The sequence below is a fragment of the Rattus norvegicus genome, chromosome 12, assembly GCF_036323735.1.
Source record: "Rattus norvegicus strain BN/NHsdMcwi chromosome 12, GRCr8, whole genome shotgun sequence".
NCBI classification, from domain to species: domain Eukaryota; kingdom Metazoa; phylum Chordata; class Mammalia; order Rodentia; family Muridae; genus Rattus; species Rattus norvegicus.
The window spans coordinates 27,782,698-28,036,773 of NC_086030.1; the positions used below are offsets into that span (position 1 = coordinate 27,782,698).

At 49.4% G+C, this 254,076-nt stretch overlaps 3 protein-coding genes and 1 pseudogene across 33 annotated transcripts; 3 read left to right on the forward strand and 1 right to left on the reverse strand.

The window, feature by feature from the left end:
• Positions 1 to 205: 205 nt before the first annotated feature.
• Chmp5-ps3 (charged multivesicular body protein 5, pseudogene 3) lies at positions 206 to 1,391 on the reverse strand (annotated as a pseudogene).
• A 3,591-nt stretch (positions 1,392 to 4,982) lies between these two features.
• Ervfrd-1 (endogenous retrovirus group FRD member 1, envelope) lies at positions 4,983 to 12,035 on the forward strand. The gene is made up of 2 exons (NM_001014771.2): positions 4,983 to 5,054; positions 9,006 to 12,035. The coding sequence occupies exon 2, from the start codon at positions 9,150 to 9,152 to the stop codon at positions 11,004 to 11,006; it is 1,857 nt and encodes a 618-aa protein (NP_001014771.1). The 5' UTR covers positions 4,983 to 5,054; positions 9,006 to 9,149; the 3' UTR covers positions 11,007 to 12,035.
• Positions 12,036 to 15,591: 3,556 nt separating this feature from the next.
• On the forward strand, positions 15,592 to 80,789 carry Clip2 (CAP-GLY domain containing linker protein 2). 2 transcript variants are annotated; one of them, XM_063271228.1, is made up of 18 exons: positions 15,592 to 15,789; positions 15,896 to 17,205; positions 34,869 to 35,059; positions 46,224 to 46,780; positions 51,136 to 51,260; positions 52,002 to 52,215; positions 52,706 to 52,903; positions 54,384 to 54,487; positions 59,701 to 59,761; positions 65,208 to 65,312; positions 66,563 to 67,498; positions 70,180 to 70,237; positions 71,226 to 71,309; positions 73,406 to 73,562; positions 75,608 to 75,767; positions 77,485 to 77,670; positions 77,976 to 78,038; positions 79,378 to 80,789. In XM_063271228.1, exons 3-18 carry the CDS (start codon positions 34,936 to 34,938, stop codon positions 79,387 to 79,389), a joined length of 3,144 nt encoding a protein of 1,047 aa, XP_063127298.1. In that variant the 5' UTR covers positions 15,592 to 15,789; positions 15,896 to 17,205; positions 34,869 to 34,935; the 3' UTR covers positions 79,390 to 80,789. The 2 variants fall into 2 exon arrangements, with proteins under 2 accessions (XP_063127298.1, NP_068837.2); NM_021997.2 differs by lacking the exon at positions 15,592 to 15,789 and having other exon boundaries at positions 16,988 to 17,205.
• Positions 80,790 to 107,896: 27,107 nt separating this feature from the next.
• Positions 107,897 to 214,809, forward strand: Gtf2ird1 (GTF2I repeat domain containing 1). 30 transcript variants are annotated; one of them, XM_063271050.1, is made up of 32 exons: positions 107,897 to 108,189; positions 149,674 to 149,802; positions 152,759 to 152,900; positions 156,066 to 156,221; positions 157,721 to 157,904; positions 162,305 to 162,615; positions 163,282 to 163,371; positions 164,917 to 165,000; positions 172,100 to 172,283; positions 175,545 to 175,570; positions 177,661 to 177,769; positions 179,203 to 179,240; positions 179,719 to 179,799; positions 180,397 to 180,486; positions 183,848 to 183,895; positions 184,593 to 184,658; positions 185,974 to 186,157; positions 187,642 to 187,691; positions 187,883 to 187,939; positions 188,774 to 188,791; positions 190,444 to 190,527; positions 192,738 to 192,921; positions 193,997 to 194,025; positions 203,469 to 203,549; positions 207,159 to 207,236; positions 207,768 to 207,960; positions 208,637 to 208,674; positions 209,753 to 209,830; positions 210,343 to 210,535; positions 212,210 to 212,247; positions 213,393 to 213,526; positions 214,570 to 214,809. In XM_063271050.1, exons 2-32 carry the CDS (start codon positions 149,680 to 149,682, stop codon positions 214,636 to 214,638), a joined length of 3,240 nt encoding a protein of 1,079 aa, XP_063127120.1. In that variant the 5' UTR covers positions 107,897 to 108,189; positions 149,674 to 149,679; the 3' UTR covers positions 214,639 to 214,809.
• The last annotated feature ends 39,267 nt before the right edge of the window (positions 214,810 to 254,076 follow it).

Below are 254,076 nucleotides of genomic sequence, written 5' to 3' on the forward strand. Positions count from 1 at the left end.
CTCTTTATCTTATTAATACGTCATCATTCTACCAGAGAATTTAGAGTCTCATCTCCTTGTTTTAATTTCAGATTATTGGTTTTTTTTTTTGTTTGTTTTTTTTTTTTTTTTTTTTTCTTTTTCTCAGAGCTGGGGACCGAACCCAGGGCCTTGCGCTTGCTAGGCAAGCGCTCTACCACTGAGCTAAATCCCCAACCCCGGTTTTTTTTTTGTTTATTTGTTTGTTTTGGTTTTTTTTTTCTTTTCTTTTTTTCGGAGCTGGGGACCGAACCCAGGGCCTTGAGCTTGCTAAGCAAGCGCTCTACCACTGAGCTAAATCCCCAACCCCTCAGATTATTGTTAATGAATGAAAACAAGTCATACAAAGTCAAAGGTACTTTTCAGTTAGTCTTTCCTAAGGGGAAAAAAAAATCAAATTTTAGTAAAGAGCTTCCCCCAAGCAATGAATTCCTTAATGGAAAAAATAAAAATACAGGAGCAGTGTAATTAGCTTTTCCTCCAAAGAAAGGAGAGAAACCTAAATCTGGCAAATTGGGAAATATTTCCTAGTACCGGAATACTTTTTTTTTTTTTCTTAAACATCACACGCTGGAATGCTGCAAGTCTACAAAGCTGGAATCTGTGGCAGCCCAAATTCATCCACCAGCCTTGTCTTTTGTGTCAGTGGGAACGCCTTCTGGAATTGCCAGTGCAGAAGCTGCTTGGTCCAAGTTAAGAGCTGTCGTCATCAGCCAGAAGCTCGTCGCCCGGCGCATCAACTCTGCTTCCTGGTCGTCCTCATCCAATCTGGGGTGCCGTGGCTGCGGCCCGGGGCTTCCTGGATCCCGTTTGCATCTTCCACCATGTCTTCTAGCTGGCCTTGTAAATCCTCAATCTGGTCAATTTTTACTTCCTTGTAAGCCTTCTTCATTCCCTTTACTCCCAATTTCATTGCATCAGTCTTGGTGTCCTCCGGTGACTGGATGGTGTAATTAGCTTGCTCCGTGTTAAAGGACTGTTGGGTCAGGTTGTCTCGCTGCTGCTCACACATCCGTTTTTGCTTTAAAACCCTCAGGGCTGGGGTTGGGGATTTAGCTCAGTGGTAGAGCGCTTGCCTAGCAAGCACAAGGCCCTGGGTTCAGTGTCCAGCTCCAGGACCCTCTCTCATCTTCTTGATTTGGTCCTTATATTTCACCAGTTCAGCATCCAACAGGGAAATCTTTTTGTCAATGGATTCTGCCCTGCTATCCACCGTCCCAATGCAGTCAGTCAGGCTAGGTGGCGGAGCCCTTGGGTTTCGCTTTTCCGAAGAATCGGTTCATCTTGGCCGGCGGCGAGGAAACCCAAACACTGGAGAAATGTTAGTCAAGGTTTTTTTGTTTTTTGTTTTTTGTTTTTTTTCCGGAGCTGGGGACCGAACCCAGGGCCTTGTGCTTCCTAGGCAAGCGCTCTACCACTGAGCTAAATCCCCAACCCCTTGGTTTTTTTTGTTTTTTTTTTTTGGTTTTTTTTTTTTTCTTTTCTTTTTTTCGGAGTTGGGGACCGAACCCAGGGCCTTGTGCTTGCTAGGCAAGCACTCTACCACTGAGCTAAATCCCCAACCTCCACCCCCCCTTTTTTTTAAAAAAGATTTATTTATTATATATAACTACACTGTAGATGCCTTCAGACACACCAGAAGAGGGCATCAGGTCTCATTACAGATGGTTGTGAGCCACCATGTGGTTGCTGGGATTTGAACTCAGGACCTCTGGAAGAGGAGTCAGTGCTCTTAACCACTGAGCCATCTCTCCAGCCCCCCCCCCCCCTTTTATATATAAGTACACTGTAGCTGTCTTCAGACACACCAGAAGAGGGCATCAGATCTCATTACAGATGGTTGTGAGCCACCATGTGGTTGCTGGGATTTGAACTCAGGACCTCAGGAAGAGCAGTCGGTGCTCTTAACCACTGAGCCACCTCTCCAGCCCCTAGTCAAGGTTTTTATTGCTGCAAAGAAACACCATGATCCAAAAGCAAGTCAGGGAGGAAAGGGTTTATTTGGTTCACATTTCCACGTTGCTGTTCATCACTGAAGGAAGTCGGGACAGGAACTCAAGCAGGGCAGGAACCTGGAGTCAAGAGCTGATGCAGAGGCCATGGAGGGTGCTGCTTACTGGCTTGTGCCTCATGCCTCCTTCCTCATGGCTTGCTCAGCCTTTAAAACCCAAGACCCCAAGCCTAGGCTGGGCCCTCCCCCATTAATAACTAGTGTTTTAAAAATACCTTACAGCAGGATCTTATGGAAGCATTTTCTCGATTGAGGTTCACTCCTTTCAGATGACTCTAGCTTGTGTCAAGTTGACCTAGGACTAGCCAGCATACACCCATATCAGAGGCCAGAGTAGGGTTCCGTGCATTCAAGTTTCTTATCTAGGAGCCCTTATTAGTTCCTAAAAAGAGGACCTTGGGTAAAGGTGTTCCCAGGTCTTAATCTATTCCCAACATGCTGTCTTCCCCCCACTAGAGGTTGAACTTGAGGCTTTTATACATGTTAGATATGTGCACTATGCCTGAGCCACGCCCCCAGCCCCTCACTGGGAGATTCTAGGCAGGTTCTCTACCACCGAGCCACGCCCCCAACCCTTATTTACTGTTTGAGACAGAGTCTCGTAGTTTTCCCCGGGTGGCCTTGGATCTTTTCTGCAGTCCAGCCAGTCCTTTGCCTTCTGGATGCTGTGATTTCAGGTCTCAGCCAACACAATCTTCTCATACAAACACCTGCTCCTCCTTCATTCACACAATAGAAACCAATTTTCTGTTTGTTTAGTTAAAGACAACTATGTCACATTTGTGATCCCATGTGGGAAGATGAAGCTAGGGGTTTGCCGAGAGTTTGAAACTAGCCTGAACTACATGGGAAGACTGTCTAAACAAACAAACAAATGGCGGGGCAGGGTGGTACACGCCCGAAACCCTAACACTCAGCAGGTAGAGGCAGAACTAGGAATTCAAGGTCAGCCTTAGCTATATAGAAAGTTCTGGGCCAGCCAGGGTTACATGAGACCCTGCCTTGAAAACCAAGAGAAATAGGAGTGGACATTGCTAATGACCTGGTGACCTTTTGCTCTCTGTAGAGCCAGTCCTTCCTCAAATTCCTCATAATGATTATCCCAGACTCTTCCCTCCCTAGACCTTCACCTTCAGGTCTCTATTACTAGAGCCCACCCTAGGGGAGATGTCACATGTCCTCTAGAGCCTACTCACCTCTGTGCTGTCTCAGGCAGAGGCCACACCAGCTTCTAGGCCTTTAAGCTGTGAAGCCCTCTTCATGGTCACGTGCACTTCGCAAAAGAGTTTCTATAGTCAAGCTAAGTTTGATCCAGCCTGGCCAAGTCAAGCCGAGTTTTCATTCTCGCTTCTCCGTGGGTCCTTTCACTGCGGGTCATGACACCTACAGGGACGACGTCTCCTCTCCACTGTTTACACGCTGGCCCCATCTCGGGCCGAAGCAGTTATAAGTGGTAAAGCTACTTTAGGGCAATGGGCCTGTTGTTTCTTAGTCCTGTTCTGCATCAGGCACTGTAGAGTCCCTTCCCGAATGCCACAGCAGTTGAACCAATGACCGCCTAGTGGATCTGAAACATCTGAGGCCCAGACACTGGGGCTGTAGTGATATATGAGGTTCAGGTGGGATTGGGAGAGAGCGAAGGTAATCCAAGAAAGGCCAAAGGAGACAGCGCAACGATTGTGAAGCCAAAGTACCTGGAGTAACAGGAGAAGGCTGGCTCTCAGCCTGTGGGTCACGACCCCTCTGGAGATGGCGTATCAGATGTTTACCCTACGATTCAGAACAGTGGTGAGACTACAGTTATGAAGTAACAAGGAAAGTAATGTTATGGCTGGGAGGTCACCACAACATGAGGAACTGTATGGAAGGGTTGCAGCATTAGGAAGGGTGAGAGCCACTGTTGTAGATGTGGTTCTTCCAATAAAGTGGCCTCCATTGCCCTCAGATAAGCTCTGCCCGAGTGGATACGAAGACACAGCTCAGTTCAAAGGGGATATGAGATGGTTTCTCGTGGTGACCGTGGCTGAGAACACAGATTTAGGCAACTCAAAACTCTGTCTTCCAAGGAGGCATCGATCTCATTAAGTTTTTTTTTATAGAAACAGAGCAAAGAAATTTATAAACCAACACACTTTTTTTTCATTACAGATCTATTTTTTAATTTTATGTGTTTGAGTGATTGCCTGCAGGTATGGCATGTGTGTGTGCCACGTGTGTGCCCGGTGCTCACAGACACCAGAAGAGGGCATCAGATGCCCCTGGGACAAGTTATAGGTAGCGATCATGTGAGCTATCGTGTGGGTGCTGAGAATCGAACCTGGGTCCTTTGCAAGAGCAGTAAGCGCTCTGAACTGCACAGCCATCTTCCCAGCTCCAATCCATTTTTCAACTCGTGGAAGCACGAGAGTGGCAGGTCACAGCACAGCTGGGCGACCTCTCCTACCGAGATGCTATGCCTTAGCTTTTGGGTTGAGTAAGCTAGTTGCCTGCTAAGCTCATACATTTCAAACGCCTCACCTGATAGTCACAAGGATATTAGATCAGGTACGGAGCGAAGGAAGGAACGGCTAAAAAGAGTAAGGCTAAAGATAGCCCGAGATAAATTTTAATTAGGCTCTGGCCTGTAACACTCCCACCTCACCACACATTTAAGAAGTTCTAAATGGTTGATCGGTCCTGCAGAAGGTTCCGTGTGAGATGGTGTTTCTTTCCGGAATTCCTATGTACATCTGCGACAAGTGTACCAGGACCGGTCCTGTTGACCCTTCTTCACTTTGCCTTTTCGAAGGAGGGCGTGGGGAGGGCCACTGGACCCTCACCTGAGATTCCAGCCATTCCTTCCACAGAACTATGCTCTCTCATTATACATAGCCTGGAGGTGTGCTCTAAGGTCATTCTAGAATATATAAACTGGGGGAAGTTAACTGAAGACTCTCAGTGTACGTGGGCACTCATGAACCATCATCATCCATGCTGGATGAAGCCTTTCCATCAGAGCTGCGTTGGGATCCCCCATGCCCTGTCGGTAAGTCCGATAAACTTGGCGGTTCCACTTGGATGGTCTCTGAGATTCTTTTTTTAGGTTTATTTTTATTATCTCACGTGTCTAAGTGTTTTGCGTGCATGTATCACCATGCACCAAATACCTGCGTGAAGAAGAGATTGTAAGCCCCTGTATGGGTCCGGGGAATCGAACCTGGGTCCTTTGCAAGAACACCAGTTCTTGCTCTTAAACACTGGGCCTACTTTCCAGTCCTGTCATTTGGGATGTTATGTGGAGTGAGTAGATGCTGTTTTTGTCTCCCTAGGGAAAGGACTCTTTTCGTTTTGTTTTGTATGAGACAGGATCACACTATGTATAGTCCAGAAAGCCTAGAGCTCACCAGATAGATCAGGCTGGCCTGGAACTCATAGAGATCTGCCTGCTTCTGCCCAAGTGCAGGGGGGTAAAGGTGTGAGCCACCACACACACGTGGCATCCCTTTCACTTCCTCCTCCACTCTGTATTCACTCCTGGCCTCCGGGGACCGAACCCAGGGCCTTGCGCTTCCTAGGTAAGCGCTCTACCACTGAGCTAAATCCCCAGTCCCTTGCACCGGAAGCTTTTGACTCCAATCCCCCCATCCCTTCCTTCCACCCTGCCCCCCACCTTCCATAACTACCTCTGCTCTGTAAGCAGGGAGCACTCTGGTTTTCCCATCTAGAGACCTCTACTGTAGAATCTGTTTTCCTTGTCTGTCCATCCTTCCTCTGATCTTTGGGGGCTCCTAGGGGAGGAGCATCTGATCCAAGAAAGAAGTCTCAAAGCTTAGAGACTGACTCTCTCACCCCCAGAGAGCTTGCCCCATTCTTTCTTTCTTTCTTTCTTTCTTTCTTTCTTTCTTTCTTTCTTTCTTTATTTATTCGGAGCTGGGGACCGAACCCAGGGCCTTGCGCTTGCTAGGCAAGTGCTCTACCACTGAGCTAAATCTCCAACCAGCTTGCCCCATTCTTGGGCTGCCATTTTGCCCCTACTTGCTACGTGGGTCGAAAACCACTCAAAACCAGATTGCATTCGGTTCTAGTCGCCCAGAGACCGCTCTTTCTCTACCAGGTCTGGATGTTTGAGCTGAGCCTGGACTCCAGCTGGGCAAGCTTGAGGGATTGATTACGACTGACTGTGACCAGGGGTCGCTGCCCCCATTGATCATCACCCTGAGTGGATCCAAGATAACCCGAGAATAGCTGGTAAGATAGCATCGTGTTTGTTGCATATGGGGATGCTGCTTATTCACTTTTGTTCGGATTGTCTGGACCCCAACATGAATTCCCTCCCTCTCTTAAGGGAGAAGGACGTACCTAGGAAACCTAAGCAGCCCAGGCCAGTGCCCCTTAGCCTGTTTGGGCATTCCGTTTCCTGTTCCTTCCTGTCGTTCCTGGTTGTCCCATGTGGAGAGGCAGCGTTCTAGTAAGTTCTATGCCTCTTCTCACTCTTTCACAAAGCCCCCACAGAGCAGCCTCTTTTCTGCTACTCTGTCACCCAGACCCAACCCCTGTGGAGGGCTCTGTTTGCACCGTCCTGCCTGCCCTGCATTCATCCTCAGATCGGACTTACCCCCGCCCCTACCATTGCTACCCACCCTACTCCAAGTTACAAAAGGAGCCCCTGCCCAGGTCAGTGAGCTCAGCATTCACTCCTCCTGAGGAGCCCAAGGGCTTAAGCCTATGAGCACCAGACTCCTGGAAGCCTCCACTTTACAGCCCACCAACTCCCTCCAGCATCCCCATCCTGGGAGTTCAAGTGCAGATGTCTGCCTAACTAGTCCTGCCCCCAAGATGTATGCCTAACTAGTCCTAGTTAGTAACTCTTGTCCATCCAGTGGTCCCCAAACCTTACAGGACTCTATCCTACCTGTCCTCTACCCAACTCTCATTTCTCATACTTTTTGTATATGAGTGCACTGTAGCTGCCTGCAGACACATCAGAAGGGGGCATCAGATCTCATTACAGATGGTTGTGAGCCACCATGTGGTTTCTGGGAATTGAACTCAGGACCTCTGGAAGAGCAGTCAGTGCTCTTAACCACTGAGCCATCTCCCTAGCCCCAATCCTGGGCTGATTCTAACCTTCTCTTCCCATGGCATCCCTCAAAGCTTCAGAGCTGTAACCAATGTCTTCCCTCCCCTTGAAGCTGAATGGTGTCTCTCTCCTTTCTGGCCCTAGCAGGTTACTCTTGTATTTGGATCTCCAACTTCAGCGTCTTAGTAATTCTCTTTACCGGGCTGCTTGTGGCCCTCTCACAGAGTCTCTGGGACCCTCCCAACCTACCAGAGCTCAACCTCTATGCTCAGAGGCTCTCATGACTGCCCTAGGGCATCCACCCCTCTCCAAAACTCTCTCATCCTTTCTGTACTGTCTTTCATAACATAGCCAATGTTATGAAGACTGTCCATGTAGGCAGTTAGACTTATAGCCCAGGGCTGGCTTCCTGCTTCAAAACCCTTGGGGTGCCTCCCTTTTAACATAGGAGCCCTCAAATTCATCTGCTACCAACCGATTACTGTCTCTACAATCTCCTTGAGCTCATAAGTCACTCAACTCTCTCTCTCTCTCTCTCTCTCTCTCTCTCTCTCTCCCCCTCCCTCGCTCCCTCCCTCCTTCCCTCTTATATTTAACAGATACATACACTGTTTATTTATTATTTGGCTTTTCCAGACAGGGTTTTTCTGTGTAGCCCTGGAACTCGCTCTGTAGACCAGGCTGGCCTCTAACTCAGAGATCTTCCCACTTCTGCCTCCCGAGTACTGGGACAAAAGGCATGTGTCACCACCACCCGGCTTGTATATATATTGTTTATACAAAATCTTTTAATCACTTTTTGATGCCGTAAGACTTTTTTGAAAGATATTTTATTTTACCTTTTATTTGCATGAGTGTGTGGCCAGCATGTATGTTTCTGTGTCATGTGCATGAAGTGGTCATGGGATCCAGAAGAGGGTGTTAGATTCCCTGGAACTGGAGGTGCGGACAATTGTATGTTACCATGTGGATGCTGGGAATCAAACCTGGGTCCTCTGGAAGAACAGCTAGTACTTTTAACCACTGAGCCATCCTTCCAGCCCCAGCTATAAAATTCTCAATCCACCCACATTCCTTCCTGTAGACTTTAGCCTCACAGAGGACCCCCACTCTTTGATTGATCCCCCTGACTTCTTGCTACATTCTTTTTAAAAAAAGAATTATTTATTTTATGTATATGAATGAGTACATTGTCTCTGTCTTTAGACACACCAGAATAGGGCACAGGCCCAGTTACAGATGGTTGTGAGCCACCATGTGGTTGCTGGGAATTGAACTCAGGACCTCTGGAAGAGCAGTCGGTGCTCTTAACCACCGAGTCATCTCTCCTGCCCCCATAAGGGCTTTTTAAGGCTATGCCACAGAGGGGTTGGGGATTTAGCTCAGTGGTAGAGCGCTTGCCTAGCAAGCACAAGGCCCTGGGTTCGGTCCCCAGCTCAGGAAAAAAAAAAAAAAAAAAAAAAAAAAAAAAAAAACAAAGGCTATGCCACAGGTGATTGCACCTTAGAGGTCCAATCCCCACCCCTCATCACCACAAAGCAGGCGGAGCTCATCCATCTGGCCAGGGTTCTGACACTACCACACCAAAAGGTTGGTGTCTCCATTGACTCTAAATACGCACACCACATCCTCCATTCTCACGCCTTCCTTTAGCAAGAGAGGGGATTTCTCCTTTCACAAGAGACACCTATAATTAATAGCCAGTTATCTACAAACTCAATCAGGCCATTAGCTTGCCCCCAAAGCAGTAGCCCACTGAAGTAGCCCAAGGCTACTCCTAGGGGGCACGATAGAAGCCAGGGCAAAGAGAATCTGTGGAGCTGGTTACATCTGAGCTCAAAAGTGTCTCCAGACCCTAACTCTAAGACTCCTAACCGTCTGATGACCCTCCCGGTCTTTGTGTTCCTACTCTCATAGGTCCAGCTTCCATAAGTAGAACCGCGCAACCAGGCGCCTCCCTGACTTTCCCATCACTCCTGGACTCAGTAAGCGACCCCTGCCTTTAGAACTCTCAGGACAGCTTTCCTGCCTCCCACCACTGTGGGCCACTGGTGAAGAGCCATGGTTCGTCCTTGGGTTTTCTGTGTCCTCCTGTTCCCTTGTTCCTCTGCCCACTCGGACAGCTGGATGCCCCTTGTAAACCTCACCCAACGCCTCCTCCGGGATGCTAACTCTTCCTTTTCTTCCAACTGCTGGGTCTGCCTGTCCATCCAAACGCAGCGCTCTCTAGCCGTGCCAGCCCCACTCAGGAGTTGGACAGAGACACCCATGAAACTGCGTATCATGTACTCGGCTCGGACCCTCTCAGGCTCTTACCCCATTACCGACCTTGAGAGACGCCTCCAGAATTTCCAGCCATTGACGCCTCACTACTCTTTCGTCAATCCTGACCGGCGGGCCATTGCTTTCCTCCAGGTCACCAGTATAACAGGCATACTTCCGATACTTTCCCGGCTCACCCCGGTGAAATACCCCAATGACCGCTTCTACGAATCTGCCCAGCGCCCCATATGGGGGTCACTGTCTACCCAGACGATCCTCACCGCCCAGGCCCCTCTCTGCATATCCCGTTTCTTCAAGAATTCAAAATATGCCACCTTCGTGGGTAATCTCTCTGCCTCTCTTTGCAACCACACCTTTCAGCTTTCCCCCTCTGCCAACCACCAGTCCATTGATCTGTCCACCAGCTATGCATTTGCCCCACTGATGGCCATGCCAGGCCTTAAATGGAGAAACCCCTTACACTTTTCAGGACCCCCTTCCCTAAACTCAGGGAAACCTCACCACTCTTGCCCGGTAGATGACATCCATTGTCACACCTACCCCACCACCCCCTGGAGGTACTGCCCTTCCTTCCTGTCGTCTAGCACCTGCTACAATCTCACCTTATTCGAACCCAACAATGTGAGTCACCCTATTACCCTGTCTGTAGACACCACCTACTTCAAGATTAAACTCCAGGGACACAAAGACCCCTATCCACTCTTTCAGTACCAGCCCCTCATGGGGGCAGCCCTCTCGGGACAATATTCAATCTGGGAGAATGAACCCAATGTCCAAGAAAATGGCGGGCTCACTCCAAATATCTTCTCCCATCTTGTCTCTTTAACATACTCCTTCTGTCTCAACTCCTCCGGCGTTTTCTTCCTCTGTGGAAACTCAACTTATGTCTGTCTCCCGGCCAATTGGTCGGGCGTCTGTACTCTTGTCTTTCAATACCCGGATATTGAACTCCTTCCTAACAACCAAAGCATAATGGTTCCCCTTTTTGCTACAGTTCCCTCTTCTGTCCCCGCTTCTCGCCGGAAGCGAGCCCTTCATCTCCTTCCTCTTGCAGCCGGTCTGGGCATTGCTTCAGCCCTCGGGTTAGGCGCGGCTGGGATCGCCACCTCAACCATGTATTTCCAAAAGCTTTCCAAGGCTCTCTCGAACAGCCTAGACGAAGTGGCCACATCCATCCTCAGCCTCCAAGACCAAATAGACTCACTGGCGGGTGTCGTCCTCCAAAACCGCAGAGCTCTGGACCTCCTTGTGGCTGAGAAAGGGGGCACCTGCCTCTTCCTCCAGGAAGAATGCTGCTTCTACATAAACCAGTCTGGAGTAGTCCGGTATGCGGCAAGGAAACTTCGAGAAAGGGCATCGGAACTCGGCCCAAGCTCGAGATCGTGGATCCAGCAGCTGGGACTGGGACCCTGGCTGCCCTCTTGGTTGACTTCCTTCATGGGACCCATTCTCTTTATCCTGGTAGTGCTTGTTTTGGGGCCTTGTCTTCTCAATTGCCTGACGCATTCTGTATCCCGGCGAATGAGTTCTTTCATTCACACCACCACCAAAGGGCACGTGGACAAGATCCTTCTGCATCGAGAGACCCAGTACAAGAGACTTCCCCAAGAACCCCAGGAGGAGGATTCCGTCTAGTTGGGAGAGGCTACACGAACCATAACCAATCCCCACCCCGTCTCTATCCACCGATCTATAGAAATGAACATCATTCGTGTTAGCCACAACCTGGCCGCTTGGAAGAACTAATCAATTTTGCTTAAATGGTGGTTAGTGTCCCCCAAACCATAGTCATCGTTCTAGGCTTGTTTTTCCAGATGCCCGACACTCCTTGCCCCGTGATGATGGCTGGCCATTGGAGATGTTTATGATGTTCATGATTATCTACATACTCCAGACACTCTCATAACTCTCTGATCACTTCCGGCAACAGAAGCTTTTGAGCCCCGCCTCCAATCCCTCCAACTTCCGTTAGCACACAGCGGTCTTTCTGGCTTCCCCGATCTGGGGACCTCCCTTCCCAAGTTTTTTCTCGGATTAAACCCGTCCTGTTGTAGGAGCTGCTTACACCCTTGTTTGCTGTTCCCTCCTTAGGCCTCGCAGCCACCCCTCCCCCATGGGCTTCTGAACCAAAGGGATATGTCTGGATGCTGGCTCCCCAGTTCCAGAGACAAAGACCAGCCTTGAATGCACTTCCCTTCCTTCTGCTGCAGCCATGAACAAGACTGTTCTAGAAAGCTACATTTACTCAATTGACAAGGAAACTCTATTATTCCGAGAGGGGCCTGTGGTCTTACTCATGCCACATGTCCTTCTTGTTAGGGGAGAATGGCCCCCATAGGTTCCAATGGTGGAATACTGAGTCTCCCAGTAGGCAAAGCCATTTCCGGAGGTCTTGGGGGGGTGTGTGGCCTTGTTGGAGGCGGGGAGCCTCTGGAGGCGAGCTTTGAGAACTTAGAGAGGAAGGCCACATTGAGTTTACCGTCACTGCCTTGTGCTTATGGTGGTTCAAGATTTTAGTCTTCAGCTTCTGCTTTTGCTTCATCTGCCATTTGCTGCACGCTCCTCTCCCCGCGCCCCCTCCCCCTCCCCCCAGCTTCCCCCCCCATCCACGCTGTTACAGACTCGCCTCTCCAGCACCATAAAACAAATAAACCCTTCTGCTATGCGTTGCTTTGGCCATGATGTTTTATCACAGCAATCAAAAAGGTAACAGCATGGATATTTTATCCAGCATTCTTTTTTTTTTTTTTTTAATTTTTTTTTTTCGGAGCTGGGACTGAACCCAGGGCCTTGTGCTTGCTAGGCAAGTGCTCTACCACTGAGCTAAATCCCCAACCCCCCCCCCTTTTTTTTTAATGAAATGTCCAGGCTGGACCTAAACTCGCAGTGATGCTCCTGCCTCAGCTTCTTGAGTACTGGGACCACATGAATATATCACCACACTTAGCTCTAGCTTTTATTATTTATTTATTTATTTATTTAGTCAAAGTCATAAACTAGTGACATTCCACCTGCCTCTGATGCTGTTTTGGGAGGAAATAGAAGGACCTTAATGGTGTGAATTCCCAGAAGGGCCCAAAATACTCAAAAGAAATAGGTTCATGGTTAAGAGTGTTTGCTTGTCTGAGTTTGGTCCACAGCAACCAAGACTGGGTAGCTCTCAGGGCCTGTAACCGGGCTCCGGGGAATCTGATTCTGACTCAGAGAAAACTGCACTCAGGTGCGTACACGTACACACATAATTAAAAACAAATCTTTAAACAGATGTCCCCTTAGGCTTGGTACTGTTCTTAGGGCAAGGCCGGAGGAAGAAGACAGCGTAGAGACCCCCTGTCTCCAGGCAAAGAGCTCTCAGAGACCTTGAGTATGATGGTGCGTGCCTGTCATTCCAGCACTCCGAGGTCCGAGGCTGCAGGCTGGAGAGTTTGAGGTCAGCCTGGGCTACATAATCGAGACCTTATCTCACAAAGCCGAAACTATGCAGTTTTATTTACATCTCTCAGGAAACCCAGAAGGCTGGAAAAAAAAAAAAAAAAAAAAAAAAGAAGCTTCCAGGACCTCAGAAGCCCATGTCGGGTCAGCTGATAGCTGACAGAGCCCTGCGTCCCCATGACGACGTCAGTTTCCCTTCCCCTGTCAGCAGTACCAACCAGAGGCATAGAAGCTCGGCTTCCTCCTGGGCAGGAAGAATTCCGGACGAGGTAAGTCCAAGTGTCTGGAAACAGCCTGGTGGTGGCCTGCTCAGCAGACGTCGCCATGGCGACGCCACGCCCACCCGGATGCAGAGGGCTATACTGTAAGGCTAGGCTACCTCTGATCTAATACACAGAAGCTACTACCGGCTTCATCCAAACAAGAAATTCCACACAAGGGCATGACTGTTTCTCATGTCCTTCCAATTTCCATGGAAATTGCTTTTATTTATTTATTTATTTATTTATTTATTTATTTATTTATTTAATATATTTACTTAACTTAGAGACAGAGTTTCACTGTGTATCTCCAACTGTCCTGAAACTCATTATGTAGACCAGGCTGACCTTGAACTCACAGAGATCCTCCTGCATCTGCCTCCCAAGTGCTGGCTCCCGCTGCCACTCCACTCAGCTTAAGATAGCAATTGAGAGACTGGGAAAATATTCCGTCAAAGAACTAGAGGTGACAGCTGGAGAAATGCTCAGTGCTTGCTGCCCTTGGCAAAGTACCTGAGTTCAGTTCCCAGCACCCACATCAGGAGAATGATCACAACAATCACCTGTAACTGCAGCCCCAGGGGAGTTCTAAACCCTCCTTTGACCTTGACAGGTGCCCCCACTCAAGTGCACATACCTACACACAAAAGCACATGTGGAGACATAATTAAAATAATATCATCCATGTCAGACATGGGGTGAGTGCCTTTAACTCCCAGCACTTGGGAGGCAGAGCCAGTCTGAGGTCATGGGTTCGAGGCCAGCCTGGTGCATATAGTGGGTTCCAAGCCAGCCAGGGCTACCTAGTAAGACTCTATCTCAAAACGAATAAATAAACCAATCAATCAGATAATGGGGATGCCTTTAATCCCAGCACTTGGGAGGCAGAGGCAGGCAGTTCTCTGAGTTCGAGGCCAGCTTGATCTACAGAATGAGTTCCAGGATAGCCAGGGCTACACAGAGAGACCCAGTGTGGAAAAACAATTCAAAACAAAAAACCAAAAAAATAAAACCAAACAAATCTTCAGAAAGATGGTTGGGGGCTGGAGAGATGGCTCAGCGGTTAAGAGCACCTGACTGCTCTTCCAGAGGTCATGAGTTCAATTCCCAGCAACCACATGGTGGCTCACAACCATCTGTAAAGAGATCCGATGCCCTCTTCTGGTGTATCTGAAGACAGCTACAGTGTACTTATATATAATAAATAAATAAATCTTTAAAAAAAAAAAAAAAAAAAAGAAAGATGGTTGGGAGAGAACTCAGTGCCAAAACTCTCGCTTAGTTAGCATTCGAGAAGTCCTGGATTCCATTCCTGCCTCCACATACACACAGAAGATCAAAATTATGGGCTAGGACCAGACATGACGGCACATGACTGGAATCTCAGCACTGGGAAGTGGATTTTGAGTACTAGACCAGGGAATTCAAAGCTAGCACAGGGAACCTTAGACTCTGTCTCAAAAATAAATACAAGGTAGGGTTGCGGGGGGATATAGCTCTCATGAACAGAGTGCCAGCCTAGAATTCTATAGAGTATCTGCAGAAACCTTCCAGTAAGGGAAGACTCTATCTTTCCTCAGCTAGAACCAGCTCGCCAACAACTAGGGTCAAAGGTCAGTCATCCTTTGGGGTTCTGCCCATGAGTAGCCAAGTGGGTCTCTTGGAGCTGATTCCAATAGCCAAAAGTAGGTGTTTCGCCGAGAGATTCTTGCTAGGGATCCACCTGGGGGCATGTCAGTCAGTTAGTGGTTCCTTCGTCTACTCTCTGAGGGCACAAATAGGATGCCCAGGTGCCTCACATGGGGACCTGTGACCTGAATAAGTAAATTCTTGTCCCTTTCCCCCTTGAGTAAGGACTCAAGTAGCGTGGGCTGTCCTCCAACTTGTCATGTAGCCAAAGCTGGCCTTGAACTCAGGATCTCTCTTCTCCCATTTCCTATCGGGACTCCAGGTATATGTCACCACTCCTGTTTGATGCTGTGTTGGGATTGAATTGAGGGCTTTATGCGTAAATTGAACACTGCCACCTGAGCTTCTCCCCGGCCCCCCATTTCTTTTTAATATTTTATTTCCTATGTTTAATTATGTGCACATGTGTAGACATGTGTAAGTGTATATGTGACGGTACCCCAAGGTCAAGAAGAGAACATCAGATCCCCTGGAACTGGTGTTACAGGCAGTTGTGAGCCACCCAGTGTGGGTGCTGGGAACTGAATTCATGTCCCCTGCAAGAGTAGTGTATGTGCTTTTATTTTTGAGACAGGGAGGGTTTCACTGTATACTCTTGGCCGGTATGGAACGTGCTAAGTAGACTAGGCTATCCTCAAACTCCAGAATGCTGCCCCCAACTTGTTGAGATTAAAGGCATGTACCACCACACCCAGCTGAAATGTATGCTCTTAACCACTGAGCCACCTCTCCAGTCCTCACCCTTTCTTTCTAAGACACACATTGAAGGGTTTACAGACAGAAACTATGGGTGAAGAGTGAACTTTAACCCTTCTATCTGTGGTATTAATTTTCCTTTTTTTTTTTTTTTTTTTTTTTTTGAGATAGGAAAATTGTAGCCCTGGCTGGTCTGGAACTCTCTATGCCGACCAGGTTGGGTTTAAACTAATACAGATCCGCGTGTTTCAGCACCTCAAGCACTGGGATTAAAGACAGACAGGTGCTACAAATTTTCTGTTAGTAGCAATGGAACCAAGGGCTTCAGCAATGCCAAGCAGGTGCTCTACCACTGAGCCACGCCCCCAGCCCCTCACTGGGGGATTCTAGGCAGGGGCTCTACCACTGAGCCACAACCCCAGCCCCTCACTGGGGGATTCTAGGCAGGGGCTCTACCACTGAGCCACGCCCCCAGCCCCTCCCTGGGGGATTCTAGGCAGGGGCTCTATGTCTGAGCCAGGACCCAACCCAAGAGGGGTCTTCCAGTCTGCCATGATTTGGGTTCTATTTCAACATTGAAACTGTCCATCTAGCTACATAAAACTTGCTCTTTCTCGAACAGTTCCCTCTTTATTTTGTATACCGTCCACTCCTAAGGAGTTGGCTCTTTTCACATGGACTCTCTTCGTTGCAAGAACTCCTTATGGGTGGCTTGCTGCTGGCATCAGTGCACAACTTCTTTGGTTCTGACGAGCTAAAACACCCTGCCTCCTTAAAAGTGGGGAAACTGAGGTCAAGAAGTTAACCTACTACCATGCTGAGTGGTGAGACCTTAAGGTTTTTTCCGTTTGTTTTGAGACAGAGTCAAACTGTAGCCCAGTTTGCCCTCCTGATCAGCCTGCCTAGTGTCAGGTGGAGCTAGAGTGCCTTCAGGTGTCCATCTGAAGCTCTCCCTCCTCATTATCTCCCCCCTCGCCTCTGAACACAATACCTAAGTCAACTCTAGTTTGAAGCCTTCCGGATCCCAGCCCCGCCCCCTTACATTCCCAAGCGTCTGTGTCTCCAAATATGAAACATTTGCCTAAGCGATGCATGGTTGAAACAGAAACTGGAACACACATAAACGCCTAGGGCTGAAGTGCGTGTGAGTGAAATCTATTTCCAAGGTTCCAGTCCGTTGTAGGTGGTCTTGGTGGGGGAAGACGAGGTTCCGAAGACTTCTCCGACCGCCCGCTCCCCAGTTTTTGCGTGTCACTATTGCCTGAGAACCGGGAGACCACGATTACGGGCACCGCCCCCAACCTCCCCCCACCCCCTCCCTTTTCCTCCTCGCTCCGGCCCCTCCTTCCTGCGCCCGCCGCTACGCCGGCCCCTTTTGTTCGCTCTCTGGCCGCTGAGCTCTCCTGGCGCTCGGCATCTCTCGGCTGGGCTCGGCTCACCTTGGCAGGGCTCCACGGGGCTCCGCTCTGCTCGGCTTCTCTCGCCTCCGCCCCGTTGGGCTCGGATCTTCCCGACTCAGCCCCGCTCGGCTCGGCTCCGCCTCGGGGCGCGCAAGCAGCGGCCGAGCTTACAGAATCGGCCCCTCCCTCTATCCCTTCTGGCCGTAGAGCCTGTCCGAGGCCCGGACTCAGAACGCGGAGAACGGGTTAGGGTAGCGGCCGGGCGTGAGGGGACCGGCACAGCATCCTTGTTCCCAGGACGCGCGGACCAAGAGGAAGCGAGGGGTGTCGGGTCCTGTTCGCTGCTGGAGCTCCAAGGTAGGCGCCGCTCTGGGGACGCGCGCGATGGGGGCGCGCGGGCAACAAAGGACGCAGAGTCGCGGGGGGCGGCGGCACCCTATACTGGAAAGAAAAGGGGGTGCTATCACCGAGCCATTGTCGCCGCCTGGGCAAGGACAGCGGGCAGGGTCGCCGCCTCTGGTGGGCGTGGGCGGGGTGAACCCCAACTTCTTTAACCCAGACCGCTGCTGGGGTTGGGGGCGTCCCTGGATTGCACGTCCAGATGGTACCCACATCCATAGACTGGGATTCTGGTGTGTTTGTTGGCGTCCTCTTTCCAAGAGCGGGTCCAGGCAGCTGGACAAGCTGCAGGGCTCTTGAGGAAGGCTCTCACTCAGGCTCTGTGGGGGCACAGCCTGGTGGGCGCGGCCATCAACCCTCATCTCCAGACCTGGCATCTGGGATCAGACACGGAGGCCCCCGCCCTGCCACCTGGGGTCGTCTGGTTGGTACCCTTGGCAAAACTTGGTTGGAGAACCTGGTTTGGGAAAGGATAGGGGGAGGGGGAGGCCCAAGCAGGGTGGCTTTCCGCAGGGGTGCCCCCCCAAGCTGGCGCTGGTGGCTGGTGAGGCAGCAGATTTTTTTTCCCTCCCCCCAGGGAGGGGCAGTGGCGACGCAGGATGCAGGGCTGAGCCTCCAGGGCTAGCCCGCGTGGATTCCTCAGGCGGGGCCTGTGTGTTTGTCGGGGACTCATTGGGCTTTGCCACGAGTGAGCCTGGAAAGGTCGTTGCAGAGGAAAACCTTAGGGGTAGAGGAATCACAACCCAGGAATGCATACACACCCAGCCTCTGAGTTCCTCTCCTGTCTTCTGGACTACCAGTGGGCAGGGGGCTGGAGGGTTGTAGAACTAGACAGAAAATTGGCCTTAATCTTGAAGGGTGACCAGAAGAGGACAGTGGGGGTGGGGCTGGCCAAGGGCTGTGCTCTGAGGAGAAGGTAGAGAGCACCACGTGGGGCCACCTTACCTTTGCGGTGAGCCAGAGGCCTCCTCCCCGTGTCGTTGTAAATGTAAACAATGAGTCCTTCATTCATAAGGTCGCTGTCACCTGAGCCTGGCAGGTACACAGAACGGGAGCTACTCTGCACAGCATAGCACAGCCTAACCTGATGCCTGGCAAGTGGAGAAGCTAGGAGCCCGCAATAGGCACAGGGGCAGGGGAGGGCAGACCCTAAAGGCAGACCCTGAGACCAGTGCCCTTCCTGAGTGTGCTTTTTACCTAGGTGACGGCTCCCACAGGAGCTTCCAGACAAGAGGCATTCTGGTTTAGATGGGCAGAGATTTAGGGTACTGGGGCATGAGGTTCAAGACAGAGCCTGTTTGCCGGTTCCTTCCTGCACACACTAGGTACCCACTTAGCACAGCACCAGCCCTTGGGTTTCAGCAGCACTTAAAAGGGTAGTATGTGGGAGCGAAGGCTCCAGGATGAAAAGGAAGTTAGAAATAGAGGAGCCCCAACGGCAGAACCTTGGAGGAGTACAATCAGATACACACGCACTCTTCTAACCCAGGCACTCAGGTGGGAAGTGCCTACTCAGAGCCCCAAGGAGCAGAAGGAGCAGGAGTTCCGATGTTGGAGTTGGAGATCGTGGGTTCAAGTCCTTGCTCTGCTACTTGAATCGCTGTGTGGCTTTGGGCAAGATCGCATACCTTGCTGTCTCTGTTTCCCCATCAGTAAAATGGGAGCACTTAGGGGACTTGCCTTTTAGGGCTTTTGAGAAAACCATGTGCCCTAGGACAGTTTTTGTGACTTTACTTACTTGTATTTGGTGGCAAGGGGAATTGACCCTAAGACCTCATGGCTTCTCTGGCTGAGCCATGCCCCTATCCTGTTACTGGAGGATTCTAGGCAGGGGCTCTACCACTGAGCCACGCCCCCAGCCCCTCACTGGGGGATTCTATGCAGGGCTCTACCACTGAGCCACAACCCCAGCCCCTCACTGGGGGATTCTAGGCAGGGGCTCTACCACTGAGCCACGCCCCCAGCCCCTCACTGGGGAATTCTAGGCAGGAGCTCTACCACTGAGCCACATCCCCAGCCCCTCCTGGGGATTCTAGGCAGGGGCTCTGCCAATGAACCACGCCCCCAGCCCCTCCCTGGGGATTCTAGGCAGGTGCTCTACCTCTGAGCCACATCCCCAGCCCCTCATTGGGGATTCTAGGCAGGAGCTCTACCACTGAGCCACACCCCCAGCCCCTCATTGGGGATTCTAGGCAGGAGCTCTACCAGTTGAAATTTTTTTTTTTTTTTTTTTTTTTTTTTTGGCTACAGGAAGTGACTCTCAGGTGCTCTACCTGCCCCTGCCTTGCCTGCCCTTTACCTTGACACAACCTCTTAACCCCACCCCAGGGCCTGCTCTTTTCTTTCTCCCTTCCTTCTTCCTTCATTGATAATAAAGCCATTGTCCTCTTATCCCTCGTCTTCCCTGTCCCCACCTAGAAGACAGGCACAGTGTGTGGTTTCCAGTTGCTCTCTGGTCAGTAACTGCACAGCAACTGCTACCCTGCCATTTCTGTGTTTGCTGCTTTGCCCAGAGAGACTCTGCACATCTTACCCAGTAGCTCATGGGAGAATTGATGCCATTACACAAGGTTTTACAAAACACATATTAAGTGCTTACTCTGGGCCAGGAATGTTTAGTTCTAACTCCCCCAAACCCCTTTTTGAGACATGGGGGGTCTATGTTCCATGTCTGGCCTTGAACTCACAGATATGTGCTTGCTTAGTGTTGGGACTAACAACATCCACCACTGTGTCCAGTGGTTCTGGCTTTTTGAATAGATGTATTCATTTGCTGGTTCCCTTTGCATTCTTTTTAAGATCTATTTTTATCATTGTATGTATCTGTAGGGCTGCCTGCCATGCGTGTGTGGGTACAGCACGGAGACCAGGAGGGGGTATGAGATCGCCTGGCATTAGAGTTACAGGCTGTTGCGAGCTGCCTGATGTGGGTGCTGCCACTCCCTGCACTCCCTCTCCAGCCCTCATGTTGTTTATTGGAGACAGTCTCGTATATCTTAGCCTTGCCTTAGACTTATACAGCGCTGGCCTTGAACTTCTGCTCGTTGGGCCCACATTTCCCAACAGCTAGGATGACAGGTGTGTCCTGCCCCTCCAGGTCTATGTGGTGTGAGAGATAGACCTGGGGTTCAGACATGTTAGGCAGGCACTGTACCAAATGAACTCTCAGAGTCACTTTGTAGCCCAGGCTGATCTTCCTGCCTCTACCTCTGGAGTTCCGGGGTGACAAGTAGGCACCACTGGGTGCTTTGTCCATGCATTGGTTAAGGCCTAAGGGGCGTACCATCTTCTGCAAAGTCAAGGTCTCATTCTCTACGGCATAATTACAGTCGTACTCCCTGCCGGCACCTCAGTACAGAGTCTAAACACTGTCTGGCTTTTGGAGCCCACACAATTGCCTAGGCCTTGCATTCCATGGAACTGGCTCCTCTCTCTCTCCCTCCCCCTCCTCTTTCTCCCTTCCTCCCTCCCTCCTCTTCTCCCTCTCTCTCATCAGCTGATGAGACTCTGTTTGCCCCCACTAAGGTCGCCTCAGTTCTCTTTATAAGCTGTAGGCAGCCGCATGTTTAGTCGAACCCAGCTGTCGTGGAAGGGACACAGAATTAGAAGACGGCCCCCTCAGTACCCTATTGTTGGGAGTTTCTGTTTTTTCAAGACAGGGATTTCTTGTAGCACAGGCTAGCTTCAAACGTGCTGCATATTGGAAACTAGCCTCAACTTTGAATTACCCTTTCCTAGTCCTGGGACTACAGGCGAGTAAATCCACAGCTAGCATGCCTGCGTGCATGCGAGCCTTTGGGTGGACATGAGCGTGTAGAACCTAAGGGTTAGCTCTGTCTCCTCAGGCACTGTCCCCTCAGCCACTGTCCAGTTTGCTCCGTGTGGGTGTGGATGGTTGTGTGTACACACTGGATGTGTTTGGCAGTCAGAGGACAATGTGTGGGTGTGGATGGGTGTGTATACACTTGGATGAATATCGAAGTCAGAGGTTAACTTGTTGGGATCCATTTTCTGACTCTGTCATATGGATAGCAGGTATTAAAGTCAGATGACCAGACTTGGTGGCAAACCCCTTTACCCACTAAGCCATTTTGCTGGGCCTTTCACCTTATCTTTTGAGATAGGGTAGCTCACTTAACCTAGACCTCACTGACTCAATGAGGCTGGCTAACTGTCAAGCCCCAGGGCTGCTCCTCCGTCTCTCGTGCTGCAGGCACAGGCACACGCTGCTTTTTGACGTGAGTTGCTGGGGATCCTCATGTTTGTACGGCAAGCAACTTACTAAGGGAAACGTCTTTATAGCCCCTGTTCTGGTTTCCTTTGTCCTGTGGAATCAGAGCCTCATTCAGTTAAGCAAAGGGAGACTTCAGTTACATTTATTTATTTTCTTAAATGTATTTATGGTGTGTGTGCAACTATGTTGATGTCAGGAATTGACCTGAGTTCATGAGGCTCCATGGCCAGTACTTTCCCCACTGAGCCATCTCACGGTCTTGCTGGCCCCAAAGGACATTTCAGAGTAGGAGAAATAAGACTTAGTCACTGAAGAATTACAGGGAGCCTGGGCCACCTGGATCAGGAAGCTGACTGGCAGCCCACCCTTTCTGTTTCTTTCTGGATTCTGGTTTCATTTTCTCTACCCTAATCTTACTTCTGTCCCATCTCTCCTTGACTCATGAGTGTGGCCTGGCCCAGGGTGACTTCTGTAAATGCTGGTTCCTGTTCATAGACCCTCCCCTGGTGGCATCTTAATCCTGGGTTACCAGAGAGACCAAGTGAGGGGGCTACCCCCATCTGCTTAGTTGGTGGTAGACTGGGGCTGGGAACAGCTGGTGTAATCTGTCAGGCAAGTTTTTGATGCATGAAGTTGTGTGCATGCATGTGTGTATGTGTGTGTGTGTGCACGTGTGTATAGACAACTGGATTGTGGCTATGTATAGGAGCTGATAGTCCGACGGGGGAGGCAGAGCCATGGATACTTTATCGTCCTCTGGATACTCTATGGTGCTCCAGTCCTCAGCACTGTAACTCACCTTTAGGAATGTAAGGATGTGACCTATGTAAACTCTGTCCTGGCCCAGACAGGGACGACCCTCTTCTCCCACAATCTGGTGACTGGGGGTGAGTGGGTCTAGTTCCATCATCCCTCTGTTTCCCCAGGCCCCAGGGCCTCCCTTTCTTGATCCTTCCTGCCTGGTCTTCACAGTGAAACATGAACTGTAATTGATGCCTTCAGAAGAGCCCAGAAAGGTTAATGAAACTCTGTCTTCTGAGCAGGATGCAGAAAAGGCCGGGAGGAATCATTAACAAGACATAAATACAGGGCTGTGTGCTCTCTCTCCTGCCTTACCCTAGTCTCCTCCCTAGAGTCTCACAGAATTAGGCAGGTGCTCTGCAGCTGACCCACACTTCTTGCACTAGAGGACTCTGGGTAGGCACCTACCACTGTTCTGTGCCCCCAGCCTCTCTCTGGGGATTTGAAGTAGATACTCTACCACTGAAGCCTGGATGAGGATCATTTCATTTTCTTCTTTTCTTTTTTTTTTTAAAAATATTTATTTATTATGTATACATCATACAGCTTTCTGTCTGCATGTGTGCCTGCAGGCCAGATGACCCCAGATCTCATTATAAATGGTTGTGAGCCACCATGTGGTTGCTGGGAATTGAACTCAAGACCTTTGGAAGAGCAGTCAGTGCTCTTAACCGCTGAGCCATCTCTCCAGCCCCTTTTCTTTCTTCTTTTGAAAAAAAATTATATATTTTATGTGCATTGGTGTTTTGCCTGCATGTATGTCTGGGTGAGGGTGTCAGATCACTTGCAGCTGGATTGTAGACAGCCGTTAGCTGCCATGTGGTTGCTGGGAATTGAATTCGGATCCTCTGGAAGAACAACTAGTATTCTTAACCTGTGATCCAGGTTAAGATATCCACCCTGTGATTTTTTTTTTTTTTTTTGGTTCTTTTTTTCGGAGCTGGGGACCGAACCCAGGGCCTTGCGCTTCCTAGGTAAGCGCTCTACCACTGAGCTAAATCCCCAGCCCCCACCCTGTGATTTTTTTTTCTCTTACATCTATGGATGTTTTGCCTGTGTGCACTAGACTTAGTACCCATGGAGGCCAGATGAGGGTGTCAGGTTCCCTGAAAGCCAAATTAACATTGTGAGCTGACGTGTCTATGCTGAGAATCCAGCCCAGGTCTTCCGTAAGAGCAGACAGTGCTCTTAACCACTGAGACATCTCTCCAGCCTCCCCCACCCCCTTTTTTAGGTTTTGTTGTTTTTTTGGTTTTGTTGTTTTGTTTTGTTTTGAAACAAGGTCTCACCTGGCCCAGGTTGGTCTCAACCTATGTAATGGAGGATGAATTTGAAATCTTGACCCACCTACCAGTTGCAAGCTTTTACCTATGTGTGAGGCCGAGCCTGGATGGTCCTGGGGATGGAAACTAGGACTCTGTGTAGGTTAAGCAAGGACTCTACCAGCCCCCTACCACCCTAATTTCAGGACTCTTTAATGGAGCCATTACATGTGTGGCTTTTGAGCCTGGCGCTGTCCTAGGTCCTGAGATACAGACTGGGAATGTGATTTGCAAAAGCTTGATCCTTCCCCTCTGCTCTCCGTGAGAAGTGGGAGAAGGCATTCAAGGGCACTGGGTGCCTCTTTGCGGAAACCCTGGGCATGAGTTAGAGCACTTGCGTGTGGTAGGTGCCTGGCATGCAGCCTCCAGTGGTAGCCAGGGTGAGGGTGCCTTTTTGGAAGCAACGGTAGATGGTACGATTTAGATGTCTTCCTGGTGATGTCTGAGCCGCTGCGTTTTGTGTCTCTCTTCCATTCTCTTCCCACCCACTTTGGTATCACTGGGTTCTAGTTTCAGATGTGTGGGCGGTACCCTTGACCTGCTTTGCTGGGAAGTCCCTTTTTCTCCTGGCTGCCCCCTCTTAGTTCTCCCTTTGTCTGCCTGGACTCTCTCATGCTGTTCCAGGACCAGACCCCAGCATCCGTGTCTCTTCCTTCCTGTCCCTTGCCTGCTCAGGATACTGCCAGAATGGGATAGGGTTCGGGATGTTGACACAGAAGCTTGTTACAGGGAAGTAAAGCACAGTAGAAGGTCCTCATTCTGTGCAGCGCCTCTGTACCACACTGTGACCTCTCCTGCACTCGGGGGAAGTCAGAGCCTTGTGGGAGACACATGGTATACGTCTGCAGGACACAGGTTGCTCATTCACAGCCGGGTGGTCTGATGGTACCAAATCCAGAACTGTGGGATGATGTCATCATACAGGTGAGGCGGGTCCAAGATAGAACGAGGCCTGTCATTGGATGAGAAGGAAGGAATGGGCGGGAGAAAGGTCTGAGGGAAGAGGAAGGGACAGGAATGGAGAGACGGGGAGGAGACTGCAAAGTAGCCACGGAGAGACTATGGAGGCTGATGTTAAGATTCCACTCTGTGTATTTACAGGTTGTTATGAATGTTCTTAAGGGTTGGATGTGTGGCAGTTGTATCTTATCGATTGGGTCAGAGGTTATTGGGTCGTGTGTTCTTTCTTGTGGCGATTTGACTTTGGGAGAATGTGTGGCAAAAGAGACACTGGGCCGCACAGAGTTGGGATGTGTGTTTCAGACAAGATATCCAGCAGATATCTTGGGGCACTGCAGTGCCAGACCTAGTGGGGGTAAAAGAACACCATTTTTTTTTAAATATAATTTTACAACAACACAGAACCTAAGGAAATTACCTGTGACTTAGTCATCTAGTCTGTCGCTGTGATCCCAGGTAGATATAGACTGATATTTTAGAGAGAATAGTTTTGCCTGTGTGTGCCTGTGCGTGGTTGTTCATGTTTGTGAGGATGTGTGAATGTGTGTGCCTATGGAGGCCAGAAGTAGACCTTTAGGAATCTCTTTTCACCTTTTTATAAAAACAAACAAACAAACAAACACACAAACAGCCCATTATTACATTTGTTGTGCCTAAAGAGTTAGAGAATTTTTCTTTTTCTTTTTTTTTTTTTTTTTCGGAGCTGGGGACCGAACCCAGGGCCTTGCGCTTGCTAGGCAAGTGCTCTACCACTGAGCTAAATCCCCAACCCCCCAATGCCATCTTCTGACCTCTATGGGTACTAGACGCACACACGATGCACATACATACATATATACATACATATGTACATACATACATATATACATGTAAAACTCTTACATGAAATAAATCTAAGTTTAAAAAGTTATTTGATGAAAAAAAAGCAAAAAATAAAAAATAAAAAGTTATTTGATATTATTTTGGTCTTTTGAGAACAGTCCATACTCTTTTTTTTAGATGTATTTTTATTTTATGTATATTGGTGTTTTGCCTGTACATATGTCTGTGTGAGGATATCAGAAGCTGTGGAATTGCAGTTATAGACAGGTGTGAGCTGCCTGTCATGTGGTTGCTGGGATTTGAACTTGAGTTCTCTGGAACAGCAGCCAGTGCTCTTAACTGCTGAAACCACCTCTCCAGCTTAGTTTTTAATTAAAATAACCCAAATTATTTTTTTAAAGATTTATTCATTTATTTTAAATTTATTTTTTTAAGGTTTATTTATTTATTATATACATTGTAGCTGTCTTCAGACACACCAGAAGAGGGCATCAGATCCCATCACAGATGGTTGTGAGCCATCATGTGGTGGCTGGGAATTGAACTCAGGACCTCTGGAAGAGCAGTCAGTGCTCTTAACCTCTGAGACATCTCTCCAGCCCCCAAATTATTGTTATCACGTGTGTGTGATCATGCACGATGTGTGTGTGCGTGTGTGTAATCCCTCGTGTCAGTGTGTATACATACTATAATGCACCTTTGGAGGTCAGAGAGTAGCTCAGTGGAATTGGTTCTCTCTGTCCACCTTTGCACGGGTTCTGGGAATTGGACTCAGGTTGCCAGGTTTGCACAACAAATGCATCTACTCTCTGAACCATCTCACCGGCCTGCCAGGTAGTTAAAAAACAAAACAAAACAAACCAAGCCAGGCCAGGCATGGTGGCGCACACCTTTAGTTCCAGTGCTCCAGAGGCAGAGGCAGGCAGATCTGAGTTCGAGGCCAGCCTTTTCTGCAGAGTGAGTTCCAGGACAGCCAGGGCTGCACAGAGAAACCCTCTCTTTGAAAACAAAACAAAATATCCCCAAACCAAAACGTTTAGTATATTCTTTTCTTTTTTTCTTTTTTCTTTTTTTTGGAGCTGAGGACTGAACCCAGGGCCTTGCGCTTGCTAGGCAAGTGCTCTACCACTGAGCTAAGTCCCCAACCCCATATTCTTTTTTTTTTTTTTTTAATTTATTTTATTCTATGTATATGAGTTACACTGCCACTGTCTTCAGACACACCAGAAGAGGGCATTGGATTCCATTACAGATGGTCGTGAGCCACCATGTGGTTGCTGGGATTTGAACTCAGGACCTCTGGAAGAGCAATCAGTGCTCTTAACTGCTGAGCCATCTCTCTAGCCCTAGTATATTCTTGCCATTGCAGCACTGGAGAGTCTGAGGCAGAATATCTAGTTCAAAGCCAAGCTGGGCTACATAGCAGAGCCCTGTTTCCAGATAAAGAAAAGGAAAGTCAGTGGTGTGCTGACCTATAACCTTACATACAAAAGCCCACAGGGAACCCCCTGCCTGTGATCCCAGCACTCGGGGCTGGGGGGTGAGGTGGGGGTGGAGCCAGGAAGTAGCAGAATTTCAGGCACATCAAACAGGTTTGTTTTGTTTTAACTTACTCTAGACTACACAATATAGTGTCTTTCTTTTTTTTTTTTTTTTTTTAAAAGGTGGGTGGACTGGAGAGATGGCTCAGGGGTTTAGAGCACTGGTTGCTCTTTCAGCGGACCTGGGTTCAATTCCCAGCACCCACATGGTGGCTCACAGCCGTCGGGAACTCTACTTCCAGGGGATCTGACCCCCTCACACAGACATACATGCAGGCAAAACACCAACACACATAAAATAAAAATACAAAACCAAAATCCCCCAGAAGAGTGGTGGTGCACGCCTTTTATCCAAGCACTGGGGAGGCAGCTATCTGGTCAGTTGGAGGTTAGCCTGATCTACATGAGTTTCAGGAGAGCCCAGGCTACCTAAAGAGTCCCTGTCTTACAAAACAAAAAAAGCCAGCAACCAACCAAAATGAATACCCAGCAAAGCTGGCAGTTGACTGAGGGGCCATTTGCTGTTGGTCTGCTTTTCCGGCTCAGGTTGCTTAAGCAGTTTGGTCTTCCCAGCTTCATCCACTCCCCACCCTGAAGTCATATCTCCAGTAGTGTCTAGCTGCTACCCCACGTCTGCTTGGAGTCTCTCCCAGAGCCTCATGCTGGTCTCTGCCGCTGTCCCTCTCCACACAGTGGTCAGGCTTCTTACACTGTAGCTGTCTTCAGACACACCAAGTGGTCAGGCTTCTTGGCACTATCAAGGGGTCCAAAGACCCCAACCAGGTTCCTTGTCTCTGTTCTTTGCACACTGTGCCATGGGCTTGACTGTAGTCACACAGCCACAAAAGGCTTGGGCCTGGCTGTTCCCAACATCCTGCTGACCCTGGTGACCAGGAAAGAGAGAGGGGAGGAGGGTAGGGACAGGGACCCAGGCAGATGGACTCCATCTCTCTGGTGCTCCCAGGCCTGAGGCACAGCTGGTTTAAAGCTTAGACTTTGGTTTTTGTTTGCATGGAAGTTGGCAAGACTCACAGGGAGGGACTGTCCCAGCCTCAGCCTTTCGTTGGGAGGTCATGGACTCTGCTGACCTCTCGGTGACCCACTGCAGGCTGCCGGTGTTCCCTGACCCAAATACAGTGAGAATGGTGTCCTGGGCCCTTAATCTCAGCGCTAGGCAGAAAGAGGCAGGGGGTGGAAAGCCTGAGACCAACTTGAGCTGTAGATCAAATATGGAAAGGAAAGGGTTCGAGCTGGCTCAGCAGGTAAGGGGCTTGCTGCCAAGCCTGATGACCTGAGTTCGAGACCCCTGGAGACTTCTTGTTAAAGGAGAGAAACCCCCAGCCCCAAGTGGGTATCCTTTATGCATGGGGCATGCATGTACCCCTCCCGCCATAAATATTTTTTGAAAAGGAGAGGAAACTGAACATGTCTAGTGTCAGGAGTAGTTAGCACCCTATCAAAGGACTGTCTCCTGGCAGAGGTGCCTGGTTGAATGAGCCAGAGCCAGTGGCTGGCCAGAATTCTGGGCCAGGGTGCTCACATCCTGATGCCCTCTTCCCTGCCCTGGGGCCATATTACCTCATAGGAGTTGGGCTTTCTCTTGCTCCACTTGGCGCTGTTCCCCTCTCTAGGCCACTACCAATTCACTGGGTCAGAATCCTGAACCCTGTCCCCTGCTGATGTCTGTGGCTGGTCACCCCCAGGCAGCTGAAATGGAAACCGTGCAACAGAGCTCGGGTTTCTTTCCAGTAAGTGGCAGTTAAGGACAGCACAAAGGGGCCTGTTGCTTCTCTTAGACCCGAGTTCCCAGAAAATGCTTGTGTGACCAGTGTCACCAGAGAGCTGTGACATGGGCCTCTTGAACTCTTGTCAAGTATCTGGGATATCCTGGGGTTACAAGTTTCCCAACTCAGGCACCTGTACCCCTCAAGGCAGCCATGCTTAAACCCCAGTTTTCCTTCCTTCCTTCCTTCCTTCCTTTTTTTTTTTTTTTTTTTTTTTATTGAGACAGAATTTTATGTAGCCCTGGCTGTCCCCAACTAATTCAGGCTGGCCTCAAACTCAGAGATCCACCTGCCGCTGCCTTCTGGGTGCTGGGATTAAAATTGTTTTTATAGCCCAGGCTGACCTCAGACTTGCTATGTAGCTGAGGATAACCCTGAACTTCTGATCCTCCTACTCCACCTCCCTACTTTTGGGATCACAGGTGTGCACAACCTGGTTTATAAGTGCAGGGGCTTGAACCCAGGGCTTCATGCATACTAGGCAAGCCCTCTCCCAGTCCAGCTATAACCAAGCTTGGTTTGTTATTTTACTTCCATTTTTATTACATTTTAGCGTGTGTCTGCGTCATTTCTACCCCTCTACCATGTGAGCCCTGGGGATCCAACTCAGGCCACCAGGCTTGGTGGCAATCGTCTGTAGCTGCTAGGCCGTTTCGTCAGCCTGGAACTTGAAATCTTTCTTCCTCTGCCTCTTTTGTGCTGGGATCCCTGTGTGCTGTCCGGTGGCTGCTACCTGTATCCCATACAGGTAGGAACCCCTGGGACTGTCATCTGGCTTCATGGCTCACTCCAAGAGACTCTCACTTGATGGCCTGGGACATCAGCTGCACCGTGGCCAGAGGCCAGTTATCGCCATCTCACAGCTTTCCCAAGTCCTCCCCCACCCCCTACCAGTTCTCTGTCCCAGAGCCTGGCTGAGTCACAGAGGGCCAGCTCAGCCCTTTGCCTCCTCCCCTCTTCCTGCTACCGTTCTCCCTTCCCCCTCCCCTTTCCGGTCCCCTCCAGTCCCCTGGCTGGGGCGGCTGGGACTGGCTGAATGCTGGCTTGGCTCCTCTCTGCCTGGTCCATGCTTCCCTTTGTTAGTTGAAGCAAGCAGGCGCTGTCCCCAGAGGTCAGGGTCTTGGAAATGTTGTTTTAGGGCAGGGCCACCAGGCTAGGAGGTAGGGAAGAGGCAGCCCTGGGGCCAGTTCAGTCATGGCTGCAACACCATGACTGGGATGGAATCTGTGAAATTAATTTTGTCTTTATGGATCCTGGTCCTATAAGTATGTGTTCTTTTTAAAAACTGTGTTACTCGTTGTCTTTGTATAGGGGCCTCGTGTGTCCTGAATGCACGCGTGGAGGACTGTTTGCTGGGGTTGGTCTCTCCCACGGTGTGGGGCCTGGGAATTGAACTCAGGTCCTCAGGCTTAGCAACAAGCTCCTTTACCTTCTGAACCATCTCACCAGCCCCCTGTTTCTTCCTTTTCTCTCTCTTCCCTCCCTCTTTCTTCCCTTCTTCCTTCCCTTTTCTTTTTTACTAATCCCCTCTATCCATCCTTTATTTCCTCCTTTCTTTCGTTCACATTAAGTGTGTGTGTGTGTGTGTGTGTGTGTGTGTGTGTGTGGTGTGTGTAGTCCCAATGCACATGTATGCACCCACGTGTGGGTGGTTTTTCACTGCTCTGAGGATCACCAAGTAGGCCAAGTTAGCTGGCCAGGGAACTCCAGGGAATCCACCTGTCTCTGCATTCCCAGCACTGGGCTTAAATGCATGTATGACTTGGTCACTGTTGTACTGCTGTGAAGAGACACCCTGACTCCAATAACAGGAAACATTTTATTGCAGTTGGCTCACTGTTTCAGAGGTTTAGTCCATTACCATGGTGGGAGGCATAGCGGCAGGCAAGCAGGCATGGGGCTGGAGAAGTATCGAGAACTACATTCAGGTCCACAGAGGGGAAGGGGGAGGGGGAGTGTCAGTCTGGTATAGGCTTTTGAAACCTCAAAAGCCCACCCTCCAGTATAACTTTAAACTTTTTTTTTTTTTTTTTTTTTTTTTTTTTTTTTGGAGCTGAGGACCAAACCCAGGGCCTTGTGCTTGCTAGATAAGCGCTCTACCACTGAGCTAAATCCCCAACCCCAACTTTAAACTTTTAAACTTCATTTCTTTCTTTTTTTTTTTTTTTCGGAGCTGGGGACTGAACCCAGGGCCTTGTACTTGCTAGATAAGCGCTCTACCACTGAGCTAAATCCCCAACCCTTCTTTCTTTTTTTAAAAAAAAGATTTATTTATTTATTTTATGCATATGAGTACACTGTCGCTGTCCTCAGACACACCAGAAGAGGGCATCAGATCCCATTACAGATGGTTGTGAGCCACCATGTGGTTGCTGTGGATTTGAACTCAGGACCTCTGGAAGAGCAGTCAGTGCTCTTAACCGCTGAGCCATCTCTCTGGCCTGTCCTAAACCTCATTTCTAATGATGGTTCTTAAACATTTTAGCCTCTCTTTTAGCCTGTCACCCCACCACCAGAAATAGTGGAAAAGAAAGGATACGGGGAACGGGGGACGGAGGGGTGAGTGGACCTGTTTAGAAAGGTTCTTTGGAGCAACTCCCGTCTGTGTTGTTTGGAAATCGCCCGTTCAGTTCACAAGTCAGCAGTGGCAGCTTGATCCGTTTGCAAACACTTTACAGATATATCAGCAGTCCAGTTTGGTAGAGTCGGGTTAGCAAATGTGGATCAGCAGCAGTGGCAGGGACAGCCAGGCCTCAGCCTCAGCTCCAGTCAGCAGGAGGGGCCAGGGAGGAACACCAGGGAAAGTTCTCTGCTGTGCCTCTCCCTACATAGCAAAGAAAGATCAGGGAAGGTATGAGACCCACAAGGTCGTGCAGTGAGCTCAATAAAGCAAGCGTAGCTCGATCCCCTTTACCGTCTATTGAGTGCGCCCTCTAATCATCACGTGTCCTCCACGTGTCCTCCAAGAGTCTCACCTGAGCCCTTGTGTCTGTCTCAGCTGATATCACTCTGTCAATCAGCCCGAGTCTGCAGAGGCAGCAAGAAACTGCAGCACACCACCAGAAGTTTTATGGTGCGTTTCTCTCTATGGAGTCCCAACAAATGTGGCTCAACTATGCAATGTAAGGCAGACCAACATATGTGTGTCTTTAGCAAAGAATCCTTCATCACGTGTCCTATCACGTGCTTGCTTTAGCAGAACATCTATACTCCCGTGTCTGCTTCAGCCAAACGTTCCTTCACGAGTCTGCCTTAGCCTTTCACCTGTGTCCACTTCACTGTTTCACCCAGTGACCCACTTCCTCTAAGGAGGCCACACCTCCTAATCCTTCTAATCCTTCTCAAATAGGGCCACTCCCTGGTGACTTAGCATTCAAATATTCAAGTGATGGGGGCCGTTCATATTTCCATTCATATTTAAATCGCCACAGTCCTTGTGCCTGACTTTTTTTTTTTTTCCGGAGCTGGGGACCGAACCCAGGGCCTTGCGCTTCCTAGGCAAGCGCTCTACCACTGAGCTAAATCCCCAGCCCCCGCGTGCCTGACTTTTAACCATGAGCTTTGGGGATTGACTTTAGCTCCTCCTGCTTCTGTGGCAGGTACTGTACAGACTGAGCCATTACTCCAGCCTTCTTTCCTTTTGCTAATTCAGGCCCTCCCTATGGAACGCAGGGTAGCCTAAAGCTTCCATCCTCCTGCCTCAGCCTCCTACGTGCTGTGATGACAGGTGTCCCCCTAACACTCGGCTGTTTCTGAACTTTTCTGATCTGTGGCTGTTCTCCTTGTAAGATGCCTGCTACCTCTGCAGCGGACTTGGGCATAGCCAGGTCACATCTGTGCAAGGTGTGTGGTACACAGTTGTCTCAGTACTGTGCGTAGAGGGTGCGGCATGGTAGAAAGGCAGGTTCCTTGCACAGTAGGTTTCCTGGGGTTATCAAGAATGGCAGGTGTTAGAGTTTGTGCAGCGATCGGAGGGCCAATGGATGCCACAGAGTCACACCATGCAGTGACCTCACCTGAGAGATTTATTCAGTGAGGATAGACAAAGGTTGCCCCGGACAAGGGTGGAGGAGAAAAGAGCAGAGAGGGAAGGCATTGGCTTTATATGAGGGTATAGGACCCTTACATAGGGAGAATATGTGACTTGTGGCCCCTGGTGATGACGTGACTTTGACTCTTAGCACCAAGTTGCTGAAGGCAGGCTGGGGCGCACCTGGTTCTAGAATGTGTGTGGTCCTTGGTTTACTAACAGTAGGGAGACTGAGGGACCTGTGGCCTAGAAGGCTGGCGTCCTCTCTTCATGGATTCAGGCATGCCCTCACACAGGGTCTCTAGTCATGGGGTCAGTCAGGGTCAAACACTGGCGAATGGGTTCTCAGAGAGGAGACAGGAAGGTATAAATTAAGGTTGCCCGAGGCTCTGGGGAGACAGAATATAGACAGAAGGGCAGCAGACTCTCCTAGGCTCACTGTGGATTTCCAGGACCATTGGTCCCAAGAGGCTACCTGGAACAATATTTGTTGGGCCAAGTGTCCTCTGGGTGAGGTGCAGTCGGTGGAGAAAAACTTCAAGTAGCCCATTCTGACGATGTAGGCATGTGATCTAGTTACTCAGAGGTTGAGGCAGGAGGATGATAAGCTCAAGGCCAGACTGAGAAACTTAGATTCTATCTCAGAATTAAAAATGAAAAGAGGATGGGGGACTTGTGGCTCAGCAGTGAAACATTTCCTTAGAATCCCCCAGTGAGGGGCTGGGGGTGTGGCTCAGTGGTAGAGCCCCTGCCTAGAATCCCCCAGTGAGGGGCTGGGGTGTGGCTCAGTGGTAGAGCCTCTGCCTAGAATCCCCCAGTGAGGGTCTGGGGTGTGGCTCAGTGGTAGAGCCTCTGCCTAGAATCCCCCAGTGAGGGGCTGGGGTGTGGCTCAGTGGCAGAGCACTTGAGCAACATGCAAAAGACCCTAGGTTAAACCCTACTTTACAAAAACAAGCAACTAACTAAAACATCCACTGACTGATGAACATATGACTGAGAGACATTCTGAGGTACCCAAGAGTTTCTGCTAAGAGAATTTTATATGGATTTCTAGATTAGATCCCCTACCCCCACCCCGTGTGTGTGTGTGTGTGTGTGTGTGTGTGTGTGTGTGTGTGTGTGTGTGTTTCTCTCTTATCTCCCTTTCTCTTTCCATCCTCCTCTCTTTCTTGGCTTTTTGAGACAGGGTTTTTCTGTGTATCCCAGATGACTCCAATCTTGCAACAATCCCCCTGCCTCGGGCTCCTGAGTGTTCAGATTACGAGAGTGAAGTGCCAGCTTTTTTCTTTTCTTTTAGATTCTTTCTTGTGAATGGCGCGTCCCTTCCGGTAGGTGTGGGCCAAACAAGCGAGTCGGTTAACGGAGGCCAGCCTGAACTCTGCCTGTCTTCTGTGGTGGCCTGGCTCACCAGCTGGCTGTCTTCGGTGGTTGTAAGATGGTTCTTGAAGCATCTTGCAGCCACTCCCAAGCAGCCCCAAAGTGGAGATCACAGCTCTGTCCGTAAATGGCGCAGCAAAGTGGAGCTTGGTGAAGCACACTTGTAACTGCCACACTCAGGAGGCTGGGATAAGATCAGGAGAACCAGCCTAGGACATAGAGTGAGACCTTGTGTCATAAAAACCAAATAGAGGGGCTGGAGAGATGGCTCAGTGGTTAAGAGCACCGACTGCTCTTCCAGAGGTCCTGAGTTCAAATCCCAGCAACCACATGGTGGCTCACAACCATCTGTAATGAGATCTGATGCCCTCTTCTGGTGTGTCTGAAGACAGCTACAGTGTACTTATATATATATAAAATAAATCTTTAAAAAAAAAAAAAAAAACAAGTAGAGGAGTAGAGTGTCTGTGCAGCACAGGGAGCCCTGAGTTCCATCCCTAGTCCAGAGTAGATCAGGTGTGCTGGCTTCCCACCCTCAGGAGACAGAGGCAGGATTTTAATATCTTTTTCTATTGTCTAATGACTTTGAGGCCAGTCTGGGCTATATGGTACCCCATCTCGAACAGAACAGAAAGGAAATAGCGTCATCCTCCGATGGGACTCTATCAGTTTCTGGACCACTGCGACCGGCCAAGTTCCCGGGTCCTAAAGAGAACATTAGACTCCATCCCTCTTGTGTTCTGCCTGCAGGTGACCAAGGATGGCAGAGAGGATATGACCGGCGGCTGCCGTCGTCTGCCCTCCTAGTGGCATCACCATGCAGAAGCCCAGTGGCCTGAAGCCCCCTGGCCGAGGGGGGAAGCACTCCAGTCCCGTGGGTAGGCCCTCCATCGGGTCTGCCTCATCTTCTGTGGTGGCATCGGCGAGCGGCTCCAAAGAAGGTACGTGAGGTTGAGGGAGAGAGGCAAGGGGGCCTCAGCATGGAGACTTTTCCTGGGGAGACAAGGACAGACATGTGTCCCACTCAGATAGGATACCAACCACAGAGCAAAGAGTCCACCATGATGAACCAATGAATGTATTGGGGCCATTGGGGCCACTTACAGAGGAGTTTGGGTAACTCAGAGGTAGCCGTGTCTCAGTGCTGAGAAACTTATTACGTAGCCCAGGCTACGCTCAGTGATTCTCTTGCCTCTGCCTCTAAGGTGCTAAGGGTTCCGATGTGCACCACCACGCCCAGTTTATGCGGTGCTGGGAAGGGGACCCAGGGTTTTGTGCATGACAGGCAAGTGCTCTACATCTGAGCCAAATCCCCGATGCCAACAGAGCAACTTTGAACCACAAGGGTTATCTCAGTTTCTTTTGCTGTCACTGTGATAAAGTACCCTGACAGAGGCAACTTGAGGGAGAAGGGTCGGGCTTTGGTTCACAGTTCAAGAACTCCCTCCTGGTGGGGAAAGTCTAGGTAACAGGAATCTGAAACCGTTAGTCACACCAAGAAACAGAGAGGGGCATGCACGCTCCTTCCTGCCTCTCAGCTGTCTCTACTTCATACCGTCCAGGTTTTCCTCCTCAGGGAATGTCCTACCCGCCACTAAAATGAGTCTTTCAATATCCAATAAACAAATCGTGATAATTCCACAGGCATGCCCAGAGGCCCGTCTCCCGGGAGATTCCAGGTTCTGTCAAATTGACGGTGAACAACTGAGTATCATAGAGAGCATGCTAGAATTAGAAATAGTTTGGCTAGTTTTTGAGACAGGTTTTCAGTCTTATAGCTCAGGCTGGCCTCGAACGCATGCCTCATCCTACAGGGTGAGAGCCACCACGCCCAGGTGGAGATTCGCCTTTCTGTAGTGTTTGCTGTGGGAATCTTGATTGCTCCTTCCTTTTCTCTTTGATGAGTAACTCACAGGGACAGCTCCACTCGGCCCCTGCTTAGGCTACCCTCCACCAAGAAGTGTAGGACTCCATTCACCTCATTCGGTTGTCTCAGAGTTTTGGAGACACCTGGTAGAGATTAGACTTCACAAGCTGTGTTTGAGGCGTGGGGGTAGGTGGGTGAGGGGGGTGAGGGTGGAGGTGGGGTTGGGGAGGGGTAGGTGTTGCAGAAAATACGAGCCAAAGAAGATATAACGACCAAGGAAGTTGCAACGTGAGGTGAGCCAGCAGCAGATTCCTGACAGGCTTGCTGGTCCAGTACAGCCCAGTTTCCTCTGTAAGGTGCCAGATCCCTTCATATTCATGGGAGGCATTCCAGAAGAAGCCAGCTGGGAGAGAGGGAGGGAGGGAAGGACAGAAACAAACAAACTGACTGACTGACTGACCGACTGACTGACTGACCTTGTAGAGGAAGTGATCTTGCAGGGGGTAGGAAAAGTGATATAAAAGCCCTAGTCCAGGAACAGAAAAAGATCAGTCTCTGGGCTGGGAAGATTTTGTGGTTGGTAAAGCACTTACCATGCAAGTGTGAGGGCCTGAGTTTGCAGTGCAACAGGAGGAACCCCACGCTTGCTGGTCAGCCAGCCTTGCTGAATTGGTCAGTTCTAGATTCAGACAGACAGACAAACAGAGAGACCCTGTCCTGAAGAATGCAGTGGAGAGTAATAAAGCAAGACACCCAATGTGGTGGTTAGTTTCAGCTGTCAACTTGATACAGTCCAGGACGACAGGGGAGGAGAGCCTCAGGAGGAATTGTCCACGTTGGGTTGGCCTGCGAGCTTGTCTATTTGGCTTGATTGTTAATTGACCTGGGAAGACCCAGCCTGAAAGTGGACAGTACTGTTCTCTGGCTTGCAGCCGGGAATATATGAAAGTAGACCAAACCAGCTGGTCACTGAGCACACAGGCATTCTTTCTCTCTGCTCTTGCCTGTGCGTGTATGTGATGTGAGCAGCTGTTTAAGTGTTTGCCTTGACTTCTCCGCCATGACGGACTGTGACCCGGAAGGGTGAGCTAAAAATAAACCCTTTCTCCCTTAAGTTGAGTTCATCAGGATGTCATCACAGAAATAGATGGGAAACTATGACACTCGGCACTGACCTCTGGCCTCTTCTGCATGCGTGCATGCATGCACACATGTCTGTGCATATACATGAATATGTTCATGTACAAAGTCACATCTTTGTGGGATGGAGTGGGAGCTCATGTCCGGGGGGATCAGAAGTAGGGGGTGAAGGGCAGGGATTCTGGTGTCTTCCCAACACCGGAAGAACTGTATAGGGTGTGGCCTAAGGGACCCCAAGATATATTATCTCCACCGTGAGCATGGACCGTGTGGCTGAGGGGAGGACTAGGCCAGAGAGGAAATGTATAGTCATCCAGGCGAAGGGTGCATGCTCACTGCCTGTCACAGGGCGACCACAGGGCCACTGTCCTGAGTCGGGTCACTTCCTGGGAGGAGCTCGAGGGTGCTGACTAATAGGAGGGTTGGGAAAACCGCATTGCTGGACTGGTGACCTCAGTCTCTGGACCCACGTGGCACAGAGAGAGAAATGACTCCAGTAAGTTGTCTTCCAAGAACTATGACACACTCCCCGACATATGCCCCACCCCTGTCCCCCAGGCATGCACATAACCAACATTATACGTACTACATACAGACACATAGCAACAAAGACAGAATTCCAGGTTAAGAACACATATTCTTGCTGCTCTTGCAGAGGACACAAGTGTGGCACCCAGCACTTACATGGTGGCTCACAACCATCTCTAACTCCAGTTCCAGAGACTCCAAGGCCCTCTTCTGGTCAGGCACTGCACGTATGCAGTGTGCACACTTATATGCAATAAAGCACCCATACACATTAAGTAAATAATTTTCTGGGGTTGGGGATTTAGCTCAGTGGTAGAGCGCTTGGGCCCTGGGTTCGGTCCCCAGCTCCAAAAAAAAAAAAGTAAATATTTTTCTAAGAAAAGAAATTTTAAGTACAAAGAGACCAGATTAGCTACAGGCTCCAGGAGGCTGTGCTCATTCCAGCAGGGGTGGCTCCATGGATCTGAGTGGCTGGGGAAGTATACCCGACAGCCTGGCCCCAAGCCAGGACATGACCTTCAGAGAAAAAGGCCTATTGTCTCCTCTGGAGTCTTTCTTCGTTGGCCCTCATCAAGTGAGGACCCAATTCCTTTTATTCCAAGTGTCTGGGATTTAATCCAGAGCTTTCACACATGCCAGACCAGTGTTCCGCCACTGAGCCACAACTCTAGCCCCTGAGGGGGATGTGCATGTGCGTGTGCATGTGTGTGTGCATATGTGCATGCATGTGCATATGTGTGTGTATGTGCATGCATGTGTGTGTATGTGTATGTGTGTGTGTATGTGCATGTGTGTGTGTATGTGCATGCATGTGTGTGTGTATGTGCATGCATGTGTGTGTGTATGTGCATGCATGTGCGAGTGCGTGTGCGTGCGTGTGTGTGTGTGTGTGTGTGTGTGTGTGTGTGTGTGTGTGTATCTAGGCAGGTGCTCTACTACTGAGCTACACCCAAATCTCTCACTGGGAGATTTTAGGCAAAGGCTCTACCAGGCTTTGGGGTGTCAGTGCCAAGAGATTTGGGGATGAGGTTAGATGGGAGTTCTAGGGAATACTGTCCCCGTTCCTGCTGGCCCTTCAGGTTCCCACTCACCCACGGGACTGACCATCCACTCTCTAGGGTGAAGGTACCGGGCATGATGTCATTCTAGCACTCAGGCTGAAGCAGGAGGATTGTGAGATCAGGGTTAGCCTGGACTAAATATAGGAAACACTGCCTCAAAAGCAAACAGACATTGTCTGGAAATGTAGCTTGATTGGTAGGGTATTGACCCAGCGTGCACAAAGCTCTGGGTTCCGTTCCCAGCACTATATAAACCAGGCGTGATGCATATCCGTCATCCTGACTGTTGGGAAATAGGAAAAGGGTTCAAAGTTAAACGTTATCCTTGAGGCTGGTGGCTGGGACATATGAGCCCCTGTCTCAAAGCAAATATATCAACCAGTCAATAATACAAAGCACCGGGGATCCTGGGACTCCGTGGGGGATACTGGGACTCCGTGGGAGGGGGGATAATCGGACTCTGTGGGGGACACCCAGGGTGGTTTGAGAGATCCATGTGCGAGTTGGCGCATGCCTTGGGAAGCTAGGCTGTGGCTCCCTCCCAAGGCATGACGTCACTTTGGGCATAGAGGACCTGGCACAGGAGACAGCCTGGATGGATGCCATGTGTAGCAGGGAAGGCCTGTATTGGTACCCAGAAGCATGACACAGGATGTAGCAGGGTCCCAGGGGAGACTTCACTGGTGGTGGTGGTGGTGGTGGCCCCCCGGAATGCAAGTAGAGGTGGTTGGAAAGGTGGGCGGGGTGTGGAGTAGGCACAGGAGTGTCAATAGGATGGAGCGCTCCCAGAGGGTGCTCTGGAAAGACCCAGGTCAGTGTTAGCATCTATTCTGGACTTCGGACAGGAAAAAGGGGTTCAGGACTCCAGGTACCTACTGGGTGTGGACTCCACTCTGTTCTACAGAGAAAGGCAACCTTTCTCTGGACTCTCCTTTAATCTTGTGTGTGTGTTCAGGTACCCGTGTGCACAGCGCAGTGCAGAGGTCAGAGGACTGCAGGTGTTCATGAAGCTTCCATATTGTTCGAATCTCTCACTTTTGGAGATAGGACCTTACTGTGTAGTCCTAGCTGGCCTAGAACTCCCAGGATACTGGATGTCTTTCCATCTACCTGTTTACACCAGCATAGCTGGTCCATGAGCTTCCAGGGACTTCTCCTGTCTCATTCACACATGTGACTGTCCAAGCACTGAGAGTGTGTGGCCATGTCCAGCTTCATATGGGTCCTGGGATTTGAACTCAGGTCCTCATGTGTGGGTGGCAAATACTTTACCACTGAGTCATCTCCCCAGCCTCAGGAGTTCTAATTCCATGCCTAAGAGGACCCTAGGAAGATGTGTTGGATAGCTGGGATCTGGGGTTGTCGAGCAGAGAGTGTGGGCCAAATGATGTATATAGCATTCTGCCTGCATGTATGCCTGCAGGCCAGAAGATCCCATTACAGATGGTTGTGAGCCACCATGTAGTTGCTGGGAATTGAACTCAGGACCTGTGGAAGAGCAGTCAGTGCTCTTAACCTCTGAACCATCTCTCCAGCCCCTTAAATATATTTTTATATTATTTATTTCATATACGTATGTGTGTGGGCGCATGTGTCCCAGCAGGTGTGGAGGTCAGGCGATAGTTTGTAAGAATGAGTTTTCTCCCTCCATCCTGCAGGTCCCTGGGATTGAGCTCAGGTTGTCAAGCTTGGCTACAAGTGCCCCTGAATAATCCTTCAGCCATCTTGCTGACTCTCCTCTTTTGTGTTTGAGATCGGTGCCCTGTGTAATCCAGTCTGGCCTAGATCCTGTGGCAATCCTCCTGCCTCACCCTCCTTGGGACTGAGATACAGGCTTGCTCCTCTGTTCCCTGCCCATCACTTCCGTGCTTAGTCTGAGATGTTGTCTGAGGCATTGGGGGGACCAGGCCTCCCTGTTACCCTTGTTACTTTCAGTCAGTCAAGGTCAAGAGGATTCTTTTAAGGCTGGCTCCTCCACTCCCTCCCCTAACCACATCCTAAACTTGTTAATGGAGTCAGGATGGGGAAGCCAAGATGAGCTTTTCTGGGGCTATGTGGCAGGGGGCAGGGCTGCCTCTGAACACTTGATGTTCTGTCCACTATTGATCTGGGAGGCAGGGACCAAGGCCAGTGTATGCCTGCCTGCCTGCCTTCCTGCCAGGCTCTATGGCCGGCCGGTGCCTGACGCTTCTCCATGGGGAACTGGCTCTGCTCATTTCGGGGTAAGAAGCCTGTTACACCCTCCCCAACCCTACTCAGGTTCCCCAGCTCTCTGCGGGCTCTGAGTTGGGGGAACGGAAGGGCCTTATGAATAGCATTCAACTCCGGAAGGATACTGAGCCCTTCTGGATGGAGGATGCCTTTGGGGGAAGCAGGCTACAGAGGCAGCCTTGCTGGCTCGGTGCCACGGGGCGGGGGGGGGGGTGTTCAAACTACAGAGGACTCTTCCTTTGTAGTGGGACAGACTCGGCCTTCCGTGGGCGCCATAGGGGTGGGAACTGTCCGAAGGCCGACTGAAGGGGGATGTCATTCTAGAGGTCCGTTATTTTTTCCTTCATGACCTTTGAGAGCCCCTGGGGAGAGGAAAGGGCATGGAACAGAAAACTACTCAGGGCTTCAGAGCATGTGTGTGTGTTTCTTGCTGGGAGTGCGGTGGGGGGAAATGGACCTCCCTAAGGACGGACGGTCTGTCGAGGGGGGAGTTGGTATACATATAGTTCCTGGGGCTGACGTTGAGGAGCCCAGCAGGTAGATTGTGCGAACTAAGAAAACTGGCGTTGGAGGAGGGGGAAGATGTCAAGTGAGAGGCTTGTGGTGGCTGCCGTGGGAGGGTTTGTTAGAGTTGGCCCAGGTGGATATGTAGGCCCCCTTAGGTAGCACCAAGAAGAAACTGTAGGGCCCATGGCAGGGTGACCCATGTCACATGGTTCAGTATCTCTCACTGATAGAGACTGCAAATTCAATAATACATCATAGACTCACTTTCTTCCTAACCCCTCTTGTGTGTTCATGGCACATATTAACAGATTAAAGGCTCTGGGGAAGCCCACAGGGTAAGTACCCTTAACTTTGTGTAAGGAGTTTCTTAATTGAACTTGGAAGCTAATATTATACCACTTGGTAGCATCCTGTGTTACTAGAACGTCTAGAGAAGTGACATCTAGAAGGCCCAGGACCCGGCATAGGATGTTTTTCATCCCTCCAAGGCCATCAGGGCAGAGTCAAATTCATCCCAGAGTTTATAGTGTGTTGTCTCTGTAGACTCTGGTAAGGCCCACGGACGCGTGCACATTGGGGTGCATCTGTATGTGCGGGTGTGCCTTGTTGGCCTGGGGTTGTTGCGGGATCCTTCTTCATTTCTTCTTTCACCGTAGTTATTAAGGCAGGGTCTCTCGGTCAAACCCCAAGCTCATCGATAAGGCTGGTACCACACCCATCCTCTTCCAAGGCTCTTCCCTCTCTACCTTTTGAGGGCAGCCTGGCCCACTTTGTATTTATGGCAGTTCTGGGATCCAAAGTCAGGTCTTCGGGCTTGTACAACAATCACACGTGCATAACAACTGAGCCCCACCTCCCCAGCCGCCTTTTCTTTTTCTCTTATCTCAAAATGTGGGGGCAGGGGGGGGATGTCTCTTGTAGCCCAGGCTAGCCTTGAGCTCATTATATAATCAGAGATGACCTTGCATTCCTGCCCCTCCTGCTTTCACTTCCCCAGTGCTGTGGTAGGAGGCGTGTGCCATGATGTCAGGCTCCTGGGGTGTTGGGAATGGGCTTCACGAATGCGCTCTTACTGGCGGAGCCACATTCCCATTCCATCAAAGCCCTTTCAGAGGAGAGGGATCATTCAGTGAGCAAAGCCAACTTAGAATGTGGGAGGTGAGGACCACACTAGATTTTTTTAATAATTAATATGGGTGCCGTAGCAGTGCGCACCTCTGATCCTAGTTCTCTGGAGGCAGAGGCAGGTGGATCTCTGAGTTCAGGGCCAGCCTGGTCTACAGAGTGAGTTCCAGAGTGACAGCCAGGGCTACCCAGAGAAACCTTGTTTTTGAGTCTTCCCCCTCCCCCTCCAAAAATTAATATTACACGTTTTAAAGTATTTTTTTTATCGAATTATGTGTCTGCTCTGTGTGTGGGTGTGTACAGGGACGCAGGTACCCACAGAGTCCAGAAGAGGGCGTTGGAGCCTCTGCAGCTGGAGTTATAGGCAGTTGTGAGCCACACAGTGTGGGAACTGGAACCCAACTTGGCTCCTCTGTGAGAGCAGTTGGTGCCCTTAATTGCCAAGCTGTCCTTCCAGTACCTTAAATCAAGATATGTATCTAGGGGTTGGGGATTTAGCTCAGTGGTAGAGCGCTTGCCTAGCAAGCGCAAGGCCCTGGGTTCGGTCCCCAGCTCTGGAAAAAAGAAAAAAAAAAAAGGTATGTATCTATATATCTGTGTGTGCTCAGGTATGCACTGCGCATGTGCACCATGAAGGGAGGTCAGAGGATAGGTTGGGGTGGGTCAGTTCTCCCCCTCCACCATTTTGGCCCTGAGATCAAATTTTGGTCAGTCTTGGCAGCAAGCACCTTTACCCACTGAGCCACCTCACTGGCCCCGTGCCGGCCTTTTGGCAGAGTAGGCAGGGAAACTCTCTCAGGCTATGAGCAGCTCGGTAACCTCATTCGAGACTGAGCAACCCTTCCCTCCAGTTCCCCCCAGCGCCCTTGCTCCCTTCCTCCACTCTGCTCCAGGCTCAACTAACTGAACTCTTCTGTGTGTGCCGTTCCACCCCTACCCCCGCCCCTTGCTGCCCCTCACTTGTCCTCCCTTGTGGCATCCTTGTGACTGCAGGGTTGGCCAGATAATAGATGCTCATTGAGCTGGGATTCCTCCTGACTGAGTCTTGGCAGGTAAGGAAACTCCCTGTCAGGGCTAGGAAAACGGTTGGTTCAGACCATGAACGGCTTGCTTTGGAAAGCATAGGGACCTGTGTTCAAGCCTCAAAACCTTCGGTTAAACAAACCAGGTTGGGACTGGGATGTGACCCTGTTGACCTAGCATGGAGGAAGCCGTGGTTCCATCCCCATCCCTCCATAAACATGGCATTCCATGCCCCAGATCATAGCACTTCAGAGGGAGAGGCAGCAGAAGATCAGAAGTTCAGGGTTATCCTGGACTCCGTCGCAGATCCAGGGCTAGCCTCGGTCATGCAATACTCTTTAAAAAAAAGAAGAAGAATTGGGTGAGGTGGTTCACAACCACTGCAATCCCAGTGTGAGGGAGTCAGATACTTGGCAAGCCCAGCGAGAGCCTGTGTGAGCCAACAAGGGTAGGACTGGACAGAGGGTTCAGTTCTTGAGAGCATTGACTGCTCTTGCAGAGCTCAAGTCCTAGCAAACCTAGCACAGTTGGCAGCTCATAACTACCTATCAGTAAGCTCCGAAGACTTCACACCCTCCTCTGGCCTCCGCTAGCTTCTGCACACACATGGCATATGGTGCATATGTAAGCATACAGAGAGAGAGACAGACAGAGACAGACAGAGGCAGAGAGAAACAGAGACAGAGATAGAGACAGAGAGAGACAGACAGAGACAGAGAGAGAAAAGAAAAGCTCGCCCATTGCCCAAGACAAGGCAAATCTCGAGTCCTCTTCATGCAGGGGGACAGTGCCATCTGGGTCCCCACACCAAGCCTACACCCGCTATTGAACCAGACTCATGGCTGTCTCCCTCCTCACTTCAGCCTTAGCCCTTTGCATCAAAGCCCCACTTGGAACATTTTTGGAGACAGTCTCACTGTGTGGTCCTGATTAGCCCCGAACTCAGTAGGTAGACCTGGCTGGCCTTGAGTTGGCCCGGTCTGCAGTGTGCTGGGATTAAAGATTAAAGGCAAGCATTAGCACCCTAGGTTTAGTTTGAACTTGAAACCTATTTTTAAAATGTTCTTTTGGGGTTGGGGATTTAGCTCAGTGGTAGAGCGCTTGCCTAGCAAGCGCAAGGCCCTGGGTTCAGTCCCCAGCTCCGAAAAAAGAAAAAAAAAAAATGTTCTTTGAGGCAGGTTCTCATACAGCCCAGGCTGGCTCCAGACTCTGTGCATAGCTTAACCTTGATTCTTTATCCCCCTAGGATTCGGGAGGCAGAGGCAGGTGGATCTCTGAGTTCGAGTTCAGCCTGGTCTATAAAGCCAGTTCCAAGATAGCCAGGGCTATCGGGAGTAACCCAGACTTGAAAAAAAAAATTAAAGTAAAAATCAGAACCTAGTGTGTGTGTGTGTGTGTGTGTGTGTGTGTGTGTGTGTGTGTGTGTATGCACGCATGCATGTCTCATGGGGGAAACTGAGACACTGATTTAGAGAGGGGGATTAGCCAAGCCTGGCCAGTGTTTTACAAATAATTCTGCTGGGGGATAGGATGCTATCTCTGTTAGGGGCATCCTGTGCTCACCCATCCCCAGGCAGCTGAAATTTCCCTGCCTGCCTCCATGAGGAATTAAAAAAAAAAAAGAGTTTGATATCTGTGAGGCAGGGGCAGCTGGGAGGACCAAGGAGGTTGATGGCTAAAAAGAAAAATAAATCAGAGCAGCTTTGTTGACATCACAGACTTGAGACCTGAGTTGTAGCAGCTGTCGAAGCAATTGGAGGGACCTGTGACCCTTGAGAGAGGCGGGGGTCGGGAGAGATTATCTGGGGGTCCTGTGGGCTGGGACAGCTGAGGGTAGGGACAGCTGAGCTGGTAGCTTTCTTCTAAGAATAGCCGCTCTGGATCCCCACAACCCCGGAACCCCTTTTTGTTCTTTATGCAAAAAGACAGGTAGCGTGTGGTCCTCGATGACGGGATCTGTCACCAGTAAGGACTTTGGAGTCATAGCCCATAGCTGCTTAGGCCTGCCAAGCACACTTCACAGAATCATTTTTTTTTTCTTTTCTCTTTTTAACCGGAGCTGGGGACCGAACCCAGGGCCTTGCGCTTGCTAGGCAAGCGCTCTACCACTGAGCTAAATCCCCAACCCCCACAGAATCATTTTATATCCATTTATCTATTGTGGGAGGGGGGTGGCATTCCTTCTGTGGCACATGTCTGGAGGTCACTGGAGATCAGAGGGCAACCTGTGGAAGATGACTCTTCCCAACGTATGTCGCAGGGACTGAATTCAAATCATTAGGGCTCCTTTACCCACGGAGCCACCTCTGTTTAGTTTCTGACGTCCTGAGGGTAGAACCCAAGCCTCATACAAGTTTCTACACTGTCAGGCCCACTCCCACCCCCCACCCCAGTGTGGACTTTGTCCGTGGCAGTGTGTCCTGGAGAAACTCAAACATTGGACACCCCTGGGTGGGTGTCAGAAGAATAAGGAAATAAGTCCTCACTCTCTGGAGGGACTAAGCCTTTCACAGGTCATAAATGCCAAGCATGCCTGCCTCAGTTTCCCCAATAAGGTAACTATCACCGACTCCCTCCAGCTCTGTCTGTCTATCCTCTAGTTCCCAGGCTAGCCCTAACTCCTGCCTCTTAACTTATCCACAGGGTCTCCCCTGCACAAGCAGGCGTCGGGCCCCTCCTCGGCTGGAGCCACCACTACTGTCTCCGAGAAGCCAGGTCCAAAGGCAGCCGAAGTGGGTGATGACTTCTTGGGAGACTTCGTGGTGGGCGAGAGGGTGTGGGTGAATGGCGTGAAGCCCGGCGTGGTGCAGTACCTGGGTGAGACACAGTTTGCGCCAGGCCAGTGGGCCGGCGTGGTCTTGGATGATCCTGTGGGCAAGAACGATGGAGCTGTGGGTGGCGTGCGCTACTTCGAGTGCCCAGCTCTACAGGGCATCTTCACACGGCCCTCCAAGCTGACCCGCCAGCCCGCAGCTGAGGGCTCCGGCAGTGACGCCCACTCAGTGGAATCCCTCACCGCCCAGAACCTGTCCCTGCATTCTGGCACGGCCACGCCCCCACTCACCGGCCGAGTCATCCCCCTGCGGGAGAGTGTTCTCAACAGCTCCGTGAAGACGGGCAATGAGTCTGGCTCCAACCTCTCGGACAGTGGTTCTGTGAAGCGTGGTGACAAGGACCTCCACCTGGGAGACCGTGTGCTGGTAAGTGTGGGTGGCACCTGGCTGGGTATCTCAACTCTCTTTACCCCTCATTCCCCGGTGAATAAGCTGGACCCCAGGGACTGAGCAGGGAAGGGGCTAAAAGGGAACTTGAACAACATCCAGGAACGGCCAGGTTACTCATTAGAATAACTCACATAGAATAAGTAACAGTGGAGAGGACTCAGCTTGTTGCTGTGTGACCCTGGGCATGTGTATTAACCTTTCTGGGTCTCCGTTCCCATCTTTGATAGCTTTTTTTGTGGCCGTGATAATACCTGAGATGAAAAGAACTTACGGGAGGAAAGATAAGAGAGAGTTCGGTTCAAAGTTGGCTGACTCCATTGCTTTGGACCTGTAGTCAGCGGAAACAACAGGGCCGAAGGGCATGGAGGGAGAGAGAAAGTAACCTTGTGGTTTCGAGAAAGAGAGGGAGGGGGAGAGGGAGGGTCTGAGCTCCGGCTGAGTGCAAAGCTTAGGGGTGAGACCTCAGCACACCCACAGAGACTACTTCCTCCGCCAGGCCCCGCCTCCCAACAGCCTATCCAGCTCTGAACCCATTGGTCGGTTAACATGGACGAATCCGGTCCTTCCTTATTTAATCTCCTCTCAGTAGTGCCCCAGATGGGGACTGAACCTTTAACCAGCCTTCTTTGGGGAAAGGGGTGGCTATTTAAGTTCAGCCAGCCTGCCTGCCTTCCTTTCTTCCTTCCTTCCTTCCTTCCTTCCTTCCTTCCTTCCTTCCTTCCTTCCTTCCTTTCTCTCTCTCTCTCTCTCTCTTTCTTTCTCTCTTTCAAGATTTATTTACACTGTCACTGTCTTCAGACACATCAGAAGAGGGCATCGAATCCCATTACAGACAGTTTCCAGTAGTTGCTGGGAATTGAACTCAGGTCCTCTGGAAGAGCAGTCAGTGCTTTTAACTGCTGAGCCATCTCTCCAGCCCCCATTCTTTCTTTTCAGGTGGGGTATCACTGTGTAACCCTGGTTAGCCTGGAACTTGCTATGCACAGCAGGATGGTCTCGCTCAGACACCACACCCAGAAATCACAGTTTTTTACAAAACGGCAATATTGGACTGGGGCTGTAGCTTAGTTGTTAGAACACTTGCCTGGTGTACACAGAACCCCAGGGTTCGATCCCCAGCACCCCGTTAGCCAACACGCCTGTCATCTCAGCTTGTGGGAGGTAGAGGCAGGAGGATGGACGCTCTAGGTGAACCTTAGGCTGAGTACTTCTGTCCTCCAGGCCAAAGCCCTAATTTCTCTCCAGCCTCTTCCTACTCTACCCTCCTGAGGCTGCTGGCCAACACTTCATTGTAGAGGCATCCAGAACTTTCCGTAGGGTCAGTCATTTGGGAAACAGGAGAAGGCACTTCAGACAATCAGTGAATATAGGTCCATGAATATTCATAGCACTACAGATATTCCTGTGGAGACAAATGTGTTCATGAATATTCATGTATCTGTGTGCATATTCATGTCTGTCCATGAATATTCATGAGGACAGGAAGGCTCTGGGCGAGAGAAAAATATGAATACTGGATACGAAAATGCCCAGAAGTGTTAGAAAATTAAGTTAGGAGCAGTGAGGCATGGACAGTGGGTCTGAGGCTAGCCTAGGCTACAAAGTAGTATGATTAGCCTTGCTGTGCATCTAAGGACGGCCTCGAACTCCTGATCCTCCTGCCTGTGCCTCCTCAGTGCTGGGATTACAGCATGTATATTTAGTGCGGCAGTGCTGGGATAGGAGTTTAGGGCCTCCTGCATGCTAACTGGGCACTCTACCAACTGAGCCCAAGTCCCTGTCTGTATTTTATCATGAAGACTTGAAGGGTCTTCAAAGGCTGCCTATGCAAAAACCCCAAAATCAATAACAACAAAAAAGATGGCTGTATCGAGGAATGGGAACAATGGTTCTGACTTGAAGAACGCACGTTGTAGACATATGGACCCTGTACATACAATCACACAGTGCCCCACCTGTAAGTACAGCTCTTGTCAGTTTTAAGAAAAATGAGGATCACTGAAGTGTGAACGTTCTTATGAGTCAGTTAAAAATACCCTTAAAGTTTAAAACAGAAGTTACAGCAGACAGACTACTATTTAGAAAGATGGGCCTGATTACGGAATCATTCCACTGAAAGAGGAAATTTCGGTGGGTTTTTTTGGGGGGGGGAGCGAGGAGAGAAACTTCTGGGCGTTGGAAGGTATACTGTAGCAGTTCTTAACCTGTGGGTCAGGTCAGAGCATCAGAAAATATAGATACTTACATTACAATTTATAACAGTAGCAAAATTACAGTTACAAAGTAGCAGGGAAAATAATTTTGTGGTTGGGAGTCACCACAACATGAAGAACTATATTAAAAATATTAGGAAAGTTGAGTAGTGTACTAGTTAACTTTCGTTTTATTTTGTTTTCCTACTAGTCAGGTTTAACTGCCACAATCTAGAGTCAGCTGGGAAGAGAGTCTCAAATGAGGAATTATCCAGGTCACACTAGTATGTAGACATGTCTGGGAAGCAGGTTGTCTTGGTTATTAGTTGGTATAGGAAGACCCAGCCCACTGTGGGCGGCACCATTCCCTAGGCAGGGGAATCCTGAACTGCATAAGAACAGAGAAAGTTAACTGAGTATAAGAAGCAAGCAAAAGACAGGTGCATTTGTTCACTCTCTGCTCTTGACTGTGAATGGGATGTTTTAATTCCCTGCCTTGACTTCCCCACAGTGTTAGACTATCACCTGGAATTGTGAGCTAAGTAAACCCTCTCCTCCTCTCGATTGCTTTCTGTTGCAGTGTTTTATCACAACAATAGAAAGAAAATTAGACCAGACAGACCTGATTTTGCAAGTACTAGGGCCTCCAATTTATGTGTATGTATAGCCTGAAGTTTTCCTGGTGGTTGTGAGCTCCCATGAGAGTTCTTGGAACTGAGCACCAATCTTGTGAGCAAGCTCTCCAATCTCTAAGAATCCATTTTATGGTTGAATGTAGAGGCGCACACCTGTAACCCCAGCACATGGGAGGCAGAGGCAAGTGGTTCTCTCTGAGTTTGAGGCCAGCCTGGTCTACAGAATGAGTTCCAAGCTATCCAGGGCTGCATAGTGAGACCCTGTCCTAAAACAAAACAACAAAAAACCCTTTTATTTATCCTTCAACAATTTCATGCGTGTATGCAATGTGTCTTGATCATATCGACCCCAGCACCCACCCCTCCTGACCACCTCCTGCTCCTCTGACCCCTCCCCAACAGGTCCTTCTCCCACCCCCATGTCCTCTTTATAATTACAGTATGCTGACTCCAGTTAGTGCAGCTAGCGTGCTCATGGAAATGGAGACCTGGGTAACCTACCAGTAGCCACATCCTGGAGGGAAACTGAGTCTTCCTTCTCCAGCAGCCTAGTTCCTCAGTTGGGCTCAGGAGTCTCTCTTCTATTTTATTTATTCATTATCATGATGTGTGTGTCTGTGTATTTATATGTGTACATTTGTTTGTATTGTGCTTATGTATGTATGTGTATGTGTGTTTGTATGTTGGTGTGTGTGTGTGTGTGTGTGTGTGTGTGTGTGGGGTGAGGGGATACCAGTGTCATATCATGGGTCTGCAGTCAGAATGCTATTTTGGAAATCAGTTTTCTCTGTCTACTGAACTCAAGTTGTCAGGGTTGCAAGGTGTTAACCTGCTAAGCCATCTCACCAGCCCTACTTTTAATGTGGTGTTGGAATGAAGCCTAGGACTTCATGTATACTACACAAACTCTTTACCACTGAGCCACGCACCCAGTCTTCAATGGGGGATTCTAGGCAGGTGCTCTACCACTGAGCCACGCCCCCAGCCCCTCCCTGGGGGATTCTAGGCAGGGGCTCTACCACTGAGCCACGCCCCCAGCCCCTCCCTGGGGGATTCTAGGCAGGGGCTCTACCACTGAGCCACGCCCCTAGCCCCTCCCTGGGGGATTCTAGGCAGGGCCTCTACCACTGAGCCACGCCCCCAGCCCTGAAAACTGCTTTTGTGTTTTTACTGAGAGCTTTACCAAGGCTCTAGCATCTTGCAGATGCTACATTCATACAGTACTTAATTATCACGAAGATTCTTTTGGTAAATGAAGGTGCTAAGATTTGGAGAGGTTCTGTAATTTGGTCAAACTTATGCAACGTACTTACAGCATGGTTTGAGTTCAGGTCTGTGTCTCTGTCCAAGCCTGTGTCCTTCCCTGTAGCAGCCATGTGACCTATTAGAACCCATGTCCCTCCCAGCTGTCCGTGGGCATTCTCCTCTTTCTCATGTGCCCTCTGCCAGGCTCCACCTGTGTCCCCTGCATCCTCTGGACCTGCCTCTCTCCATGTGCCAACAGGTTGGTGGGACGAAGACCGGTGTGGTACGATATGTTGGGGAGACGGACTTTGCCAAAGGCGAGTGGTGTGGTGTGGAGCTGGACGAGCCCCTTGGGAAGAACGATGGGGCAGTGGCAGGCACCAGGTACGAGGGGCTCTCCTAAGGATCTTCAGAAGGGGTGGAGATAGGGTGGCAGAGAAATCCTGGGCATGCTGTGCCAGATCATCCTACTGACAAGAGAACTAAGGCCAAGGCTCATTGTTACAGGCAAGCACTGAGAATCCAAGCCTCAGTCTCTACTGACCTTGTGTTTCCCAAGTGATGCAGAAGGGCTGCAGGTGTCCTGCACTCTCATGCTCTGTCCCTCCTCTTTTCCTGAGAGCCTTGTGTAGTTCAAGGTGGCTTCTAAATGGCTATGTAGCGGAAGCTGGCCTTGAACTCCTTATCCTGTTACTACCCTGCCCCTCTCCTTCCTTCAGGGTTTTTCTTCTCTGTGCAAGGCACACAGAGAGAGCCAGTTTGGGGGATAGGCCAGCAACAACTGAGGGTAAAGCCAGGATAGTTTGTGGATTTTTAGAGTAATGCAGCCTGGGAGGTCCCACCTTAATTTTGCTGCTGTATTTGGTATGTGATGCACATAAGTTTTGTAACAATATTTCTAGAGCTGTTCAAAGCTGTACATTTTTTGTCAGTTCCATCCTGCTAATCTCCTGCCTCCACCTCTCAAGTGCTGGTATAGGTGTGTCCCATCATTCCTTGCTCTCCCATCTCGGGAACTTTCCCCTTGACTGGCAGGGCCGGGAGACACTTGTATCTTTCGGGCTAATAAGCAGGGGAGACTCTTAAGTAATGATGGCATTACTGAGGCTCTAATTTGCTCCCCAGGTACTTCCAGTGCCCACCCAAGTTCGGTCTCTTTGCACCAATCCACAAGGTCATCCGAATTGGCTTCCCATCTACCAGTCCAGCCAAGGCCAAGAAGACCAAGCGCATGGCTATGGGTGTCTCAGCCTTGACCCACAGCCCCAGCAGTTCTTCCATCAGCTCTGTCAGCTCTGTGGCCTCCTCTGTTGGTGGCCGGCCGAGCCGTAGTGGCCTGGTAAGGATAGAACTGGGGAGTTGGAGAACTCTAATGTAGGGGTGAAGGTAGGATCAAGCGTCCTATTTGGTGCCCAGCTTGTTCTGATTCTAGGCATCCTTCCGCTAGGGATGGTCGAGTGTGATCTCTTTATAGGAAAAATTGGTCCATTTATATTTATTGTTATATAACTGACTGCTTTCTTGGTTACATTCTCTGGGTAAAACAGTATGGGATAGATACAGAAAGACTATTCCAAAGGATCCATATGGATCCTAGGTAAGGAGAGAAGAGGAGGCCGTTTGGGTTTGGCAGAGGGACTTCAGTAGAGCTTGGTCTGTGGTTCCTGTTGAAGGCTGTGGTTCCTGTTGAGGGGGAATCAGCAATGAATTTAGGTCATCCTGGGCACTGACAGGGAAGGAACAAGACTGTGTTAGTGAGGCCAGAGGGAACAAGCTGAGCTTCAATATAATACAATGTCTTGAGTCCTGCCCATGCCCACTTTCTACAGCTCACAGAGACCTCTTCACGCTATGCCCGGAAGATCTCAGGCACCACAGCCCTGCAGGAGGCACTGAAGGAGAAACAGCAGCACATCGAACAGCTGCTGGCTGAGCGTGACTTGGAGAGGGCAGAAGTAGCCAAGGCTACCAGTCATATCTGTGAGGTGGAGAAGGAAATTGCCCTGCTGAAGGCACAGCATGAGCAGGTGGGTGGCTGGCAGACTCCGGGCTGCATGCAATACCTCTTCCCACAGGGCTACACACACTCATGAAAGCTGGAACCTCGAGCGTACTGCACGACCTAGAACCAGCTCAGCAGCTTAGAAAGTGTCTCTGTTAGTGAGCTCAGTTGATTCAAGCCTTTTTTTTTTTTTCCCCCTTTTTTCGGAGCTGGAGACTGAACTCCTCAGGGCCTTGCGCTTGCTAGGCAAGCGCTCTACCACTGAGCTAAATCCCCAATCCTGATTCAAGCCTCTTAACAGGTAGCATGTCCTGCTTGGGAGCTCTCCCCTGCTTATATAAGCTTAGGAGGAAGGGCCAGAGTAAGTCTTGTCAATTTCTTGGACTTCCTGAAACTATTGAGTTTTATTTCCTGAAGTTTAACAAGCTTCTCTACAAGATGGACTATGTACTTCCTTGTAGAACATCCTGCATATTAACAGACTTCTTTCCAAGATAGGATTCCTTTGAGAGACCCTATCTTTTAGGGTTTTACTGCTGTGAACAGACACCATGACCAAGGCAACTCTTTTTTTTTTTTCAACATATACACTCTTTTTTTTTTTTTTTAATTAAAAAAAAGCAGAGGGTTTGGGGATTTAGCTCAGTGGTAAAGTGCTTGCCTAGCAAGCGCAAGGCCCTGGGTTCAGTCCCCAGCTCCGAAAAAAAGAAAAGAAAAAAAAAAAAAAAAGCAGATATATTCTCTCCAAGGCAACTCTTACAAGGACAACATTTAATTGGGGCTGGCTTACAGGTTCAGAGGTTCAGTCCATTATCTAGGGCTGGGGGTGTGACTCAGTGGTAGAGCCCCTGCCTAGAATCACCCAGTGAGGGGCTGGGGTGGTGGCTCAGTGGTAGAGCACCTGCCTAGAATCCCCCAGTGAGGGGCTAGGGGTGTGGCTCTGTGGTAGAGCCCCTGCCTAGAATTCCCCAGTGAGGGGCTGGGGTCATGGCTCAGTGGTAGAGCCCCTGTCTAGAATCCCCCAGTGAGGGGCTGGGGGCGTGGCTCGGTGGTAGAGCCCCTGCCTAGAATCCCCCAATGAGGGGCTGGGGGCGTGGCTCAGTGGGAGAGCACCTGCTAGAATCCCCCAATGAGGGGCTGGGGGCGTGGCTCAGTGGTAGAGCCCCTGCCTAGAATCCTCCAGTGAGGGCTGGGGTGTGGCTTAGCATTGAGCACCTGCCTAACATATACAAAGCCCTGGGTTTGATCTCCAGCATTAAAACAAAACAAAGCTATCATATAACCAGCTTCTACCTAAGCTCAGAGGAGCCTAGGATCCCCTTCCCTGGTGGAGTCTCTGCATCCTTCCCTCCTGAGTCCCCTCTTTGTGTCTGGATAACTAGCCCTGCCTGGTTGCGGCCATCAGGGAAAAGGGAGCTAGGACTCCTTTCCTTCCTCTGCCTCCGTCTTGTCCCCAAGAGAGCCTGGAATTGACTTGGCCCTCTCCTGGCCTTGCTCTGGGTCAGTATGTTGCAGAAGCTGAGGAGAAGCTGCAGCGGGCACGGTTGCTGGTGGAAAACGTGAGGAAGGAGAAGGTGGATCTGTCCAATCAGCTGGAGGAGGAGAGGAGGTACGTGGTGAGCGTCTGCTGGGCCAGAGTGCGTCTTCTCGGAGCCCAATGAAGGAGCGCGGGGAAACCGGGCATGGGAGCAGAGACAGACCTGTCTCTAATCCTAGCACTTGGAACCGAAGCAGGGGGATCAGCAGTTCCAGCCTAGCCTGGGCTACATACCGAGTTCAATTTCAGCCTGGGCAACCTAGCACAACAGCCTTCAAATAAAAAAATACAAAAACAAAAATGGGGCTGGGGGCATGGCTCAGTGGTAGAGCCCCTGCCTAGAATCCCCCAGTGAGGGGCTGGGGGCGTGGCTCAGTGGTAGAGCCCCTGCCTAGAATCCCCCAGTGAGGGGCTGGGGGCGTGGCTCAGTGGTAGAGCCCCTGCCTAGAATCCCCCAGTGAGGGGCTGGGGGCGTGGCTCAGTGGTAGAGCCCCTGCCTAGAATCCCCCAGTGAGGGGCTGGGGGTGTAGCTCAGTGGTAGAGCGCTTGCCTAGCAAGCACAAGGCCCTGGGTTTGGTCCCCAGCTCCGAAAAAAAAAAAGAAAAAAAAAAAAGATACAAAAAGAAAAATGGGGCTGGGGATATAGCTCACTTGGTAGAGTGTTTGTCTAGGACACATGAAGCCCTGGGTTTGAGTCCCAGCACTGCATGAACAGAGGGGTGTAAGCACTGCATGAACAGAGGGGTGTTATTTCAACATTCAGATGGTAGAAACAGGAGGATTGGGTGTTCAGAGTCATGATCTGCTACACAGTGAATTTGAGAGCAGCCTGGGCTACAGGAGACCCTGTCAGGGGGAGGGGGAGGGGAGAGGACGAGGGAGAGGGAGAGAGAGAGGGATGGGGAGTAGTGCTACAGCAAGGGCTTGGGCCAGGTATAATGACTCAGGTTTATAAGCCCAGCACTAAGGAGACTGAGGCAGGAGATAGCCTGGTCTACATAGCAGGTTTTGTGCCAGGCAGATCCACATAGCAAGTTGTTATCTAAACCCTATCCCTCTAAAGAAAGGACTGGGCTATAGCTTAGTGCTATGGTGTCTACTGAACTTGCACGGGGCTGATATTAATCCCTGGGCAGGAATTGTGGCCTTGGAGTTTTTTGTTTTGTTTTAAAGTTAATATTAGAGAGAGAGAGAGAGAGAGAGAGAGAGAGTGTGTGTGTGTGTATGTGTATGTGTGTGTGTAGAGTCCCTGAGGGCTCCTGGAGAGCCGCTGGTCTTCAGTCAGTGCCGGAACCCTGAGGAAGTAGGTTCTGATTCCGATGAGGGAATGCCTCAGCAGTGGGATAGATGAACTTGCCAGCAAGAGTGAGGCAAGCAGCGGGCAAAACCCAAAAGCTCCTTCTTCCGTGTCCTTTGATCCGGGCTGCCACCGAGAGATGGGACCCAGAAATATAGGCCGGGTCCTCCCACATCAGTGATCTGGACAGAGGCCTGGGTCACGTTGACCACTGAGTTTAGCCATCACACCTGGCGAGGACTTCACTGAATGAATTTTCTCTCTGTCTCCATTTTTATTTTTGTTTTATTACGCATGAGACAGGGTCTTCTTAGTCACTTCCGACTGGCCTCCAGTTCACTACCCTTCTGCCTCAGCCTCCTGAATGCTGGGATAACAGTGGTGTATCACTGCACCTGGCATGTCTATCAATTAACCCCCCCCTTTTTTTAATATATCTAATTGTCCGGGGGAGGCATACGCATGAGCATCAAAAAACAATTTGGGAGCATGGGTTCCTTTGACTGTGCCAATCCTGGGAATCAGCACCAACTACTTCGCTAAGCCATCTTGCTGGCCCATACATCGGTGTTTGAGACTGCCCCAGGGATGAATTAGGAGTTCTCCCTCTCCTGATTTCCTAGAAAAGCCCTTAACCAAGGTCAGGGACAGCAGCCCACTGATGCAGACTCGGACAGCCCTGGAAAGATACAGGCATGACCGCCCCTCAGCTTTTACTAGAGACTCAGGCCCAGGCTCCTGGAGCTGGTCTTTCCCAAAAGATGAGGATTTCTGTATGTCCCTTCCTTCCCCCATTCTGGCAGCAGCCCCCAATCTTGACACCCTGATTTGCATCTGTTTTGGGCATTCAGCCGAGTCCCCGCAGTTACTGTCTCACTGCGGGAAATGAGGGTTTATTTATATCCACGTGAGATGGTAGTCCTGGCCCACACATCTGGTTCCCATGGTGATGCATCTCATGCCAGAAAACAAAAACAAGTCTTTTAAGGCATCATGAGGTGGGAGACGGCTCGTTGGCGAAGTGCCCGCCGCGCCAGGGCCTGGCTTCAGCCCCCTAGCAACATGACAGGCCTGGTCACACGGGTCTGTAACGCCACCACAGGCTGTGCAAGCCCTGCAGATCCCCTCAGCTCCCTGGCCAGACAGTCTATCCAGTTAGGACCGCCAGGTTCAGTGAGAGATCCTGCCTCGAAAGGTGAACCCCGTGCATGGTGGTACACACCTTTCACCCCAGCACTGGCCAGGCAGAGGCGGGTGAATCTCTGTTCATTCAAGGCCAGCCTGGTCTACTTAAGAGTTCCAGGCTAGGCAGGGGTATATAGTAAGATCTTGTACGCCACGCCCAAAATGAACTAAACCAACACTAACAAGAGCCCACCACAACAAAAAGAAGGGACAAGTAAAATAGACAAAGAAGTCGCCCTGATGTAGTTCTGGCAGGATGGCTCAGTGGGTAAGAATGCTTTTGCCACAGCACGAGGACCTATGTTCAAATCCCCGCCACCCATGTAGAGCTGGGTATGGCTACATGCTGGTGGTAATCCTGGTCTTGGTGGGATGGCACAGAGCCAGGAGGATCACTAGGAGCCCCTGGCCTTCATTCTAACTTCAGGTTCATCAAGACACCCCGTCGCAAGGGAATAACGCAGACAGTGATAGGGCAAGACTCTCAGTGTCCTCTTCTGGCCTCTGTGTGCATATGTATATGCACATGTGTGTACATGTGCATATGTATATGCACACGTGTGCACATGTGCATATACACATACCATCAAATTAGCCTGCCTCAGGCACACTCATGTGCATAGATACACAAATAAACACACAGTCATGGGGTTGGGGATTTAGCTCAGTGGTAAAGCGCTTGCCTAGCAAGCACAAGGCCCTGGGTTCGGTCTCCAGCTCCAAAACAAACAAACAAACAAACAAACAAAAACAAAAAACAAAAAAAGAACATAGACACACCATCAAACTGTGGCCTCCTACACTCACATATTCATATATATATTGTGTACAAGCTCAAACAGGTTTTTTTTTTTTAATTCAAAATAAGGCATCATGGGAGCTGTGTTCACCAAGAACCTAGGTGCAGGTCCTAGCATTGTATAACGTTGCTTTAGCACCCCAGGTACCCTATAGGAATACATATATAAGCTGTCAGTGAATCCCACTTGTAAATGGCAATATGAGGTAGGGTCCTGTCCCTGTCCTCTGCTTGTTTAGCATGTGTATAGGTGAACATGTGTCCCTGAGGGGAGTGTCTGACTCCTACAGCGGGGAGCCTTAGGGACCTTCTACATCTGTGGGCAGCCCTGGAAGAGGAGAGAGTACAGGTGATGAAGAGGAAGCCCCCTGGCCTGATGTAGAAGCCCCCTGTTTGCTGAGACAGGGCCACATGGCAGAGTGTGCCCATTGAAGAGCCATTGTCTTGACTTGGTGTCTTGAGGCAAGGTGTCACCATGTAGCTTAGGCTGGCCTTCACCACCCAGAGGTGTGCACCACTACACCTGGCTCAGACTACTGTCCTATTGTCTTAGTCAGGGCTTCTATTCCTACACAAAACATCAGGACCAAGAAGCAAGCTGGGGAGGAAAGGGTTTATTCAGCTTACACTTCCACATTGCTGTTCATCACAAAAGGAAGTCAGGACAGGAACTCAGACAGGGCAGGAACTTGGAGGCAGGAGCTGATGCAGAGGCCATGGAGGGTGCTGCTTACTGGCTTGCTCCCCATGGCCCACTCAGCCTGCTCTCTGACACCATCCAGACCACCAGGCCAGGGATGGCACCACCCACAAGTGGCTGAGTTCTCCCTCCTTGATCACTACTTGAGAAAATGCCCAATAGCTGGGTCTCACAGAGGCGTTTCCTCAAGGGGGGCTCCTTTCTCTGTGATAACTCCAGCTTGTGTCAAGTTGACACACGAAACCAGCCAGTCCACCTATGTTCTCCATGGACATCCTGAAAGGAACGAGGCTGTGTTCAGCACAGTAGGCTTCCCAAAAGCTCTCCCTGTCTTCAAGTACAGGATTCCAGGTAGTTCCTGGCTTTGTGGGGACAGCCCCGTCTGTGATTTAATCTTGATCCCTGACATCTTCTGATGCCTTCATCATCTGAGCCATAACTGGCCTGGTGCACATCCACTTGCCTTCGTGCATAGGCTTCCCTGTGTGTGGGGAATGTCTTTCTGTGTGTGCTGGGGGTGAAGCCAAGGGACCTCTTGTGTTAGGCAGAGGCTCTGTCACTGAGCCACGCCCCCAGCCCCTCACTGGGGGATTCTAGGCAGGTGCTCTACCACTGAGCCACGCCCCCAGCCCCTCACTGGGGGATTCTAGGCAGGTGCTCTACCACTGAGCCACGCCCCCAGCCCCTCACTGGGGGATTCTAGGCAGGGGCTCTACCACTGAGCCACGCCCCCAGCCCCTCACTGGGGGATTCTAGGCAGGTGCTCTACCACTGAGCCACGCCCCCAGCCCCTCACTGGGGGATTCTAGGCAGGTGCTCTACCACTGAGCCACGCCCCCAGCCCCTCACTGGGGGATTCTAGGCAGGGGCTCTACCACTGAGCCACGCCCCCAGCCCCTCACTGGGGGATTCTAGGCAGGGGCTCTACCACTGAGCCACGCCCCCAGCCCCTCACTGGGGGATTCTAGGCAGGTGCTCTACCACTGAGCCACGCCCCCAGCCCCTCACTGGGGGATTCTAGGCAGGTGCTCTCCCACTGAGCCACGCCCCCAGCCCCTCACTGGGGGATTCTAGGCAGGGGCTCTACCACTGAGCCACGCCCCCAGCCCCTCCCGGGGGGGAGTCTAGGCAGGTGCTCTACCACTGAGCCACGCCCCCAGTCCCTCACTGGGGGATTCTAGGCAGGTGCTCTCCCACTGAGCCACACCCCCAGCCCCTCACTGGGGGATTCTAGGCAGGGGCTCTACCACTGAGTGATATCCTTGGCCCCCAAAGCCCACGTCTGCCTCTTTTCCCCCCTGCAGGAAGGTGGAGGACCTGCAGTTCCGGGTGGAAGAAGAGTCCATCACCAAAGGAGACTTGGAGGTAACAGTGCAGTTCTCCACTGCTCACTTAGCACTGTGGGCCCAATCCTTGCCATGAGGCCTGGGTGATTGCAATGGAAATATTGGGAAGAATCAAAAGCCCCTGTCTTGGAGGAGTGGAGGAGCGGCAGGCCTTGGGACATCTGGTATTAGAAGTGGGTTTGGTTGTGTTCCAGGGGATCCTATGTTGGCAGTTGAAGATCGAATCAAGACAGATTTTAGGTCTTTGCCTAACAACATAGGAGCCAGGCTCCAGGGAGCACAGACACAGGATTGGCTAGAAGCAGTTAGAATCACAAGATTTGATACACAACTGAACTAGAGCTCACCGGCTGGGGCTGTATCTCAGAGCACTTGCCTAGCATTCGTGAAACCCTGGGTTCCCTCTCTGGTACCATGTAAACCAGGAGTGGTGGCACAAGTCTGTTGCCATAGCACTGGGGAGGTGGGTGGTCCGAGTTCAAGGTCATCCTCAGCTATATATCGAGTTAAAGGCTAGCCTGGGCTACATGAATTAAGGAGAGAGAGACATAGAGAAAGACAGAGAGACAGAGCGAGAGAGACAGAGACAGAGACAGAGAGAGACAGAGAGAGCGACACAGAGAGAGTGCTCAAGGCAGAGACTACCCCCAGTGGTATAACCAACCAACAAGGGTTATAACCAGCAGCGATTGTTGGGTCCGGCCCCAGCCTGTACCCCACCATTTTGCCACCTGTATACACGGTGTGGATATAATGGGTTTGTTCTTAGTTCATAAACACACACGCTGTCTTAGGGACCAGAGGGCACTGAGGGGGCATCTAGCCCTGCCCCTGAGACCTGCAGAGACCTCTGGGGTCAGGAGGCCACCCTTGGCCACCTCTCCTGTTGTGTCTCTTGTTGCTCCTTGGGAAAAGAAGGAGGAAGAACTCTTTGGGATGGCCAGGTGAGACAGGGAGCTAAGCTCTTCCTGTTGTGTTGCTGGTCCTGTCCCTTAAGCAGGCCCCAGCTTCTTCCGCTGTAGGATGAAGACGTCTATTACAGGATCTCAGGCCCAAGGTGTCTATCTCCAGGGGAGCGTATTTCAATACAACAAAGACCCAGTGGTCTGCGTTTGTGACTAATTCCCAAGTTCCCGAGGGACCTTAGAAGGCACAGCCATAGGTCATTTCTGGGTTCAACTTGGGTTGATCTGAGCCTGGTAGCATCCTAGCTTTCTAAGGTAGATGAAGCAAGACAATTACAAACTCAAGGCTGGCCTGGGCTATATACCAAGTCTAAGTCAACCCAAACTTCTTAGCAAGACCCTGTCTGGGAACAAGTGAAAGGGGGCAGGAGATACAGCTCAGTCAGTAGAATTGCCTGGCTTAGCACGCGTGAAGCTCTGGGTTCAAATCATGGTAGCTCATGCTGGTAACCCCACCATAGGGAGGTGGAGGCAGGAGGCTAGAAATTGAAGTCATCCTTGGCTACATGGCAAATTCAAGGCTAGTCTGGTTAGTGGAGTTTTAGGTCAGGCGGACTAATTAGGAAGACATGGTGGGGCTGGCAAAAAAAAAAAAAAAAAAAAAAAAGTGGACATGGTGGTGCACGCCTGTAATCCCAGACCTCAGGAGACAGAAGCAGGAGGATCAGGAGTTCAAGACCAGCCTTGGCTATGCAGTGAGTTTGAGGATAGCCTTGGATACATGGATAAATGAGACTATAAAAAGAAAAGAGGGAAGGAAGGAAGGGGGAAAAGAAGACAAGTATTACCCAGCCTTAAGCTGTTGTGATCTGCGTTTTTGTTACAGCCAGAGGGACAGCACAGGTGGTTGTGTCTGGCTTATCTGAAGGGCAGCAGTCTCCCTGCAGGGGACAGATGGGTGGGCTTGAGGGGAGAGAGGGGCTGCCAGAGCTGAGCCCTCTCCACCTGCTCCCATCAACAGATCTTAGCAACAGTCAGTTGTGGGGAAATTCGCACATGCACACCACCCCTGGCCAGCAGTTCAAGGGGCTGGAATCAGGATGGTGTCAGGTGCTCACAGGCCCTTGGCAACTCCGGGTCAGCCTGTCTGTCTGCCGCCTGTCTGTCTGTGTCTTTTACTACATCTGTTCCTTATTCCAGCCTGCCAGATTGGCTACCACACATTATCCCCCAGAGAGAATCTGATTGGTCCTGGGGCTGCCAATAAGTTGGCAGGCATTGAGGCAGGGGGACAGGACAGGACAGTGTTACACAGCCAGTTTAGCCAGAAAGACTGTCATATTCAGTTTTGATTTTTATTATAATTATACTTATAATTATAATAACTTATTTTTATTATATTATTATTACAAAGACTAAACTGTGACCATATTCAGAGCAATCAGAATGTAAATTATGCTAAAGCAATTTATCTCCCCACATATTTGGTTGGGGTTGGGTTTTTACACTACCTGGGGCTGGTCTGGAACTCAGAATTATTCTCCTGCCTCAGCCGGTAGGTTCTAGGATTACAGGCTTGTAGCCACCTTGCCTCTTTTCCCCAACTATCTTAAAAGACAAAGCAGAAGGCTATAGGGGTGGCTCAGTGGCTAAGAACACTCACGACACTTCCGAGAACAGGGTGTTCGGATCCCAGATGGCTCACCACCTCCCAGATCTCCAGCTACAAGAGTTGTAGCCCCCTCTTCTGACCCCCACAGACACCTGCACATGCACCCATGGAAACACGTGTGTACACACACACACACACACACACACACACACACACACACAAATAAAAACAAATTTTCTGGGGTTGGGGATTTAGCTCAGTGGTAGAGCGCTTGCCTAGGAAGCGCAAGGCCCTGGGTTCGGTCCCCAGCTCCGGAAAAAAAAAAAAAAAAAAAGAACCAAAAAAAAAAAAAAACAAATTTTCTAAAAAGTCAAAACTGGGACCAGAGAGATTGCTCCGTGGTTAAGAGCATTTGCTGTTCTCAGAGAGAACCTAAGTTTTGCTCCCAGCCCCCGTGTGGTGTGGTACTTCACGACTATCTGTAACTCCATTTTCAGGGGATCTGATTTTTTTCTGGCCTCCACATACATAGTATTATACACACATGCAGGAAATACATTTACACACATAAAATAAATACATCTAAAAACATAAAAGTTAAAACCAAGTGCTGGGGGATACGGCTCGACAGTAGGTAACTTATCTAGAAACTCAAACTGGGGGACCCGGGGAGAGCAGAACACCTGGCCAGAACTCCTCAGTTAGGGGGTCAGGTTGAAACTCATCAGTGAGAGCCTGAGTTTGGACTCCTAGCACTCTCATTACAAAAGGGTGCAGCAGCCAGGCATGGTGGCACACACCTTTAATCCCTGCACTCTTGAGGCAAAGGCAGATGGATATCTGAGTTTGAGGCCAGCCTGGTCTACAGAGTGAGTTCTGGGATAGCTGGCATACAGAAATCTTGTCTCAAAAAACCAAAACAGGGGTTGGGGATTTAGCTCAGTAGTAGAGCGCTTGCCTAGGAAGCGCAAGGCCCTGGGTTCGGTCCCCAGCTCCGAAAAAAAGAACCAAAAAAACCCAAACCAAAACAAAACAAAAATGGGTGTGGCACCTGTCTAACCCTGTGGTGAGATTGGCCAGCTGACATAGCTCAGGGAGACCCTGTCTCAGAAGGCACAGTGGAGTGTGGTTAAGATCTGATGTATACTAGAGTGGTGTACGCCCTTAATCCCAGCACTCCGGAGGCAAAGCAGGAGGGTGTCTCTCGCTCTTTCTGAGTTGGAGGACAGCCTGGTCTGCAACCTGGTAAATTCCAGGACAGCCAGAGCTACACAGAGAAACCCTGTCTTGAACCCCACTCCCCCAGACCCCACACACAGTTTTCCAACATCTACCTCTGGTCTCCACATGCATATGAATACACAAAGTCAGAATTGAAAGCCTAAACTCTGTTCCAAACAGAACACTTGGTCCCTTTGGGCTGGGTCACCCCATCTTCTACTGTCTCCAAGACTAAACTCATCATTGCTCATAAAGCCTCCCTCCTGTGCTTCCTCTGCAGACGGGCAGCCTAGGCTCCGATCTTTCAGTCTCCATGGCTGCCACTTCTTGCTGGCATCTGAGTGTTATCCCTGCCATCTAAGCCCCGCCCACCCCTTCCGCACTTGCTGTAGGGTTGTGTGTGTGCTGGGGCCAGGGTGGTGAGCGCTTTAACCTGTGTTTCTCTAAGAGTGAGTGGCACTCTCCCCTCTCTCAGGAGACAAACCTGGTTTCCAGTTTGGTCTTCTAGAGGACCCCAGGGGACGTGTCTTCCCCCCCTCCCTGCTTACTTGCAGAGATCCATCATGGGCCATCCAAATGCCAGCCCTGTGCCACCCAGAGAATGTCATGCTTTGTTCTCCAATGAAACGGGTGTTGTAAAGAGGGGACAAAAGTGCCCTTGTATTTCCAGAGACCAGGCGTCCTCCGCAGAATCTGGGAAGGATGGGGAGGAGGTAGGGATGTGGACCAAGCCAGGCTCTGGGAAGGGCAATGGGTGTTAGCCCAGTCCCCACCCAGGAGGCCTGAGGAGAATCAAGATGGTGTGAGTTGAGTTGGCCAGGCATGGTGGCACATACCTGACATCCCAGTGCTAGGGAGGCTGAGGCAGAAGGATCGCAGGTTCAAGGGCATCCTGGATACATACTTAGTTCCAGGCCAAGCCGGGCATGTTACGGTCTTTATTAGCGATATAGTGAATCCCTGTCTCGGAAAATCCAAACGAAAGTCCAGAGTCAGGATTACAAGTTCAAAGGCCAGACTGGGGTACACAGTGAGTTTTAGGACAGCCTTGGTTATATAGCCAAAAAAACTGTTTGAAAAAAAAAGAAAAAAGAAAAAACAGATGTAGTAGTACACATCCTAAATCCTGGCACTCAGGAGGTAGAGACATAGGTGAGTTCAAGGCCTACATAGGATATCCAAGGCCCACTGGGAGCTGTATAGTGACTAAAGAAAGAAGGAAAAAGAGAAAAAGAAGGGCTTGGGAGATGGCTCAGCAGGTAACGGGGCTTACCACCAAACCTGACGCCCAGAATTTGATCCCTGGGACCCACATGGAAGAAATAAAATGTACCTAACAAAAGAAGAAAAAGACCCTTAAATCCCACAAGGGAAGGAACTGGGTACCCACGGCCACTGCATTACCAGAGGCTAGCAAGGTTACACAGCCTCCTCTGCCTTGAACACCACCCCGCCCAGCTAGGCCACAGTGATGGGAGGGCACCCAGCCCCCTCATGAACCCCACTTCTGAGACCTCTCTCTTTTCCCTAAGCAATTCCGGCTCATTGATCTGTTTTCAGTCTTGTTCACGGAAGATGACGCCTCCTCTCTCTCTCTCTTTCTCTTCCCTTCACACGCCCTTTCTTTCTTTCTCCGGCTTCCTGTTCCCTGTACCCCCTTCCCCCATGTCCCTGCCTTCCTTATCCACCCTGCCATCCCTCCCTCACCCCCACCCTGGGTGGAGCAGACCCAGACCCAGCTGGAGCACGCGCGCATTGGGGAGCTGGAGCAGAGTCTGCTATTGGAGAAGGCGCAGGCCGAGCGGCTGCTCAGAGAATTAGCGGATAACAGGGTAAACCGTGCCCACCATTGCCACCCACCCAGCCAGCGCCTTGGCCCTTCCATGCCCCCTTTGCTTTTTTTTTTTTTAAATCATTTCTTCTGCCATCATAATGGCTGCTTTTTCGAGCCCCTTCCGTGCTCCCCTCTGGGAGGGAAGTTGAAATTTAGAGTCTGGCTCATTGTGGCCAAGTGATGCTCTTAGGGAAGGGGGTCTCAGTCCTCTGGGATTACTTCCAAGTTCATGGCTCCTTGAATGCAGGTGTCTCTGTGACCTTCCCTGTGCCTCCCTCCTGTGCACTGCCATGAAGAAGCCTTCTGGGAGTGGTCTGCCCCATACTTGGGTGGACACTGCTTCCTTGACAGGAAGGCAGACCCAGAGTACTCTAGGCCAGAGACTCCTAAGGTGGCAACAGAGCCAACCTGGAGGACCTGAGGCTCAGGAAATGGGGCTTTATATGTTGGGATATCCCCAAAGGTGGGGATGATGTCGGCCTCAGAGTCTGACCATAGGTGTGTTAGGGAGGCCCTGAGAAACTCATTTGGGAGAACGGTCCAGTCAGTTCTAGGGTGTGGTTCTATGTCCTGTATGCCAGGCCCAGCTGGCCTCTCCACACCTTTTGTACGTGTAACCCATACATGTGTCCAAATGGCTAGCCAGCCTACCTCTAGTTCTGCTGGGAGGAATTTAACCAGGCAGCAAGAATTGATTAGGAAAACCACCCTGCAGACAGTTGGAGGCTTGTGGCAAGGGCTCAGCTTGTGGATAGTAGCCGAAGCACTGTGCAGGGCTGTGGGTATCTGGAGACACATGGCTTCATGTGTACGCCGGCCATGACCAGATGATCACAGGCACTGGTGTGCCTGAACGCTGTGTGCAGGAAACTCACTAGATGGTTTAGCACCCACTAGATAGGCCCCTTGATCTACAGCTCCACCTGCAAGTCAGAGAATGGTTATCTGGTTGGGCATGGGAGGCTGAGGCAGGAGGATTGCTGAGATATGCATACACATAACATATTAGCCTCTAGAAAGTCCTCTAAGCTCAAACCTCTCTTGTGCAGTGATGTGTTCTAAGCTACCTAAGCAATGAGGACATTTGGTTCACCCCATCCATCATTTGGGGTACAATAGAGTCCCTGAGAACAGCCAGTAACCACCAGCTAGGGATAGGCACCTCCCCATCATCTGACTGTCCCCCCATCCTGGCTGGCATGTCCCCATCACTGATCCATGGTCACTGACTTGTCTCTCTCCTGCTAGCTGACCACAGTGGCTGAGAAGTCTCGGGTGCTGCAGTTAGAAGAAGAGCTGAGCCTGCGGCGTGGTGAGATCGAAGAGCTACAACACTGCCTCCTCCAGTCAGGTCCACCACCTGCGGACCACCCAGAGGCCGCTGAGACCCTGCGGCTGCGAGAGCGGCTGCTGTCGGCTAGCAAGGAGCACCAGCGGGACAGCACCCTGCTCCAGGACAAGTATGAGCACATGCTAAAGACGTACCAGACAGAAGTGGACAAGCTTCGGGCAGCCAACGAGAAGTACGCTCAGGAAGTGGCAGACCTCAAGGCCAAGGTCCAGCAGGCCACCACCGAGAACATGGGGCTCATGGACAACTGGAAATCCAAGCTGGACTCTCTGGCCTCCGATCACCAGAAATCTTTAGAAGACCTGAAGGCCACGCTGAACTCTGGCCCAGGCGCCCAGCAGAAGGAGATTGGCGAGCTGAAGGCCCTGGTGGAGGGCATCAAAATGGAGCACCAACTGGAGTTAGGGAACCTGCAGGCCAAGCATGACTTAGAGACGGCCATGCATGGGAAGGAGAAAGAGGGCCTGCGGCAGAAGCTGCAAGAGGCCCAGGAGGAGCTGGCCGGGCTGCAGCAGCACTGGAGGGCACAGCTGGAGGAGCAGGCCAGCCAGCACCGGCTGGAGCTACAAGAAGCCCAGGACCAATGTCGTGACGCCCAGCTACGTGTGCAGGAGCTGGAGGGACTGGATGTGGAATACCGCGGCCAGGCTCAGGCCATCGAGTTCCTCAAAGAACAGATCTCGCTGGCTGAAAAGAAGATGCTGGATTACGAGATGTTGCAGAGGGCGGAAGCCCAGAGCAGGCAGGAGGCCGAGCGGCTGCGGGAAAAGCTTCTGGTGGCTGAGAATAGACTGCAGGCTGTCGAGTCCCTGTGCTCAGCCCAGCACAGCCATGTAGGCTGCATTCGCTTCTGTGGGGCCCAGCTGGGGAGGGACAGGGAGGGCGTGGCCTCTGCATGCCAGCTGGGGGAGCTTTTTCCTTGTGCCTGGAGCTGACCAAGGGAGCCCCAGAGGAGGAGCTTCCGTCTCCCTCCATCAGAGCCATGAGGATTCTTGGGACCACTGTAGTCTAAGAGGACCCTGCTTGACCCTTCATACACAGGCTTTGAGAGCCATCGAAGGCACCATTTTGCTAGCCCCTGAACGCTGACTGGCTTAGACTGGAAGGCTGAGACTTGGCAAATGGCAAGTTCGAGGCCAACCTCAGTAGCTTAGTGAGATTCTATTTCAAAGTTAATTTTTTTAAATGAGCTGAGTGTGTGGCTCAGTGCCAGAGCACTAGAATGCCCCCCTAGCAGAGGTCCTCAGTTCCATCCCCAGCGTGACAAAACAGTACACACAGTCTATTGAACAGGTTGCTCCCATTTCCTCTCTGGTACCCAGTACTCAGGTAGCACCCACAAAAAGGACCTGCTCCTCCCAGGTCCTTGTCTCAGACACCTCCCCGGGGACTCAAAGATGTCTCTCTATCTTCCAGAAAGGTCCCAGCCACCATGACCCACTTTGTCCCAAGTCTAGAAGTACCCAGCTATATCGTCCTTGCTCCAGATGAGCATGTCCCATTAGTCCTTGAGGGGGTGTCAAGGAGTATAGAGAGCCCTGTCCATTCTAGCAAGTCCAGCAAGGATGCTTCACCGGCTCCGAGCTCCACATTTCTGAGTCCTGCATTGGTCCATTTCAAGATGTATTGTGTTTAGCCATACACCGTGAGCACCAATGCCCATGGTGGCCAGAGGCTTCGGAAACCATGGAGCCGGCGTTCCGAGTGCCTGTGCGCCACCTGGCTTGTGTGCTGGGAATTACACCCAGGTAATCTGCGAGTGCAGTGCCCACTCTTAACTGCCAGGCTGCGTCTCCAGCCCCCAATAACTCATTTAAAATAGCCTTACAAAGGGTCAGCTAGGACTGTGATAATTAGTCCATGCACGATATCGCTCTGCAGTGTGGTATTCAGGGAATCAATTGTCTGTAGGTCCAAGTCTTGTAAGAAAGGACCTCTTCCTGCCTTGTGCTATAGCATTCTATAGTTGCCTTCCTCTCAGGAGGAAACTCTTTTTTTTCTTTTCTTATTTGTTTGTCTGAGATAGGGTCTTGCATAGCCCAGGCTAGCCTCAAATTCACTCTGTAGCTGAGGATAACCTTAATTTTTTTAAAAGATTTATATATTTATTTTATGTATGTGAGTACACTGTCACTGTCTTCAGACATAACAGAAGAGGGCATCGGATCCCCGTTACAGATGGTTGTGAGCTACCAAGTGGTTGCTGGGAATTGAACTCAGGACCTCTGGGAGAGCAGTCAGTGCTCTTAACCGCTGAGCCATCTCCCCAGCCCCCTAACCCTAAATTCTTGATCCTCTTGTCTTTAACTCTCAGGTGCTAAGATTACAGATTTGTATCACCATATTCCACCTTGCTGATATATGTGTTTGTGTGTGTACATGCTCACATGTGTGCACATGCATGTGTATATGGGGTGCATATGTGTGGAGGTCAGAGGTCAACCTTGGGTACAGTCTATTTGTTTTTGACATGGGGTATCTGAAGTAGGTAGGTTGGCTGGTTGGCCACCCATCACCAAGGATCAGCCAGTATCTGCTTCCCGGTGCTTGGATTACAAGTGTGCACCACTGTGTCCAGCTTTTTAGGTGGGTTCTGGGGCCCAGACTCAAGCAGTAGCAAGGCAAGCCTTTTACCAATTGAGCCGTCTCACCAGCTCCTCCTTTTTTCTTTTTCAATCAACTTCTTCTTCCTTGGCTTCTGAGTTTACTATTAAATAAGCATTGTGAAGAAGGCAGTTAAGGAAGCCCCTAGATGGGCCATCCACGCTCTGTTGTATATATTGAGAGCTTGTTTTATGATTGGAGCGTCAAGGCTGGTGTCCTGCAAAAGATTGCCAAGGCAGATCTCAGAAAAAGAAAAAAAAAAAAAGACACCTCTATTTAATATCTTCTTAACCAAGGGTATAGCCAAGTCAGACCTGGTGACTCAGTACCATAAATTCTAGCTACCAGGAGCTGCAGCAGGAAAATCGCAATCTCCAGGCCTCCTTGAGCTGCAGAATAAGTTGATAACCCATTCTAATAAGTCAATAGGGAATGAGCTACAGGCGTGGCTCAGTGGTAGAGCCCCTGCCTAGAATCCCCCAGTGAGGGGCTGGGGGCGTGGCTCAGTGGTAGAGCCCCCGCCTAGAATCCCCCAGTGAGGGGCTGGGGGCGTGGCTCAGTGGTAGAGCACCTGCCTAGAATCCCCCAGGGAGGGGCTGGGGGCGTGGCTCAGTGGTAGAGCCCCTGCCTAGAATCCACCATGAGGGGCTGGGGGCGTGGCTCGGTGATAGAGCTGGTGCCTAATATGGAAAACGTCCTAAGTTTCATCCTCTGCTCCTTACTTTCCAAATAGCAGTTCAGGGGCAGCAGGAAGCCTGCTGGGTGCTTCCCTTTTTTCACGGAGAGGGATTCAAGTATGTCTGCTCCCCCTGCTGGCACACTGGGTCCCTGCATCCTCCCAAGGTTCCTTTTCACAGGTTGAGGTGTGGCCTGGTGGCAGGCATGTCCTCTTACAGGACTGTCCTTTCAGGTGATCGAGTCCAATGACCTTTCTGAGGAGAAGATTCGGATGAAGGAGACTGTGGAGGGTGAGTAGCCTCGGGGTAGGAGTCCAGACTTTGTGGGAAGCTGGGTACCGCCTTGGAGCTGAGTCACGTGGTCTGCCTCGAGCGTCTCCATGAGAGGTGCTTGCCGTGTGCAGTCACCCCTCCACAGTGGGTGCTTTGCGATCACTGAAAGAACAGGGATCTCAGCTTCTCAAGAACCACCTTCCCACCCACCTTTAATCCCAGCTCCTGCGTGGGTGGCAGAGGCAGGAGATCTGAGTTTGAGGCCAGCCTGGTTTACAGAATGAGTTCAGGACAACCAGGGCTACACAGAGAAACTCTTGTTTCAAACCACTTACCCCCAAAATTAGACATAAACTACCCACACACATGCTTATAATCCCAATACTAGGGAGGCTTAGGCAAGACTGCCCTGAGTTCAAGGCTAGCCTGGGCTACATATTGAGACCCTGTCTCAAAAAATAATCATGTGAGATAGGATTCCCATGAGATCAGGTCTAACTTGGACTTTATATCCAAATTCTATGTCCAGGATATTATAAATTCCCAAGTAGATATAAATTGGGGGCTGAGGGTGTGGCTTGGAACAGGGCTTGCCTGGCGTGCATGAAGCCTTGGGTTCCATCCCCAGCACCACGTACAACTGGGCCTGGTGATAACACGTCTGTGATCCTAGCTCTTGGGAAGGAGAGGCAGGAGGACCAGAAGCTCAGGGCTGAACGGCTTGGGAAGCAACTCAACATGGGATCCTCTTTCTGGTTCTGTGGACACCATCTTTATTTCCTTCCCTCCCACCCCCATCCTTTGATGGAGGAAACCAGAGAGGTGGAGATCCGTGTTCCCTAAACCACACAGTACTGGGTCCTCTGGGTGGGTGACTCAGGAGATGAGACCTAGACCTAGAAGCTGAGTTTGACTGCTTTTAGAATTTCCCCAGGAGGGGTCGCCCCTTGCCTTCACTGTTGGCCTTTGGGTGTTCATGGGTCCCCATCTTTCCTTTCTCTCCTAGGCCTGCAGGACAAGCTGAACAAGAGGGACAAAGAGGTGGCAGCCTTGACATCCCAGATGGACATGCTCAGGGCCCAAGTAAGTGGTAAGTCTCCCTCCCTAGGGGTGGAGGTTGGGGGTTGGGGTAGGTTGGCATTGTGGCTCTGTAGGTCCAGCTGAGCTGGGCTGCCTGCTTGAGATCTGAGTGGGCAGAGATATACGAGCACTGCCTTTTCCACAGAGCCAACTGAGGTCATGCCTCTAGCTGCCATCAAATTGTCTCCGTGGCCTTCTTGAAGAGTTGAATTCCTCACGGGCCTCTTCCACACAGCCCCTAATCCCCAGGACAGATAGCAAGAACTGCGGGGAGCCTGGCATGGGGATGTGGACCTAGAATTCCAGCACTCAGGAGGTAGAAGCAAGAGGATCAAGAAGTTTGAGGCTACCTTGAAATTTTGGGGCCAGCCTGGGCTACATAAGACCATGTCTCAAAAGAAATAGATCATAGAAGAAATTTTGGGGACAGCCTGGGCTACATAAGACCATGTCTCAAAAGAAATAGATATAGAAGAAATTTTGGGGACAGCCTGGGCTACATAAGACCATGTCTCAAAAGAAATAGATATAGAAGAAATTTTGGGGACAGCCTGGGCTACATAAGACCATGTCTCAAAAGAAATAGATCATAGAACCTGGGCCACAGCCAAAAGCAAAATACACAAAGAAGGCTCAGGAGAGGTCAGAAGTCTGGAATTGGTGACTATGGGACTCACTAATTCAAAGTGCCCTAGACACCGATACCCCACTCCTGGTGTTGGTCCCACACCCCTCTTTCTTCCAGTCTTGGTTACATTTACTTGACCTCACAAAGGTCAGTGGGCTCTAGACCCTCCCAAGGCCAAAGTGAAGGCTTAGCTTTAGTTCTTACCTTGCCTGGATAACCATGGAAATAGCCAGTGACCTGCTGTGCATGCCCATCCCACAGAGCCTGGGATGCTGGCTTGGGAGAATTGGTCTGCTTTGTGTAGCTGGTTGAAAAGTGTATGCCTTACACTTTAGTCCCTCATTGAAGGAAGTCGGGGCAGAAACTTAAGCAAGAGCTTGAAGCAGAAACCACAGGAAAGTTGCTTGCTGCCTTGGAAGCTGTCTGCTGTGTTGTGAGCTTTGTTAGACAGCCCAGGACCACCTGCTCAGGGGAATGGTGCTGCCCACAGTGGGCTGGGCCCATTTGCATCCATTCACAATCAGAACATTGCTCAGGAACATACCACAGGCCAACTTGGTAAAGATGATCACCTAATTGCAGCTCCGTTTTCTGTTGGTTCTAGGCTGTGTCCAGCTGACAATCAGTCCTAACTAGGATACTACTTTTTTTTTTTTCTTTTTTCTCTTTTCTGAGGCCGAGTCTCATGAGGTCACAGCAGGTCCTGAATTCCCAGCGTAGCTGAGGATGACCTTAAACATCTAATCCTCCTGCCTCCCAAGTGCTGAGATGACAGGTGTGCACTTCCATGCCCAGTTTACATGATGCTGGGGATGGAAACTCAGGGCTTCGTGCATGCTAGGCGATCACTCCACTAACTGAACCACATCACCACCCAGGCGACGCTTTTTCTTGTTGTTTATTTGGGACACGGTCTCTTTAGCCTAGACTGGCCTAAAACTCACTATGTAGCCACTGTGGCTTTGAACTCATCATGAGCTTCCCGCCTCAGCCTCCCCGGTGCTGGAATGATAGACTTGTGCACAAGGCTTGGCACTGCTTGCCTCTTAGGCTGGCATTTCTTTCTTTTTTTTCTTTTTTTTTTTTTTGGTTCTTTTTTTCGGAGCTGGGGACCGAACCCAGGGCCTTGCGCTTCCTAGGTAAGCGCTCTACCACTGAGCTAAATCCCCAGCCCCTAGGCTGGCATTTCTGTCGTCTCATGTCCCACCCCGGCCAGACCAGCCTCTCATTGGTGTTTGAGACAGGGTCTCCTGAAACCCAGGTTGTCCCAGAACTGGCCTTGAATCCCTGATCCTCTTGCTTCCACATCTGAAGTGCTTAGCCACGGGTCTGTTTGGAATCGCTCCAGTTTAAGCAGTGCTGGGACTTAGAACCGGGGGCCTCTGGTTTGCTGAGGCCAGCACACTGCACACTGAGCCACACTCCCCCAGTTACCGTCTGTGTTTGAACTCTCTCCTTCCCCTGCGGCTTTCCCCCAGCTCTCGAGAACAAGTGCAAATCAGGAGAGAAGAAGATAGACTCTCTCCTGAAGGAGAAGAGGCGGCTGGAGGCAGAGCTGGAGGCCGTGTCTCGGAAGACCCATGATGCCTCTGGCCAGCTGGTCCACATCAGCCAAGAGTTGCTACGGAAGGAGAGGTGAGTTGCCCGGGGCTCGGCTCCTGCGGTTGCAGAGTCCTTTCTCTTTCGTTTTTTAATACTTATTTCTAGTGCCATCATTATTTCAATCTTTTTCGAACGTACTTATTTTATGTGTATGAGTGCTTCACCTGTGTGTAGGTCTGTGTGTCCCAAGTGTGCCTGGTACTCGCAGAGGTCAGGAGAGGACGTCAGGTACTATGAGTTACAGATGGTTGTGAGCCAAGCCATGGGCACTGGGAACTGAACCTGGCTTCTCCTGCAAGAGCATCCAGTGCTCCTAACCGCTGAGCCATCTCTCCAGCCCCTCATGGTCCTAACTGCCGCACTCCAGGCGGCCCGTGGTAGAGATGCGTGTTCCCCTAAGGTGGGGTCTTACGGAGGTGTTTCCCACTTTAAAAGTCATTAAGTTTAGTCAGGGAACTTGTGCGTGTATGTGTTTCTTTTTTTTTTTTTTTTTCTTTTTCTTTTTTAAAGATTTATTTATTTATTCTCTATAAGCACACTCTCGCTGTCCTCAGACACACCAGAAGGGGGCATCAGATCTCATTACAGATGGTTGTGAGCCACCATGTGGTTGCTGGGATTTGAACTCAGGACCTCTGGAAGAGCAGTCAGTGCTCTTAACCACTGAGCCATCTCTCCAGCCCATGTGTTTCTAAGATTTGTTTATTTACGGTTTTATGTGCATGTGCCTGAATCCGCACGGTGTGTATCCGGGCGCCTGTGGACTCCAGAAGGGGATATCAGATCCCCTGGATCCGGGGTTACAGGTGGTTGCAAACATCCGTAGGGGAGCTGGGAATCAAAGCCAGGTCCTCTGGAAGAGCAGCCAGTGCCCTTCTCCACCGAGCCATTTCTCCAGCCCTAACTTTGATCTTCTCAAGACAAGCTCTTAACGCCTACCCCAGGCTTGCCTTGGATCCCCCAGTCTTCCTTCCACAGCTCCCCACGTGCTATGTTATAGGGATGAGTCGTCATGCCCAGCTAATCAAAATGCTTTTCAGATTTATTTTGTTTTGTTTTCATTTGTAAAAATATAATAACAGCACTTGTTTGTGTGTTTTGCCCATGGGAGGTTGTGCATGCCACAAAATGTGTGTGGGGGCCGGAAGACTTACCTTGCAGGAGTCAGCTCTCTTTCCCCTAGATGGGCCCCAGGGATTGAACTTAGGTCCTCAGCCTTGGTGGCAAGCACCTTGACCCATTGAGCCATCTTGCCTGGCCTTTTCTGACTTTGAAATACTATTCTCATCTATATCTAAATCCAGCCTTGCTGCCTAGCACACTTGTGCATGTGATTTCAGCATTCAAGAGGTTTCCCTGGGGATTGGGGGATTTAGCTTAGCGGTAGAGCGCAAGGCCCTGGGTTCGGTCCTCAGCTGGGGGAGAGGGGAGTTTCCCTGGGGCTGAGGGATGCCGCTCTGTTGGTAGAGAATCCTACCTGGTGTGCAGGACGATCTGAATCTTAAACACCACACTGTAATCCTCGCCTTCAGGAGGGTCAGGAATTCAAGGTACAGCATAGAGAGTTGGAGGGTAGCCCAGGCTACATGAAACTCTGTCTCAAAACAAAAAGGAAAAAGGAAAAAAAAATCTAAAAAATTTTACTGAGTCTGGGGAGAGATCTGCTTCTCCGTTTGATGCTGGTTTGATTCCCAGCATCTAAATGGTGGCTCGCAAGCATCTGTACCTCCAGTTCCAAAGGGTCTGACACAATCTTCTGGCCTCTGAGGACACCAAGCCTATGTACGGTGCACAGACATGCATGAAGAACTAACACCCCTATACATAAAATAAAAATAAATCTTCAAAACAAACGAATAAAAAAAGCTCTAAGAACAGCTAATCCTCTTGGTCATCTCGCATCCAAATGCTGTTCCTCTTGGGTGTGGCCGACCCGTGCCACAACCTTCTTGCTTGACTCTGGTCAGCATTGCCTTGTGGCTGGCGCCCCCTGGTGGTAACGGACCTCCAGCCACGTGGCTCCGACTACAGAGTTGCAGAATTGATGCCCTCGTTCTGTGACTGTCTGCCCACTCCAGGAGTCTGAATGAGCTGAGGGTGTTGCTGTTAGAAGCCAATCGGCACTCCCCAGGGCCCGAGAGAGACCTGAGCCGTGAGGTACACAAAGCTGAATGGCGAATAAAGGAACAAAAACTGAAAGATGACATCCGGGGCCTGCGTGAAAAGCTGACCGGGCTGGTACGTGCAGGCGGAGTGTGGGGGCGGGGAGAGGGGTTCGCGGGGGGTGGGGGTGGGGGTGGGCGTGGGGTGTTGCCCTGCTCCCGGACCAAAGAGACTAGCGAACTCCTAGAGTCGCCGTGGGTCTTGAAAACTCAGTCCTCCAGGCTCTCAAGCACGTAGCATTTGAAGGTGCCTGAGCAACCCCTTTTTAGACATCTCAACCAGGGATGCACCAACACAAAGAGTCTGCTCTGTCCAGAGCCAGAAGGGTAAAACTCAGTCATGCACAGAGGGTTTAAAAAAATCCATGCAGGGAGGTGTCCAACCAGAAACCAAAGTCTGGGCTCCTTGTTAAGTGGTATATGGGGGTTGTGTCAGTAGTGAGAGGTTCAAGGCAGGGTACCAAAGCGCCTTCTCCAAGGGAGACTACTGGACTTGGAGCTGAGTTGCCGTGAGTGGGAATGGACACACATGATAACATTGGCAGCAGAGGACAGAACTGGCCCTACCTTTCCCGTTCAGTTTCACATTTACAGCCCGATGCTCCGGCCAGAGACGGCGATCTCTGGTATATGGATTGGGTGGATCAAAGAGGATAGACCTCTTTTACTCCCACGCTTTGGGGCTCTTGGGGATCCACAGGGTGGAGGGGAAGGTAGACTAATAAAAGATGCTTAGGGAGCTGAGGCAGTGTGGCTCAGTGGATAGAGTGCTTGAAGAAAGAAAGCCCTGGGTTCTGTCCCCAGTACTACATAAAATGAGATGCAGTGACCTGTGCCTGTGACCCCACACTGCGGCTGTGGATGTAGGAAGATTAGATGTTCAAGGTTACCCTCAGTTAGTTCCATGCCAGCCTGGACTACATGAGACCCTGTATCCGACACAGAGCTCTTTAGCCATGTGGGCTCTATCTGTCTTGCATCTACCCTTAGGCATGGGCGTGGAGGTCATCAGCCCTAACTACCCTGCCAGCATTATGTCTGGCTGGTTAAATGCCAGCACACATGCACTCCAGGGTCCTTGTGGCCTCGGCGGCTCTGTGACACAGACAGAGATGAGGTCCTGGGCTGGTGGGTTTCCCAGAAATGTCCAGATAAAGGGGAGCTCAGATTTCTACCTCGGGGCTCCATGCTGGTGAACCAGCCCTGCGCTTGGAAGAGCATAGTGAAAATCTAGAAGGTACATGAAGAGCATGGGGTCCTAGAGCCACAGGGAGGTCTGTATAGAAGCTCTGAGCTTGGTGTGGAGTTGCAGGCTGGGGCGCAAGCATTGAGGAGGTGGGGCCTGACAGATACGTCTTAGAATGCTTTGGTGGGAGGCCAGAGTGGGGTGTGTGGACACTGACCGTCATGGTGGGGAGAGAGGAGACACAGTGGGGGAGGGTCACGTGGACTTGGAAGAGAGAGGAACACTGGGTGTCAGCTGACTCTGTGTTAGAACAGAAGGGCTCTGGTAAGGATGGGGCGGTGGGGGGTTGGGGATTTAGCTCAGCGGTAGAGCGCTTGCCTAGGAAGCGCAAGGCCCTGGGTTCGGTCCCCAGCTCCGGAAAAAAAAAAAAAAAAAGGATGGGGCGGTGGGTCTTAGATTCTGGAGCTTGAAGAGGTTGGAAAGGGAAGTCTGGGGGAGGGAGGTCCTAGTAAGGCACAAGCTCCACTCGAAAGGCAGGTGGGGCCTGATCAGTTTCCAGTTAGCACCCATAGGAGCAGGTCACACTCCCACACCTCCACCCTTCCAGGACAAGGAGAAGTCCCTGTCGGAGCAGAAACGCTACTCCCTCATTGACCCAGCTTCAGCGCCCGAGTTGCTGAGACTGCAACATCAGTTAGTGAGCACGGAGGATGCCCTGCGGGACGCACTGGACCAGGCCCAGCAGGTGGAGAGGCTGGTGGAGGCCCTGAGGGGCTGCTCAGATAGGACTCAGGTGAGCACACGGGGCTGTAGCCTCAGGAACCCCAGTCCCCAAACGGGGGGGCAGCGCCATCCTGGGGACCCCAGTCTGACAGAAGAGAATGTCCCAACATTGGATCCCCAGTCTGAAGGAGGGTGGCCCCATCCTTGAAACCCCAGTCTGAAAAGGAAGTAAACATTGCTGTCCTGGGAGACCCAGGCTAAAGGACTTTGGTTCCAAGCCTGACTGGTCCCATTGGGAAGATCGCTCCCCCTTGTGGTTATGTGTGGAACTGCACGCTGGCCGCATGCTCAGTAGCTCTTCCTCTCCCCTCACAGACCATCAGCAATTCCGGTTCTGCCAATGGTATCCACCAGCCAGACAAGGCCCACAAACAGGAGGTAAGTGCACCAGCAGCCTCTCTAAGTCACCCAAGCCAGTAGGCCTCTGAGAAAAACCCTCCCGAAGTCACTAAATATACAAAGGGATGAGAATGCTTTGTGTGTGTCTATCCTGTCCCAGCTGGGTTGCTTGCTTAGGAAGATTCTAGCACTAGTGTACCCATTCCAGGAATGGTCCTGCTTTTTCTTCTTTCCTTCCTTCCTTCCTTCCTTCCTTCCTTCCTTCCTTCTTTCTTTTCTTTCTTTTTCTCTCTTCTTTTGTTTGTTTGGGGTTGTTTTTGGTTTTTCCCTTGGTTCTGAGAATGGAACCCATGGCTTTAGCACCCCCAGCCCCTCACTGGGGGATTCTAGGCAGGTGCTCTACCACTGAGCCCCTCACTGGGGGATTCTAGGCAGGAGCTCTACCACCGAGCCACGCCCCCAGCCCCTCCCTGGGGGATTCTAGGCAGGGGTTCTACCACTGAGCCACGCCCCCAGCCCCTCACTGGGGGATTCTAGGCAGGGGCTCTACCACTGAGCCATGCCCCTCACTGGGGGATTCTAGGCAGGGGCTCTACCACTGAGCCACGCCCCTCGCTGGGGGATTCTAGGCAAGTCATCTACTGCCGAGTCATGCCCATAGCCCTTGGTTTTGGGAGACACGGTGTTCCAGTTTCCCAACCTTCCTTCAGCATCCACCCACGTTATTGCAAATGCCCATGACTTACTTAGCACCTGATCTAGGAACATCCGTGTCCCCAGCTCGCTGTGTGACCCATGCAGTTGAGGCTGGAGTGAAGAAAAACCCAGCTTGCCCCTCGGCTTCCCAGTCGCTCTGCATTTAACAAGGGCCAGGCTTGGGAGCAAGGACCTGGAAGGCTGTTCTTCACCAGATAGCCGAGGACCAGGCAGCTGGCAGGGCTGATGTGGGCAGGGTTAGTTAGGCAGGATAGCCACCACCCTGGGAACTGCTGTCCAGATCACATGAGGGTTTGTTTTCCCAGCAACCTTGTAAGAAACATGCTCATCATAACTTCCAGATGTGGAATGAAGGCTTGTATATTACTTCATACCTCTGCAGATCCATCCTCTACAAAGATGCCTGGATTTCCTTGTAGAGTCTAGGCTTTTCCTGCCACAGGGCCTTGACACATGCGGTACACTCTACCCAGCTCTCTTCCCCGTTGTCCCTCCCTCATCTGCCCATTCATTCTTCAGCACTTTTCTTTCTTTCTCTCTCTCTCTCCCTCCCTCCCTTTCTTTCTTTCTTTTCTTTTTCCCCAAACCCAGGGCCTTGCGCTTGCTAGGCAAGCGCTCTACCACTGAGCTAAATTCCCCAACCCATTCCTCATCTCTCTAGGACAAACACTGACCCCCAAGGGACACCATGGACCGGCCCTACTCACACCAGAAGCCCTGCCAGGCTTCCCAGCAGCGCCACCTTCAGGCAGGAGCCAGAACTTTCCCTTTGGAGATGAGACTGTGTTTGTAACGATAATTGTCCTCACTGCCGTGGACACATCCCACCTGAACCCCCTGCCGGACCAGGAGGCTCCCACAGACACGGCCTTCCACAGAGCGCGGTACAGCTGGGCCCAGCCCTGGAGGACCTCTCTTGTCCCAAGGAGCTTCTTGAATTTGCGGAGGCTGAAGCGATCCAGTTGGGCCTCTCTTGGCTATAGCAGGCTGCCCCGAGGCTTGTCTGGGCACCCGGGTACTTCCCCATCTCCCTTTCCTTCTGGTGTCCCCCAGGTCCCCTGCAGGCCCCTGAGAGGTGGAGCAGGGCTCCTGCTTGGACGCGTAACACACCAAGAAGGGCTTCAGTCTTCAGAAACTAGGGAGGGGATGCTTGACTTCATATGCTGATCCTCTAACACAATGGTACAAGGTCGCTTGGGCCTCTAGCCAGGGAAGATTTGGGGGTGACAGGTTCCTTATTCCTCGACACCACGCTAGTATGCGTTACCCACTTCCCCTCTGCTGCCCAGAAAGCATTGAGCAGACAGCTTCAGTATTAGGTGAGCTCGCAAACCCACTCTTCTTACCTTGACCTTGAGCTGGGACTGGCTCAGGGGCTTACAGCCAAGAGCGGGAAGAAAACTCTTTAAACAAAGCATTCACGCGGTGTTTTGCTGGGTGAGAGGAATCACGCTGGTTCCCTTTATTTCCGGGAACCCCTGCCATGTTACTCCAAAGACCCCAGCAACCCACAGAGGGTCCTGCTTCTATCTTCCCAGGGCGGGAACCACAGTGGGTGACAGGTATGGTAAGTCCTTAGGATTGGCCCAGGTGGCCTCTGTGAGCACCATTAGACACCAGCAGGTGGCGCTCACGCTCTTGTCCTTAGGGAGAAGCTGAATTAGCAGCCCCACAGCCCAACCCCCTGCTTCCTGTTGGCTTTTGGGTAGCACTTGCCGTTAACAACAGCAGCCTAGAGCCTAGAATTGACGCTTTAGTGGCCCAACTGCAGAGCCAGTATATCGCTCTTTCCAGCACAATCGGGCAGCTCACAGATTAGGAATTAACAGCCAAAGGCTCCCACAGTAGGGACCAGACGGGGCTGAGCCCCACCCTGGAGTGGGCTTGCACCTGGTAGGTGTGCAAGAAGCCATTTCCCCATAAGCACTGGCCTTTGACGGCCCCCTCAGCCTACCCGGTGTGGCCACCCAGTGGTGGCTCAGCCATTCCCTCCCCTCCCCCTCCCCTCAGTGGAATTGTGGAAGTGTGGCAAGTCCATGTTCGGACAATAAAGCTTGTGATTAAGGTACAGGACTCCTGCTGTTGCCTGCTTCTGTCTTGGACACCTTAGGGACAGGGTGGAGGTCCTAACTTTGCTCTCAAGTGCCAGCTAATTTCGACTCAAACGTGAACGGTCAGTGGAGGTGGGGAAGGGGATGTTTTAGAGGGGCTGGATTTAAAGGAGATGGACTATGTCCCTAAGGATTTACACCTGAGATTGTCCTTGGACTTCCACCTGTGTGTACATGCATGCCCGTGCACACACTCACACGCACACAAGCATTTTTTTTTTTTTAAGGCTGTGGGTGTCATACATTTCTGTGGCTGTAAATGGCCAAAAGCAACTTGGGGAAGAAAGGGCTTCATTTTCTCAGTCGAGGACCTGTCCTAGTTACTTCTCTACTGCTGTGACAGAACACTGTGACCAAGGCAACTTACGGAATAAAGCGTTTAATTAAGGCGTACAGTTTCCAAGCATGAGTGTGTGACCTTCACTGTGAGAGGCACTGCTGCAGGCAGGCAGGCAGACTGCATCAGTAGCTGAGAGCCTACATCTGATCTACAGACACAAGGCCGAAAGCAAGCGCTAACTGGGAACGGTGTAGGCTTTTAAAACCTCACAGCCCGGGCTGGAGAGATGGCTCAGCGGTTAAGAGCACTGACTGCTCTTCCAGAGGTCCTGAGTTCAAGTCCCAGCAACCACATGGTGGCTCACGACCATCTGTAATGGGATCTGATGCCCTCTTCTGGTGTGTCTGAAGACAGCCACAGTGTACTTATATATAATAAATAAATAAATCTTTAAAAAACAACAACAACAAAAAAAACCTCAAAGCCCACCCCCTAGTCATACCTCCTCCAACAAGGCCACACCTCCTAATCCTTCCCAAACAGTTCCACCAACCCAACTGGGGACAAAAGATTCAAACATGACCCTACAGGGGCATTCACATTAGAACCCACCACATTCCACTCCCTGCCCCCCCCCATAAGCTTGTAGCCATATCATGATTCAAAATGAATTCAGTCCAACAACATTCACAGGGCTCTCCTGAGACTTCAAGGCAATCTCTTAATTGTAACCCCCTGTAAAACGTAATTATATATGTCCTGTAAGGGACGGCACAGAGAAATTACTAAACTAGACCTCTCCGTGGGTGGAAAGAAAGATTTATTGGGAAACAAACTGCCAAGCCTGTCTCTGGGGGTCTGGGGGTGGGGATGGAGCAGAAAGACAAGCAAACTGGTGGGAAAGCAAGCAGACTGAAAGTCGGCAGGGTGGGACCTGAGCTGACACAGGCTGTTGAGGTTGACGGGGAACTAGATGCTCTTTCCGAGGTAGCCGACCTTGGTGGAAGGTTATGGGAGGTTTCTGGAGGGCTAAGGGTAGTTCCTGGTACACAGAACCTGTCTTAAAGTTTGTTTGCTTTCTGGATAGCAATCCTAATGTATTAGATCGATCACCAATACCCACGAGATAGAGTATCGATCACCAATACCCACGAGACAGAGTATCGATCACTAATACCCATGAAACAGAGTCGCTAGTTAGGCTGTCTTAAAATCTCCCCTGACAACCAAATCCAAAACTTTTCTATTTAAGTCAAGCATGGTGGCCCACACCTTTAATCCAACACTCAGGAGGCAGAGGCAGGAAGATCTCTTGAGTTTGAGGACAGCCTGGTCTACAGAGTGAGTTCCAGGCCAGCCAAGGCTACGCAGAGGAAACCCTGTCTCCAAAATCCAAAACCAAATTCTACAGTTTAGTGTCAGGCAAATTCTTAGGGAAAAGCAGCCACAGCGTTTGTCAAAATATCCCAAGAATGGTTCCTTAGTCCCTCTTGAAAATTCTTGGGGCTGGGGATTTAGCTCAGTGGTAGAGCGCTTACCTAGGAAGCGCAAGGCCCTGGGTTCGGTCCCCAGCTCTGAAGAAAAAAAAAAAAAGAACCAAAAAAGAAAATTCTTGAACTGGGCATAGTCCACAGCTCTCAGCGTGACTGTCCCTTATGCTTCTCCTAGGATGGTTTATTAAGCCTCGCTTACAGTAGCATTTAATGTTTTCCTAGTCCCAAGTCCCAAGCCAGGGACCAAGCTGAGCTGAGACCCCCCCAAGCCAATCTGGGGTGTCCTGTATATTGGTCCTAACACACTGGGTGTCAGATGACAAGGTGTGGGGCCATTGCTTGGCGTCCATCACTTTAAGGGCTCCAGGTATGCTTAGTAAGAAATATTTTCCTAATAACATTTTCAATCATCCATATGCCCCCAGAGTCGCCATTCATCCTGAAGGGTGGCACCCTTACTAAATTTCATTTATTTATTTGTTTGTTTTTGTTTGTTTGCTTATTGAGACAGGGTTCCACTGTGTGTCCCTTGGCTGTCCTGGACGTCTCTCTTACAGTGATTCACCTGCCTCTGCCTCCCAAGTGCTGGGATTAAAGGCGTGCACCACCGCACCCAGCTTTCTATGCCCAAGAATAAGTCACATACTAGTCTATGCTGAGTGGATGACAGTGTCTGCAGATCCATTCCGGAGCCATCATCCTCCACCCCAGAAATGGAGTCAAAAGGTGATAAAATAGAGACTCTTGGGGGAGATTCTTTTCACAGCCTGAAAAAAAAAAAGCAACGTTTTACCCAATAGCAGGCCACAGCCTGGTCTTAGCACAAGCATACACAGTAAATGTAAAGCCAGCCTGGGTAGCATGAAGGAGGGTAAGGAAGTGAGGAGAGAGAAGAAGGTGTTGGAAAAGACAAGAAAGAGGAAAAGGAGCAGAAGGAGAAAGGAGGTGAGTGGGGAGCAGTGAAGAGGACAAGGGGGAGATGACACATGTGTAAGGCACGCACATATGTAAGGTACGCATATACATATACGAGACTCAATGTAAGCCTCACCTGTAATGCGCAGAACCCACCACAAGGTGTCGCCCTCAGCTGTTGCACCTTCTGGTTCGTGTCTTTTCTATGGCGCTCAGAGGGCATAGACCCTGACTGGCAAGCCAGCACGAGAACGGGACAACAGGTAAACACACACACACACACACACACACACACAACACGGCCCTAGAACTCCCTGGTGGTCCCAAGAAGTCACCAATCTTGGTTCAGACCTCTATGTAGGTATCCACCTGTCCACCCATCCATCCTAGCAACAGAAGTCAGCAGGAGAGGGGACATTCAATCCATCTCTGGGAACTCTTTCGGTAGGACTTGATGGCCCTGCACTCAGATCCCGCTCCCCATACCCAGTTCCTTGTCTGTCACTGAGAGCGACTCAAAACGTCTTTGCTGGGGTCCTTGTTGACTTGAGGACACAGAGTTCTGGCTCTTGTCTGGAACCTTGGGCAAAGGTGTCCTGTCTCTTCTCTCAAGTGACAGCAGAGGGCAGAGCTAGCCGTCCACTTCACTGTCCTCAGAGTCACCCTCAGAGCTCCTTCCCTCACTCAGCAGCTGCCCTTCCCTCTGCCCCACCGGACCACGTCGCACTGGATTTTCTAGACTGTTCAGTACACCAGGCGCATCTTCCTTTCTCTCTCACTCGGTCGCACAGAGTTGCCAACTCAAGACACCTGGGGAGAGGGGACCTCAGCTGAGGAATTGCCTCCATCAGATTGCCGGTGAACATGTGGGGATGCAGGAGGGGCCTTTTCTTGGTTGTTGATTGATGTGCAAGGGCCCCCGCTCACTATGGGCGGTACCATTCCTAGGCAGGCAGGTCTGGCTATAGAAAAAAAGGAAACGGAGCAAGCCAAGAGCCAGGAAGCAGCATCCCTCCACCGCCCCTGCTTCGATTCCTGCCTCGGGTCCCTGCCCCAGCTTCCCTTAATGAGCCAAATAAACCCTTTCCGTTTCAATTTGATTTTGGACAGTGTCTTATTACAACAGAAAGCAAATCAGGGGCTGGAGAGATGGCTCAGTGGTTAAGAGCACTGACTGCTCTTCCAAAGGTCCTGAGTTCAAATCCCAGCAACCACATGGTGGCTCACAACCATCTGTAATGAGATCTGATGCCCTCTTCTGGTGTGTCTGAAGACAGTGACAGTGTGCTTATATATAATAAATAAATAAATCTTAAAAAAATAAATAAATAGTTTAAAAAAAAAAAAGAAAGCAAATCAGGACACCCCCTTTAACCTGTGCTAACCTCTTTCCTTACCACTACCCACTCTGGCCTGGTCCTGAGTTTCTAACTCAGGCTTTATCCCCCAAGAGAAGCCTTTTCATGTATGCATGCTTCCCACACTCGTGTACATACATACACACCTACATAGGCACACCTACTCACATGGACGCCTGCTGATACATTATATTGAACACACGCACACATATACATACTGAAATACACATTGATACTTACAATACGGTCACGCACACAACACTATACACATATTTGTTTAAATATCCATACTTGTGCACATGTATCTACACATACACATACTTTATATTTACATGCATTGTAATGGCTAGCCTTGGTTGTCAACGTGGCTATATCTGGAATTAACTAAAACCCTGTAATGTAGGGCTCACCTGTAAGGGATTTTCCGCTTAATTGGAAGTAGAAAAAGACACACCTTTAATCTGGATCTTGAAGCAGGAAGATGTGCCTTTAACCCAGATCATTTGAGTTGGGAAAAAACATGCCTTCAATCTGGGCCACACCTTCTGCTTGAAGCCTATCTAAGGGCCCAGAAGAAGGAAGCTTTTTGCTCTCGTCTTGTTAGCTGGTCCATTCCTTCCGTGGCATTGGAGATGGTTCCTTCAGGATTTCAGTGTACACTGAAGAGCAGCTGAGACCTCCAGCCTCACGACTGAGCAACTGCTGCATTTTTGGGCTTTCCTTTCTTTTTTTTTTTTTTTTTTTTTTTTTTGGTTCTTTTTTTTTTCGGAGCTGGGGACCGAACCCAGGGCCTTGCGCTTCCTAGGTAAGCGCTCTACCACTGAGCTAAATCCCCAGCCCCGGGCTTTCCTTTCATACCTAGCATAGCTGGATCAGAGAACACTGACTAATACATGCATATACGCACATTAACACATATATACATACTTGTACATATATATCTACACTTGTACATCATTGCATATACATGTAAACATACATATACACAATAATAGCACATATCCACACATCCCACACATAACATATGCCTGTACAGTACACATGCATGCAAGGATATTCACATGCACATAGACACACTCGCACATATATATTCGTGTATATGTGTATATATATATATGTTTGTATATAGACTCAAGCACACATACCACATGTATACAAATCAAACATACATATATATGCATATAAACACAAACACCTTGCCAGCACATAAACATATGTATATGTGTTTACACATGCTCTTGCTCAAGCACGTGTGGGCAGTCACATCTGCAGGTGTACTTACAGCCACAGTCATACAATGTTACATGTAGGCACACATGTGTATATACGTGCACATACATACACACCCATAAACATTGCCTACATGTGTATATACATGCATATACATACACACCCACATACATTGCCTGTGCACTCACACACATTCATACACAGGGGCACACAAGCATGCACTTATACACACACATGTGTACACAAGTGCACACTTAGAAATTTTCTGCAGTGTTCTTCATGCCCTGTTGGCAAAGCCACTATGTCTCAGACTTCTTCCTTTGCAACATCAAGTTCACATCCACAGGCAATGTCTCTGACTGCTCCCTGCAGGGCTGCCTTGTCTCAGTCCAGTGCTGCCTGTCCATGTATTTGAGGAGGTATCAGATCTATCATCTGCCTGCCTGTCTGCCTGTCTGTCTGTCTGTCTATCTATCTATCTATCTATCTATCTATCTATCTATCTATCTATCTACCTACCTACCTATCTCTGCACGTGTCTGTCTGTCTCTGTTTCTTTCTTTCTTTTTTTTTTTTTCCGGAGCTGGGGACCGAACCCAGGGCCTTGCGCTTGCTAGGCAAGCGTTCTACCACTGAGCTAAATCCCCAACCCCTGTCTCTGTTTCTTTCTCGTTCTGTCTATCTCTGTGTCTCTGTGTGTCTCTGTGTCTATCCTCTGTGTCTGTCTCTGTATCTGTCTGCCTCTTTCTCTCTGTATGTCTGTCTCTCCGTGTGTCTGTCTGTCTCTCGCTGTTTTGTTGACTGTTTGTTTGTTTGTTTGTTTTGAGACAGAGTCTCACTCATCCAAAACTGGCCTCAACTTCAAGAATAACCTGAAATTTGTGACCTTCCTGCCTCCACCTCCCAAGGGCTGAGATGACAGGTGTATACCATCACACCTGATTTCTCCGGCCATTTTTTTTCTAGAGTCTTCCAGCCCTGGGCTTGACGCTTTCTTCTTTCGAGACAGGTTTTTCTCAGTCCTCCTACCTTTTAAGCTCCTATCGTGTTTGTAAAACAAACATAGTAGTCTCCCCTCCCTGGGCTGGCCCCCCAAAAAGACTTCATCTCCTGGGTGGCCTCCTGCATCCAATTAGACCTCGCCTGAATCTTTACCGTTGATAGTTTTAAAACATCTTTTAATCCAGGCTCCAGGCTTTGATCTCCTATCTTCTAGAATCATCTTTATCTGTCACTTAATTTTATCATTATTTTAAATCTCCCCACTTTTATCCGGCGAGAGGAACTTTCAAGTCCCTCTCTGCCTGGCTTCTAATTTTAATTCCCCGTGCGGCTGATTGAGACTCAGACGTCACCCCAATCCCTTGCGGTTTCCACCGTTTCATCTTGCTGACATTGTTCTTGTCTCTTTCATCTGCTCTCCTCCTCTTCTCTGTGGAAAGAAAACTCCTGGGACTGAGCTCAGTGGGTAGAGCGCTTGCCCAACGTGCGCACAACCTGGGGTTCCATCCCCAGCAATGCATGAACCGGGCATGGTGGTGATCTGTGGATGGGGGAGGTCAATCTGGGATACAGGAGATCAGGAGATCCTACCTAAAGCAATTCAAAACAAAGGTACCTGCTTTTTGTTGTTGTTCTTTTCTTTTTTTGTTTTTGTTTTGTTTTGTTTTTTGTTGTTTGTTTTGTTTAGTTTAGATAATGTATTTATATCACGTATTCACCTACTGGAAGTAAGAAATTCAAAGGGTTTTTTAATAAACCACAAGTTGTACACTTATTGCCATGATTCTAGAACATTCTCATCACTGCCAAAAGAAACTCCTCGCGCCTCAGCCACCACCCAGCTGCACCCCATCCGTTCCGCCAGAGGTAGTAGGGTGTTTCTGGGCAAATAGTCACCTTTCATCGTTGGGAATAGGATCTGCCTATTGTTGAGCCAATGCCGATTGTTGAGCAAAGCGTTTGGAGACTGGATGCCATGGAGCACACCTGTAATCCCAGCACCGATTTGGGGAAGACAGGAAGATCACAAGTTCGAGACCAGGCAGGGATGGCAAGACCGAGTCTCAAAAAATAAACAGAAATGGGGCTGGGGATATGGTTTCGTCTGTGGAGGACTTGTTCTAAAAGCGTGGGGCCTGAGGTTGATCCTGGCGCCCACATTAAAAAAAAAAGTTCAGGGCTGGAGAGATGGCTCAGTGGTTAAGAGCACTGACTGCTCTTCCAGAGGTCATGAGTTCAAATCCCAGCAACCACATGGTGGCTCACAACCATCTGTAATGAGATCTGATGCCTTCTTCTGGTGTGTCTGAAGACAGTTACAGTGTACTTATATATAATAAAAAATTAAGGGGTTGGGGATTTAGCTCAGTGGTAGAGCGCTTGCCTAGCAAATGGGTTTGGTCCCCAGCTCCGAAAAAAAGAAAAAAAAATTAAAAAAAGTTCAGACGTGACACCATGAACTTGTAATCCCATCGCTAGGGAGGGGGAGACAGGAGGACTCTGGGTGATCGCTGGTCAGCCAGCCTAGCCAATTTGGTGAACCTCCAAAACTAAGGTTGGATGTGACCAAGAAAGATACGTGATATCCACTTCTGACCTCCACATGCATGTATATGATATACACATGTAGGTACATACATGTACAGTACACACATGAACATATACACACACCACACACATATACTAAACAATAAATACAGCAAGCAAAACTCCCAAACCAATTTGCAAGCTTAGTGTGATGTGACACAGCTTCGACCCCAACACTTGGTAGGCAGAGACAGGAAGAGCAGGACTTCAAGGCTAGTGTGGGCTTCATAGAGAGTCTCAGGCCAGCATGGGCTCCCTGAGACTCTGTCTCCAAGAAACAAAACAAAGGTTGGGGTTGACTTAGGAGTGAAAGTATGTGCCTTAGAAGCAAAAGAGAAGTGGGTGGAGATCCCAGAACCTACATAAATGCTGGGTTGGTGTGGAGGCTCACCTGTAAGTCTTCCCTCAGATGGCTGAGACAGAAGATTCACAGAGCAACCGGGTATTGAAAGGGGCCATGGGGTTGGGGATTTAGCTCAGTGGTAGAGCACTTGCCTAGCAAGCGCAAGGCCCTGGGTTCGGTCCCCAGCTCCGAAAAAAAAGAAAAAAGAAAAAAAAGAAGAAAGAAAGAAAGGGGCCATACCAGTGAATTCTGGGTTGGACCAAGAGACCTTGCCTCAAAGAATTAGGTGGAAGAGTAGTCAAGGAAATTCCAAACGTCAACCTCGGGTGTCTGTATGCAGGCACACATGATGGGTTCTCTCTCTCTCTCTCTCTCTCTCTCTCTCTCGCACACACACACACACACACACACACACACACACAGACATGGACCCCATACACATTCAAACATACACACATACACATGCATTCCACACACATATGAACATAAAAAGAAGAAAAGAGAAGCTGGGTGGTGGTGGCGCACACCTTTAACCCCAGCACCTGGAGGCAGAAGCAGGTGGATCTCTGTGAGTTTGAGTCCAGCCTGGTCTACAGAGTGAGTTCCAGGACAACTAAGGCTATACAGAGAGACCCTCTCTTGAAAAAAATTATTATTGTTGTTGTTGCTGTTGTTGTTGCTGTTGTGTGTGATGGTTACTCTCGGTTGTTAACTTGAAATTAACTAAAAAGCAGAAATGGAGAGTAAGCTTGTGAGAGTTTTGCTTAACTTGAAGTAATCAAGTAACCAAGATCTTTGCAGTAGGGAGATGCACCTTTAATCCACACCTTTTGAGCTAGGAAACAACATACCTTTAATCCAGATTAAATCAATCACTTGAACGGAGAAAACTCACCTCTAACCTGGGTCTGACCTTTTGCTGGGAGCATATATATCCTCCAGTGAGGGACTGGGGGCGTGGCTCAGTGGTAGAGCTCCTGCCTAGAATCCCCCAGTGAGGCACTTAGGCATCGTCCATCCAATGTAAGGCCCTAGGTTCAGTCCCAAAGTCTCTAAGACTATGTCAAAGAGAGTTGCATGTAGATGCAGATGCAGATGTAGATGTAGATGCAGATGCAGATAGAGAGGTTAGTTCTGTAAGTTCTGTTACTCTAGAGAACCCTGACTAATATAATGTGTCTCTGTGTGGATATGTGCAGATACAGTCAAATTCAAGAGAATACAGTGAATCTCTTAGAATTAGAGGTGCAGGTGATTGTGAGCCACCACTGCAGGTGCTGGGGACTGAATTCAGTCCCTTTGGTACACTCTCTTAAGTGCCGAGCCAATCTCTCCCACCCTCATTTCTCGATCTTATTATATCTAATATCCCTATTTTAAAGGTTTACTTTATTTCTATTCATGCACATGTTCATGTATATGTACAGGTGGGTGCTGATGCCCATGCAGCCCAGTAGAGAGCGCTGGATGCCCTGGAGTTGGAGTTACAGGCATCAGTGAGACACTGATCATGAGCGCTGAGGTCCAAACCTGCAAGAACCCCAAGAACTCTTAACTGCGAGCCCTCTACAGGGCCTTCCAGTCATTTTGAGACAGACTCTCACTATGTAGCTCTGGCTGTCCTATGACTTGCTATATAGACCAGGCTGGCCTCGAACTCATAGAAATCTGCCTGTCTTGGCCTCCCAAGCGCTGAGATTAAAGATGTGTACCCCAGTGCCATGCCTGGCTCCCATGGCTGGCTTTCTGAGACAGGGTCTCTCACTCCATAACCCAGGTTGGCCTTGAACTCATGACCTCCTTCTCAGCCATCTGAACGCTGTTGGAATTTTGAATGTGAGCTCCTGTGCCTGGCGAAGTGGATGTTTTTTAATTATAATAAATGCAAATTCCTAAGTTAATTTTACAGTGCTAGTTATCAAGGTCTCGAGCCTTCGAGATCTTTCGTCAATTTATTCTAAAACACCTTCTATTTTGTTTTGGACTCCTCGAATCATCGTCGAAGGACAATTAGGTGTCCATATGGGAAAAGAATGGAAATAGATTCCCACCTCCCACGTAAGCAAAAGCCGTCCCCGGATCAAGAGAGTATGTGTGAAAAAGTAAAGTTGTAAAACTTTCAAAACAAAATGTAGAACAGGGAAGTGGACGTGACCAGAAAAAACAAACACCGTGGTTCAAACGGCCTCTTTAAAAAACTCGTGTGTGTGTGTGTGTGTATTATTTTTATCTTACATTTTGTATTATGTTGACATATATATATTTACACACATGCTTAACATTTCTATTACACACATATCCATACGTATATGTATATATGTTTATACATACTTGCAGATATGTGTATATACACATGTATATATGTATATCCATATATGTGCTATATATTTTTTTATTTTTATATAATTTTTTTGGTTTGTTGGTTGGTTTTTTTTGAAACAAGAGTTCTCTGTGTAACAGAACTCTGGCTGTTTGAAACCCGTTTTGTGGACCAAGTTGGCCTAGAACTCACAGAGATCCTCCTGTCTCTGCCTCCTGAGTGCTAGGATTTGCCTGTGCCACTATGTCCGGCAAACATTCTCTCTACTTTTTATTTATAGGTGCACACGTGTGCATGCTTGTCTGTATGAGCACTGTGATATGCAAGTATCCAGGAAGGCCAACAGGGGGCGTCAGAGCGCCGGGAACTGAGATGTACTGGGAGTTACAGGTGGTTGTGAACCATGATCTGGGTGATGGGAAGGAAACTCAGGTCCCCTGCGAGAGCAGCAAATGCTCCCCCCCACCCCCAACTGAGGACAGAACCCAGGGCCTTGTGCTTTCTAGGCAAGCGCTCTACCACTGAGCTAAATCCCCAACCCAGCAGCAAGTGCTCTTAATCCCCAAGTCATCCTTCCAGTCCCTAGATCTGTTATGAAGCCCTGTATCATAACACAAGATGGGGCACAGAGAGGTAACTCTGCAGTTAAGGTTCTTGCCACCTACCCGCGTGACCGACTCTGATCTCAGAACCTTTGTGGTTGAAGAAAAGTGCCAATAAGTTGTTCTCTAACCATGGCATGCGCATACACACACACACTCACACACACACACTCACACACACACACTCACACTCACACACACTCACACACACTCATACACACTCTCACACACTCATACACACTCACACACATACTCACACACAGTCCCACACACTCACACACTCACATACACTCACACACACTCATATTCACACACACATACACACACTCAGTCACACTCACACACTCACACTCAAACACACTCACACACATACTCACACACTCACACACTCACACACACTCACACACACTCTCACACACACTCATACACACTTACACACATACTCACACACAGTCCCACACACTCACACACTCACATACACTCACACACACTCATATTCACACACACACACACTCAGTCACACTCACACACTCACACTCACACACTCAAACACACTCACACACATACTCACACACTCACACACTCACACACACTCTCACACACACTCATACATACTTACACACATACTCACACACAGTCCCACACACTCACACACTCACATACACTCACACACACTCATATTCACACACATACACACACTCAGTCACACTCACACACTCACACTCACACACTCACACTCACACACTCAAACACACTCACACACTCACATACACTCTCACACACACACACACACACTCATGCACATGCACACACAAGAAGGAGAGGGTGTGACATCTGTTCTTGTTTGCAACCTGAATACATCTGGAACGAACTCAAACCCAAAAATGGAGGGTACACCTGTGAGGGACTCCTGCTTGATTTGACGTAGGAAGATCCAATTCTAATCCAGATCTCTGAGGTAAGAACACACACCTTTAATCCAGATGTCCAAGGCAGGAAGACACAACTTTAATGCAGATTTAATCTGCGCCACACCTTCTGTTCGAAGCCTATCTAAGGACCCGGAAGAAGGAAGATTTGCTCTTTGTTTGTTCTTGCCTGGCCGGCTGGTCCATTCCTTCCCAGGCATTGGAGACGTCTTCTTCAGGAATCCAGTGTACACTGAAGACCAGCTGAGACCTCCGGCCTCATGGACTGAGTAACTGCTGCATTCTTGGGCTTTCTGTTCATCTTTAGCCAAAGTCTGATTAGCTGAACAGCAGTCTGTAAGTCATTCTAATAAATCATATATATTCTCTATATTCTGTTACTCTAGAGGACCCTAAGAGAGAGAGAGAATGGTCTTATCTGTCCCCCCATATTTGTATGTTTCTTTCAAACTGAGTTCACGTCAAAGTCCACAATAAAAGGTGGCACTCTGGCCATCACACCTATATTTTAGGTGGCAAAATGAAAAACACGAGAAAAAGAATATTCCAGAGTTCTCACATATAAAACAGTTACATTTTACTGACCAGGAGACGGTCTTCTGTGAACACGCAGATTTGGAAGGCAGACTGTAATCCCAGTATTGGGAGGCTGAGGCAGGAGGATCCAAAGAATTTTTTTTTAACCTGAGCTATGTAAGAAGATTTTTTTTTTAAACAAACAAACAACTCAAGGGGTAGGCCAGGCCTGTTATCTCAGCTACCTAATAATCGGAGGCAGAGAACAGAAAGTTCAAACTAGCATGGACCTCATCTCAAAAATTTTTTACAAGGGGGAGGCTAAGGATATAACTCAGCAATAGAGCCCCTGCCTAGAATCCCCCAGTGAGGGGCTGGGGGCATGGCTCAGTGGTAGAGCCCCTGCCTAGAATCCCCCAGTGAGGGGCTGGGGAGTGGCCCATTGTGTTTAAGACCCTAGGTTCCGTCACCAACACCTTGTTAAAGAGAATTTACATCCTGTTTTTAGGATATTTGAGAGGCAGAAATTTCATGGGGCCTGAGGGATGCTGGGTAACTAAAGAGCAGAGAGGGAGTCTGTATTCAGGGGTCCTATTATCTATTTCAAAACGAGACATTTGGAGATTGCTGCTTCTGTGTGCCCAGATTCCTGTCAGGTCACAGAAGGGACCAGAGAACAGGAAGGAACATTATGGAGGGGTTTTATATGCTTTTGATGACTTCATGGACCAGCTCGGAAAACCAGAGCATCCTGGGAGGAGAGAGTCCATTGCCTGGTAGATTGAGGAGTGAAGCATCTTGGAAAAACTGGAACTCTGGGTAAGATTCCTGTAGGGGGCAGGTTGTGACGCAGACCTGGAGTGCAGAAGTGCAGAAAGGGTTTCTTTATAGCGCAGTTGCCCCACGCAAAAAAAAAAAAAAAGATTTATTTACGGTTGTATGTGTATTGCGTGTAATGTGCATGTGTGTGCAGTTGCCAGAGAAAGACAGCAGAGGGCTGGAGCGGGATTAAGATACAGTTGTTAGCACCCCTACTGGGTGCTGGGAGACAAACTCTACAAGAACAAGAAGCCACTCTAAACCACTGAGCCATCTCCCCAGCCTCTCCACTTTCCCAGACCGTGAGATTTCTAAATCCCAGAACTGTGCACATCTCCTAAGTCACGATACCGCATATGTCCCTCGTGCCCTGTGAATTCACAACGAGGTAAAAGGCCACACACTCGAGTGTTCGATTGATCTCAACAGGTCTCCACCGGTGTCAGAGTTCTGGAACAAAGGGACCATGTTTCTTGCTTGCGGAGCCTGTACTCGAGGAGTGAGGACCACTCTAGGGGGAGGGGTTGGGGGGTATCTGCCTGCCTTCTTTGGTTCCTCGTAAATGTTAATTGGGGGAAATTATGCAAAGACTAGAGATGCTCATTTGCATGTTAACGAGGTAGCTACATTAAAAATAGCAGGAAGAAGAAGTTAACTTTGGGATTGAAGTGAGCCTTCCAGACACGTTCCTGTGGAAGATCCAGGCTCCTGGGACCAGGGTCCTGTCCGTGGGAGAGGAACCCCTTGTTCTAATAGCTTGGGACTTCAGTACAGTCCTGCTCCCTCTAGCTCCTGGGGAGCAACCCTTTGACACACCAAACAAAGATTTTGAAAGTCGCTTCTGACTATGTCTCTCCTCTGCGTGTAACCTACGGAGTCTCCTGGTCTGTTAGCCACCTCTCCTGACATCCCCAACAATAGCTACTTTTATTCTGTTCATGCAGCCTCGCTCTGACTGCGAGCCTGCCCCACAGAGGCACCCTGGCTGCCTCGATCGACCTGGAGCAAGTGAGATGTCCGGTCTTTCCCACTGAGCCACGGCGGCTCTTAAGTACCGGGGCACGGGTTCTTCCTTAGGCCTCTGAGACAAGCTGGTTTGTTTGTTTGTTTGTTTGTTTGTTTTTGTGTTTCTGAGACAGCCCAAGCTGTCCCAAAACTCACTCTGTAGCTCAGGCTGGCCTCTGCCTCCCAAGTGCTGCGATTAAAGGCATGGACCACCACTACCCAGCGACGTGCTAATTTTTAAGTCTTCTTTACTTACTATTTATGTGTTTGTACTGGAGTGTATGTGTATGGACCATGAACATGCAGGAGCTTGTGGAGGTCGAAAGGGAGCGTGTCAGATCCCTTGGAGCTGAAGATGCAGGCGGTGGTGAGCCACCCACTGTGGGCGTTGGGAACCTCGGGGTCCCCCGGAAGAACACTGCATGCTCCAAATGGCTGAGCCATCTCTCCAGTCCTGTCAAGCGGGTATTGAGACAGGGTCCCATATAGCACAGGCTGGCTTTCAACTCCCTGTAGCTGAGGATCGCCTTGAACCTCTAACCTCTCTGCCTCCACTTCCTGAAGTGAGCACAACCATGCTAAATCTACACGGTGCTGAGGTGGAATTTAAGGACTCCTGCAAGCGAATCACACACCCCCCCCCCCCACCCCTTCCAGTGATTATCCAGACTTGGTTTTGTCTCCATGAATCACCCAGGATCGAATGAGGTTCTGGTTACCAACTCTGCTACTGTGGAGAATACTCTAGGGTCTAAAGACTAACGGCGCGGGCTGTGTCTGTGTTCCTGCCAGACGCCCTACCTCACAGAGGTGGTTGAACCAAGCAAAAGAGATGAGACTCTGGGCCCTCCCACCGACCTCCCACCCAGCCCCTCCTTAAAGTCAGCGGGGCAGGGAGGGGGGGTTAGAAGGAGGCAGGGGGGGGTTAGAGGGAGGCAGCGGGGGGGAGGGGGTTAGAGGGAGGTGGGGGGGGAGTTAGAGGGAGGCAGCGGGGCGGGGGAGGGGGTAGAGGGAGACGGGGCGGGGGGGGGGTTGAGGGAGGCTACTTACAAATTATAAATCAGCGAGTGGTGGTGGCTGCAACTCCACCAGCACTGGGGAGGCAGAGGCAGGTGGATCTCTGTGGGTCCCAGGCCAGCTTGGTCTACAGAGCAAGTTTCGGGACAGCCAGGACTACACAGAGGAACCCTGTCTTGAAGCGACCTCCCGACCCAAACTCAATGAATTATAAAGCAAGGCATGTGCATAGCTTCTCTGGTTCCAATAAACGCCCATTTAGGGGATCAATCACTAGACCTGGCAATTTACAAGGGTTCTGTTTACTCAAGCAGCTAAGAATCTCAATGAGGGCCTAGACAAGGCTGAGGAGAGGCTGCAGGCAGTGCCAGGCACTCGGGAGTAGGAGGAGGGGGAGGAGAGGGAAGAGAAGGGAGGGGGAGGGGGAGGGGAGGGGGAAGGGAGGACCACAAAACCGCAGTCCTCTCCTGAAGACTCTTGTTTACCCTGTCCAACTCCCAGCCAGGGCCCATGGTCCACGCTTACATCATTGAGTGTCTAATACCCTGTGAGAAAGGCCCTATTTTAATCTATCTTACAACCGAGGACAACAGTGGTGCACAGAGAGGTTTTGTAGCTAAACTGGGTCACACAGCCAGAGGGTACCAATCAGTTCTGGGTTGTATGTGCTGTTAGTTAATGTGCCATCTCAGGACAGAGTCTGGCCATCCTCCTGCCTCAGCCATTCCAAGCTTTTCACACCAGCCCTTGCTTTAGTCTGTATTATTTTTGATGTTTTATTGAGACAGGGTGTCATGTCCTCGGGTTGATGTCAAACTTGTTGTGTAGCTAAAAATGACCTTGAACTCCTGCTACCTCCCTGAGTGCTAGGATTACAGGTCTAGGCTACTACTATGCCTGGTTTATAGCCTGTCTTTTTTTAAAATTGAGACAGGGTCTCACTTAGTTCAGGCTGGTCTCAAAACTGACTTTGTAGCCAAGGATGACCCTGAATTTCTGATTGTCTTACCTCCAACTTCTGAGTACTAGGACTGTCAGTTTGCTTCACCATGCCTGGTTTATGCCATACTGGGGCTACAGGATGCAGGGCTTCATGAATTCTAGGCAAGCACTTTGCCAACCAAGTGGACTCCCCAGTCTCGTGACTGCTTCCTCCACACCAGACTAAGGAGAGAGAAGGTGAAGGAGCCCCAATGGGGTGGGGATTCTGGGTCCCTGTCCCTTTTCTCCTCCCTTTGTTTACCCATCTTCCCCAGACCCTCTGCAGCTCAGCCGACAGTCCTCCTCAGCCCGGCAGGCAGTCGACCTGAGTCCTCAGTAGAATTAAAATAGACCTGACCTAAATTCAAGCACAATGCCTCCGCTGAAACAGGGCTGCATCCTCCTGGCTAAGAGAAGAAAAGGCACTTTAAGATTGGCTTTCAGAGGATCTTAGATCTCCAGGTAGAGACCAGCCTGACCCAGACCTGGAACACTGACCATCCATAAGTGGGGCAGGAAGTGTGGCTCAGTTGGTAAGGCACTTGCGTAGCATGTGCGAGGTTCCGAGATCCTTCCCAGCACTGTCCCAGCTCCTCACTGAAGAAGGGTAGAGGCCTAGGGCTTTATGGCAGCACTCTGGAGAGAAAGGCAGACAGATCTGAGTTCAAGGCCAGCCTGGTCTATATAGTGAGGTCTTTGTCAAAAAAAACAAAAACAAAAACTAACAAAACCCACCAAAGATTACTAGAAAACCAGGCATGATGGTTCACATCTGTAGTCCTAGGACTTGAAAGGCAGACTGAGGAAAATTAAATTAAGAGTCCAAGGCTATCTTTGGCTATCTAGTAATTTTGAACCTGGGCTACCTAGTGAGATCCTAACTCAAAACAACAGAATGAAACGACCACCAGGGTGTCAGTGGCAGTGTACTGTCCTACCATACGTGAAGCTGTGTGTGGGGTTCATCTCCAGAACCACAAAAAATAAAATAAGGGGGGTCTCCAAACCGTGGAGCAGACGGAACCCTCAGATACTCCTCAGGCAGGTCTCGCTGACTAGCTTCTCTGTCAGTTAAAAGAGTCTCTCCCAGCTTCATGTCCCCAGATGCAAGATAGGGACGTTGCTGCGTGCGTGCGGTGTTGTCTACCTCAGTCTTGGGAGGCCGGGGCAGAAGGGTTGTCTGGAGTTCAAGGCCAGCCTGGGCTGCAGCAAGAGACTCGCTAGCAGGGCTAACTCCAGATTCGGGGAATTTGACACCCTGTTCTTGTCTCTAAGGGCACCTGCATTCATATGCACAAATCCACACACAGACACACATAATAGAACGAAACAAACAAACAGATCGGCAGCTTTCTGGAACTTGCGGAGGGTCCTGGTTGGGAGAAGGGATGGGGACGCATGCCTCCTCGCTCCCCTCCTCCCTCCCTCAGTGGCAACCCCATCCCCCTGCTGTCCCTCAAGCTCCAGGAAGCAGGGTCTCACGCTTGGTTCTATCACAATATTTACCAACAGCGCTGCAATTGAGCCAGACGGCTTGGCAATTATAATCACGTTATCATTATTGCTGATAATTTTGATCATAAGCATAAATTATAAACAGGAGCAGGGCCCAGCGGGTGGGACATTGCACCTCAGGGAGGGAGTGTGGGGCAGCCTCTCTCACCCTACTCCTCTCCTGGCCAAGTGTCCCTCCCCTTCCTGAGGCCTGACCTAAGAGATATTGGTGACCCCACGTAAGCTTTTCCAGGCAGGGTCCCTGGGCTAACCCGACTGTCTTCTGCGAAGCCTCCTCATTCTGCCTCACGCTGCCGCACACAAACTATTAAGGTGCAATTACGAAGGAGCCCCGGCGCTCCAAATTGATCTCTCAGTAACGCCACAGCTGCAACCATGGAGACGGGCCGAGTCAATTACATGCCTGGCTCTGTTCTTCAAAGATTCCAGAGGAGGAGCGGCAACAGAGGCGGGGGCAGGGGGGTGAGGAGAGGTAGAAAGGGAACCAGGGCTAAGGAGACACCCAGAGACAGAGGAAGACAGAAACGGAGAAATTGTGTACCTCTCAGAGATGCCTTAGGAGAGGCAGAGACCATGAGATAGAGAGAGATCTTGAGACAGAGAGAAGCAACCAGTGCAGGGTAAGCTGAGAGACACTGGGGTGAACAAGCAGGACAGTGTTCACTTTAATCCCAGCAATGGGAAGTCAGAGACAAGAGGATTAGTAGTTTGGGGGCAGCCTGGGATGCATAGCAACTTGAGGGCCAGCCTGTGCTACCTAGAAAAAAAGCAAGATGCCTAGCGTTGGCATCTTAATCCCAGCACTCTAGAGGCAAAGGTGGGCAGGTATCTGAGTTTGAGGGCAAACTGGTCTACACAGTCAGGTCCAAGACAACCAAGCCTACACAGAGAAACTCTTATCTCGAAAAACAAAACAAACAAACAAAAAGAAAGAAAAGAAAAGGAAGAAAGAAATAGAGCAAGACCCTGTTTCAACAATAGTAAAAATAGAGGAGTTATGGGGAGCTATTTGAAAAGTTAGAGCCTGGGGCTGGAGATATGGTTCAGCAGTTATAAATGCTTCCTGTTCCTGTGGAGGACTAGAGTTCAGTTCCCAGCATACCATGTACATACCCCTAGCTACACCTCCATCTATACACACAGACACACACCACAGACACACAGACACACACACGCACACACACAGACATACACCACAGACACACACACAACACAGACATACAGACATACACAGACACACAGACACACACACCACAGAAACACAGACACACATGCACACACAAACACACATATACACACCACAGACACACACCACAGACACACAGACACACAGACACACAACACAGACACACAGACACACATATAGACACACACACACAGACACACACACCACAGAAACACAGACACACACACAGACACACAGACACACATATAGACACACACACACAGACACACACACCACAGAAACACAGACACACACACAGACACACAGATACACAGACACACACCACAGACACCACAGACACACGCACAGAGAGAGAGACACACACACAGACACACAGACACAGACACACACACACACCCCACCCACCCACACACACACCACACACAGACACACAGACACACAGACACACACACACACACACACACACACACACACACACACACACACACACGGTTACACAGAGGAACTCTGTCTCCAAAAATTATAAAGAGAATAAAGGAAGGAAAAAATATACTCATTCTATCATGGATATGAGTGTGTGTGTGTGTGTGTGTGTGTGTGTGTGTGTGTGTGTGTGTTGGCACATGCCTAAGATCTCAACGCTCTGAAGGTGGAGGCAGGAGGATGAAAAGATCAAAGTTCTAGGCTGTGGGAGTGGTCCATGCCTTTCATGCCAGCAGCACTGGAAGCTGAGGTAGGCAGACTTCTGTTGAGTCTGAGGCCAGCCCAGGATGATACATAAGACTTTGTTTCAAAAAGTCCCAATATTTCCATACCCTAAATATTACTCTCTGGCCTCCATGACAGAATGGGAATTATAGTCTTTCCCTTTTTCCTTTCTCCTTTCTCCCTTTCCTTCTTTTTCTCTGACTTTTTTTTTTTTCTTTTCTATTTTTCGGAGCTGGGGACCGAACCCAGGGCCTTGTGCTTGCTAGGCAAGCGCTCTACCGCTGAGCTAAATCCCCAACCCCTTCTCTGACTTTTTTTCTTTCTTTTTTTTTTTTTTCCTTTTTTTTTACAGAGCTGGGGACCGAACCTAGGGCCTTGTGCTTGCTAGGCAAGTGCTCTACCACTGAGCTAAATCCCCAACCCTCCTTCTCTGACTTTTTGAGACAGGGTTTGTCTGTGTATCCCAGTCTATCCTACAATTCACTTTATAAACCAGACTGGCCTTGAATTCAGAGATCTGCCTGCCTCTGCCTCCTGAGTGCTGGGATTAACATGTGCACCATCAATGCCCCGACAAGTTATATTCATCAACCTATTTTTTTTAGATTTATTTATTATTTTGTATATGCGTACACTGTCACTCTCTTCACACACACCCAGAAGAGGGCATCAGACCCCATCACAGATGGTTATGAGCCACCGTGTGGTTGCTGGGAATTGAACTCAGGACCTCTGGAAGAGCAGTCTTAACTGCTGAGCCATCTCTCCAGCCCATTAGATTTCATTTTTTAAAAGGATGGCTAAGCGGTGATTATCAGATAAACTCCCGATTCTGAAGACAGCAGAAAAGCCACAATCGTGGCAAAAAAAAGAATGGCTGAGGTACCACCCTACTGCTCTCTCCCTGACTTCTGCCTCCTGTGGCTTCCAAACCTGGAAGCCCTCAGGCTCCCTGCTCTCACCTTTTGCCCTCTTGTGGGCTCATCCCAAGTCGTCTGGCCTCAGGCTTCCCCTGAGTTCACAGACAGGTAGCCCTCTCACCAGTCTGAGTCCTCCCATTCTATTCTCCAGGAAGCAAGGAGCAACCAACGTGAGGTGGTCCAGCATGGACGGAACTCGGACTGGCTTGATGAAGGGCAGAGATCCAGGTCTCAGAGAAACCAGAGACTGAGTCTGGTGGACAGTCCTGTCTGCCGACCAGCAGGGAGAGAACAGATCTTGTCTGTCACAGCAGCTTGTGGGGTGACAGGGAAGCAGGGTGTCCCAGTGCATCCACTTTTACAAACAGCCAGTGGAGTGTGGAATGTCGCTCAGTGGGCAGAGCACGCACAAAGCCCATGAACCAGGTACTCTCGGGAGGTGCATGCAGGAGGATGATTTTCAGGCCAGCATGGGAACATGAAATCTGGTTACACGCACGCGCACACACACACACACAGAGGCACGCACACACACTCGTGCTCTGCATGCCTTCAATACTAGCAGCCCGGAGGCAGAGGCAGGCAGATCTCTGAGTTCAAGGCCAGCCTGGTCCACAGAGTGAATTTAGGACACCCAGGGCTACACAGAGAAATCCTGTCCTGAAAAAAACCTGACTGACAACAAAAGTCTATATCACGTAACCAAGTGGAATACTGGATGTAGCTGGGCGAATTTCCTTTTGTACTAACTGTTCCCTGCTCTCTGCTTGGAAATGGAAAACTACGCACTGCTCATTTGGTCATTCTAGGAGGCAACAGGAATCCAGAGGCTGGAGGGAGGGACATTATACCTAACCTTTCCTTCTATTCCTGCTCCCCTAGACTATGTCAGTGGATGTCGGACCGCAATGTTGAGCTTAGAGGGTCTCCTGCCCCAGCAGGCCACAACACTGCACGGCCTTCAGATCTAAGATTTTGTGGGGAAAATATTCCTTCTAGAAACCAACAGACTGGCAATGGCAGTGGGGACCAAAGACACAGCTCAATGATGTGGCCCTCAGGAGCCTGATTAGCTCCTTTAATCTTTAATGGGCCTCCCATCAGGGAAAACCAGGGCCTTGTTTTTAAGGAAGAAAAGAATTTGAATTTGAAAATGCGCCAATGTGAGGAAGAGTTAGAGTTTATTAAAAATAAAAAGAGGCCAGGTGTAGTGGCTCAAGCCTTTAACCTCAGCACTCAAGAGGCAGAGGCAGGAGGATCTCTATGAGTTTGAGGTCAGCGTGCTTAACATAATTCCATGCTAGCCAAGGCTTTGTAGACCCTGCCTAAATGGGTGTTGAAGGGTTGCGGGCAGAAAAAGGTTTTCACTTAAGGAAAACGAAGACACACATGACACACATAAGAACACACGAGTCTGGGTGTGGGCTTCTCATGCAAGAGTCATACTTAAATGTCTTAGGAGTAGACAAATATACCATTTCCATGACTCTCAACATCTCAAAGGGGTTGCTAAGCAACTTTTTCCCCCTCTTTTTTTTGTTTTTTTTGGTTTTTTTTTTTCGGAGCTGGGGACCGAACCCAGGGCCTTGCGCTTCCTAGGTAAGCGCTCTACCACTGAGCTAAATCCCCAGCCCCCCCTTTTTTTTTTACATTTATCTATTCATATGAGTACATTTACTCATAGCATGAGTAAATGCTATGATGCCCTAACTTGGAGGTCAGAGGTGAAACAACTTGTGGGAAGCGCCTTTATCTGCTAAGATATCTCGCTGTGCCCTTTGGTAATTGGAATTGTAGGATAGGGTCTTTGGGCAGAAAGACGAACTGATAAGGTAAAACTAGGAGCCACTGGGGTTACTTACACAAGGGCGTTTTGGTGAGACTGACACGGCATTACATGTTTGGGGTTGGAAAGGGAGAAAGGTCTCAAGCAAATGTTGACTGTGTTGGAGCCTTGGATTCTCAGTTGGAGAAAGAGACCTCGACCAGACTCCAGGCGGCTCCTCTCCTTCCCTACACCCTCGTGTGTGTGTGTGTGTGTGTGTGTGTGTGTGTGTATTATATGCATGTATTCATGAGCATGTTTGCAAGTGTGTATGCAGACATGTATGTGCGGGCTAGAAGTCAATATTAGGCACCTTCCTCTACTTTCTACTGAGTTAGCACCTGCATGTGCACATGTGTGTTCCTATGCACATTCACGGGAGAGAATGGTGACACTCCGGGCACAGGTGACAAACCTTACCTCCCACCTGTTTACCTGTTTGACAGACCCTACATGCATAGACCACTTCTGGGGGTGGGACAGGTTTGAGACAGGGTTTCTCTATATAGCCCTGGCTGTCCTGGAACTTGATCTGTAGACCAGGCTGGCCTCAGACTCACAAAGATCCACCTGCTGAGTGCTGGGATTAAAGATGGCTGGCATCTGGATTTTACATGGGCTCTGGGAATTTGAAATCAGGTCCTCAGGCTAATGGGGCAAGCCCTGTATTGACTTAGTCATCTTCCTTTCTTGCACACTCTCTCTTCCTTCCTTCCTTTCTTTTTCTTTCACTCTTTCTTCTTGGAGACAGGTGTCTAGTCAACTCCTAGGGCTGAGAGTTAGGCTGGTGGGCCAGCAGGACCCCACGTGTCTTCGTGTTTCTAGTCGTGCCAGTTGGATTTAAAGGCACAAGCAACTTCTTCTTCTTCTTCTTCTTCTTCTTCTTCTTCTTCTTCTTCTTCTTCTTCTTCTTCTTCTTCTTCTTCTTCTTCTTTTTAAGATTTATTTATTTATTATTTATATGGATACACTGTAACTGTCTGCAGACACACCAGGGCATCAGATTTCATTACAGATGGTTGTGAGCCACCATGTGGTTGCTGGGAATTGAACTCAGGACCTCTGGAAGAGCAGTCAGTGCTCTTAACCACTGAGCCATCTCTCCAGCCCCATCTTACTCTTTAAAAAATAACAATAACGGGTTGGGGATTTAGCTCAGTGGTAGAGCGCTTTCCCAGCAAGCACAAGGCCCTGGGTTCGGTCCCCAGCTCCGACAAAAAAAAAAAAAAGAAAAGAAAAAAAAAAGAAAAAATAACAATAACAATAACAACAATAATTTTAAATTTAATGTAACATTATGTATGTATGTGTGTATGTATGTATGTGTCTGTGGGTGGGTATGTACATATACATGTAACTGTTGCATTTCCTGGAGCTGAAGTCGTGAGATGTTCAGAGTGGGTGCTTAAAACCGAACTCAGGCCCTCTACAAGCACAGTGTGTGTTCTTCTTTCTTTTTTTTTTCTTTTTCTTTTTTCGGAGCTGGGGACCGAACCCAGGGCCTTGTGCTTCCTAGGCAAGCGCTCTACCACTGAGCTAAATCCCCAACCCCCACAGTATGTGTTCTTAACTGCTGAGCCATCTCTTTAGACGCCAAGTCTGGCTTTTTGCCTGGGTTGTTGGGATCAGATTCAAATCCTGTGCTTATAATGAAAGCAAGAATCTAGCAACCGAGAAGCAAGAATCTAGCAACCGAGCTATCATTTCAGACCCTTTTCTTTTTCTTTCCTTTCTTTTTTTCTTACTTTATTGATTCATTTTGTAATCCTATTGCAACACCAACAGACCCCCTCCCCCAATCCTTTACCCCCAGTCCCACCTTACAAATCCCTCCCCCTTTATCCCCTCCTTCTCAGAGGAGGGGAAGGTCTCCCTTGGGTACTACCCAACCCTGGCTGTCCTGGAATTCACTCTATAGACCAGGCTGGCTTTGAACTCAAGGAGAGCCACCTGCCTCTGTCTCCCAAGTGCTGGGACTAAACTCCTGTGCCCCCAACACCAGACCCCTACCAGTTCCCATGATGTAGCTTGGGGTAGCTTCAAACTTGTGTGTGTGAATTGGTATACACACGTTCCCCTGTCATGGCCCACGAGTGGAGGGAGGTCAAGGGCAACTTGAAGGAGTTGATTCTTTGTTTTCACTATGCAGGCTTGGGAATCAAACTTACGTCGTCAGGTTTCCCACTGAACCACCTTGCCAGACAATGAATTTTCCATCCTCCTGCCTCAGCCCCTGAGTAGCTGGAATGACAGGCATATCCTCAATACCCAAAAAACACAGAGATCTTACAGGTAACAAGACATTTAATAAGCGATGGCTGTTCTCAGCATTATACGCTCTGGGACTCAGGCCGTAGCTGGCTAAGAGGCTACGGGAAAGGAAAGTGGAAATTCAGACAGGGGAACTGCCAAGGCCCCAGATCACTTGGGTAGAAAGTGGAAAAGCCAGGATTTGAACTCACACGCACCTGGCTGTCAGACCGCTGTTACTTGCACTGGCTTTAGTGTCAAACCAGGGCAGGCACCATGCAAGTGGGTCAGAGGGCCTGGTTAAAAAGGTCTCATGACGGGGTTGGGGATTTAGCTCAGTGGTAGAGCACTTGCCTAGCAAGCGCAAGGCCCTGGGTTCAGTCCCCAGCTCCGAAAAAAAGAAAAAAAAAAAAAAGAAAAAAAAGAAAAAAAAGGTCTCATGACTTTATTAGGTCTCTCTAGGGGCCCATCACCTATGGCCTTGTTTCTGATCCCTGGTGCTTTGCCCAAACCCCTCTGTGGGTACAAGGGCTCTTCTGGTTGGCCCACTGAGAGGAGGCTTGTGAGCCTGTCCCCAGAGATGGTCATCCAAGGTCACTAAATTGTCACTAAGGTCTGGGCTTAATGTGTGTGTCCTGAGGAGGTCTGGAAGGAGACCAGGTAGGTTTCTATTAGGTTCTTTTTTGTCTTGTCTCGTTTTGTTTTGTTTCAAGACAGGGTTTCTCCATGTACCCCTGGTTGTCCTGGAACTCACTCTGTAGACCAGGCTGGCCCTGAACTCAGAGATCCTCCTGCCTCTGCCTCCCAAGTGCTGGGACTAAAGGCACGAGCTACCATTGCCTGGCAGGATCTTGTAGGTTCTTGTTTGTTTGTTTGTTTTTATGACTGCATATCATGTAGCCCAGGCTGCCCTCAAACTCACTTTCCTACTTAGGATGACTTTGAACTCCCAATCCTCCTGTCGGTTACTGTGTCATATCACCTGGTTTTATGTGGGGCTGAAGGTCAAACCCAGGGCTTCAAGCGAGCTAGACGAGCATTCTACTCACTAACTGAATTAGATCCCTAACTCACTGGCTGTGAGAACGTTTTCACTTTTTGAGGTAGGATCTTATGGTCCAGTCAGACTTCAAACTCTCAAACTCTCAGAAATCCTCTTGTTTCAAACTTCCAGGCCCTGGGATTATAGATGAGAGGCCTAGCTCCTTAAAAAAAAAATTATATTTTAAAAGCAGGGATTCTCTAAGTTCAGAGGGGCCTAGAATGTTCTATTATGCTCAGTCAGCCTCCGGAGTGCTGAGACCACAGGCACTTGCCACCATGACCTGCATCTCTTTACCTTTAATTTACAGAATTTGGGGCACAGTCTCCCTCGGTGGTGGTTTGAGGACTTGTCTGATTCCTATCTCTCTGCTGTGCCTATTCCAGCAAAGGCCTAGCTGAGGATTCAGGGGACCACCTGATTACCAACTGCTGGGGTGACTTGGGACATATGGCTTTGGGGAGGTTAGGGGTGTCCCCTAGGGTCCCCTTCCCTCATTTAGTAGTTTACAGGAAGTCAGATGGAGGGTAAAATAAAACTCAGGTCCCAACACTCTGTGTGGCTGCACTCCCCTGTAATCCCAGTATTTGGGGGAGTTAGGAGGGTCAAGAGTTCAAGGTCACCCTCAACTACATAGAGTTTGAGGCCAGTGTTGGGTATGTGAAACTGTCCTAAAACAACAACAATACGGGTTTTGGAGTGTAGTTGTGTAAGCAGGATGGTTGCCTTACATTCAGAAAGCTCTGGGTTCGAGTCTTCCCAGGTATAGGCTATAATCCCAGCACTTGGGAGGTGGAGCCAGCAGCGTTCAAGGTTATCCTCCTTGTTTTCAGTTCCTGAGTGTTCGGGAACCTAAACACTTTGACTGCAACCAGGGTTTTATGAGACCCTGAGATGAAAATAAATAAATAAAAAGGGCTGAGCCAGGCCATCCAAGATAGAAACCTGGGGTCCCTCCCTTCTGACCTTGGACACTCCAGGCAAAAGAGTGACCAGAAGGGCAAACCACCTATGGATCCTCCAGGCGTCCTCTGGATGACCTTGATATATTCTGATCTCTCCCGGGAGGGGGTTCTAATCCGCGGCTGGGGGAGTCTCAAGGCCCCGAGGTTGTGGGTCCTCCCCCACGGTGGCACGGGGCGGGCCGTGCGGGCTAATCCCGTATGTAAATGACAGCCAATGGAGGGTGGTGTTGCGCGGGGCTGGGATTAGGGCCGGGGCGAATGGCTGGCAATCTTACTGGGATTACAGAACAAAGAGAGAACCTCCCAGAGCCCGGGCTCGGCTTCGCGCTCGCTCTGCGCCCCGCCCTCCGCCGCAGCCCGCGCCGGGGGTGGGGGCCCCGCGCAGCCCCCGGCCGGCCGCCCGCACCGCGTCCGCCCTCCTTCCCTCCCTCCCTCCACTGATCCTGTCCCCCACTCCCGGATTATTAACTCAGCAACCAGAGGCGACTGGATCTACCGAGTCCTGGCCACCGGGCCCGGGCCGGGGCGCCCGGAGCGCTTGGGGATCCTGCAAGGTAAAAAAGGAGAAAGTTTGACTGGGGGTGGGGGTGGGGGTGGAGGTGGGGGATGGGATGGAGGCTAATGGAGAGGGGGTGCTCTAGGGCTTGCTTTGGTTTTGAGCCCTTATTTTGCACCCCCCCTTCCACCTCTGTGTGTTGTGTGCATGGGAGGTCCCTTCCCCTCCCCCTCCAGGTGTCTCAATTCTAAGGCCCGCCTTTTGGGGTGTGTGTGCACGTGATCGGGATTATAATTCGAGTTTGGAGGGGGATGGGTTGGGATGGTCAGCTTCTTCCCTCCGGATACCTGCTGGAATCGGGGAAAGCAGACACCCCTCTCACCCTCGAATTCCCTGGAGGTGGAGAGAGAAGCGCCCCACTGGCCTGGAGCCCAGCAGGCCTGGATACAGTTGGGCGAATGAGGTCAGTGGTGCTGCCCTGCCGGGGGAGGTTTGTGGAGGGGGCGTCGGAAAGAAGCTTCCCCCCCTCCTCTCCTGTTATCCAACGCTCAAGCTGAGTCCGAATACTGCCCCAGAGCGGTGGTTTCTTTTGGGGGGGTCATCCTGTAAAGGGGCTGGCTTGCATGGTGGAAGCCGGACCTCTTTGGTTGGTTGGGGGTGAGTCAAAGAGACTTAGGGTGGCAGTTAAAGGGGCACAGAGGGTGCCAAGGAACAAGTTTGAGGGAGCCTCGGCTGTGGGTGGTCTCTGAGTTCTTGAAGAGGAGGGGGAGGGGCCAAAGGGTGCTTAGAGTCTCCCCATCCGGAGTCTCTAGGAGTGATCGCGACCGGTGTGACACCCAGCTTTGCAGCCAGTCAGGGGCTGGGAGAGCGACCTTTTCCTGGCCTCTAAGCCCCATGGAAACTGGGAGACCGTGGCTCTCAGAGTTTGGTTGCTCTGTCAGGAGACTAGCGGAGCTCCAGCTTGGCATCTGGTTTGGCGACCCGGCCTCCCAGGAGTAGACTAGAGGTGGCAGTTCCTGGGTCCCCATCCTGGGGAAGCGAAAGAACTCGGGAGCTGGGCTCAGCGATGGAGTGTGTATCTGGAATGTGGGGCGTGAAGGCTGGGCTTCCGAAGCTCTTTAGAGGAGTGGGGATGGATTTACAAGGGGGCTTCTCTTTACGGCTCAGAGTGCAGAGGGGCTTCAGGATGCTCAGTGGTCAGTACTCCCCGTTCCTCTGTTGGGGCCCTCAAAGACCTCTGGCCTTGGGAGGTGCCTTGATCCGTTCATTTATTTTAGCAGCGTCATTCCCAGAGGGAAAGGGCACGGGCATTGATTATTTATTCTATTTGGAGCAAGAGGAAGTGGAAGGAGGCTGGTGGCTGGCAGCTGGGAGGGGCTGGGCAGTGGGACATCAAAATGCGGTGTCGATACTGTCCCGAGTCTCTCCATCCTAAGTCACCTGCTTAGGGCTCCAGGAGTGTGTGAGATTGACTTTGGCCTCTTTAAAGAAATCTACCAGCAGACCTAGAAACAGGCCTAGCACGGAGGTGGAGGTGGGGGTGGGGGTGTCCGAACCCCCTCTCCCCCAGCCTCTGGATTTTTGAAAGGCTTGCGTTGTATCTCATTCTATAGCCAGCTCTAAGGATGACCTAGAAATTGCCGGTTCCAGTGGATCCTAGCTGGGGAAACAAGGAAGGATCGGAGCTGTGGGGCTTCCCTTGTCTGGTTATTGGCCCTGAGAGTTTGGTCTTGGGGACGGTAGGTTGAGGAGCACGCCGAACTTACTTAAGTGCTTTGTCGTCTAGAGGCAGGGCAGAAGGCTCATTCATTTCCAGGAGACCGATGCCATTTTTGTTATCATTTAAGGCAGGCTCCCAGGAGCCCCGGCCGGCCTCTGACACGCGGCAGTCTGCTGCTGGGTATTTGGAAGTAGTCCGAAAGGCAGGCATAATAATAGAGGTCTCAACTGCCGTGTGTGCAAAGATCGGGGTGTGTGCACGCTTGGATAATAGCTGGGTTGTTAGCCATGACTTGAGCTCCCCCAGTGGGAGGGCTTTGGGGGAGTCATCACGTCTTGAGTGTGACCTCGGGACCACAGACAGCATCTCCTGGCCTGGACCCTGGCTTTTCCTCACATTGGCCCACCTGTGACACCCTGGCAGCACTTGGGTCCTTCAGTCAGCCTGGCTTAGGGACCGCTGTGTAAGCATGTGGAATTAGCCTCTTTTCTTTTGAACTTCAAGGCCTGGCTAGTTATGATTGGTCCTGAGAGCCTACCACATCTGCGTTCCCACACCATCCTGGCTTCCTCCTGACCTTATCTCTCTTGGTTCCACTGTGTCCTTTTGGTTACACTAGATGTAAATAGGAATGGGCACTTGTACTCACTTGTTGAGCAGTTGCGTGTTGGAATGGATGGATGGATGGATGGATGGATGAATGAATTCACTCCTCTGTTAATTTTCTATCCGTGTGTGTGTCTGTCTGTCTGTCTGTCTGTAGACTGAGACATGCTTTGTGGTCCTAGGCTAAATACTTACTCTGTAGTTCAGACTGACCTGGAACTCAGGGCAGTCCTCCTGCCTCAGTCTCCCAAAGGCTGGGATTACACCAAAGCAATAGTAATAGTCCTACTGTTTTTCTGGGCCATCGTTCATTCCTGGTTCCCATGGGACACCCTGTCAGTTACCCTACCCTACGTATTCCCCTAAACATAAGCCTCTCACTGTTTCTCAGCCATACTGCATCTCTCTGTCCAGGAAAGTGTGTGTGTGTGTGTGTGTGTGTGTGTGTGTGTGTGTGGCAAGCAGCCAGTGACACAAGCCAGGTTCTTTGGGACAAGCCAGCTGCCTGGGGCCTGCAGAAACCTTGACAGACACTTGAAAAGCAAGATTGGTGGGGGTTAATTCAGAAGCCCCACAGAACAGAGAGCGATGCTGGCTGAGAGCTCAGACCTCACACCAAGTTGTTTTTTCTTTTCTTTCTTTTTAAACAGGCCCTTATTATGTGGCCCGGGTTGCCCTTGAACTCATGATCCTCCTGCCTCAGCCCTCCCAAGTACTAGGATTTCCAGCAAGCGCTTTGCCTGAGCTCAGCTGCAGACAGACACTCCCAGATGAAGAGGGACAGAGACATGGACTCTTTCGAGAGTGGTCCCCGCAGAGACCTAGAGGGGAGGGGGAGGGGAGCCTGGAAAAGACAGATTTCTGGCCTGTAGGAGCGGAATAGCACTGAGGAGTGGAGAGCCCCTGAGCGGCAGGCATGCGGTGGTTGAACAGCTCTAATTTGAGCTGGAGACATAGGTAGAGTGCTCGACACCCAACCATGCGGCTCTAAGGTCAATCCTAGCACCCATGTGAAAGGCTAGGGATGGTATGATGTGTGTATCATTCTGGTTCTGGGTGTGTAGAGACCGGTGGACCCCTGGGGCTTGCTGGCCAGCCCACCTAGCCCATTCGGTGAGTGTCAAGTCCCAGAGAAAAGCCTGGTCTTAAAACAAAACAAACAAACAAACAAAACAACCAAAACACAAGGCAAGTTGGGACTTCATAACTGTAATTTTGCTACTGTTATCAATCAAAATATAAATATCTGTGTCTTAGACGAGCCCTGTGACAGGGTCATTCGACTCCCCTTAAATGTGTCATGACTTCCAGGCTGGGGAGCAATGTACTAAATAAACGAAAGACTTCCCTGCTCTTCCCTATGGGCAGATCTTCATGGATGCCTTGCCTCCCTCCATTCTGGTCTTCCTGTTTTGATGGTTACTTACGTTCAGTGGTTTACTGTGGGCGCACAGGGGCAGCGTGGGAAGCTGGGGAACCTGGGTTTCCCCCTTGCAGTTCATCCCCTGCCTTGCCCTATGACCCAAGAGGAACCTTTGCCTCTGCATCTGTACCTGGCTTGGGTCAGGTTCTGTAAGGACTGAGCTGACATGGCCTGTGATTGGATCCTTAGGTTCAGGCACAGTGTCCGAGGTGATGGTTATGGGAGGCAGGCTCAGCGCCGACGCCGTGGAGATGGTTTAGGTTTTCTTCAGAGGATGGACTTTATCCTTCTGTGGGTGTGGAATGACTCATAGGGCACACCGCACAGAGAGTGTAGGACGCTCATTGCAAGCACCTTTCTTCCTGACCCTGAGTGGAGCCTGCTTGCCCTGGAGCTATTGGCCGGTCCACCTGTCTCCTTCCTTCAGGACCACTTGCTTCTGAAGTCCAGATTTAGCTAATAAAAATAAGGACGCCTGGTTAAATTTGGACTGAAGATAAATCAGGGATGACACAATTCTACTGAGAACTACTGCTCATTTATAGAGCACCCTGAACTGGAGATCTTGGGGTTTTGTAAATGTTGCTTTTATTTCCTCAGATGAAGGGATGAGATGAGAGACTTACCCAAGCTTTATGAAGACACAGCCGGGGCTGAGTCCAGAGCTTTTTTTTCTCTGTTCTAACAGTCCCCAGGTCTATACCTGGAAGCCTTTGTACAGTCTGATCTTCGAAGCTGACTGACTGGCCCATTCCGGCTTCTCTTGGCTTCTGCCTGAATTGCTCTGCTTGGCCTCACACTAACTTTGGCAATATGTTCTAACCTGGCTCCTTCTCATCCTCTGTGTCTTTCTGTCTTCACCTGGGTCTAAGTTTGTTTTCTCTGTAAAACTGTCTTGGTAAAACTGCCACACACACACACACACACACACACACACACACACACACACACACACACACACACACCCCACTGCCCTTACATGGCCTCTCTTTCCTGGGCTGATAGTTGGGAGTGTTCTATCTCTGACTCATTCTGTCGAATCTTTTTCTGATTCCTCACTTTGACCTCCTCTCAATTACACCTCACTTTCAAATATGGCTGTCTCCTTCTACCAACTAACCTTACCTTCACTGTTAGGGATTAAAGGTATCTATTAAGGGTGTGTCTGTATTCCAGCCAGGGCACACTGTAATTCAGGGTGTGTCTGCATTATGGCTGGATCATATCTTTGGATGTGATTCCTTGCCAGAGCAGCCATGTTCTTGGATTAAAATTACTTTATAGGTTTTACCTGATATCCCTATAGCTTCTTCCTGTAGGGGACAGAGGGTGTGGGGTCATGGAGGAGGGGGTCAGAGTTCACACTTAAGGCTCCAGGGACAGTTAGAGCAAGCTGGCTGATATATAGTTCTCTTAACTTTGTGTGTGTGTGTGTGTGTGTGTGTGTGTGAGAGAGAGAGAGAGAGAGAGAGAGAGAGAGAGAGAGAGAGAGAGAGAGAGAAAGAGAGGGAGGAGAGAGAGAGGGAGAGAGAGAGAGATGGGGGAGAGGGGAGTATAGGCTAGAGGATAGTTAACCTTGGGTATTTTGTTTCTTAGGAACTATCTGTCTGCCTTGTATTGCTTTCCCACAATTTTGTGTGTGTGTACACATTCCTGTGTGGGCACGTGGAAGACAGGGAGGGGTCTCCTGGAACTGGAGTTACAGGTGCTTGTGAGCCACCTGCCATAGGCTCTGGGAACTAAACTTGTGTATTCAGCACATGCTCTTAGCTACTGAGCCATTTCTCCAGCCCCCTCCACCTTGACTTTTGAGACAGGGCCTCTCTCGTCAGCCTAGAACTTGCCAAGTAAGTTTGGCCGACTAACCGGTAAGCTCTGGAGATTTGTCTCTTTCTGTTTCCTCAGTGATGGGATTACAAGCACCTACCACGCCCCCCTTTAATTATTATTGGTGTGCATCACGGGCAAGCGCACCAAGGCACTTGTGTATAGTTCAGAGGATAACTTTCAGGAATTGGTTCTCTCCTTTTTTTTTTTTCTTCCTTCTTTTTTTTGGAGCTGGGGACCAAACCCAGGGCCTTGCGGTTGCTAGGCAAGCGCTCTACCACTGAGCAAAATCCTCAACCCCCCTTTTTTTTAGGAAAAAAGATTTATTATATATGAGTACACTGTGGCTGTCTTTGGACACACCAGAAGAGGTCATCAGATCCCATTACAGATGGTTGTGAGCCATCATGTAGTTGCTGGGATTTGAACTCAGGACCTCTGGAAGAGCAGTCAGTGCTCTTTTTTTTTTTTTTTAAAGATGCATTTATTTATTATATATAAGTACACTGTAGCTGTCTTCAGACACACCAGAACAGGGCATTGGATCCCATTATAGATGGTTGTGAGCCACCATGTGGTTGCTGGGATTTGAACTCAGGACCTCTGGAAGAGCAGTTAGTGCTCTTAACCACTGAGCTATCTCTCCAGCCCCAGTCAGTGCTCTTAACCACTGAGCCATCTCTCCTTCAACAACGATGCATCCTGGGGATTAAACTCAGGTCATCAGTTTGGTGGCAAGGACAGTTACCAGCTGAGCCATCTCACCAACTCTTCATCTATTTTTTTTTTTTTTTTAAATAGGCTCTGGGAATTGAACTTAGATTCTGATGTGTGTGCTGCAAACACTTGTGTATGTGTGTGCACATGCATGCACATGTGTGTTCACACATCACGGCTTGCATGTGGAGCTCAGGGGACAGGAGTCCGTTCCCGCCTTTCACCTCGTGGGTTGGAAAACTGAACTCGTTTGAGCATCAGGTGGCAGTGACAAGTGCTTTAACCCGGAGTCATCCCACTGGTGTTCTTAACTTCTTTAGTGGAGTTTACAGTTGATTTCACTCTGGGACCTAAGGGCCCCTATCTCCAGGGATTTAGGGCTCTTAGATCCCAAGTGTGAGAACCTCTTGTTTTTGGGATCTATTTTTGGGAGGCGGAGGCAGGAGGATCTCTAAGTTCAAGGCCCGGACTGGTCTGCATTCTGTGCCAGCAGGGGCTATGTAGTCAGACCCTGCCCTAAAGATTTATAAAGCCCAAACTGAACACTAGGAGACAGTTTCTTTGCTGACCTCATTTCAGTGTCGAGATGGGGAGTCTCTCGTGACTCTTCCTATGATGATCACAGGCTGGGGAGAGAGGCTACTTCTGCTGGGGAGACATGAAATGACAGAGCAGATTTCTCCGCCCCTTTACCGTGGCTATATCTGAATACTGCAGGCTGGGTCACAGCTCATGAATGAAGATTTTAGTTTGAGGTTCTTAGGGTACAAGGTTGAGGTGCCCACATCTGGCAAGATGTTTGTTTGTCTGTTTTTGTTTTTTTTTTTGAGACTGGGTATAGCTCAGACTGGCCTGGAACTTGCTATGTAGACCAGGCTGGTCTTGAACTCACAAAACTCTGTCTAGCCAAGTGCTAAGATTCACCATACTCCCTTTCTCATTGAGCTTTCTCAATGGTGTGGCGCTCTGATATGGGTGTGAGGTATACGTACATGGTGATACAGAACGAGTGGTAGCTTGTGTCTCTCCATTTTAAAAACAAGTTTTTATTAATTATTTTGTTAGGAGTGTGTTTTGTTTGCATGTTTATCTGTGTACCAGCTGCATGCCCGGTGCCTGGGGAGATCAGAAGAGGGCATCAGATCCCCTGGGACTGGAGTTACAGTTTCAAGCCACCATGTTAAGTTCTGGGAATCTGATCCCTGTGCAAGAGCAAGTGCTGATCACTGAGCCATCTCTCCAACCCCAAGATTTCATATTTTTTTAAAAAACAGAATTATTTATTTCATGTATATGAGTACACTGTAGCTGTCTTCAGACATACCAGAAGAGGGCATCGGATCCCACTACAGATGGTTGTGAGCCACCCTGTGGTTGCTGGGAATTGAACTCAGGACCTGTGGAAGAGCAGTCAGTGCTCTTCGCCACTGAGCCATCTCTCCAGCCCCCCTAAGATTCCATTTTGCGTTACAGCTGTGTGACTGTGGGTCTGTGCGTGTGTGGAGGAGCCCATGGAGGTCACACGAGGGCATCAGCTGCCCTGGAGGTGGAGTTAGAGATAGTTGGGAGCTGTCAGATGTGGACCCTGGGAACCAAATTCAGGTCCTTTGCTAGAGCAGTGAATGTTCTGAATCAACTGAGTCATCTTGCCAGCCCCTCTTTTCCTTCTCTTAAAAACCTAACAATGCCATCATGGTGGCTTCATCCTTGTGGTGATATCTAACTCCGTGCCCTCATTTAGGTCTCATCTCTTACTGCTGCACAATGAGTGTAACTGTCCACCCATTCCCCCCACCCTAAGACAGGGTCTCTCACTGTAGCCCTGGATATACTGGAACTTACTCTGAAAACCAGATTGGCCTCAAACTCAGTGATCTCCCTGCCTCTGCCTCCTGAGTGCCGTGATTAAATGTGTGGGCCACCGTTGCCCGGCCAATTTGCTTCTTTTTTTTTTTTTTTTGGTTCTTTTTTTCGGAGCTGGGGACTGAACCCAGGGCCTTGCACTTCCTAGGCAAGCGCTCTACTACTGAGCTAAATCCCCAACCCCAATTTGCTTCTTATAAACTGTAGACTGGGGATAGGGTCAGGGGGATAGCTCAGTGGGTAACGACACTTGGCTGTCTGACCCAAGTTTAAGCTTTGGACCCCACACAATGGAAGGAGAGAACCGACTCCTGTAAGTTTTCCTTTAACGTCCATGTTTGCACCATGGCAGTGTGCAAACACACACACACACCAATAATAAAACCAATGTAACATGTAGATAGTGCTTCTGATCGTTTTGTTGACAGAACAATCCTGACAGGGAGGTTGGATTACCTGTGGTAGCATTGACCTGTAATCCCAGCACTTGGGAGAATGAAGCAGGAGGCTTATGAGTTTGAGGCCACGTCTGGGTTATGTAGCGAAATTGTCTCAAAAATAAAACCACCCTTTGGGATTGTGGCTGGAGAGATGGCTCGGCTGTTAAAAAGCTTTTGCTGTTCTTACGGAGGACTCAGGTTTGATTCCGCTCACAAACACCAGGATATCCGGTACCACCTCCTTCTGGCCTCCTTGGGCACTTGCACACACATAAGCCCACGTTAGCGCATACACATGAAAAGCAAAAGCAAAGTGAAAATAAAGGGAGTCTTTATTTTTTCATCCATTCATTGGCCATTCCACAGCCAATGGGAAACGCACAGCGCATGTGCCCTTAGCGGTAATCTGTAGCACCTAGGAAGACCCTTCCACAATCATGGCTGCGTATATTCTGGAGGGCTGGTTGTCTTGGTACACACACCAACATGATCCCACCTACATCCGAGCAAGGGGCGGTCAGTCCTTAAGTTCTTCTGTAGTGGGTTGCTAGCTCCCGTACCTGACGGTTACTGTCAATGCTCTGTCTCTCGTCTTAACAGTTCTAGATTGTCACATGGGTGGTATGACAGAGGGTGTAGGCCTTGAAGACAAGTTTCTTCTACTCAGTGTTGTCCATGGTGTGTCTCGGACCTGACTGGGATTAAATCCTTTTGATCTCTTCTTCCTCACCACCGTTGAACCAATGGCTTTACCTTTGCTAGGCAGAGACTCTAATGCTGAGCCACGCACACCCCCAGCCCTTCATTGGGGGTTTCTAGGCAGGGACTCTACCACTGAGCCACGCCCCCAGCCCCTCACTGGGGGATTCTAGGCAGGTGCTCTCCCACTGAGCCACTCCTCCTGCACTTTACTGGGGATTCTAGGCAAGCATTCTATAATACAGTTACATCCCTAATTTTTCTGTTTGAGACAGGGTCTGTCCATGTAGCTCAGTTGGCCTAGAACTCATTTTGTAAAATAGACAGGTCTGAAACTCTTACCCTCCTGCATCGGTCTTCCAAATGGTGCGATTATAGGTGGTCCACACCAGGCCTGGCTCCTGTCATTTACTTGGATCGGACCCTGTGCCACACATACATCCCAGCTACATCTCAGTGACAATCCAGGCATTCCCAAAGAATTGTGTGCTCACTTTGGGACTGTCCAAAGTGGGAAGGAACCTCTTTCCCTTTTGTATAGGAACATCTTCCATGCCCGCTTTGAGAGCCGACTCCAGGACAGGAATGCACCCGCCCCTGGTCTCAGGAGCTGGAATTTCATCCCTGGTTTCTGGTGACTCACACAGTGAGCTCCTGCGATGAAATTACACCTTCCTGCTCCTGCCCTCGGGGCCTCTGCTCCTGGATTCTCTGCAGCCCAGGTGGGCTCTGGAACAATCTATGCTGTAGGGCTAGGAGAGCTGGGGTTGGGATGGTGCCAGGCAGGGAGCTGTCTGCTGGGTGATGTCATGTCCATCTCTTATGTTCCCCTTGCTCCAGGAGTCAGCTGGGAGTAGGGGGGGTGGTCCCGGTTATGTCAACAACTGTAGTTGTCGCTTGCTGTGAAAATTCTAAGTTTCTTTTGTGTGGAGGGAAGCAGGATGGGAGGGCCACCCTCACCACCATATTTGTGATTTATGTGAGACAGAAGAAAGCTGTATTTCCTTGGTTGGTTGGAGGGGCTGGGTCGGGGTGGGAGTGGGATGTTCTTTGTATGAGGAGCCTTCCCTCTCCTTCCTCCCCCACCCCCCTTCTTGAGACAGGGTCTCAGGTTGCCCTCCAACCTGGTAGTTAGGCAAGAATGACCTTGCACTTCCAATCCTCCTGCCTCCGTTTTTCAAGTGCTGGGATTACAGGCGTTTGCCCCCACGCCTGGTCTATTAAGTGCTGGGAACCAAACAGTGTTCTGTGTATGCTAGAGGCAAGGTCTTGAGACTCCACTCCCACCCCTGTGCTCTGTGTGTGTGTGTGTGTGTGTGTGTGTGTGTGTGTGTGTGTGTGTGTGACTATTTATTGTGCATGGGTAAATGTACCACAGCACGCATGTGGAAGTGAGAGGACAATTTGTGGAACTCTGTTTTCTCCTTCTGCCGTGTCGGTTCTGGGGGTTCAAACTCAGGATGTCAGGAATGGTGGTAAAGCACTCTTACCAGCTAAGCCATCTCGTCTGTCCTGTTTTGAAATGACATCTTACTATATATAGCTCAGGCTGGTCTTGAACTCTGGGTCCAACTCTCTCAGCTTCTTGAGTGCTGGGCCGCAAGCATACACTACCACTCCTGGCTTAAGTGTGGCTTTTGTTTCTTCTCATGCCCATCTCGGCCCTCCCTCCCTTCTTTCCCTCTCCCTTCTTCCTCCTTCTCTCCCTCCCGGTACTGTGGCTAGAACCCAGGGCAGGACACATGCTAGACAATCTTCTACAATTAAGCTACAGCCCCAGTTATAAAGTTAGGACTTTCAAAAGTTTGTGTGTGTGTATGGTTAGTCTGGCCTTCCTCTGACAAGTTTGGCCAGCCTCAGAACCTACCCCACACCATGGTATACCTATATCCCTTCCCAGTCTCCTGAAGTCTGTAATAGTTGGACCGTTGGGGTCAGCACTTGTAAAGAGGCTTTGGGAAGCTCTGGGCCAGTAGCTGGTGCCGATGGGGCCCAGAAGACTCCTAGGTAGCTTGTCAGTAGAACAGGACCCCTGCCAGCCCACCCACCTCCAGGGTGGTCCTTACAACTTCTGGGGGTTCTTGTGACTGGGCCAGGTTGGTCTCCTGTTTATCTAGGAGCTGGTTTTTCAGGAATAGCAGCTACTAGCAGCAAGGCTCAGGCTTGGGGTGAGTGGGGCCCTGCAAGGGAGGTGACTCCCCTCTTTGTGCACTCTGGCTTCCAGGTGTCGACGAAGTGCCCGCCCCGCTCCCAAGCAGGTGGGCAAACCGCATCCTCCTCTTTGATCCAGATCCATCGCCCGCCCACCCTGGGCCAGCCACAGCCTGAGACTCTGTGGTCTCAGCACCTTCAAGCTTTGGTCTTCCTGAGTCAGTGGCCAAGGCACGGCTGCAGGGCGTCCCCAGCTCATAGGGGAGTTCAGTGCAAACCTCAGGGCCTTTGAAGCCAGGCAGGAGTGGGTTCAAGTTCCAGCTTGACCACTGACCTGCTCAGTAGCCTTGGGCAAGGGACTTCACCATGGGAACAAAGAACAATCGTGTGTGTGTGTGTGTGTGTGTGTGTGTGTGTGTGTGTACACTATGGTACACTTGTGGAGTTGATTCCAGGGTCAGTTCTTGTACAGTAACATGTAACATGGCTCCTCTGGCTAGGGATCACTTCCAAAGACCTTCTAGGTCTCAGTGATCCAGCCCTAATGCAGACATGCCCCGAATTACAATATGATCTGGCAGGAATACGGACACGCGCTTAGTACATGCCTTTAATCCCTAGAGGAAGGTAAGGTTAGTTCGTAGAAGGAAGCAGCTATATTTGAAGGTGGCGTCTAATTGAGAGGCGGTCAAAGTGAAAAATCAGAAAAAGATCGAATGAGTCAGAGATAGGATACACCCAACTCTCAGAGCAGGAAAGAGAGGCTACTTGGGGGAGGGGGAGGGGGAGGGGGAGGGGGGAGAAGGAACATGGCAGTTTTACAGAGAAAGGTTTCGAGAGAATAAATAAGCTAGATGACACAGGTGAAGACAGGAGGAGCCAGAAGACTAGAACAGATTGCCAAAGTTAGTGCGAGGTCAAGCAGAGCAGTTCAGGCAGAAGCCATGAGAAACGAGATTGAATCAGTCAGCTTGGAAGACTAGATTGTACAGAGACTAGACGTTTCCAGGCCTAGCTAGGCCTACAGATAGTTAGGCCAGAGGAAGAAATGCTTTGGACTCAGCCCAAGCCAAGCGAGGCTTGGGTATGTACATCTAAGGAAATAAAAGGGACATCAAAAAGAACCCTCCCTTCCCCAACTATGTGGGTCCAGTGCCTTTCCCTGCATAACCTCCTCCATCTCTCTTTTTGAAATGGGGTCTTTTTTTTTTTAAAGACTTATTTATTTATTTTGTATATGAGTGCACTGTAGCTGTCTTCAGACACACCAGAAGAGGGCATCGGATCCCATTACAGATGGTTGTGAGCCACCATGTGGTTGCTGGGATTTGAACTCAGGACCTCTGGAAGAGCAGTCGGTGCTCTTAACCACTGAGCCATCTCTCCAGCCCTTGAAACGGGATCTTATGTTAGCCCCTGATGGCTCCTTCAGTAGCCGACAATGACTTTGAACTTTTGTTTCTTAGGTCTTTCCTGTGTATGCCTTCACGTGTGTGAATGTGGACACATGCAGGCCATATCATGGCACTCATGTAGACGTCACAGGATGACCCTTGGTGTCGCATCCTTGTCTTCCCATCTTCTTTGAAGCAGGGTATTTTGTTCCTGGTTATGACCTCGCAGATGGCCGGCCTGTGAGGTTATGGGAATTCTCCTGACTTCACCTCCTATCTAGCAGTAGAAGTGATGGGATTATGGGTGTGTGTTACTGTGCCCTATATTTGTGTAGGTTCTGGGGACTTGAACTTGGGACCTTATACTCACACTGTAAGCACTTTATCCATTGAACCATCTCTCCAGCTGGTAGATTGGTTGTTTTAGAAACCTGGGTTCTGAACATGGTTACTTAGGGCAAGTTGGTTGCCACCCCAGATAACAGTTGCTCTTTTTGTTTGCTTAAGACAGGGTTTCACTGTGTAACCCAGGCTGTCCCCCCTGCTTCAGCCTCCAGAATGCATCACCACAACCAGCATAAAGAGTTTTGGTTGTTTGGTTTAGTTTTTGGCTTTTTGAGACAATGTTTCTCTGTGTAGCCCTGGCTGTCCTGGGACTCCCTTTGTAGACGAGGCTGGCCTTGAACTCACACAGATGTGCCTGCCTCTGCCTCCCAGCCCCTGCCTTTGTCTCCCAGGGCTGGGATTAAACAAAGGCTGCTTGGGCCATCACCATCACCTCCTGGCTATAAAGCATGTTTTAATGTTCCCTGTCTGTTTCCTGGGCCCAGTAACTACTTGCAGGTCTCAGCTTGGAAGACCTTTTTTGTGGCCAGTGTCCTTGATCTTCTCTGCTTCTCTAGGCCGTGTTACGAGTTTCTTCTCCTAGGAGTCCTGTCGCCTGAGCCTTGAGGCTCGGCCACAAATGAGAGAGGTGTCCTTCTGTCTGTCACATTCACAGATGACGTAGTCAGTTTCTCTCAAGTCAGGCTGGACAGAGCTAGTCTACTTCATAGTGGCATACCTGAGCACCTTGCCCTGTACTTAAGAGGGTCCAAGGCATACTTGCGAGCCGACCTAGGTGTCAGATTTGATTCACGAGTACAAGCCCTGTCTGGGCTTCAGAGCAAGCTCAAGGCAAGCCTGCGCAACTCACTGAACCTGTGTAAACAGAAAGTCAGCCCGGCGTGTTGGCATGCACTTTTAATCCCAGCACTTTGGGAGGCAGAGTCAGGGGCATCTCTGTGAATTAGAGACCAGCCTGGTCTGTACAGCAAATTCCAGTGCAGCCAGGGTTACGTAGTAATACCCAGTCCCAGACAAAATAAAACAAAGAATAGAAATGAAATCCAGACGGGAGTGGTACATTCCTGTAATCCGGGGACAGTCAGGATGTGGATCGGGAGGATCAGGAGTTCTAGGTCAGCCTCGGTTGTATAACAAGTTCAAAGCCAGGCTAGGGTACTTGAGATCCGGTCTCCTGCCACTGGATCCCTTGTATTTACTGCAGGGGGTTGGGTAACTGCTTGGTGGTCTTGAGTCTTTGTGAATCATGGCAAGCAAGACAGGGAAGTTAATCATCAAGACTGGCTAGGGTGGGGTTGGGGATTTAGCTCAGTGGTAGAGCGCTTGCCTAGCGAGCGCAAGGCCCTGGGTTCGGTCCCCAGCTCCAGGGGGGGGGGGGGAAGACTGGCTAGGGCATCATCTAAAATACCCCGTGGAGGAACAGATCTTGGTTATGGTCTGCAGGGGAGCAAGGTACTGAGTTTCACTCTTCAAAACCCCTAGTGTCCCCTACAGGAACTCTTAAGCCTCCTTATGCCCACTTGAATCCCAGAAAATGCAGTGGTTACAGTTTGATAGGTGGGGGCTAACAACCGGGACAAGCTTCCTCCCGGGGGGGGGGCTCAGGGAACTCTGGTGAGGGGGCGGATGGGGTATCTTAGATGTTGACCCATCCTGGGATGAATTCCTGCAGTCTTGGGAACAAAAGCCCTGGCTCTTTTTCTATTCTCCCTTAAGCTCCGGATCCTCCCCCATCCCCACTCCCAACTCCAAGGAGGAATCACATGCATGAGTCACACACCCAGCTGCCTGGGTTTTATTCTGGTATAGGTGTTGTGTCTATAGTTGATGGGCTGCGTTCTCTCTCTCTCTCTCTCTCTCTCTCTCTCTCTCTCTCTCTCTCTCTCTTATGTGCCTTGGTATTTTGCCATATATATATATATCTGTCTGTCTGCTGTCTGTCTGTCTATGTGAGGGTCTCAGATCCCCTGGATGTAGGGTTACAGACAATTGTGAGCTGCTATGTGGGTGCTGGGATTTGAACCCAGGTTTTCTGGAAGAGCAGTCAGGGCCTTTAACTGTTGAGCCACCTCTCCAGACTCTTGTATCCCATCTGCTTATGGTTTATAAGTCTTCTCTGAAGACTTCTAAGCATGGGTGTGAGGAGGAAAGGTGGGCAGGGCAGGGGCGGGGCTTAGCTGTAGAGCATTTGCCTAGAATCTCCTCCAATGAGGGGCAGGGGGCGTGGCTCAGCTCTAAGCTACTTGGCTAGCCTTCTGGAGGCCTTCGAGTTGAATCCCAGGAATTTGGGAGGGCGATGAGAGTAAACCTAAAGGATCGGAGGAGGCGGATCGAGCTGGTATGCCCTTTCAATTTCAGCACTCCAGAGACTGAGGCAGGAGGCTGACAGGTTCCAATGATAGCAGTGCTTGTCAGACTTCAGCCATGTGGCCTAAAATCCCAGGTTCCTGGTGAGCATCTCTTTGGAACCCAATGGATCCTTCCTGACTTAGTCAATGCCCCTCCATAATTGCTTTTTCCAAACTTACTGTTTCACCCTTGCTGGCTCAGTTCCGAGTTTTTCATCCCCCAAAATGCCATCCAGTCGCCGGAACCAGTATCCAGTCACTGAAAAACCAGGAGCAGTGCCAGCTGGGGTGGGACCGTCTTCAAAAGTAAAATAAAAACCTTAGCTCTTTTTCTGTCCTAGGAATTGTAGCCTGCTCATGAGGTGTAGGTTTCTGGCCAGCTAATCAGAGTCACATAGCATTAATAGGGTGGCATAGGACTGAGATGGGGCCAGTGGGACCTGGGATGAAACCCATGAAGAGCCGCTTCTTGGATGTTGTGGCGTAAAGGGGTTAGAGTAAGAGCAAATGGAGCAGGGGCTGTGGAGCGGAGCGGTCAGGTAGAGGCAGGGGCAGTGGTCAGCAGGACTGTGTGGCCGAACGATTAGAGAGAATGTTGTGACATTGGTTCACATATTAGAAGGGACCAGACTAAGGAAGAAAAGGTTGTACGCTGTCCTGCTGGGGCCGAGGCCAAGAGAGCCCTCAAATTACTAACTCCTAGTATAAGTTCTGTTTGCAGATAGGGAAACTGAGGTTGTACTGGGTAGGTATGGACGATACCTCTTCTCTCTTGTGGAGTTGGAAGCCAGGTATCCTGATGCATACTGCATAGCGGGTCCTGGGGGTTCTGCTCTCATCCCATTGGTTCAGAGAGTAGAAGGCAGGCGGCAGTGGGTGGGGCGTCAGCTCAGAAGGTTGAGTCGTCCTCCCGCCTCCCACCTCCGCCCCCAGCTCCACCCCCTCCAGCCAGCGCCCAGGGTTAGATCATCCCAGAGCCTTTGGCTGTTTTCCATGCAGCTTTCATTTCCCGACATGAAAGGACCTGATACCCCTCCACCTCCTAGATCTTCTCAGAAGGCGTGTTTACGTCTGGCAGGGGGGTCTCCAGAGACACCAGCTAGGGCCTCCCACCACAGCCTCGCCCCTGGGGCTGGCACTGCTTCAACTCTGGCTTTTCTGCATTCCATCCTGTACTGGAATAAATATATTGATATACCAGTCTGGAGAAGCATGAATCTACCGCTGGGAGTCAGAGTCTCCTGGGCTTCCAGCTGAAAGATAGGCTTTCATGTCCTGCTCGGCTCCACCTTGTGTGGAGGCCATATGGACAGTATGCGGGAGTTGACGTCAAAGCAATGGGGGTAGGGGGGGGAGAGACCTTGGTTATCACAGTTGCTCAGGAATCAGCACTCAGGGTTGCTTAGCCTGGTGGTGTCAGACGCTGTCCACGTGGCCTCACCTGTAGCCCTCAATATGTCCAGAGCGGTTGATACTCATTTGTCATGAGGCAGCCGAGGTAAGGACAGGAACTTGTGAGGTGAAGCTCTACCACTGAGCCACGCCCCCAGCCCCTCCCTGGGGGATTCTAGGCAGGGGCTCTACCACTGAGCCACGCCCCCAGCCCCTCCCTGGGGGATTCTAGGCAGGGGCTCTACCACTGAGCCACAGCCCCAGCCAGCCCCACACTGGGGGATTCTAGGCAGGGGCTTTACGACTGAGCCACGCCCCCAGCCCCTCACTGGGGCATTCTAGGCATCTGCAGGAATGCTTTATATGCCAATGCTGGCACCTTCTACTCCATCTGCCATCAGTCACCCAGATACAACCATTTAAGTTTAGGACAGATCGCCTGTATTCTGATGACCCCAAAATAATTTGGCCTAGAGCTGAGAGTGCAGTTCCATTGATAAAGTACTTCCCTTGTATGCAGGGGACCCCGAGTTCCATTCCCAGCACCACTTAAGCCAGATGATCTCAGCCCTGGTAAGGGGGAGGCAGGAGGATCAGGAGTTCAAGGTCATTCTTAGCTACACTGCAAGTTGTGGGGCTAACCTGGGCTACTTGAGAACCTGTCTCAAGCAAGCAAACAATCAAAGCTATTTGACGTGGTGCTGCTGCGTGTGTCCTGGCTTGTTGATGAAGACAGTAGGTACGCACACAACACAGGAATTGACCAACAGTGCTTTTCTCCCAGTGTTTTGTGGTTGTCCCTTGATGTGTGATTGCTTCCAGAGTACCTGGTATATAGCAGACACTGCTGTTGGCTCCGTTCTGGTTAGAACGAGAAGGGAAGGTGGTTCGTTCCATCATCTCCCACCACATCAAGCTTTTGGGTCAGACCACCGTACTCCCTGCTCTCCCACCAGATGGAGAAGCTGGCTCTGCGGTGGGGAGATCTGTGCTTTGAGATCTGAGTTTCTAACCAGTGTCTGGGCCCGTGGAGAGGCGTCCCACTGGACATGGGTCTTCAACTCGGCATGTAGGGGGCTTCAGGAAGCATGGTCCTTAACCCTGAGTGGTGCGTGTTTCCACTCTACCATGTTTCCTTCCTAAAGAAGGAAGCTCCTTGGAGCCCACCGTGTCCCTTTTTTACCAGATTCCCACAACCTCCACCTTCCACTCCGTTGGCCTCTCAAATCCCTACTCCCTAACGTTTTGGTGGCTTAGTGACTTTCCTGACCTATGACCTGCCTCCCTGAGGGTGTCAGTGGCCTGTCTTCTACCTCTCTAACTCCACCTTTACCTTTCTTCACTCTCCTATGCCTCTGCTGCTTTCTCGTCCACCCCTTGTCCTCTGCGGTACCCCCAACAGCTCTCCCCAGCCCAGGGACCCTGCCCCGCGGCTCCTTAGCCTCTGTGGGCCTTGGGCATCCTTTAATGTCTTTTTTTTTTTCTTTTTTTTTTTTCTTCTTTTTTCTTTTTTTCGGAACTGGGGACCGAACCCAGGGCCTTGCGCTTGCTAGGCAAGCGCTCTACCACTGAGCTAAATCCCCAACCCCTTGGGCATCCTTTAAACAGCTCAACTTCTTCCTTTCCCACCCTCTTTCTTTCCCAGGGTATTGGCATTCATGCGAATGTTTGAGTTTGTGTCTCTGGGATCCCTTCAGCTGTCCTTCCTCAGGACCCCATACGCCCCTAAGTCACTGCTCTGACGTTTTCCTGTCTGCTTCAGGCTTAACATCATCCTCGCTTCTCCTCTTAGACTCCAGTCTTGACCCTGGCCAGCTCTAACCCTCAGCCCTGTTGGGCATTGCACCTGCTTTAAGCCCTTCCGTGTACGGCTCCTGTGTGCTTGAATGTCCTTGGTCCCAGGGCCTTAAGGCCCCTCTCGGTTGCCTTCACCCACTACTGCCTGCTCTTCACCTCTTCCCTGCAACCCTGATCCCCACCTCACCCACTAGCCCAGCCTCCAGCCCAGGCTGCTGCCCTGCTCAACCCTGACCGCGACACGTGGGCGGCCCAGGCTGGCGGCTGGGTTTCCTGGGCAGCCAGTCATTTGGCAAGCCTTCAAAGTCTGCTCGGCTCTGTGGCCTGGGAGGTGGGTACTTCGGGCTGGGGTGGGGCAGGCGTCCCCCTTGATGACCGCATTGCTGAGGTCAGCTCTGGCATCATCTCCTTTGGGGAGCCACTCCCCCCCACCCCCCCACCGCCACCCCCGTTGCCTCCCGTCATTTTGTGCTTGCCACTAATTTTGTCTTTCGACAGTTTTTGTTTGTTGAGGTCAGGTCTTATATAGCCCAGGCTGGCTTCAAGCAGGCCCAGTTCAGGATTGAGCCCAGGGCTTTGTGCTTGCTGGAGGAGAATTCTGCCAGTCGAGCTACATTCCTGCTCCACCACATTTCCACCCTGGACGGAGTGCAATCGTAGTCAAAGGAACGGATATTGCTGGTGCACGCCTGTGAGCCCAGATCTGGGGAGAATGAGGCAGGAAAATCAGGAGTTCAAAGTTATCCTCAGCCCCATAGCGGATTTGCAGCCAGCCCTGGGTCCCATCGTCAGCACTGTATCTTTTGATGTGGTTGGTACATGACTGTCGTCCAGCGTTTAGAGGAGTGAATCAGGATTCAGGGACCTTTTCAGCTATGTCAAGAGTTAGAGGCCTCGCCTGAACTGACTGAGACTCAGCCTCAGAAAACAAAACAAAACAAAAACCCCACAAAAACTGGGGTTTGATTCCCAGTAGTCTGTTTTCTCGTCATTGAGATGTTGGTTTTCAGCTTGAAGCCCAGGCATGCTGGTCATATCACTGCATGGGTGACCATTTATATCTTTGTGTGTGGGGGGTATATGTGCGTGTGTGTGTGTATGTGTGGTTGTGGGAAGTTCTAAATCTAGGCACCTTGCCAGATGTCCTATCTTATGGGCCAGGGGCCTGTTCCATCCCCCAGCCAGCGGCTGCCCCGTGAGGAACAGTAACCCGCCCCAGGAGAACCTCTGCTGCCTGGAGATTAGTCTCCAAGGCCACGCTGCCAGTTGCCATAGGCACTCAGGTCCCAGATAGCGCTGTGATTTCTCATCCTGGTCACGCAGGCGGCTGCCAGTGTCGCCTACAAGGAGCCAGGAGCCAGGAGCCAGGAGCCAGGCTTTAAATAAGCGGTGGAAACCTGACCCTCCAAAGGAACTGTCTGCTTACTGAGGCCTGGCCTCCCCTCCTAGGGGCAGGCTCGGGGCAGCTGCACTCCTCCCGTTATAACCAGGGCCTCTGGGGGTAGTGGTGGGGGCTTGGAGAGACGTGACAGAAGGTTCTTCTGAGGAAACTAAGCCTCAGTACACAGAGAAGGACTCAGATCTGCCCTGAGACCCTGACCCCTTGCCCTTGAGGACTGTGTAACCCACCCCGTAGGATTCTGGACTTGTGAAGAGAAGGGACTTCCAATTCCCAGACCTGAAACACATCCCTGGCCCCCACCCTAATGCTCCAGTACCGTTAAAAGGTAGCATGAATCCTGGACGGAAACCTAGTGCCTGCTTCCTGGCCTTGGCTTTGCTTGGGGTCCTGAGGGTGAGGCCAGGATGCTGGATGTTTGTGTCTCTTGTTTGTCACATTTAAATATTTACTTTAAAGTTGTTTTTTTTTTAATTACTTGTATCTATTTTTGCACATGTGTATATATGTATAGGTCGAAGGGCAACTTTCAGGAGTGGCTTCCCTCCCTTCTTTCATGGCGGTCCTGGGATTGTACCCATGCCATCGGGCTTTGGGGGCAAGGCCCATCTCCAGGGATCCTATTTTGTTTTGTTTTGAAGAGATGAAGCTTCTGTCTCTGTTTCCCAAGGTAATTAAGTACCTACAGCAGGGTGCCTTAGGTCATTTATGAAATAGAAAACAATAAAAAAGAAAAGGTCAGGGGTTGCAGGCCTGGGATTCATGCACTTGGGACGGGACACACACACACACACACACACACACACACACACACACACACACACACACACTGCCTTCCCTACTTGGCTGGTGAGAACCTCACCCCTGGGCTAGAGGAGACTCAGCTGGGGGGTCCCTAGACAGAGCTCACCTGACACACAGTTCCCCTTGGGCTCTATTCCCAGCACCACTGGCCAGAAACTCGCCATGGTGACACACGCCCGCAATCCTAGCCCTTGGATCAGAAGGATGAGAGTTCAGGGTCATCCTTAGCTACATACTGAGTTTGAGGCCAGCCGCAGCCTCACGAGATTCTATCTTATTGGTGGGAATGGGGAGAGAAAAAAACAAACCAAAACTGTGAAGGGCACGGTGGCCCATTCTTGGCATCCTAGCTACTGAGAGGGTAGAACACAAGTTCAGGATCAGCCTGGGTGACTTTAACAAAAGCCTGTCTGGGGTTGGGGATTTAGCTCAGTGGTAGAGCTCTTGCCTAGGAAGCGCAAGGCCCTGGGTTCGGTCCCCAGCTCCGAAAAAAAGAACCAAAAAAAAAAAAAAAAACCAAAACAAAAAACAAGAGCCTGTCTAAAATTAAAATGAAATAAAAGTGTAAAAACACTATTTATTCCGAGTGATGACCGTCATAATAATTTGTTTATGTAAACCAGAACCCTGAATGAGCTCCCTACTGGCTAGTCCCACACACTTCTAAGATACCCAACCTTTTTTTTTTTTTTTTTTTCTTCTTTTTCTTTTTCTTTTTTCTTTTTTTCGGAGCTGGGGACCGAACCCAGGGCCTTGTGCTTGCTAGGCAAGCGCTCTACCACTGAGCTAAATCCCCAACCCCGATACCCAACCTTTTGACTGTTCCTCTTTCTGTGTGTGTTATGTGGTGTCCGTGCATGTAGATGTGTTTGTTTACATGTGTGGGTGTGCACATGGGTGGAGAACCACGGTCAACGTTGAAAACCTTCCTTCCATTCTTTTCCACCTTGTCAGCTCACCGACATGGCTTAGTCTTTATAACTTGGCTCTGCGGGTCCCTTGTCTCTGCTTTTAAGGCTGGCATTGCAGAGGGCCACCATGCTACCTCGGCATTTACATGCGTTTTGGGGATTCCCGTCTCTGGTTCTTTTGCCTGTACGGCAAGTATCCTAACCACTGAGCCATCTCCCTAAACATTTAAGTTGTAAAAAAAAAAAGTGCTTGTATGTTTACATGTGTAGGCTGGAGGGCAACTTCCTGTGTTGTCCTCCATACCTGCTACTCTGACTGTGTGTGCGTGCGCGCGCATGTGTGTGTGTGAGCGCATGCATGTGTGCGCATGCATGTGTGTGTATGTGTGTGTGTGTGTGTGTGTGTGTGTGTGTGTGTGTACTCGTGTGCATTCCTGTGTGTACATGCGCATGAATGTATGGGCATGTGTGTGTCTGTACTTGTGTGCATTCCTGTGTGTACACTCGAGTGCATGTATGGGCATGTGTGTGGCCATGGCACTGGTGTAAAAGGTCAGAGGATAATCTCATGGCTTGCTCCTCTACCCATTCTCCTTTGAGTCAGGGTCTCTGTTATTTTACCACTGTGTTCTCCAAGCTAGCTGTCTCCACTACTGCGTCCGGCTTTTTCACGTCTTCTCAGGATTCAGAGTCAGGCTTGTGTGGCAAGAACTTTTTTTTTTTCCTTTTCTATTTTTCGGAGCTGGGGATCGAACCCAGGGCCTTGCGATTGCTAGGCAATGCTCTACCACTGAGCTAAATCCCCAACCCTGTGGCAAGAACTTTTACCCAGTGAGCCATCTCCTTGTTCTCTGAGACACGATCTCTCACTGAGCCGAGACTCATCAGTTAGGCTAGGCTGGTCGGCCAGGGAGCCCCAGGGAGCTTTCTGTCTCCTCAACACTGAGGCACCACCACTACCACGCCTAGCTTGATGTCACGTGGGTGTTGGAGATTGTACTCAGATTCTTGCAGAGCAAGCACTGTGCCCGCAGAGCCATCTTGCCATCTCCCTCACCGTCTGATTTCCGAGGCCAGGGTTTGACCTGGCTTTGAACCCTGTATATCGTGAACTTTCGCACCTGGAATCTTTCTTCATCATTTCGACATCCAGCCCTGCTGTTGCGTGAGGAAGAGGTTGGGCTGCCTATCTGATGTGTTTTCCAGTAGACGGGGCTCCAGGGAACAGACAGGAGACGTGCTGAAATCACGAGGTAGAAGGTTTATTTCTCCAAAAGACCTCATCTGCTTAAAGAGGAAGGGACGTCCCTATGAATAGTGGGGCACATCTGTAATCCCAGCCCTTGGGATGCTGAGGCAGGGGGATTGTAAATTCAAGGCTAAAACTGGGCTACATACATAGTGAGACCCTCCCTCAAGAGTCTATAGGCTGTGGGGATGGCTAGATGGCTTAGAGGGTCATGGCGCATGACATCAACCCCATGAACTGAGTTCCACCCATCCGGTGGAAGGAGACGTTGACTCCTGAGAGTTGTCCTCTGATTGCCACATACTTGATGTGGCACCCCCCTCCTCTATTAGACTAATACATGTAAATTAGATTTCAAAAATGACCATAGCCTGAAGCAGGAATTACCATGAGGTGGATGCTAGCCTGCGCCACAGAGGGAGATGTTGTCTCACAAGACAAAAACAATCCATATGTTGTGGATACAGTGCTGTGGTAGAGCCCCTGCCTAGAATCCCCCAGTGAGGGGCTGGGGGCGTGGCTCAGTGGTAGAGCCCCTGCCTAGAATCCCCCAGTGAGGGGCTGGGGGCGTGGCTCAGTGGTAGAGCACCTGCCTAGAATCCCCCAGGGAGGGGCTGGGGGCGTGGCTCAGTGGTAGAGCTCCTGCCTAGAATCCCCCAGGGAGGGGCTGGGGGCGTGGCTCAGTGGTAGAGCTCCTGCCTAGAATCCCCCAGGGAGGGGCTGGGGGCGTGGCTCAGTGGTAGAGCACCTGCCTAGAATCCCCCAGTGAGAGACTGGGGGTGTGGCTCAGTGGTAGAGCACCTGCCTAGAATCCCCCAGTGAGAGACTGGGGGTGTGGCTCAGTGGTAGAGCACCTGCCTAGAATCCCCCAGTGAGGGGCTGGGGGTGTGGCTCAGTGGTAGAGCCCCTGCCTAGAATCCCCCAGTGAGGGGCTGGGGGCGTGGCTCAGTGGTACACACTGGCCTGTTAGGTGTAGGTCCTGGATTCTAACTCTAGTACCAAAGGGAGGGAAAAATGAAAATGCATTTGCAAATGACGTAAGAGTTATGCCCACGTGGAGCCCTGGTGTGACCCAGTGTGAGGCTACAACGATCTTGAGACATAACCTGTCCCTGGTGGACCTTCATGGAGGTAGTTGAAGGGCACATCTGGCTCTGAATGTCAGGTCACTGTGCAAGCATGCTTAGCAGTGCTGAGATGTTTTTCTTTTTTCCTTCAAAAATTACTTTATTATTTATGTGCTTATCTGAGAGAGAGTCTGACAGAGGTCAGACTCCAGGAGTCCACTCTCTTCCATGTGAGTCTCAGCAGGACTTGAACTCAGGTGTTCAGCCTTGGTGGCAGGTGCCAGTACTCACTGAGCCATGTCTCTGGCCTCAGGCGTGGTTCTCTCTCCTCTTCTCCTCTTCCTCTTCTGCGTCATCTTTCAGAGATGGGAAATGATGTAGTCCACACTGCCCTAGGATTCCCTATGTCTTGGAGGATGACCTTGAACTCCCGATCCTCCTTTCTCTGCCTCCTGACTGCTGGCATTGCAAGTTTCCCGCAGCACACCTGAATAAGAGGTATTTTTCTAAGTTGGTTGAAAATCTCTCATTTTATTCACCAACTTGGCTGACTAAGAGAGGATGTGAGCTGGTGCGACCTTGGCTATGGTTTTTTCTGAGCCAGGCTGCATAGAAATGGAACCAGCCGTGCACGTGTGTGTGTGTGTGTGTGTGTGTGTGTGTGTGTGTGTGTGTGTGTGTGTGTGTGTGAGAGACTGTGTGAGACTGTGTGAGACTGTGTCTGTGTGAGAGTGTGTATGACTGTGTGTGTGTGAGTGTGTGTGTATGTGTGTGTGTGTGAGACTGTGACTGTGTCTGTGTGAGGGTGTGTATGACTGTGTGTGAGTGTGTGACTGTGTGTGAGAGAGTTGTGAGTCTGTGTGTGTATGTGTGTGTGTGTGAGACTGAGTGTGTGACTGTGTGAGACTTGTGAGACTGTGAGTGTGTGAGTGTGTGTGTATGTGTGTGTGTGTGAGACTGTGACTGTGTCTGTGTGAGAGTGTGTATGACTGTGTGTGTGTGACTGTGTGTGAGTGTGTGAGTCTGTATGTGTGTGTGTGACTGAGTGTGTGACTGTGTGTGAGTGTGTGACTGTGTATGAGTCTGTGTGTGTGTGACTGTGAGTGTGTGACTGTGTGAATGTGTGAGTGTGTGTATGTGTGTGTGACTGTGAGTGTGTGACAGTGTGTGAGTGTGTATGTATGTGTATGTGTGTGAGACTGAGTGTGTATGTGTGTGAGACTGTGAGTGTGTATGTGTGTGTGAGACTGTGAGTGTGTGTATGTGTGTGTGTGAGACTGAGTGTGTGACTGTGAGTGTGTGAGTCTGTGTGTGTGTGAGACTGTGACTGTGAGAGTGTGAGTGTGTGACTGAGAGTGTGTGACTGTGAGTGTGTGAGTCTGTGTGTGTGTGAGACTGAGTGACTGTGTGTGAGTGTGTGAGTCTGTGTGTGTGTGAGACTGAGTGACTGTGTGTGAGTGTGTGAGTCTGTGTGTATGTGTGTGTGAGTCTGTGTGAGTGTGTGTGAGTGTGAGTGTGTGAGTGAGTGTGTGAGAGTGTGTGTATGTGTGTGTGAGTGTGTGTGTGAGTATGTGTGAGTGTGTGAATGTGTGTGAGTGTGTGTGAGTGTGAGTGTGTGTATGTGAGTGTGAGTGTGTGTGTATGTGTGTGCATGTGTTTGTGGCAGAGAGCATCTTCTGTGCTTATTTTGTTTTGTGTATGCTCATATGTGTGTCATGCATGGGTGTAGAGGCCAGGCGACAACTTGTGAGAACTTCTCTTCTACCGTGTGGATCCCATAGATCTCAAATACAAATCCTTGGGCTCGGTGGCTCGGTGCCAGTTACCTTCACCCATTGAACCATCTCTCCGGCCCTGGTTGGTTTTACAAGGAAAGGTCTCTTTCCCTGTATAGCTAGCTTGGGCTGGTCTTGAACTCAGATTCTCTTATCTTCCACCTCCTGGGTGCTGGGATGAAAAGTGTGTGCTACCTGAGAGATCTTCTGAAGTCGGCATGTGACAATGGCGGTGATCCTGTCCATCCAACCTGAGCTATTCCCCGGAAGATGAGGGCTTCCTTGGGCTGTAGGGATAGCGACATCTCCAATCATTCTTCCAACGTGATGATGTGTGAACTCAGAACCCCAGGAGCCAGAAATCCTGGACTCGGACCTGGGGGAGACACCTAGATGTTGGCAATGGGTAGTGCTTGTGGCTGAGAGTGCACCGTAAGTTTTTGGGCTCATATGTTAGTTATGGTCCTCGGCGCTAGTCACGCGGCTGTCTTTATCTTGTAGAACAAAAAAGGCTAAGCTAGGTGTAGTGGTGCACACCTCTGATCCCAGCACTTGGGACACTGAGGTAGAAAGAACAGGAATTCAGGGGCAGTCTAGGAGACTTTGGAAGACCTTATCCCTGGCCATACCATACTGGACATGCCTGAAGCTAAGCAGGGTTGGACCTGGTTAGTACTTGGATGGGAGACCCTATCTTAAAATAGATCTCTGAGTTGGCCGTGGTGGTACACGCCTTTAATCCCAGCATTTGGGAGGCAGAGGCAGAGGCAGGAGGACCTTGATGAGGCCAGCCTGGTCTTCAGAGCTGGTTCCAGGATAGCCAGGGCTACACAGAGAAACCTTGTCTCAAAAAAAAACCCAAAACAATAAAAACAACAAAAACATATATGCATAGTCAGGTGTCTAAGAAGTTCAGAAGAGGGTGTCAGATACACTAGACCTGGGTGTACGGATGGCCGTGAGTTGCCCCATATGGATTCTGGGAACTGAACTTGGGTCCACTGCAAGGACAGCACACACTTTTTTTTTTTTTTTTTTTTTCCGGAGCTGAGGACCGAACCCAGGGCCTTGCGCTTGCTAGGCAAGTGCTCTACCACTGAGCTAAATCCCCAACTCTTAACTTCCATGTCATCTTTAAAATTTTTTTCCTTTATATGTATTTTACTTGTATGATTTTTTTTCCTCCTGTGAGTACATGTCTATATTACATGAGGGCCTTAGCGCCTGAGGGAGTGAGGTGTTTGATCCCTTGGAAATGGAGTCACATAGACGGTTAAGGGTCATCGTGCCGATGCTGAGAACTGAATCCGGGTTCTGCAAGAGTGAGTTCCTTGGCTGCTGAGCCATCTCTCCAGCCGCCCTCACTCTGTTTTAGAGAGAGTCTCTCACTAGGACCTGGTGCTCACCAATCAGTCTATACTAGCTAGCCAGTGAGCCTCAGAGACCTGCTTCTCTCTGCCTCCCCCAGTGCAGAGATAGGCAACCCCCAACCCCCCAAGCCTTTTATGGGGGTCCTCAGGGACGAGTTCCATTCTGTGTGCTTGTGTGACAAACAAAAGCTTTAGGTTTAGTTGGCAAACCATCTTCTCATCCCCATCTTAAATGATAAGCCAAACAGGGAGCAGCAGTAGGGCTCAGTGGGTGCTTGCCCCCAAACCGGACAACCTGGGTTTGATTCCCGGGAACTGAACATTATCCTGTGACCTCCACAGGTGCACCATGGGATGTTTGTGCGCACACACATAAATCAACACAATAAAAATAAACCAAACAGGCTGGGTGTGTTGGTTCTGAAGAAAAAAAAAATATATTGATCTGGGTACCAGCAGTCGCCTCTGTTTCCCAATGGTGAATGCCACGTGACCGGCCACCTCACGGTCCCGTTGCCGTGATGGCCTGTATTTCTCCACACTGTGTGTCCTAATTCATTCTTCCTTAATTAATCAACTGTGGAAGCACTCTCACTGGGTAGCCCTGGCTGGCTTGGCACTCCCAACTGTAGACCAGACCAGCCTTGAAATCAGGTCTACCCACGTTCCTCTTCTAAAGACGCTCGCCACCTCGCACAGCTTGCCTGGTATTTTATCAAAGCCAGAGAAGTAAGATGTCAGCCATTATGATATAATCGCCACCAGTGGGGAACTGTGAGTCTTTTCGAAGTTCCCTCAGATTGGGACTGTAGACTGTAGTGGGTGTGGGGTGTGTGTGTGTGTGTGTGTGTGTGTGTGTGTGTGTGAGAGAGAGAGAGAGAGAGAGAGAGACAGAGAGAGAGAGAGAGAGAGAGAGAGAGAGAGAGAGAATTGCTATATTATCCAAAGCTAGGCTGGAATCCTCAGTATATCTTAGGCTAAAGTGGGGCTTGCTATGTAGCCCAGGCTAGCTTGGAGCTTGCAGCAACTTTTCTGCCTCTCTTGAGTCTTAGGATAACAAGCGTTAGCCATCACACCTTGAGACATTTTCCACGAGAATGCGAATCCTTTTTTTAAAAAAAAAAGTCCTCATTTTAATTTAATTTATGTGTATTTTGCCTGCATGTGTGTGTGTCTGGTGCCTTCGGAGGCCAAAAGAAGGTATCAGATCCCCTGGAACTGGAGTTACGGATGGTTGTGAGCCACCCTGTGGGAAGTGGGAACTGAACCCAGGTCCTCTGCGGCAAGCGCTCCTAACCACCGAGTCATTGTGCGATTCCATCCATCATGGCTACCTGGCTTGTTTCCTCCTTTAGGCTCTAGCGAATGGAGCTGCAGTGAATAGAGGCATGCAGGTCTGGATGAGAGGTTTTCTTATTGGGATATCAGGGAGGGTCCTGAGGCTGGTGTACCCAAGACGACCGTCAGACCTCTATCCGGCATTTAGCATCTGAACATATTGCTCATGTCTGTAGATAGGGACCTGTGCTCTGCGTACATGCAGAATCCCATATACAGAAGACCTCGCCACCTTGTCCTCAAGGACAGCTCACCACACAGGCTTCGGGCTCCCTGGTTACCGACCGGAAACGGGCTACGTCCCTTATGAAATTTGCCAGGAGACAAACTTGTGGTGCTGAGACTCAAACTCAGGTCCTCGGGAACACTAGGCAACTGTTCTACCACCAAGCCGCATCTCTGACAACCTAAATTGTTTGAGGCAGAGCCTCTCTGTGTACCTCAGGCTGATGCTGAGCTTGCTATGTAGCTGATGATGACCTTGAATATCTGTTTCTCCTGCTTCCACCCCAATGATAGAAATTTAGGCCTGGGCCACCATTTTTGGTTTATGGGGTACTGGGTTATCCCACGTAGGCCAACACTCCACTCACTGAGCCTCCCCAGCCCCACAGGTATTGCTGGAGATCTCAGGGAGCCAGGCACAGTGGTGGCAGCATTGAGGAGGCAGAGGCAGGCTGTCAAAGAAACCCTGTCTCCACCTCGTCCAAATAAATAAATAAACAAACCCTGGGACTGGACTCAGGCCTGGGCAGACTGGAGCTAGGAGGGGAGGCCTGTAGACTGTAAGGTTCTCTCCCAGACATGGGTAGAACACAGGCAGGGTTCTGGAATCCAAGGCCCTGGGCAGTTCCTTCCCCTCTGGGCAGCTCATAGGACAGGAAATGGAACTGTGGGTTGCTGGGGGGAAAACAACATTCTCCCCCCTCAGCTGGTATGGGAGCCGCTGACTTTTGTTTGTTCTCTCGGGCTTCTTTTTGGAGAAACACAAGCATATGGTGGCGGCTGGTGCGGAGGCTGTGTTTGGGTGGCGTGCGTGCCTGATTTTGCCGTTTGCGTTTGCCTTGTGAGTTTTCTTCCCCGCCTTGGTTCCACCACCTGCTCCTCTGGTCCACAGGACAGTGATACTGAGTCAGAGAACCTTTCCCGGGTTCAGAAGAATCTCGATCTCTCCAGTGGCTCTTGTGGGGTTTCTAGTGGGCAAGGAATTAAGGGATTTAGTAGCAGACCTGTGATTTGTGGAGTTCTGAGCCTCTAGGAGGCCTTGTGTGTCTGTCCCGGAGCCTGAGGACAAGGGGGTGGGCCTGCTGAACAATGTAGAAGTCTGTCAGGATGGTCCTGAGGCTGCAGCAAGAGGCTCAAGCCTTGAGACCATAAGCATCTCAGATTTGGGATTCCCTTGGACTTTGGGATATTCGTGTTTAATCACAAAATACCTTGGGGACGGGACTCAAGTCTGAACAAGAAATCCGTTCCTGGTGCAACTCTACCTTATGCACGTAGCCTGAAGGTAATTTGATTTAAAAAAATATTTATTTTTATTATTTCTGATCATGCATGTACGTATGTGTGGGTAAGCGCATGTGAAAGTAGGGGCTTTGGTAGGCCAGGGGCTATCGAAGCTAGAATAGAATAGAATAGAATAGAATAGAATAGAATAGAATAGAATAGAATAGAATAGAATAGAATAGGTGGTGAGCCACCCAGGGTTGGTCCTGGGAACTGAACTAGGGTCCTTTGGAATGCAGTAACTGCTCTTAATCACTGAGCTTTCTCTCCAGCCCCATGATTTAAAAACACCTTTTTTCCCTTATTACGTGTTTACTGGGTGAGGAGGGGGCAGGCATGTGCCGTGGACAGACTGCAGGAAGTGCTTCCTGCCTTCTGTCATGTGGGTCCCAAGGACTGAGCTCAGGTTGGGACACACGGTGCCAGTCTCTACCTGCTGAGCCATCTTGCTGGCTGGTAATTGGGTTTTCCATTGCTTTATTTTATTTGTTTATTTTTTCTTATTTTTGGTGTTTCTTAGACAGGGTCTTGTGTAGTCTGTGCTGGCCTTGGTCATGCTATGTATGTATGGCTGGATTTGAACTGCGGTGTTTGCGTTTGGGTGTGCGCACGCGCGCGCATCTCCACGCCTGTGTAGGTGCGTGCAGAGTCCAGAGGTTCATGTCGGGATGTCTACCCCAGATGCTTCTCTTCCTTGTCTTCGAGACAGGGTCTCTCACTGAACTTGGAGCCTGCTGTTTTTTTGCCAGTCTGGCTGGCCAGCGAGCCTCGCAGAACTGGGCTGACAGACCTGGGTTTTCTGTAGATGCTGGGAATCCACACTCGGGTGTTAGATTTTCACAGCCCGCAATTTCCCACCGAGCCATCTGCCCACGCCCCTGGCTTTGAACTCTTGATCCCCCTGAGTGCTATGCTTATAGAAGTATGCCACCATACCCAGATGAGTCACCGGTTGTTGGTAGATATTTTTGAGTCAAACCTTATATAGCCCAAGCTGCCCTTGAACTCCCAACTGTCCAGCCTCTACCTCCAAAATGCTGGATCAAGCCCACCCGTGCCTAGCAATTTTTTTTTTTTACCTGTTTGCTTGTTTATTCGGAGCCAGAATCTCATTCTATAGCTATGGAGGGTCTAGAACTCATGCTGTAGACCATGCTGGCTTCGAGCTTAGGGTGAGCCTCAAGCCTCTACCTTCTGAGTGCTAAGATAATGTGTGTCATCGTGTCCATCTTGAAGGCACTTTTGGATGACTCTTTACCCACAGGGCTGCTGCAAGGGGTCAGGATAGATTTCCCTCTTGTGGCATCATATCGGTCAGCATTAGACTCTACGGCATTCTGAATATCACATTTCCAGATTAGGGAGGCTCAACCTATATAAAGAAGGCACCCTGAGACAAGAGAGTCTGTACTGTCACCTTTGTGGAGACAGAGCCCAGCTCCCTCTGATGGGTTAGGGAGAATCACTCCTTGCCTCTGACCTTTGTTGGCGTTGGCATGCCTTGACCCGGGGCCATGTGTGTTAATCAGTTGTTTGACACTGTGGCAGAATACCCAGAGGAACTGTTTAAGAGGAGGGAAGGTTTATTTTGACCCACAGTTTCTAAGGTCTCACATTCCGTGGTCAGAGCATTAGGGTCCTGGGAGTGGGAGGTGTGGGCATCCTGGGGATGGAGGAGTAGGGGGAGGAAACAGAGAAGAGAGGGGGAGAGGGGAGGGAGGGGGAAAGGAAAGGTTCGTCCATCAAAGCCCAGGCTCCAGTGACCCACTTCCACCAACTAAGCTCCACTTCTTCCTAACCCTTTTAGCTGTGGCATCCTCAGCTAGGGACCAAGCCTTCAACTCACAAGTTTTTGGGGAGACAAAATTTTGCTACGTCACAACACCATGTCATTCAGTTCTTCAAGGCCCCCCCCCCCCTTTTTTTTCCTCCAAGAAAGAGTCTCAACTGTGTAGTTCTAGGTGGCCTGGAACTCACTGTGTAGACCAGGCTGGCCTCAAGATCACAGAGCCCCTTCCTGCCCCAGCACTGTGATGAAAGGCGTGAGTTATTTGGCTTTGACCATCTTCAAACTACCTGTCCAGTGTCAGATGTCCTTGTAAAAATATGGCATATGGGGTGGTGGTGGCGCAGGCCTTTGATCCCAGCACTGGGAAGGCAGAGGCAGGCAGATCTCTGAGTTTGAGGCCAGCCTGATCTACAGAGTCTTTTCGGGACAGCCAGGGCTACAGGAAGAAACCTTGTTTCAAAAAAAAAAAAAAAAAAAAGTGACAGATGCCTTTAATCCCAGAGTGAGTTCCAGGACAACCAGGGCTACATAGGAAGCCCTGTCTCAAAGCAAAGCAAAGCAAAACAAAACAGAACAGAACAAAACAGTAACAAATTGCTGTAGTTAAATTGGTTAAACTCGGGAAGCCCTGGGTTTTATTCCCAGCAGCACATAAATCAAGGTGTAACAGGTCTATAATCTCAGAGCTCTGGAAGAGGAGGCAGAGAATCAGGAATCCAAGATCAAGGCTTGATATGAGTTATAGCAGCATAGTAGTACTTAGATATATAGTGTTATAGGCCAATCTGGGCTACATGAACAGTATCAAAAAAACAAAAACAAAAAAAAAAAAAAAAACCCTTTGTTTGCTTTTTGAGACAGAGTCTCTCCATGTAACCCTGACTGTCCTAGAACTGGACATGCAGCGCAAGCTGGACTCGAACTCACAGAGATCTGTCTGCTTCTTCCTCCTGGGTGCTGGGATTAAGAGTTGAGTGTCACCATGCCTGGCTTACAAACAGGACTAGTGTCTAGAGACACGTACTCGGGCTTAGTTGATCCAGAACTTGGGAAAGAGTGGTGGACTCTGAGATTGCCTCTCTCTCCCTCCCTCCCTTCTGCTGGCCAGGGCAGACCGAGCAGTGTGAGCTCTGGGGCCATCTGCCAAGGCTGTGCTTCCTTGGCGTTGACTGTCTTGGCCTCGGGCCCCTTGGGTGTCCTCAGCTCTGGCTCTGCCCCTGAGCTCTGCAATCACTAGTCTTCCTTGTTCTCTTCCAGTTGGGATGCACTTTGTATTTTCATTGTGCCACGTTTATTTATTTGGGGTGTGTGTGTGTGTGTGTGTGTGTGTGTGTGTGTGTGTGTGTGCTCGCTAACCTGCCCAGACCCACGTGCAGAAGCCCAGCAGGACATCACGTGTCTTTCTCCATTGCTCTCTTGGACACAGAGTCTCTCACAGAACTGAAAGCAGTTATTTTGGCTAGGCTTGCTGGCCAGTGAGTGCTTGGGATCCGTGTTAATGTCCTAATACTGGCGTCAGAGCAAGCAAAGTCACACTCAACCTTTTAGGTAGGCACTGGGGATTTGAACTCAGCTCCTTGTGCTTGTGGTGTTACCTACTGAGCCGTCTGCCCAGCCCTTCTGGTTGCTATGTGGCTACGGGTGGCCATGAACTTCCTCCTGCCTTTTCCTCTCAGGTGCTGGGATTATAGGTATGCTCTACCATGCCCAGCGTATGTAGGCTTGGGTTCGAACCCAGAGCTTCATGCATGTTGGGAAAGCTACTGACGAGCCACATCTCTACTTTTTTTAAAATTTTAGTTCTGACTCAAGGATGACCTTGGACTCTTGGCAGTCCTCCTCAGCCTTTGCAGTGCTGTTGGTACAGGTTTATTACCACTACCACCTGCTTCCAAAGCTCGAAGGTTTTTGTTTTTATTTATTTCATATATCGAGCACACTGTCGCTCTCCTCAGACACACCAGAAGAGGGCATCAGATCTCATTACAGATGGTTGTGAGCCACCATGTGGTTGCTGGGAATTGAACTCAGGACCTCTGGAAGAGCAGTCAGCGCTCTTAACCACTGAGCCATCTCTCCAGCTCTCCCTACCACCTTTAAAATATTTTTTTTTTTCAGAGCTGGGGACAGAACCCAGGGCCTTGCGCTTGCTAGGCAAGCACTCTACCACTGAGCTAAATCCCCAACCCCAAAATATTTTTTAAGATGTATTAACATCATTTTTTTCTCCTCTTTTCTTTCAACCCCTCTCATGTCATCTTCGGGTCCCTGGTTTACTTCCTTTCAAATTCGTGATTGTTATTGTTACATACATGTGTAAACACATAAATACAATCCGTGGCTATTTTTCTTTTATTATTGTTACATACATACATACATACATACATACACACACATACACATGCCTACACACATACATGTACATACATACATACGCATACATACATACATGCACACACATACACATGCATACATACACACATACATGCATACATACATACATGCACACACACAAACATATAAAGATATGCATGCAACCCGCTAAGTCCATTTACGTGTGTGTGTGTGTGTGTGTGTGTGTGTGTGTGTGTGTGTGTGTGTGTATGATGTCAGGGCTGACCCCTTAGTATTGGATGAGAACCTCATCCTTGGGACAGACTAGTTTTCTCCCTCTCAGCAGTCATTAATTCCTGTAGTTCTTTGGCTAGGATGGAGGTTGGTGAGATTCTCCTCTTTCTAGATGGCATGTCTGGGGTCATTGCTTGTGTGGGATCATTGCTTGTGTGGGGTCGTTGCTTGTGTGGCGTCATTGGTTGAGTCGTCTGGTTTAGGCATCGAATCATTCAGGGAGCATGGGCCTGGCCTCCCTGTCAGTTCTAGGAGATGTGACCTCACCTCCATGGTCCCGCCTCTTACAACCTTCTTCCGCCACGTGTCCTGAGCCCTAGGGGCAGGAGTTATGTTGGACCTGTATCTGTTGCAGTTGACCACCCCAGGATCATTGTATCCCTGCATTTGGACCAGCTGTGGTTTTCTGTAATGGTCTCTCAACTTATTAAAAATCCTTCCATATATGTATCTGTGTCAGTGCCACATGTGTGGTGATTCCCTGGAAGGCCAGAGGATGGGTGTCAGATGTCCTGGAGCTGAAGTTACAGGCAGTTGTCAGCTGTTGGATATGAGAGTCTTCTGTGAAAGCGGGAAGCCCCCATAAGCCCTGAACCATCTCTCTAGCCGTCCAAGTTGTACCTTTTATCTGGAGCTCCAGGCAACGCCACTCTGCCCGTGGGCTGTGAACCGCTGACTCCCACTTGAACTTGAGTCATTGTTAGTTCCTTAAGTGTTGAATACCCAGGAAAAGGTGAGCAGCGCTTACCTCTCTTGTGGGAATTCAGTCAACATCGGTGACACAGCTATTGGCTTCAAGGAGTTCAAGAAATCCACCCGGAAGCATGCAAACAGGTCATTTCAGATCACAATTGATTCTGTAGAGAAAGTAGGACAGCAGGGCTTAGTTCCTGGAAGGCGGAGGCAGAAAGATCAGGAGTTCAGGGTCATCCTGGGCTTGCTGACTATGTCACAAGGAGAAAGCCCATAGTAGCTGGGTACACACAGGAGGCAAAGGCAGGCAGGTTTCTATAAGTTCAAGGCCGGTCTGGTCGTCAGAGCGAGTTCCAGAACAGCCAGGGCTACACCGAGAAACCTGTCTGGAAAAACAAACAGACAGAAGACAAACCCATAGTAAAATAAAACGGAAGATGGGGTTGTTAGGGTGAGGCTGGCCCAACAAGTGCGTGCCTGAGGGAGTGAATGGAGAAGCAACAGGTGGCTCCCTTAGGCCTGGAGACCAGTGCAGAAGAGAGAGGGCAGGTGAGCCCAGCTCCCACAGCGCCTGCCTTGGTAATAAGGGTGTTGGATTTCTTTGATACTTTTTTTTAATATTCTGTGTGTGTACACACATGTACACACTGCTGTTTGCACTGTTGCTGCACGTGTGTGGAGGTCAGAGGACCACGTGCGGGAGTCAGTTCTCTCTTTCCGCCATGTTGAGTCCTGGGCACGGAACTCAAGATCGTCAGTCTTGGTGTCAGGCGGGTATATCAACAAGGAAGCCATCTTACTTGTCCTGTCCTTGTGTCTTGAGATCCACTCTCACTGTGTAGCCAGGGCTACCTGTACCTCACAGTCTCCGTGCCTCAACCTTCCGAGGGCTAGAATTATAATCATAAGTCACCACACTGGACTTTCACATCCCTTCTGGTGGCTACTATACTTGTTTTGGGCTGGGGCTTCTCACCTACTGGTCTGGTCTCCTCCCCTGCCCTGCCCTTCCCTCTCCTCCTCTCCCTTCCTATCCCCTTCCCTCTCTTTTTCTCCCTTCCTATCCCCTTCCCTCTTCTCCTCTCCCTTCCTATCCCTTCCCCTCTCTTCTCTTTCTTTTTCATCCCTTCCCCTCCCCTCCTGTCCTCTGGGCCCTTAATTTGCTTACCATGCTTCCGGTTTTTCATCTCTTAATACCAAGTAAAAAAAAACAAAACAAAACAGTTTTTACTTTACCTGGCTTATTTATTGATTAAAAATCAATTTTTAAAAATTATTGTTCTGCGCGCGCGCGCGTGTGTATGTGTGTGTGTGTGTGTGTGTGTGTGTTCATGCCATGGTTGATGCATGTGCAGATCAGAGGTCAGTTTTAAGGAGTTGGTTGTCCCCTATCATGCAAATGCCATGGGTCAAACTTGGCGCACTCGGTGGCAGGTGCCGTCACTAAGCCATCCTGCCTGCCCCCCTTACATTTGTGCTCCTAACCTCTCTGGGCCTGAGGTTTCCCTCGGCTCCTGCCTAAAGCATGCAATTTCCCACGTACCTCGCCTGGCCTATCCTGGACCTAGGAGGGTCCTGTAGTCTGAGCTAGCTAGATTTGGCTGGCCCCACAGCCCAGCTCCCTTCTGTCTCCCCGGTCCGCGGATCGGAGTCCCTGGTTCTCTCCTAAGTAGATTAGGACCTTGGCCAGGAGGAGTCCAGGCAGTCTGGAATGAGCTGGAGGTCAAGAGTGCCAGCTACCGCTGCTTGCCTGGCCCTGATTTGATTTGGGTCTGGGCAGCTGGGAGGCTGGGCCTGGCCCAAGGGCTCAGAGGAGTCGTTAGCAGCCATCGAGTATGGCTGGGCTGTATCGGAAGCTGCAGACTCCCAGGCTAGTGGATGTCTTGGCTGTGAGTGAGTACAGTTATCCAGCAGACCCCCCACAACCACCAGCACCCCATCAGGGGTGACCTAGGGCCACAGAAAGGCCAGGGCAAAGCCACCAGCAGTCTCTGTTTTCAGAGCATCCTGACCATGGTCCCTCTCTGGTATCCTTCAGTGGTCTGACGTATACTCACTGTCTCTTAACCATACAGAGTTTTCTTTCTTTTTTGAGTTACTTTTATTGTGGAGCCCTGGCTGGCCTGGAACTTGTTAGATAGACCACATTGGCCCCAAACTGATAAGAGATATGTACCACTTGCCTCCCGAGTGCTGGGATTAAAGACGTGTACCGTTACACCCAGCTGCTTTTTATTTCCCTTGTGATTTGTTATGAGACAGGGTCTCATAGGCAGGCTGGCCTCACACTCACCGTGTAGTCTATGATGTCTTTGAATTCCCAATCACTGTGCCTCTACCTCCCAAATGCTTGGAATTATAGGTGTGTGCACCTGGCTTGACTTACTTATTGATGTATTGATTTATTTTTGTGATGCTAGGGATGGAATTCGGGAACTTTCCGGAAGATACTCTAATGTAGAGCCACGCCCCCAGCCCCTCCCTGGGGGATTCTAGGCAGGGGCTCTACCACTGAGCCACACCCCCAGCCCCTCACTGGGGGAATTCTAGCAGGGGTTCTACCACTGAGCCACGCCCCCAGCCCCTCACTGGAGGATTCTAGGCATGTGGTCTATGCTTGGGCCATATACACAGTTCTCTTTTTAAATCTTTTTGTTGTTGGTGGTGGTGGTAGAGATGGGATTTCACTAAGTTTCTCAGGATGACTTGAATTGACTCTGTAGCCCAGGCTGTCTTTGAACTTGTATATCCTGCCTTGGCCATCTGAGTTAACAGGGAGGGCCAGTGGGTCCTGGCAAAACCACTTATTTATTTTTCTCACATTTTTACTTATTTGTTTTGATGTGTGTATGCAGTTAGAGGACAACTTGCAGGAGTCAGTTCTCTCCTACGGTGTGGGCCCTGGAGATCAAACGCCCATCCTAAGCAAGTGCCATTTTACTGCCCATAAAACCAGTTTCTTCCTGTAGTCCAAAGCGCAGATCTGAGCCTGTAGAGGGACTTTAATCTAGCAATTTGGTTACTAGCAACTTTGGCAAGGGATCACATCCGAAGACCTATATGATCTGACCGGAATGCACACACGCCCTGGATTACAGTAAGATCTGGCTGGAATACAGACACACCTTTAGTATGCACCTTTAACCCCTAACAATAAGCGTAAGGTTAGTTTGTAGAATGAAGCAGCCATGTTTGAAAGTAATGTCTAATTGAGAGGCAGACAAAGTAACGAATCAGGGAAAGGTCTGAGAGATAGGACACGCCCCACTCATGCACAACATGGGAAAGAGAGGCTACTTAAGGTAGCAAGGTGGAGAAGGGTGTGTGTGTGTGGCAGTTTTACTGGGAAGGGTGTCTGGGAGACCAAGCCAGACACAGGTAAAGACAGAACAAGCCAGAGAAAGAGAAGGAGCCAGAGGATTAGAGTGGATTGCCAAAAGTATATGGCCAATCAGGGCAGTTCAGTCAGAAGCCAAGAGAAGCTGAATTGAATCAACTTGGAAGATTAGATTGTACGGAGGTTAGAAGCTTCCAGGCCATGGCCTAGGTGTAGTTAGAACAGGGAAAGAGCACTCTGAGATTGGGAGTAGGTCTCATCTCATCCCTTCCTCTGAGGAAATACAAAAACATTTACAGAGCCAGTGCCCGGCCCAGAGCTGCTCCCCTTTTCTGATTTAATGATGTGGTGTTTTTTGCTGAGGCCTCATCGTCTTACCCCCGTATGGTACCTTACGGCACCTGCTGCTGTCTGGAGTTTCCCAGGATGACTGGGATTCCGTGCTTGACCCGTTGCACACAATGAGTTGCGGACAATGAGTTGGGCCCCGAGGGTCAGCCATGGTGGATAGAGGCAGTTTGGCCCTTGCAGAGTTTACAGTCTGGGCGTTAGTTGTAGTGTCAGTAGACATCCTCGGCTTGGTGCTTTTTTAGGCTGCCAGCCTAGAGGCCCTGCCACCTGGCTGTTTGCTGCCCCACCCAGTGAGTGTCTAGAATCCTTGCTGACAGGTGGCAGACAGGTGGCAAACAGGGTGTGGAATCTACAGCTCTATGGCTGGGTGACACACCCAGCCAGGGGCCTGAGAGGGCTCTGGGGAATAAGCCCAGAGCATATCCTGTCTTTGTCCGTGGCCTCCTTTGACTTAGGCTAGTGAGGGACTGGTGCTTTCTTGGGCAGCAAGTAGGGACCACCTCACTCCCGTCTCTTGGGATAGCCCTGGAAGAACAGCCTCGAGCCAGCTACCAGCGACCAGCAACCTTGTCTTTGGATTTAGACTTGTGCAAGCCAAAGAAGCCTTCCGAGGAGGAACTGTGAGAAGCCTCAGTACGTCAGTACAAAGTCCTTTCCTGGGGAATCCCTAGTTTGAGGAAGTAGCCTGTGCCCCATCTGCACCTGCTCCAAGTCCATGGCCCCATCCAGGAAGTAGACTCAGGCTTCAGCCGTGACCTTGATCTGGGAGCTTGTGACCAAGCCCAGAGGCGTGTACTGAGCTGATGTGAGGGGAGGGGGGCGACAATGCCCAGCTAAGCTGTGGGTGAGGCAGTCAGGTGCCTTTCCCACAGGATTGGCTATAAGGATGTGGACACAAGCTGGTAATCTCAGTTCTTGACAGGCGGAGAAAGGAATATCCAGAGTTCAAGCAGCCGGAGCTAGAAATTAAGGCCTTGTTCAAAGCACGTGTACAGTAGGTGCCGTGAAGGGTGTGAGCGGGAGAGGGCTGTGACGGGCGTTTGTGGAAAACACTGGCAGTTAGGACCCATCCTGGTATTGGGCTTCAGGCAGTGAAGACTAGTATCATGGTTGTCTTAGTCTTCTAATCCTGCACAAGCATCAGGACCAAGAAGCAGGTTGGGGAAGGAAAGAGTTTCTTCAGCTCACACTTCCACATGGCTGTTGATCACCACAGGAAGTCAGGACTGGAACTCAGGCAGGTCAGGAAGCAGGAGCTGATACAGAGGCCATGGAGGGATGTTTCTTACTGGCTTGCTTCCCCTGGCTTGCTTAGCTTGCTCTGTTGTAGAACCCAGGACCACCAGCCCAGGGATGGCACCACCCACAATGGGCTGGGCCCACTTTGGTGATGGATCGAATCTCTGGGTTCTGTTCCTTGGAACACAACCCTTAGCTGTGTTGCTGTTGTTTGCCTTTTTTGTGGCAAGACAGGACCAAATGTCTACCCCAGGAAGGCACCAACGATAGATGGAAGAAAGAATTCTATTGGAGACTAGTTTGGTGAATGGTTATTTATGAGAGCGCGGAACAGTTAAGATAGTAACTGTTATATTGCTGTGAGGAGAAACCGTGGCCAAGACGACGTATAGGAAAACAAACCCATTTAAGAGAAGGTTTTTTTGTAGTTTAGAGGGTTAGTTAGTCCATGGTCAGCATTGGCAGGAAACAGAAAGGCATGGCACTGGGAAAGTAGGTGAGAGCTTTATATATATCCATATCTATGGGTAGAAGGCAGAGAGAGACATACAGCCTGGCATGGGCTTTTAAAGCATCAAAGCCCACCCCCAGTGACACACTTCCTGTAGTAAGCCACACCCACTCCTATAAGACCACACCCCCTAATCCTTCTCAAACAGTTCTCCAACTGGGGATAAAGCATTCAAACATATGAGCCTGTGGAGACTATTCTCATTCAAACCACCACAATGGGTGAGGGGTTACTTGTAATGGCAGTGACTCAAAGGCAGCTGCATTACCAAAAAGCCTATGTCATCATGGTTGATGTCACTCACAAAAAGTTGCATCTCTGGAACTCTGTATGAGCTGCAGACAGCTCTACAGAAGTGTCCCGTATCCCTGCCCATTCTCTTACATGAAATTGCTCTGCATTTATAATCTTTGGGAGGGGTCTTGTGACTCTTAAGACTCTCTGAGCTTCCAGAGCTTTGAGAGCTTCTGAGTTTCCTGGGTCTTGTAAGCTTCCTGAGCCTCATGAGTTTCCTGAGCTTCCTGAGTTGTGTAAGTTGCTTTGTCTTTGAGTCTCAGGAACCTCCCTCTAGGAGGGAATGTTTAAGGTCTCTGAGAATGTTTCATTCAAATAGGAGGAAATACGTATACATTATTCACTTAGATAAATGCATGTTTCTGCAGTAGCTGCTGTCTCATGGCCTGTGGAAGTTCAAATCTCTGCCATACCTTTGAGGCCCTTGAATAATGGGCTGGAAGGCCAGCTGGCATTCTCTTCCACTTGTGAAGTCCAGGTGACCCTGGGAGCCAAGTCTGCCTACCCAATTGTACCACGTGTCTACTACCCACTGTGTCCTCTCTGTTCTCTCTAGGTGACCATGGCCTTGCTGGGGAAGCATTGTGACATCCCCACCAACGGCTGTGGGTCTGAGCGCTGGAACTCCACCTTTGCCCGCAAGGACGAGCTCATCAACAGTCTGGTGTCTGCCTTAGACTCCATGGTGAGTATCTGGCCAGGTGGGAAGAGGGCCCAAGGGCAAGATGGGAGAGGTTCTGTCCAGATAAAAAAGTCAGACTTGGTGGCCCACACTTGTAATCCCAGTGTAAAGGAGGCCTGTCTAGCAAGCTCACGTCCATAGGTGACCTTACCTTTCACATAAAGGAATTGAGGGACAATTGCCAAAGCAATCTTCTGGCTTCCACACACATGCACATGTATGTAGACACCAGGATATGCATGAATTTACATACATTTACACCTGGAATCACAGTCAAGAGGTTGCAATAGGAAATCTTGAGTTCAAGACCAGCCTGAGCTACAAAGTGAAACCCTAAAAGGACAAGGCTAAACTCATTGATGAAGAGAGTGTTTAGCATGAAGTAGGCTCTAGGTTCGAACCCTGGCACCACTCCTGCCTGTTCACACCTAAGCAAGGGAAAACAGAAGAGTGGATCCGCCTGGCGTTCTTTAGTATTTGAGGAGGTCACACAGCGCGATCAAGTACAGAGTTACTGGTCTCCCAAGCAGAGAGAGCCTCCTTTCTAGATGGTTCTGAACCACGTGTATCCTGAACATCACCAGCCTGTCAGTGGTGGTGGGTGTGACTGCCATGTGCACTAATGGACCACGCCAACAGCAATATTTTGCACTCTCTGGATTTTGTCATTTGGAGTCAGTCTCTCACAGTAAGGCCATCCTGAAACTCTCAGCGGTTCGCCCCAGGCACTGCTGTTTTCTTAAGACTGGCATAAGAGGTGAGATTATGGCCCGGAGAGGTTGAAGAGCGTGTCCTAGGATCACACAGCACAGAACGTCTTAAAATGGTAATTGGCACGAAGACTGGTTTATTTATGGCAATTCTTTGTTTTTTTTTGAGACAGGGTTTCTCTGTGTAGCCATGGCTGACCTCACTTTGTAGACCAGGCTGGCCTGGAACTCAAGAGATCCACCTGCCTCTGCCAAGAGCTGGGATTAAAGACGTGTGATGGCTCAAAACCAGCATTCATTCATTTATTCATTTATTTCCTTATATTTTATGTATACTAACTAGTGTTTGCCCGTGTTATGTCTGTGAGGGTGTTGAATTGACCAGAGCATTGCTTTAGACGGTTGTGAGCTGCCATGTGGGTACTGGGAATTGAACCTGGATCTAACCACTGGACCATCTCGCCAGCTCAAGGCCAGGATTCATAAAGTGCCAAGTGTGTGCCACTGGGTTTACTGACAGGATTTTGCTTTCGAGGGATTTACATACTGTAGTCTTGGTTATAACTTGGGGCCACACAAGTAAGCCAGTTTGGTGTAGCCACTGAGTTCTGTGTGTGTGTGTGTGTGTGTGTGTGTGTGTGTGTGTGTGTGTAGGCGCGGGTGATGGTGGGGTGTGTTGCATTCATGTAGAGGCCACAGATCCACTTCAGGTTTAACTCTTCAGGTGCCATTCCCCTTGTTTGGGACAGGACCTTGCTCTATAGTTCAGGCTTATCCGAAACTCACTGTGTAGCCCAGGCTGGCCACAAACTCATGGCAATCCTCCTGCCTCAGTCTCCCTGAATGCTGAGATTACAGATGTGAGCCAGCTAAGCCTACAGCACCTAATACTTCCTGGGTGTCTCCAGTACTAACCGGGCCCAGCCCTGCTTAGCTTCTGAGATAAGGTGAGATCACCTTGTTTTAGTTTTGAGACAGGATCTCTGGTTTGAACTCATCAAATAGAAAGCCCCATGGATTCTCCTGTGTCAGCCTCCCTGGTGCTGGGATTGCAAGTGTGTGCCACCACACCTGGCTGGTACACACATGACAGATGTGTTTGCACGTGTGTGTGTGTATTACATGTGTTTGCACATGTGTGTTTGTGTGGTGTGTGTTACATGTGCTTGCACCCGTGTATATTACATGTGTTTGTGTGTATATTATGTGTGTGCTTATTACGTGTGTTACATGTGCTTGCACCTGTGTGTGTATTACATGTATTTGTGTGTGTGTGCATATGTAGCATGTGTGTGTACTACATGTGTGTGTATGTGGTGTGTGTTACATGTGCTTGCATCTGTGCGTGTATTACGTGTTTGCACGTGTGTTTGCGTGTGGTGTGTTACATGTGCTTGCACCTGTGTGTATTACATGTGTTTGTGTGCATGTGTATTATGTGTGTGGTGTGTGTTCCATGTGCTTGTATCATGTGTGTGTGTGTGTGTGTGTGTACTACATGTTTGTGTGCGTGCGTGCGTGCGTGCATGTGTTATGTGTGTTTGCACCTTTGGCAGCACCCAGCAACAACAATCTAGAAAGGAGGCTCTCTATGCTTGGAAGGCCAGTGACTCCTTGATCATGCTGCATGTGGAAGCCAGTGTCGCTATCTTCTATATTGAGGCAGAGGTTGCCCTCGAACCCAGCCCTTGCCAACTGGACAACCCTTTAGCCAGCTTGCTCACAGGGTCTCCTGCTTACACATCAGCTGATGGGACGAAGGAGCACTGCCCCAGCTGCCCAGCATTTATATAGGTGCTAGAGACCCTGTCATTACGCTTCGCTGCAAGTGCTTTGCCCGCTAACAGCCCCCAACCTCACACTCATGCCCAGCACTTTCACGTGAATGCTGGGAATCGAACTCAGGTCTTTGTGCTTGGAAGGCAAGCAATTTATCCACTGAGCCATCTCCACAGCACTGCTTATAGAGATTCTTTTCCTGTAACCAGGATATTTGAAGTTCTGCTGCCATAGTGTTGAGAATGCCATGGTGCATTTGTACAGTTTGTCGAAGGCAGTCACTACTCTGTGTCCCAGTGCAAAGGGACCAGAGTGGTCTAGAAGGTGCATCTTGTCTCTGTAGCTAGCGCTGGCTTCAGATGCTTAATCCTCCTGTCTTAGCCTCCCAAGTGCTGGATTACAGACAGATACTGCTAGGCTGGGTTCCAGGCTGGTCTGATTTAGCTCACACATCCACCCCTCCCCCACAGTGCTCAGCGCTCTCCAAGCTGAACACAGAGGTGGCCTGCGTGGCGGTACACAATGAGAGCGTCTTCGTGATGGGCACCGAGAAGGGAAGGGTGTTTTTGAATACTCGGAAGGAGCTACAGTCAGACTTCCTCAGGTTCTGCCGTGAGTACCCTATGTTCTCCATGACCAGGGTCCTGTTCTTTCTAAAGGACAGGGGTCCTGGCCCATCCCTGTCCCCCCTGCTTAATCCAGCCTAAAGACACATGGTTGTTCCAAAGGGAACTTGTTAAAACTGTCCAGCAGCTCCTGTCACTGAGCCTCATAACTACCAACCTCTATGCGCCCATTTTTTGATGGGAACACTGAGGCCTAGCACAGTCACCCAATTCTACTCTATTTTTCAATGGTGCTGAGGATCGAACCTGGACCCTTATGCCTATGAAGCAAGTGCACTGGTACTGAACTAAACCCTCAGCTGTTGGTCCACTTACTTTTGATTATTGTCCTTTTTTCTTTGTTTTGTTTTGAAGTTATATTCTGTTTATATAGGCAGGCACATGCTGGGGCATGAATGTAGACATCAGGAGACTTGCTACAGTCAGTTTTCTTTTCCACCACTAGGAATTGTACTCAGGTCTTCAAGCTTGGTCGCAAGCTTCTTTACCCGCTGAACCGTCTCGCTGACCCCTTTATGTTTTTTTTTTTTTTTTCTTGGAGCTGGGGACCGAACCCAGGGCCTTGCGCTTCCTAGGCAAGCGCTCTACCACTGAGCTAAATCCCCAACCTCCTATGTTTTAAGTCAGTTTCTCCTGTAACCCAGGCTGGCCTTGAACTCCTGGTCCTCTTGGCTCCACTTTCCCAGGAGAGGACAACACTCACCACCCATTCTGCTGTATGTGGTACTGAGGTGGAACTCAGGAACGCATGCTTGCTAGGCAAGCATTCTGCCAAACAGGCCACATTCCCAGCCCCAGTTCTACCTTACGACTGAGTATATTTGAGGATGGGGACCAGACACAGTTGTTCAGCTAAGATATTTAGCATGTGTGAGTGTATTGCCCTTGTTAGCTCACATCAACCTTGTGGGGTGACGTGTCGTTGTTTGTTTTGGCCCGGAAATGCTCAGTATACATGGGCTGTAGGTATGAACAGCTCTGAGTCAGGGTGGCCCTCAGACATAGAGTGCCTGCCCAGTATGGTAGCCCAGCAGTAGATGGCCCTGGGTCCCATCCCCAGAACTGAACAGCACTTCATGCTGGGCTATTGGCCTCAAACCTCATTACCTTTCCCAGAAGGTCATGAAAATGTCCCCCATGATATGCAGCGTGAGAAACTAACAGAAGGCTGGAGGGCTCAGTGGGTCTTCAGTGTACACTGGAGTCTGGAAGAAATGGGCTCTGATATCACCGAACGAATGGGCTTGCTAGCAAGCCCTGGAGCAAGCAGGCAGAGAGCCAGCTAGATTTCTTCTTCCAAGTCCTTGACATCAGCTGCCAGCTGAAGGTGTGGCCCAGATTAAAGGGTGGATCTGCCCACCTCAAAAGATCTGGATTAAAGGTTTATATTTCCACCTCAAAGATCAGAAGTGCGAGTTTTCCCACTTCAAATGATTTAATTAAGAAAAACAAAAAAAATCCCTCAGGCTGGAGAGATGGCTGAGCTGTTAAGAGCACTGACTGCTCTTCCAGAGGTCCTGAGTTCAATTCCCAGCAAACACAGGGTGGTTCACAACCATCTGTAATGGGATCCGATGTCCTACTTCTGGTGTGTCTGGTGTAATCACATCCATAAAATAAATACGAAAGGACAAACTTCTTCGCAGATGTGCCCTGTCATTTGGGTTTTAGTTAATTCCAGATTTACTCAATTTGACGACTGTCTTTGTCAGGGTTTCTGTTTCTGTGCGAAGACACAACGTGACCAAGGCAATTCTTATAAGGAAAACATTTCATTTGAGCTGACTTAAAGGTTCAGAGGTTCAGTCCATTGTCATCCTGGCACATAGACACGGTGCTGGAGAGGTGGCTGAGAGCTCTACATCACGATCCGTAGGCAGCAGGAAGAGAGAGAGTCAGGGTTTGGCATGAGCATCTGAGACCTCAGAGTCCACCCCCAGTGACACACTTCCTCCCACAAGGCCACCCCTCCTAATCATCTCAAACATCGCTAGTCTCTAGTGACGAGCATTCAAATAGAAGAGCTTGTGGGTTTATTCTTATTCATATCACCACAGCAAACAGGGATAGCCCCACAGTGTGCATAGTTCAAGGCCAAGACTCCAGTTCTCTGATCCTCGCTTCTTCAAAGTCAAGGAGATAGATTGTGGGGTGGGGTGGAGGGATGCCGGGGGTCCCTGTGGACAACCAGGCACTAGCTGTTGATGGTTTTGTTGGTAGTTTTCATGGTTTCCTGAGCCTTATCCCTAGGATTAGCCATCCCAGACTAGTCCAGCACTGCATGTACATAGCTGGATCATAGAGATGCTCCCCAGACTGTAGTCTCTGAGGCTGGGCTCACGTAGTGCGTGTGGCAGGGTCCTGTAGCCTCCCACCCCAAGCCTCCCTGGGGACAGTGTACTTTATTTTCCACAGCCAGAAAGTCACTATTTATAGCATTCAGAATTCAGATATTTTATTTCAAGCTTGGAAGGTCTCCAAGGAGAGCTAGCACCAAGCTGGAAGGGCCCTTCATCTTGTTCATTCTCTGCTCATCCTGTTCTGATGTAGCTTCAAGGACACCTTTAATCCCAGCACTGCCCCAGTCTACATAGAGACCCTGCCTTAAAAAAACAAACAAACCCAATATTTCATAAATATCTCCCCAAATGACAAAACCCCCTGGGAAACTGGAGGGTGTGGATAGGGTTTGTCTGATGATTCCTAGTTGCAGTCTTACTGTTTCAGAGAAGTTCAGGCAACTCGTCACATCACATCCACAGTCAAGAGCAGGGAGACTGTTGGCTCCCATCTAACCTTCCTCCTTTTCACATAGCTTAGAGTCCCATTTCCTAGAGAATGGTGCTGCCCATGATGGGCTGGGAAGGTTGACCTCCAACTGTAAAATTACTAGGCTGCTCCAGAACTGTAATTTTGCCATTGTTGTGAATCGTGTCGCTTTCTGATGGTCTGAGGGCATCCCTGTGAACCTATCCACCAGTGCTCAAAGGGGAGGAAGGGTTGGGACCCACAGATTGAGAAACACTGATGTCGCTAATTCGTTCTAGACTGTCCCTTTGAGATTGTGGCAGGTTTAAGGCTAACTATTTAAGGTGCTTGGATGTGTACCTGCTTGACACACACCTACGGCCCATGTGCTCTTGTCGCACAGGGGGACCCCTGTGGAACGATCCAGAAGCAGGACACCCTAAAAAGGTGCAGCGCTGCGAAGGTGGTGGCCGGAGCATCCCGCGGTCCTCTCTGGAGCAGTGCTCGGATGTGTACCTGCTGCAGAAGATGGTAGAGGAAGTGTTTGATGTTCTTTATAGTAAGATCCTTCCTCATTCCATTCCGGAAACGGGTGGGTGGGAGACCAGCCTACCCACGCCTGTCTACTTCAGTCCCATCCAGCTCTGCCCACCCATCTTATTCGAACCCTACCCATCAGCTCAGCCACAGAAACCTTACCCACCTCACACACCACTCTGCTTAGCTCCACCCACTTCAGCCTAGTCACTCTCTACCCTATTTAGCCCCACCTACCTTAACTCTGTCTGGCCCCACCCACCTCAGCCCCGCCCTCATTCTACCCAGCTCAATCCAACTCCACTCCATCCTGCCCGTCCCTGCCCAGCCCTTCCTTCTAGCCCAGTCCCACGACATCCAGGTCAGCCCAGCCTTGCCCTATGAAGGCACCCTAGGCCCTTTTAGCGTAACCGTACCCACCTTGGCCCAGCTTCACCAGCCATACTTCCGTTCTAGCCCCACCTGCTCTGCCGGTCTCAGTCCCGCCCGAACTGATTTAGCTCCTCCCACCCCAGCTCTGCCCTGCCCACTTCCGCTCAGGGCTATTCATCCTTTTCAGCCCAGGCCTTCCCTGCCAAATCCACGTTAGCCCCACCTGCCTCAGACCAGCCCCGCCACACCCAGCTCCAGCCAAATCAGCCTATTCCTGTCTATCCATGCCATACCTAGTTCGGCCCTACAGCCTTGCCCACCTCAGCCTAGATCGGCCTAGCGCCACCGCGACCTATCCGTACACAGCGTCGCCTCACCCACCTGTCCAGCTGTGCCTCACCCAGCCACACCCTACAGTGCTTAGGCCCACCCACCCTCCCACCCTCATCCCCACCCCCCTCAGCTGTGTCCCGCCCACCTTTGCTCAACCTGCCTCAACCCAGCCATATTTCTAATCCAACTTCACTTGCTCTGTCCGCCCAACCCAGCCTTGCCCTGCCTAACTTTGCTCTACCCACTTTAGTCCGACCCTGCCCTGTGTAGTCCTATCCACCCCAATCCCCTCTCCTTCAGTTATGCCCTGCTCCACTCAGCCTACCCAAACCCAGTTTACCCCTGCCCGGCAGTGCCTTACCCATGTTTGCCCTGCCCTTCCCCTACCCAGCCTCAAGCCTAGCCCTGCTCACTTCTGCTCAGCTCCTGCACTGTGGGTACTTCCTCATTCCCCCCCACCCCCTCCCCAGAGCCAAGCAGAACCCCAAGACATGACTTTCCCCATTCTAGTCCCTTTCCAGCCCCCAATTCCCCATCATGAGTGTATCCGGTCATCTTTCTTGGACAGCCACATCTTACCATCTCTCCACCTGTGTTCAGCCTCCTGGTTATTCTGGAACCATAGCTGTCTTCCCAAAAGATAAGCCAGTGGGACGTATCTATAGGCTGGTGTTGTTCATTCTATAGCGGGTGTGCCTGCAGAAACAGGGGACCCAGAGCCCACCTCCAAAGGGGAGTCACCTCACATTGCCTGGCTCCCAGTGTGCCTAGCCAAGCCCCAGCCAGTACTGAGCCTCACTGTTCACTCTCTGACAGGTGAGGCTATGGGCAGGGCCACCGTGGTACCTTTGCCCTATGAGAGGCTGCTCAGGGAGCCGGGGCTACTGGCGGTGCAGGGGCTGCCCGAGGGCCTGGCCTTCCGGAGACCAGCAGAATATGACCCCAAGGCACTCATGGCCATTTTGGAGCATAGTCACCGAATTCGGTTTAAGCTCAGGAGGTGAGTAAGCCTTGTCCTGGTTTCATTTCCTTCTGCTGTGTTAAAAATACCTTGACAAAAGCCCATTAAGGGAGATAGAGGTTGTTTGGCTCACGGTCCTAGGTCACAATCCATCACTGTAGGGAGGTCAAGTCAACAGGAATTTGAAACAGCTACTCACATTACATCCACAGTCAAGAGCCAATATCGGTGAATTCAGTCATGCATTGCCAGTCCTTCACTTGCTTTCTCTATTCGTAGACAATTTAGAATCTCCAGACTAGGGAATAATGCCGCCCACAGTGGACTGGGCCTCCCCATCTTAGTGTACCCAGACAGTCTTCCTACAGACATGCACACAGGCTCTCCTAATCTAAATCTCTCTTTGAGACTCTTCCCAGGTGATTTTAGATAATGTCAAGTTGATAATTAAAACACGTGGTGGTGCATGCCTTCTCCTCAGCTCTTATGAGGGAGAGGCAGGTGGACCTCTGAGTTTGAGGCCACCCTGTCAGATTCCAGGCCTGCAAGGGCCACATAGCTAGACCCGTCTCTCAAAAACAAAAGACAAGCAAACCTGTCACACCCCATCGCCAGCCAGAAGGCAGAAAGCTGGAGACACCCTGAGGGAATCCTTTACGAAAAGCTTTGGGTCTGATGGAGGAAGCGAGAGTACAGACCAGTCATGCAGTATGATCTGAGTCAAGAGCTGACTAAAATTTTCCCAAGGGATCAGTGTGTCAGTGTCACACATAAGGCTTTGTAGGGTCAGGGACAAATGATGATGAGTAGAGTTGATATTGTCACACAGGATGGCTCGTCTGTCATCCCAGCACTTTGGGGAAGTAGAGGTAAGAGGGTCAGGAGTCCAAGGTCATCTGCCATTACATAGTGAGTATCGTAGGGTTTCATTGCTGTGAAGAGACACCGGAAACGAGGCAAGTCTTCTAAAGGACAACATTGAGTTGGGGGCTGGCTTCCAGGTTCAGAGGTTTGGTTCATTATCGTGGCAGGAAACATGGCAGCGTGCAGGCAGAGACTGGCTTCCACCCTGGGCAGAGCACGAGCACTAGGACACCTCAGAGTCCACCTACATTCCAATCCCTGACCCCATATGCTTGTCCAAACACATTAATTCTATGGGGGTGGGCCGTACCAAACCATAGCATAGTATAAAAACATTTAGTCCAACTTCAAAAATCTCCATAGTCTATCACAATCTCAGCAATGTTTAAAGGTTCAAAGTCTCTTCTGAGATGTGTGCAATCCCCTGTAAAACCCTCTGTAATCCCCTATAAAATCCAAATCAAAAAGCAGACCACATGCTTTCAACATCAGCAAGATATACATTACCATTCCAGATGTCATAGTGAGGAAATAGTGGACCAAAGTAAGTCAGGAAACCAGCTGGGCAAAGTCCAAACTCTGCACGTCTGTGTCTGATGTCGAAGCGCACTTCAGATCTCCAGCTCCTTTCATTTTTGTTGACTGCAAAAAAAAAAAAAAAAAACCTGCTTTCACTTAGACTGGTTCCATTGCCCGTTAGCAGCTTTCCTCTGCAGATATCCCATGGCTCTGGCATCTCTAACGTCTTGAGATTTCCAAGGCGACTTCAAGTGTACAGCTTCTTATTCCAATGTCTGGGACGCACACATGATCTTCTGGGCTCCTCCAAAGGGCTGGCATCGCTTCTCCAGCTCTACCCTCTGTAGCACTGTGGGCTCTGGTTGGCTCTACTCCATTGTTGTTGCTATTCTTGGTGGTCATCCCATGGTACTGGGATTCCCAGTGTGTGTGTGTGGGTGGCAGGGGGTAGAGGGTGGGGGGAGCGTCTTCCATTGCAAAAAGACTTCGCCAATAGTGTGTCATGAGTTCTCTTCCTGGTGCCAAGTCTCAGCTTCTTTGCATGACCCTTCTATCCTGGGCTGTCAATTACAACTGAGGCTGCACCTTCACCCTTGACCTTCCCTGGCCTCTCAGAGGGCCAAGCCTCTGCTGCTCTTCATGACCCCTTCATGCCTTTAAAACCAGTACCATCTGGGTGACTCTTACACATTACCAAGTACAGCTGCAGTGTGATGTGCAACCTTGTCTTTCTGTGGGACACGGCTTCTTTGTGCTTTCAGAAAACACTGCCCAGAAGATTTCACCTCGGTGATGCTGGTCTCTTCTTAATCACCACTAAATTTCTTAGGCTAACCAGCATTAATTGTCCCAGTAGTCCTCTCTATTTGTGACTCTAAAACCAGAGCCACGGGCTGGAGAGATGGCTCAGTGGTTAAGAGCCCCGACTGCTCTTCCGGAGGTCCTGAGTTCAATTCCCAGCAACCACATGGTGGCTCACAACCATCTGTAAAGAGATCTGATGCCCTCTTCTGGTGTATCTGAAGACAGCTACAGTGTACTTATATATAATAAATGAATACATCTTAAAACAAAACAAAACAAAACAGAGCCACATGGGTGAAGCTGCTTGCTGGGGTTGGGACATGGCCCCCTTGTTCTATTACATTATCACCAGCTTTCTGTTTTCCAACTCCTTCGATGCCTAAGGTTGTCTGTCCTGGAACTTGCTCTGTAGACTGACCTTGAACTCAGAGATCTGCATGACTCTGTCTCAGCGCTGGGATTAAAGGCATGTGTACCATGCCTGGCCCTAAGCTTTTTTTTTTTTTTTTTTTTTTTCCCTTTTCACAAGATCTTTATAAGTTCTGAACTACAGTTCATTCCACATGTAGTCACATTGGCAATGGAGAAGAGCGGTCACAATCCATCCCTTGTCAATTTGACACAGACGCATATCTCCAAATGAAAACAATAACCAGGTTATAATAACCCCTAACGTGATATAACTGTCCCTTGCTCAACTGCAAAGGTATCAATAAAGCTTAGCTGGGTGGGTTCTTGCCTGAAGTTACCACTCCCTCAATTCTATTTAATATCCTTGAACACAGGGCTTAGCTACATTCCGCTTCCTGGTGCCCCTTTAAACTTTATATTTTATATTTTATATATATTTTATTTTAAACCATACATTTTATATTTTTCCTCTTTAACCTTGCTATGCTTGATCAAAAAAATCTTCCTCATAAGAGTCAACCACAGGGGGTTGGGGATTTAGCTCAGTGGCAGAGCGCTTGCCTAGGAAGCGCAAGGCCCTGGGTTCGGTCCCCAGCTCCAAAAAAAAAAAAAAAAAAAAAAGAACCAAAAAAAAAAAAAAAAAAGAGTCAACCACAGGACAAAGTGTAGACCAGGCTTTTTGAGGTTTCTTGTGTCGATGCAGTTAATCTGAATCTCTTCACCTTGGCCTCACGCAGATATTCAGACAAGGACAAAAACCAGCTACATTCTTTATCAAATCATCACAAGAACATCCTCTAGGCCACACATTAAAGTTCTCTTCTTCTGAAACCTCTTGAGCCAGGCCCACACTGTTCAAATCTCCCTCAGTACCACCGTCTTCCATGTTTCTACGAGGACAGCTCATTAAGCCCCACTTAAAGTAATCCACTGCTTTCATAATCCAAAGTCCCCACCAAATCCACATTCCTCCAAACAAAAACATAGTCAGGTCTATCATAGCAATAATCTAGTGCCAGCGTCTGTCTTAGTTAGGGTTTCATTGCTGTGAAGAAACGTCACGACCAAGGCAACTCTTGTAAAGGACATTGAATCGGGGCTGGCTTACAGTTAACGGGGTTCAGTCCATTATCATCATGGTGGGAAGCAGGGCATCACCCAGGTAGATATGATGTTCCAGAAAGAAGTGAATGGTCTACGCCCTGATGCAGAGGCAGCCAGAAGGAAATCTCTTCCATACTGGGTAGAGCTTGAGGACTAGGAGGACTCAAAGCCTCTCTACACAGTGACGCAGTTCCTCCAACAAGGCCACCCCTATCCAACAAGGCCGCACCTCCTAGTAGTGCCACTTCCCATGGGCCAGACATATTCAAACCACCACAGTGAGTTTGAGGCTACCTTGCTTAAATGAGAATCTGCCTCAAAAACATGTATTAAATGTAAATGCCTTGAGCTGAGGAAACAAAATGGCCTACGTGTGATCTTGGGCCATGAATGAGATTCCTAAGAGGCTGATGGGAGGTGAATTCGAGGCTGGGCTCAAGGTGGATCCCATGGGAACAGCATAGCCAGGGCCTCTATCTTCCCCAGCAATGCATGAGCAGGAGGGACAGATGGGATGGGAGGGAGCCAGGTGGAGGATGAGATTGGTGGCTTGGAGCACTGAGGCAGGCTTGGTGTGGGCCTGGGTCATCCAGTGGTTGACATTTGGTATCAGGCTCATTGTCCCCACAAAGTGGGCCTGGCTTCCATCCTACCCCATTACTTGGTCTCTGATGGGTGAGATTTACAGAGCGAGAATAGGTATTTAGAGAAGTCCCCATCTCTTCTCTTCCACTCAGGCCTCCTGATGACGGTGGGCAGGACACAAAGGCGCTGGTGGAGATGAACGGTATCTCTCTGCTACCCAAGGGGTCCCGAGACTGTGGTCTGCATGGCCAGGCCTCCAAGGTCTCTCCCCAAGACCTGACCCCCACCGCCACCCCATCCTCCATGGCCAACTTCCTGTACAGCACTTCGATGCCCAACCACACCATCCGGGAACTCAAGCAGGAGGTGCCAACCTGCCCGTTGACCCCCAGCGACCTGGGCTTGGGCTGGCCTGTGCCTGAGCCCCATGTCCCCAGCACCCAAGATTTCTCTGATTGCTGTGGTAATGCTGTAGTGGGGACCTACATGTCTCTCTGGGTGGTTACCTCTAAGGAGGAGGTATTTCTGGGCACAGGTGGGGTTTAGCCAGTTGCATTCTGTGGGGACCCAGTTCAACTTGGGCATCCACAGACCTTGCTTGCATGGGCTCGATAGGCAAGTGCAAGGAACAGCTGAGTATGAAGAAGTAGGCTCTATCCTAGCTGTGCGTGACAGGGCAAGCCTCTCACTGAGCCTCAGTTTCCTCATTTGTAAAATGGGAATGAGAATATGAGCCCGAGTATCCTTTATTGAAGATACTTGGGATCAAGATTCCTCAACCAGACATTTCAGATTTGGGTGCTGGGATGTGGCTCAGTTTAGTGTTTGCTTAGCTAAAGGCGTTTGTCTCCAAGCCTGACGACCTCAGTTCAGTTCCTGGGACCCATATATAAAAGGAGAGGAACGGCCTCCCACAAGTTGTCCTCTGATCTCTATAAGTTGACAAATAAGTGTAATTAAAGGGGTAAGATTCTGTCATGACGCCCACCTCTGGATAGCCAGTTCTGACACAGATTGCAGCTAAGAGCTGTCATTAGGGGTCGGGCCTCATGATCGTGGGGCTCAGTTCTAGTTTCTCTCGAGTAGGTGGGACCCCTCTAAAATGTATGCCTCTGTCCCCCTTGTTTAGGACAGGCGCCTGCAGGGCCTGCTGGGCCTCTCATCCAGAATGTCCACGCTTCCAAGCGTATCCTCTTCTCCATCGTCCACGACAAGTCAGGTAGGCTTATTGTCAGGTAGGCTTATTTATATATGTATAAATTAATCTGGGGTTTCAGCATGTGGGATGGTACCGCCCACAGTGGGTCGAGGTCGTTGTGTTAGTTTTTCTTGTTGCTGTGCTGGGTGGTCATGCAAAGAACAGAAAAGAGATGATTGCTGGTGCTCAGCCTGATTTACACACACACACACACACACACACACACACAATTCTGGGGTCTCAGCATAGGGGATGGTACCACCCACAGTGAGTCTCCTCACTTTTATGCACCCTATCTAGAAATTCCCTCACAGACACCTAGAAGTCGGTTTTTGAGGTCGTTCTGAGTCTTGTCAGGTTGATGAGCAGGACTGATGATCACAGCAGATGAGGAAGTTGTTTTGGTGTCGTGTCTCTCACAAGCTCGTCGACGTGGTGTCAGCCGGGCTGAAACTGGAGAGCCACGTGTAAGGTCTCTCTCGTAGCACCCGGGCTAGCTTCTAAGTCAGGTCAGCTGGCCAGGTTTACAACACGGCAGCTGGTGTTCTCAGAGTTAGCGATCCACCACTGAGGAGGGAGGAAGCCTGTATTTTCATGATGACCTCACTTCAGAAATTACCTCAGAGCTGCTCCATTTTATCCATGAGAAATCCAGTTCTCAGAGGGGAAAGAATTATATTCCTCCTTGTGAGAGAAGAAATAACAAAAAAAAAAAAAAAAAAAAGGCTAAGTATATGCCTTTAGTCCAGCATCCAGGAAGCAGAGGAGGATTTCTGTAAGTTCGAGGCCAGTCTGTGCCACATAGGAACAGGGCAGCCAGACCTGCACAGTGAGACTCTCTCCAAAAAAAAGGAAGAGGGAGCCATGTGTGGAGCTGAGGCAGGAAGCTCTTGTTTGAGGTAACCTGGGCTGTACAGCAAGGCCCTGACAAAAAAGAAAGGAAAAGAAAAATGGGCGTGGGGGCTGGGAATGTGGGTGAACAGTCATGTGTTGTTTAAGAGTCCCCCAGTATGGGGCTGGGAACGGGCCTCAGCACTAGAGTCCGGGCCTAGAATTTCTCAATGAGGGGATGGGAGCTTAGCTGAACAATAAGTCACTTATCCAGGTCGTACAGGGGCCTCAGTGTCTTCGTCTAGCCCCTGCCTAATTTACTAGACATGGTGACACAGACCTGTCATCCCAGCACTCAGGAGGCTGAGGCAGGAGGATGTCAAGTTCCAGTCTGGCCTCGTCTACATAGTGAGCTCCTCCTTTCTCAAGAATTGTGGCTTTCCCAGGCTTTTGTCTGCCTGAGGTAGGGTGGTCTGGGGAGAGATAGGTCAGCCACACAGCTCTTTGGGAGATGCAGAAGTGGACGCTGGGACCAATGAAGGGAGGAGCACAGGGGATGCTGTCTTGAGCACCCCAAATCTCACAGGGGCTGAGGTGACAGTGCGTAGGAGGCCTCGGTGCTTCAGAGTGGCACCCTAGGCTCTTGGAGGGAGAGTGGCAGGAGCTGGGGGCTCTGACAGGAGGCGGCCCCCATTTTAGGGATCAGTCCTCACTGGGCCTTCTGTGTTTTGATAGAGAAGTGGGATCCCTTCATCAAGGAAATGGAGGACATCAACACCCTGCGGGAGTGCGTGCAGATTCTGTTTAACAGCAGATACGGTGAGTGGGCGGTGCGGCCCACCGGGTGAGCATCTCATTATGTGTGGCAGTCGCTCTGTTCCCCAACACAACAGCGTGAGCCATATGCTGGCGCCCGCGCAGCGTCAGTGTGGATGGCATCCGGCGTGGGCTCTCCCCTTTCTGGGGAGAGGGTGGTTGTGTCAATATTTCCTTCGCAGATTCTTTGTGGGGGCGGAACGATGGCAGATCCCCAGACCTTGAGTCACCCACGGGGAGACGGGCAGGGGTACACATTGCCCTCTGTTGGCTTCCAGTGTTCCCACAACCCCGTGTTGTTCTCTGCCATGTCTGTTCTGTTGTGTCTGCGTGTGTGTGTGTGTCTGCGTGTGTGTGTGTGTGTCTGCGTGTGTGTGTGTGTGTGTGTGTGTGTGTATGTGTGTAATTGTACAGGAGTGTGCAGGCACATGCGCATGTGTGTCCAAGCCAGAGGAGACCCTCAGGCATCACTTTTTTAAGCATCATCTACCTTTTGTGTGTGCGTTGTTGCTGACACAGAGTCTCATGCAGCTTACGGCAGCCTCGACATGGCTGTGTAGATGAGAGTGATGTTCAACTTGTAATCCTCCTGCCTCTACCTGAGGGCTAGGATTATAGGTGTGCACCACCACATCCAGTTTTACATGGTGCTGGAGATAAGACTACAGGAATATATTAAAGGTTCTAGGCCAGTGAGGCAGCCCTGTCCAAAAAAAAAAAAAAAAAAAAAAAAAAAAATTAGTTGGGTCTGGAGAGATGGCTAAGCGGTTAAGAGCACTGGCTGCACTTCTAGAGGTCTTGGGTTCAATTCCCAGCAACCATATGTGTTACACAACCATCTGTAATGGATCTGACGCCTTCTTCTGTATATGACAGATTGCTCATATACATTAAAAAATATATATAAGTTAGTAGATGTGTGTGTGTGTGTGTGTGTGTGTGTGTATACATGTCAAAGTGTAAGAGTAAGAGTCAGCTCTCTCCTTCCTCTATGTAGGTTCCAGATATCAAGCATGGACTGACAGTCTTGGCACTTTTAGCCCCTGAACACCTTGGGGAAGAAAGGGTTTTATTTTCAGCTCTCGGCCACCCTCCATTGCTGATGGAGCTGAAGCAGAGGCCATGGAGGCGCACCGTTTATTGACTTGCTCTCACGGCTCGCCCACCTTGCTTTCTCATAGTACCGAGAACTGCCGAACTGCCGGCTGGGGTGTAACACTGCCGGTCATGAGGCGGGCCCTCCCACATCTATCATCAATGGCGGCCATCTTGCTGGAAGTCCCCTGTAAAAGTAACTTTTATTCGCCTAATGTAATTGTCATCGCAGAAGCTTCCTGCCTCCCTCCGTCTGCCAACTTAGACCTAGTCCTGGAAGCTTCTAGCCTCCATACAATCTTAGCTTCTCTTAAAATGTTTTCAGCCTCTGAGACTTCCTGCTGAATAAGCTCCTCCTTTCTAGTTCTTTCTGAGCTCTGGCTGGCTGGTTCAGCTCCGCTGTTCTTGTTCCTCTCTAAGTTGACTGATTCAAACTGGCTTCTGACTGAATTGCTCTGCCTGGCCTCATACTACCTGTGACAATATGTTCTAATTTTTTGTGTCCGTTTCATTCTCTGGTTCATTTCTGTCTTCCCTTGTGTCTAGCTGGCTCTTTCTCTACACCCTGTCTCTGTAAAACTGCCCCAGTTTCCTTCTGCACTGCTCTCCCTTAAGTAACCTCTCTTTCCTCTCCCCTCTTCTCCTGTTCTGTCAAATCTTTCTCTGATTCATCACTTTGTCTGCCGCTCAAATTAGATATCACTTTCGAACATGGGTGCTTCCTTCTACAAATTAACTTTACCTTCATTGTTTGGGATTGAAGGTGTTTGCTAAGACCGAGCCTCAGCTTTTCCAGTAAACAACAGTCTCAGGATCCACAGTGTGGTCAAATATCCTGCAACCATCCCCACTCCTGTCCTCACTCCTTCGTGACAGGGTCTCTTACAGGCTTGGAACTCACTAATTAGGTTTAGTGGACTGGCCAGCGAGCATGGGGCTCCATCTGTCTCCATATTGCTTATGTTGGGGTTACAAGTACAAGGTATCTCTCCTGGCTTTGTTTTTTTTTTTTTAAGATTTATTTATTTATTTATTTATTTATTTATTTATTTATTTATTTATTTATAAGCACACTGTAGCTGTCTTCAGACACACCAGAAGAGGGTATCGGATCCCATTACAGATGGTTGTGAGCCACCATGTGGTTGCTGGGATTTGAACTCAGGACCTCAGGAAGAGCGGTCAGTGCTCTTAATCGCTGAGCCATCTGTCCAGCACTTGTTTTGCTTTGCTGAGACACGGTCTCTCTGTGTAGCCCTGGCTGGCCTGGAACTCACCCTGTAGATCAGGCTGCTGCACTCAAAAGACCTTCCTGCTTCTGTCTCTCAAGTACTAGGATTAAAGGCATGCGCCCCCAGGCCTCTCCTGGCTTTTTTGCACTGGTTCTTCACATCAAAATTGGACCCGTATGTTTGTAAGACGCTGAATTCAAAGTGCAAGGCACTTTACTGAGCTAAGACTTTTAAAGTGAGTGTGTGTGTGTGTGTGTGTGTGTGTGTGTGTGTGTGTGTATCCATCCATCACATGTATGTGCAGGTCAGAGGACGGCTTTCAGGATTTGAGTCTCTCTCTGTGTCATTGGGTACCAGGGTATCAGGTTGTCAGGCCTGGTGCTGAAGGCCTACTCCTGCTGAGCCACTGCGAGCCCTTGTCTTTTTGGTGGTTTTGTTGTTTTGGTTGTTGTTTTTGGTTGTGAGTGTTTTACAATGATTTTGCGTGTGTCTGTGTGTAAGGTGGTTTGGTTGTTTTGGTTGTTTTTGGTTGTGAGTGTTTTACAATGATTTTGCGTGTGTCTGTGTGTAAGCTTGAGGGTGGGACAGACTCAGTTCATTCTCTCCTCATCCCATGTGTGTTCCGGGGACCTAATTCAGGTTATTGGGCTTTGCAGCAATGCGACTTTTCCCACCCGACCGTCTCTCCTCCCCTCTTGGTTTCTTGGGGGCGCGTTCTTCCTCCCTAACCTAGGCCAGCCTTGAAGTCGCTGTTTAGGCCAAACTGCCTCCGCACATCAAAACCTTGATTATATACCTGACCAGCTTACCTACCTACCTTCTCTCCTTCCTTCCCTTTTCTTTCAGTATGTATTTACTTATTTATTTATTTTGAGACAGGGTCTCAGTTTCCCTAGGCTACCCCTAAACTCTCAGTGTAGCCAAGGATAGCCTTGAGCTCCTGATCCTCCTGCCTCTACTTCCTGAGTGGTCAATTACAGGTGTGCACCCCCATACCCAGTTTTACTCAGTGCTGAGGATGGAATTCGGGGCTTTGTGCATGCTGGGCAGACACTTCTAAAGTCACATCTCCATTTGGTTTTTCAGACAGGTTTTTTTTTTTTTGGATAGTCCAGGCTGGCTTTGTATTCATAGCCATCCTCCTGCCTCCATCGTCTCCCCCTTGTCAGGGTTTGCCAGGTATTCAACTCCCATCTGGGCTTCCTGCTTTGATTGCCGGCTTTAATGTGCTCCGTTTGACAGATCTTTTAAACTTCGGGGAGGTAAACCCTGTAGGAGATGACCCAAAAGCCGAGTTTTGTAAACTATTGAGGAGTTTGTCCCCTGGACAGAGCACCTCCCTTAGTAAATCTTGAGACACGGTGGAATAGGCAATGAGGTTCTTCTCTCTGCTGGAGGATGACCTCAGGTCCAAGTGCCACAGCAGCCAGTGCCTAAAGGGCACATGTGTACAGGTGCATACAGCAGTGGGCACTTACGTACACATGAGGGGTCCCTGCAGTTGTCAGAGAGGGAAGCAAACTTGTAAAGAGATGAGAAGGAAAACCAGGTTGACTTTGTCAGCCTGGAGTAGATTTCAGGGAGTCTAAGCCAGGCAGTTTTTTGGTTTTTATTGGATTTTTTTTTTTTTTTTTACATTTCAAATGTTATTATTCCCTTTCCCATTTTCCTGTCCATAAACCCCATCCCATCGCCCTCCCCTTCTTCTATGAGGGTGTTTCCTCTCCCCAACCACCTACCCCTTCCTGCCTCCCCGCCCTGACATTCCCCTACACTGTGGGGGTCCAGCCTTGGCAGAACCAAGGGCTTCTCCTCGCATTGGTGCCCAACAAGGCCACCCTCTGCTACGTATGCAGCTGGAGCTGTAGGTCTGCTCTTTGGGTAGTGGTTTGGTCCCTGGGAGCTCTGGTGGTTGGTATTGTTGTTTTTATGGTGTTGCAAACCCCTTCAGCTCCTTCAAACCTTTCTCTGACTCCTCTGATGGGACCCCAGGTGGGTAAAACAATACAAGTCGGGAAAGGTCTCCAGGCAAAACCACTCAAATCGGTCCAATTCCAGAGGCACTCGAAAACTTAAGGTGTGACTACATAGAAACTCTTTTACGAAGTACATGTGACCCTGAGGGTGGGTCCTATTGCTAAGAGGCCTAGAATCTAGTGTGGTCTCTGACCGATAGCCTAGAGGTCAGCAGGCCATAATGTACATGTGACATCTCCCCTAAGGACAGGTAACTGTCCAGGGAGGGAAGAGTCTGGGATTATCATTCTGGGGCACTTGGTCAGTCTCTCTAGACAAAGGTCACCCAGTCATTAACAAAATCCACTCCCTGCCTTCTGGGCGGGAAACCAGGTATTTTATCTCCTGCACTGAAAAGAGGCCCCTGTGTGTTTACATTATCGGTTTCCCTAGTAATCCGCGGTTGCGAGGGCTTTTGTGTTCTCACCAGCAGTGTGTGCTTGTATGCACGTGCATACAGCTGTGGGCATTTATGTGCAAGATCACACGGCTATGGAAGTGCACGTGCATATAATTGTGAGAACTTAAATATGGCCACCTACAGCGGTTGGCATGAGGGTCCAGGAGTCCACAGGGCTTGGCGAGGATGCAAAGGTGCCTTAGAGGAGGCTAAGGTCTCAGGCTAGAAAATCAGGTGCCTTCCTGGGATGGTGCCCTTGCTGAGTGGACTAGGACTGGTGGCCTGGGCCCCCTGTGTAGGGTTTGGGGTGACCTAGTTGGCTGTCTGTTCAGGAGTCTCCTGACATAATCAGGTGACCCTCCTGGGGTGTAAGGAGGCGATGTGGAAAAGCTCTGGATATGAGCTAGAGGAGGAAGCCTGGGTCAGAGCTGACATCTGCTGGCCTTCAGCTCCAGCCCCTGGCGCTACCATATATCATATATGCTTGTGATAGGCCAGTGACAGGGTAGGGTGCATATGGGGGAGAGGAGGAGAGAGAGAGAGAGAGGGAGAGAGGGAGAGAGGGAGAGAGGGAGAGAAACAAAGAGAGAGGGAGAAAGAGAGAAGGAGGAGAGAGACAGAGAGAACCAGACAGACAGACAGACAGACAGACAGACAGATACACAGACACACAGAAAGACAGAGACAGACAGAGAGACAAAGACAGGGAGACAGAGAGGGAGAGAGAACGAGACAGACAGACAGATACACAGACACACACACACACAGACAGAGACAGACAGAGAGACAAAGACAGGGAGACAAAGAGAGGGGGAGAGAGAAGGAGAGACAGAGAGAGAGAGAACAAGACAGACAGACAGATACACAGACACACAGAGAGAAAGAGACAGACAGAGAGACAAAGACAGGGAGACAGGGAGAGAGAGAACAAGACAGACAGATACACAGACACAGTGAGAGAGACAGAGACAGGGAGACAGAGACAGAGACAGAGATACACTGGACATGGTGGTACACACTTGGAATCCCACCATTTCTAGAAGCGGAGGATTAAGATGACACAGCCTGCCTGGGCTTTAAATACCCTATCAGGAAAGCTAAAAGAGGTTGGAATATGGCTCTCTTGGCAGAGTGCTTGCTTAGCACGCATGAATCCCAGGGTTCCATCCCCAGCCTCATATAAACCAGGCATGGTGATGCTCACCTGAGATCCCAGCTCTGGAGAGGTGAGGCAGGAGGATCCTGACTCCAAAGAGAGCCCCCTCTCAGAACAAGAGCTTTCTCCAGGCTGTCTCTGCATAGCCGTGAGTCCACATGAACTCCACAAAGCGATTGCCCAAGCCCTGAAGGCACGGAGGGTGGCTCCTCAGACAGGAGGTGGGGGTGGGGGAGAAATGACAGCTGCTGAGATTTCCAGGGTTTAATTTGACAACGAGCTAAGTGAGACTTCACAGTGTAGCGCTGGCTGCCAACGCTGCCTACAGACAGACCTAGGACACGTCAAAAAGAAAACAATGAGCTGTTTCTAAAGCAGCCAGGACTGGTGTGCCCAGCCCTGACTTGGCCAGCGAGTGGCTGAAGGGGAGCTCTGGGTTACAACACAGCCCTGAGGAGACCAGAAAAGGTCCAAAGCTAGGACTAGCTTGCCCAAAGAAAGCAAGCAATATTCAGAGCTTGGTGTGATGGTCTGTAAGCCCAACGCTTGGAAGGCTGAGCCAGGAGGATTGCTGTGAATTTGATGCCAGTCTGGGGAAATAGAACAAGAAGATACAGGAGGGGCAGCGAGATGGCTCAGTTGGTAACGGTGCTTGCGGCCAAGCCTTATGCTCTGGAACCCACAGGGTGGAAGGAGAGAACCAACTCCTGCAAGTTGTCTCCTGACCTCCACACTCAGGCGTGGCCCTTAGCAATGACTCCCAATAAATAAAGAGTAAACTTTTTTAAATGTTTGAAAAAGGATGCTGGGCCAGGCTGTGGTGACATATTCCTTTAAGCCTGGCACTCATGAGGCAGCTGGATCTGTAAAGTTTGAGGCCAGCCTGGTCTACAGAGTGACTTCCAGGACAGCCAGGGCTACACAGAGAAACCCTGTGCGTATTGCGAGGGGGAGGGGATGACAGGGGACAATAGATGAGGCACTGTTCTTGAATGCCTGCCTCTGGGAATCAAGACAGGTCTCTGAGTTTGAGGCTAACCTGGTCTACATAGTGAGTTCTGAGTCAGCCAGGGCTATATAGTGAGACTTTGTCTTAAAATGTTGAAAGAAGCACAGCCAACAGACACAGTGTTAGGCGGGCTGCGGCCGACACTGTATCCTGTGCCTTGTCCCTTGCACTCACCTTTGTTCTTGCCCTTCCAGCGGAAGCCCTGGGCCTGGACCATATGGTTCCTGTGCCCTACAGGAAGATTGCCTGTGACCCTGAGGCTGTGGAGATTGTGGGTATCCCAGACAAGATCCCCTTCAAGCGGCCCTGCACTTATGGAGTGCCGAAGCTGAAGAGAATTCTGGAGGAGCGGCACAGCATTCACTTCATTATCAAGAGGTGTGAATTGGCTTGGGTTCACAAGAAGAACTGCCTAGAATTCCCCAGGGTGGGACTGGGGGCGTGGCTCAGTGGTAGAGCCCCTGCCTAGAATCCCCCGGGGAGGGGTTGGGGGCGTGGCTCGGTGGTAGAGCCCCTGCCTAGAATCCCCCGGGGAGGGGTTGGGGGCGTGGCTCAGTGGTAGAGCCCCTGCCTAGAATCCCCCGGGGAGGGGCTGGGGGCGTGGCTCAGTGGTAGAGCCCCTGCCTAGAATCCCCCAGTGAGGGGCTGGGGGTGTGGCTCAGTGGTAGAGCCCCTGCCTAGAATCCCCCAGGGAGGGGCTGGGGGCGTGGCTCAGTGGTAGAGCCCCTGCCTAGAATCCCCCAGGGAGGGGCTGGAGTGTGGTTCAGTGGTAGACCCCCTGCCTAGAATCCCCCAGGGAGTGGCTGGAGTGTGGTTCAGTGGTAGAGCAATTGCCTACATACATGAAACGGTGGATTTTTCATCCTCAGAACCACAAAAGCAAAAAGAGAAGCAGATGATTCTAGAACCCAGGACTGTGCTTTGGGACAGTAAAGTGTGCCCTCCAGCCCTGGGCACCTTATGAGGGAATTTGGCTTGCCTCCACATCTCCGAAAATTATATGAGACCCATCCTAGTCTGACTCTACCTCCCCCACCTCTGTACTTCCTAAAGAATGGTAGCCTTGTTAATTCCGCAGCTGCTGGGTCAGTGAGTGGGGCTGAGAGGGGAAGCAGGGCCCCCAGACAGGAAGCTAGGTCCCACCAGCATTGCTCTCTGGCTGTTTTCAGGCCTTGTGGTCTCCAGATGTGTGTGAGCTCCCAGAGCTTCAGGAATAGCAGGGGACCCTTGTTCTCTCAGAGGAAGAATAGGAAGTCCCATTTAGGCTTCAGGCCCCGAGCTTAATCTAGACACCTGAGTTTGTCTACCCTTACTGGCTTTTTTGGTTTCATTTCGTTTTAAATTTATTTGCTTGTTCGTTTTGGAGGCAGGATTCTGCTCCGTAGTTCTAAGTATCCTGGAACTTAATACGTAGGCCAGGCTGGCCTCAAACGTATCAGACCTACCTGGCTCTACCTCCCTTGTGCCGAGATCACAGGCCTGCAACACCACCTCTGGCTTTTTGGTTCTGGGGGCTTTTTGTCTTGTTTCCTGAGCTCACTGTGCAGCACAGAATGACCATGGATTTATAATACTTTTTCCATGAGTGCTGGGATTACAGGTGTGCCTTCCTGTGCTCTGCATTCGGTGGCCTCCCAAGTTATGTCAGACTAATCGTCTAAATAGTCAGTTTTGTGACATTTCCACACATTCAGATCAGGCACTCTGACCCTAGTGTCTGTTTCTCTCTCTTTCTGTCTGTCTCTCTGTCTGTCTGTCCCTCCCCCTCTATCACACACACACACACACACACACACACACACACACACACACACACACACACACAAACCAGTTATATACTCATCTCCCCTAGTTTCATCCTGTAGCTGCCTCGATAAACGCGACGACCGGAAGGAAGCAGCTTTGGGGCAGGAGAAAGGGTTTATTTCCACTTCCGGGTCATGGTCCATCCTTGAGGAAAGCAGTGAGTGCAGAACCTCAGCAGCAATCATGGAAGAATGCTGCTTGCTAACTCACTGCCTGGCTCAGCCCTTGCTTGTGCTGAGCTTTCTTATACAGCCCAAGAGCTCGCCCAGTGATGGCACAACCCACCGTGGGCTGAACATAAGTTTACATGATTCCTCACAGACACGTCCACTGGGCAGTCTGATGTGGGCCTCAGGTGACCCTACTTTGTGTCACGTGAACCCTTGGAAAATTAACCACTTATATATGAGTACACTGTAGCTGTCTTCAGACACCAGAAGAGGGCATCAAATCCCATTACAGATGGTTGTGAGCCACCCTGTGGTTGCTGGGATTTGAACTCAGGACCTCTGGAAGAGCAGCCAGTCCTCTTAACCACTGAGCCATCTCTCCAGCCCCTATTGTTAGTCTCGACCCCCTGATTATCCTGCCTTAGCCTCCCAAATGCTGGGATCACAGGTGAGCACCTCCATGCCTGTCATTCCTGTCCGTGGGTTTGGATGTTTCAGACCATGAGCCATCCCCGGCCCTCTTCCCTTGCAGTCGGTCCATCAGTGACCTGACGCTGTCACAGGGTTCAAGGTCTCTGGATCCCATGAGGTAGAAGCCTGTGTGGATGAACAAGCACATCACTACCAGGGCCTTGCTTCCAAATGTCTATATGATATCCTAGTGTCTGCCCTTGCTTGAGGCCTCTACCTTCTGAGAATGCCCCTGTGGGAGCTCTCAGGTCAGCTTCCATGACTATGACCTGTCCAGTGGCTCCCAGGTGCTTTTTGCTGAGCCTGGCCCTTAGAGACACAGGTGGTTCAGTGGGTAGAGCACCTGCCTGGCATCCATAAAGCCCTGGATTCCATCCCCAGCACTGCAAAATCCAGGCACAGTGTTACAGGCCTGTAGTTCCAGCACGTAGAAGGGGGGTTTGGGGGGATCAGGAGTCAAGGTCATCCTTGGATACAGAGGGAGTTCAAGTTCAGCCTGGGCTCCATGAAACCCTGTCTCCATAAAAGCAAAGCACAACAGAAAACTTAAACAGGACTTTCGTGGCTGGAGTGGTAGCGAGACAGGAGCTTGAATTGTCCGCTGCGCCAAAATCAGGTTGAGAGCCGGCCCCTTGTTGGCATAGTAACCAGATAGGTCATGGGCCATGCCATCCCTGGCTAAGCAGAAACACATTCTGAGATTACAGATTCCCTCTGTAATAGTTACATTTCCTCGTTGCCATAGCAGAACCCTGGACAAAAGCTTCTTAAGGAGGAAAGGCTTGGGCTCCCAGTTTGAAGGTGCAGTCCATCATGGCGGAAAGGTTGGCACGGGAGTGTGGGGTGGCAGGTCGCAGTGCATTCCCAATCAGGAGGTGAACACTGACTCTCAGCTGTCTTTCTTCTTTTGATTCAGTCCAGGACCCCAGCCCATCGGATGTGCCACCCACATTTAGGGTAGATATTCCCTCCTCAATCAACCCAATCTAGAAACCCCTTCATGGACTTGTCCAGAGGTTTGTTTCCGTGGTGATTCTCAGTCACATCAGGTTGGCAAGGTGACTCTTGCCCGAATGGGTGGTCAATCCCTGTGCCCTAGTCTGTGGCTCTAAGAGCCACACTGGTGGCACCTGTGGCATCTCTGAAGGGACCGGCCTGCACCTTTCTCATGCTCTCTCTCCTCTCTTCCCAGGATGTTCGATGAGCGCATTTTCACAGGTAAGTGGGTACCAGCAGGTGTGTTCTGGAGTTGGACATTGCTTGAGCTGACCCTGTTACCTTTAGTCCATACTGTTCTACATCTTGGGGTTTTATGTGGTCTCTGGGATCCCGATGACTGAGAGTCTGGAACCCTACAGAGTTTAGAGTCTCCTTGGAGAAAACAGTAATACCATTTGCTAAACACATAGCCAGGTTCCTTTCGGAACTACCTGTTCTTTTGTTTATGTTGGGGTGTGTGTGGTGTGTGTGTGTGTGTGTGTGTGTGTGTGTGTGTGTGTGTGTGTGTATGCATGTGCCCTTGTGTATGTTTGTCCTTGTGTGTACATACATGTGTATATGTGTGTGCATGTATGTGCCTATGTGTATGTGTATGTATGCATGTACCCATGTGTATGTGTGTGTATGCATGTGCCCTTGTGTATGTGTCCATGCATGTTCCTGTGTGTGTGTATATATATATGCATGTGCCCTTGTGTATGTTTGTCCTTGTGTGTACATACATGTGTATATGTGTGTGCATGTATGTGCCTATGTGTATGTATGCATGTGCCCTTGTGTATGTGTGCATGCATGTTCCTGTGTGTGTGTGTATATATATATATATGCATGTGCCCTTGTGTATGTTTGTCCTTGTGTGTACATACATGTGTATATGTGTGCGCATGCATGTGCCCATGGGTATGTGCGTGTATGCATGTGCCCATGTGTATGTGTATGTATGCATGTGCCCTTATGTATGTGTGCATGCATGTGCCTCTGTGTGTGTGCGCGTGTGTGTGTGTTTCTGTGTGTGTGTGTATGCATGTGCCCTTGTGTATGTATGCGTACATGTGCCTGTGTGTGTGTTTGTGTGTGTGTGTGTGTTTGTGCACGTGAGAGCACATGAGTGCACAGGTTTGTGTGTGTACATGTAAATATTTGTGTGCCCTTGTGTGTGTGTGTGTGTGTGTGTGTGTGCATACATGTGCCTGTGTGTGTGTTTATTTCCATGTGGAGGCCAGAAGTTAACACTGGGTGCCTTCCTCAATCGCTCTCTACGTTATTCTTTTGGGGGACAGATTGCTCACTGATTGTGTCATTGCCCCCCTAATCTCCGATATGAGCGCACATCATGGCATCTTTTTCTGTGGAGGCTGGGGTTCTATATTCGTTCTCTGAGATTGCAGGCATCTGCACTGTATTCACCCTCAGCCACGTGCAGACACGGGTCTGATCCCACTCCACAGACAAAGCTTCTGAGCTGCTAGAGAAGTGAGGCTTTGGCGATTCCCTTAGACACTGTGGTTCCAAAGTGTCTGCCATGACAGCAGGTCATGCCTTATAGAGAGAAGATATCAATTATGCCTCAGCCACCAGAAGCCTCACAGATCCTTGGGGGTATGATGTGCCTGAGCCTGAGCCCTATTAACAGCTCCGCTACCTGGCAGCTTTCTAGCCTTGGGCATTGCCTGTAGACCTCAGTTTCCCCATCTGTGAAATGGAGATGATAAAGGAGTTAGGTAGCAGGGCAGTGGTGGTGCCTGCCTTTAACCTAGCACTTGGGAGGCAGAGGCAGGAGGATCACTGGATTTGAGACCAGCCTGGTCCGAAAAATAAGTTCCTGGACAGCCGGGGCTACCCAGAGAAATCCTGTGTTTTGTTTGTTGTTGTTGTTCTTTTTTTTTTTTTTTTTTTTTTTTTTTTAAGGTGATACCTACCTTCTAGTTCATGGTTTTATTAAATGAGAAAATGACCCTATGGGACAAACCTGGTAGCGGTGTGACCTTTCCCCCCGAGGCTCCTACATTACCATGTCCTGGTAGAGGGCAGGGATGTCCTTCTAGAATGAGGGCAGAGTATAGACAGATGAATTCCTGGCTGTTTCAGACACAGCCCCAAAGAAGAGACCAAATGCATACCCCGCCCTCCCAGGAATGCCCCGAGCAATGTCCCAGAGAAGCCACTGCCCAGGTGTCTCCTACCAACCAGAGGCTGTCTTTAGGGGTTACTGTTGTAGCCCAAGCTAGCTCCTGAATATTGGGATTGCAGGTGTGTGCCGACCACATTTGACTGAAGAGCCGTTGTCTGAAGCCCCATTCTTCTCACAGGGAACAAGTTTACCAAAGACCCCATGAAGCTGGAGCCAGCTAGCCCACCAGAAGACACTGCCACAGAAGTCTGTAGGGACAGCATGCTGGACCTGGCTGGGACTGCTTGGTAAGGTCCTTCCTCTGCTCTGGGTTAGGCCATTGTTCTGCACAGTATAAGAAGGGCTGAGGCCTGGCTGGTCCCCGTCACTCCGCTCGGGCACATGGTTTCTGCATGAGGACTCCAAATATATGTCTTCCAGGCCAGTGAGAGACAAAGTGGGACAAGAGAACACGGAGGACTAGGTATTTCAAGTGTCAGTTACCTTGGGGACCTTCCTTGGTTCCTCACACTGCTTGTCCTGTGTACAACGCACAGCCCACTCACTGACCCTAATCCCCAACCAATGCTGTGAACGGAGAGGGACAAGATCTGGCCATGTAGATTGCAGGTATGGTTCAGCATTAGAGCCCCTGCCTAGAATCCCCCAGTGAGGGCCTGGGGGCGTGGCTCAGTGGTAGAGCCCCTGCCTAGAATCCCCCAGGGAGGGGCTGGGGGCATGGCTCAGTGGTAGAGCACCTGCCTAGAATCCCCCAGTGAGGGGCTGGGGGCGTGGCTCAGTGGTAGAGCACCCACCTAGGGTGGACAGACCTGTGGATTCCACCCCCCTCCTCGTTCTTTGTTTATTAAATGAGGGCAGTCATTTATTCTAGAATGCCCACGTCCCAGGTCTTGCTTTCAGAATTCCTGCAGTCTCTAATCCCCCTCTAAATACCATCCAGCTATTTTCCTAAGCCTTCAGACCCCCCCAAACTCACCCAGCCGGGCCCTGAGGTTTGGAATGCATGCTGGCTGGGAAGATGGAGTTGACAGTGGGGACATGGCCGGGAGGAGGCAGGAGCCAGGGCCTTGGGAAGCTGTGCCTGATGCTAACATAGGGTAGTGAGCCGCATTCTGGGAAAGCATGGGTCCAGGATGCGTGGTGTTCTTATTTATTTGTGACACCTTTTGAGGCCGGTTCTCAGTACTTAGCTCTGACTGTCCTGGAACTTCCTATGTAGGCCTGGCTCTGGTCTCTGGATCACAGAGATCCTCCTGCCTTTGCCTCTCAAGTGTTGGGATTAAAGTCGTGAGCCACCATACCTGATTTAGGATTATTTTTATTCTACTTGCATATGTGTGTGTATGTGGTGTGTGTTTATACACCCTATGAGTGCAGATGCCCAAGGACCCAAAAGAGGGCATTGGGTACACCAGAGCTAGAGTTAGGGATGTTGTGAGCCCACTGTGTGGGTGCTGAGAACTATACCTGGTTTTTCTGCGTGAGCAGCAAGCCTCTAACTGCTGAGCCCTCTCTCCACCCTCTTAGTTTGGTTTTCTGAGGCAGACTCTCTTGGACTCGAAGCAGACCTCCTGTGTCTGTCTCTGTCCTGAGGTCGTAACCGGGGTCTGCCACACTCTGATTTGGGGACTGGTTTTTGAAATGTGGACAGAGCTGTACTGGGCAGAGTGTCTCAGGACAGTGTCAACACAGGGTCATTTCTGCACCTTCCTCTCCTCAGGTCAGACATGAGCAGCGTCTCTGAAGACTGTGGGCCAGGTGAGAAGCAGCGGGACTCCCATGTGTATATTCTGTGGCCGCAGGACTGGGGGTTGGCCAGACGGAAACCAGCCCAGGCTGTGAACCCACAATAATAATTGGGATAATTCTCTACCCATTGGCCCTGCCCCAAGCCTCGCACTGGAAGCAGCAGAGCATGCTGGGAACTCTCTGGGGACGGGAGGAGATAGCAACCAAATCCTGGCATCACTATTGCCTACCCTGGGTCTGCAGATAAGCACCATATCTTCAGCCCACGGACCTGTTAGCTCTTTACATTAGAGGAGCCTGGCTTGGCTTGAGTTTGTCCAAGGGCTCATCTAGGCTTTCTTGGGTCTGGGCAGGAGCCAAGGGTCCAATGACTTTTCCTGGTTGTTCACTATCAATTCGCAGATGTGAGAATGTTCTAGAAAGTCTCGCCTCTATATAGGCATGTCCGTGCCCTTGCCTGACTGGGTCCTTCTTGTTCTCTTTGCAGGAACCTCAGGAGAGATAGGAATGTTGAGGCCTATCAAAATCGAGCCCGAGGAGCTGGACATTATTCAGGTTACTGTCTCAGGTAAGGGACACACGTCCAAGGACTGCCGGGGTTCCTGTTCTGGCTGGACATGTTGGCAGAAGCTGTGCTGCTCTGCTGCCTGAGACACCATTAGGACAAGTGCTCTGCTCCAGAGACACGCCCCCAGGCCCTCACTGGGGGATTCTAGGCAGGGACTCTCCCACTGAGCCACGCCCCCAGCCCCTCCCTGGGGGATTCTGGACAGGGGCTCTACCACTGAGCCACACCCCCAGCCCCTTACTGGGGATTCTAGGCAGGGGCTCTACCACTGAGCCACGACCCCAGCCCCTCACTGGGGAATTCTGGGCAGGGGCTCTTTTCACTTTTTATTTTGAGATAGGCTCTCAATTCTGATAGGATATCATCAACTCCCTGAATCCATTCTGTAGCCCAGGGAGACCCTAAGGCTTTCAATCCTATTTCACCTTCCTGAGAACTCAGGTCATCAGGTCATAGGCTGTACCACCTCTGACGGCGTGGCTATCTTTTAGAATCTTGATCTGTACCCCTGCCTGGCTGTCCCATGGAGATCGCTAAGGGACCATGATGGGCGGGACATGTAAAACTCGCCCTCCTTGATTCATAGTTTCCTTTCAGATCCTTCACCTACCTCTGAGGAGATGACTGACTCACTACCTGGGCATCTACCCTCAGAAGATTCCGGTTATGGGATGGAAATGCCGGCTGGTAAGAGGTGGGCTGGGGCTGGCCGTACTGGGAACCTACTACCTTGGGGAGCCACGGGGAGGGACAAGTGGGTCAGGAAGCCCTTGCCTTTGTTGGAGAAGATAACACATGGGGTGTGTGGGACCATCCACGTCTGTGACTTGGATTCTGAAATATTTGTACTTGATTGGATGTTTTGGGGAACTGGGCAGTGGTGGCACACGCCTTTAATCCCAGCACTCAGGGGGCAGAGACAGGCAGATTTTGAGGCGTTCAAAGCAAGTCAGGTCTGCAGAGCAAGTTTCAGGATATCCAGGTAGTCAGGCGCCAACCACTAGCGTATACCTTGTTCGAGGGGCGGGGTTCCATGCCTCGCATCACCGGGTGTGAAAAATTAACACATGAACATAACTCTCTGAACAAGCTAAACATCGTGGAGCATTAATCCCAGCACTTGCTGGGATAGAGACGGGAAGATCAGAAGTTCAAGGTCATCCTTCCCTGCATAGCAAGTTCTAGGCCACCCTAGGCTACAGGAGACCCTGTTTCAAAATACCAAAAATGGGGGTTAGGGTCAGTTCAGCCGGTTAAAGCACCTGTCACACAGGCTTGATGACCTTAGTTTAGTCCCTCAGACTCCCAGGATATAACGAGATAGACACCCCGAAGTTGTCCTGCGACCACCACACGATTACCTGGCATGCATATGCCCTCCTCACACACACATGTAAACAAATACAATAAATTCAATTAAAGCTTCTTTTTCTTTTTTTTTTTTTTTTTTTTTTTTGGTTCATTTTTTTCGGAGCTGGGGACCGAACCCAGGGCCTTGCGCTTCCTAGGCAAGCGCTCTACCACTGAGCTAAATCCCCAACCCCAAAGCTTCTTTTTCAAAGGTGCTAGGAATCTGGTTGTTTGCTCGCTTGCGTGAGCCTGTATGAGGTCCTGGGCTCCGTCCCCAGCATCACATACACTGGGTGTCATAGCACACGCCTCATAATCCCAGAGCCTGGGAAGAGGTGAAGAGGATTAGTAAGTGAGCTTTGGTCATAAAGAATCAAAACCGGGGGGCTGGAGAGATGGCTCAGCGGTTAAGAGCACCCGACTGCTCTTCCAGAGGTCATGAGTTCAATTCCCAGCAACCACATGGTGGCTCACAACCATCTGTAAAGAGATCTGATGCCCTCTTCTGGTGTATCTGAAGACAGCTACTCACATAGATAAAATAAATAAAATCTTTAAAAAAAAAAAAAAAAGAATATTTAAAAAAAAAAAAAAAAAAAAAGAATCAAAACCGGGGTTGGGGATTTAGCTCAGTGGTAGAGCGCTTGCCTAGGAAGCGCAAGGCCCTGGGTTCAGTCCCCAGCTCCGAAAAAAAAACCAAAAAAAAAAAAAAAAAAGAATCAAGACCAGCCAGAGGTCTATGAGAATAGACCTCTCAAAATAATGAGGGCCCAAGAGTTGTTGGGATTTTTTTTTAATAATAAAAAATCCCTTATTATATATAAGATATATATATATACATATATATATGCCTTTATTATATATCAGATATATATATTATATATCTGATCTCATCACAGATGGCCGTGAGCCACCATGTGTTTGCTGGGATTTGAACTCAGGTGCTCTGGAAGAGCAATACAGTGCTCTTAATCACTGAGCCATCTCTCCAGCCCCGTTTTGGGTGTTAAAAGTTGAGAATGTCAGATTCCCTGGAGCTGGAGTTACAAACAATTCTGAGCCCACTGATAGAGGTGCTGGAAACTGAGCTCCGCTCCTCATAGAGCAGTAAACTCTTAATCGCTTAGCTATCTCCCCAGCCCCGGGAAGTTCTCCTTTATCTTAGACAGATAACCCTGTGGTGTGCTATGTACCAAACCCTTACACATCCCAAGCAAGCGCTCTCCAATTGAGCTGCATCCTCCCTCAGCCGTGCGTGCGTGCGTGCGTGCGTGCGTGTGTTTCTTTTTTTTTTTTAATTCTGAGATTTATCACATTGATAAAAGGCGACATGGGGGAGGGAAGGGTTTATTTGACTCACACTGAGGCCCGGTTACAGTCTGCAGTTCGTCATTGCAGGGGGTCAGGCCTTTCAGCCTCTGTCAGCATCACTCACATCTGTAGTCAGGAGCGGAGAGAAGGGATTCCTGCTTATTGCTTGCTGCTTCACAGATGAGGACCCAGACCCAGGGGTTGTGGCCACGCCCTTTCAGTCTGGCTCCTCCCACCCACGTTTGATTGACATAATCAGTATAAGTCCTCCCTAGACATGGCCACAGGCCGATTAGATTTAAGGGAATCCTTATTGAAGTTGTCTAACCTTGGCGATTCAAAATACCAAAGAACAGAGGTCGGAGAGACGGCCGTGCGTGGAAAAGCACTTTTTTTTGTGTCGAGTCAGCCATTAAAACCAACCATCCCAGCTGGCGTGCATCGCCATGGATTTTTGAGACAAGTTCTTGCTACATAGACCAGGCTGTCCTGCAATCCATAGCCCTCCTCTGTGGGATTTTTGCCATAATACACGGCCTTTTTACTGTTATCATACAAGAGTGTGCTCCTGTCTGTAATGTATTTTTTTTTTTTTTTTTGGTGCTAGGCCTCCAGGCCCAATGCGTGCTTGACAAGTGCACTGGTTCTGAGTTGTGCTGCAGACTCTTGGCTTTTTTTTTTTTTTTTAAGATTTATTTATTTATTATATATAAGTACATTGTAGCTGTCTTCAGACACACCAGAAGAGGGCATCAGATCCAATTACAGATGGTTGTGGGCCACCATGTGGTTGCTGGGATTTGAACTCAGGACCTCTGGAAGAGCAGTCAGTGCTCTTTTTTTTTTTTTTTTTTTTTTTTTTTTGGTTCTTTTTTTTTTTTTTTTTTTCGGAGCTGGGGACTGAACCCAGGGCCTTGCACTTCCTAGGTAAGCGCTCTACCACTGAGCTAAATCCCCACCCAGCCCCGCAGTCAGTGCTCTTAATCTCCAGCTCCTTCTTCTTCTTCTTTTTTTAAACGTCTCACTGTGCAGCTCAGGCTGGCCTCAAACTCAGAAGCCTCCAACCTCAGACTCCGCATTCCTAAGATCACAGGAGTGGGCCTCCCCACACCGAATCCTGGTGTGTCACCTTTTTACATCACACCAGGAGAATGGACCCTGTTCTTATTCTTTCCTGGTGTCTAGAGCACAATGGTGATTGGAGGCTGGTTCCTGCAGGGGTCCGTGGACGGTGATTATAAGTTTCTGTTTGAATGGCATATGTGTGTCCTGATCCCCTTTGGGGACAATCTATTCACCCTCAGAGTTGAGGCTCTCTAGCCTGGCTTTTACTCCCCTAGTTGAGCTCCCTGGGCAGTGTTTCCTAACGGTCTCTGTTTTCTCATAGACAAAGGCCCCAGTGAGGAACCGTGGCAAGAAGAGAGGCCGGCAGAAGGTGAGGCCCTGCCTGTCTCCCATAATTCTCTCTCCGTGTCTACTCTAGCCTTATAAGAAATTCTCCCTTCTACTCCATCTCTCTCCAACACCCTGAATTTATTTGGGTTGGGAGACCCATGTGAGCTGTACCAGGTGGAAGAAAGTTCTAGAGTGTGTTAGAACTGACAGGCATCTCTCAGAATAAAGTTCTAGCTTGGGCTTACATATAGGTATCTAGCTGCCTTCCATGCCTAAGAAGGATTCTTAGGCCTCAGTATGTAAAACTGGCTTTCTGTATAGAAAATACTCCAAGAAAAACTGAAAACCGCTTTTCCTCTCTCTGCTGAGCAAAATATGGTGTAGGTGGTAAAAGTATACAGTTTATCACTAGCGTGTCTACTTTCTAGAATAAAACAGCCTCTTGTCAGAGATGAATGCCCCTTTGTAGAACCCAGCTCGCTATGCAGCAGATACCTGTAATTAGGAAGCGTTTACTGCCCCCTGGTGGCAGTGTATGCAAATTACAGGCTTGCTTTGCACCCACTACCTAGGTATGCAAAGTGCAGAAAGTACAAGCGTGGGTAGAGCCGCCTTTTTCCTTGTTCCGTTCCAGAGTCTCACTACAAGGTCATTTCTGATACCTCCAGAGCTGGGGTGTAAGTTAAGCACCAAGTTTCTGTACCCAGGAAACTCAACCCACTGCCTTTGCCTTCCAGAGAGCCCTGGTGATGTGATCAGGCCCCTCCGGAAGCAGGTGGAAATGCTGTTCAACACAAAATATGGTGAGTAGAGAAGACATGCCTCTAGGACAGAGACAGACACAGAGCTGGGAGCCACCATTAGGATGGGAACACTTAAGTGATTGGTCCATATAGTTCCCCCATGGCAACAGCCTCCGGCAAAGGATCCCACCCTGCTGACCTGTTGGTCCACACTCTCCCTCCAGATTATTCCCTGGCTCATGTGCTTTTAGTCAGCCTCAGCAACAGGCCTGGTGGGTAGCTACAGCAGGCCTTCCTAGAAATTTGGAATCCAGAAAAGTGGGGGTGTGACTCAGTAGTACAGTATTTTCTTAGAATCCACCAGGGGCATGGCTCTAAGGTAGGGAGCCAATATGTATGACCTTCTCATGAGAGGTAGAGATGTTGTGTAGTGGGAGAGCCCCTGCCTAGAACCCCCAGTCAGGGACTGGGGATGTGGCTCAGTGGTAGAACCCCTGCCTAGAATCTCCCAGTGAGGGGCTGGGGGCGTGGCTCAGTGGAAGAGCCCCTGCCTAGAATCCTCCAGTGAGGGGCTGGGGGCATGGCTCAGTAGTAGAGCCCCTGCCTAGAATCCCCCAGTGAGGGGCTGGGAGCATGACTCAGTGGTAGAGCCCCTGCCTAGAATCCTCCAGTGAGGGACTGGGGGTGTGGCTCAGTGGTGGAGCCCTTACCTAGAATCCCCCAGTGAGGGGCTGGGGGCAAGGCTCAGATGTAAAGTGCTTTTTAGCACTTATAATGCCCTGGATTCCATCCCCAGCCTTACAATAAAACAAGGAAGATTCCAGGAAAGAGCAAAAGATTAAAGAAGCCTATTTTCTTCATCTCCTTGAGTTTGCCCGGGGCTAGCTTCTCACACGCTCTCTCACACCTTCCTCACTCAGTCCCCGCACCCTAAGACCCATTTTACAAACAAGGAAATCTGGCATTGGCTACAGCCATGATTCAGCCAGCTCAAGGCACCAGGCTACTCAGAGTCAGAGAGCCTCAGACATGGTTCGTCCTAGATCTGGGAATACCACGGAGCTGTGTGACGGTTTAGGGGTTTCTAGGGCAGTCAGCAAGAGCAGCAGTCACATCCCAGCTACACTCAGGTTTCTACGCTATGAAGGCATGGGTGAAGAGTGGCTTTGGGGGTTCGCATTCCTGGGCTGTATGCCTCCAGATAAATCCTGACTTTTATTCTGCCCGACAGCTAGGTGTAGTTTTCTCTCCTCTGGCAAGTTTATAGGGTTTGGCTGAGTGCTGTCTCTAAAGCCCTGCCACCTGCAGCTTGCCCAGAGAGATGGGGGCAGGGATTGGGGTTCCAGGTTGCCTTACGGCAGCCATGTATTTGCAGCCAAAGCCATTGGTACCTCAGAGCCAGTCAAGGTGCCCTACTCCAAGTTCCTGATGCACCCAGAGGAGCTCTTCGTACTGGGACTGCCTGAAGGCATCTCTCTTCGAAGACCCAACTGCTTTGGGATTGCCAAGCTGAGGAAGATTCTGGAAGCCAGCAACAGTATCCAGTTTGTCATTAAGAGGTAAGGGTGGGTGTTCCAGCCTAGCCAAGGATACATAGTGTCTTAGTGTTTTGCTGCTGTGAACAGACACCATGACCAAGACAACTCTTATAAGGACAACCTTTAATTGGGGCTGGCTCACAGGTTCACAGGTTCAGTCCAGTATCATCAAGGCGGGAACATGGCAGCGTCTAGGCAGTCATGGTACAGGAGGAGCTGAGAGTTAGTTCTACATCTTGTACCGGACGCAAAGAGAAGACTGGTTTCCAGGCAGCTAGGAGGAGGGTATTAAAGCCCATGCCCACAGTGACACACCTACTCCAACAAGGCCACACCTCCTAATAGTGCCATTTCCTGGGCTGAGCACATACAAACCATCACAAATGACTTGGCAGGTGGCTTGCCTCCAGGCTTGCAGTCTTTTTTGTTTTTTTGGATTTTTTAAGATTTATTTATTTATTTTTGTATATGAGTACACTGTAGCTGTCTTCAGACATGCCAGAAGAGGGTATCGGATCCCATTACAGATGGTTGTGAGCCACCATGTGGTTGCTGGGATTTGAACTCAGGACCTCTGGAAGAGCAGTCAGTGCTCTTAACCACTGAGCCATCTCTCCAGCCCCAGGCTTGAAGTCTTACATTCAGTCCTGGGTCCACGTGGTATAAGGAGAGAACTGACTCTTGCTGTCCTTAACCTGAGGTAAGAGGTCCTGAGTTTGATTCTCAGAACCCCCTCTTAACTTCAGCTCCAGTGGTTCCAGTGCCCTTGTCTTGCTTCTGCAGGCACTACACACACACACACACACACACACACACACACACACACACTCTCTCTCTCTCTCTCTCTCTCTTACACACACACACACACATACACACAGTCACACACGTAACACATAATTAAAAAAATAAAGAACTTGGGGTTGGGGATTTAGCTCAGTGATAGAGCGCTTGCCTAGCAAGCGCAAGGTCCTGGGTTCGGTCCCCAGCTCCAGGAAAAAAAAGAAAAAAGAAAAAAGAAAAATAAAGAACTTACAAAAAGTTAAAGTGGCCAGGCAGTGGTGTGCACACCTTTCATCCCAGCACTCAGACAGAGGCCAGCCTGGTCTACAGAGTATGTTCCAGGTCATATATACTAAGATACCAGAAGTTGACCGTTGACCTCTAATGCACCTTTCCACATGTGTGTGTACAAACATACACATCATTTTCCTGATAGTCATTCACCCACACATACATGCTGTGTGTGCTAGGCAGTAGGGATTGGATGAAGTCCAAAACAGGGCATCCGCTAGTCCAGGATTTGGAGAAATTCTCAGTGCTCAGAGCTATTGACAGCTCCTGTCTACAGGATGACTCCTGCAGTCTACCAAGGGCCTTAATTCTATGTTGGTCGGGGTTATGGAAGCCCATTGCACAGATCTGTACACTGAGGCCCGGAGGTGCTGGCTACACAGCCCTGGGGTGCTTGGACAAACCTCACTGATGGCACCGGTTATGTTTTCTAGACCCGAACTACTCACTGACGGTGTCAAAGAACCTGTTATGGACACTCAAGGTACCTGGGCATGGGGGAGACACAGGTGGGTGTGGGAGGTCATCAAGTCTCTCCATCCCCCGCCTGATGCCCCAGTGCTACCCCTACCCTAGGCATTTCCCCACTGCCCCTGTCGGGTTTGCCCCCTCAATGCCACCTGGGACCCCAGGTGCTCCCTCCTCACCTGCCTTCTCTCCCCACCCCACCCCCAGAGAGGGACTCCTGGGACCCTCTTGTGGACGAGACCCCGAAGAGACAGGGCCTTCAAGGTAAGTTTAGGCATTCCAGGGTCGTGACCTTGAGAAGCTTTAGAGGGGGAAGGGAGACCGTGGAAGTGGAATGAGACTGGATTCCACCCATGGCTCCAGGGTACCCGACTGGGCGCTGTAGCCAGACTGGTGTCTCTGAGTTAAGAGTCCGGCTGCCAATAGGGGGACAGCCAGGCACTGGGCTCCTGCACTGTCTACTCTGACTGTAGCAGTCTACCTTTCTATACTCGTCCATCGACCAGCTGTGATGTGTGCTTTTTCTTGTAAAAAAAAAAAATCTTAATGGTTTGATTTTACCAGTGAAGACCTGGGAGCCAGAGGCTGTGGTGAAAGCCTGCTGCCTCAGAGAGGCAGAGAAAGCAGCCAGCTGACCTTCCTCCTCAGCCGATGTCCTAGCACAAATGCCCTCTCTCGCACCTTCTCAAAAATCCTCCTTGAAGGATTTAGAGAGATGGCTCAATGGTTAAGAGCACTGGCCGCTCTTCCAGAGGTCCTGAGTTCAATTCCCAGCACCCGCATGGTGGCTTACAACTGTCTGTAACTCCAGTTTCAGGGAATCTGAGACCCTTACACAGACACACATGCAGGCAAAACACCAATGCACATAAAATAAAGAGGTATTATTTATCCCTTCGGTGCTCATAAAATAGTGCACATAAATTGAAAATGAGTAAAAGATGGTCTCTTTTACTGCCTGTGCCTCTCTCTCTCAGTCCTCCCGACGCCCTCACTCTCTGTGGTTTTCTCTATGTTCACTTCCTGACAACTGGTTGCTTGCTCCGCCCCTTGACCTGTGGTTAACCTTATTTCATCCTGTTTCGAATATTCAAGCAGAAAGCTCTCGGATTCAAGGTATATGCTAAGGCTAGGCCACACACCAACTACTAAGTTTTTCCAGTAAATAACAGTCTCAAGAGTTTGAAGTGTGATCAAATATCCCACAACGTAGTTCTTACTGCTTTGAAATTGAGGAGTGGATGGGGGCCGTGGAGAGCCAGAAAGGTGGGCAGGAAGGCAAGCGGTGGGACATGGGGAAATGCTATAGGAGGGCTTGTAGCTGGACCACAGAGCGTGCTCCTTGTGTGGGAGGCCAGACAGCATCCCTGTTGTAGGGATGCAACTGAGATCCTAGCACATCCTATGAGTGCTGCACTTAGAGAACTAGAGGGCATGGCTGGGGTGAATCCCCCAGGATGACTGTCACCAAGTGACCCTTTTATGGTCGCCATACTTCTAAGGAGTTCAGAGAGGCAGCAGTGGCCAATGCTGGAGATAGAGGAGCTCACAGAGGTAGGAACCAAATCCGGGGACTGGCTGTCATTCACCTCAGCCCCTCACTCCTCCCACATTCTACAGGAAGGGGAAATTGTTAGGCGTTTCTCACCCTCTGTAGATTCCTACAGCCAGACCCTTGGCAGGCTGAGAATGTCACCAGGAATGCATATGAAGCACCAGAGGTCATTTCCTCTTTCCCCTGCGGTCCATACCCTTTCTCTCCTAAGGCCAGGGCAGGAGGTAACCTCTCTGAGGTCAAGGGTGCATGCAGTTGTAACATGCTGATACATTGCAGTCCTTAATCAAAGCTACTTCAGAATGGTAGAGCCCCTGCCTAGAATCCCCCAGGGAGGGGCTGGGGGCGTGGCTCAGTGGTAGAGCACCTGCCTAGAATCCCCTAGGGAGGGGCTGGGGGCGTGGCTCAGTGGTAGAGCCCCTGCCTAGAATCCCCCAGTGAGGGGCTGGGGGCGTGGCTCAGTGGTAGAGCCCCTGCCTAGAATCCCCCAGTGAGGGGCCGGGGGGCGTGGCTCAGCGGGAGAGCACCTGCCTAGAATCCCCCAGTGAGGGGCCGGGGGCGTGGCTCAGTGGTAGAGCCCCTGCCTAGAATCCCCCAGGGAGGGGCCGGGGGGCGTGGCTCAGCGGGAGAGCACCTGCCTAGAATCCCCCAGTGAGGGGCCGGGGGGCGTGGCTCAGCGGGAGAGCACCTGCCTAGAGTCCCCCAGTGAGGGGCTGGGGGCGTGGCTCAGTGGTAGAGTATTTCTGTGTGATCTGCAAGGCTTCATCTCTCGTGCCACCAAATAATCAATAGCTACTGATGGTGTGGACACTCCCATCTGGCCCTCTCTCTTATGAACTCTTGGAAGACTTCACTGCAACTCCCACACAGCTAAGGACACAGAAACCCCCTCTCGGCGGTGTCTCACCTCTGGGCTTGTTTATTCGTTTGTTAGTTTTCAAATGTCAACAATTAGCTTAATTTCATTTCATTGCTGTTGTCGAAACAGTGTGAGTCCTTCCAGGAAATCAAAACACACACACACACACACACACACACACACACACGGAGTCTCAACGAAGACTGGCTCTGAAGGACTCTGAGGGGCCCACTCCAAAGATCTGCTAATTGCCAGACAAGGAGCTCCCTGTAATTAGGAAATCATTTTCCTGTAAAAGTCACCAAGTGCCTTTTAATGTAATCGCCTCTGTCCGTAATTGTATTCACTTCGCAGAAAATTACAACACCAGACTCTCTCGGATCGACATCGCCAACACGCTTAGGGAACAAGTCCAAGACCTGTTTAACAAGAAATACGGTGAGTTACAGGCAGGGGTCAGGTGGAGGGAGAGGTGGGCATGGACAGTTCCCTACCTGTGCCAACTTCACGTTTGGCAAAGAGGTTGATCTATCTTTTAGGTATTTCTTCGCTCTCTTTTTTTTTTTTTTTTAAGTCTATTTATTGTGCGTACAGGCATGTAAGTGGGTATGAACGTTCCCCATCACAAACACGGTCAGATTTGCAGGATTGTTTTCTTCCTTCCACTACGTGGGTCCTAGGAATGAAATTCGATTTGCCCGGTTTGACGGCAGCCACCTTTGCGTGCCGAGTCATCTCCACCAGATCTGTGATATTTCTTGAACATCTACTATGTGCCATGCACTGGAGGCAGGGTGTCACGGAAAGCAGACCCTAGTGGGATGTGGCTGGTGGTGTGCACCTGTAACCTCATCGCTTGAGGCAGAAGGATTGCTCTGAGTTCCGGGCCCAGCATGAACTACAGAGTACGATTTTGTTGAGAGACAAATAGAAAGTGTGTGTGGATGCAGGCTGGCGAGGTGGCTACAGGGCATAGGGTGTTTACTGCCAAGCCTGATGACAGGGGTTCGATTCCTGGACCCCACGTAATGAAAGGAGAGAGCCGACAACTGCAGTGTCTCCCTCTTGCCTCTACCGTGTGCACCTCGGGATGTATACACACACACACACACACACACACACACACACACACACACACACACACACGAAGATGTCATTTAAAACTCTAATAGAGGCTGGGGTGTGGCTCAGTTGATAAACTGCTTGCTTAGCGTGTGAAGCCCTGGGCTCCATCCATGACACAACATAAACTGGGTACGATGGTAGATACCTGTCATCAGAAGTTCAAAACCAGACGGGAGGTGGTAGCACACACTTTTTTTTTTTTAAAGATTTATTTATTTTATGTATGTGAGTGCACTGTAGCTGTCTTCAGACACACCAGAAGAGGGCATCAGATCCCATTACAGATGGTTGTGAGACACCATGTGATAGCTGGGAATTGAACTCAAGACCTCTGGGACCGCTTAGCCATCTCTCCAGCCCCTGGTGGTACACACCTTTAATCAAAAAAGGAAGGGAGAAAGGGAGGGAGGGAGGGAGGAAGGAATTTAAAGCCCTTCTTAGCTACATAGCATGTTGGAAGTCAGTCTGAACTACATGAGACCCTGCCTCAAAAAAACAAAACAACAACAAAAAAAACCTTAAGAATTGCTGGTGAGGTTGAGGGGCTGGAGAGATGGCTCAGCGGTTAAGAGCACTGACTGCTCTTCCAGAGGTCCTGAGTTCAAATCCCAGCAACCACATGGTGACTCACAACCATCTGTAATGAGATCTGATGCCCTCTTCTGGTGTGTCTGAAGACAGCTGCAGTGTACTCATATCAAATAAATAAATCTTTAAAAGAGAGAGAGAGAATGGCTGGTGAGGGTGGAGGGATAGCTCAGCCATTAAGAGGAGCATTGGCGGGGCTGGGGATTTAGCTCAGTGGTAGAGTGCTTGCCTAGCAAGCACAAGGCCCTGGGTTCGGTCCCCAGCTCCGAAAAAAATAAAAAAATAAATAAATAAATAAAAGAGGAGCATTGGCTACATTTGATTTTCACCACCCACGTGGTCACTCACAAGGGCTTGTAACTCTAGTCCTGGGATCTGATACACCTTTTTGGACTCTAAAAGCACCAGGCCGTGCACATGGTACACAGACACACATGCAGACCAAAGACCCATACACATTTAATTAATTAATCAACTTTGCATATAGAAGACCCAGGCGTGATGGTGCATGCCTTTAACCCCAGAACTTAAGAGGCAGAGGCTGATGGATCTTTGTTTGAGTCCAGCCTGGTCTACATAGGAAGTCCCGGGCCAGCCAAGGCTACAAAATAAGACCACGTCTCAGAAGAAGTGGAGGGAAAGGAAGAAGGGAAGAGACCTGAGACCAGTTAGACAGTGGTCCCTGGAAAGCAGACAGCCCTGGCTGCCTTAAACCCAGCACCAGGAACCATGTATTCGAGGCCCACCCAGCGTGGATTCCCACCAGAAACTCTCTGCACAGGATATCTATTCACCTCCGAGTTCTATCCATGTACAGCTTCTCCGGTCTTCCACAAAGGGCCTGTGCCCTCTGGGAGAGGAGCCCCCACCCTCCTGCTTTACACCCTGTTCTACCCCTTGCTCTTGACTGGTCCAACTGTCTTTCTCGTATCCAGGTGAAGCTCTGGGCATCAAATACCCAGTGCAGGTGCCCTACAAGCGAATCAAAAGCAATCCAGGCTCGGTAATCATCGAAGGCCTGCCCCCCGGGATCCCATTCCGCAAGCCCTGCACCTTTGGCTCCCAGAACCTGGAAAGGATCCTCTCTGTGGCTGACAAGATCAAGTTCACCGTCACCAGGTACTTGATGAGGACGAGCTCGGACTAGACTGGCTGGGACTGGGAACCGGCTCCAGAAGTTCTATAGCAGGGGTGTTGGAGAAGCACTTATAGACCAAACCAGATATAGGGGATCCCTCATATTGACTGGGCACTCTTCTAACTGTATGCCCCACAGCAGCCCCTTAGGCAAACCCAGCCCCCTGATGGAGCAAAAGTCCCATGTACCTACATGGCCTGGACATCTGGTGGAAATGTAGACTGTGGGCGCAGGAGTCCATTTTGTGGGGAAGTGTTTACTGAGCAAGTATGAGGACCTACGTTTGGATGCACCTCAGTACCCATGCAAAACTCTGGGCGTGTAAGCAGGTTACATGTACTTGTTACGCCGCCATGACCTATGGGAAAGAGAGGAAGGCCCCCAGGGCCTTGCTGGCTAGCCAGTCTAGCTAAATGACTTGCTCTGTGTTTGGGGAAAACCCTTTTCTCAAAAAAGAAACAAAGAAGTGTAGGCGGCTGATTAAGGAAGACCCTGGAGGTCGACCTTTGGCTTGCGTGTGTGCACATAAACAAGAAATACCTTCTCCTCCCCCCCCCCCCGCCCCCAGTGCACACACTCACAACGGTACAGATCCCAAAACGAGCCTCTCATCCCACCACACAGGAAACAGACACAAGAAGCTTATGAGTTAAAGTTAGCCCAGGCTACATAATTAGACCCTTTCTTTAGAGCAAAAGACAAAACAAGCTAGGGATGTGACCTGGTTGGTTTCACGGTGTGTCTAGAACACACGAAGCTCTGAGTTCCGTCTCCGGCGCCTCATAAGCCAGGAGTAGTGGTGCACACCTGTAATGTCAGCACTCAGCAGGTAGAGGCAGGATCAGAAGTTAAAAGTCAGCCTTGGCTACAGCATAGGGATTCAAGGCTAGTCTGGGCTTACGTGAGACCCTCTCTCAGAGTCGAACAAATGCTAATGTCTGAAAAGAGCCTTGGGCGTTTGTTACTGATTCCTTGGCAAACTAGTATCACGACGTACCTAGTGGTAATCTTGTCCCCATCCCTTTTCCCTGAAGCTCACTTCTGTTTCCCTTTTAGGCCATTTCAAGGACTCATCCCAAAGCCTGGTAAGTGGCACTCGTGTGGGTTTGGGAGGTACTTGGTGTTGGGGACAGGGCTCCATGCACAGTTCTGGGAACTCAAAGCCAAGTCCATCGTGAGATACTGCCTGGTTCAGGACCGGACCTGGGTACTGCTCTGCTGTTCCCGCAGATCCCCTGGTGTTAAGGCCCAGAGAGCCCATTAAGACAGCATGGGAGCCACAGTCAGAGGTTGCAGTGGTGCCAGGGTCCCCACAACCTCCAGGAGACCCAGCTAACTCAGGGCGTGGGGGAAATGGATGCCAAGTGTATTTGAATGTTGTCATGGGGTGCAGGGGGCTTGGAGGGGATATGTGAGGGTTTGGGGACCTGGGAAGATAATATAGTCTATAAAGTACTTGCTATGCAAACAAGAGGACCTGAGTTTGATCCCAGGAACCCACATATAAAGCTTTGTGTAGGGGTGCATGGGGTAGGGAAAAAAAAAGCCAAACCACAGCTGTGTGTAGTGGTGCAGTTTGTCATCCCGTGCCAGGGAAGTGGAGCTTTTCGAATTGCTAGAACTCACTGAGTAGCCTGCCCGGTTTATTGAACAAGTTCCAGGCCAGTGAGAGACCTTCTCAAATGAAGAAAGCTGAGCACAGCGGCACACAGTACTCAGGAGGCAGAGGCTGGTGGATCTCTGTGAGTTTGAGGTTTGCTTGGTCTATACAGAGAAACATAGTTTCAAAAACCAAATAGAGAACTTCTATAGAATCCCCCAGGGAGGGGCTGGGGGCGTGGCTCAGTGGTAGAGCCCCTGCCTGGAATCCCCAGGGAGGGACTGGGGGCGTGGCTATGTCAAGCTTGCTCCGATTACATGTATTTCACCAAGCCTGATTTATGAGTTGCTGGGGTCTTATGCATTCTAGGCAAGAACCTATCAGATCAGGTATATCCTTAGCCCCCAAGATCCTATCTTGAAAAAATAATTTTTTAAACAAAACAATAAAAGCCCCTGGACTCATTTTACCTGCTGCAGCAGCTCATGGGGTGGACTCTAGGATCCTGTGCCCACTGTGGAAAGAGACCTGGGTGAGGCCAGAGGCTGAGCCAGAGCTGGCAGTCAGACCATGGGGGAAATGAGTACTTCCTCAGGAAGGAAGCTGGGGACAACAACGCAGTCAGTACTCATGAACACAGAGGCTGCCTTTCCACCAGTCAGAGATCTAGAAAGTCCCTCCCTTTAGACTGACCGTGGCCCAGCCTGTGTGCCTGGTCCCGTAGCAAGCTCCTCCCCTCCACCTCCCACCCCAGCTCTTGACTTAGTTTGTAAATGCGGGCCTCTTGGACCCAGGCTGAGAGCCTAAAGTCAGACGCTAGCCAGTGGCCAACCCTGACACATCTAAGCTGATGTCACTGCTGGGTGCTGCTGCGCCTGTCCCTCTGGGATCCAGGAAGTGTGGCTGGGAACCCAGAGAGTAAATAAGTCAGTCAATCCCCCTACAGCTCCCCTGTCTCTCCCTGACCTCCAAACCCACTCGTTTTGGGGACAGCCTCCTGATATGTATTCTAGACTGGCCTCAAATTTGTGACCTTCCTGCCTCAGCCTCCAGAGCGTTGAGGTTACAGTTGTGGGCCACCACTCTGGGGTTGGTTACCTTTTCCTAGGAGGAAACACAGACTAGAGTTTAAGGAAATTTCTCGAAGTCGCAGAGCATTTGCCTAGCCTGGCTGATATTTGAAAGGAAAGGACTTCCCTATTGCGGGAGCCAAGTCTTACTTTTACTGTTCTAAAGCGCTGATCCTGCTGCGTGTCTCTCTGTCGCCCCCTCCTGACCACTAGGTGCAATGACATGGGTCCCGTCTGCAATCGCCCGGTTTACAAACTGGTTTATTTACTTGATTGATAGGGTTTGGCTTTAGGATTTTTCGTTTGTTTTTTATGTTTTTCCAGACAAGGTTTTTCTGTGTAGCTCTGGCTTTCCTGGAACTTGATCTGTAGACCAGGCTGGCCTCGAACTCACAGAGATCTATCTACTTGCCTCTGGCTCCTGAGTGCTAGGATTAAAGGCATCTGGCTCTGGTTTTAGAACTTTGAAATTGTGTGTGTGTGTGTGTGTGTGTGTGTGTGTGTGTGTGTGTGTGTGTGTGTGTTGTGTGTGTGTGTGAATGAAAGTGGGGAATGGGTGGGTGTGCACACATGCATGTGCAGAGGCCATAGAACAAATGGAGCTGGTATTTTTATTGTTGTTTTTGTTATTGTTGTTATTATTTTTTTTAAGATAGTATCTCTCACTGGCCTGAAGCTAGGCCGACCAGCTAGTCCCAGACATCCTCCTGTCCCTGCCTCTCCAGTGATGGGATTACAATCTCACACTATCACTCATAGCTTTTAAGAAAGAAAGGAAGGGGGGCTGGGCATTTAGCTCAGTGGTAGAGCGCTTGCCTACCAAGCGCAAGGCCCTGGGTTCAGTCCCCACCTCCCAAAAAAAGAAAAGGAAAAAAAAAAAAGAAAGGAAGGAAGGAACAAAACAAAAACAAACGAACAAGGGCTGGAGAGATGGCTCAGCGGTTAAGAGCACCCGACTGCTCTTCCAGAGGTCATGAGTTCAATTCCCAGCAACCACATGGTGGCTCACAACCATCTGTAAAGAGATCCGATGCCCTCTTCTGGTGTATCTGAAGACAGCTACAGTGTACTTATATATAATAAATAAATAAATCTTTAAAAAAAAAAAAAAAAAACGAACAAAAAAAAAAACCTGTTTGTGAGCGCAATGCCTTCAGAGCCCAGAAGATGTCACCAGATCCCCTGCAGCTGGAGTTACAGCTGTGAGCTGCTCTGGCCCTGGTAACTGTACAACTGTACTCAGGTCCTCTCAGGTCTGAACCACTGAGCTGTCTCTCCCGTGTGTGTGTAGACTCAGGTCTTCGGCCTTAGAAGCAAGTAGATGTCTTCACCAGGCAAGCTACTTGGCTGGTTCCTGACCCTGCTTTTTGCAAGGATGTGGGGGTTCAGGTCTTCATGTTTTCCAGAAAAGCATTTCACTCGCTGAGCTTTCTTTACTCACTGAGTTTTATCTCCCTAGGCGTGGCTTTTGTCCGTTTCTTGTGGTTATCGCTGCAGTGTTTTGGGGGAGCTGTTTATCTGTTTGACTGTTTTGTGTGTGTGTGTGTGTGTGTGTGCACTGCCTGTGTGCCTGGTGTCTGTGGAGGTCAGGGAACTGGACATAGAGATGATTGAAAGCTACAGTGAACCCTAGGAACCAAACCTTGTTCTTTTGCAAGAGCAGCCAACCCTCTTAACCCCTGAGCCATCTCTTTACCCCCACCCCAATCCCAGTTGCTTTTTTGTGGAGTAGACCAGGCCAACCCAGAACTTGGTGTTTTAACCGAGACTCATCTTAAACTTAGGATCCCCCTGCGTCCACCTCATGGTGCTGGGATAACAGACATGTGTTATATTATGTCAGGCTAGTCCACTCTTGTCTGAGACTTTCTGTTGCTATGATAAACACCGTGATTAAAAAACACCTTCGGGCAGAAAGGGGTTGTTTTGGCTTTTAATTCCAGGACACCCTCCATCACTGAGGGAAGACAGGGCAGGAACCTGGAGGAACACTTTTACTGCCTTTCCCCGCTGACTTGCTCAGCCTGCTTTCATAAACACCTCAGAAGTACCACAGTGGGCGGGGCCCTCCCCCCTCAATCACCAATTAAGAAAATGCTCTACCAGTTTGCCTATAGTCCTTCAGATGGCGGCATTGTCTCATTTGAGTTTAGCTTATGTCAAGGAAAGGTGCTGGGACCAGGCGCAGTCCAGTCTCTTCTGTATCTGGAAGGGTCCCCCAGCTGGGGAGGTCCCTGTGGGGAGAGACTGATGGAGGCATAATCCCAGAGGAATCACGGGAACAATGCGAGATGCTGAGGGAAGGACTAATAAGTATTGTGGAGGGAAAAGAGAAAGGCAGGGCTATATGGACTCTGAGAACAGCGGGTGCTGTGGGAATCCTCCAAAAGTGGGTGCAAATTAGTTTCTCCAAATCCATACAGTGGTGACCTGCAGGTGGGTGGAGTCTTTCTCTCCCGTGCCAAGCCAGACTCCCATCCGGAGTAGGGAGGTGACATTTTCCATGCAGAGCGAGGAGACAGCCATGAACTTGGACTCCAGGATCTTGAGTTTGCTTCCTTATGGTTGTTTGAAACGGAATGTCGCAGGTGTCCCAGGCTGGCCTTGAACTCACTGGACATCAAGGACGACCTTAAACTCCGACTCTTCCACCCCCATTCTACATCCAAAGTGCTGGGGTCACAAGTGTGCACACCATGCCGTTTTGTGCGGGGCCCGGGATGAAACCCAGGACTTCGTGCATGCTAGGCAAGCACTCTGCCAATAGGATCACATCCCCAGCCAGCTTGAAATCTTTCTTCCTGTTTGTCTGTCTATCTTTGTTTGAGACTGGGTTTCTCTGTCACAGAACTGGATCTGTAGGCCAGGCTGGCTTTGAACTCAGTCAGATCCACCTGCCTCTGCCTCTCAAGTGCTGGGACTACAGGTGTGAGCCACCATCACCCAGCTCTGTGTGTGTCTTTGACAATGTCTCACTGTGTAGCCCAGGCTAGCCTTGAATTTACAGTCCTCTCCCTGGGATCCTGTGAGATTACAGGTCCATGCCACCAGGTTGGATGTGGGTTTTGTTTTCAGACCTCAGACCTTTTGTTTCCCAGATGATGCCAGATTTGAATGTTCTGGTGGTAGCTATGGTGACCAGCTTCTACCTGGGGCAGGTGGCCTACTGAAGGGAAAGCTGGAGCCAAGAACCAGGAAGGAAGGGGGGGAGAGGGAGAGGGAGAGGTGAGATATTAAGATCTAGAAGTAGAGGGGTTGGTGATTTAGCTCAGTGGTAGAGCACTTCCCTAGCAATCACAAGGCCCTGGGTTCGGACCTCAGCTCCAAAAAAAAGGAAAAAAAAATCTAGAAGTAGAAAGCGGTGGACTGGCTGATGAGGAAGGGGGTAAAATAAAGATGGAAAAATAACCTAAAAGCCTAGGTCTGAGAAGCCTGGGGTGAGGGAGAAGTTTTGTAAGTAGTGAGCTCCCTGTCACTAGAGGCATTCAAGCTGAGGTTAGAGAGTCACTTAACAGAGAGAATATTCTTCTGTGGTTTGCTGCAAAGGAGGAAGAGAAGAGCCGTTCCCACGGCACAAGAGGTGACGGATCCTCTCCCCTTTGCTGCCTACTTGTGACTTCCAAACAGCCAGTCATTTTCCCCGCAAGATGTAGTGACGTGCATCTGTCTTCCCAGCACCTGGGAATAGTGCAAGGCGAGCTTCAGTTACATAAGTAAGTTTGAGGCTAGCCTGGGCTATAAGTGACTGGATCATAGGGACCAGAGGTGGCTCAGAGATGGCTCACAGTTGCCTGTAACTCCAGTGCCAGAGGAGCAGACACCCACTTCCAGACACACAATAGCAGCACTGTTAACCTCTGACACCAGGGTGCAGCTTCAGTGCGCTTTCAGGGAAAAGTGGGGTGCACCGGGGTCCGCACAGGCAGGGCAGAGCTACAGGCTTCCTGTGTGGCTCCAGCAAGCCAGCTCTTTCTTTAATTTTTTATATTATTTATTTAATGTATATGAATACACTGTAGCTGTCTTCAGACACACCGGAGGAGGGCATCGGATCTCATTACAGATGGTTGTGAGCCACCATGTGGGTGCTGGGATTTGAACTCAGGACCTCTGGAAGAGCAGTCAGTGCTCTTAACCGCTGAGCCATCTCTCCAGCCCCAGCTCTTTTGAGCATCAGTGCCCTCATGTATAAAACAGAAGCAGGATTGTGTGGTCTTTAGTGTGGAGCCCAAGGCCAGACAGGTCTCAGCCAGAGGCTTAGAGAGCTGGCTCTGCAGCCTGGATTACGTCTTCCAGATGTAAGCCTGGCAGGTCTCTGTGTTGGCTACCCGCTACCCAGAAACTTGAGCACTCCAAGGGGCTACAGCCAAATCCCAGTTTAATTTAGGACACCCCACAGTCAACCTCCCAGTTCAAGTTCAATTTTGAGAAATTGTTACGGCAAATGAAGCCCCCACCCCGTGAGAATTAACTCCAAGCATGGAGAGAGAACAGGGGGAGACATTTTTAATTTCTTTAATAATATTGTGTTCCTGAGGAAAAAGCCTCCCAGGACAAATGTCTCTTGTGGCTCTGTGGAGGTTTAAGCTATCCCTGCCCTCATCTGAGAAATGCTTTCAGATTCCTTCCCTCAAGTTACACCTTGGGCAATTCACCGTGTTTTTATCGAGACAGAACCTGCAATTTTTAGACATTTCTGAACAAATGGGAAGATTTACAGTGTAAAAATATTGTCACACTTACCTCAACGCAGACCAAGGTAGCTGTTAACCAAGGTCACCCTGCCTACCCAGCAGAATTAATGCTTGTCCTGGTGAAAGGCTCATGGCTTAATCAATGGCTGTCAGCCAGGGTCTTCTCTGAGCTGCCTAGCAGGGGCGCTGGGCCTGTAGCTGAATTTTACTTGTGTATATATTTTCTTATCTTTTAAATTTATGTATTATGTATTTTTTTAAAAAATATGAGTATGTTCTGTCTGTATGATGCCAGGTGAGGACATATTATCCCTTTATAGATGGTTATGAGCCACCTTCTACCACTGCCTGGCAAACTTAATATTCTCTAAGCTTTTTCTTTTTTTCTTTTTTTAAGATTCATTTATTATGGGCTAGAGAGATGGCTCAGTGGTTAAGAGCACTGACTGCTCTTCCAGAGGTCCTGAGTTCAATTCCCAGCAACCACATGGTGGCTCACAACCATCTATAATGATATCTGATGCCCTCTTCTGGTGAATCTGAAGATAGCTTCATTGTATTCATATATAATAAATAAATCTTAAAAAAATGCATTTATTATGTATACAGCATCCTGCCTACACATATGCCTGTAGGCCAGAAGAGGGCACCAGATCTCATTACAGATGGTTGTGAGCCACCATGTGGTTGCTGGGATTTGAACTCAGGACCTCTGGAAGAGCAGTCAGTGCTCTTAACCGCTGAGCCGTCTCTCCAGCCCTCTCTAAGCTTTTATAACAATGATTTACACTGAGGAAAGTGACTATCCATTTCTCTAGCATTGTCTGCGGCCCAGTTTGAAAGGCTCAGTGGAGGGGAAAGGCCTGCCTGCCACACAGAGGTAGCAAAAGGCCTGGGTGATAGCACTGAAGGCCTCTCAGTGCTGTCTGTCTCCTTGAAAGTAAGGAGGACTTCCTGGATCTGAGGTAGGCCTGGCGTTGATGTTGACAATCAAGGAGCAGGGTAGGGGGAGACATTAGAGGAACAGAAATGGCCTCTTTTGCCCCTTTAGGAACTTAGTTTGCCATTTCTGAGCTGTGCTATTAGGTAAGTCAACTATGATCTTCGATTATGGATAAGTTAACTTACTGTCTATATGATCTTAGATAAGTTAATTGAGTGTGTTATCTTGGGTAAGTTAGCTCACCATGCATGACCACATAGATAAGTTAACTTACTATCTCTGGTCATGGATAAGCCTACCTTAACAATCTACAATTTTAGGTAGGCTGACTTACTATTTCTCAGCCTTCCTTTCCTCAGGGTCCTCTCTACCCTTTGGTATTCCATTCCCCAAGGCCTGAGGAATATTTTCCTGGCCTCAGTCCTCCAGTCCCCTGCTTTCCTCCTTCTCTACCCTTCCAGCTCTGTCTTGGTCTTGAGAGTTCAAAATAGTACTGTCCTTTCTTGGTGTCTTTTTTTTTTTAATTATTTACTTATTTATTTTATATATATGAGTGTATCTTCAGAAGGCATCAGACCCCATTATAGATGGTTGTAAGCCACCATGTGGTTGCTGGGATTTGAACTCAGGACCTATGGAAGAGCCGTCAGTGCTCTTAACCACTGAGCCATCTCTCCAGACCCCTTTCTTGGTGTCTAAAGACACTACAATCCCAGCACCAACCACACTTCCTCTGCTGCTCTGTCAGGATGGCTCCAATAATGACTGCCTTTCTGTCTTCCTGAGATGCCCTGGCCTCTGCTAGGGTGGGGCAGGAAGGCCGCTGTGGGCAGATGCCACACTGCTGGGCTCAGATCTGGCATTATGCTTCCTCCTTTATTACAAAAGGGCCTGTGGAGCCAAGTGTCTGGGAATCCCTGACCATTTCCTAGTCTGTGGAAACTCAGCCAGAGCCACTGTGCCTGCCAGCGCTGGAGAGACAAAATCAGGCTGATCTACAGAGTGAGCTCCAGGATAGCCAGGGCTACACAGAGAAACCCTGTCTCAAAAAAGAAAACCAAAGACTTAATGTCCTGCACCCCGTGTGTCCGTGTGTGGTTGGAAAGAAACTTCTGTGTTCTCAGGATCATTGAGAGAGAGAGAGAGAGAGAGAGAGAGAGAGAGAGAGAGAGAGAGAGAGAGAGAGAGGCTCTGCCAGCCCATGAGGTTGAGGGAGCCTCAGATTTTTCAATAAGATTCCAGAAACCCTTTCGTAAACATATGAAGCAGAAGGACTCGGGATGGCTAAGTTAGCAAACCCACTGAGAAAAGACCAGCTATGGTGGTGTCCACTTAAACTCCCAGCTCTGCAGGAGCAGAGAGGAGCAAGTGGTGTAGCCTTCCTGGCCAGTTCCAAATAAGACAGTCTTTCAAAAAAGTAAGCATCCTGAGGAAGGGCTTCGTTGGTACACAGGCGTGAATGCACAAACACACACAAAAATTAATTAACCTCTGAAGACCACCCGAGTCGATCAGAGCCACCGACACCTTCATTTGAGTAGGCTTGGAGTGGCCACCAGCCACATTGTCTTTGAGCCACATCAGAACAGCAAGGGTGGGGCGCAGGTGGGACTCAGCTCTGTGGTTCTTGGACACTCGGACTTTGCAGGGTGTTGAGGGAAGGTTAGATGACAAGGTAATTGAGAGTTGGGGATGGGGACACCGAAGCCAGACTATTGGCTGCCTTGTGGGTTCTTTCCTCTTTTATCTCTCTCCACGCCTCTGTCTTTCACCCTTTCAACCCCCTAACACCTGGTGGGGGGGGGGGGGGAGAGAGAGAGAGAGAAAGAAATCATCTCGTAGTCAGGGGTAGCAAAGGGGCCTGATGATATCTTTAGACGACTTCCTGCCGATCAGGGATGTCAAGTTCCCTGGGTTTGATCTTCACCATCAGGACACCTAACGTCCTCTCGTTCCTCCTTTGTGCACAACTACTTAACCAGCAGCGGCCCACTCTCTCAGGTAGACCTAGCATTTGCAGCCTCCAAAAAAAATACCCAGATTTCCAAACATCACACACTTACCAGAAACCCGCTGCAGCTGACAAAACCACGCCCCTGCCAGAGCACTGGGCAAATCATCGTCAGCCGCTGTGGTCAGTCTGAAGCAGCCCCATCTCCCACATGTGGGACTGAAACAAAAACACGTTCTTACAATATTTCTGCATTTTTTTTTTTTAAAGAAACCAAAATTCTCACTACAGGACACGAAGCTGGAAAAACCACCAGACCAAGGAGACCGCAACAAGACAGCTGGCAGCCAGGTCAGAGGGGTCCCAGGGGCACAGATGCAGGGGTCTCTGTCTGTGCCGCTGTCTGAACAAGTTAGGAGCTAAGCATGGTGGCACACCTCTGCGGTCCCTCGCACTTGGTAGTCCAGGCAAGAGATCAGGCCATCTTTTGAGATCATCTTTGGCTATGTACTGAATTTGAGACTCAAGTAGTGAGCTATTTGAAACCCTGGCTCGGGGCTGGAGAGACGGCTCCGCAGTTAAGAGCACTGACTGCTCCTCCAGAGGTCCTGAGTTCAAATCCCAGCAACCACATGGTGGCTCACAACCATCTGTAAAGAGATCCGATGCTTTCTTGTGTGTCTTAAGTCAGTGACAGTGTACTCACATTACGTAAATAAATAAATCTTTTAAAGACTTGGCTCAGCTAGGGGCACAGGACTCCAAGCTGGACAACTTGAGTTCAGTCCCTGGAACCCACATGGTGTATAATAGGAAACAGACTCCCACGGGTTGTTCTCCGAGTCAAGCATGATTCCACACATGTCATTCAGCACAAGGAGGCAGAGACAGGCGGATCTCTGAGTTCCAGGCCAGCCTGGTGATTCCCAGCAAATTGAAGAACAGCAAGAGTTACATGGTGCCACTCTGTCTCAAAAACACAAACAGGGGTTGGGGATTTAGCTCAGTGGTAGAGCGCTTGCCTAGGAAGCGCAAGGCCCTGGGTTCAGTCCCCAGCTCCGAAAAAAAGAAGAAAAAAAAAAAGAAAAGGAAAAAAAAAAAAAACCCACAAACAAACAAGCCTGTGAAGACCGCCTATGATCCCAGCACTGGGAAGACAGGCAGGCGGGTCTCAGAGTTCCAGGTCAGCCAGGGCTACACAGAGAAACAAACACAAACAGAAAAGGAAAAGCTCTTTAGTTGTCTTTTGAGCTCCATGTGCCTACATGGCCCACATGCAAACAATATTAATTAAAAGGGGGGGTGGGGCTGGAGAGATGGCTCAGCCGTTAAGAGCACCGACTGCTCTTCCAGAGGTCTTGAGTTCAATTCTCGGCAACCACATGGTGGCTCACAGCCATCTGTAATGAGATGATGCCCTCTTCTGGTGTGTCTGAAGACAGCGACTGTTACTTCTTACATATAATAAATAAATAAATCTATCTTTAAAAAAAAAAAAACCTTCCAGTGGAACATGCCCAGCACCAGGAAAGCTGGGCCTGGAGGTTCATGGGATTGAGGCCCAGTTGGGGGTTGGGGGGAGACAGTGAACTTGTACTTGGTGGTGGCTGATCTTCGTTCCTGTATTTAATCATGTAATTCATAGGAGGGAGGTTGTACGAAAGCTGGAGGCAGGAAGAAGGATATGGCTTTTTGTTCCCTGTAACTTGCTGTCCCTCCTTCCGCCACAAACTCTCTTGAGAGGAGCCCCTGCTTCCTGCAGGAGGTGGCCCCAAGTCATTCAAGGCCCTTGAACTTCACCCTGAGATTGGGCAGTGTAGCGGCCCCAGCATGGCTGCTGAGCCAGGTGTGTTGAGAGAGAGAGAGAGAGAGAGAGTGTGTGTGTGTGTGTGTGTGTGTGTACATGAGCGTATGCTTGCAGGCGTAAGTAATCCTGGAGACAAATATGGTTATCCTTCAGGCTAACATGGTGGATTTGAAAGAGTAAGATGACAGCTTGGGGTGTTGGGGATTTAGCTCAGTGGTAGAGTGCTTGCCTAGCAAACACAAGGTACTGGGTTCGGTCCCCAGCTCCAAAAAAAAGAAAAAGAAAAAAAAAATGACAGCTTGGTGGATGGGCCATCAGAAAGGAGGCCAAAAACCAGGATATGTCGAGCTTTGTGTCTGTAATCCCAGCACTGAGGAGGCAAAGGGGCTCAAATAACAACAGCAAAAAAACAAAAACAGTAGTAGTGGGGTCAGGTCAGGCTGTAGCTCCATTGGTAGGAAGCTTGACTTACATGAAGGCCTGGATTCAGTTCCCAGCACTCGGGAAGCTAAGGCAGGAGGATCAGGAGTTCAAGACCAGTCTAGGCTACGTTAGACCATGACTTCCCCGCCCCACCCAAAAAGAGGACCTGTGCAGCCAGGTGGCACGCTTATAATCCCAACACATGGGAGGCAGAGGAAGGCTAGCCTGATCTACAAAGTGAGTCCAGGATAGTGAGGGCTGGTTATACTAAGAAACCCTGTCTCAAAAAAAAAAAACCAAAAGGAAAAAAAGAAAAAGACATTCACTCTTCAAATTTAAGGGGACTGATTTCAGATATCTAAGAAATGAAACCCACAGAATAGAATTTCTTGAGGTGACAGGAAATTTGAACAGTGGATGGTAAGAGTTTCTTGTTCTTAGCCACTGTGTATGCGCGTATGGGTGCTTGTGTCAGAGGACAACTGGGGGGTCAGTTCTCCGATATTCATATATAGGCCCTGGAGTTTGAACTCAGGCTATCAGGTTTGTCAGCAGGTGTCTTTTTTTTAATATTTATTTATTTATTTATTTATTGTATATGAGTACACTGTAGCTGTCTTCAGACACACCAGAAGAGGGCATCAGATCCCATTACAGATGGTTGTGAGCCACCATGTGGGTGCTGGGATTTGAACTCAGGACCTCTGGAAGAGCAGTCGGTGCTCTTAACCCCTAAGCCATCTCTCCAGCCCTGCCAGCAGATGCCTTAACTCACCCATCTTGCTCCACCCCTAACCTCACCCACCTCCTATGTTTTTGCAGGGATACGGTTCTTCTTTGGCATAGTCTCCCTGTATGGTCTGGCTGGCCTGAAACTTGCTATGTAGACCACGCTGACCTCAAACTCACAGAGAGCCACCTGCCTCTGCCCCCAGTGCTGGCATTAAAAGAATACATGACTATATCCTGCACCAAGCACTTCATAACTTCCCATCAGGTCAGTTGCAGGGGATCCATCATCTCCTGGCCTCTTCAGACACTGCACACATACGGTGTCACATAAATAATGTGACAATAACTGGGCATGAACACTGTTAAACCCAGCACTGGGAAGCAGAGGCAGACAGACAGACAGACAGACAGACAGACACACACACACACACACACACACACACACACACACACACACACACATACATACATACATACATACAAAAGATGCTAAAAGTGCAGACCTTCTATCCAGGGCCAGCCATGTCACTCTAAAAACCATCTTTTAGAACAGTGAGCTGAACTGTAGCTCAGTGGCCCAAAGCACATTGAATACTCTGGTCCCATCCCCAGCACCAAGCACGACATGGTAGAGTGTCCCTCTAATCCCAACACTCAGAAGGCTGGCACAAGATGCTTACATTCAAGGCCAGCAAGTGTTGCAATCTCCTGTGTCACCTCCCGAGTGTCTCGTCACACTTAAGTCTGGGTTAGGACTGATATCCCCTGCACTGTTGGCTCCTCTGGGTGCTCCATGGCTGGACTATGGTGGGGGTGCTGCTTTGGAAATTCAGGTGAATGGAGAGATGAATGGGACGTGAGTGGGTGGGTGTGTCGGTGGACAAATGGGAGCAAACGTGAGCAGGTGTGCGGAATGGTATACTGCTGAGACCGTAACAGCTGTCATAGAGGCAGCAGGACTGCAGCGGCTACACAGCAGGCCGATTGTCTCCCTACAGATGAGGATGATGCCAACAGACTGGGGGAGAAGGTGATCCTCCGAGAGCAGGTGAAGGAGCTCTTCAATGAGAAATACGGTCAGTGCTCCCAAGTGGCTGGGATGTGTCTGCAGGGTAGCTCCCGGTGGCTGGTGGCATTTGTATTGGTTACTGTTTTCTAATAGCTGTGACAAAGTACCCAACTTAAGGAAGGAAGAAGGGTTTATAGATTAGAACTATAGCCCATAGGGGCAGGAGAGTGAGGCCCTTGGTCATATCATATCCGTAGTCAGGAAGCGGAGAGATTCGTGCTGGTACCCAGCTCACGCTGTCATTTCATTCAGTTTTGGACACCAGCCTGTGAGATGTGCCACCCCCTAGAGTGAGTCCAGGTAAATTAAGTCAACCTAGACATTTTTGCTCACAGATATGCCCAGAGGTATGTCTTCTGGATAATTCTAGAATCTATTGATGACCAATATTAACTGTCATAGCATATGTGGCTGGTGTTGCTGTCTCTGGGGCGGGATGACTGCTGAGTTGGGCTGTCAGAGTCATAATCCTTTCCCCAGAGTATTCCACCATTTGACATGGGACCACCTTTCTCTGGCCCTGACCTGTGTTCTTCAGGTGAGGCCCTGGGACTGAATCGGCCTGTGCTGGTCCCGTACAAGCTGATCCGGGACAGCCCGGATGCCGTGGAGGTGAAAGGCCTCCCAGATGACATCCCCTTCCGGAACCCCAACACCTACGACATCCATCGGCTGGAGAAGATCCTGAAGGCCAGAGACCACGTACGGATGGTTATCATCAACCAGCTCCAGTGAGTGCTCTGTGGGGACAGAAGGGCGAGAGGTGAAGGAGAGGGCACCACAGTGGTCCAGGACTCGGTCAGTGGGTCAGCGGGTCAGTGGGTCAGCAGGTCAGCTGGTCAGTAGGTCAGTGGGTCAGCAGGACTCTGTCGGAGAGAGGATCCCGAGTCAGAAAATCATCTCCAAATGTTGTTTTGAGACAGCATCTCATGTAGTCCAGGCTAGCCCGGAACACACTATGTAGCTGAGGTTGACCTTGAACTCCTAATGTTCAAGCTTCTATATCCCGAGTGCTGGGAAAGAGGTTCAGGGATCTCGTCCGGGCTTTGGTGGGAGCAGATGCATGGTGGAAGGGGCCGTTCACCTCATGAGAGCCAGGGAGCAGAGGCAAAGGGAGGAGAGGCAGGGAAGAGGGGAGGTGGGAAGAGAAGGGAGGAGGAGGAAGCAATTGTACTACTATCTCCACTGAGGGCAGGCCACTAAGTCCCTCCTCTCAAAGGGCTACCACCTCCAATAATGCGCCAGGTCGAGGACCACACATTTAACACATGGACCATTGAGCCCCACTTAGGGTGGAGAACTCCGGCTTGAACTGACCAGACTGTAGCCCCAGCAGCTGCATCTTGGCTATGGAGCAGATGAGGAGGGGACACCTTCTCACTTCAGCCTGCCTTCTGTCTTTTTCAGACCCTTTACGGAAGTCTGCAATGACCCCAAGGTGCCAGGTGAGTGACAGGCAGGAGAGGCCAGCCTTCTCCCTCACGGGGACTAATCTATTGCCTTCCAAAAATAAAACGTCTTAAACAAAGATATGTTAGAAGTGCGGGCCCTCTATCTAGGGCCAGCCCTGTCTCCACATCAGTCTAAAACTCATCCTCTAACAAGGGAGCTGGGCTGGAGAGATAGAGAGATGGCTCAGCGGTTAAGAACACTGACTACTCTCCCAGAGGCCCTGAGTTCAAATCCCAGCAACCACATGATGGCTCACAACCATCTGTAATGGGATCCGATGCCCTCTTCTGGTGTGTCTGAAGACAGTGACAGTGTATTTATATATAAATAAATAAATAAATCTTTAAAAAAAAAATAAAAAACACCAAGGGAGCTGAGCCATAGCTCAGTAGCACACAGCACACTGTACATCTGGTCCCATCCCCAGCACCAAGCAGGACAGGAGGAGCGTCCCTCTAATCCCAACACTAGAAGGCTGATGTAGAATGACTGTGTGCGGGGCTGGGGATTTAGCTCAGTGGTAGAGCGCTTACCTAGGAAGCGCAAGGCCCTGGGTTCGGTCCCCAGCTCCGAAAAAAAGAACCAAAAAAAAAAAAAAAAAAAAAAAAGAATGACTGTGTGCAGGGCCAGCACGGGCAGCAGCGTAAGACCTTGTCCTAGAGAAATGGAAACATGAACACGAAACAAGAAAGAAAGGAAGTGTCCCTGGGTGATACCTCGTGACACCTCCTGAGCGTCCCACCTGTCACACTTGTTTCTGGGGCTACGACTGATAGACTGTTAGCTCCTCTTGGGGTGCTCTATGCCTGGGCTGTGGTGGGGGTGCTGCTTTGGAAATTAAGGTGGACGGGAAGGTGAGTGAGTGGACTGATGGGTGAATGGGAAGAAATTCAGGTGGATGGGAAGATGAGTGGGTAGACCGATGGGTGAATGGGAGGTGAGGGAGTGAGTGGGTGGGTGTGTTGGTGGATGAGTGGGAGCGGAAGTGAGCTCCGTGGGGATGGTATACTTACCCCGAGGCCAAAGCAGATACCACAGAGACTACAAAGCAGGCCTACTGTCTCCCTACAGATGAGGACGACTCTAACAAGCTCGGGAAGAAGGTGATCCTCCGAGAGCAGGTGAAGGAGCTCTTCAATGAGAAATACGGTCAGTGCTCCCAAGTGGCTGGGATGTGTCTGCAGGGTAGCTCCCGGTGGCTGGTGGCATGTGTATTGGTTACTGTTTTCTAATAGCTGTGACAAAGTACCCAACTTAAGGAAGGAAGAAGGGCTTACAGATTAGATTAGAACTATAGACCATAGGGCAGTAGAGTGAAGCCCCTGGTCATATCATATCCATAGTCAGGAAGCAGAGATGGTGCTGGTACCCAGAGCTCGCTCTGTCCATTTCTGGACCCCAGCCTATGGGATGGTGCCATCCACATTTAGACGGGTCAATTTAGAAATTTGCTCACAGATATGCCCAGAGGTATGTCTTCTGGATAATTCTAGAATCTATTGATGACCAATATTAACTGTCATAGCATATGTGGCTGGTGTTGCTGTCTCTGGGGCGGGATGACTGCTGAGTTGGGCTGTCAGAGTCATAATCCTTTCCCCAGAGTATTCCACCATTTGACATGGGACCACCTTTCTCTGGCCCTGACCTGTGTTCTTCAGGTGAGGCCCTGGGACTGAATCGGCCTGTGCTGGTCCCGTACAAGCTGATCCGGGACAGCCCGGATGCCGTGGAGGTGAAAGGCCTCCCAGATGACATCCCCTTCCGGAACCCCAACACCTACGACATCCATCGGCTGGAGAAGATCCTGAAGGCCAGAGACCACGTACGGATGGTTATCATCAACCAGCTCCAGTGAGTGCTCTGTGGGGACAGAAGGGCGAGAGGTGAAGGAGAGGGCACCACAGTGGTCCAGGACTCGGTCAGTGGGTCAGCGGGTCAGTGGGTCAGCAGGTCAGCTGGTTAGTAGGTCAGCGGGTCAGCAGGACTCTGTCGGAGAGAGGATCCCAAGTCAGAAAACCAACTCCAAATGTTGTTTTAAACAGAATCCAGTAGCCCAGGCTAGCCTAGAACATACTATGTAGCTGAGGTTGACCCTAACCTCCTAATTTTCCTGCTGCCACATCCTCCATACCTGGATTAGTCATGAGCTAATGTATTCCTATAATCCTGGTCAGGAAAAAGCAGAAGGAACATGGACCAGCCTTGGTCTATGGCAAGACTGTCTCAAAAGAGGTTCAGAGATCTTGTGCCCTGGTCACTTGAAGTGCGTCTTGGTAGGAGTATGTGTTTAGTGAGCTGCTCACCTCATGAGAGCCATGGAGCAGAGAGAGGAAGCAATTGTACCAGGACCCCACTGAGGACAGACCACACAACCTACCAAGTCCCTCCTCTTAAAGGGCTACCACCCCCAGTAATGTGCCCAATTGAGGACCGCACATTTAACACATGGACCACTGAACTTCGTGTAGAGTATAAAACTATTGCTTGAACTATAACCAAAGTTGACCTTCCTATAGCCAAAGCGGCAGATGAGGAGAAACTTTCTTTTCTTTTCTTTTTTAATAAAAATTAGAGGGCTAGAGAGATGGCTCAGTGGTTAAGAGCACTGACTGCTCTTCCAGAGGTCCTGAGTTCAATTCCCAGCAACCACATGGTGGCTCACAACCATATGTAATGGGATCTGATGCCCTCTTCTGGTGTGTCTGAAGACAGCTACAGTGTACTTATATATAGTAAATGAATAAAGCTTTAAAAAAAAGAGGAATTTTGCATTTCAAAACTGAAAATATGAAAAGTCCAAAAACTGCAACAAAGTTATATGTAGAAATCAAAATCTAAAAGCAGGGATCTGGGCTGGAGAGATGGCTCAGCGGTTGAGAGCACTGACTGCTCTTCCAGAGGTCCTGAGTTCAATTCCCAGCAACCACATGGTGGCTCACAACCATATGTAATGGGATCTGATGCCCTCTTCTGGTGTGTCTGAAGACAGCTACAGTGTACTTATATATAGTAAATGAATAAAGCTTTAAAAAAAAGAGGAATTTTGCATTTCAAAACTGAAAATATGAAAAGTCCAAAAACTGCAACAAAGTTATATGTAGAAATCAAAATCTAAAAGCAGGGATCTGGGCTGGAGAGATGGCTCAGCGGTTGAGAGCACTGACTGCTCTTCCAGAGGTCCTGAGTTCAATTCCCACCAACCACATGGTGGCTCACAACCATCTGTAATGGGATCCGATGCCCTCTTCTCTGTGTCTGAAGACAGCGACAGTGTACATTAAAAATAAATAAATTAATTAAAAGGGATAGGTGGTCACTCTCCACTCAGTAATCTTTATAATGCCAAAGAATGAGTCTAAAACTCTTCAAGCATCATTTTTCCTGTGTTCAAGAGGTCTCCAGTCAACGTGAGAGCTCCGCGTTATGAAGCTCCGGTCTTACTGCTAACCACCAGAAAATGTATGCTACCAGGGTTTGTTTGAGGAGAAACTTTCTAATTTGTGGCCTGGCTTCTGTCTTTTTCAGACCTTTTGGGGATGTCTGCAACAATGCCAAGGTGCCAGGTGAGTTGAGAGACAGAGAAGAGGCCAGCCTTCTCCTTCATGGGGACAGGAAGGAAGGAAGGAAGGAAGGAAGGAAGGAAAAGAAAGAGCACAGGCAGGCACAACCTTGGGATGACTCAGTGGCTAAAGGTGCTTGCTGCTAAACCCGATGATCTGAGTTCAATTCCTAGGACCCACAGGATAGAAAGAGGGCCAGCCACTCCTGCAAGTTGGCCTCTGACATCACACACACAAACACACACACACACACACACACACACACACACACACACACACACACAATTTCTTAAAAAATAGGTAAGGCTGGGGTGTGGATTAGTTGGGAGAGTATGTGTGAAGCCCTACAAAGATTCCCCAGTACTGTGTAAATTGGCTACAAACCTCTAAGCACAGTACTGGGGAGGTGGAAGGCTGGAGGATTAGAAGTCAAGGCCAGGCAGGTTCAACTACACAGTGACTGACTTAGAGGCCAGCATGAGACGTCCGTCCACCCTGCCTCAACAAACCAAACTAAAATACCTAGGTAGCAGAGCAGATGCTGAGGACTTTTAAAAGTCTCGGGTAGGCAGCCATACTGAAGACTCAATTCTAGATGAGGCTGTGGAAATAGCTGGAGCCTGTTGAGGTGGGTGAGGGGTGTTTTATCAGCAAGACAGATAGGTAGATGAACAGGAGCCAGAAGTGGGACAGCTGATCTGCTTAAGAAATAAGGCTAGACAGGTGAGGCTCTCCCACTGAGCCTAGGATACCAGGCCAGGGGCATCAAAATATAGCTGTAGTTCAGAGATAGGTAGAGTCCCTGCCTAGAATCCCCCAGTGAGAGGCTGGGGGCGTGGCTCAGTGGTAGAGCACCTGCCTAGAATCCCCCAGGGAGGGCTGGGGGCATAGCTCAGTGGTAGAGCCCCTGCCTAGAATCCCCCAGTGAGGGGCTGGGGGCGTGGCTCAGTGGTAGAGCCCCTGCCTAGAATCCCCCAGGGAGGGGCTGGGGGCGTGGCTCAATGTATACAAAACCCTGGGTTCTTTTCCCAGGACATCAAATGAGTTAAACACTAAAAATCTAAAAGCAGGGCTTTCTCCCTGGAGCTCAGGAGGCCAACACGGGACGGCCCCTGGCATCAGGCCTCAGCAACTGTTTCTTCCACCAGCCAAAGACAACATTCCCAAGCGCAAGAGAAAGCGGGTCTCTGAAGGCAACTCAGTCTCCTCCTCTTCCTCTTCTTCATCCTCCTCGTCCTCTAATCCAGAGTCTGTGGCGTCCACCAACCAGATCTCCCTCGTGGTAAAGTCACGCGGATCTGAACTTCACCCTAATTCTGTGTGGCCTTTGCCCCTCCCTCGGGCAGGGCCATCCACAGCTCCAGGAACTGGGAGGCACTGGGCTCTGAGAGGGACTCAGCCAACCCGAGAGGTGCAGGCACATCCACTGGTCTTGCCCACAAGATAGACCGAGGCTCTGTGCAATTGGCACGGTGCTTGAAGTGTGGGTGTCACCTGCAGTGTGTGTAAACAAGGAGCCCGAGGGTAGATGGTCACATGACAGAACTCGCCCTCCATCACCTGTCGGCCACATTGCTTCGTTTGGCCCTTTCCTGATTCAAAGGAATACTCATGTAAAACAAAACAAAACAAAACAAAACTGGGTGTAGTGTCTTATGCCCTTAATCCCAGTAGCGGAGGGGGGGGGGGGGGAGATCAGAAATTCAAGGCCAGCTCGAGGCTATATGAGACCCCATCTCAAAGAAAACTGCTAAACAGGGGGTTAAGGGTGTGGCTTAGTCAGCAGGGTACTTGCCTTGCATGCACAAAGCCCTGGGTTCTATTCCCAGCACCGCATAAACCGGACCTGGTAGTACATGCCTATGATCCTAACACGGGAAGAAGTAGAGGCAGGAGGTCATAAGTTCAAGGTCAGCCTCAGCTACGTAGAAAGTTTGAGGCTAGCCTGGGCCATGTGAGACTGCCTCAAGAAAACGAAATGGAGGAAAGAAAGACTGATTTTTTTTTCCCTCCATTTTCCTCTTATTGACTACTCCCTCCCTCCACCCCAAGAGGTGAGACAGTGTCTGTGGGGTGAAGCTGGGTGAAGCCCTCAATGGGCTCCAGTCCATATATTGAGCCCCTGGAACACAGGTGGGGACAATCACCACGTTCTACCTGCATGACCTCGGACAGATCTCTTTCCCTCTCCAGGCCTCAGTGTCTGCGTACTAAGTTAACGTTTGAGCTCACCCTCAAAGCAAGCGCGCTGATTATTCTGGGAGTTCCTCCGTGTCACCTGGAGTCCTAACGTGGTCCCTCTATCCCCCCTCCCCCTCTCTCTAGCAGTGGCCAGTGTACATGGTGGACTATTCCGGACTAAACGTGCAGCTTCCAGGCCCCCTTGATTATTAGACCTCAGAGCCGAATCAGGACCTCAACTCAAAAGACTAAAGGAAAATGTAATTTATGTACAAAGTATATTCGGATATGTATCGATGCCTTTTAGTTTTTCCAATGATTTTTACACTATATTCCTGCCGCCAAGGCCTTTTTAAATAAGTAAAGAAAACGAAAAAGAACAAATGTGTCGCCTTTTTTTTTTTCCTGGTTACGTGTACACGTTTGGTGGTGTGGCCCCAGTGGGTGGTGCGGTCTCATCCAGAGACTGAGTCAGGTGCCCTGAGTGCTGGGTTATGCTGTCCAGGGACAGAAGTTATCTTCTTTACTGCCAAGGGACTGTGGCCACAAGAGGAGCCATGGGTCCTTGTCTGGCATGCACAAAAGCCATGGGCTCCACACCAACACCGGGTGTGGTGTTGTGTGGTGTGGTGTGCACATCTGTAACCCTGGCGCTCATGAAGTGGAGAAAGGAGGATCCCGAGTTCCCGTTTGAGGCTGGGGAGTCCTCTGTGAGCAGGTTGATGTGACTTCAGATCCCCAATATCCATGGAAAAAGCTATACAGTGTGTGTGGCGTTCTATACCTAGAAACCCAGCAATGGGAGGTTGGAAACCAGAAGATTCCCCCGAGCTTGCTGACCTCTAGCCTATGTGAATCAGTGAGCTCTGGGGTCGCCAAGGGATCCCGTCTCCAAAAGTAAGGTGAAAAGGGAACCTTCGTGGGTAGGGGCGGCTCTTGCTGGAAAAGCCTGACAAACCTGAGTTCACTCCCAGGGATCACACGAGCGAAGGAGAAAACCAACTCCCATACCCTCTGACCTCTACACACATGCTGTCAGGTGGGAAAACACATTAGGTGTGGTTTTTCTTGTTCTATTTTTTCTTTCTTTTTTTTGGGGGGGGGGTGCGGGGAGCAATTTCAAGACAAAGTCTCTCTGTGTGGCCCTTGAATTCACAGAGATCCTCCTGCCTCTGCTTCCCAAATGCTGGGATTAAAGGTGTGTGCCACCACCTGGTTATTAAGTGTGATTTAAAAAACAAAACAAAACAAAACAAAAACCCAAACACACGTCCAAGCAAGTCTGCATGCCTGGTCCCCACCTTCAAATATATATACCACAGAGTTTCAACACCAGCTTATTCTGCATGAAACCATGAATTTCCATCTCTTTTCCTCCCTCTTCCCTCCTCCCTCCTCCTCCCATTATTCCTTTTTTTTTTTTTTAAGATTTATTCATTTATTACTTATCAGTACATTGTAGCTGCCTTCAGACATACCAGAAGAGGGCATTGGATTCCATTACAGATGGTTGTGAGCCACCATGTGGTTGCTGGGAATTGAACTCAGGACCTCTGGAAGAGCAATTCGGTGCTTTTTTTTTTTTTTTTCTTTTCTTTTCTTTTCTTTTTTTCGGAGCTGGGGACCGAACCCAGGGCCTTGCGCTTGCTAGACAAGCGCTCTACCACTGAGCTAAATCCCCAACCCCTCTTTTTTTTTTTTTTAAAGATTTATTCATTTATTATATATGAGCACACTGTAGCTGTCTTCAGATACACCAGAAGAGGGCATCAGATCTCTTTACAGATGGTTGTGAGCCACCATGTGGTTGCTGGGATTTGAACTCATGACCTCTGGAAGAGCAGTCGGGTGCTCTTAACCGCTGAGCCATCTCTCCAGCCCCCCATCATTCCTTTTTGAGACTGGGTTTCTGTGTAGTCCTGTCTGTCCTGGAACTCACTCTGTAGTCCAAGCTGGTCTTGAACTCAGGGATCCACCTGCCTCTGCCTCCCAAGTGGTGGGATTCAGGGCATAAGCCATCACCACCTGTACAGTCGATGTTCTTAACAGCCGAGCCCTCTCCTCAGGCCTAAAATTAGAGACCACCACCACTGTCACCAACGCCACTGTTGCTGCCACATAGCTTCTTCTTTTTTCTGAAACCATGTGCTAAAACAACACGTCCTAGAAAGGAGAAATACCATATCATCTTTATGTCTGCAATAGTAAATGTCGACTGGAATTCGTGACACTCAGCCTCTGCAAGAGCTTTCAATGGATACACCCCACCCCCACCCTGCCGCAGGAGCCCTTCCTCTTCCTGTATCCCTTTCAGGTTCCCTGTCTTCCTACCCTATCTGAGCATTGCATGCTGCTTATTGGAAAGGAGATCAGGATGACCCCAGGACCTGGCTCTAATAATTCTCCCGTCAGAATGAGCTCTGGCTTGACATATGACAGAGCAGTCCAGATGTTTCTCCCAGGCCTGTGGGATGGCTCTGTGCATCCCAGACGGAAGGCCCTGCTCCAGACATCTGGACTAGCTTCCTCCCGGAAGGATGTTACAAGCCACAAAGTTGGCACACCCTGTGGGCTGTCCCCTCCTCCCACCCCTCTCTGCTGGTACCCAACCACCACCACCACACGCCAGTCAGCTCCTAGTTGGCCTTTTCTACATCTCATAGATGGAAAAGAAGGAATGGAGACACCACACCCGGATACTCACTCCTCTACAATGGAGGTGGGGGCTCAGGGACAGGGCCTCATTATGGTCGGGGCTGACCTTGAACTTGAGGCCTTCTGGTGTCCACCTCCCAGATGCTGGAGTTTTGGGCTTTCAGTACCACACACTGCAAGCTCTCTTCAAGCTCCAAGGCTCCATCATGGACCACTGACCTATTTACAGGAATGAGGATGGCTGGTCCGTGGTGTACCTATAATACCTGCTGCTGAGGCAGGAGGATCTTGAGTTGAAAGCCAGCCCAAGACACACCCTGAAAACCTGATGAGCTCATTATGAGACCCTGCTTCAAAATACAGAGTCCGATACGTGTGGCACCAGTTCAAGGCCGTTCTCCTTACCATAGCAAGTTAGGCTAGCCTGGGCTACATAACGCCCTTTCACAGAAACAAATACAGAATTTGGGTGTGGTGAATCTCTGAGTTCGAAGCCAGCTTGGTCTACACAAACCGTGCACTGGAAAACAAAACAAAACAAAACAAAACAATAACAGAAACCTGGGGCTGGACAGGCAGACCGTTGGTCTACCCAGCCATTTAGCTGTGTCCTGCTTTTACAAAAGTGCCAATTCCCTACACCCATGTCCCATGGCTCATAACCGCCTGTGACCAGCCCCACAGGTGACTGTACTTTTCTACACACACACAATTTAGTGTAATAAAAATAAATCTTTTTTTAAATGTAAAAAAAAAACAAAAAAAAAACAACCCTTAGATCAACTCCAAATGCTGCAGCAGGCAGAAATCTCTTGAGTCTGAGACTGAAGCTGATCTTACATAGTGAGTTTGAGGCCAGCCGAGGCTACATAGTGAGACCCTGTCTCAATAAACAAATCCCTTAGAGGAGGGCTTCACCCACCCACTCTACAACCCACACCTAACCCCATGAGGGGCTCAGGATACTATATAACCAAAGCCTGGGTTTCATTCCCCCACATAAAAAAAAAAAAAGGAAAAAGATTTTCAGGATTTCTGTCACTGTTACACTAAGCTAGCTATTCCGGCTGTCGACCCTCCACCCTCGCCGTCCCCCATCAGTCTTCTAGCTGAGCCTCACAGCCACCCTTTATCCGTGGCTGGAACCTAGGTTTTTGGACAGAGCCTTGGGTACCTGGCGCCCTTATACTGGGAGCAGCCACTGGCGCCGCCAGTCTGTGGTCTAGACCCGCCCCCACGATGACCCAAGGCAACTAGGTCAGAGTAGGTGGTTGGAGCCCCAGGGTGGGGTGGAGCTAGCGCTGGGAAACCCGAGGTTCTGAGTTAAATACAAAGCCAACTATTCCCGCCGAGATCGCTGCAATTCAGTGGGTCTGGGCTGTGGAGCCCCTGTCTCAAAACAAAACGGGCTGGGAGGATGCAGCTCAGGCGGTGGAGTGCTTTTGCTTAGCCCGTAGCAAGCCCTAAATCCCCCCCACCCCCAGCACTGCAAAAAAGTGGGCTCAGTGGGTGGGGCACAACTATAATTCCAGTTCTGGAGAAGGAAAGAGGATGAGGAGTGGGAGACCAGTGGGGCTACATGAGACCCTATCTCAAAACAAAGCCCCCAAATTTTAAAAGGAGGAGGGGATACCCCTCCAATGCAAAGCCTTTTGTTTTTTGAGACAAGGTTGTAGACACAGTCTAGCCTCTAACTCATGTTGCTAAAGATGGCAGAGAGAGAGAGAGAGAGAGAGAGAGAGAGAGAGAGAGAGAGAGAGAGTTGAGACAGGGGGTTTCTCTGTGAAGCCTTGGCTGGAAGTAGACCAGCCTCGCCTCAAACTCAGACAGAGATCCGCCTACCTCTGCCTCCCCAGTGCTGGGATTAAAGCTGTGCGGCCCAAGAACTTTTTGATCCTCTTGCTTTGACTTCAGAAACGCTGGGATTAGGTGTGTCTCCATGCCTGGCTCCATCTAAAAACTTGACTAACTGTCCCCCTTCCGTCCCTGTTCCCAATCCTCTCCCTGCTCCACCAGTCCCCTACCCCCGCCCCCTGCCCACCTCCTCACCCCCACCACAGCATCTCTAAGTCCCGGTCTCATGTCCCACCCCCACCCTACTTCCTGGTTCCAGCCTGACCTTTGCTTGGTCTTCTCCCTCAGAACACCTTTCCTGGGTATTTGTCTGCAGAAAGCTTCCAGATGCTACTTAGGCAAGCACTCAAGAATCTGAGCGTGCCGCGCTTTGTAAAGCGATTTGCTTCAAAGCTCTCATTCTTTAATTAAACTTCATTTAGCCGCCATCTGTCTCCGTTCAAAATGGTTTCGTGTTTTGCAACTCGAAATGAGAATTGTTGTTGGTTTTGTAAACACATCCCCCCCACCCCCATCCCCGCCCCAAAGAAAAATCACAAAAACACTTTCCGAAGTAATAAACGAAGGATGTAGATTGCTGTGCTGCATTTCAAACGTCCTAATTGCCCGGGGATGTGTGCTGGTGGGTGTCTAATCATCCTATATACAAATTCTTTGTATGAAGATCTAGTATCAATGAAAAGATCGAGATTATAGAAAGTGCTAGAATTATATCTGACTGAAAACAGTAATAAAGCCATCATCAGCCCGAAACACCAGGGTGAGGCAGAGGGAAGAAAAGTAGGGTGGTTGCCCACACCTGCTCCTCAAAGCACACATGCTTCTCCTCCCAGGTGCACCCAGGGGACCAAGCAGATGAGGGTGGGCTAGTGTTCTTGGGGGCAGGGGCTTCCCAACAGTAGTTACAGCTCTATAAAATTTCTCTATATATGTATCTCTGTGCTTCTCTGTGTCTCTGTCTCCCCCCCCCTTTGTATATTTTATCTGTTTGTCTATTTGTCTCAGACACACACTCTCTCTGTGTCTCTGTGCTTCTCTGTGTCTCTTCCCCGCCTCTTTGTATATATTTGTCTGTTTGTCTCTCTCTCTCTCTCTCTCTCAGACTCTGTGTGTGTGTGTGTGTGTGTGTGTGTGTGTGCTTCTCTGTGTCTCTGTCCCCCTTCTGTGTATTTTTTATCTGTTTGTCTCTCTCTCTCAGATTCTCTCTCTCTCTCTCTCTGCTTCTCTGTCTCTGTCCCCCTTCTGTATATTTTTATCTGTTTCTCTCTCTCTCTCTCTCTCTCTCTCTCTCTCTCTCTCTCTCTTTCTGTGTGTGTGTGTGTGTGCTTCTCTGTGTCTCTGTCCCCCTTCTGTGTATTTTCTCTCTCTCTCTCTCTCTCTCTCTCTCTCTCTCTCTCTCTCTGTGTGTGTGTGTGTGTGTGTGTGTGTGTGTGTGTGTGTGCGTGCGCTTCTCTGTGTCTCTGTCCCCCTTCTGTGTATTTTTATCTGTTTCTCTCTCTCTCTCTCTCTCTCTCTCTGTCTCTCTGTGTGTGTGCTTCTCTGTGTCTCTGTCCCCCTTCTGTGTTTTTATCTGTTTGTCTGTGTGTGTGTGTGTGTGTGTGTGTGTGTGTGTGTGTGTGTGCGCGCGCGCGCGCGCTTCTCTGTAGAGGCTGTCTTCTAAACATAACAGCAGACATTTTATCAAGATCACTTCAACTACTTACCAGTCATCTCCAAGTTGGACTTTGTTGATTCCAAGGGCTGCTGACATTCATTCACAGGAGGAGGGCGTGGTGAGCATCCTGGGCCCCTCACCTGACTTCAGACGGCTGTATGTCATTCTGCCCTCGTTACATGTGGCCCGCATGCTCTTGGGAAGTGCTGGGACACTGGAAGGTTAACAGAAGCCAGGATTCTGTCTTCGAAGCTGTGAGGGGGTTGTCATCCTCCCTGCCCATGCTGGGGTGAGACTTGGGCATTGTGGCTGCTTTGTCCGTCTGTCAGCACCCCGTCATCCTGCTCTGTAGTTAATCCCAATAAACTCACTGACTCCCCAAATTGGACTTGGCTTGGAATGGTACTTTGACTTGTGTCTCCCACATAAGGAAGGGTAAACATGTAGACATGTGTAGTAGAAATTAAAAATTCCTAGCCCAGGGCTTCTATCCCACCTTTAGTTATTGAATTCCCGGATAAAAAACACAGCCTTTATATTTAACACGCCTTAAGCAGCACAACAGCTGGGCAGCTGCCCACCCTCCATGCTGTTAGAATCCACTTTCCCACCGATAACCCCGAGTTATTACTCACTATGTTTCACCTGGGCTGCTCTTAGCTCCAATTGGCCAGCTCTCAGGGCCACGCTCTCCTTCCGGTTCTTCCTCCTCAGGGTCCCAAGCCCCGGAAATCTAAACTCCACCTATGTCTCTTCTGCCCAGCTATTGGCTGTTGGCGGCTTTGTTTACCAATCACAATTAACTGGGGGCAAGGTCACAGGGTTGCGTGCTGACTCCAGGTCTTTGAGGGGGCCAGCATTTAGCGTTACAATAGACTGTAAAAGACAAAACCCCACCAGAGTCCACAGGAGTTTCCACAACACCCGGGCTAGCCTCAGATTCATAATCCTTCTGCCTCAGCTTCCTGTGTGCTGCAATTAAAGCTACCTCCTATACTAAAGGGTCCAAGCTTCCTTATTGTTTACTGAGTCCCAAGGAGTTGGTCCCTTACTGAATCAGTTATTTTTCTTCTTGCTACGACAAAAGACCTCACAGAAACAACTCAAGAAAAGATCTGTTTTGGCTTACAGTTTGAAGGTACAACCAGCCCATCACGGAGGGGAAGGTATGATGGGAGGAGCCTAAGGTCACATTGCATCCTCAGTCACATGGGGATAAATGCCGGCGCTCAAATTTTTTTTTAAAGACAGGGTTTGCCTGTGGCTGTTCTGCAACTCACTCTGTAGACCAGGCTGATCTCGGACTCAGAGATCCATCTGCGTCTGCCTTTGCCCCTCCCGAGTATGCCACCATGGCCTGGCATTGAAATTTTCGTTTTGATGAATAAAAAAAGTCCAGGATTCCAGCCACCCAAGTGACAGTAGGTCACTTCGATTAACCAATCCGGACAGACTTGGTGATTCTAAGTCCCATCGGCACTCCCCTTATTTATGCAATTATATTTAAATAGTTATTTATGCGTGCTCCATGTGCGTGTACACTTGCATGCCAGAAGAGGGCAGCAGTTGACACTGTAAATGGTCAGGAGCCGCCGTGTGGTTGCTGGGAATTGAACTCAGGACCTCTGGAAGAGCAGTCAGGGCTCTTAACCACTGAGCCATCTCTCCAGCCCCTGGCCTTCTAACTGGGTCAAGTAATGAAGAAGAATGAAGGGTGTGTCGGGAGCTCCCTCCTTATATCTTATTTTTAATTTTTCTTTTATGCACATGGCTTGCATGTGTACCTATATACTGTGTACATGCCTGGTGCATTTGAAAGCCAGAAAAGGGCATTTGATCCCATGGAACTGGAATTACAGGAAGTTGGGAGCCATCATCTGGGTGCTGCAAATCTGACCCAGTCCTCTGGAAGAATAACAAGTACTATTGACTGCTGATCCATCTATCCAGGGCCCTCCTTTTAAATACTTAATTTTTATTTTTTATTGTATGTGTATGAGTGTCTTCATCTGCATGTATGTCTGTGTACTTGATGTGTGTTTGGTATCTGTAGAGACCAGAAGAAAGTGTCAGATCCCCTGGAATTGGAGTTACAGATAGTTGTGAGCTGCCATGTGGGTCCTGGGAACTGAACCTGGGTCCTCTGGAAAAGCAGGCAGTGCTTTTCACAGCTGAGCCATCTCTCCAGCCCCACAGATCCCTCTCCCCCTCTTTTAAAGATTTACTTTTACTTATGTGCATAACTGTTTTGCTTGCACATGAGTTTGTGTACCAGGTCTGTGCCTGGTGCACTCAGAGGCCAGAAGAGGGTGTTTAATCCCCTGGAACTGGAGTTACAGGTGGTTGTGAGCCATCTGGGTACCAAAGCTGGGCCCTCTAAAGAGCAGGTGCTTTCTACAGCCCATCGGAAATCCCCCCTCTTTTAAAGTATCCGTGGCATGACTCCATGGAAGAGGAGGAGCCTGAGGAAAATAATGCTCATGGTAGGCCACTGAGGTAAACTGAGGCTTGGTGGCCAAGAGTCAGATTCAAGACAAAGCCAGTAAAGAAGCTGGGCTGGAGGCACAGGGACAGGGTGGGAGGATCTTAGGACGACTCTCTGCCCTGCTAGAAGTTGAGGTGTGGATTAAAACATAATCCCAGACTCCCAGGTCTATGACACTTACACCTGAGAGCCCTTGGGTTTATTCTCCACTACAAAGAAGGACGAAAACAAAGACTAGACATTGAGTGTATGCCTACAATCCCAGCACTTAGGAGCCTGAGGTGAGGGGGAATCACAAGTTTGACATCTACCTGGACTATATAGTGAGTTTGAGGCTAGTCTAGGTTATATGAGACTCCGGCTCCCTCCCACCACACGAACAGGATTCTTCTGTGCAAGTAGCCTTGGCTGGAACTCACTCTGTAGACCAGGCTGGCCTCAAACTCAGAGATCCTTCTGCCTCTACCTCCCAAGTCCTGGAATTTAAGGCTGCACCACCAGCACCAGGCAAGATACTATCTTTAAATAGTCAATCAATCAATCAGTCAAATAAATAAATAGAGCTGGGCATGGTGGCACATGCCTTTAATCCCAGCACTCAGGAGGAAGAATAGGCAAATTTCTGAGTTCGAGGCCAGCCTGGTCTACAGAGAGAGTTCCAGGACAGCCAGAATGAAGACAAAAATTATTGAGGTTTGATCTGTTGCTATATAGTGTGATGGTAAATATTGGCCCCAATGATAGCTTGAATATACTTGGCCCAGGGAGTGGCACTATTAGAAGGTGTGGCCTTGTTGGAGGAAGTGTGTCACTGTGGGCATGGGCATTAAGACCCTTGTCCTCCTTTCATAGAATCATGCCATGAATACTTTAAAAGAGAGGGGTTCCCAAGGGACTGGAAGCTGGAAGCCAGTCTTCTCCTAGCTGCCTTTGGAACAAGAGGTGGAACTCTCAGCTCCTCCAGCCTTATGTCTGCCTGGATGCTGCCATGCTCCCACCTTGATGATAATGGACTGAATCTCTGAACCTGTAAGCCAGCCTCGATTAAATGTTGTTCTTTATAAGAGTTGCCAGCAATAGATCCCCTGGCTAGGGACGAGAAAACCTTCACATACACCGAGTGATGCTTGTGACCTTGCTCCTCAATTTAAAACTTGACCAAGTAAAGATGCTGACAGCCTATAACTGGACAGAATAGCAGAATGGGATTCTGGTGTGAAGACAGCTACACTGTAATCATATAAATAAAATAAATAAAATTTTAAAAAACAAACAAAGAAAAAAAAAACAAACAAGCAAGTAGCCAAGCGGTGGTAGCCCATGCCTTTAATCCCAGCACTTGGGATCTGTATGGGTCCGAGGTCAGCCTGGTCTACAGAGTGAGTTCCAGGACACCAGAGCTACACAGAGAAACCCTGTCTCAAAAAAAGAAAGAAGAGACGAGGAACTGGACGTGCTTATAAGCCGGAGGACTGGCATTTGGATCCCTAGGACCAAAGTAAAAGCGGGGTGCTCAAGGCAGCCTGCCTATAATCAGGGCACTTGGGAGGCAGAGACAGTCACACCTGGGGCAAACAAGCTGACTAGATTATTATGTATTATGTATAGACAGCAGTCTCCTGCATGTATACCTATGCCTGAAGACCAGAAGAGGGCATCAGATCTCATTAAAGATGGTCGTGAGCCACCATGTGGTTAGCTGGGAATCGAACTCAGGACCTTTGGAAAAGCAGCTAGCACTCTTAACCTCTGAGCCACCTCTCCAGTCACCCAGGCTGTTTATTTGTAATTAAAAAAATTATTTGTGAAGCTGGAGAGAGGCCTCAACAGTTAAGAGCACTTACTGTTCTTATTAAAAACAAAGTTTTGGGGGTTGGGGATTTAGCTCAGTGGTAGAGCGCTTGCTTAGCAAGCGCAAGGCCCTGGGTTCAGTCCCCAGCTCCGAAAAAAAGAAAAAAGAAAAGAAAAACAAACAAACAAACAAAAAAAAAACCAAAGTTTTGTTCCCAGCATCTACATCCAAACTCCAGTTCCAGGGCATCTAAGATCCAAGACGTCTACTATGGTGGTTTTACCCAGAGGTCACAAGAAAAGCTCATGTGCCCAGAGTGGGACTTTATACAGAATCTCCATGAGGTGGCAGTAATTCTTCACATACACGTGAAAAAGGGTTTACTCGAAATTTTAATTATTTTTACTGGCAGCTAAGATTGTTTTTGTGCACCTCAACTTTGCCTGCCTTGAAACAATACCTATCATTTAAAAATATTGAAATCTGGAGTGGTGATGTATGTCTGTGGTCTCAGCACGAGGATGAGTCATCGGCAGGTTCCAAGGCTAGCCAGGGTTACATGAAGGTAATATAGGTGGGCTGTCGAGAGGACTAGGTGGGTGAAGGTGCTTGCTGCCTGGCCTCATGAGCTGGGTTAGATCTCTGGGACCCATATGGTGGAAGGAAAGAACCAATTCCCATGGGTCGTTCTCTGATCTCCACATGTGCACCATGACACACATGTGCCCCCAACTCATAAATACATAAACTAGATGGGTTTTTTTTTTTTTTTTTTTTGGTTCTTTTTTTCGGAGCTGGGGACCGAACCCAGGGCCTTGTGCTTCCTAGGTAAGCACTCTAACCACTGAGCTAAATCCCCAGCCCCTTTTTTTTTTTTTAAGAATGAGTAAGGAATGGGGTTGGGGATTTAGTTCAGCGGTAGAGCGCTTGCCTAGCGAGCGCAAGGCCCTGGGTTCGGTCCCCAGCCCCGAAAAAAAAAGAAAAAAAAAAAAAAAAAAAAGAATGAGTAAGGAAGACATGCATTGGCCTCTGGCTCTCACACAGGTGCACCCAAACACAGAGAAGGTTTTTTTTTGTTTTGTTTTGTTTTGTTTTTCTTTTTATTGTCAGGGACTCACTATATAATCCTGACAGCCTTAGAACTTAGTGCGTAGGCCAGGCTGCCTACCTCTTCCTCCAGAGTGTGCACCATCAGAATTAGTCCCAGTACTCAAAAGGCAGAGGCAGGCTGATCTCTGTGAGTTTGAGGCCAGCCTGGTCTACAGGATGAGTTCCAGGACAGCCAGAGCTACACAGAGAAACCCTGTCTCTAAAAGGAAGGAAGGAAAAAAGGAAGGAAGGGAGGGAGGGAGGGAGGGAGGGAGGAAGGAAGGAAGGAAAGAAAGAAGAAAGGAAGGAAGAGGGGGGATGGAGGGAACAGGGAAAGAAAGATAGCATCAAGTGTGTGTGTGTGTTTGTGTGTGTGTGTGTGTGTGTGTGTGTGTGTGTGCGCACGCGCGCGCACGCCACTCCCTGGGTCAAGCATATTCAAACCACCACATTGGATCATTAATTAAACCTGGCATTCTCAGGCTGGAGAGATGGCTCAGTGGTTAAGAGCACCTGACTGCTCTTCCAGAGGTCATGAGTTCAATTCCCAGCAACCACATGGTGGCTCACAACCATCTGTAAAGAGATCCGATGCCCTCTTCTGGTGTGTCTGAAGACAGCTACAGTGTACTTATATATAATAAATAAACAAATCTTTAAAAAAAAAACAAAAAAGAAAAATAAAAAAACCTGGCATTCTCTAAGACTGGCTGAGCAGTAAGTTCCAGGGATCCTGTGACCTCTGAGGATTACAGGCAAGCACCACCAGGCCCATATTTTTTTTTAAATCTTCAGATATATTTATATCTTTATGAGTATGAGTATTTTAATCTGCATGTACATCTGTATACCATACATTTTCCAAGTAGCTACAGAGGTCTGAAGAGTCCTGACATCAGACTTAGGGGACAGTTGTGAGCTGCCATGGGTGCTGAGAATTGAACAGGGCTTCTCTGCAAGAACAAGAGGTGTTTTGGGGGTTGGAGAGGTGGCTCAGTGGTTAAGAGCACTGGCTGCTCTTCCAGAGGTCCTGAGTTCAATTCCTAACACTGACATGGCAGCTCGCAACCGTCTGTAACGCCTCTCCAAAGAGATCTGACACCCTCCCATAAACATACATGCAGGTGAATCATGTGTGCATAAAATAAAAATAAATAAATTAAAAAAAAAACTATGCTTGGTGGTACACACTCAGCACCTGGAATGCAGAGACAGGTGGGTCTCTCTGAGTTCAAGGTGAGCTTGGTCTAGAAGGACTGAGTTCAGGACAGCCAGGGCTGTTACAAAACAAAAACCCCAAAACAGAAAAAGTGCTGAGCCATCTCCTCATCCTCATACCTACAGTTTCCCATGTGGTTGCTGGGATTTGAACTCAGGACCTCTGGAAGAGCAGTCAGTGCTCTTAACCACTGAGCCATCTCTCCAGTCCATCCATCCATCTTTCTTTCTTTCCTTCTTTCTTTCTTTCTTTCTTTCTTTCTTCCTTCCTTCCTTCCTTCCTTCCTTCCTTCCTCCCCTCCCTCTCTCCCTTCTTCCCTCCCTCCCCCCTTTCTTTTTTTTCTTCCTTCCTTTCTTTCTTTTTATGTTGAGAAAGGGTCTCATTAGGTTACCCAGGCTGGTTTTGAACTCAGTAGCTCAGTCAGGCTATGAACTTTGAATCCTCTTGCCTCTAGTTCCCAGGGGTTATGATGAGAAGGTCTGGACAACCATGACATTGACGATATTTTCTGCCTACGGATTCCCTCTGAAGTTCTTCTTGTCATTTCTAAGTTAAAAAATTCAATTCCTGGGGTGGAGAGATGGCTCAGCGGTTAAGAGCACTGATTGCTCTTCCAAAGGACCTGAGTTCAATTCCCAGCAACCACATGGTGGCTCACAACCATCTGTAATGGGATCTGATGCCCTCTTCTGGTGTGTCTGAAGTCAGCTACAGTGTACTCACATACATGGAGTAAATAAATAAATGTTAAAAAAAAATTCAGGGGTTGGGGATTTAGCTCAGTGGTAGAGCGCTTGCCTAGCAAGCGCAAGGCCCTGGGTTCGGTCCCCAGCTCTGAAAAAAAAAGAAAAAGAAAAAAAAATCAATTCCTATCCCAAGTACTGGAAATATGGTTGTATTTGTTGTCCTGTTCGATAAAATGAAGCAAGCTGGGTGTGGTTTTATCTCCTGAAAATGTTTTGGGACTGATGTTTTGGGACTAATGAAGTTTGTTCTGTTTTCCTCTCTGAGGCTGGCTTCCCTGATTTCTTTCTCTTTTTTTATTAATTTATTATTTAGTGCTATGTACGATTTTCATGTGTGCCCTTGCATGTTGTTGTGTATGTGCATGTCATGTGGCATGCATGTGCAAGTCAGTTTTCGGGAGCTGGTTCTCTCCTTCCACTGTGTGGGTTCCAGAGGCTGGACCAAAGGTCACCAGACTTGGCAGCAATTGGCTTTACCCATTGAGCCATCCCTCCTTCCCTTGTCTCTATTGTCTCTGGATTGATACTCATCTCAGCTTACACTGGGGGAAACCAATCAGCAAATGGCCAGCCTTAGGAGATTGTGACAGAGAACCAAACACAGAGTGGGTGGCCCTGACACAAGAGAAGGGTTTCAGCCTGGGAGCCAAGGACTGGGAAGATTAAACGGCTGAGCCGAGGCTCTCCTTCTGACTAGGTAAGGTTGTCACCTGAACTTTCTAAGCAGTTTTGTTTTGCAACAAGGTTTCATATAGCTGAGAATGACCTTGAACTTCTGGTCCTCCTGCCACCACCTCCTGAGTTCTAGGATAACAGACCCGTACACCCAAGTCTACCTCTGTGTTTTAATATGTGTATGTGTGTGTATGTGTGTGTCTGTATATGTGTGTGTATGTGTGTATATGTGTGTATGTGTGTATGTATGTATGCATATATGTGTGTCTGTGTGTATGTATATATATGTATGTATATATGTGTGTGTCTGTGTATATGTGTGTATGTGTAAATATATGTATATGTGTATGTATGAGTGTGTCTGTGTACATGTGTGTACATGTGTGTATATGTGTGTATGTGTGTGCATGTGTTGTATCTGTTATATGTGTGTATGTGTGTGCATGTGTTGTGTGTCTATGTGTGTATATGTATATGAGTGTGTCTGTGTATATGTGTGTATGTGTGTATGTATGTATGTGTATATGTACGTCTGTGTATGTGTGTGTGTATGTGTTTGTGTGTGTATGTGTGTCTATCTGTCTATGTCTGCATGTGTCTGTGTGTCTACCTACCACAGTATGCAGGTGGGAAGTGAAGATCACAGGAGTCAATTACAAGAGCCAATTCTTTCCTGTTCTTTTAGCTCAAAGATTCAGACTCAGATTTTCAGGCTTTTTTGGAAACACCATCACTGAATGAACCATCTCACCTGCTCTGAATTGCTTTTCAAGACAGAGACTTCCACTATAGCCCAGGCTAGACTGGAATTCACTGTGTATCCCAGATTGGCTTTAAACACCTGTAAACCTCCTGCCTCAACCTCCTAATTGTTGGGCTTTATTATTAAGATTTCAGAGAGCGCTCTCTGCTCCTCAGCTCCCCCTGACCCCCGTTTCTCTCTCTCTCTTCATGTGTTTCCAGCCAGTCTTTTCCTTTTTTCTCTCTCCCTTCTCTTTCTGTTCCTCTCTGTTCCCTGTCTTTCCCACAATCCCTTCTCACACCCCTTCTCAAGCCTCAAAATAAAATTTAGTTTATACTTTAAAAAAAAAAAAGACTCCATAGCAGCTATGCAGTGGTGATGGCGGACCCTTTTAACCCAGCACTTGGGAGTCACAGGCAGGCAGATCTCTATGAGGTCAAGGCTAGCCTGGTCTATAGAGTGAGTTCCAGGATAGCCAAGGTCTCATAGAGAAACCTGTCTTGAACCAAAATCGAGGGGGTTGCTTCATAGAAACATTTACGTTTCTTAAAAAGTGCACGTACTCACTGGACAGAGGTACATGCCTTAGCACTGGTGTGGAGATCAGAGGACAACCTACAGGAGTTGGTCCTCTCTTTCCACCACGTAGGCTGGGGGCTTGAACTCACATTGCCCAGCCTTAGCAGCAAGCGCTTTTATCTGATGAGCCAGCTCGCTGGCCCCATGGCAGCACTTCAAGCCTGCCCCTTTGCCGACTGACTAACACTGAAAGTGGTTTGCTGGTGAGCTATAATTTGCTAGGTCTCTAATTTAATATAATTAAGACACTCCTGAAATTCGTGCCTCTACAACAGAAGTCACCGAGGTGACTCCTCAGGGACGTGACCGCCCTTGTTCCTTTCTGTCTTTTGTGTCTCTGCCCTAAAGTAATGCCAAAAATAACAGTTATTAATCTCTGGGATGCGGCTGCTTCCTGCATTTTAATTTCTTATTTTAAAAAGTTGAACCATATTTTTTCTTAATCTCTTTTTAAAAACAGATTTATTTATTTACATATAAGTACACTCACTGTAGCTGCTTTCAGACACAGCAGAAGAGAGCATCAGATCCCATTACAGATGGTTGTGAGCCACCATGTGGTTGCTGGGATTTGAACTCAGGACCTCTGGAAGAGCAGTCAGTGCTCTTAACCTCTGAGCCATCTCTCCAGCCCCTAACCTGTGTTTTTTGCAAGGATAAGTGCTCTTTTTTTTTTTTTTAAGACTTATTTCTTTATTATATATAAGTGCACTGTAGCTGTCTTCAGACACACCAGAAGAGGGCATCAGATCCCATTACAGATGGTTGTGAGCCACCATGTGGTTGCTGGGATTTGAACTCAGGACCTCTGGAAGAGCAGTCAGTGCTCTTAACCACTGAGCCATCTCTCCAGTCCAAGAATAAGTGCTCTTAACTACAGAGCCAACTCTCGAGCCCTAAAGTAGTTGTCATTTTTCTTTTCTTTTTTAATTTAGATTTCATTTTATAGGTGTCAGTGTTTGGCCTGCACGTATTTAAACCCACCACCTGTCAGCTTGGCGCTCACCATGGAAGTCAGAAGAGTGTGTCAGATGCCCCAAGACTGGAGTTATAGATGGTTGGGGGCTGCCCATCTTGACCACTTTAAAAATGTCTTTACAGGGGTTGGGGATTTAGCTCAGTGGTAGAGCGCTTGCCTAGCAAGCGCAAGGCCCTGGGTTTGGTCCCCAGCTCTGAAAAAAAGAAAAGAAAAGAAAAAAAATGTCTTTACATAGCCAGGGCTCCACAGAGAAACCCTGTCGCAAAAAAACAAAAACAATCAACCAAACAAACAAACAAACATCTTCGGTGTGTATTGTGTGGTGTGTGCGTGTCTGCATGTTTGCATGTGTGAGGGTCTCTGCCCCCTCTCCACTCCACTGTAAGAGCTACACACACACACACACACACACACACACGCACACACACACGCACACACACGCACACACACATCTAGCTTTCACATGGGTGTGCTGGGGCTTGAACTCAGGTCCTCACCCTTACACAGCAAATGCTTTCCTGTCTGTGCTGTCTCCCAGTCCCCATCTTACCCACCTCCCAGCATGGCTCTTTATGGATCGGTGGGTGAGATGGAACTGTAACTCAATGGAAGCCCTGGGTTCCATCCAGGTAAGAAAGAAAACTGGGGGGTGGGGGATGGGGGTGGTGTTTAAAACATTCACAACGTGTGTGTGAGAGATCCCCACAGAACTTTTCATTTTGCAAAACCAATACTGCGTCTCCATTGAGCAAGTCATCCTTCCCTTCAGCTCACAGCAAAGCTACTCTCTCTCCTGTAGGAGGGTTCCTGTAGCTCTGGACCCTCCTTCTCCCTGCAGGTGTAAGGCCATGCATTTGTCCTTCTATACACGCGAAAAAATTATCTTTAACCATAATTATGCTGAATCAAATTCATAACCAAAGTTAGGTATAGTGGTACCCACCCGATTGTTAACCTCGCAGGAAGGTTCTTTTCTTTTTTATTTATTTATTTTTTTCTGAGGCAGGGTTTCTCTGTGTAGACATGCACGCACATGTGTATGTGCACAGAAACACATGTGTATCATACACATGAGCACACTCTAAAACTTACAAATAATCTATATAAACCTGTACACATGCGCCTATACACACAATATGCACATCCTACCTTACTCTATGTCCATGAGGAACCTGGCTTTCACCTGCTGGATTGGTGGACTGTGTGAGTGTCTACATCTTTCTGTGTGTGTGTGTGTGTGTGTGTGTGTGTGTGTGTGTGTGTGTGTGTGGTGTGTTTGGGTGTGTACATATGCGTGCACTCACATATCCAATCCCATACTTACACACTCTTGAACATAAGTGGATATGTAACCACATATGCTATTGCATGTGCGAGCACACAGTCCCTCATGCACATACACATAAAAAAACCCCACCAGCTGGGGTTAAAAAAAAAACAAAACAAAACCAGAAAACCCGTGAGCCTGCGGAACCTTCTGAATTGAAATGGCAACATTGGATCTGTATGTCTCTGTGTGTACACAGGAAATGTGTATTTGTGCGAGCCTGCGGAAGACCTTTTACACTGAAACCCCAGCTGATGGTGCTTTTTAAACTTATTAATTGATTGATTTTTGAGACATGCCCAGAGAAGTTTAGTAGGCTGGAAAGCTAGCGCCAGGCCTTTTCATTTTCTGCTTTTTGTATTGTATTGTATTGTATTGTATTGTATTGTATTGTATTGTATTGTATTGTATTGTATTGTATTGAGACAGAGTCTCATTACATAGCTCTGGCTGTTCTCGAACTTGTTCTGTAGACCAAGCTGGCCTCCAACTCACAGAGAGAGATCTGCCTGCCTCTGCTTCCCAGACACTGGCATTAAAGGTGCTTGCTGTTACACTGGGCTTTTAATTTTATTTGCTACAAGTAATAAATGTCACCACGCACATGTAAATGGTCAGAGAACACCTTTAGGGAGCAGATTCTTCGTGCCCCCCACCTTGGGGAGGCAGACTTGTCTCCGACCCTCTGTGTATTCCAGGCCACCATGGCTGAGGGCTTCCAATAGCATCTCCTATTTCCCTGTTGCCCAGATGGAGGAGTGCTCTGACGTCAGGTGCTTGCCTTTTGATGGCCTTGGGGACTACGTTCAGCTCATGAGGTTCGTAGGCCAAGCACCACTCCCCACTAAGCCATCTTGCTGACTCTTACTTGGTTTTTCTGAGATAGCGTCTCATTTAGCCCAGGCTGACTTTGAACTCACAATGTAGCCCAAGCCGGCCTTCAACTCCTGATCTTTCTGCCTCATCCTTCCGAAATCTGGGATTACAGGCGTGTACCATCAAGCCTGACTCGTTTACAAACGATGAAGGGACTAAGCACCGCCCAAGGGCTGTTTTGCCAAGCTGCGGCCTGAGGTGTGTCATTCGATAAGCGGAAGAGGAACACGGACTGTGCAGAGGTGTCTAGGCCGTGGTTCTCATCGGAGATTTAAAGTCTCCGTCAGAAGCTGTCCGTGGTAGCCCGAGCCTGAAGTCCTAATATGTCAGAAATGAGGTAGGAGGAATACCAAGGAGTTCCAGTCACCTTCAGCAGAATGATAGCTATGAGGCTATCCTGGGCTACATGACTGCCTGGGTCTAAAAAATAAAGTAGGGGGCTAGAGAGATGTCTCAGTGGTTAAGAGGTATTTCCTGCGCTTAAAGAGGACCTAGGTTTACGTTTCTAGCACCTACATGACTTTCGCCACCATCTATGACTCTAGTTCCAGGCAGGTCTGATGTCTTTTCTGGCCCCAGAGGGCATTTACACAGGCAAACACTTTTTTAGGATTTATTTATTTATTCCATGTATGTGAGTACACTGTCACTGTGTTCAGACACACCAGAAGAGGGCATCAGATCTCATTGTAGATGGTTGTGAGCCACCATGTGGTTGCTGGGAATTGAACTCAGGTCCTTTGGAAGAGCAGTCAGTGCTCTTAACCACTGAACCATTTCTCCAGCCTGCAAACACTCTTATACATATTTAAAAATTAAAATAAACCCAAATAAGGCAGGTGGGGGTCTAGCTATCAAGCATAAATGGAGTTCCATCCATGGGACTTCAAGGGTGGAGAGGACCAACTCCTGAAAATCATCCTCTGGTTCACTCACACTCACACTCACACACACACACACTCACACACACACTCACACACACACTCTCTCCTCTCTCTCTCTCACACACAGACACAGTGTCACACACACACTCATACACACCCACTCTCTCACACACAGACACAGTCTCACACACACACACACACTCAGGCACATACTCTCCTCTCTCTCACACACAGACACAGTCTCACACACACACTCACACACACACAGACACAGTCTCACACACACTCTCTCTCATCTCTCTCACACACAGACACAGTCTCACACACACTCTCTCTCATCTCTCTCACACACAGACACAGTCTCACACACACACTCACACACACACTCATACACACCCACTCTCTCACACACAGACACAGTCTCACACACACACACACTCACGCACATACTCTCCTCTCTCACACACAGACGCAGTCTCACACACACACTCACACACACACACACTCATACACACCCATTCTCTCTCACACACACAGACACAGTCACACACACACTCACACACACACTCACACACACTCTTCTCTCTCTCACACACAGACACAGTCTCACACACACACACCCACTCATACACACACACACTCATACATACCCACTCTGTCACACAGACACAGTCTCACACACACACTCACACACACTCTCTCTCCTCTCTCTCTCACACACACACTCATACACACCCATTCTCTCTCTCACACACACAGACACAGTCACACACACAGTCACACACACACTCACACACACACTCTTCTCTCTCTCACACACAGACACAGTCTCACACACATACACCCACTCATACACACACACACTCATACATACCCACTCTGTCACACAGACACAGTCTCACACACACACTCACACACACACTCTCTCCTCTCTCTCTCACACACACACACTCATACACACCCACTCTCTCTCACACACACAGACACAGTCACACACTCACACACACACTCTCTCTCACACACACAGTCTCACACACACACTCATACACACCCACTCTCTCTCTCACACACAGACACAGTCTCACACACACACACACACTCATACACTTAGAGACAGATGCACATAGTCACAATCACACACACAGACACACAGTCACACATACAAGAGACACACACAAAGACACACACACACACAATGTAATTTTTAAAAATCAAAATAAACAAATTAAATAAAAGTCTCTCTGTTTGGACCAGAGTGTACCCACAGCGAGGTTTCTCACAACACCAGGAGAAGCTGAAACCGGACATGAAACCAGACATAAAAGAACACAGTGGGAGCCGGGGTGGGGCCTAGCCGAGTGCTTGTGCTCGCCCAGCACGCACAGGCCTGAGGTTCATCCCCGGAGCTGCACAACAAAACAAAGAAAACAGCACTTTAGAGATCAAAACCCTGGGTGCAGGTGTGGGAGGAGGCCCCGGGGCTCAGGGCTGAAGCCTGGGAAACTCACAAAGCCGATTCTGGTTCTGCCGGTTTACCTCAGAGGGGTTTGTCTCAGCCCGCCTCTCTAATGCTCTCCTCCCATGCCAAGTTGGCAACGGGTCAAGAAAGGTTAGATCTGGATGGAACAAGAGAGCAGATGCCCTTAAGAACAGCAACAGAAGCCAGCTTAAAAAATGTCCTAGACCTGTTCCATTTTGGAGACCACGATGGTTTTCCTTTTTCTTCTTCCTTTTTTTTTTTTTTTTTTTTTTCCGGAGCTGGGGACTGAACCCAGGGCTTTGTGCTTGCTAGGCAAGCGCTCTACCACTGAGCTAAATCCCCAACCCCAAAGATCTTGCATTTTTGAGCCTCCTACTTCCGCTTCCTGAATCCCAGCATTCCGGGCGTGTATCACTACCATCTGGTTTTGGCAGCACTGGGATTTGAACTCAGTACTTCTTCATGGTAGGCGAGTATTCCAACGGAGCTCCATGCCCCGCCCCCACTACGTTCCTGTTCTAGACATTCGGAAACGGTCCAAGGCAGGCTGGAAGCCTGCGCTCTCTGCCTTTCTTTCGCTTCAGGTCACACAGACATGCCAACCACTCAAGGAGTGTCTGCCTAAAACAAGGGAGGAGGCGGGTGACTAGGGACAGTGATAAAGTGGCTCGGTGAGTTAAGATGCTGGCTGCCAAGCCTGAGGAGCTGAGGCTAGTCCTCAGGAACCATGTGGTGGGAGAAGAGAACCAACTCTTTTTTTCTTTTCTTTTCTTTTCTTTTTTTCCGGAGCTGGGGACCGAACCCAGGGCCTTGCGCTTGCTAGGCAAGTGCTCTACCACTGAGCCAAATCCCCAACCCCGAGAACCAACTCTTACAAGTTGTCCTCTGACCTCCACACAGACAAGCAGTGGCATGTGTATGCCCACACATACTAAATAAATGAATGTAATAATAATAGCAATAATAATAATAATGATAATAATGAAGAAGAGGAAGAAGGAGAAGGAGAGGAAGAGGAAGAAGAAGGAGGAGGAGGAGAGGGAGAGGAAGGGGGAGGGGGAGGGAGAGGAAGGAGGGGGAGGGAGAGGAAGAAGGAGAAGAAGAAGGAGAAGAAGAAGGAAGAAGAAGGAAGAAGAAGAGGAAGAAGAAGAAGAAGAAGAAGAAGAAGAAGAAGAAGAAGAAGAAGAAGAAGAAGAAGAAGAAGAAGAAGAAGAAGAAGAAGAAGAAAACAGCCGCCACCACAGTGGGAACCTAACCCTCTTCAAAATGAAAGTCACAGAGATGAGTGAGTGACTGAAGGATCTTACTGTCCACTATTTTATTCAGGACAGGGTTTCTCTGTGTAGCCTTGGCTATCCTGGAACTCACTCTGTCAAGCAGGCTGGTCTTGAACCCACAGAGATCTGCCGACTTCTGTCTCTCAAGTGCTGGGATTCAAGTCTGTGCCTCCATTACTGCACTGCCCTCAAGGTTTTACTGTGTAGCTCAGGCTGGCCTCCAATTTGCATCAATCCTCCTTCCTGATGGTGGGGCCCTTCCATGCCTGACTACTCTCAACTCTTAGAGCATCTCTGTCCAGAACCTCAAAGGCACCCGGCATTCCTATTACCCTGAACCCCCAGCTGTCTTTGGTCCAGGGAATAGCAAACCTCACTGAGAGACACTTCCTGATGAGATCACGCCCCATAAGAAGTACTCACCTCATGGGAACAAGCTTGACCCCTCAAGCGATAAAGACATCTTCAGAAACCTTACAGAATGAGAGCTGATACAGCAATACTCCCCAGTTACACATAGCTCTCACACCATCCCCAGTTCTTCCTGTTTAAACCCAAAGCTCTTGTCAGTACCCCAAAAATGGATTTGGGGGGTGTCACTGGTTCTTTTGTTTATACTTTCCAATATGGAATCTCTCATCTCTGCTTTCACATTCTTCCCTTTTCCCCCTCTTCCCACTCGCTCCCTCTCTATAATTTTTGTTTATTTATTTTGTGTATCTGTATGTGCGTACACGGACCACAGAAGGGGCTCCTTTTCTCCTTCTGCCATGTGGGGCCCAGGGATTGAACTTTAAGTTGTCAGTCTTGGCGGCAGGCTCCTATACTCAGGGAACCATCTCTGTAGCTCTTATTTTGTTTTTCAAGCCCAGGCTTCCTGGGTTGCTAAGTGACATATGCAAATGAGGGCTGACCTGAGGTTTCTTTAGGGACTGTCCCTGATTTTTTATAGCATTTGTTTGTTTTTGTTTTCCAAGACAGTATTTCTCTGTGCAGCTGTGGCCCTCCTGGAACTCACTCTGCAGGCCAGTCTAGCCTCGAATTCAGAGATCTGCCTGCTTTTGCCTCCTGAGTGTTGGAATCAAAGGTGTATGCCACTGCCCCCAGCCGTTTTATGCCTTCTTCTGGTGGGACAACAGACTAATCGATCTTTCCCATCTCCCATTTCCTTCCTTGCTCTGCAATTGATCTGGGTAATTTAATCCGATAGACCAGGACTGGCTCAGTTGACAGAGTGCTTAGCTAGCATGCATGAAAGCCTGGGTTCGAGTCTCAGCCCTGTATAAACCTGGTATGGTGGTGCAGGTGACACTGAGAGGTACAGAGACAGAAGGGTCGGAAATTCAAGTCAGGGTTACATAGCAGGTTTGAGGACAGGTTGGGTCACAGGAGACTCTGTGGTGACTCTCGCTATTAATCAACTCGGTAGAGGCTAGCGTTACCTGGAAAATATCTAAAATCGTCTGGAAGATGAGTCTCTGGGTATGCCGGGAGGGATTAGCTTGAATATATCGAAGGGTCTTGGGACTCTTACTGTGGAACTCAGGGAGATCCACCAGCCTGTGCCTCTGGACTTCTGTGATTAATTCATACACCAACCATCACAAGGGAAGAGTCATTTTAATACAGCCAGGGCTATTCCCTGGACTGTATACATGGAGCAAGACTGCTGGGTACCAATATCAATTTCTCTGCTTCTGGGTTGTGGATGCTACTTCAAGATTCTGATGTTTTGATTTCTCCACCACGACTTTTTTTTTTTTCTTTTTCTTTTTTTCGGAGCTGGGGACCGAACCCAGGGCCTTGCACTTGCTAGGCAAGCGCTCTACCACTGAACTAAATCCCCAATCCCCAACCCTCCACCACGACCTTTATAGCACTCTCTTTTGTTTGCTTTTGTTTTTCCAGACAGAGTTTTTCTGTGTAGCCCTGGCTGTCCTGGAACTCATTAGGTAGACCAGGCTGGTTGAAAGACCACCGATTTGAGTGGGGGTCTTCCCCACCCCAGTGGTCTTTCACTGGCTTCAAACTCATAGATCCACCTGCCTCTGCCTCCTGAGTGCTGGGGTTGAAGGCTTGTGCCACCACCATCCTGCCTAGATTCATATATTTTAATTTTATGTGAACATGTTTTGCCTGCATGTGTGTATGCATACCATCTGCATGCTTGCTGCCTTTGGAGACTAGCAGAAGGCATCAGATTCCCCTGGAGCTGGACCTACAGATGTTTGTAAACCACCATGTGGTTTCTGGGAACTGACCCGGGTCCTCTGCAAAAGTAATAAGTACTCTTAACCACTGAGCCGCTTTGCCAGTTTCTTGATAATTATTCTCTTATCGGATTGAGAGGCACCTAGGAGATAAGGAAAGCATACTTCTGGATGTGCACATGAGGATGTTTCCAGAGAGATTAAATCATGAGACTCTTACCTAACCAATAGTTTATTCCATTGAAGGGCTTGAGGTTTGAATACACTATTGGAGGTGGGGGTACTATGGAAGATTGACCAAGCCAGCTCAGTCAACAAGGTCTCAAGCGAGGGAGGGAGGGAGGATTAAAGGAAGAAAAGACAATTAGACAACATTATAACATGACTTCAGCCAGTGCTGAAGCAGGTTTATTTTTTTCCAGTCTGCTTTTGTACCATTCTAGGTACAGGCAAAGAATAGGGTCAGTTCTAGGTCAAAGACAAACTAGTTGGGGGCCAAAGAAAGCATAAACAAAGGACTTAAGGATCAAGACACAAAGAGCACATTCCTCAACTGTTTTTAAAAAGATTTTCTAAAAGACTTATTTATTCATGTATATGAGTACGCTGCTGTCCTTGACACACAAGACCAGGACATCGGATCTCATTACAGATGGTTGTGAGCCACCGTGTGGTTGCTGGGAATTGAACTCATGACCTTTGGAAGGGAAGCCAGTGCTCTTAACCATTGAGCCATCTCTCCAGCCCACCTGTATTCATCTTGAGTTGTGTCCTAGCCCAATGTTAAACTCTAGTTTGAGACTACTTCATTTTAGCTCAATGTAAACATTCTTTTTTTTTTTTTAAAGATTTATTTTATTTATTATATATAAGTACACTGTAGCTGTCTCCAGATACACCAGAAGGGGGCATCAGATCTCTTTACAGATGGTTGTGAGCCACCATGTGGTTGCTGGGAATTGAACTCATGACCTCTGGAAGAGCAGTCGGGTGCTCTTAACCGCTGAGCCATCTCTCCAGCCCCAATGTAAACATTCTTGCCAATATCCTTGGAAGCAGCACCAAGAGATTTCCACAGATGAGGCTACTCAGAGGAAGTAGGTCACTGGAAGTTTGTTCTTGGGGACTGTTTATTTATTTATATATAGTTTAAGAAATTTTTTTTTTTTGGTTCTTTTTTTCGGAGCTGGGGACCGAACCCAGGGCCTTGCGCTTCCTAGGCAAGCGCTTTACCACTGAGCTAAATCCCCAACCCCTTAAGAAATTTTTTTAAGTTTCATTTTATTTTGTGTTCATTTTTGTGTTCTGGGGGCATTGTATTTGTCACTGGTCTCTTCCTATTATTGCTTTCTGCTTCCTGGTGGTCATGAAGTGAGCCCCTCTGCTCCACCACAGGCCCAGGAGTCATAGAGCCAGCTGACGGTGGGCTGAACGCTCTGAAATGGTAACACAACATAAATCTTCTTGAGATATTCTGCAATGACGACGGATTACTGACTGACACAGCACCAGTGGGGGTGCATGGACAACAGAAGCCAGGATACCCTCAGGTGCCTCCTCCCACCTTCAAAAAACATGGTTGCTTCTTTGTGTGTCTGTACTAATCTGTCTGTCTGTCTGTTTCTATCTTTCTCTCTATTGTGCACATGCGGGCATGCACACACACAGACACACAGCAGGCTGGGGATGAACCCAGAGCCTTGCACGAGCAGGGGTTGGGGTGGGGGGCCGTTCAAGAGAGGGCTTCTTCGTGTCACCATGGCTGTCTTGGAACTCACTCTGCAGACCAGGCTGTCCTCGAACTCAGAGATCTGCCTGCCTCCGCTTCCCGAGGGCTAGGATTAAAAGCCCACATGTCTATTGCCTGGCAGGTTTACTTACCAAAGGTTCTTTTTTTTTTTTCCCCGGAGCTGGGGACCGAACCCAGGGCCTTGCGCTTCCTAGGCAAGCGCTCTACCACTGAGTGTGCATGTGTGCCACGTCATGTGCGTCTGATGCCTGCAGATCCAGGAGAGAATGTCAGACGCCGGGAATGGGAGTTACGGACGGCTTTGAGCCTCCGCGCGTGGCCTGGAAACCATCTCTGCTCCTCTGTAGTCGGCACAAGAACTCGAGCCGCCCGCAAGTTTGCCAGTTTGAAAGCTAAGTGTGGGAGTTGGGGATTTAGCTCAGTGGTAGAGCGCTTGCCTAGCAAGCTCAAGGCCCTGGGTTCGGTCCCCAGCTCCGGAAAAAAAAAAAAAAAAAAAAAAAAAAGAAAGAAAAGAAAGTTAAGTGTGTGTAGCGAGATGCACGTTTAAAACCCGTACTCGGGAGACAGACGCAGGAAGATCTCTGAACTTGAGGCCAGCCTGGTCTACAGAGTGAACTCCAGGACATCCAGGGCTACACAGAGAAACCCTGTCTCAAAAAGCCGAAACCAATAACAGCACGCGGAAGGCAAAGATGGGCAGATCTCTTACGAGTTTGAGGCTAGCCTGGACTACATAGCAAGTTCCTGACTATCCAGGGCTACACAGTGAGTTATGCTAGTCAGTTTTTGTCAAGTTGACACAGACATCTGAGAAGAGGGAAACCCTGTTTCAGAAGTTGGATTTGCCTTTCTCGGCTTGACCTATAGGCAAGTCTGTGGGGCATTTTTCTTAATTAAGAACGATTGAATGGGGTTGGGGATTTAGCTCAGTGGTAGAGCGCTTGCCTAGGAAGCGCAAGGCCCTGGGTTCGGTCCCCAGCTCCGGAAAAAAAAAAAAAAAAAAAAAAAAAAAAGAACGATTGATGTGGGAGGGACCATTTCCTGTGGGCGGTGCCACCTGTAAGCAGATGGTCTTGGGTGGTATAAGAAAGCAGGCTGGGGCTGCAGAGATGGCTCAGTGGTTAGAGCACTGACTGCTCTTCTAGAGGTCCTGAGTTCAAATCCCAGCAACCACATGGCGGCTCACAACCATCTATAATGGGATCTGATGCCCTCTTCTGGTGTGTCTGAAGACAGCTGCAGTGCACTCATATACACAAAATAAATAATTCTTTTTAAGAAAGAAAGAAAGAAAGAAAGAAAGAAAGAAAGGAAGGAAGAAAGCAAGCAAGCAGGCTGAAGACCAGGTGTAGTGGTGTACACCTTTAATCCCAGCACTTAGGAGATAGAAGCAGGAAGATCTTTGAGTTTGAGGGCCACAAAGTGAGTTCCAGGACAGCCAGGGCTATGTAGAGAAACCCTGTCTCAGAAAAACAAAAACTGAAAGAGAGGAAGAGAAAAAGAAAAGAAAGGAAAGGAAAGGAAAAGATCAGAAAACAAAGTAGCCTAAGCAAGCCCTGAACCCTCAAGTCAGTGAGCAGGGAAGCCCGTGGACAGGGAGGCCGCTGAGCAGGGATGAGGGTGAACAGGGATGAGGGTGAGCAGGGATGCGGGTGAGCAGGGAGGCTGGTGAGCAGGGATGAGGGTGAGCAGGGAGGCTGCTGAGCAGGGAGGCTGGTGAGCAGGGATGAGGGTGAGCAGGGGTGCCAGTGAGGAGGGGTGCCGAGGAGCAGGGATGCGGAGAAGCAGGGGTGCCGAGGAGCAGGGATGCGGAGAAGCAGGGGTGCCGAGGAGCAGGGGTGCCGGTGAGCAGCATTCCTCCATGGATTCAGCTTCAGCTCCCTGACTTCTCTCCACGATGAACTGTGCCCAGAATGTGCAAGCCAAACAAACCCTTTCCTCCCCAATAGCTTTTGGTCATGATCGTTATCACAGCAATAGAAAACACATTAAGACAGAGACCTTATCAAGAAAAAGAAAAGGCGGGACTGGGGATTTAGCTCAGTGGTAGAGCGCTTACCTAGGAAGCGCAAGGCCCTGGGTTCGGTCCCCAGCTCCGAAAAAAAAGAACCAAAAAAAAAAAAAAAAAAAAAGAAAAAGAAAAAGAAAAGGCAGCTTGGTTGGGCCTCTCCGAGTGGGTGATGTAATCTGGTTTGGAAACGAGGCTGGAATGACAGGCATCCCGACCCGCATGTTTGCCCCAAACTTCTTGTGTGGTACTGAAGGACCATTGTGAGCCAGGCCAAAGTCCTTGTCTAGACTGACCTGCACCTGCTCCTAGAGCTGGGAGAATTCATGGTGACCATGAATAATAGCCACAGCCAGCACGTGACGTTTCTTTCCTCTGTGTGCTGTGTGCTGCAACACTTCCCCGACTACATAGGCTCTTCTATGTGTGTGTGCACGTATGTGTGTGGCATATGCATGTGGACACATGTACAGTCTCCCACGTGGGTGCTTGTGGAGGCCAAGCTGTTGACAGGTGTGTTCCTTAACCGAATATTTACAATTTCTTGTTTGTTTTGTTTTGTTTTTGAGACAGGGTCTTACTAGGTAGCTCTGACTGGCCTGGAACTTGCCATGTCGATTAGGCTGGCCTCAAACTCACAGAAACTAGCCTGCCTTTGCCTCCTGAGTGCCGGTATTAAAGGTGTGCACCACCATACCCAGCTTCACCTTAAAATTAGTCCCAGCACAAGAGGCAGAGGCAGGAAGATCTGAGTTTGAGGCCAGTTGATCTACACAGTGAATTCTAGGACAGGCAGGGCTACACAGAGAAACCCTGTCTCACTCACTGTCTTAAAAAAAAACAAAAACAAAAGAAAAATATTTAATTTATGGTGTGTGTGTGTGTGTGTGTGTGTGTGTGTGTGTGTAGGCATACAGGCTATGGCATACTTGTGAGGCCAGAGACAACTTCATGGAGTTAATACTTCTCTTTCCACCTTTTTTTTTCTTTTTTTCGGAGCTGGGGACCGAACCCAGGGCCTTGCTAGGCAAGCGGTCTACCACTGAGCTAAATCCCCAAACCCCTCTTTCCACCTTTATCTAGGTCCTGGGAATCAAACTCTGTTTGCCAGGGCTTTTGTAGAGGGAGGCTTTATCCATTAAGCCATCCTGCCAGCCCACCACCTTATTATTATTATTATTATTAGTAGTAGTAGTAGTAGTAGTAATAGTAGTAGTAGTTGTTGTTGACTAGCTTTGTAGACCAGGTTGGCCTTGAGTTCAGTGAGAGCCACCTGCCTCTGCCTCGTGCCAGAGAACTCCAGGAACACACACACACACACACACACACACACACACACACACACACACACACACGCTGTTCTTGAATACAATCATTGCCTTCCCTTCTTGTTTAATGGTCAGCTGTAAGACCTCCCCCCAGCCTTGGCTCACACCAGGAGTGATGCTGTGTGTCTGTAACCCAGCATTTGTGATCCAGATGCTGCCGATGCTGAGTCCCCGGCCAGCCTAGACTGTTTAGCTCTCTCTGTCCACCATGTGGGTTCCGGCACTAAACTCAAGTCACCAGGCTTGACTGCAAGTGCTCTTTACTCTCTGAGTTATCTCATTGGTCTAGCCCGGACAACTTAAAGAAGACCCTGGAAACAACAACAACAACAATAAAAAAAACGGACTAAAATGAACCTTTTCCCTGGGCTGTGTTCTTCTCTTCCTTAGGACCTCTTTTTTGCCAGTGAGAACGAATGTGTGTGATGTAGGTGGGCAGCGTGTGAGCTCTCTGTGTCCTTGTGAATGAGTAGACCAGCAGATTGACTGCTTTTACCATTCGCTACCTTGTTTACTGAGACAGGGTTGTTCACAGAACCTCGATGTATGCTGACAACCAGCAATTCCGAATAAGGCCATACCCAGCTTTTTAAGTGTTTGTTTGTTTGTTTGTTTGTTTTTCTTTTTTTCGGAGCTGGGGACCGAACCCAGGGCCTTGCGCTCGCTAGGCAAGCGCTCTACCGCTGAGCTAAATCCCCAACCCCTGTTTGTTTTTTAAGATTATTTTATGCAAGCGCAAGGCCCTGAGTTCAGTCCCCAGCTCTGAAAAAAAGAAAAAAAAAGATTATTTTATTTATTTCATGTATGTGGGTACACCGTCGCTGACTCCAGACACACCAGAAGAGAGCATCGGATCTCATTACAGATGGTTGTGAGCCACCACGTGGTTGCTGGGAATTGAACTCAGGACCTCTGGAAGAACAGTCAGTGCTGAGCCATTTCTCCAGCCCTTTAAGTGGGTTTTTGACCTCAAGACCTCGTGTTTGCACAGCAAGAGCTCTTACCCACTCTCTTCTACCCCGCCCCCCACTCCTTCTCCTTCTCTTTGTCTGGATCTGCAATGCAGCCTTAGCGAGTCTCAAATTCCATCCAGCCTTAGTCTCCTAAGTCCTTAGGTTACAGGCCTCTGAGCCACCACAACTGGTTTATCCACGAAATATGAGTACAGCCCATCTGAAAGGAGGCCAGCTATAGATCAAAGAAGGGACTGTGGCTACCAAATTAATTAATTAATCAGTGAATTAATGAACTCTAAGACAGGGTCATATATCACGGGCTGACCTTGAGTTGGTTATGTAGCCACAGATGATCTTGCATTTCTGATCGTCCTTCCTCTACATCTTGAGTGCTGGGAATAAAGTTTTCTATCACAGCTTCCTGTTGCAGGGTGCTACAGATGGAATATATAATATGAAGATACCGCCAGCAGAGGCTGAGGGGGTGTGGCTTAGCTGGCAGAGTGCTAGCCTAGCATGCATAAAGCCCTGGTTATCTCTGGTGGTCCACACGTATAATGCTGGTACTTTAGAATTGGAGCCAGGAGGATCAGAAGATCAAAGAGAAAAGAGAAAAAAAAAATGGTCTTCAGCTCCAGGGTGAGTTGACGAAGGTCAGCATGGGTTACATGAGACGTGTTTCAAAAACGGAGAGAAAACAAGGGCTGGTAGCTCCCAAGAACAGGCACTTACGGTCAAGACTGACATCGCGAGTTCGATCCCTAGGCTCCCAAAAGTTCTCCTGTGGCTCTGACACACATTCTATGGTGCATATGTGTTTACAGACCAGACCGACATGTACATAAACAAATAAATGTAATTTTGGGCTGGAGAGATGGCTCATTGGTTAAGAGCACTGGCTGCTCTTCCAGAGGACTTGGTTTAATTCATGTTATAGTGACCCCCTACCATACACGTATATCATTGGTACTTCATAACTATAATTTTGCTACTGTCTTGAATTGTAATTTAAGGATCTGATATTTGTGACCCACAGGTTGAGAAGTGCTGGCCCTACTTGGTAAACACGTCTGTCACACAATCTCCTGAAGACCTGAATTCAACCCCTCAAATCCATGGTGGGAAAAAGACATGGATGGTGATATCTGTCTATAATCGCAGCACACCCATGGCAAGATGGACAGCAGAGACAGAAGAACCACCTAGAAGCTTTCAGCAGCTAGCCTAGAGTAAGAAGCTCTCCAAAGGGATTGGGGATTTAGCTCAGTGGTAGAGCCTAGCAAGCACAAGGTCCTGGGTTCAATACCCAGCTCCAAAAAAAAAAAAAAAAAAGCTCTCCAAAAACAAGAGACACCATAGAGAGACCGTACCTCAACAAGGCAGAAGGAGAGGACTCCAGAAGTTACCTCTGATCTCCACACAATGTACCATGGCATGCCTCCCGCCCCCAGTTATGAGAAACAGAACAAATGAAAGGGCCTCTGCAGTGGCTCAGCAGGTGAAGGTGCTTGCTGCTAAGACTAACAAGCTGAGTTTGAGCCCCAAGACCAGCACGGTGGGAGGAGAAAAACAATACCTCCACATTCAGGCAGTGACTGACACGTGCATGTGCGAGCGCGCGCGCGCGCGCGCGCGCGCGCACACACACACACACACACACACTCTTGCTCTCACACACAATACACTCATACTTACACACACTCACACAATATACTCTCTCTCTCACACACACACACACTCTCACACACACATATATACACATACCACATATACACACACCGCATATAACATACTTTCTCTCACATGCCCATATATACACAGCACACATATATACACATACATACACACACCATACATATACACATACCACATACATATTCCTATACACACACATACTACACTCTCACACGCATATACACACTCTCACACATATACTCACACACACACCACATACACATACACCACATACACATATATATTCTCTCTCACACATATACACACATACATACATACATCACACACACATACATATACACACCACATGCATATATTCTCTCTCTCTCTCTCTCACACACACACACACATACACCACATACACATATATATTCTCTCTCACACACATATACACACATACATACATACATCACACACACATACATATACACACCACATGCATATATTCTCTCTCTCTCTCTTTCTCTCTCTCTCTCTCACACACACACACACACACACACACACACACACACACACACACACAGCCTGCTCGTGTGCTTGATAAATGTAAAAAGAATTTGTTCTAAGGTGTGGGGTCTAGAACGATGGCTCAGTGATTAAAAGTATCTGCTGTTCTTTTGATGGTTAGCCTTTTTTCAGATAGGGTTTCTCTGTGTAGTCCTACCTCACTTGGAACTCACTGTGTAGACCAGGCTGGCCTCAACCTCAGACATCTGCCTGCCTCTGGATTAAAGGCATGAACCACCACTGCCTGACAGTTTTTGTTGTTGGTTTGTTTGTTTGTTTGTTTTGTTTTGTTGTTGGTGGTGGTGGTAGCAGGGTTTTTTGTTTGTATTTGTTTTTTTTTTTTTTTTTGTTTTTTTTGGTCTTCTTTGTTTTAAGATAGGATATCTCCTTGTTCCCAGGAGTTCATCTTTACAGGGGTCAGATTACAAGCACCAATCTAGGCTAAAAGTCATAAACTGGTGCATTTACCAAATACAGGTCATAATAGCTTCGGGTGTCAGGGCTACCGGGAGCAGGAAATCTCTGTTAGATTTGATGCTAATCATCTAGCAATTTTAGCCTTAGGGTTGGTGAAGTTTAAAACTGTGTTAAACTTGGAGATACAACCTGGGACTTTATCTATTAGAATTTAGGTCATATAGGAAAGTTCAGGTAACTGGCTCAAGAGAAAGGACCTAGGTATAGCCCACGATAATTCCGATTGGAGACCTACAGCATTCCATCTCTACCACACTGGAAAGCGGTCTGTGGCATATCTAGTCGGCTGCAAGTCCCTAAGAGATTCGGTTCATGTTGCCCGAGCTGATCGCCCTTGTTAATAAAGTAGAGAGTGTCCCTGCCTGCCACAAGGGAGATGGATCTCTTCTCCAATGGGGAGGTAAGTCATCCCTCAGGACCAGCAAGATGGTGGCTCAGTGGGTAAAGGTGCTTGCTGCCAAGTCTGAGGATCTGAGTTGTATTTCCCCGGACGGACATGATGGAAAGAGAGAACTGACTTCCACCCACAAATATGTACATAATAAATACATGCAATTTCAAAACAGAAAGAAAAGGAGAAAGAAAAATGAAAAAGTCAAGAATATTGAGGTGCACACCTGTAAACAGGTGAGACCTGAAGGCAAGAGGATCAGGAATTCAAGGGCAGTCACAGCAACATTAGGAGTTTCAGGACAGCCTGGGCTACATGAGATGGGCAGCCTGGGCTACATGAGACAGCTGCCTTTTGTTTTATTTTGTTTGAGACAAGGTCTCACTATGTGTAGCTCTGGGTAGCCTGGCACTTATATAGACCAGGTTGGCCTTGAACTCACAAAGAGATCCATCAGCTTCTGTTTCCTGAGTGTTGGGCAAAAGGCATTTGCTGCTGGCTGGTTGGTGATGACACAGATTTTAATCCCAGCACTTGGGAGGCAGAGGCAGGAAGATCTCTGTGAGTTCCAGGCCAGCCAGGGCTACACAGAGCACACCTGTCTTGAAACAGCAAACCAACCAACTAACCAAAAACCAAAAGTCCCCGAAACCAAATGTGTCGGTCCACCTTATTCATAATCATTAGTATTGTAGCTGTGATCTAAATTGAACTTCTGCCTCGGGATGTGTCTCTCTGTGTTTGAGTGGTTGGCTTAGGCCTGAAGAGGTGTCTCAGTTGGTAAGGTGCTTGCTCTCGAAGTATGAAGACCTGAGGTTTTTTTCCCCCAGAACCTACATAAAGACAAAACAACAACAAAACCCAACCAACTGAATAAACAAAAACTACCTTTAATAAGATTCCCTGGGGTTGAGGATTTAGCTCACTGGTAGAGCACTTGCCTAGCAAGCTCAAGGCCCTGGGTTTGGTCCTCAGCTCCGGAAAAAAAAAAAAAAAAAGATTTCCTTGTGAGTTCCTCAGTGTGGGGGAGACAGAGACAGACAGATTCCTTGGGGCTCAATGGCTAGCCAGCCAAGCCAGGCCAGAGAGACCCTTTCTCAAAAAACAAGACTACCCTACATGGTAGGACACGTCTTTTTTGTTTGTTTGTTTGTTTGTTTTTCTGTGTAGCCCTTGACTACTGTCTGGGAATTCCACGTGTAGACCAGGCTGGCCCGGAACTTACTATGTAGACCAGACTGGTCTGGAACTCAGAGATCCACCTGCCTCTGCCTCCTGAGTGCAAGGATTATAGGTGTGGGCCACCGGTATGCCTTGTATCCCAGCACTTGGAAGGCTGAGGTGGGTAGATCTCTGTGAGTTCAAAGCCTGTCTAGACGACTAGTGAGTTCCAGGACAGCTAGAACTGCATAGGGAGACTCTGTTTGAAACAAATCAAGCCAAGCCAAACCAAACAAAAACAAGGTGGGTAGCATCTGAGGCACAATACTGGAGGTTGACAGTTGCCAGGGGATCTGAGGCCCCCTTTTGATCTCCAAGGGTATCAAAGCACACATGTGATACACATATATACATGCAAACGAAATACTCATATACATAAGAAAAAGAAATCTAACGGTTTAAAGGCTTATTTCCTTTCTGATTATGTATGTTTGGGTCTCTGCCTGTGGTATGCGCACACGTGAGTGCAGGTGCCCAAGAAGGCCAGAGGAGGGCATCAGAGACCCTGTGGCTCATGTAAGTAGCCTGGTGAGGGTGCTGGGAATCAGACTCAGACCTTCGGGAAGGGCTGGATTTGATCTTAATGGCTGAGGGAGGGTTTGAACACTCTCATTTTTCTTTATTTTCATTATTTTCGTTATTTATAAAATGGTGTTTGTTCTTTACCCCTTAAGCCATCTTGCAGGTCCCTTATTTTTTACATTTTACTTGTGTGTGTGTGTGTGAGAGAGAGAGAGACAGACAGACAGAGAAACAGAGAGACACAGAGAGAGATTGATTGATTGATTGATTGATTGTCTATATGGTGTAAATCAGAGGACAACCTTTAGAAGTTGAAGTGGTCTCCTTCCTTCTACCACGGGGGTTCCATGGCTCAAAGCCATGTTGTCAGGCTTGGCTGTAAGTGGCGTTACCCACAGAGCCATCTTGCCAGCTTTTTCCATGTTTTTTTTTTTTTTTTTTTTGGTTCTTTTTTTCGGAGCTGGGGACCGAACCCAGGGCCTTGTGCTTCCTAGGTAAGCGCTCTGCCACTGAGCTAAATCCCCAGCCCCCCATGTTTTTTTTTTTAATTTATTTATTATAAGTACACTATCACTGTCCTCAGACACACCAGAAGAGGGCATCAGATCCCATTACAGATGATCATGAGCCACCATGTGGTTGCTGGGATTTGAACTCAGGACCTCTGGAAGAGCAGTCAGTGCTCTTAACCACTGAGCCATCTCTCCAGCCCTTTTTCCGTGTTTTTAAATCTTGCTCATAAACCAGGTGTGTTGATGCTCTCCTGTAATACTAGGAGGTGGAGACTCAGGAGTTCAAGGTCATCCTTGGCTAGGTAGGGAGTCAGAAGGCTAGCCTGGGCTTCATGTGCCCGTTATCTGTAACTGGACTTTCACTACTTTATAGGTTCTTGTTTCTTCCACCCCTTTTTCAATTCCCTTTCAGCCTCCTACCACTAGTTATGAAAGAAAGAAAAGGATAGAAGGGAAAGGAAGGAGATCCTTGAGTAAAGTCAGGGGTCAGAAATGGGGTGATGTCCTGCTAGTTAGGGGCATTGAACTCCTTGGGGCAAGATTGATCTGGACATCTGATTTCTTATTTCTTCTTCTTTGTGCATGAGTACTTAACAAACTGTGACCAACAGCCACCAGTAACAACCAACCAACCACCAACGGCTAACCACCAACCCCGCCTCTTGGGGCTCTAGCATTTACACACCCTCTGAAACGTTCCCACAATTCCAAATGTCACACGGTCACAGAAGCTATCTGCTGCTGGCAAAATCACACCCCATCTCCACCCCCAGCAGGACACAAATCATAGTCAGCTGCTAAGAAGCAGTCCCATATCCCCATGACCTGGGATTAAAACGAAAACATATTCCTATAATATTTCTGTGATTTGTAAGGAAATTAAAATTCAAAAATTCCCACTAAGCCCATCTTAACCCAAAAAAGTCCTGCTTGGTTCAGAGTAGCTTGGGGACATTTCCAGGGCTTTTCCTGGCCCTGGATATGATTCATTTCTATGTCCAGAGTATCCAGCCTGGGAGTGACATCTGCCCTCAGGTCATACAGTAATTGTCTCCCTTATCAGATCAAGTCTGGAAGTCTTGCCTTTTTTCAGTGGTTACCTTCAAGGAATCCTGCTTTTCCTAGAAAATGGCTTCAAGTTCAAGTGTGCAGATGCCGCAACTGGCCAAGGTGAAGTGCAATAAGAACGCTGGCACTGGCTTTTACTGTTGTATATGCATATGGTAGGAGTGTGTGTGTGTGTGTGTGTGTGTGTGTGTGTGTGTGTGTGTGTCTGCATGTGTTCACCTATGCACATGGAGGCCAGAGGTAACACCAAGAGTCTTTGACTGTTCACCACCTTATTTATTGATACTGGCTCTAACAGTTGAGCCCTGAGCTTGCCAAATCACCTACCTTGCTCGGGGAATTCTGTTACAGAGACCCACCTGCCTCTCTCTGCCTGCTGAGTCCTGGGATTAAGGGCATGCATTGCCAACAACACAGCCAGAATTAAACCTTATTTTTTTATTTATTTAATTTATTTATAATTGAGACAGGGTTTCTCTGCGTAGTCCTGGCTGTTCTGGAACAGGCTGGCCTTGAACTCAGAGTTTTGCCTGCCTCTGCCTCCCAAGCACTGGGATTAAAGGGGCCGTGACACCACAGTCTGTCTGAAAGCTTTTTCTTTAAGTGAAAAATTTCCAGTTCATTAGAAAGCCAGGCATGTTGGGTAGACACCTGCAATCGTACATATTAGGGAGTCTGAGGCAGGAGGAGCAAATGTTTAAAGTTTTCCTGGGCTACAAAGTTGAATTTGAGACCAGCCGGGGCAATTTCGTGAGACCCTGCCTCGGAAGAACATGCAAATGATTGGTTGAGATAGCTCAGCCGTGGATTGATTGATTGATTGCTTTGCCTGACATGCTGGAGGCCCTGGGTTCAATCCTTAAAGCTAAAGAATTTTTTTTCTAAGATCTACAATCAGGACTCTTCTCTCTATGAAACTGTGACGGAAAATATCTATACTTTCCTTCAGTAAGCAAAGACTACAGTCACGATGTTTGCATAATCAAGACGGAAAGAGTTTGAACTTTGAGGGTTAAAGACGTGAACAGAAAACTTGTTTGGATTGTAGGCAATTTCGACTTGTCAGAAAGCACTGGGCATCTGTGGAGACTGCAGACCTGGCCCTGGGGGTGTGCACTGCTTATCCCAGAGCTCAGAGGTTGGTGAAGTTGGAGGTTAGCTTGGGCTACAGAATGAGACCCATTGCAAAGCCAAAACAGAACGATGACATCTAGCTAACAAGTCCTCTCCTGAGAGGATTAAGACCATCTAAGAGGCAAAAACCATTTAATGCAGTAAGAGATGGTTACACGGGAACGAGTCTGGACTGGAAAATGCAAGAGTTTACTGCACAGGCGCTGTTTGCTCACAAAGAAGCCGGGGTACATTTCCAGCAGTGGAAAATGTTGGCTGAAGATCAAGGTTGCCATCCGAAGCCAGTCTTTCCCTGTCCTGAAAGTTGCCAGGAGGGCGTGGACAACTGAGTAGTTTGAGTGGCATTCATATAGATGTTATGATATTATATCGTTATGAATGGTTTATCAATGTTATTGCTACTGTTATTGAATATAAGGTCTCGGGCTGGAGAGATGGCTCAGTGGTTAAGAGCACTGACTACTCTTCCAGAGGTCCTGAGTTCAAATCCCAGCAACCACATGGTGGCTCGTGACCCTCTGTAATGAGAGCTGATGCCTTCTTCTGGTGTGTCTTAAGACAGCAACAGTGTACTTATATTCAATAAATAAATAAAATCTTAAAAAAAATATAAGGTCTCATGTAGCCCTGCTTGACTTCAGATTCTCTGTCTAGCAGGGGACAATGATGAACTTGACTTCTTGCAAGTTCCCACGTGCTGGGATTACAGATATATGGTACCCTTTATGTTTTATGTAGTACATGAACCATGTATGCATGTATGCATGCATGTATGTAAGTATGTATGTATGTATGTATGTATGTAGTGCTGAAGGTAGGGGTCTGTGCATGTTGGCAAACACTCTACCAGCTAAGCTACATCCTGGCCTTGAATATTATTTTAGTATCACTGTATTACTTATTTTTAATCTTCTGTATCTATTTAAAAAACCCTTTGTAATGTTTTCTTTATTTGTTGTTTTGAGACACACAGTCTTATCATCCGACTGACATGAATTCCCTACTCAGACAGTTTGTTTTCCAGCTTGTATCTTAAGCAGGTATGCAGGACATATCAGGTGTGCATCCGGAAGACCCTCCAGAACTTTTGTCCTAAGCATATATAGGAAAAATAGTACGGACTGATTTAATTTCAGGCACGCATCTTAGAACATAGCCCCTGATGCAAAGGATGGGGACTCCTGTTTTGGGTTTATGGAAATTGGTGAAATATTCCAAAGATCAGTGAAATCCGAGTGCAAAGAGAAAGTTGTTCTTTTGACAACTTAATGAATAGCTCTGGACAGAGTCGACAAAGTTGGGTCACAATCGGATTAGGCAAGGAAACGAAGGGTGTAAATATTGTTAGGGGAAAAATCGTAAAAAAAAAAAAAAAGTAGGCGGCATCTGTAATCAGATTGCTTCCCAGGGATCCTTAAAAACTCCGTGGAGTGCAAAGAAATCCAACATGGAGATTCTAGATGAGGCTTTGTGGGTGCGGTTTCATACAAGAAAGTCGACCAGGGAACGCCAATCCTTGA

Bases quoted from the DNA above. Each gene is read 5' to 3' on its own strand.
- Ervfrd-1 (NM_001014771.2), top strand. From the start codon at position 9,150: ATGGTTCGTCCTTGGGTTTTCTGTGTCCTCCTGTTCCCTTGTTCCTCT.
- Gtf2ird1 (XM_039089074.2), top strand. From the start codon at position 149,680: ATGGCCTTGCTGGGGAAGCATTGTGACATCCCCACCAACGGCTGTGGG. The intron at 186,158-187,641 runs GTAAGGGTGGGT...TATGTTTTCTAG, and splicing joins ATCCAGTTTGTCATTAAGAG to ACCCGAACTACTCACTGACG. The intron at 192,922-193,996 runs GTACTTGATGAG...TTTCCCTTTTAG, and splicing joins ATCAAGTTCACCGTCACCAG to GCCATTTCAAGGACTCATCC.
- Clip2 (XM_063271228.1), top strand. From the start codon at position 34,936: ATGCAGAAGCCCAGTGGCCTGAAGCCCCCTGGCCGAGGGGGGAAGCAC. The intron at 52,216-52,705 runs GTAAGGATAGAA...CACTTTCTACAG, and splicing joins GGCCGAGCCGTAGTGGCCTG to CTCACAGAGACCTCTTCACG. The intron at 75,768-77,484 runs GTACGTGCAGGC...CCACCCTTCCAG, and splicing joins GTGAAAAGCTGACCGGGCTG to GACAAGGAGAAGTCCCTGTC.